At 38.9% G+C, this 288,358-nt stretch overlaps 5 protein-coding genes across 9 annotated transcripts; 4 read left to right on the top strand and 1 right to left on the bottom strand.

The window, feature by feature from the left end:
- Positions 1 to 14,381: 14,381 nt before the first annotated feature.
- Positions 14,382 to 50,754, top strand: JAG1 (jagged canonical Notch ligand 1). The gene is made up of 26 exons (XM_081288686.1): positions 14,382 to 14,953; positions 15,403 to 15,708; positions 24,212 to 24,263; positions 29,890 to 30,144; positions 31,906 to 31,966; positions 35,820 to 35,950; positions 36,524 to 36,643; positions 37,110 to 37,223; positions 38,412 to 38,525; positions 39,145 to 39,258; positions 39,766 to 39,812; positions 40,148 to 40,321; positions 40,738 to 40,888; positions 41,697 to 41,861; positions 42,355 to 42,468; positions 43,024 to 43,137; positions 43,224 to 43,337; positions 43,512 to 43,628; positions 44,113 to 44,140; positions 44,572 to 44,657; positions 45,828 to 45,941; positions 46,536 to 46,645; positions 46,729 to 46,962; positions 47,164 to 47,295; positions 47,507 to 47,657; positions 48,457 to 50,754. The coding sequence occupies exons 1-26, from the start codon at positions 14,873 to 14,875 to the stop codon at positions 48,912 to 48,914; spliced, it is 3,657 nt and encodes a 1,218-aa protein (XP_081144812.1). The 5' UTR covers positions 14,382 to 14,872; the 3' UTR covers positions 48,915 to 50,754.
- Positions 50,755 to 60,430: 9,676 nt separating this feature from the next.
- On the bottom strand, positions 60,431 to 257,158 carry SLX4IP (SLX4 interacting protein). Of its 2 annotated transcripts, XM_081290498.1 has the most exons (8): positions 256,970 to 257,158; positions 238,379 to 238,437; positions 131,866 to 131,955; positions 127,026 to 127,146; positions 87,435 to 87,512; positions 84,792 to 84,880; positions 66,863 to 66,963; positions 60,431 to 65,580 (listed from the first exon to the last, which is right to left on the bottom strand). In XM_081290498.1, the coding sequence occupies exons 2-8, from the start codon at positions 238,403 to 238,405 to the stop codon at positions 64,866 to 64,868; spliced, it is 1,221 nt and encodes a 406-aa protein (XP_081146624.1). In that variant the 5' UTR covers positions 238,406 to 238,437; positions 256,970 to 257,158; the 3' UTR covers positions 60,431 to 64,865. The 2 variants fall into 2 exon arrangements, with proteins under 2 accessions (XP_081146624.1, XP_081146625.1); XM_081290499.1 differs by lacking the exons at positions 66,863 to 66,963; positions 127,026 to 127,146.
- Positions 257,159 to 258,131: 973 nt separating this feature from the next.
- Positions 258,132 to 275,034, top strand: LOC308646460 (uncharacterized protein). Of its 2 annotated transcripts, XM_081289381.1 has the most exons (4): positions 258,146 to 258,268; positions 269,377 to 269,451; positions 269,885 to 270,720; positions 274,844 to 275,034. In XM_081289381.1, the coding sequence occupies exon 3, from the start codon at positions 269,906 to 269,908 to the stop codon at positions 270,095 to 270,097; it is 192 nt and encodes a 63-aa protein (XP_081145507.1). In that variant the 5' UTR covers positions 258,146 to 258,268; positions 269,377 to 269,451; positions 269,885 to 269,905; the 3' UTR covers positions 270,098 to 270,720; positions 274,844 to 275,034. The 2 variants fall into 2 exon arrangements, with proteins under 2 accessions (XP_081145506.1, XP_081145507.1); XM_081289380.1 differs by lacking the exon at positions 269,377 to 269,451 and having other exon boundaries at positions 258,132 to 258,268.
- Positions 258,134 to 275,619, top strand: LOC308646461 (uncharacterized protein). Of its 3 annotated transcripts, none has more exons than XM_081289382.1 (2): positions 258,134 to 258,268; positions 275,401 to 275,619. In XM_081289382.1, exon 2 carries the CDS (start codon positions 275,443 to 275,445, stop codon positions 275,593 to 275,595), a length of 153 nt encoding a protein of 50 aa, XP_081145508.1. In that variant the 5' UTR covers positions 258,134 to 258,268; positions 275,401 to 275,442; the 3' UTR covers positions 275,596 to 275,619. The 3 variants fall into 3 exon arrangements, with proteins under 3 accessions (XP_081145508.1, XP_081145510.1, XP_081145509.1); XM_081289384.1 differs by lacking the exon at positions 258,134 to 258,268 and adding an exon at positions 270,598 to 270,720; XM_081289383.1 differs by lacking the exon at positions 258,134 to 258,268 and adding an exon at positions 274,899 to 275,034.
- Positions 275,620 to 275,798: 179 nt separating this feature from the next.
- On the top strand, positions 275,799 to 286,355 carry MKKS (MKKS centrosomal shuttling protein). The gene is made up of 4 exons (XM_081289379.1): positions 275,799 to 276,792; positions 278,918 to 279,093; positions 282,824 to 282,934; positions 285,015 to 286,355. Exons 1-4 carry the CDS (start codon positions 275,808 to 275,810, stop codon positions 285,453 to 285,455), a joined length of 1,713 nt encoding a protein of 570 aa, XP_081145505.1. The 5' UTR covers positions 275,799 to 275,807; the 3' UTR covers positions 285,456 to 286,355.
- The last annotated feature ends 2,003 nt before the right edge of the window (positions 286,356 to 288,358 follow it).

Below are 288,358 nucleotides of genomic sequence, written 5' to 3'. Positions count from 1 at the left end.
AGAAGAATGAAATTATGTCATTTGCAAGAAAACTGATAGAACTTGAGAACATTATGTTAAGTGCAGTAAGTCAAACTCAGAAAAATCAAGTGTGGTTTGTTTTCTCTCATATATGGAAGTTAGAGAGGAAAAAGGAAAAGAAAGTGTGGGGGATCCCATGAAAACTGAAGGGAGATCAGTAAAGGAAAGGGTCCAGGGGAAGGGAGGAGGGAAGGAAAAGGGGAAGAACTGGGGAATGATATTGACCAAATTATACTGTTATATTGTGTACACATGCAAATATGTAACAACAAATCCCAACATTACCTATAGCACCAATAAAAATATGAATAAAATAAAATAAGAAAAATTACCCTAAGTTCTAAAAAAAAAATAGAAGGATGTGTTCCTTCTCAGTAATCCCCCAAGTACAAAAAAATTTGTTGGCAAACAGACTTTAAATTTACAAAATATTATAACACATCAAACCCTCATACCTTCAAATCTCATGTGCTTAGATGAGACACACTAGGAAATGGTGACTCTGGAAGAACTCTGACATCAAGTACTCCATTTTATACAAACTTCCAAAACAACTAGCATTTTGAATCCTCCTAATAAACTTCTCCCAAGAAGCTGCATCTGAAGCTAGCATTGCAACTAACATCCTCTGGAGAATTTACTAAAGTTGAATCCCTTCTCCTAAGCAAAAGTCCACACTCAAGGATGCAGGGTTGAGGAAGGTGGAATAGGGCACGAATTCAGAGCTATTCAGAGTGTGAAGCAGCAGCTACTGCTGTAGCACCCAGGAAAGCAAATTATGGGGCCCCACCCCAGACATGCTGAGTCAAGCTCTTCCCAAGGGGAGGGACACGAATCTCTGCAACAACTTCTCAAGGTGATTTTTATGAGTGCTTAATTATGAATGACAAACACAAAGCTCAAGGGATCTTAGAGAATTCTCTGAGAGGCTGGCCGGAAGGACTGAGTACATTGCAGGACAGCAGGTAGAAGACAGTGGGTGCCCAGGATCTTGGTGTGAAAGGGAGGCTGGTAATCACTAACTGTGCCTTGGTCTGAAGTCATAAAACCAGCAAGGATATGTTACCTTTGATCTTTGGAGGAACTTTGGACTCTTCCTGCTACCCTTCTCATTTTTCCTGTGGCAATGCAAAGGACAGGTAGGTTCAAGGGCCAGAAAATCAAAGAAGAGCCTCAGATAAAAGCAGGATCTTCACCAGCCTCCTCAAATTTGACTTGAATTTTCCCTCATCTGCCATTTCAACAGTATTACTTATGACCTATCAAGCACCTCTCAAACACACACACACACACACACACACACACACACACACACACACACCAGTATCCTCTTTCTCCTCAATCAGCTGGCTCCTCTTTCCCAGGTGCATTCACTCAAGCCCAGGACACAGCATTCTGTCACTGTTTCTGCTCTAGTCTGGCCAACCACCACCCACTCTGCAGACTCAAGCTTCATCTGAGTCTTTGTTACTACTATCCTAGATGCTTCTGTTTTCTTCTGTTTCAAATCAAAATCAACTCACCAGGGTTTTCATTGAACAATTATTTTATATATAACTTACTGGCCAAATCCCTGATTAAATTATACTTTCTCTTCTCTGAAAATGCCAAACAGATTTTTTTTTCCTAAATAAATGAGGCATCTCAGAATGCCAAGGTACCAATCATGTTTTTTGAAAGGCCTCCTTTTGGCTTTGATTGAGGTTGACCTTAGGTCTCAATCCTATACCAACAGCAATGTTAACCAGCCAGTGATAATGCAAAGGTAATTCAAATATGCAAAGAGCTTTTCACAGCTAAGTATTTTGCATACCTTATTCAATATTTCCAACCACCCTAGCAGGAAGATACTATTATTACTTCCATTGTACAGATGGGAAAACAGAGGCTTAGGTAACCTGCTGGTGATTACAGAGCTAAACAATAGCAAAACCGGAAATTTAACCTAATTCTCTGGGATTTACTCTGTATTGCCTCTGTCATTATAAGAGAAAATAATTGAGAAGTAATTTTAACCTAGAAAGTGCCATCCACAAAAAAAAAAAAAAAAAAACACATTCTTTAAGGACTACTCCCATTTTCTCTGATTTCTTTATTATTCAGTCCTATTCTCCACTTGCAAGTGTCAAAGTGGTATTTTCTTTTTTTATTAATTAATTTATTTATTCTATGATAGCAGAACACATTTTGATTCATTGTACACAAATTCAGCACAACTTTTCATTTCTCTGGTTGTATCTGATGTAGCACCGCACCATATGTGCAGTCATACATGTACCTAGGGTTATAATATTCATCTCATTCCACCATCTTTCCTACCCCCATGCTCTCTCCCCTCTCCTCCCTCCCCTTTGCCCAATCAAAGTTCTTTCCATGCCCCCCCATTATGGGTCAGCATCCACTGACCAAAGAGAACATTTATTTGGCCTTTGGTTTTTTTGAGATTAGCTGACTTCTCTCAGCATATTCTCCAATTCCATCCATTTACCTGCAAATGCCATAATTTTATTATCTTTTAATGATGAGTAATATTCCATTGTGTATATATACCCAAAGTGGCATTTTCTAAGCTTCTCTCTCAACATGGCTCCAGATCCCAGGGTGATTATGTGTCCTAAAGCTTCTCTCACCCAACATTCCTGACTATTGCATCACAAGACATACAAGGGATAGGTCCTTGTCTATTACATGGTTTCTCTAGTCAGAGCTGTGGATTTCTACCTTGACTACACATTGGAAGATTTAAATAGTCTTGGTGCTCAGGTTGCAACCTAGACCAATTAAATCAGGATCTCTGGGGGTGGGACTCTGGCATCAATAATTTTTGAAGTTCCCCAGGTAATTCCAATGTGCTGCTAAAGTTGTGTATTTGACTATAGGTTTAACATCACTGCTACTATTCTGATTTTTTTTTCACATACCCTATGATTACAAAGCCTTCAGGGATAGTATTTGCATTAGTGTTTCTTCAATTAGGCTTCCTGAACCAGTCTGTATGTAGTAGAAGTTTAATAAATATTGCCTGGCAGGGGATTGAGATTTTCATGGGGCTCTTCTAATAATTTTCCCTATAAGGAAGTCACCCTTAATTAACCACATGGGATCATTTATTCTCTAAATACTGCTTAGGTCCTAAAACAAGCCAGAAAGAATGTATTCTTTGAAATATGAGTGACATTTCCTACTCTCTTTTGCTTCTCCTGAAACCGTAAGAACTAGGAAACTCTTATGGGAAGTCCTCTCAGAAAGACTGAGGAGGTTCAAGGGTATATGGCTAGGGATGCAGATAAATATTTTGGAATCAAAAAGTGAATAGATTTGTTGTTCACATTATGGTGTGTCCAAATTTCTTTTTATAGTACCAGGGATTGAACCCAGGGGTACGTTTTATATTTTATTTAGAGACAGTGTCTTCCTAAATTGCTGAAACTGGCTTTAATAAACAACTATAGCTCGTCCTGCCTCAGCTCCCCAGAGATTATAAACTCCTCAGCCACTGAGATTACAGGCGTGCACCACCGCACCATACCAAATTTCTTAAGGAGCTCAGCTAGCTATAAAATGTTGCATTTCACCGGGAAGGATGGTGCATATCTGTAATCCCAGTGGCTGGAGAAGCTGAGACAGAAGGATCACGAGTTCAAAGCCAGCTTCAGTAATTTAGTGAGACCCTAAGCAATTTAGAGAGACCCCCGTCTCTAAATAAAATATAAAAGGATGTGGTTCAATGGTTAGGTGCCCTGGCTTTAATTCCTGGTACAAGACAAAAAACAAACACCACCCCTCCAAAACACACACACACACACACACACACACACACACACACACACACACTTCTTGGTGGCGGGAGCTTGCTAAAGTATGCAGCCATGATTAGCAACAGGGTAAATAGTCTCCACGTTTTCCTTTGCATTTTTACCATAACATTTAAAAGATCTAATAGATCTTCAAGCGAGCGGAATGATACATAGATTGCTGAACCACTCTCCAGTAGGGATTGTGACTGGCAACTTCTGGAGCAGGGAAGAGTCAATTTCTAGAATAGACTGTCAAAGAATGGGGCACCTCTCATCTCCTTTCCAACACAAGAATTAAGCCCAGGTTTACCTCAGCCGACCGCACCTCAGTGAGAGAGAGCGAAGAGGATTTTCAACAGGATTAAATGATATGAATAGCTTTCAGGTTTCCACTGGGGGCAGAGCAGGGGGCGGGGTGCTGCCTCAGCAGCTGCTCCAAGGAGAGAATAAAGGATTTGCTGGGGCTTTGTGACTCGGTGTATCTGCTGAGGATTGATCTGAGAGCCTTTCTTAGCCTCCTTTTGGGGGGAGGGGAGAAGCTTCTTTTCAAAGTCACATTATCTGGCAACAAAGCCTAAACCGGGAGGGTGGTATTTGAGGATTGCACACTTGCTGGGGAGAGAGGTGGACGCAGAGCCTCCTCCAAGGATGAACCTAACAGACCTTAACAGATGGGTCTAAAGGCTGGGAGGGGTCGGGGGAGGTAAGCCCAGCCTCTCTGGCTTTTCCCAAACCTCTGACCTCGGCCTTCTCCCAGGTGGCTCATGCTCTTGGCAGTTCATCCCTGAAGTGAAAGGTGTCCAGACAGTGAGTGCTGGGGTCCTGGGGAGCATGTGTGGCACATGCAGCTCAGAAAGATCACTCATCCATCGCCAGGAGGAATGCAAAAATAGTTACAGTCACTCTGGAAAACAGTTTGGCAATTTCTTGTAAAGTTAAACATACCCTTCCCATATGACCCAGCAATCCCACTCCTGGTATTTGCCTAAGAATAAAAATTATGTTAAAAAAACCTGTATAAACGCGCTTATGGCAGCTTTTCTCATAACCTGTAAGAAATGACACAACCCAAAGATCTCTCAATTGCAGATGGATAAACAAAGGGTGGTATGTTGCTGTATTGGAATGCCAATCAAAAAAAGATTGGGGGGTGGAACTATTGATACACAATACACAGCAATATGAATAAATCACAAATACATTATGCTAAGTAAAATAGGCCAAACTCAACGGCTGCATATTTGGTTCTGTTCATGTGACATTCTAGAGGGAAGCATTGCATACCAAGAGGCAGCAGAAGGGGATGTGGGGATGCTGGGAATGTCCTGTGTCTTGATTGTGATGGTACATTTGTCAAGGCTTAAAATGAATTTCATATGTAAATAAGGAAAATGAATCAGTATCAGGTGTGAAGGGAGCAGGGGTTAAAACTCCTGAACCTTCTCCTTGCTTCACTGTAATTTTAGACTCCCTTTTCTTTTTGGTGGCAATGAGGAGGGCAGAGTAGATTGTTGTCAATTCCAATAACATGCTCCTGCAATTGGTGAACAGGTGACCATATTCCCAGAGGAAGATGAACTTGCTAATTTCCTATTTTCAGAATATTCTAGGTTAGTGATTCTCCATAGGTCCTTGCAATAGCAACACCTGGGAACTTGTTTGAACATCCCACCTCAGACTTACCCAATGGAAACTCTGTGGTTGAGCCTGGCAATCAGTTTAACAAGCCCTCCAGGTGATTCTGATACATGCTACTAGGACATAGTCAATAATACCAAGACCTGCAGTGTTGGCCTTTGCTGAAAACCTGCCATAAGGAGGCAATATTTAGAGAAGTTTACTGGAAAACCAAGACTTTCCGTTAGCTTCTAGGTCTCTGGTTTTTAAAGTCAGTATTAAAACACATTAGTGATAAACAAATTAAAATGAAAAAATGAAAAAAAATTAGTGTGTGAAAACATGTCTCATTTGTTTATGATGCACATTGCCAAAATTTGCAACTGATTCATTCAACAAATTCATATAGCAGCTAGTTATAGTGTGCTTGTTGCCCACTGGTCCAGACTCGACTAATAGAATAAAATGTTTGTAAGTGATTCAGTCATCACTGGTGATTGGTTGGTTAATCTAAAATATTGATTAAAGATGTACTCATGGAAACATGACATGAAAATGTTTTAACATAAAACATAAGTTGATCTTTATTTTCTCATCTTTTGCTCTAAGACAAAAACGTTTCTTTAAGTTGCTAGTATTGCTTCCCATCATATCTATAACCCATTTTATTATTTATATTCGTTAAGTTGGATTACATGGAAATAATTTGAATGTAGAATCCTATCTCTACTTTTTGGACCTTTTTCTGTTCTTTTAACGTTATCTTGGCCACTTTTATTCAACACGAATTTATTTTTAACTGTTCATTTATTTTCATCAAACTACATTCTGCTTAGTTTGCATAAGAAGCAACATCTTTCTTTAGCACTAATATTGCCTCAAGTGATGTAGTTACAATAACAAGTACAACTGGCAAATACAGGCTTGAGAACCCACCCAACCAAATATTGGAAAGTTTAACATCCCACCAGTCTTTGAAATAGAATTGCACAAGAACATGATTACTCAGCTTATTAACAGCAGGGGTTCTCCACACAGTGGAAAGTCGTCAGTATCTATTAAAGAAAGAGTAGGGAACATTGGTCAATCCAGTGATTAGGTAAAGTAGAGGTTGGTTATAAGAGTCTCTATCAGGATTGTGTCAGGGGAGTCTGCAAATAAGAAAATTTGGAGCAGATGTAAGATAATTCTTACAATGCCACTTTAATTCACGTCTTAGCTTGCTTTCTCAAGTGGAGGCCATTAAGTTTGGTTACCATAGGCTACTTGTAGCTCACAAAAGATGACTAGTGACAATTATCACTCATTGCATGGTTACAAGCTGACATTTTGTGGTTTTGCTTTTTTAATTTGACCACCAAGGCTGCATTAGCTATCTATTGCCACAATAGCGTTGCGTAGCAAACCAGTTCCAAACTTGACTTTTAAAAATCCAGTTGTTATTTCTCCCAAGTCTGTGGATTATCTGGAAGATTCTGCTAATTTGAGTCTATTAGGGTAATCTCAGCTGGACTTGCTCATGTGCCTGCAGTCAGTTGGTAGGTCAGATGGAAACTGACTGCCCGTGGATGATCTGAGCTGGAACTACTAAGTGGAAAGATCATTTGATAACTTCTACCAAACTCTAGATTTCTGTACTCAATGTGTGTTAGATCAGGACTTCTAAGACCTTAATGTGCAAACAAGTCACCTGGGGATCTTGTGAAATTACAAATTCTGATTCAGAAGGTCTGGGATCAGGACCTGAGATTCTGAATTTGTATGATGCTTCCAGGTGATGTCAATGCATTCAGACTAGCAAGGGCTAAAGCAATGAGACCAAGGCTATGATGTGTAACTCTAACATCTAGAGCTGACTTCTTTGCTGCAGCTAGTTGGTAAATGTTATGTTACTGATCTTTGAGAAGTCAGTTCAGAAATCAGATGGGCCCATGCAAAGTTGCCACCCCTGTACTATAGGCTCTGGAATCACTTAGTTTAACCTTCCATCCAGAGTATCTCCCACTCTTGCCATTGATAATGGTCCACAGCAAACTCTCTTTGATTACCTTCAATGGCAAGGACTCACTATTTCCTGGGGTGCAGGGGGGAGGGCACTGCATTAAGGAACAGCTTTTTATGAAAACAGAATTTGTCTTTCTGTTGAGTCAAAATCTAATTCCTTGTAGCCTCCATTCACTGAGCCTCATCTGTCATTTGAGGCATTTCAAGCTAGCTCCCTCTTACTCAATCAGACTTCCAACATTACATATAGTTACTGTGCCTCTTTCCCCCTCTTCTCAATTTGGACCCTTCCAAGTCCTTCGTCAATATTACTCTTAAAAGTGGTGCACCCGCACATATAAAAAAAAAATTGAAAGCAACCCAGAGAGATCTCTGTACGCCCATGTTAATAGCAGCATTATTTACAATAGCTCAAAGGTAAACACAAGTGTCCATCACTGAATGAACAGACAAGCAAAATGTGATCTGTATCTACAGTGGAATTCAGCCTTAAAAAGGAAAAGAATTCTGACCCATGATATAGCAGATGAGCCAGGAGGACATTATTCTAAGCGAGATAGGCCAGTCACAAGAGACAAACACTATATGAAATAACTTATATGAGGTATCCAGAGTAGTCAAACCAGAGTCAGAAAGTAGAACAGTGGTTGCCAGGTGCTGGGTAGGGGAGGAGAAAACAGAGTTATTTAATGGGTATAGAGTTTCAGTTTTGCAATATGAAAAGACTCTGGAGATTGTTGCACAACAATGTGAATGTACTGAACACTACAGAACTTAAAAATAGTAAGTATGGTTAATTTTATGTTATGTGTACTTTTACCAGAATTAAAAAAAAAAAAAAAAGTTCAGCCCAGAGCTGAACAGAGCTCCTCCAATGTGCTAAGGCTAGAGTAATAAAATATGCCACAACTATGAGTTTTCTTTGATTACTGATCCCTACATTTCTAGTAATGCAACTCTAGACTGTGGGCCCTACCCTTCTTAGTAGCCAAATTTCACTAAGACATGTTACATATGTGGTCTAGTAAAGCCCAGAGCTCCTCTTCACATGAATTTCTGCCAACCAACCTGAAATAGTGTAGGTAGAATTCTCTAGTTTTCATCTGCCTTAAAAAAAATTATCATTTCAGTGCATAAAACAACATCTTTTGGAAATTCAGTTTTCTCCTTCATGGTCATTATAAGTTTTTTATCTTTAGCTTTATTTCCAAAAGGAAATAGAATCTTTGCTATGGCTCTGAAATTATTTCTGAATGATGCTTTTAAAAATCTGTGTATCAGCAAATCTATGTTTTCACTAATATCTAAAGATCTAGAAATATGTCATGGCATATATTCCTGTGCTTAGGCTAATATTTTTTATTTAACCCTCTGTAAGTGCTTATTATAAAACAATAGTAAAACAACTACTTACCTGCCAAGTGAAAAATTAAACATAAGTATTGTGATCAGCCTCTATTGATGTTCTTAATAACTTCTAATTTAGAGAGGCCATCTGTAAATAAATCATTAGCTTGAGAACAGAAGTGTCAAACACAGACACAGTCTCATTTGTTGAGAACCATTAACCCAATCAAGCAATACTGTGATCTGAAACCCTGTTGCTTTTGTGCCTTTGCCAGTGTAATCGCTTTTCCTTGATTCTCACATTTACATGTTTTGAACTTTTCTCAGATAATAGATTTAATTCAAGTTCCAACAACTACTTTGCTTTGTGGTTGTTGTTGTTGTTAGATTTGAGGGCAGATTTAGGTTTGCATTTGTTTGGAAAAAGCTGAGTGCAACCAAGATGAAAAGATGCTCAGAAAGTACATTGAATTGTGGTAGTTTCCAAATGCTACCTTCTGGTAGAGGCATAATTTCCATTACCTTTTAGATGATGAAAAAGCTGGTAAGAGCTCATTCAGACTTTACAATTATAGAAAGTTGTTATATTTAATTTAGTCAATTGTACAAATTGATTTGGTTTAAAAAAATTACTAACTATTCCAGAATTTTTTTGGATCAAGTCATTCAGATGCCATTCACAAATCAGACAAATCTTCACATCAACAGCATAAAAAGGAGGGTTAGTGAATCGTTTCCAGTTGTTTTGAGAATGTCAATTTGACGGTAACCTCACCTAAGATTTTATTTTTCAAAAAAGACTCTCCTCAAAAAAAAGTACATTTTATAATTGGACACTTTCCCCCAGTTCCAATGAAATTATAAAACATCATAAGGAACATTTGTTCTTAAGGATATTAGTCCCACAGTTCCTAGACTTTACATGTTGGATTTTTGGTCACTTCATGAGATTGGTATGTTAAAGGAGATATGAACACATAGCCTGATAGTGACCCTGATAGTGACCATGAGACAGAACTGGGGCAAGGAGGGCAAAAGTATATCTGAACTCAAGGCAAAACAATACAATGTTAAAAATGAGCTCAAAGAAAATTACTCTTGGTAATGCAAGAAACTCATAATTTTGGTCTCCAAAACCAAATTAATTCAGCTTTCTTGTATACATAAAATGAAGCTTTGAAAAAAAATGGCTGGATCTATTCTATTTATGCTTGAATGAATAAACTTGTGGTCTGGTTATGGTTGCTTTGGGAGCTACAACCTTAGCTTGATTTTTAATGTCTAAGTTGTAGTTCATAGGTGGTGGGTTTGTTTTTTCAGGCAGAATTTCTTGTAATGTGGAAGAATGAGAAGAACCCACAGAGATGGCTATATATTCAGATGATGTGGTTCTCTGGAAATCTTTTTGGGCAAGGGCTTATGAGAGGCTTAATCAAGTTTCTGAGGTGGTAATGTAGTAGGACAAGAGAGGAGCACATAAGCATTCTTTGGCTCTGCTGGGAAGGAACAGAAATATATCATATCCATGGAATTGGACTTGTGAACTTGCATCTCTTCTGCAATTTTTAAACAAGAGAAAAGGGAGATTTTGAAGGACATTTTACATGTTCCTTGTTTATAATTTGGACCTTTCTTGCTTATTGAAATGAAGAAAAGAATTGGGGAGAAAAAGAATAAGGAGAGGAATTGTGTTCTATTTGTTCATTACCTCAATCTACACCATCACCAGTCCTTGTAAGTACACAGTTTTCTCTGTAGAGCAAGTATTAAGTCCAGTGTTTGCATATTGTTCACCATATTCTTGGGACCCTGTACAATTTCTGGCACATCAATAAGTATTGAGCATTTTCAAACATAGAGAAGTTTTAAAGACTTTTTAGTGAACACCAGCATACTATCTAGATTCTACCATTAACACTTTCCTATTTTGCTATAATATATAGTTTTTAATTTATCTTGAACCATCCTTTCTAATCCGTATGCATTTTGAAGTTGTAAATTTCAAGTGCCCCTAAATGCTCTCATACTCATAAATAACTGGAGGTGAGTCATTGCCTACTATCCTTTTGTCTTTTTTGAGCATATAATGAAATACACCAATCTTAAATATACTATTTAATGATTTTGACAAATGCCTGTATCTGTGTAATCCAAGCCCCAATCAAGATGCAGAGCATTACCCCACCCCATTACTAGAAGTGCCTTAAATACATCCCAATCTCTATCCTCCTGTTCTCCATAAAAATCACTCTTCTGATTTTTGTTTTCACCTTAGACTAGTTTTGCCTGCTCTAGAAGTTCATATAATTAAAGATATACAGGTCATGCTCTTTGTGTGTGGCTTATTTCACTCTGCAAGATCTTTTTTTGATCATCTGTGTCACTTTATGCAACAGTAGTTATGGTACTGAGGATTGAATCCAGGGCCTCATGTATGCTAGGCAAGTGTTCAACCACTGAGCTATACCCGCAGCCCTCCTGCTTCAGCCTCCTGAGTCACTGGGACTATAGGCATATGCTACCATACTGGGTTCTTTTTTTAAAAAAAAAAAAAAGTTTATTTTTTTAGTTGTAGTTGGACCCAATAAGTTTAATCCATTCACTTATTTTTATGTGATGCTGAAAATCGAACCCAGGGCCCCGCACATGCTAGGCAAGTGCTCTACCGCTGAGCCACAATCCCAGCCCCCCATACCGGGTTCTTGAATGTCTTTTATTAAGCCTTTTGGGGGTTCAGGATGCTGCTTATTGGTGACAATATAGATGGGGAAAGTCTTGTGGAAAAAGAGATTTGAGGCATTAACTTTTTGAAATTAAAGGAGATATCCAAGATGGTTATGATTTGAGCATGTAAGACGGGGTAGAGAGTAAAAGATTACAAGCTTCTCTCTTCCCTTCTCTTAGGTATGGGTGTGATTCCTAAGTGGCATTTTTTCATAGAAACTTTTTCTGGAATGTTCACTTACAGTTGGAAGGCTATACACAAAGGCAGGCTACAATCTGGCCCGGGGAATCTCCATATCTGAGCTCTTCAAGCAGTAGTTCCCCATTCCTCAGGGAGGTGGCTGAGAATAAGCTGCAAGGAAGTGGAGGACAGACTCCTGCCCATCGCCTGTTGTGGGAAATGTGACTGGCTTTTTGGGGGAGTCCCAATTTGTTCAAAGAGCCCCAACTGAAAAATTTCAAAAGAATCCCCTGTAGCCCACAACTGTCTTCTCTAAAAGTGGGTTCCCAGGCTCAAAAAAGGCAAGAGACATTGCTATTTGATTAGAATGTTGTGTTTCTTTCATTACTGATTAAACGTTTCTGATGGAGGTTTTTTTTTTTTTTTTTTTGGTAGGGGGATTGAACCAAGCTGTGCTTAGCCATTGAGGCACATCTCCAGTGCCCCCACTTTTCTTCCTTTTTTTTTTTTTTTTTTTTTTTTTTTTTTGAGATAGGGTCTTGGTAGGTTGCTAAGGCTAGCCTTGAATTCCTGCCTCAGCCTTCTGAGTTGCTAAATTATAGGCATGCTCCACCATATCCTGCCAATCAGGTAGTTTTAGCCCCTCAGAAATCTACACTCTTTTTTTTCTATTAATCAAATGGCCTGAAACTGACCCAGTTTCCACATAGCCCAGATTGCTAAAATAGAGGACCATGAAGGCTCAGGTAGCTCTCCGTGGTTAAACTAGGTGACTGGGTAGAACTCTTCAACCTGGCTCCATAGTCCTCTTCTTGGGTGTGTAGGGCACAAGACACAGAATTAAAACAGGCAGAATTAACACAAGCTCAAAGGAGTATGCATTTTAAGACCACACAGGCTTTATAAATTGTGATTTTTTTTCAGCACTAGTCTTTTGCTTTAAAACTATTACTGAGCACACCAAATTGGAGGTTTGTGGGGTATAGGTGAGAAGGGGACTGATAGGAAGTGGGGAAAACTGATGTAACTTTGGTGGGAAAAGTTTACAAAGGTTACAGTTGACAACTGGATGACTTGCTTCTAGGATAACTGGGGGAGGGGAACTGGGAACATTAAGAGAAATGCCCTGTTGGCTCCTGCCTAAGCCAGCTGTGCCTCCCCAATTATGGATTGGTTCTCTCACAAATGATCATCAAGACGGAACACACTGCCATTAAGAAAGTACCTTTCTCAAGAACATTTTGTGGCTGTTAAAAAATGTCAAATTCCTAAACCATCTTTGGTAGATTTAAACTAGAGAGATTAGTTACCTTATTTTTTTCTCCCCAGAATGATATTTGACATGAATATATTGTCCAAATTGAGTCTCTCTTCAAATGCAGTAAGATTACCACAATTACCTACCTTTTAAAACTATTTCCCCTTAACCCATTGCAGCTCATCACGTCCCACAGCCCTGGAAGGCTTCAGCCCCAAACTGGTACCTTTCAGAGTCAAGCTTTTCTGCAGGGCATACCCCACATAACGCTATAACTTCGTGCACTCTTGAATGGAAATCTGTTTTCCTAAAGCGCTCCCCTTAAATGCAACAGCAAACCCGCGGGAAAAGGAGTTGGCAGAAGCTTCAGCCAGCCCGCGGGTTTCCTTTGACCTTGATTATGACTAGAAGCGTCGCTGTTAATTGCGAAGCCTGTCTAAAGGTGCAAAATGGCATCAGTTTCCACTGCCGCCCTAGAAAAACCTAGTTCTGCTAGCGACGTTGGTGAAACGGTCTTTTTCAGGCCCACCTCTTGCTACCCAGAGAGCTGCTCGGAGGCCGCCTACAGGTGCAGTCCCAGCACTGCGGCCCCGGACCGCGGGGCGGGAAGGGTTTCCAAGCCCACCAGCGTCTGGGACTGCCCCTTGCGAAGCCTGAGCAGAGGCTCCGAGTGCCCGCAGCCTTCCTCATGCTTCCCCGAGTCTCTGCCCTGGCGCGGTTTGGAAAGGAAGCTGGGAGTCCTCCGAGACTCCACAGACTCGGATCTGGGAGGGGGTGGCTCGCGGCCCGAGGCTTTCCCTGGAACCTGTGGCAAGCCTGGCTCCGGGAAAGTTTTTCAAAGTTCCCAGTAGCGTCTGCCTAGGTCGCCTCCGCCGGGCGAGCAGACGGCGGCAAGTGCGCCAGTCTCACCGCCGCCGCCTCTGCCGCTACCGCCGCCAGCAGAGCGCTCTGGGCGGCTCGCTAGCTCGCGGGAAGCGGGCCGGGCTCCGGGCGGGCAGGCCCTCCTCCTGGGGGTAAAGCCGCAGCTGACGCAGGCGGCTCGGAAGGCGGAAGCTGCCTCTCTCCGACCGCTCAGGCAGCGCCGCGGCGCCTACACCTGGGGCCCCGACGTGCAAGCAGAGATGCCCAGCTTGTGGCGCCCGAGGGGGCGGTCACCGCTGGGGGCACCCAGGCATCCCAGAGCAAAGGCTCTATCCAAATTTTACCCCACGCTCTCCCTTCCCGCCCGGCCCAAAGTTCCCAAGGACGAGGGGGTGCTGTGTGGGGTCCCAGGAGTCCACGCCGCCCAGCGAGTCTCAATCCCCCAACCCCTTCCAAGTTCCTCTCAGCAGTCCCCTCCCCATCAACCGGGAGGGAAGGGGCGTGTCCTGGACGGCCACGCCCCTCATGAATATTAATAAACGCGCATGCGTCTTCCCTGGCGTGCTGGGTAGAGGTGGCCAGCCCCGGCCGCTGCTCCCAGACGGGCTCTCCGGGTCCCTCTCCGAGAGCCGGGCGGGCACGCGTCATTGTGTTACCTGCAGCCGGCCCGCGAGCTAGGCTTGGTTTTTTTTTTTTCCCTCCCTCCCCCCTTTCCATGCAGCTGATCTGAAAGGGAATAAAAGGCTGCGCATAATCATAATAAAAGAAGGGGAGCGCGAGAGAAGGAAAGAAAGCCGGGAGGTGGAAGAGGAGGGGGAGCGCCTCAAAGAAGCGATCAGAATAATAAAAGGAGGCCGGGCTCTTAGCCTTCTGGAACGGGCCGCTCTTGAAAGGGCTTTTGAAAAGTGGTGTTGTTTTCCAGTCGTGCATGCTCCAATCGGCGGAGTATATTAGAGCCGGGACGCGGCTGCCGCAGGGGCAGCGGCGACGGCAGCACCGGCGAGAGCACCAGCGCTAGCAGCAGCGGCGGCGTCCCGAGTGCCCGCGGCGCGCGGCGCAGCGATGCAGTCCCCACGGACGCGCGGCCGCCCCGGGCGCCCCCTGAGCCTCCTGCTTGCCCTGCTGTGTGCCCTGCGAGCCAAGGTAGGAATCTCTGCCAAGCCTCCTTCCCTGCCGTCTCCCTTCCCTCGAGGGGCCCTGGACGCGGGCGCCTGAGCGTGGCGAGCGGCCCCCTGAGTCTTAGGAAGCCTGGCTTTCTAGCCCTACCCTTGCGCTTAAGAGGCTGCACCTGGGTTGAGAGCGCCAGCTTCCCTTGGGGAGCCCCACAGGCTGGAAGGATGACCCCTCCAGGCTGGGCAGGGAGCGTTCGCCCAACTCTCGACCTTACCCAAGGCAGGCGTCGGATTTACCCCCTCCCCCGCACTCATGTTTTAAGCCCCCTGAATCATGTTGAGTTCTTGAACCTAGTTTTGCAAAATTATTTTCACTTGGTGCAGCGGACTAGTCGGGCGGGCGGGGAGGGAATCGCTACCTCTGCCCTCGAAGAAAATAGTTTTCTCCCGTGGTGACCTTACTCCCTCCCTCACCTTCAGGTGTGCGGGGCCTCGGGTCAGTTCGAGTTGGAGATCCTGTCCATGCAAAACGTGAACGGAGAGCTGCAGAATGGGAACTGCTGCGGCGGCTCCCGGAACCCAGGGGACCGCAAGTGTACCCGCGACGAGTGTGACACGTACTTCAAAGTGTGCCTCAAGGAGTATCAATCCCGCGTCACGGCCGGGGGCCCCTGCAGCTTCGGCTCAGGGTCCACGCCTGTCATCGGGGGCAACACCTTCAACCTCAAGGCCAGCCGCGGAAACGACCGCAATCGCATTGTGCTGCCTTTCAGTTTCGCCTGGCCGGTGAGTGACCGACTCGGGGAGGGAAGTCGGGCAGAGGCTCGCAACCGCATCTGGCCGAGCCCTACTTTCCTTTGCCTGAGAGATTTAAAGGGTCTTGGCTTGAAGCTTGACGATAACTAGGGAGGCATTTTGGGGTGGCGGGCCAGGGATCTGAGACTATAGTCATACTTGGGCAGGTCAGGACCGGGCGGTCTCATCCGTGTTGCTGCTTGCTTAGTCCACAAAAGTGGGGACCCAAAGGGAATTGTGGGGGAAATCGCCTGGGATAGCCGGTTTAAACTTGCAAGTTGAAATCGCTGGAATAACTCCCACCACCCTTCCTCCCAGCCTGAGCCAGGAGGTCATTGTAGGTGATCTCTTTGCTTAACCGATGAAACCTGGTGCGCTGTTGAAGGCGACTCCGCGCAGTTGTGGGCTGAGAATGCCGTCCAAATTGGCACACTCCCCTTTCCCGTGAGCCGCCCGGAGGGCGGGTGTGTCCTTCCTGGAGGGTGTGGGGGGAGCCGGTTTCCCGCTGTTCCCCGGGAGACTTTGGTGTGTGCAAGGGCGCTCTCCGGGCTGGGCTCCACATCCCGGGGGCGGCCGCCGCAGGGTGTGTGTGTGGGGGGGTCTTCTGGAGCGCGCCCGGCTGTAGGCCCAGGAACCCCCGCCCCCTGCCGGCCTCTTCCTGCCCCCGCCCCCGCGCGGTGTAGCCCTTATGGCCTCGCTTCCAGCGGTTCCCGGGCTCTGGAACAGCTGTGTTTGCAAACTTCCCGGGGAAGGGCGGGCGCAAACTCTTGTCCGGCGGGCACACGGCCCCCGCAAGCTCTTCGGGGGCCGTGCCAAGGCTTGAAGGGGCGGTCCTCTTGGAGGCAGTGCTTTAGGGTGCAAATGTGTGGACCCTCATTACCCTCCGCCTCTTGCGGAGCAGCTCCAGGCCCGGGCCCAGCTGGCAGACCTGCAACAAGGCCCTTGCAACATCCCAAAATGGGTGGAAGGAAGATGGGTGCGATTGCAGAAGGGGAGGAAAGGGAAATGTTGGGGGTGTGCCCGCTGTCCAGGAGGTGTGACTCACTGCCAGGACTGGGGCTTGGCCCAGCCTGTTCTTGGAGGGTGGGTGGTAAGTCGGGGGGCGGGGGAGCTCTGTGCCCCAGAGGATTTCTTTGCGCCACGTGCTCTGATTGGGTGCGCTCTGCTGCCTCCTATCCGCGAACTCGGGCTGTGTGATTAGCAACTCCTGGAGGGGAGGAAAGCCTGTCTGGCTAGGTCTGCTGGAAGGCCAGGGAGGCTCCTAAGATCCACGTTTACAAGAGCTAGTATTGTGGCATTAGGAAGTGCCCTCTGCTTTGGGTAAGATCAGACAGTTAGCAAAAACATGCCTTTAAAAGGGTCTTATTTAAAAAGAGAACTATCTATGTGAAGTTCTCTTGAAATCTGAGGGTTGTTTCTGTTGTGGGATTTCACTTTTACAAAGAGTGTTTGTCTTGTCTGTTAATCCCCTATTAGGGAGAACTTTAAGCTAAAGACGTTGGCCACCTTTAAATCTGACGGGGCCCAAGCTGACTGTGAATGCTGACTGCCCTTGAACTGTGTTTGGAGTTTAGGGGGACTGGGACAGCAGGTGGTTCCATCCTCTGGAGGATCAGTCCGGAGCCCCTCTGGCTTTTCACAAGACCATAAAAGGAATCTTATTACTGATGTGGAAAAGCAGAAGGCCTGGCTGAGATTCATTTTGGAAAGTAGGGTCAGAATAGCTTAGACAAAAATGGAGTCTTGCTCCTTAACCCCCCCTCCCCCCAAAAAAAAGTGACCTAGAAGGTGTGTCTCTTCCTTTGACACTTGGCAGGAGTCCTCAGAGGAGAAGGAAATGGAAATGGTGCGAGAGGGTAGGGGAGGTGATTGATTTGCTGGTGCTCCTCTTTGCCTTCAGGCTTGAGCCGTCACCAACCATGAAAGACTCTGGGCATTTTTAGAATAGGGGGACTGCCAGCATAACTCTGAAAATGTGGTTCTTTTGAAGTTGGGCCAAATGCATGTATCCTCATAAACAAGTCTCCACCCTGCTACCCCAGAAAGGCCTGCCGTGGAACATAAGCTTTACTTCCCAAGAGAAATTGGAGTTTAGGTGTATTGTTTTATTTTATTTTCTTGAATGTGGCTGGAGAAACACTCAGTCTGTAACTTTCAAGCATGACTTCAGGGTGAATGAAAGCCCTTAGCTGAGCCAGTGTTGAAGTAACACAGCTTCCTTCGATTTGGCAATTAATATTAATAAGTGTCTTCTTAAAAACTAATTTCTGGCTGGGGGTAAAGCTCATTGGCAGAGGGCTTGCTTAGCTCTTGTACCTTGGGTTCAATCCCCAGGACCAAAATAAAATAAATTGATTTCTTTGGGTAGGTAATAACTCAATGTGGTACATAATTCAAGAGGTAACAAGGAGGCTAGATAGTTAAAAACAACCTCCAGACCACCTTAGTCTCACAGCCACCTAAGCTGCCAATTTGTAGGTAGCCACCATTGTCATGAGTCCTAAATTTGCTGACACTGGAAGAGCTATGATTGAGGAGCAGGGGTAGGTCAGTGGAGAAGGTCATGTGATTTGTGTCTTTGCTTTGGAATTATGACCCCAGTCAAACAACTGTTTGTTCTGGAGAGGAAGAAGAGGAAATGATTTGGTAAGATGTGAAATTCAGCCCACATTTCAGCATTTGTGTGAGGAGCTCTGTAGAGGTGGGTCTCTCTGCCATATAGTATCTGATTACACCTCACTTGGTATCCACTTCCCTAGCCCTGGTCTTGTAGTTTTTAACCAGTGGTTTCTGATCACTTTACCATCTCTGCTGCTAGGGGGCTTGCCTTGAAGCAACTAGCCTGATTTATGATCCTCAAATTGGGGGACCGAATGATAAGAACATTATTATGAGAGGTAATTGGGCTTAACAAGAAATGATTTGGGAATAACCATTTATAAATCACTGAAATGGTTAATTTGCACCTCCCAAAATGAGTACTAAGTCCCAGCAGAGCCTGCTTATTAAAAATGCATTATGTAATTACCACTCCTTCTTGGGAATCCTAGAACCCTGGTTAGGTAGGTGGTTTCATTGGTGGCCTTTGAGTGAAATGAATCTAGAGAAAATTTGAGGGAAATAATGGAAGTATCTGCCTTTTTAGCTTCGTATTTTAAATACCACTTATCTCATTCAAAGACTTGCTTTTTAATTTTTTTTTTTAGGAAAAATCAATGAAATATGATTCTTGCATACCAGAAAAATGCTAGCTTTGGCCCCCTTCACACTTAAGGCCTGAATGAATAATTGTCAGGTGTTTGAGTATTAATCTCAATATAATTGACAAGTCCTTGCCTTTATGCCTCTAGATACTTCAAAAGGCAGAGAAACCAGGTTCTCATTTGAGCCTTTCTTTAGCCAATATTTGCAACTCACCTGTGTGGTCAATGTGTCTACGTACAGCACATGTGTATGTGCCCGTGCAAGGGACTTTGGAGGAAACACCCTGTGCCCTAAGAAATCTACCTCAAACTAAAGACACAGAATGACATGTCTGAGTAGCAAAAGTAGGCTTAGGGCAAAGTGGAGTGGTGCTAACTTTGAAAGGGCTTCTCCCCCAAGGAATCCCTATTCCAGGTTCTTGGTCTAATTTTTTCTTCTCTTGCAGGTGTAACCTCTTCCCCCCCCACCCCCTTGTTGTCCTATTTCTTAGCAACTTATTCAAACCTTCAGGACTTAAACGAGTTTGCAACCCACGAGCTCCACACCCATAATTCTATAGGGACTTAAAATGTGTAGAAAATGGTGAGGCTTTTGGCTAGAGACTGAAGGAGTTGAATGGGTGAGGTGGAGAGGTAGCAGCAACTTGGAGGCACCCCCTACCCCTCACTGCTGAAAACTAGTGATCTGAATGCAACCTAAAATCTTTACACCAAATAGTGGTCCTTTGGGGGACTTTTAAGATAGAAGCCATGTGGAAAGTTTAGCATGGAGAAAAAAAGTTAACAAGGGGAGGGGGTCGGGGTAACAAGAAACCTTCATGTTGTTGATCTGCAAACAGAGGCCTTGGCTGGATTCAGAGCAGCCACAGTTCCATTGTTAGAAGGGCCAAAATTGGTCCCAGTGTCAGGCTTTCAGGATTACAGCATTAGAATGCATAATCTTTGGACATGCATACAATTAGCTTCATAATCAATAAAGACAAATATGCCTGAGACTTTTCCCTTGATGAACATTTAGAGACATTCCTCTCACCTTCAAGGTTAGGATCCAGGCTGCTGAGAGCAGTGATCTTTGGCTACAGCTTTTAAATACATTTAAAAGAATAAAACTTAACCTGTTCTTCCAGTTGTTGAGAACAACTAGAAAGTAAAGATTCTAAAATTGTAGAAATGGAGAAAGTCCTGGGTTCCAAATTGTGCCACCTCTGCTGAATTGTGTTGTGTTGGGACTTGTTGGTTTCTGATCACTGCATGGACTGCAGCAGCCTTGTGGCTCTTATTTTTATAGTGTCAGTGACATCTATCATTGGTGCAATGCATGTGCAGGGAAGAAATTCCACAGAGTGGTTCCCAGTGGTTAAAATGGGTACATAAATAGTCAAACATTCAGAGTCCTCCACCAGTTAAGCCCAGTTTTTATGCACTTTTGGTAAATAAGTAGAAAGGACTCTTGTTCGGGCTTGCTCTGTGTGAACCGGACCGTTGTGCTTGGCTGGCTTCTCGGTATTCTATCTATTAACCTCGCCACCCTTTTGTAACTGGTGCGTTTAATTATCAGTGGGATGCCTTTCAAACAGGTAAGGGTAATGATGGGAACTGAGGTAGGGGCCTCTCATTGAGAGTCTCAAATCTGTATATGAGCTCTGGGCCTCTTGGTGAGCCTTTGAGGTGGGCTTTGATGAGAAAATCACCCTTTTGTAACCAGATCGGACGCTATTGACATGTCAAGCCCTGCAGACTTGATTGTTTTCTCTCTCTGAACGGAGCCTTAGCTTGTAGGGATGCAATAAGGGTAGTCATCCTCCTTCATCTCTCACCTTGCCAAAACCCTGTGGTATGGAGATTATGTGTGTGAGTGTATGTAAGTGTGCCCACACATGGACTCTCTTGAATCCTTTTTTGTTTAATATGTTTTGTGACTGGAATATTTTATACTCTGGCCACCCAGACACAGGCAGGACAATAGAGTTGGCCGAATTGACTAAAATGAGGATTACAGAGAAGAATGGGGCCTCTCCAAAAATACTGCTAATACAGGACAAGCGACAGGAAGCAACAGTTGAGTCAGCAGAGCGCAGGGCCCCCGACAGACCCAGGGGCCGACTGGCCATGCACAATGGCCGTGTTGGCAAGCTGGACATTCCCAGGATGTGCGTGCCTCCAGTGGGCCCGCCTGTCGCAGCGGCCTGGGGTTTTGGACGCCGCACGCGTGCCGTTTGGATGGCGGTTTGTTTGTGTCCGTCAGCTTGGCAGGAGGGGAGGCAGCCGCTTCTCAAGGCTTGGTTTGGCTGCCACTGTTGCCAGGAAAAGGAAGCTCCCAGCTGCCAACACAATTACCTTTGTTTCTTACATCCCCCCTTCTTAATGTGGCAATTAAGTGCTTACCGCTCTGCCTAGTGCCAAGGTAACCACCGTGGAGTGGGGCAGGACACAGAACATAACCCTTGAGCAGCAGCCCAAGTGTGGAGGATGGGAGGAGGTGCTGGTGTCCTGGCCTTGGGAGAGGGACCTGGTGGCCTTGGCATGTCTTGGAGGCTTTGATGCCAGGAATCTCTTCTTGTTGAAAATTGCATGGAAATCTCCCCAACGGCACTTTTGAAAGCTGACCAGTCCTCTTCAATGCTGCAGGAGAATGGGAACCAGCCGCTGTGTGGCCAGGACATCCTTGGGCTTGGAGCTGGGTAGGGGCAGCAATGACTTGCATTGCAAATCCAGACTGATGCTCTGTTAACTACCCGTTCTTTCTGTGTTGGCCCCAGACTATCATTCTGGGGGGAATAAAAAGATGCAATCCAGTTGACTCTTCCTAGAAGCCTTGGTTTTATACTTAGAAACCAAGAAAACCCCAGGTATTTGCTTTTTTTCTCATTTGATTTTTATTATGAACTTGAGATTGAATAGTTGGCCTTTCTGAGTCCTTTTCCCCTTTGGGGACTGGGGACTCAGCCTCTGTTGGCAGCAAGATTTGCTGTGGCCAATTGGGTATGACTTGATCATAGTGGATTGCTGATTTGTGGCCTGGTACCTGCTTTGATAGCATGAGGTGCACATGGTCTGGGATCTCAGTGTCCAGATGTATATTTAAGGATGTACAGAGGTCAGGCGTGGGCCTGGGAAAAATTAAAGCTCCCTAGCAACTAATAATCATTGCTAAATTATCTTGATTGTTGATCTATGGTGTGGGGATGGAGTGGGAGGTAAGAGTGCCTTCTAATAGGAACCATGGAGTGAATTCTTTTCTCTGAAGGCTGGGCACCCCAGGAGATTTGTTCTGGAACACAGATCCCTTCTTTGAAATAAGGGGGAGAAAAGGTCCAATCTTGGTGGCTGTCACTGCGGTCCTTACCCTTACCCCACCTCCATCTCTGAGAAGGAAGGCAGTGGGTAAGAAAATCATGATATCAGGCTTCTAGAGCTGAGGGTGCCATTCTAATCCCTCAAGGAATGGAGGGTGTAGGGCAGCAGCTTCTGAGGAGAGTGTGAGCCCGAAACACTACTTGGTCTTCCAAGTCCTGGTGTGAGACCTAAGGATACCTTCTGCCTTAGTATTAAATGGAACTATACTGCCATGCCAGCCCAGTCCCAGGGCACCTTCCCTTGCTGTGGCATTTGGGTATTATGTGTTTAGCGCTTGTGCAAGTCTGTCAAAACTCTTGGTATCAATGCATTTAATCAGAGGATTAATTACAGCAATATTGTTGAAGTGGAGGATGTGGGCCTCAACGTGACCAGCAAATGAAGGGCTTAATTATACAGAATCAGCCACACATCTGGCCTCATTTCGACTTGGCTCTAGCCTCAAATCAGTAGAGAAATATAATTTCTTGCTGCTCATCAGGAAGAGTCCTATAATTTGTAGGAAGTCCTAAGAAACTTAGAGGTTGTAAATAAGGTGTAACTTTCACTAATAAAATATTAACGACGACAACAATGTGTTTGGACCTATGGCCACTAGCAGGGAGAGGGCTGGGTATGTGCCCTGGCTTGCCTGGTTTTGCTTGCTTTTTGTGAGCATTTTCCCACAGTTATCAGTGAACGAAATGGAATCCTACTCGGCTTGGAGTATGAAACATATTTCGGCTGAGTTCCAAGGCAGGGTCTATCACAAGATATTTTTATATTCAGAGACAACCTGCTGTGTCACCCTGAGAGCAGTGATGAATGAAACTCCCCCCCCCTTTTTTTTTTTTGCCTTTCCCTTGTGGGTGTCTTCTCTTGACAGCAGTGTTTCTGGTGTATGATGTTATTCAAGCAATACATGCTACTATTTTTTGTGCATTGGCTTCTGACAGTGGCCGAGCAGGGGATGCAAAATGGGTTCGTTTTCCTTTTCTCTCCACCTGCTTCGAGTCTTCTTCTCCAGTCCTGAGAGAGGTTTATCAAGACTCTTGGTGTTTTGTGAGACTAACCTCATGGTAAATTGCAAATGAAGATTTGAGTAAAATCGGAAAGTTGCTAATAGCTCTGGGTTTTGCGGAGAGGCTGGAATTCTGAGATAAGCCTGGGAGATAAAAAGTGCCTTCACTATAATAGCTGGCACCTTGCCAGTATCCAGGGAATTTGTTTAGTTAGTGGGCTCTGATTATTCCTGGAATGTTAGATCTTATTGACAGATAAGTTCATCAATAAACACAATCCACGGGTGTACTGTGATTTCTCCCTTTGTACTTTCTTTCCGTCTGTCCCCCCAACCCCGCCACCCAAGTTCGGTTGCCTTCTTTGTCTCTAGCAGTCTTTTTGCACCTACCCCCTCCTGCTTCCTAGAGTTACCTGATACTTGTGGGAGCTGGGATGGTCTCACAGACAGGGCTTTCAAAGGGGTTCTGAAAAGGAAAAGGGGGCCTCCCTGGAGACTGTCCCATCAGGGTCTGAAGTGTAACCTTAGCAATACCCCCTCAGTGCAAATACCTGAGTAGGCTAGCTTAGAATAAATTCTTTGTGTGTATGTGTGTGTTTTCTCATGCACTAAGGTTAGGATCTGGAAAGTTTTGGAAAACTATATGCCAAATGCTCTCATATAGGAGGTGGCATTTCCTGATCAGGACTTTGGGCTGCCTGCATGCATGATGACCCCAATGGTTCCCATCCAGGTGAAAGTAGTCATTTGTCAGTCTGGAAAGAGCACTGAGGAAGGGAGGGGAGTTCATCTGGATTTAAACGTCCAAGACTTCAATGTGCTGGCTAATAGAATATTGTTTTGGTGGGGTGTGCAGGGAGGCCCAGAGAAAAACTATGTTGGGAAGCTGATCCCTGTTTCTGTATCACTAACCTGTTGCTTCTCTATCTTGCAGAGGTCCTATACTTTGCTTGTGGAGGCGTGGGACTCCAGTAATGACACTGTTCGTAAGTATCACATCAGTGGATTCTTCTCTAAATATGTGGAAGAGGGGCTAGGTGGACCTGTCTGGCTGTATCTGCTACCTCAGTACTCAGGAGAACTTCCACCACCCTCTGCCATATGTTCTAACCCCCATCTAGGGCCCATGTGTCAGTGGAGTCTGTACCTTAACTTTCCCTAGCACTTTGGCTTAGAATATTAAGTAGTCAGAACAGACTCCCAGTTAGCTCAGTCCCTAAATAAGGGACCTAGATTATCTCTGGAATAAAGATCTTAATGGTTTAACAACGTTAAAACCTTGTAGACTGCTACAGGATCAAAGTAGTGACTTTTTAAAAGTCCATTTAAACTTTTAAGTGAGTGTTTAATCTCTCATCAGAAAGATAAAGCCATAAAGGTGGCGCTGGGCTCTCAAGACCGACCTTGAATTTCACTTGGTGGGCAGGTGAGCTTCGGGCCTGTCTGAGTTTCCCACACTGAGCACCACAAACCTTTCATTGAAGTGGAATTTCAGAGCCCCACAGCTGTGACCTGCCTTGTCCTCTTCTGAAAGATGGCTCTGTTTTCGGAGCAGGTTACTTTTCAGGACTGAGAAGGGGTGGGTTTTGGTGGAGGCCATGGAGTGCGTGTGTTAGAATGGCAGCAGTCTGGTTTATACAGTAGTCACACTCTTAGTTGTAACTTACCATGTTTTCCCTTACAAGCCAAAACTGCAAGTTCCCATTTTGATGATGGAGTCTTGGTGGTTGTCATTGGAAAACTTGATTCACACTGAAATCTCTTGGTCCATGTATGAGGAAGATGCAATCCAATTTCTTGTGTTTACTTTCCGTGCTTCTTGGAATGTCTTGTGCCTTCTTCTCTACTGACCCTTTCTTATGTTTTCACAGCTAATACCCTCCATCTTTCCCCCTTCTCTCACATTGCTTTTTTTAGAGATCTGAGAGGTCAAAGCCCAATGTGGGCACAGGGAGGGCTGGGGTTTTGCTCTGTGGGCAGCTTCCAATGGCTGGCTCATTGGGCCACTTGGGGCCACAGAATTCATGACAGAGGCTCACAGCCATTTAGTGCACTCTTCTTGCCTTCTCTCTTCAGTCCAGCTACGAGGTTGCATCTCTGTCTGGAGGGCAGCTTGTACAAGTCTAGGTTCTGAGCTGTCCTCCCTAAGGGCACTCTTGTTCCACTGTGGCAGGTGTTTATATGTCTGGATGGTGGCAGGGGAGCTTTGCCAGCTTTGGTTATGGCTGATACTAGTTAGGGTCATTGATATCTGTTTATTCTTCCCTCCCAACAGTGTTGAGGATTGTGTGACTGTTATGTCACTGTGACCTGCTCACAGTGCTGACCAACATTAGGAAGGTGGAGGTGGGAAGGGGGAAAAAATGGGCTCTTCAAATGTTGCATGAATGATGTTCTCTTCCCTGTTAGCTGTTAAAACAGTCCATCTGGTAGAATTAACATCCTGGGGTCTATCCTGACCTGTGATAAGAAACTATGTTGGGTCAGGACACTTTGTTGGGGATGGCTGAGAAGACCCCCAAATTCCATCAGAACCTTTCCTGGGCCTCCAATGCTGCACAGCTCAGGGAGCTGTGCCCATGGAGACTGAGAGTCCATCCAGAGCTGCTTAAGGTAGCCCCAGTTTGGGGTTCTGGGATGTCTCATCTCTTGCTGGGAATAAAGAAGACTAGAGTAGGAACAAAGTACTTTGAAACCTCAACTTTTGGGGAGTTTGGCCACTGAAACTCTTGGTGAGCCCTAATAAAGAGAGCTGGTGGGTTTGGTGGAAATGGTTTATCCTCTTTCCTGTTCACCCTCTTTTGCGATGTTTCCAGAGTATCTCAGATTTACTCTAGTTGAAACCAAACTTGAGATCTCCCTTCCCCAAGAGCAATCCCTTTCCCAGGGCCCTTTCTTGGTGATGAGCACTAATATTTGGATATTCAGTGCCATAGCCAGAAATCCAGAATGTACCTTGCATACCTGCTCTCTGTTAGTGTTCTTGTCAATACTACATTTCAGGGTCTGAAAATCTTTAACCCTTAACTCAAAATCTGGCTTCTTCTTGCCATCATCCTGGTCAGAGTCACTGTTGGCTCATGCCTGAACTATCTCTTAGAATTGCTGCCAGCTCTTCTACCCATCTTCTCTGGTCCACCCCCAGTGCTTCACTGTCCAGTCTTTTTGGAACATCATATTTGGTTGTCTTCCTTTCTGTTAAAAAGCCAACCACTCAGTGACTTCCTGTTACTGCTGGGACAGGTTTTCATGGGGCTCCTAAGGCCTCTCCATCCCAGCCTTGTCTCCGCCTTACAGACCATAATGTTACATAACATTGTCATCCATGTCTGTATCCTAGCTTTTGTCCTTGAATTCATTACACTTTTCTCTCTGCATCAGGGCCTTTGCAAGGGTTGTTTGCAAGTTGCCTGAAATGTTTTGCTCCTTTCTCTTCACTCTCTGCCCCTCCCAACAGAACGTATTCCACGAGAGCAGAGCTGAGGATATTGAGGAGCTCAAATGGAGCTGGCTGCCCTTTGGTACCCAAGCAAGTTGTAGCAGAATTTCTTCTCACAGCAGCTTTGCCCATGAACCCCCATGAGCAGAATCTGGGTCTGGTAAAACCCAGGTGCTGTTCATGTGTTAGAAGGGATTTTCCAAGGATGACCCTCCTGCCAGCAGTCCTCCAAAGTCATTTGTTTTGGGACCACAGTACTTAAGGGTCCCAATTATTTTCTTTGCCAGAGCAAATGATTTCAGTTTATTGTGATGCTTCATTAATGGCAAACATAAACAGGCATAGTTCAGACTCAGTTTCCTTTTTAGGATGGCCTTATCTGCTCAGGCTCTCATCTAGGTTTTTAGGTTGGCATTGTTCTGGGGCTGTAATCATGTGACCCTCCTCCCCTCCTCCTTGGCCTTCAAGGCTGTATGGGTGCTCTGTGATAATCTGCATGCAGGATAGTAACATCCTTTCTAGTCACAAGCCTGGACTACCAAAACAGCCATCCCAGGTGCACTTATTATCCAAACTGACAGGAGGAAAGAATCGGGTGGCAGCCCAGAAGCAGCAGGCAGGAAGCTTGCTCTTCATGACCCAGACACACTAGTGTCCTGCCTTGGCAGGTGCGAAGCTATTTTACCGTTCTGTTAGCTCCATTGAGGATTGATTGTGAAGTGATCATCTTCAGGGCATTTGCCAGAAATAGGTAGAGGACATACTGAACTGAGATTCATGTGTCTGTCTTCTGCACCCTGAGGATTGTGCTGGAGGCTTGTCTGAATTGTTTGTTGTTGATACCAGCCCAAGAGAAGCTGTATGCCTTTGAGCCATAACTAGTATGTCGAAATGATTCCTTTATTCAGATCTTGTAACCACGTGGTAATAGCCCACTATACCTCTTAACTGAACCAGCAGAACAAACATGCACTTTGAGGAGGGGCATTTTTGTCATTCTTTAGTCTGTGTTTATTTGCAAAAACTGAAATGAGTGAAGTGTTACCTGCAAGTGGTTCTCTGTGTACTAGGTGTAAGTCTGCAGGTATGTGGGCTTGTTGGCTTGTCTTGCCCACACGACAGTTGGAGAACCCCAGGGTGAATTCTGGGGCTGAGTTGGAAGTGGAGCATGTGGATGAAGCCACCCAGGAGTTCCTTACTCTGGTCACCTACATGGCTTGCATAGCTTTGTGAAGCAGCACAGGCCCAGAGCCTAGAAAAACAGTGATGTGGGTGTGTAAGAATCACAAAGGCATTGCAAGTAGGCTCTAATGCTGTCTCTCCAAGGTGGCCTTGAATTTGACAAGGTGGTGAAGGGCTAGAGCTGGCAGGTTTAAGAAAACAAACATAGCACCAGGCTGTGTGGGTACTGAGCTGGTGCCTCTTTGCCGGTTCACATCCCTCCCCTGAGCTGGCTCTGGAGTCTGGTACTATTTTTGTACCTGTCTCTTCTCTCACACTAGATTGTAAGTGACCTCAGGGCAGGGGCCACTTCTTACTCCTCCTGAGAGCTCCTTGGACTCTAGGCATTGGTTGTTTGATTTTCTTCAGTAAGCATTCTTTCCCTGTGCTCCTATCTCACCAGTCCCCTTTTAATTTTGAGACGGGGTCTTGCTAGATTTCCCAGACTGGCCTCAATCTTGAGACCCTCCTGTCTTCCCAATCACTGGGATTACAGGTATGCACCACCAAACCTGGCTCAGTTACTATTCTTTAAGATGCATGACTTGTAAAAAGAGAGAAATCTACTTATCTCTAAACTGAAGTAATTATTCTCTCATCAGACCTCTGTGCAGAGGAGAATGGTGAAATGCATCAAGTTTGTGGTGTAGTTATTGAAATGCTAGCTTAATTCCAGTTTAAAAGGTGGCATGTTAACAATTTTTTGCGGTGCTGGGGATTGAACCCAGGGTCTTGGATATGCCAGGCAAATACTCTACCTGACGTTTTAAAATTTTTTCTTATTTTGAAACAGGGTCTGGTAAAGTTGGCCTTGAACTTGTGATCCCCATACCTCAGCTCCCAATTAGCTGGAATTACAGAGCTGTACTACCACATCTACCAACATTTTTTTTTTTTTTAAGTTTAGTCAGTTTACTCCTTGGCTTTCAAAGAAGAGTTTTTAAAATGAACAAAACTTTTCTAAAGGAGACACAAAATTCTAAAACCAGAAAAAGATGCTAACCTTTATCTGGAATAGTAAAATTTTTTTCTTAAAGAGCAATATTCCTTAAGGGGCAATGTTCTTTTACATAAAGAGCTTTTAAAATCAGTACAGTCAATGATGCAATAAAAACATTGGCAACGGAGAGAAATGGGTTGCAGGTCACAAGGAACAGATATGAATGGTTCGATAAATACCTTGAAAAGGTGTTCATTACTTAATTAAGTGCAATTAAAACAAGAGATACCTCTTGATCCATCAGGCAAAGATCAGAAAGTTTGATAGTATATGGCATTGGCACTGCTGCTGGGAAACAGTTTTCTGTGCTGGTGGGAGGACTAATTGACAGGGCTTCGTTGGTGGGTAGTTTGGGATGGTCTGTGGACAGAGTGGATTAGTTATGCACATACTGATTCAGCATTTCCATTTGTGGGATGTTTCTTAATGCTGGAACCACATACATGGGCGGTATGTTCGACATGCTTGTGGCTTTAATAACAAAAGGTTTCAGCCTGAATACCCATAAGGTTAGAGACTAGGTAAATAATTGTTTCCAGACAAATAAGATATATACCCATTAAAGAGGGTGAATAAGTGATATTGGTGGCCTCTAGGAGAATGAGATGGACTTCTTATTTTCCGCCCTTTTGTACAACTGTTTGAGTTTCATATCATGTGCATGCATACTTTATTTAAAAACAAAACAAATGGGCTGGTGTGGTGGCACACACCTGTCATCCCTGCGACTAAGGAGGCTGAGGCAGTAGAGTACAAATTCAAGGCTAGCCTCTGCATCTTAGACCTTGTCTCCGAATAAACAAATAAAAAGGACTGGGGATGTAGGTCAATGGTAAAGCACTCCTGGCTCAATTCCCAGTACCCTCCAAAAAGAAAAGGCCAAAAGGTCAGGGTGGGAGGCTCTGATATGAATGTTAGTATGATTCACCTCTTTTTTTTTTTTTTCCTCTAGAACCCGACAGCATTATTGAAAAGGCTTCTCACTCAGGCATGATAAACCCTAGCCGGCAGTGGCAGACACTGAAGCAGAACACAGGGGTCGCCCATTTCGAGTATCAGATCCGTGTGACCTGTGATGACTACTATTATGGCTTTGGCTGCAATAAATTCTGCCGGCCCAGAGATGACTTCTTTGGACATTATGCCTGTGACCAGAATGGCAACAAAACTTGCATGGAAGGCTGGATGGGCCCAGAGTGTAACAAAGGTGCGTGTGTGTACATGTGTGTGCTGGGCGGGTTGACTAGCCCTGACTGCCTGTTGCTTTGGTGTTCAGTTCTCACCCACTGGCAGTCAGATGGCAGGTTGCTATCTCGGGCAGGGTGGGACTTTGCCTGTAATCTAGGACTGAAGCATGAAGATGTTGAGTGTCAAAGATGCTGTTGGTGCCCCGTCAGATCCCCTTTACCAGCTGGTGTCCCCATCCCCCAGCTGCTGTGAGTGTTGGCTGCTAACAGCTCACAGCTGCTCCTTCTCCAGGGAATTTTCCTTGGCCAAGCAGGAGCCACTTCATGCCCCATCCCTCCAGCTCATAGTTAGTGAGTGGCTGCTAGAAGGGGGGGGGGTACAAAGGCCAGCCCCCTTTGCCTTCACATTGTGGTAGGCGATTCACACTCCAGAGCTTCCTCTGGGATCAGGCTGAAGGCAGAATCCAGCTGAGACCAGGTCCTTGCTCATCTCCTTCCCCTGCCTTCCTCAGTCCCTCTCTCTCCTGTGCCTGAATCCGCTTCTCAGCAATCTGATGCCAAGTGGGACAGGCTTGATTGAGTTGCTGTCTGAGCAGAGAGTGCTATAGGAAATGACGGCCCCTGAGCTCAGGGGGCCTTGCAAGAAGCTTTTGCAATGCCTTTGTGGCGGCATTGAGGAAAGAGGGAGTAGACAGCCCAAGCCTTCGTACTCTGGAGGATTGAGCCCACCCAAAGGAGTCTAGCTTTCAGTCTGTTGCCAACTTCATCCCAACCCACTTTACTGGAATTCATTGATTCTAATTCATAGCAAGTTGTTCAGTAATTCGAGTTAACCGTATACATGCCCTTATAAATAATAATGTACTATAATAATGTAATCTGCTTATCTTACATGATAATTAGGTAAATTCTTTCATGACAAACTGAATTAAAAAAAAGTTTTCCACAGTGACTGAGGGGTGGGGCATGATGAGGAATTTGCATGTCCCTTGGGCAAAGCTGCTCTTTCTTCAATAACTGGAGACAAGAATTTTAAGATGGTCCCAGTAACATAGCAGGACCCCATCTCAAAAAGATAGTATTTGAGAACTCAAATGAAAAAAGGAATCAAGCTACACATTTTAAAGAGTTGTTTTTAAAAATCTAACAAACACTCTAATGTTAGTGAGTTTTTAATGTCAGATCAATTTCTTAGCTTCTTTTTAATGAAGTAGAGAATTCTTTGTGAGAATACTTTACAGAAGTACCACCAGATCTGGCTACCGGATTAGCCTGCCAAATGAAGCCAGCCTGATTGGCTCTGTTAGACCTGGGAGACTTTTGAAACCAGGCATGTAGGGGTGGACGATGGGGTTAGTAAAGGAGGTCGGGGCTCATCTGATGACGTCCTAATGGGATGTGGAAGGATTGGATTATTTACACCTCTTTCTTATGGTGAGGGTGGGATGGGCAGGATGGGAATTGACCCTGCAGGGTGTAAAGAGGAGGGTAGTTACTGTTGAGAGAGACTGGGTGAGGGTCCCCTTCCCCCATCATTTGTCTACATTTTGTCCCCAAACAGTATCATGTTTTGAAGATCTGCTAGCAAGGCCTTAAAGTTTAAAGCTGGATTTGTTATTTGGGCTCCTCCCATCTTCCTCTCCTTACAATGGGCTTGACACCAGATCTCTTAAAATCATGGATTTTGTAGGCTTAATGTGCTAGGCCATTCTCATGAGGATGGCAGTACAGAAAATGGGCTGTGTGCTGACGCATCCTTCTGCATTTTTTTTTTTAAACAGCTATTTGCCGACAGGGCTGCAGTCCCAAGCATGGATCTTGCAAGCTCCCCGGTGACTGCAGGTAAATGACTACACTGATCTTTTGTGGTTTCCTTTTCTTTTCAAAAATCTTTCCTTTAATGCAACCAAGGGACTGATTTTTTTATTGTAAATATGCCATTTTCCCCCCTTTGGAGGACAAGAAAGCTTTAAAAAAATTCAGATAGGCACATCCGAAACTTATTAAATTATACCAGCTGTCTGATGGAATGTACACCACCCCTTCTCTCTTGGAAGAGGGGGAAAAAAAAAAACTTGTGGGCATAGCCAGTGACTTCATGTATTAACTGTTCTGTAAACTGATAACACATTTTGTAATCTTCCCTTAAAGTGCAAATGGACTATATGGAAGGATGAGGCTTTGTTTCTTTGCGCCTCTCTCTCTCTCTCCTCCTCCACCCTCCTTTCCTTTCCCTGCCCTCCCCCACTTTTCCCATCAATAGGGAAAGTCCAGCATTCTTTAGAATGGGATTAGTACAATCTCCTGGCCCCTTTGCAGGCAGGAGCTGGGCCGGTGCTGAGAGGTTAATGGCTGTGCTGGAATCTTGTCAGCTGAGCCTGATGAATGTAGACTTTTGCTGCTGGCCTTTGAAGTCTGTTCTTTTGTGGTCCAGGAACAATGCAGAAGCCAAACGGAGAGACCTACCCTGACCGCTTCCCCAGGATGGTCTGGGGACTTCTTGAAATGTATATTATGCCAATTTGGGAAAAGCTTGTTTCAGGAAATACTGTCTGATATTCTGACAGCATCTCTTTCTCCTCCCCAGTTTTAAGGAGCAGCAGATTTAATGTGACACTACATGAATCTTTTGGTCCTGTCACCTTTGCCCCCACGGCTGCTCTGATTTGAGCCCAGGGAAGCTTATGAAACAGTCTAAACTAGTGCACCTCAAACGAATGTGGTACCTGGGGCCCTCATTAAAATGCAAACTTGGGCTGGCATGGGCCCAAGTTTCTGCATTTCAAGCAAGCTCCCCCGTGATGTTCTATTGCTGGTCAGACCATATTTTGGGGAATCAAACCTCAGCAAACCCCATACCTCAGCACTTACAGTGTAAGTCCCCAAACAAATGGGGGGAACTGTTAAAAGTGCAGAATTCCTACTGAATTCTGTTCCCTTGTTTCATCCCAGGAATCTGCATTTGATTGACTTGCCATGTGATTTTGCAGATTTAAATTGAGAGCTTTTGGTTTTAAAGAGAATTACCTGTAGGTTTTCTCTCGGATTCCACAGCTCCATATGTTCTTCCACGTAATGGAAACACTGAACTTGAGGCCGAGGTGGGATTCAAGGCAGCTGGAAGTGAAATAAGAACAGGTTGTCCTGGAATTCTCTTCCTACAGTTCTGCAGGAGTTTATTTTCTGGATGGCCGAGGGGATTCACCTGCTAATCCCCTTGGGTGGCAGCTGACTGTAGTATTTAGCAACTTTACTGTCAAAGGCAGAGCAGGAATCCACCTAGGGCAACTCTCCCTAATTAAGGGTGTTCTGGAGAAAGTAAGACCGGCAAGGCTATTAGGGACTCTGAGCCTGCTGCCTGCTCAGATGAGTATCATCTCTGAGTATCATGGAGGCCGACCACGATTTGTGCTACTGTCATCAGAATAAACACATTGCTGTGCAGGGGAGGGCCCTCCCAGCCAGAACAACAGGCTTTGTTTCTAGAATTTAGCCCTTTCTCTTTCTCGAAGTGTCACCTCCCACTCCCTGCCCAGACATGCACCAGTGCCCTTATTTACTTAAGGTGCTACTTTCCCACGCAGCATTTGCATAGTCTTCCCTGCCTTGAAAGAAAATCAAAACAGAACCTTCCAGCTAAGGAAGTTCAGGTTATGTCCTGCTCCAGAAATAGTTGAATGGCGAGTTACCTGTAAGTTGTCTTTTGGGTTATGTATTACACAGGTTTTCTTTTTTTTTCTTTTCTTTTTTTTTTTTTTTTAGTCTTCTCCCACACGAGAAAACTTCCCTGGTTTTATTCATCCCAAGGAGACCTGGGTTCCCTCTTCCCGGGTACATGGGCTTGTTTTGTTGCAAGCCTGCCAATAATATCAAACTTAATTATGAATCATCCTATGAGGAAAGTCACTTCAATTTCTCATGAGAATCTTAATCATATATTATTAAACTGGGATAACTTGGTCGATGCCTCTTTTAGGGTCAGTCTTTTTATTTGTTTTCTTTTGAAGTCATCCGTGGCCTCTTGTGGTTGCTGTTTTATGCTTGGGGATTGAGCTCTCATTAATTAAGAGGTTAGGTTGGGTCCTCAGCTGTCTCTCCTTTTATTAGGCAAATTGAAGAGGTGTAGCCATCCTTAATTTGGAAGGATAAGCGAAGACAGCAGGAATATTGCTATTTCCCAATCAATTCCCTGGAATTATTTTTCAGGCTGAGTATGGGCCGCACAGAATGGCTCCCTGCCTCCCACTAAGTTGGGTGTCTGCTTTTTAAAAAGTTATTTCTACCAGATGACTTATTTTGTTCTTGTTCTATTCCTTTAAATAGTCACTTGTCATTTAGATGGAGGGTCTATTTTACATGAACCAGAATCCTGGGTCTGATTAATTTTAAACCACACATTCTAGTAGTTCTTTGTGTTTGGGTGTGGATGGGATGTTTTTAGAAGTTAGGAAGTGGTTAGTCAGTATTCTCAGGGTTAATCCATTCTCAGCCGTGGGTGATTAGCTGTTAGCTAGATCCCTATAATTTTCCCATGACAAAGATTCGCTAGCTTGCCTCCAGCTCTCTGGAAACCAAAGCCCTTTCCTTCTGGGGAGCAAATGCGGACGTTTATTTTCATGAGTTCCAACTGAGCAGCTCACGGGGCAGTTGGTTTTCCTGGTTTTTCCCGGATCCTAATCTGGAATGATTTTGTCGGTCCGCGTTCTATTCACTCCTGCTTCTTTCCACCCTCAGGTTAGCTCCTGATGTCCCTTGCCTTTCCTCCATCCTTTTTGTTAGAGCTGGGTTTTTGAGAAGGTGGTTTAAAGTTTCAGAAGGCTTGAATTGAGGGGAGATTGGTTTGAGTTCCTGCCCTCTCTCCCTTCCCAGTGAAGGTTTGTGTTTGTGTTTGGAGATCAAAGACCATTTGGCTTTAAAAGACTATGATGAACAAGATGCTTATAAGGGAAACTCAACTCCCTCAAAATTAGATACAGGGATATTGTACTTTGACCTCTTCTTTCTCTCTTTCATTGTTCCCCCCCCCCCCCAAAGTGAGAAATAACTAAATTAGCATGAACAGCCATGGCCACGGTAATGACTCATAAATTATCTGTAGAATTGGTTCCAAGTGCCATTGCACCCCTCCCCTTCCCTGCAGAAGTGAGTTTAGAGATCCTCCCCAGGTCTTTGCCAAGGGAGGGTGCCCCCTCCCTCTCCCCTGTTTGTTTGATTTTCCTAAAGTGTCATCACTGGGCTCTTTCCTGCGGCCTTTGGCATCTTGTTGCATCTGTGCACTGGGGTTGTGACTTGCTGTGGAGACAAAGAGCCTGGGCGGAGCTGCAGGGGCAGCCTTGGTGGGGACTTCTGCATAGCTATTGTTGTCCTTTCCTTCTATGGTCTGTCCTGATGAGGTCCTGGGATTGATTTATTCCATGTCCTCACGCTCGGCTCATTCGTGGGAGCCTGAGAGGGGCTTTGTGGAGGGCACTCCCCACTCTGGCCCCTCCCCAAACAGCCCCCCTTTTGTTGAGAGTCTCTGCTTGGCTCAACTGTGAAAATGTCTGTTCACAAGGAACCTCTAACAGGCCTTGAAAGTATCCTGTCCTGTCTCCCACAACAAAATTAACAGCCTGGACTTCGTAGTCTTCTGCTTTAGTTGTGCGCACCCCCTTGGTGTTCACAAAGCTAAGTGGCGTGTGCTGTCTGTCCGCAGGTGCCAGTATGGCTGGCAAGGCTTGTACTGTGACAAGTGCATCCCGCACCCAGGCTGCGTCCACGGAACCTGCAATGAACCCTGGCAGTGCCTCTGTGAGACCAATTGGGGTGGTCAGCTCTGTGACAAAGGTACACCCATCAGGGAGGGACCCAGGGGCTGGATGCTAGCCTTGGAAGGAACGTGAGATTTTGGAACAGCAGTAAATTGGTTTTTACTTTGATTTATCTTCTATCCTTAACCACCTCATGTCATGAGGTTTGGGCGAGAATGTAAGCAAGTGCTCTACCCCAAAGCCACATCCCAGACCATTTCATTCTTTTGTGGGGGCTTTTATTCTAAATCTGTTTGAATTTGCCTTTAATGCTGTAGGGTGGTTTATTCATTTATTTTTGGTTCCATTTTTAAAATAGGAGTGGGGCCAGGTGCTGTGGCACACCTGTAATCCCACAATTCAGGAGGCTGAGGCAGGAGGATTTCGGGTTCAAAGCTAACCTCAGCAACAGCAAGGTGCTAAGCAGATTAGTGAGACCCTGTTTCTAAATAAAATACGAAATAAGGCTGGGGATGTGGCTCAATGGTCGAGTGCCCCTGTGTTCAATCCCTAGTACCAAAAAAATGAAGTAGGGCTAGACTCCTAATGAGTTAGTAGTAGTCTTTACCTTTATTGTTGTCTTTTTGTGACTTTGGGGTCTTTTGGGCAGATCTCAATTACTGTGGAACTCATCAGCCGTGTCTCAATGGCGGAACTTGTAGCAACACAGGTCCTGACAAATATCAGTGTTCCTGCCCTGAGGGATATTCAGGAGCTAACTGTGAAATTGGTAAGTGGTCCAAGTTGGGTAGGATCCCTTGGGTTCTTTTTTTTTTTTTTTTTTTAGTTTTTGGTATGCTCAGCTTGCATGCAAACGTATACACACACACACTCTTTAATGATATGTAAAAAGAAGAAAATACCCTCCAAAGTTAAGACTCATTATTCTAGCTCTTCCACAAGTCTCTTGAAATCTTGAGTCCTTAATGTTTTTTGGGCGATGTTGATTAGCCATAGGAGGCATCATGAGATGTAGTGACCCCCCCAACTTCAAGATATATTGGAATGTGGCTCAGTGAGAAGATGATTTCCTTTCTCCCCTAGACACAGCAGGGGGTTACATTGCATGCTTTTATTTTTTGTGACATACTTGAGTTGGTGACCAAAGTGTGGGATTTGGTTATGGGGTGGGGGTGGGGAGGAGGCAGTGTGACAAGAAGTGGGTCCTTTGCTGACTGCTGTCTTGGTCTTTGCAGCTGAGCATGCTTGCCTTTCTGACCCTTGCCACAACAAGGGCAGCTGCAAGGAAACCTCCCTGGGGTTTGAGTGTGAGTGTTCTCCTGGCTGGACTGGGCCTACATGCTCCACAAGTAAGTACAGGTTTTGGCCTGTCTGTTCTGAGGGGTCACTGTGTTATGATACAGGGTTGGTGGGAGATATCTGGACTTGTCCAAAGTTAAGGACTTAGTAACATGTCTGAGTGTGGGAATGGCGGGTGCACTCAGTCTGGAGGCTTGGGTACTTGGAAGTCTTCTAGCACCCCATTTCTACCCACCAGGGTAGCACATGTATCTGTGGTTGGTAGAAAGTCTCATGGAAGGGCTCATTCCTTGGGTGTGCTTCCTGGAGCTTTGTCTCCTCCAGATCCTCTTTTAGCCTTGAAGAGGCTGCCTTTGTACTGGATTTTTATCATAGACCCCTAAGACGAGGACCTGGGTACAGGATTAGCTTGACTGAGACTAGGCTATAGGTTAAAACCACCTGGGATGGGGTCTCTGGATGAAGTGGATTCCCTCCAGAATCAGGCAGGTGTAGCCTTTAATGAGCTGGAATTCTGAAGTGCAGCCAAGCCTGAAAACCACTATCGCCTGTACCCTAAAAACGGCATACAGCATGGTTAAGGATGTGGGTTGTTCTGGGGTCAGATGGCCTGCACTTGCACCAGACCCCCACCCATGACTTTTAGAACTGTGGCAGGCCTCATAACCTCCCTGTGTCCTGATCAAACGGGATCGTAGCAACATCTATCTCTAAGGGCTGTCATGAAGACTCAAAAGCGAATTCTTGAATAGTGTGTGTGGCACAGGCTGTAAACGAATTAAAATCTTTGCAGTCTGGTGCAGACGTGAGGGGTGTGGCACTTGGCTGGGTTATTTTTAGAAAACTCTGTAAGCAAATCTAGAAATAAGGTTTTCCACCATGAAGAAATTATTATTATTATTTTTACCTTTTCTATGTAACCTCTGAGCCATCTTTATTTCTTTAAAAATAAAGATTAGGCAGGTATGGATGTCTCCTGTTTCCACTGAGTTGATGCTCTGCTATTATCCAGCTGTCTCTTTCTCCCCCACTGCTTAGGGGGGGATTAGATGAACTGGGGCAGTGGGGGATTTAAAGCTAAAATCGAGGCTTCAGGCTTATCATCACCGTCCCACTTGCCCTGTGGTAGCTTTACTTATAACAGGTGTCTGGCTTTTAGGCACAGGCCCCTCCTGTGATATTACATTGTCTAATTGCCAAACAGAATGAAATTATTGCTCTTAATTCTCATTGAACAGATATCAATGATTGTTCTCCAAATAACTGTTCCCATGGGGGCACCTGCCTGGACTTGGTTAACGGATTTAAGTGTGTGTGCCCTCCCCAGTGGACTGGCAAGACATGCCAGTTAGGTAAGAAAATTCTTGGTGACTCTAATTCCTGAACCGATGTTGGCTTTGCTAATCAAAGCTGTGAAGAAAGATGAGCATGTGGCCAGCGGTGTGAGTTCACACTCCACCATACTAAGAAGTAATTTATTAGCAAGAGTCCAGCGGGCCTGGGAGAAATAACTTGAATGCAAATGGGCTAGCTCTTTTAGGCCCTGTGGGAAAGTCGTGGGATTCCTTGAACCATGTCAATCGTCTGTCCGAGGAGGGTTCAGCTGGGTTCCAAACGAGGATGATCTCATGAGGAATGAGCTGTCTGCATTCTTTTTGCCACATTTAAATCCCAGCAACTAGGCTGTGCTGGGTTTTGCGCAGAAACCCCTGGTGGCTTTTTGCTATTCTGTTGGGGGCCAGTTGTTAACCAGCAGCCGGAAAGTTATCAATTAGCGGTCCTTATTGGATAAAGGCTAGAGAGAGGGCTCAGATGCTCTGAATAGAGGGAACCTAGTATTTCTTATTTAGGTAGCTTGTTAAAATGTCTCATATTTCAGACCAACTCTGTTGGTATGGTGTTTCTTTTTTTGGGGGGGGCAGGGTGCTGGGGGGGTAGAACTATTTCTCATTGCTCCTTGTCTCCTTTCAGATGCAAATGAATGTGAGGACAAACCTTGTGTAAATGCCAAATCCTGTAAGAATCTGATTGCAAGCTACTACTGTGATTGCCTTCCAGGCTGGATGGGACAGAATTGTGACATAAGTGAGTGATTTTTTTGTTTCAATTTTGATTTTCATGAAACTTGGGTGTTGAGAAGGCTCTTGCCCTTCCATTCTCAGTCTCCAGTTCTAAGTGGGTTTTTTTTTTTCCTTTTTTCATTTTGAGGTGCTGGAGACAGAACCCAGGGCTCCTCATGTACCAGGCAAGCCCTCTACTTCTGAGTAAAAGAGAACTTTATCCCAGAATGTTTTTGGAGAGGGAGTGGTCACTGTAGCAAGGAAAATGTAGGATTTATCAGGCTCATTAGCTGTTAAAACTGGCCATATTCTGATAAGGAGGCTAAAACAATGATGTGAAGTTTCACTCCCTCCTTCTGGTCTGGAAGAATTAGGGAGGGTCCCCACCTGGTGTAATAACCTTATCTCACAGGGAAGCAGAAGGAAATCTGATTTGAGACTTTTATCTGTCCAGAGCTTAAGAGGGCTTTTCAATTAAGCCCAATTTCAATGCAAAGTGCCTCTTTAACCAGATAACTTGTTTGCTTTTTAGATATTAACGATTGCCTTGGCCAGTGTCAGAATGACGCCTCCTGTCGGGTAAGTAAATCTTTGCTTAAATGAAAGCCTTGACAGTTGGCAACCAATTTAAGATTTATGTGATGCTGGGAGAGCTCTGTCCCCAAGAAATTTAAAAATGCAGGTGAAAACGGAGTCCCTGGAAGTTTCACTAGGGCTCATGTTACCTCAGCCTCCTGGGAGTCATTTTAAAGGCATGCTTGCAGAAAGTTCTAACCCAGTTGAGAGGCTTGGCATTTGGCTATTGTAGTGAATCAGCCCCACCACAGCCATCCTGCTAAACCCCTGAAGCTCTTGTTTGTGGACTATATAGAAAAAAAAAGCATGTGTTTCTCCCCCCACTTCTCCTCCTCCAGGATTTGGTTAATGGTTATCGCTGTATCTGTCCACCTGGCTATGCAGGCGATCACTGTGAGAGAGACATCGATGAATGTGCCAGCAACCCCTGTTTGAATGGGGGTCACTGTCAGAATGAAATCAACAAATTCCAATGTCTGTGTCCCACTGGTTTCTCTGGAAACCTCTGTCAGGTGAGTGGAGGCAAAAATTTCAGATGGCAACGTATTTACAGCGGAGGCCCCTCCAATTCTTCGCTCTTGTGTTTGGGGTCTTGTGACATTTATTAACATCCTATTAACTAGTGAATCTCTGTTAGACAAATGCTGATGGAAGGAGCTATTGATGAATGATTTTCTTCTCGGTGTGCATCTGTTCGGCTTTGTGTTTCATTTCGTACCCCGGACTCTTTTCTTTCCTACTGTACCCTGTTTTTCTTAATTGCTTACCTGAATCATGACAGTACCTAGGGCATAAAGATGATTACCTACAAGTGTCTCCTCCTAAAAGTATATGGATGGGATCATATTCCAGTGTCTACTGTCCCAGAGAAGTGATCGTAACATCTCGTTTGACTTTGATCCTTCTTCTCTGCTCCTGGTACTTGCAGCTGGACATAGATTATTGTGAGCCCAACCCCTGCCAGAATGGTGCCCAGTGCTACAATCGTGCCAGTGACTATTTCTGCAAGTGCCCCGAGGACTATGAGGGCAAGAACTGCTCACACCTGAAAGACCACTGCCGTACGACACCCTGTGAAGGTACTTCCTTTCCAGGACCTGACTGTGTCTAGACCTCCTCCTGTGTCTCCCATTGGCCACCTCCCCTTAATGCACTTAGAAGTAGTGTAGGGTAAAGAGGACTTGTAGGTTGGAACTACTTTATCCTGAGCTCTTAGAGAATCCAGAACAAGTGGAAACAATCTATTCAGACTGGTCAGCAGGAAAACCACATGTACAAGTAGCCCCGGGGAGAGAATGTGAAATCCATTTATCACTCTAGTTCTGGGGTGGGCTGATGTGCAACACCAGGACAAATTCCTGAGAGCAGCACTGTCAGTAGAACTGTGCAACAGTGGAAATGTTCTGTGCATCAGGTTACAGCTGTAGTGGCCATTGAGCATTTAGAATGGGACTGGCTTCACTCTGTTTAAATATAAATAGCCACATGTGGCCTGTAGTTGCTGAATTAGGTGGCACAGCCTTAAAGCTTTTATGAATTTGTACTTTAGCATTGCCCAAGTCTAATTGGTCTTTTTTTCCCTCAGCAAGCATTTTACCAAATCGGGTAATGTCAAAGGTGGGATGATAGGGGCTCACAGGCAGGCAGGTTTCCTGACAGCGTAGGACCAAAATGCTTTAAAAATCCCATCTGCCAAGAGTTCAGCTTTGCTTATCATAGTGCTACCAGGCATGTTGTTGGAGTCTTAGTCCCTGGGGTGCCTCGTGACATCCTCATTAGCTCAACGGTGCCCATCTCCAGTGTAGCTGGTATGCTTTACCCACTTTGATTAGAAATGCTGTGTCTGTGCGTCCGTGGCTATGATCTGAACCCCAGCCTGTCTTCTAGTGATTGACAGCTGCACTGTGGCCATGGCTTCTAATGACACACCTGAAGGAGTGCGGTATATCTCCTCTAACGTCTGTGGTCCCCACGGGAAGTGCAAGAGTCAGTCGGGAGGCAAATTCACCTGTGACTGTAACAAAGGCTTCACGGGAACATACTGCCATGAAAGTAAGAACCCCCACCCTCATTGGGGAATGGGGATGGTGCTCCCCACCCAGTGCTGCTGCCCGGCTTAAGACAGTATTTGAGAATAGCTTTAATCAGAAGCTAAAGTTGAAGAGACCAGAAAGTTTATCATTGTACCTGGGATCTGAGACTGAGGTACATTTGATTTATGAGACCACTCAGATGCCTCTGAGCCATGAGTTTATTTTAGAATATTCTGGGGTCTCACTAATTTGAGTGGGCCCTCTTTTCTGAAGACATTTCTTCCCTAAGCCCACTGGGTTGACTCGTCATGTCAGGGCATTAAATAAAATGAGGGAAGCCTCTGCTTCATCAGCCACCCATCTAATTGGGGAAAAAAAAAAAATTATCCTAATGGAATTGAGCATATTGAGGTGCCAGGTGCATTTTCTCAGGAGACAGCAGTGAAAATCACAGGACAGTGCTGGGTTGTGGCATTACTTGTCCTTCAATTCACTTTTTCTTCCTTTCGCAGATATTAATGATTGCGAGAGCAACCCCTGTAAAAATGGTGGCACTTGCATCGATGGTGTCAACTCTTACAAGTGCATCTGTAGTGACGGCTGGGAGGGTGCCTTCTGTGAAGCCAGTGAGTCTGGGCTTATTTGGGGGCTGACCACTCTGGGTTGCAGAGGGTGTGTGGAAGGATCCCTCCTTAACTTGGAAACCTTTGGAAATAAGACCCCAATTTTTCTTTGTTGTAATGGAAACCTCTGGAAGTAAGACCCCAATGATTTCTTCAGAGGGACCTCATCACTTGTCCCATTTGTGTTTATTAATGCTGGTGAGGAACTTCCGGGGAAACTATAGAATTAAGATTGGTAATTAAGATACATATCCCTTCTTGCAAGGAGAGGAATCTTTGTTTTGATTTTAATCTCTGTGCATCTTGATTTCAACTTCCATGGGAATTCCAGAGGACTGCAAACTCTTTCCCGACTTGTGGCATTCCAAGTCGCTCTGTTGGGAGCTTGTTTATTCCTAGAAAAGGGTGATTGTGTTGAAGTCCTGAGGCTGCTCAGCTGTTTCTGGAATGTGGGGGTGGAAAGCAAGGGTTGGCTGTCGCTATAGGAAAGCTTAGTTCCTAAGTGTTGTGAACAGTCCTGGAATCTACTTCAGTTGAGCATCTCCTCTTTGATTCTAGATATTAATGACTGCAGCCAGAACCCCTGCCACAATGGGGGCACGTGCCGAGACCTGGTCAACGACTTTTACTGTGACTGCAAAAATGGATGGAAAGGAAAGACCTGCCACTCACGTAAGTGTTGGGGGCCCAGGTCCTGCCTCTGTTTTCTGTCGGAGGGAGGGGGCCCGCTGGGGCTCACATTGAGATTCTTCCTCCAGGTGACAGCCAGTGTGATGAGGCCACATGCAACAATGGTGGCACATGCTATGATGAAGGGGATGCATTTAAGTGCATGTGTCCTGGTGGCTGGGAAGGAACGACCTGTAACATAGGTAACTTTCTGCCCCCTGTGGGATTTGCAGTGGGCATGGCCACCTGAGTGAGCACATCATGCTCCTGGACATGCTTCTGGATCTTATGATCTTTTTTCTTGGGTCTAGTTTTTGCCACTCCGGACTATTTTTGGATCCTCAGAGAGGGTGGTCTTGTCTGTTTTTGCTTTGTAGCCAGAAACAGTAGCTGCCTGCCCAACCCCTGCCATAATGGGGGCACCTGTGTGGTCAACGGTGAGACCTTCACATGCGTCTGCAAAGAAGGCTGGGAGGGGCCCATTTGTACTCAGAGTGAGTGTCCTCCCCTTTGAACTCTCCCAGGGCTCCTGGAACATATCCTGACACCCTTGGGGACTTGCAATCGAAACCAGAAGCAGCACTCACTGTTTGATGTCTGCTTTTGTATCACCTGGGTCCGTATTAATGACTTGATGGGATACAGCCCTGACCTGGGCATGAGAAAGTTGCCGATGAAGATAAGTGGAGACAGATGGCGTCTCGGTTCCCAGCCCGGGGTCTGACCAGCAGCCCTGCCTCCTTCCATTCTCACACTCCTCCGTCCCCAACAAGGGCCTCTTCCTGTGTACATATGTCCCACGGCAAATGAAACTGAGTGTGGTGCAGGCCTGGTTCCAATTTAGCAGAGGTTTTAAGCATATTTGGCTGGTGTTAACTTTGACTTTATCATTTGGGTATTATGGAAATAAGTGTTTTTACTTAGGGCTAAGACTCCTTTCCCCCTGTTAAAGACCTCCCTGTTGTCTTTTCTTTGCAGATACCAATGACTGCAGCCCACATCCTTGGTAAGTGTGACAACCTTTGAAGTAATCTGCATGAGAATCTCCCGGGATCCTGTTTAGAATGTGGGTTCTGATTCGGGGCGATTTGGGGTGAGGCTCTGCTTTTCTAACAAGCTCCCTGGTGACACCCGTCCTGTCACTCTGCGGACCACACTTTAATTAGCCAGGTTGTATCTTCATTTAGAGCAGTGATTCTCAACCTTGGCTGTACCCAGGAATCACCTGGGGAGCTTTTAAAAGTCCCAATGCCTGAGCTGCAACTGAGACCTAAGAAATTAGACTCTCTTGGGGTGGGACCCAGGCATCAGTATTTTTAAAGCTCCTCAGACAGTGGCAACTATGGTCAGGGTTGAGAGCTGCTGAGTGTAACTGGCACGGCTGCCTGCATTGTGGGGCAGCTGGAGTCACTGAGGCCGTCTGTGTTTTCTTTTTAGTTACAACAGCGGCACCTGCGTTGACGGGGACAACTGGTACCGGTGTGAATGTGCTCCAGGTTTTGCTGGGCCCGATTGCAGAATAAGTAAGGACCGCCCCCATCTGATTTTTCCCAGTGGCTTTATTCCCTTACTCCCTGTTCCACTCCTCAGCCTGAGATTTTTTTTTTTTCTCTTTAAAAACAATTAAGGCTACAGTTCACTTTAAGTAGCCTTGACAAAGCAAGTAATCTCCTGCCTCCAGCTGGGATTAAGGTGCTCCTGCTGGATCCTCCCAGGTACTTGCTGGTAGTCCCTGGGTGGTGCAGCCCTCCTTCCTCATGGGGAGAGTGCCAGCCACAGAATCTGACGATTTCAGCTACACTGGGGCCCTGAGAAAAGTGTGCTTCTCCTCGTGACTAACATGATTAATGAATGGGCAAGTGGAAGCTTACCATGGCTATCCTGTTGTGGGACTAGGACAGAGCTAACACAAATGGGAGGGACTAGATCTGTGACTTCCAAAGGCTGAGCTGCAATGGGTTTGATCAGGCCCCAGAGAAATAATTAAAACTGGGAGGCAGACGATGCAGTTTTTCAGGAAGCTGAAACTTTATTTTTTACACCCTTTTTTTTTTTTAAACAAAACAAAAATGACAGAATAGTTGTATTATTTTTGTTCTTATCCCCAAATTGTTTGAAATTTTATAGGAGCCTGCCGTTCTCCAATCTGGGATGGACCGAACTTTAGCTCTAGATGGGGATAAGTTTATCTGTTTCATACTTCTAAATAAGATTGACAAACTACAGCCTGGAGGCCAAATCTGACCCACCATCTGTTCTTATAAGTTTTATTGCACGCAGAAAACGCTTACTTGTTTATCTGTTTTGTGGCTACACACCACAACTGAATTGAGTAGTTGTGATAGAAACCTTGTGACCTGCAAATCCTAAAATATTCACTCTGACCCTTTTTTGGGGGAAAAGTTTGCTGGCCTTGCTCTAAACTGCACTGTCAGAGAAAGGAACTTAATAAAAATTGCTGCTGCCTAAAATGGTTCTCAGCTGTTGAAAGTCAGGACAGTGGTGATCTTTGGGGGTCAGTGACTGATAGAGGCTTTTGGGAGATTAATGATCTGTTTCTTTACTTGGGGACTGGTTACATGAGTGAAAATTCACCAAGCTTATAATTATGATTTGAATGCTTTTCTATGTTTGAAAAAAACAAACTTTGTTACTCCCCAATGGAGCCTAAATTTAAACTCCATCTTTCCTAGACATCAATGAATGCCAGTCTTCACCTTGTGCCTTTGGGGCAACCTGTGTGGATGAGATCAATGGCTACCAGTGTGTCTGTCCCCCGGGGCACAGTGGTGCCAAGTGCCAGGAAGGTATGTGTGCCAAGTCCTGGCTGCCCATGTGTCTTCTGGGGTGTAGCCATTAATTTGTTCACAAATGGGCACTGTGCTCAAGGATGGAATGCATAGTGGAGGTTGCAGGGAAGGGGAAGTGGGTCTTCCCAAAACAGGGTAGCCACTGGTCTTGGATAATTCTGTGTAACCAACCATCTTAACCCTCAAGGGCTTGCAGTAAGCATTTATTTTTGTTGCCTGTGGCATGGGTGGGCAGAGCAATTGTACCACTATGCTCAGGCTTAGCTTGACCAGCCAGCAGCCATCTTTGGGGTTTGTTCTTTTCATGGCAAATGGCAGGCCCACAAGAGGCCAAGCTCAGTGGGAAAAGCCAAGTTCAAGGGTCATATCTCTTGGGTCACATCTGCTGACATTGTATTAGCCAAAATAAGTCACATGGCCAAGTGAAGTTAGTGGGGCTGGAAAAAACATGTGCCCAGTGTGGTAGAAGGAACTATTACCACGTGGTCAAGGGTATATGACCATTTCATAACAGGGAGGAGGTGAAGCATTAAGAACTGCGATCCAGTCTACAGAAAAAGAAACTCCTACTCATACGTGTCCACCTCTCAGTTTCAGGGAGACCTTGCATCACCATAGGGAGGGTGATCCCCGATGGGGCCAAGTGGGATGACGACTGTAACACCTGCCAGTGCCTGAATGGACGGATTGCATGCTCAAAGGTAGGGTGTGAGGGCTGCTGTGGTTCTGTGCTCTGAAATCGTAGGTGGACGTTCCTGCTCAGCTCCTCTTTTACTCTCTCCAGGTCTGGTGTGGTCCTCGACCTTGCCTGCTCCACAAAGGTCACAGCGAGTGCCCCAATGGGCAGAGCTGCATCCCCATCCTGGATGACCAGTGCTTCGTCCGCCCCTGCACCGGAGTGGGCGAGTGTCGGTCTTCTAGTCTCCAGCCAGTGAAGACCAAGTGCACCTCTGACTCCTATTACCAGGATAACTGTGCAAACATCACGTTCACCTTTAACAAAGAGATGATGTCACCGGTATGTAACAACTTTAACTGGGGACAGTATGTTTGCTTGTTTAAAAGAAGGAATGTCACAAGCTAGGATCTAGTTCTCTGTAGCCTGAATTCCTGTCTTAGGCTCTAAGTGAGGCTTGAATTTAGCCAAAGTTTGAAAAGAACATCAGCTTTTTCTTTTTCCTTACATGCCTGTGATTTTTTTCTTTTTAAATCATTTTAGGGTCTTACCACGGAGCACATTTGCAGTGAACTGAGGAATTTGAATATTTTGAAGAATGTTTCTGCTGAATATTCAATCTACATAGCTTGTGAGCCTTCCCTTTTGGCAAACAATGAAATACACGTGGCCATTGTGAGTATAAGACCTATTTATGCCTAATTATTTGATTGCAAGGGAGGTAAATGTCAGTATCAAGACTGTGTAAGCATATTGAAAGAAAGCATTAAGTATTATTACGTATTTATTATTACGTATAAATTATACATGTTGTAGTATAATTTCAAATAAAGGCTACTGCCGAGTGTCCCCACTAAGTCAAGTCTGACAGTTGCTCTTTTTCCAGTCTGCTGAAGACATACGGGATGACGGAAACCCTATCAAGGAAATCACTGACAAAATAATAGATCTTGTTAGTAAACGTGATGGGAACAGTTCACTTATTGCTGCTGTTGCAGAAGTGAGAGTTCAGAGGCGCCCTCTGAAGAACAGAACAGGTAGGTATCAAACGGGAACAGTCTCTTTTTGAAATCGCTGTCAAACTGATCTCATTACACCATCCAGTAGAGCCACGGGGTGGGGAATCACCTGTCAGTGCCCCTGCCTCCCAGGAGCTCCTTAATTGGTGAGAAACCTGAGGTCGGCCTATTTGACCAAGGTTGTAGGTGAATCTTTTCCCCAACAAGCTGTGTACTCTCGCCAGCAGGCTCCCTGTAGAACTGGTATTGTCTAGATATATTGCAGAGCCCTAGGACAGAGCATCACTGTACCCTGAGCTTGAAGCTGTCAAACTGTGATTTAGCATTTTGGTGTCATGGCACAGCCTGTCATGAGCACTGTGAGACATAAGTTTGATAGTTTGATATCCCTGCATCCAGACCCCCTTTTTTGAGGGTCTTTAGCATCATGGTTCTAGCTAAGCGAGAAATGGGGCATATGGCCGTGAGTTATTTGAGCTGACCATGCTTGGTTTGGGTTTGCTAATTCTGAAAACTAATTTCAATCATGAGCTGCTTCAGTAGCCAGACTAACCTGGACTTAACCAGGTACTGTTCTCCAGTGTGGAGCCAGAGACCGTAGGAGCTACTGCCCCACCTGGTCTCTCTGGGAACAGGTGCCAAGGTCCCGAAGGACCACTTGCTTATTAAGCTGTGAAATGACAATATGCAGTTGCAAAATGGGATTTGTTCCCACAGTGCCCCTCTCGGGGACTAAGGACAGGAGAACCACTCTTTTGTTCCCATGTTGAAGGCTTTTTTTTTTCTGAGTTAATTGGTTCTTGTGTCTGCCTTACAGATTTCCTGGTTCCTTTGCTGAGCTCTGTCTTAACGGTGGCTTGGGTCTGTTGCTTGGTGACGGCCTTCTACTGGTGCCTGCGGAAGCGGCGGAAGCCAAGCAGCCACACTCACTCTGCTTCCGAGGACAACACCACCAACAATGTGCGGGAGCAGCTGAACCAGATCAAAAACCCCATCGAGAAGCATGGAGCCAATACGGTGCCCATCAAGGATTACGAGAACAAAAACTCCAAAATGTCTAAAATAAGGACACACAACTCTGAAGTTGAAGAAGATGACATGGATAAACACCAGCAGAAAGCCCGGTTTGCCAAGCAGCCGGCGTACACGCTGGTAGATAGAGAGGAGAAGGCCCCCAATGGCACACCAACAAAACACCCAAACTGGACAAACAAACAAGATAACAGAGACTTGGAAAGTGCCCAAAGCTTAAACCGGATGGAGTACATCGTATAGCAGACAGCAGGTGCTGCCGCCGCTAGGTAGAGTCTGAGGGCACTCGGGGCTTGTAGTTCTTTAAACTGTTGTGTCATTTGAGTCTGAGGCTGTTGACTTAGAATCCCTGTGTTAATTTAAGTTTCGACAAGCTGGCTTACACTGGCAATGGTAGTTTCTGTGGTTGGCTGGGAAATCGAGCGCTGCATCTCACAGCTATGCAAAAACTAGTCAAAAGTGCCCCGGTGTACGTTCCCCTGCAGCCAGACATTGCGGATCAGGCTCCCAGGACACTGCCCGGCCCCTAGTCCTTGAGCTTCCACTTCTGCCAGATGTCCTAATGGTGATGCAGTCTTAGGATCATAGTTTTATTTATATTTATTGACTCTTGAGTTGTTTTTGTATATTGGTTTTATGATGACGTACAAATAGTTCTGTATTTGAAAGTGCCTTTGCAGCTCAGAACCACAGCAACTATCACAAATGAGTTTATTATTTATTTTTTTTATTGTATTTTTGTTGTTGGGGGAGGGGGGGCCTTTGTCAGCAGTTGCTGGTAAAATGAAGAATTTAAAGAGGAAAAATGTGTCAAAAGTAGAATTTTTGTATAGTTATGTAAATAATTCTTTTTTGTATTAATCACTGTGTATATTTGATTTATTAACTTAATAATCAAGAGCCTTAAAACATCATTCCTTTTTATTTATATGTATGTGTTTAGAACTGAAGGTTTTTGATAGCATTGTAAGCGTATGGCTTTTTTTTTTTTTTTTTGAATTTATTTTCTCATTACGTGTTGCCTATAAGCCAAAATTAAGGTGTTTGAAAATAGTTTATCTTAAAACAATAGAATGGGCTTCTGTGCCTGGGATACTGATGGAATTTTTTTTGTACGACGTCAGATGTTAAAACACCTTCTGTTATAGCATCACTTTAAGACACGTTTTAAGGACTGACCGAGGCAGTTGAGAATTAGTCTAGAACAGGTTCTTTTCTTTTTTTTTTTTTTTTTTTTCCTCTGCTTTAGACTTGAAAAGAGACAGGCAGGTGATCTGCTACAGAGCAGTTTAAGGGAACAAGTTGAGCTATGACTTAATGTAGCCAAAATGTGAGTGGTTGAATATCATTAAAAATATCAAATTAATTGTGTGAAGTTGGAAGCACACCAATCTTATTTTGTAAATTCTGATTTCTTTTCACCATTCATATGTACTATTGAACCACTTGTAGATTTGATTTCTTTCTTTTTTTAAATCTACTGCATTTAGGGAGTATTCTAATAAGCTAGTTGAATACTTGAACCATAAAATGTCCAGTAAGATCACTGTTTAGATTTGCCATAGAGTACACTGCCTGCCTTAAGTAAGGAAATCAAAGTGCTATTACAAAGTTCAAGATCAAAAAGGCTTATAAAACAGAGTAATCTTGTTGGTTCACCACTGAGACCGTGAAGATACTTTGTATTGTCCTATTAGTGTTATATGAACATAAAAATGCATCTTTGATGTGTTGTTCCTGGCAATAAATTTTGAGAAGTAATATTTATTAAATTTTTTGTATGAAAACCTGGAATAGTGTGGCCTCTTCTGAGCTTCCGTAGTTCTGCCCGCTTTGCTGTCTGCCTTTGCCACCCCCCGGTCTGTGCTGGTAATGGGTATAATAGGCTGTCACTGACAGGGGCAGGGGTGAAGAACTGAAAGGCTTTTCAACCACAAAACTTATCTGAAGTTCTCAGAAAACCTTGGGGGCTGCTGTGAAGCTGGAACTGTGGGAGCCTGATTCCCTTGTTATTCAACAGCAAGTGTGAATACTGCTTGAATAAACACCACTGGATTAATGGCCTGCAGTGTGGAGGTGAATTGTTTGGGAGCACTCGCGGGAAACGCCCACCACACTAAAAGGGTTTTAAACAGTTTGGAATTGGTGTTGGGGGCTGAAGAGGGAGACTGAATGCTTTCTCTTTTCTCCCTCCAGTTACTTGGATTAATACTTACATCTTGTCATAAACCACACCTTTATGTGTGGCTTTCGTGCCCACTAACCCACTGGAGTGGTTTCCTTCCTGTGCAGTAGGAGCTTCTTGGTATTAGGGTCCATTTACTCATCCTCTGGGAATTGAGTGTTTGGCTGGTCTCACTGTGTAGCCTTGGGGTGTCAGGTGTTCGGCCTTCTGTGAGGTTCCAGGGTCTGGCTGTCACCAAAGGAGCATAGTTCTCTGGCTGCTGGGGTCCAGAGGCTACCATGGCATATTGATAGGGGCCCTGCCGGTCCCCATATTATATGGTGGCGGAAGCTTTGCCTCTGGCACCTCTGCAACAAGGGATGCGTTGTGACAGGCACATGGACAGTTTCCAGTAGCTGCGTGGAGTCACTGGGAGTTGTTTGTTGCTTCTGGTTGGTAGCTAAAGCTTGTCCTTCTCAGATCTGTTCCCCAGCGCTTTGACTCTCAGGCCCATCCAGCCAGCCCTGGTTTTCATAGTATGCTCCCTCCCACTGGCAAGCAGCTTTGGAGGAAAGGCGATTTTCTCATTTTTTTCCAACCAGGCTAGGAACTTTTTTCTCAGACGGGCAACTTGTTTAATAATGGATGACAGGCTTTAAGTGTCCCAGGCTCCTTGTGTATGAGCAGAGGCCAGTTTGTGACATCCCCAGGAGTGGCCAATAGTGTGTCTCGGCTCATTGAGGAAGCAGCCCAAAGGACTTGGATAGTGATGAGTCTGGATTCCCATGACATCGCCCTGCCTTAGTGTAGCAACACTTTGTCATCAATATCTGCTGGTAGACAGCTGGTTTCTGCAAGGTGGGGTTATGGGAAGGGAGAAGAATGGACCCTTTAAGCCGGGAGACAGACTAGTTAGCTGTCCTTGATTCAGATACCATCCTGAAGCAATACCTTGTTCTGGTGGTTTCTAAACTTAGATTCAGCAGGACCCCAGAATTCCTTGGGTAGCTGCCAGATGGTTTCGTGCCAAGAAAAAAAAAGTTTAACGAGCCTCTGCAATTCTTCATTCCAGGAGGGAAGTGATCTTGGGATTCACGGGTGTTGTCTTAACGAGCAGTCCGGACACTCTCCGTAGCAGGAGGGCGTAGATCAGGCTCCTGTGGGCATGGCTCAAAGCCAGGATTTTAACTTTGAAGACAGAAGGAAGCAGGCAACAGAGCCCTGGTTATTCTGGAGTTGGGAGTGCAAAAGAAGGGACTTGGTGATTGTACCATTCCTAGGAGTATTCTCGGTTCTTTAAAGGGTCCTAGAAGAAAAAGAATCTTCAGTCCAGAAACCAGGCTATAGAATATCCTGAAACTCCATGAAAGAATTAACTTGAAGCTATTTGTTTTAGGATGGGAAACTGTCCTGAGACCCTAGACTTACACAGAGTAGAACTAGAATTGAAAAGTCTTAACTCATTAAAAACCAAGTGAGACTGAGTGGTGATCAGAAGCATGATCTGCAAGCAGGTCTCTTAGATGCATATTCCAAGGCTGGGTCAAGACCCTGTTGGACCAAAGTTGGCTCTGGGAATCTGCATTTTCAGCATGTTCTCTCCCTTGCCCTGTCCTCCTCAGCTAATGTGCAGTAAAATTTGAGAACAACCCTGCTGTAGTACTGAAGTACAAGCTCTTCATTAATTACAATGTTTTTCCTCCTTGTTAAACTGAATTAAATAGCCTGGAAGCCCGTTTGTTGCTAAATTGCCACCTGACATCATTTTTAAGTAAAATAATTACATTGCCCCTTGAGCGAGTTGTGGTTTAAGTGCTTCATCTTTATTAACTGATCTGAGGGGTCAGTGAGTCAAAGTTAACTTATTTAGTAATATTTCTTAGGTAGCAAAGAGCCAAAGGAACCAGAGTGTGGTTTCCCCACCTTTCTAAATGGCTTACACCTGTCTTTCCCAGAGTGAGCAAGTTTGTAGCTAAAAACAAGTTGCTTTTAAAGAAAAAAGTCCTACAGGCCTGCAGGGGTTTGAACTTGGGCTGAGCAATGCTCTACCACTTCCGCTTGGACTGTGGGTCTCTTTCTTGCCTCTACTGGGAATGAGAAACAGGAGTTCAGAGGTTCCTGATCTGGGAAGACACAAGCACATGGGTTATGGGAAGCCGCCTCCTGCTAATGTGTATTTATACTTTGTAAGCTCTGATTCATCCAAGCATTGGAACAGAAATCTGCTTCCTGAGGTTCTGTTTTTAAATAGATAGTTTGCAAAAACAACAATTATTTTTCTTAACATTTTTTTTTCCACCCCACAAGCAGCTAAACATCCCGGCTTAGGCTATGTCAGTCTCCAACAATGCCAACAAACAGCTTGGTTATCTGAGGTAGAAGGGTGCCCCAAGGCAGTTCTTTAGGGTTCTGGCCCCAGAAGTCTTAAAAACAAGGTTTAGAAACCATTAGGGCAATTTTATTGCATCACCCCAAATCCATGAGATATTTCAGGGTATATTAAAAATAACGAATTTCCCTTTGTAAACAATTGCATTCCAATGGTTGTTAAAATTAAGAGCAAGTCGGGGCCAAGGGGTGCTTGTGGGGCTGCAGCAGGAAAGCTGCCTGGGAGCTGAGGGGCCTAACCCTGAATGGTGTCTTCTGAGATCGTGTCAAAAGGGCGCGGCTCCCTTGCTTTGGATATACACTTTACCTGTATTACTTGCTCTTGCATGCAGGGCTCAACCTTCCTGGCAAAGAATGTGTTTCTTTCAAGTCCAAGGCAGCTTTTACAAGTCTCAAATTATGTATCATTATGCATGGGTCCAGTATTAACCTGTGATATGCAAGTCAGGAAAATTAACTTGAAGAGTAAAGGCTCTTAACTCCAATAAGAACTCTGAGTGGAAGTCTGCCCACAGCCTTCAACCCACCCTCTGCCCTCCCCCAGCAGGGCACCCAGGGTTGAATTATCCACAGAACAAATGTAGATGCCAGCAACATGAAAGTAACAGCTTTGTTTTAAGGAGAGCTCTCCTGGTGGGGCTCCTCGGTGATCCAGAGGGAAACACCTTTGCAGCTGGCTTCCTAATGACCACTTGGGGCATGGCCCCGGCTATTTTGCACCCAAAGAGTAAAGTACTTTGTTTCATCCTTGCTGAGATGTGTGCAATTGAAAAGCCTTTTCCTTGAACTCACTGAAAAGTAATGCAATCAGGAATGTTACCTATCAAAGTATTCCAACCTCCACTACTTTCCCAGACAGAGAAACTGAGGTCTAAAGGGGCTCATAGATTTGCTCATTCAGTTAGCAACAGCTAGGGCTAGACCCTGGGGATCCTGCTTCCTGGGCTGCTGTGTTTTCCGCCTTGTCTGGGAATTTGCCAGGTTTGTGCCTGGATCCTGCCTTGGGCATGATTTTAAAAAGTGAAGCACTGAGAGATCAGCACTAAACAAAAACAGATGCAAAGGCTCAAGGGAGGCTTCAGAGACCTGCCACAAAGACAGTGTCATTGATCTGAGCTAGTTTTACTTAGAAAGTAGAATCTGGTGTGTGTTTATTTTATTTTATTTTTTTTTGTGGTATTGGGGATTGGACCCAGAGGCATTCTATCACTGAGCCTCATCCCCAGCCCCTTTTATTTTGAGGTAGGGTCTTGCTAAATTTCCCAGAGTGGCCCTGAATTTATGATCCTTCTGCCTCAGCTTCCAGAGTAGTTGGGATTACAGGTGTGTGCCATCACGCCTGGCTGAAAGTGGCATCTTTTAAAATCGTGGAGCAATAGGGGATTTCTGAATCAAAGGCAGATTAAGCCCATTCCTTTGTGGGTTGCTCCTTTGTTCTTGGGAAGTTTCAGATTTCCTTTTTAGATTCTGCTTCATTGAATTTAGAAAATGAATTGCAGGAAAAGGGGTTCGGAAAGGAAATCGACAGCCCCCCCCCAGGTCCTCCTCCTCCTCCCTGTATTCACATGTACTCACGATTAATGGGTGTTTTCAGGACAGCAGTGCTGCTCTCAGGATCTAAGAGCCAGGTACAAGGGTCCTGTCCAGTGTCAGGTAAGGGCAATTAACCATTAGATCTCATCCCACATCCCCTGACCATACCTGTGTCTCCTGGCAGTTTCTTTCCAGATTATCTTGGAAAAAAAATCACCTGAGCATTTAAAAATACTAAAATCTAAATTGCTTAAAAATGACGAAGTTTCCCACATCCAGTGTGCACCTGGGCCAGCAGAGACTCATGTGAGTTCCTGGAACTGCCTGTGGGCAGCTTTGCTTCTTCCACCTAACACCCCCCCAAAAGCTACTCCCTTGTCCCCAGCTTCAACGGATTAGAAACTATTCCACAATTTAACGTATTTATTATGTCTGGGAAGGTAGGCCAAAACTGTGCAGAAGTTTCCCTCTGCACTGAGGCGCCTATGCCTAATGACTTAGAAAGACTCCATCCATGGAGACAGAAACAACGAACCTTCCCAATTCAGCACATGAACAATCAGATACCTTCAAGAGGCTCCTTTGTCTTTGAAGAGATGTTTTTTGAGAAGTACTTTTCAGGGAATTCAAGAAACAGAAAGGAAGAGCACACATGTGAAACAACATACAGGTTTGCACAAAACAGGAAAAGTACCTGTGTAGTCTTGGCCGTCATGCAGTTACAAAAGAAGTTGTGTGCATTTCCTCCAGTGTTCTGCCTCCATGTGGGCCTAACCTGTTGCTTGACAGTTTCTTTCACCTTTTTGGTGTGCACAGCCAAACTGTATGCCCAGTGGGCAGGGTCATGCCAGACCTCCTGGATTCCTATTACAGCTCTTCCTTCCCAATTCCTACTTTGGAATTTTCTCCCAAAATTGCAGCTTGACAACAGTTTCTGGGCTTTGGGGTTGGACAGACCTGGATTCTGGGGCCTCTGCTACTTACTGGTAAATTTTCCAAAATTCTTTGTGCCTCAGTTTCCTTATCTGTAGTGGTGAAAAACAAACATGTGCCACTGTTAGTATTCATGAAAAGGGATGTAAGAAGATGAAAGAAAATTGCTTAGTTTTCTCTAAGCAGCCTGTGATACAAGAGTCCATTAAAAGATTAAGGAAGTCTCTAAATTCCAATGACAGTCTACTTTCTTGCCATTATATTGTGCCTCTGCTAGGCACAATAGTGCACACTTGAAATCCCAGTGGCTTGGGAAGCTGAAGCAGGTGGATTTCAAGTTCAAGACTAGCCTCAATAACTAAGTAAGGCCCTGTAAAGACTCCTGGCCCCTGGTTATTCAAATACTAATCCAAGTACCTCAGTAAAGGGGTCTTATAAATCCCAAGTCCCAAATCCCAAATCAATAGGTCTTCAAATACAGCTTAGTCAGTTGGAGGTGTCTAAGCGCAGGAGGTTTTCAAAAACAGAGTTTTGTTTGGTCTCAGAAATCAGAAGATTCAAGGTGTGAAAGAGATTCAAGGCAATGCAGTTTTCTCCATGAATGAAATGGAGTCCATGTGGCAAGGACCTGAGCATGGCTTCTAGGAATCCCTGGTCTAGAGCCAGCAAGACAATTTAGTCCTACAAGTGTACAAAACTGAGTTCTGCTAATAATACAAGGAAGCTTGGGCAGATCTTTCTCTATTGGAGACTGCAGAGGAGACGGAAGCCTGGTTGACATCCTGATTTTAGCCTATGAGTTCTGGAGCAGAGAACCCAGCTAAAAATGTCATAAACCATGAGTTAATAAACGTGTGTTTTAAGCCATTAGGTTTATGGTACTTTGTTGCTCAGTGATAGAACACCAATACAGGCCTCCTACAAAGGGAATTGTACCAGCCCATGTCACGCGTAGATGCTATATTTGCTTGTGACTATACAAATTGTCGGCTTTTTTTCTTGATCAATTCAGTGCTTGCTACCAGTGTAGCAGAAAAAAAAAAGCTCATTCAAGATAAGAATGAACTAAAGGACTGGGGGCGGAAGGGGGGGGGGCTTGGTGCCCAATTAAATTCCACAACAGTGTGTGGTCTGCAAGTGTAGATAGCGGGACTATAGCCTGCAAATAATGAGAATGAGAACACTGTTCTTTCTATCTCCCCACCCCCCAGCCACTGTAATGTAAAATTAATGCCAAATGAGGTAAGCTCAGGTGTCTGGCTTTGCAGGAATTCAGGACATAGTCTTGAACCAGTCTTCTATTCTTATGAAACAACATGATGATGTTTGACTTTGGTATTTTCTTTTTTGTCTTTTTGTGGTAGAACTCAGCACCTCATGCAAGTGCTAGGCAAGCAATGAATTACAACTCCAGCCCTTGACTCCCGTTTTCTTGATGAGGTTTTCAGTGGGTTAGGCATTTAAAAAAATACTTTGTAAAGTATTTCCCATGGGAGCCTTTCCCTACAAGGAATTTCCCTCCTTGGCTGTCTTCACTGTGCAATGACCATTGCTTCTGAACCAAGAAGGGGCTGAGTGTCAAGCCCAACTCTCTTTCCTATTTACCTACTTTCTCCTAGGATTGCTGTCAAGTGGTGGGCGGCTGGCCTAAGCCATCATATACAGAAGCTGGCAGAAAGTTAAGGTTTCTCTCAAGTTCAGCTAGCTTTATTAAAATATTATTTGGGCCTGAAATCAGACCTGACAAACATGCAAAACAAGAGCCAAAGTCCTTTCTACAACCAATGTCCAGAAGAATATGAGATTTGATATACCAGCCCCCAGAAAACTCAGAGATGGATGGAGAGTCTGCTTGTCTTTGAGCCTTTACAGAGATTTTAGGTGAGATCTAAATCATTCCTCCAGCTAGAGATTCATAGCTTCAAAGCAAGAACCCCAATTTCAGGACTGATCCCCTGCATCTTTGCAGACAGCCCTGGTTTCCAGAAGTGTTTTCAGATTGACACTTCTCTCTGGCCAGCCACCTGAGAGCATTTACCAAAATGCCCCGGGATCTGCCCGTGTGGTCTCCACTGTTTCTAAATGGTCACCCCGCTGAGAAACGCGGCACTGGGAAAAGGCTGGCTAGGGCAGCATTTTAAGGAGAATATACAAATAAAGCCATGCTGCTGTTTCACAAGCCTTTGGCATCCTTACAGGAAGGCTTTTCCAGGCTCCTCCTCCTGGGATACATCCCAAACGCCCAGCCCAGGCTCCCACATCCTGGCTGGAGGTCGCTCTGATTTACCATCCCACCTTCTCTCTCCGACAACAGGGATGGATGAGCCAGTATGACCCCTCCCAGGCACCCACAGTGGGTTTGGGAAAGAGCCTTCTGTGTTCTTCTCACCAGCCAAGCATGTGAAGAAGGAACTGAAAAGGCTTAAGAGCCACTGGGCCTAGAAAAGTTCCCTGTCAATCCTCCACCTGCCTCCTCTGGAGCAGGGTCTGCCAGTCTACCCTCAGTTCCAGGGGCAGGTAGGGAGAGAGGAGAGGAATGTGTGTGAGGCAAGGAGTGGAAATAGAAGCTGTGGGGTGTGTGTGTGTGTGTGTGTGAGCGCAGAGGCAGGACTTCTAATAGAAGATCAGGCAAAAGGGCGTGGGAGACTGGGAACTCATTTAAGAAAGCTCTTCTGCCTTAAAGCAAGTCAAACTCCCTGCTGCAGAGTTGCTTTTTCTTCCTCCCCTTTGAGTCTTGTGTGCTGAACTGACCTCTCCCCCGGCAGAGGTCAGCACTCTGCTCGCCCTGCACACCCTCAGCCTTCTGGGGTTTTGATTGCTTAGAGCCTGAAAAGAAGTCTTCGGCTCTCATTTCAGAGAGAAGCTGTAGTAAATCTCGTGAAGAGGCTGGTCTTTTTTCTTTTTTAAAAGTATATATATATATATATATATATATATATATATATATATATGAATGATAAAAATCTTTTGGGAGCTGTGCAGCCCACAAAAAGCAAGTCGAAGGACTGTACATCATCGTAGAGTCCCCTCTCACAGCCTATTTCACCCCCTAAAATAAATCAGGCTGAGTAATGAATGAGGTTTTAAGAAATGTAACTGAACTTAAAATACAAGGTCAGTATCTCATCCTAGGTAATCCTTTGGAGGATGAGAAATTCTCCTGATTTTCCCACAGGGTTATTTCAGATGTGCTTTCTGAGCCAAACTATTTTAAAAGCGTTCATTCTTCCACTGGCCTGCCAAACACTAACTTGAGATTCACACGCACTTCTAGAGTGCCTGTTAATGATATTAATGATCATGGATCAAAGGCAAACCCCAGAGGTTTATGTAAAAATTTCAGACAATTATTTAGGTGTTTTAAAAACTCACCTTCTGAATGAGGGTAACAATTTCTCAATGTTGGCAAGACAAAATGGTATGTTCAGATGCTTAGAGCAAATACAGAGGGGCCTTGGAAGAAAATGAAATGCAACTCTTTGTATGACTAAAGGGTCTATGAACTGACACTTTGTCCCCCAAGCCTTTCCTGCTCTTCTTTTAAAATATAGTAAGTAGGTATAGTTACATTGCAGAAAACCCCTCTATCAATGCACACTCAGCTCTGAGCAAACCTGTCTAACAGCCAGTATTTACATGCACACATCGCACACTTTCTAAAGGACAGCTCATAACTGTGGAATCACATGAGAATCATTCTTTGAGGGCTTTTAAAAATCCCAATGCCGGGGCCTAAACTCAGGGATTTGGATTGAACCAGAAGCTACTTAGGTGATTTTGATGTGAAGCTAGGATAGAGAATCATTTTTAAATGGAGAAATTAATACATCAGAGTGGTATGTTTACCTCAGTTCTCTAATAGCCGTGGGTGGCACTTAAAATATTAGATAACTTTGACAGATGAACAATATGAGGCCTGAAAGGCTAAGAGACTTGTCCCCAAACATATAAAACCAATTAATGGCAAAGTGGCAGCTAAGGTAGGAAACAGGGTTTGTGGCTTGTAAGCACCATGCTATTATCCAGTCGCCAGATCCTGAGCCAAGCTCCATACCCCAAGCAGGGCATCATTCCTGTGGATTAGGCCACATGGTGAGCCATGGTTATTACCAAAATGCTAAGGAGAAAAGGACTATGCTTCATCATTTGTAGCCATTCTTAGCATTCCAGGCCCATCTATATAAGTGTATTCTTCCAACTGATATTGAAATCCTTCTGGAAGTCATGCACAGCACCAGAGAAGCCTGGGATACTAAAATAAAAAGCAATGTAGAAAAGAGTTGGCCCAGGGTTTTATCAGTCCTGAATAAGGACTAGATCCACTTAAGAAAATGGAAATGAATCCACTTGGGGAATGTCAGCGTTTTCTGGAAAGGAGTTAAGGTCATGAACTTTACCCCCCAACCCCCAAGAGATCTTTCTTAGCTCCCAGTGGAAAGCAGAAGTAGGAACAAATAAACACTGTAAGGATCACCCCCAAGTCTTATGGGTCAATTAATTCCATCGTATCACACTAGGTTTTCCATACCTAAATCTTCAGGACCAATGGTTCAAATGGCTCCTTTGAGCTATTTAAACAAAGCATTCAAAACCTAAGAACTGTTTCTAGAAGGAAAATGTTTCTTACCAATAGGACATACTTCAACATGTTCAGAAAAGGGTATTTTGGATGTGTACTCCTTGGGGATTCACTTATTTTTTAAAAATGAAAAGAAAAAATTACAATTTTCAAGACAATTTTTTATCTTTATTTATAAAACAGGTACATTTTCACTACATACATAGTTTCATCACCTAGAAAACTATTCAAACTATTTAAACAGTTTAAAATAAAACAAATGAGAAAACCGATAGGGAAAAAAGAGCTCACCTGGTGATTATGGCAGTGTTTGGCTTTCTAACTCAACTGAATAGTTATTCTAGGGATCTATCAAATTCACACCTGCAGGCACCCCATCAGATGCTTCAAAGGACAAATGCATGGTTTTACTGATTTTTGCTTAAGTTATCAAAATTTTTGATAAGGAGCTATAATAGCATTTACAAGCTAATATGAAATACGGTAACATTAGGCTGCAAGATTAAACTTATTCCAGACTGGTACTGAGTAACTCTAGATAATTAAAGATAATTTCAGTCATTCAAGTTCCCTCTGTTATGCTGCATATTGACACATATTTGTTCCCTGTCTTGTTAAATAAATATAGAGACCAAATGAGAGGGAGTTCTGCAGATTTCAGATAATTTAATTATACCCTGAAATTACAATACCAATGATATATATGGTTAGACTTCTGCACTGAATAATTACCTGAATTAACTTCATTTTACAATGCTTAATTTATTTTGTACTAAGGAAGGCTTTAAACTATTTAAGAGAAACCAGCTTAATTTTGATTTTTTTACTTGCTTCAACATGTTTCAATTCATTAGTGTTTCAATATGAAGGAATGAACTCTCTTGTCTTGACAAACCAAGCATGGAAATTTCCTCATAAGAAAAAAGAAGAAATTAAGATGATTTCCATATTCAAGTCATAGCACGCTGAAAGAGAGAATTTTTGGCTCTTAGGAAAGCGGCTGGTTACTTCAAGGGAGGGCCACTCACTACAGTTTTGTGGAAATATTACAGTTGGGCCTGCCAAAGAGCTTAAGGAAACGAGGAGTGGGGACACTGAATCCAGGCCATTCTCCTGGGCAGAGATTTCCTTCCCCTATGTGCCTGCCCTTGCCAAGCTCTTTCTGAAATCAAAGGCCATCGATATGCACAACAGTCCATGCCCAAATCTAAACATGATAGCAAAAAGAAAACAATTATGCTGTGATCCCATTGTTGTCCCGAGAATATATTTTGGGATATTTCATTCAGAGATAAGCCATATTCTCCATAAATCAAAATAAAGAGGGGTTTTTTGAGTGTGTGTGTGCACGTGTGTGTGTGTGTGTGTGATGCCAGGGATCAAATCTTGCGCTTTGCACACCAAAAGTGCTTCCTCTACCATTGAGCTATATTCCCAGCCTCAAAGCCTTTTTTTTTTTTTTAAATGCAATACTTTCCACACTCCTTGAATATTTTAAAAAAAGGGAACTAAAAAATTGCTGCACACACTCCATTCTCCACAAATGTTTGCTCCTTTGTATTTGACACATTATATGCATATTTGTCTAGATATTATATGCATATTTCTCTTTGCCTTGGCAAAGAGAAAAAAGGCAAAGAGAAAAAAATGTGTAAGAAAAATCACCTGGATTGTTTCCAGACCTTCCTTGCTTGTGAATGTTAAAGGGGAAAAACCATACACCTATTAAAATGTTATTTAAGGCAGGTGTGGTGGCCCATGCCCTTAATCCCAGTGACTCCAGAGGCTGAGGTAGGAGGATCACAAGTAAGAGGCCAGCCTCAGTAACTTAGCACGATTCAAAATATAAAAAGGGCTGGGGCTGTGAACCCATTGTGTGTGAAGTCTCAGAAAGACCACATCTATCTATAACACAAAGTTGCTATTTTCCTTATTAGATCACATGAATTGTGTTTTCTCCAAATATAATAAACACTCAAGCCAAGACTTTTCTAGAAAGAAAATCATTTAAGTTTGGCCTTAACCATCAAGCCCAGGTTAACTAATGAAATACCTTCTTAGGCAGTTTCCATTCTGAGAGTCGAACCCTACTGTATAAACAGAGTCAGCTTCACTGAGGTTATTAGCATTCTGTTGGGCTCCCTTTTCACCTATGATTGGAATCTGTTATGACAAGGGAAACAGGTGGGAAGGAATAAGAAAGGACACAGTGGGAAGGGCTATGTTGGGTCTTAGGGGTGCAGGAAGGGGACAGGTTTCCAGGTCAATGTAACACCAAAGCAACAGCATCTACATCCAGCAGCCAGGCTTTCTGACCATAACTGAACTTCATGACCCACAATGGTGCTCTCAGATATGGTTTCCTTTGGGTGGGCTTCATTCAATATAATCCAAGTGGGGAAAGCAGATACTGGGAGAGAGAGTTTGCAATTGGAGAGCATTAATAGCACTCACATGCTATTTTCTTTTATTTTATTGGGCTTTCTTTGCTAATTTTAACACTTTGGGGAATACTCTTGATTTTCCCTATTATATAAGGGAGATGCTACTTCAAAGGAACACCTGTTGGTAAGCAGAAAAAGATACATTGGTGGTCTTTGAATAAGATTTCTTTAATACTTTTGGATGAAATTGAGTGAATGCTTCATTCTTTAACATTGTGAACCAAAGCCCTGTAACAAGAGGCTTCACCTAGATCTCAGACTCTCATCTTGTCTAATCTTGACTTTGACTAATCTGGAAGTAACTAAGTTTATAAGTCTTATCAGGTATAATCACATGAAGCCAATCACAAAGATTTTTCTTTCCTGTTTTTTTTTTTTTTTTTTTTTGTACTGGGGCTTGAATCTAGGGGCACTTTACCACAATAACATTCTCAGTCCTTCTTATTTTTTAATTTTGAGACATTAAGTTGCTTAAGGCCTCCTTAAGTTGCTGAGGCTGGCCTTGAACTTGAGATCCTCCTGCCTCAGCCTCTGAGTCACTAGGATTATAGGTGTGTGCCACTGCTATCAGCAGGATTTTTCTTCATAAGGTGCTTTTTGGTAATGTATTTCAAATACCTTTCAGAGATCTGTTTCTCAGAAACAACTGTGATTTTATTCTTGAAGTGTTTAAGGTGAATAGTCCTGAGATGTCCTGTTTTTCCACTGACTTTAACCTTCTGTAGAAACTGTTTAAAATTTCCAGAATCAAAAGTTCCATCTTCTACTGAACAAGTAAGGTCCAGATTAAACTTCCAGGTCGACCTCTTAGGGTTCTTATATTTCTGAGGTTGACCTCCTCTTAGGATTCTTATTTTTTTTTATAAGTATTTTTTTTTTAGTTGTAGTCAACACAATACCTTTATTTTATTTATTTATTTTTTTAATGTGGTGCTGAGGATCGAACCCAGGGCCTCATACATGCTAGGTGAGCCACAATCCCAGCCACAAGCTTCTTATCTTTTTAAGAGTAAGTTGTGAGACCAGAGAAGAAACTTAAATTGCCTGTGAAGACTTCCAAATGGGAAACTAAGCACTGGCCACTGACTTCCTATTGGGTTCTGGTCTGTCCTGAACCTAACCAAAATCTTAGAGGTGGAAGAAAGGGCAGGGACAGGGATAGGCCTGAGCTACAAGTAAGAGCAAGCCTCTCCCATTTCTTCCTCTAATGCTGGGATAAATTATCCGTAAACTTCCGGCAATTATAAGCGTAAGTAACAGCTCCCTCGATGCTGTGGCTGTCATACTGTAGAATCTGGGAACAGAGTGACTCATACACTGAACCCAGGTGTTTTATAAGTTTGAGGGAATATGAGGGTGTACATGTCCACACGTGGCTCCAGCTGATGAGCTGGAGGCCACGGGAGCCAGGCTGGAGGAAATACACATGAAGGAGACTTTAATTAGTCCAGTGGTTCTCAGGCTTCGGCATATTTCAGAGTCACCAAGAGCTTCTCATTCTATAGGTCTGGGGTGGGGCTTGACACCCACATTTCTAATTCATGTTTTCAATGATGCTGGTCCCAGTGGTTTAGAACCACTGGCTTTTTCTTTCACTGCCCCCTTCTGAAGCTGAGGAGCAGGGGGATCCACTGTACCCCTAGAACTTAACTGTAGCACGAGGCACTGTCTTCATGTGTCCCATCATGAGGTCTGCATGGTAATGTCAAGGAGGAACATGTGACTGGTTTCTTCATGCAGTCCTTGCAAAAATAGTCTCCTCTCCACCAAGGTGGATGGCTCTTTATCAGTACAATTTCTGAAGACAGTTATAAAGTATGATGAAAAGATAGCATTATTAGAATAAACAGATAGCCTCCTGAAGGTGACTGCTGGAAAGCAAACCCCAATGTGGATATTTACTGTTTTATTTAAAATAATCATTTTGCCAGGCATGGTGGTACATGCCCATAATCCCAGCTATTTGGAAGGCTGAGGATGCAGCTCACTGGTAGAGGATTTGCTTCGCATGTACGAAAACCCTAGATTTAATCCCCAATATTGTGATAAAGATAGAAACAAACAAACAAAATCTTTCTAACAAATTCCTTTTAAGTCTCAGGATCTATACATGTTGGCGCTCTTGTCACATATTTGGCTACTATTATCCTCAACTATGACTTTGCAATCCTTTGCAATTTCTTTCTTTTCTTGGTTGGGCTGCCTTGAATTGCAGATGATCTTTCAGTGTTTGTGGCTGAGCCGTTTTGCTGTGCCTGCCTTGGGTTATTTTTTATAAGATGTCTGGAGGGGAGATTTTCCAAAACATGCAACTCTTCCTTAGACATGGTTTTTGCCAAATCTTGTTTCAAAAGTAACCCCGGATCTGACAACTCTAAAATTGGCAAAACATTGACAGCTGTGCTTTTCTCCAGTATTATTTCTCCTGGGACTAATCGATCACTTCCAAGAGAAACTCTCTTGTGGTGGTCGAAGTCTTCCGCAGAGCCGCAGTTCCTGCGTTTCTGTTGTGTTTTGGCTACTTGTGGACTTTGCTTTGGACCTGGTGATGCTGACTCACAGCTATAGACAGGGCTCCCGCTTAGAAGCCCTGTCTTTGACCGCTCCCCAGGATGAGGTTTTTGCTGGCTGCTAGTGTCTTCTGGCTGGGTCTGATTAACATTTTCCAGCTTTTGAACAGGAAGCCTCTGGTGGCACTCAGCTGCCTTTATGTAATCCTTTGCTTGTCCTGTGGATTCTGATGAGGCCTGACCATCATCCCTCCTCCTTGCTACCTCTGCAATCCCTGAGTCACTAGATGTTCCCACAATGTCTCTGCTGGTCTGTGATTTGCTCTCGACGTTACTTTTTGTTTTTGTTCTTTTCGCACTAAAACAACAACAACAACAAAGATTTTACACTGTGTAAACCTATAATGGCACAGTTTTCTTCAAATTCCCCCTCCCTCACATTCCCTCACCTGCAACAAGTGGTATGTGCTACCTGCCTTCTCCCTGTCTCCCCAGGAAATCTAGAAAAATCCCTAAGAGTGTGGTAAGCAATGATCTCTACATTTTTCATTATACTAGGTTATGTTATGCTTTTTGATCTGTATCATCAATGGAGTTCTCTTTAAGGCAAATAGGTATTCATTTCAATGATATTAAGAGTAAATATTGCCTATGTATGATGCATTGATTTTTTTTTTCTAGGAGTTGATGCTCAAATATACCCAAAGCTTATGCTATGCAAGTGTACCTATGAACAAATATGCATACACACAATTTAATTTGTGAGTAAAAAAAAGTTTACTCAGTTTGTGAGTAAAAGTTTCTGAAATTATTCTCAGGCCATTTCAAGGTATTATTCAAATATCACTACCATTTAGCTGGTGTCACGATTGTTCATTAACCATACAAGAATCAGACTCAGTTAATAGCACTTGAAAAAAAATTTCAGACAGCCAGCATGAGAGGGGAATGCAAATCTAACTCCTTTCTCTACAGAATACTCAGTAGACAAGGTAAACTTCATTCTGACTGTAAAAATTTGAGGGGCAGGGCAGAAACTGCGTGAGGAAAATTTAGAGACTAAAGACCTTATCTTTAGCAAGAAGTATGGCAAGAAATCTGTGAGTGGCAAGAAATTTCCTTAACAATGAAAGTCAAAACACTGGAGCTCAGATATGTATTCTGACTTAGCTTTAGGGTGGAATCATGCATGTGTGTGTTTGTGTGTATATACAAACATATATACATATATATGTATTTCATATATATAATAACATATAATAACAAGGATTACTATCAGTATATTAAAGTTAGAACAAGCATCTTAGAAAAGAAATGTATTTTTTAAGGACTGTCTGTAGTCACCCTGAAAGTTATATGAAACACACCACCAGCAGGTGCTTTTCATCTTCAAAGAGCTTGCAATTAATTACTCCTTGCAACACACTTATGAAGCAAGGACTCTACCCCCACTGTCCAGAGAGCAAAGAAAATAGTATCAAGAGGGTGGGAAGGGCAAGTGTGAGACCCAGGGCAAGATCAGTGCCAGCCAAGCTCTGGTCTCCACACTCCATGCCTTCTTGTTTAATTCCATATTTCACATTATCCATCCATCCATACAGGCAGTCACAAATAAGAAAAATGAAACATGCTGGACCTACATTTGTTTCAGAGCATTTCTCTTGAGCTTTGCACTGGGAGGAAGTGGACTCTCCGCACACTCAGCAAAATAATCAGACACTCCGTGGAGAGCTCTTTCTGTCTATTCCAAAAGATAACAAAGGTTCAACCAGAAATCTATTAGCTGAACATGAGAGAAAACAGTTACACTCTGAATGCCCAGATGAACAGATTTATTTTTGTAAAGACTAAATGAAACTGCTTAGTGTTACAGGCTATTTTAACTTTTTTTCTTTTTTTTATCTAGGACTTTCTGGTAAATTACAACTTCTTTTGGATTCCCAGTCTACACATTTCATGTATTAATATGTACCACAAACACAGAAAACTGTCATGTAAAGGATGTTGATTACAAGCCATCGGTAACTCTTGGCCAATATCTAATCTCTCTCTGGTCCAAATTGTGACAAAAGCCCAGAATCAATGAGCCAGGCTGCAGCAAGTTTTTGAGAAGACTTGGTGGTAAGGTGTGTAGTACCCTGTTAATTCTGAGAATTCCCCACATTTTCTCTATTTGCAGAAATATAAATATTGTGTATAAGTGTAATGCTCTAATAAAAAAATAGAAATATTACCTACTTCCTTTGTAACCCTCAAGACTATTTCAAGAGTTGAGCTTTTTAATATTGGTAGCTTCAAAACTAGAGTTTGTCATTCTTAGCTACTAAAAAACCCAGGAATTTCCCCCTTATTCTAACTACTATTGTAGTCTTTATTTTTTTTTTATAATGAAGAGATTATCAGCCTACTATTTCACATACCAATGGAAACATCATAAGGACACAATTGTAAAAGTTTCTCAACTTTTGCCAACACTAACCTTTGTATACAGGTAGATAAGCCAGACAAGGTGTTAATGTCTCTTTTTCTGGGACACTAAGTATTTTTCTCCATGAAAATTCCAGAAAAATGTTCCTTCCACAAAGAATTGTTTTAGTTGATTATCAAAAAGTCTTTGCTTTATTTAGGCTTACATGGGAATTAGCAGTGACAGCCCAGGGATCCTGGGAGAAGGCAGCCATTAGTATTAAGCCTGGGTATTCTCCACGTGGATGTGATGGGCTTTACCCAGTCACTGTCCATACCACTGAGTTACCAGAAACATTTACTTGCCAAAAGTGCTGATGACTTTAGGCCCAGGCAGATGTCACTCAGTCATATCTAGTTTTAATAGTTAGTGAACAGAGTATTACAGGCTTTATTGGATTATACTGCATTTTGATGCATTTCCTTTTTGGTTTTCTGTTCCCTAAATTAAATAGTTGATAAAGAGTGTGTGGGGGGGAATTAAAAGTTAAATCAGAATTGGTGGGGGGAGGGAGCTAGAGAGACACTTTGACAAGAGATTGGGAGCAATAGAGATTTATGTGTGAAACACTTCTAAACATGCCCTATAAGTACAGTAGATTTCCCCCTTATAACCACACCCTGTAAGTGCTGTATTTTCAGAGCTGAACAATTAACATAAGGAGCATGAGTCAGGCTTTGAACAACTCTGTGGGAACCAGAAAGCCTTTTGCTATTAGGAATGATGTAAATTCCCCAAGGCTGGAAGAAGTCCACAATGGAAGGCAGACAAGGTCATAAATAACAACAATGGATTCTGCGCAGACCACATGAAGTAGGTGCCTAGATAGGGACGCGCTCTTCAAGTCTCCCAGTTGATTCAATCACTGTCTTTACTTATTTGTTTCAAAAATTCAGTTGAAAGAGCACCATGTATTTCCTCTGGAACTTCAAAAACTTCTTTAAGAAACAGCAGTGGGCTCTCATCCCAAATTCCTCTGACAATAATGGGGGAAAATGTTCTTGGAAGAAAATGAACAACAGAAAAGGTGACAGACCAGTTTAAAAAGTGCAAAACCTGTGACTTAGTTTAGAAAAGAAAAAAAGAGGAGGAAGAGAAAGGCAAGGCAGGTCTCTTGCTTATAAATTAAAACCACATTTGCCAATTTGTTGAAGGAGGCATATTTACATTTGTGTGAAGACTGGGTGGGCAGGAAAAAAAAAGATTAGCCTCCTTATTCAGCCCTTGAACTGTCAGACCTCATTAGAAATCTCTAATCCTTACATTTCTAGGGTCAATTCACTCCTCTTTGTCACTAAATCACAGCCTCTGCTCCCGCCCCTCCCCCCCACAATATTCCTAAGGAAGCAGCTATCACCTGGGAATAGAATTTCCCAAAGGGATTCATCCTGATTATTAATGCTTCTCACATCTGGCATCAAAATGAAGTCAAGGCTTATCCAGAGGCAAACTCTAAGGTGCAAATCTATAGTGCTTGCTGAGAAGGTTGCAAGAGCCTCCAGGGCTTCCATGGATGACAGCACTACTTACAGATTCTGTGTGAATAATGATCCTATCATCTTCTGAAAGAAATACAGGCAAACCCAACATTTTTAAAGATAGCTACCAAAGTCCAGAGTGAACACCCCATGGAAGTTCAGGTATTTAAAAAACATATTAACCAAGGGGATCTCTTGGGGCCTTCATAAATGATTCTTTACAACCTGGAAGCTACTCCTCTTAGTCTAGGCCAACAAATCAAGTTCCACAAATATCATTCCTTGGTATATGCCATTCCTAGTCACCCGCACAACCTCTATCCTACCCTCATTTTAATTTCTGTAATACTTTGAAGATTTCAAATTTAAAACTTTTTATCTGCAAAGAGTGTCAAAACAGAAGTAGTCAAAACAGAAGATACCCTTCCTCAGCAACTTGAGCATACCAGGCAGGCCTCAGAGCAAGGGGCCAGGCCTTTTCTTCATGCCTGAGGATGCTCTTAGAGACCACTGAACGCTCCTCAAGGTTAAAGTCAGTCGAAGCACATGTATTGAAGCACAGGTGCCGCAGCACAGATCCAAGGGGAAGGCTGAGTTAGGTGTGAGATTATGATGATGAGTGATAGTGTTACCGCTGTTGGCTGGTGACGAGTCCTTGCTTCCCCAGTGTTGAAGAATAACACCAGAGAAGCACGCCGAGGCAAAGACAGAGTAGAAATTAGAAGTTTATTAAAGGACAGCAGAAAAGACTTCTCCCTGAGGAAGAAGGGGAACCAAGAGGTGGAATCCGTTGAAGGGCGAATGTGTTCCCCTTTTTACAGTTTTGGTGATGGAATGTAAGGGGGAAGGGTTGGGACACAGGTGGGCCAAACAAGTAATCTGGGCAGGAAGGACTTCATTATCACTTCTGTGGGATGGGCTATCCCCAAATCTGTTGGGGGCTGTTTCTTGGGTTCCATTAACATTTCTTTGGGGTGGACTTTGGCCTAGGGCTTTTCTGGGACTTCATTAACATTCCATGAGTTGTCCTGGGTTTCTGGAATCATTATCAGCATGGCCTCCATTTTAGATTTCACTCGATATGATATTAGACCCGATTTACCTAACTACACTGACTACCTAATTTTAAATCTGGCTTCAATAGCACCCCGGTGCTGTAGGGTCTGACCAGGGAAACATTTTAAATTCCTGGACAAAAAGGATTACAAAGCAAGTCCCCAACAGAATGAGCTGGGAAACTTAAGACACACTTCTGGCCTTTTATTCAGAGAATGAGCTGGTCTGAAATGTAGCTGGAAATGATGGTCAACATTCAAGGCACAAAAGCACGTTAAAACTGGGGATAAACCTAGGAGTTCTCATTCCATAGTGACTGACTAAATACCAGTTATGAATAGAACCTGTTACATTAATGGGGGATGGAGCAAAAATCTAGCCTAAAATAACAGTAAAACCAAAATAAAACAAAAACTACCTGCACTTGAGTTTACAACCTCCTTATGCTTCATGGAGTCTCTAAAACCAGTCAGGGTTCCTAAAGACTAGTGGGAAGATGAGATACCTCTGAGACACTGCAGGAGTTTTTTAAAAATATAGATTTCCAAGATCCATCCCTAGAAGTTCTAATTCACAAGATCTGGGGTAGGGCTAGGAGATCTATATTTAGGTTCCCAGGTGATTCAAACACTGCTTCTATACATAAAGCAACACTCAGTGAGGGAGAGCAACCAAGAAACAAATATAATCTGGTACAATGTGATAGCACTTGGTAAAGTGTGGCTGGGGATACCTGGCATCAAAATTATCAGATTCCACTCCAATTCTACTGAACTTGTTACCTCCAAAATGAGGGTCAGGGCATATACATTTTAAGCAAGCTCCCCAGTGATGCTTATACCCAGCAATTAATGAACTTCTGCTCTAAGGGTACATGAAATTAAAAACTGAGCAGAATCCAGCAGAATGATCCAATATAGCAAAACTCTGAACTCTGAACTACTCACAACTTGGGCCTCTGGGGAAAAAGATTTGGACCCACAGAAAAAGACCTAGTTTCATGGAGTCTCCACCAACAGGGAGATAAGAAACAAATACAGAATGTGTCAGGTGGTGACAATGCTATGAGGAGAGATACACATCTAAAGGTCCATGAGGTGTTATTTTGAATACAGTGTTCAGAGAAGGCTGTGTAGGCTGCAACGTGAGTTATGGACAGCAATCTGGGCGAAGGACAAGCTCCATGAGCATATGGGGAAGAGCATACCCTGAGGACAGAATATGCCTGGAAGTGTGGAGGGACAGCCAAGTAAACCAGGGCAAGGGGTCAGAGGGACAGGAAAGTAAACCAGGGCAAGGGTGTGTGCGAGTACTAGTGGTAGAGGGGCAAATCTTAAATGGCTTTTTAAGGGTGGGATATATCATTAAAGTGAGAAAGATGATATTATGCCTATGGAAAGTTGTGAAAAGAAAAATGACATTTTAAAAGGTTCACCTTGGGTGTTGTAGAGGGACAAGGATGGAGGCAGGGGGGTCATGATAAGACACAGCAATAGTTCACTGAGAGATGATGGGTCTTGGAGGAAGCACAAGGTGAAGAAAAGCGCTCAGACTGGAAATATAATTTGAAGAGAGGCGCAAAAGAATGTGCAGGTGAACTGGACATGGCAGTTATGGGAAGAGAAAAGTAAAGGATGAGTCCAAGTTCTGTGGTTTTAATAACTAAATGCACAGAGGAAGCTGACATTTGTCATTGGAAGAAAATACTGAGGAGGGGCAGGCTTGGGAAAATAAAACCAAGAAACCTGTTTTAGATGTTGCTATGGGTTGAATGTGTTCCCTCTAAAATTCAGGTGTTGCCACTGTGATAGTATTAAGAGGTAGAGCCCTTACGATGTGCTTAAGCCATGAGGACTCTGCCCTCAAAAGAGGACTTAACAGGACAAATTTGCCCCACTTGCCCTTCTGCCTTCCACTATGTGAGGACATAGCATTCTTCTCTTCTGGAGGAGGTAGCAACAAGGTGCCATCTTGAAAGGAGAGACTAGACCCTCACTAGACAACAGACCTGATGGCACTTTGATCTTGGACTTCCCAGCTTCCAGAGTAGTAAGAAATACATTTCTGTTCTTTTTAAAATTATCCAGTATGAGGCATCTTGTTACAGCAGCACAAACACAAGAACTTTTAGAATCCTTCTGGATATCTAAGTGGAGATGGTGAGCAGACAGTTAAGGTATAGGTTTCTAGAAGAGGACAGTCTGAGTTGCAGACACCAACCTGGGATAGGTGTTTAATGCCATGATGGGTTAGGATGAATTTTATCAAGGAATAAGTTTGCATGAGAAAAAGAAGTTGATAAGTTAAGGAAGATTCAGCCAAGGGTCTAAGAGGGAACTATGGGTGAAGAAAGAAAAATTGAGATAATAAGAGGTCCCCAGAGGCAAGGGAAGAATGAAAGTACAGGGACACAGCCACATCAATGTTTATAGCAACACAATTCACAATAGCTAAATTGTGGAACCAACCTAGATGCCCTTCAGTAGATAAATGGATAGGGAAACTTTGGTATATATACACAATGGAACATTTCTCAGCATTAAAAGAGAATAAAATCATGGCATTTGCAGGTAAATGGATGAGGTTGGAGAACATAATGCTAGGTGAAGCAAACCAATCCCCCCAAACCAAAGGCTGAATGTTTTCTTTAATATGAGGATGGTGACTCATAATGGCAATGGGGTGGGGGAAGCATGGGAGGAATGGAGGAACTTTAGATAGGGCAAAGGGGAGGGACGGGAAGGGAGGGGACAAGGGGATAGGCATGATAGTGGAATGAGTTAGACATCATTACCCGAAGTACATATATGAAGACCAAATCATGTGAAAATACTTTGTGAACAATCAGTGACTTGAAAAATTGTGCTTTATATGTGCAATATGAAATGAATTGCATTTTGCCATCATGTATAACAAATTAGAATAAATAATTTAATAAAAAATTATTTACTAAAAAAAAAAATTAAATGTCAATGAAAGTGACAACTGTATAGAATACACTGAGTGGCTGTGAGTCAAAACTGACCACTAGATGGAAGAAGTCCAAGACATAAGCTAGCTGGTTTTGGTGAAGTGCTGGGACCCAAGCCTACCTGACACAAGGTTGTGAAGGAAGTGGTGACATAAAGGAGACCAGAACTCTGCAGTAGAAACATGTGAACTATGCAAGGAACTGGAAGTTTTCTATAGCCCCATTAAAAAAGCAAAAATAAATGGGTGAAATTTAATTTCAATAATAATATAACATTAAATGTAATAAATAAAATGTAACATTAATCAATATAGAAAATACTGAGACATTTTATATAGCACGTCTATGATATTTTATATACTATATATATAGTATATAAAATGCTGGTGTGCATTATATAAGTATAGTACATCATTTCTAACTTGCCATATTTTCAAATTCTCAACAGCCAAATGCAGCCCATGATTATAGTACTGGCCAGTGCAGGTCTAGATAACACTTCAAAAAAGTTCTACAGTAAGTAGGAGCAGAGAAACACTGGCACTCACCAATAGGGAATCCTCAATACAGCTAGTGAGGCTAGTATTGTTACTGTTACCACAGTCCATGGCCGATGCTGTTGGCCAGCCTGATTCCACATGGGCATACAGCATGAGATGGCAATGCCAAGGCCTGACAAACATCGCCTCTGCTGAGAAACTCTTGTAGCTGGTTCTCCAGCATGTGCCTCAGTGCCCAGGACATCAATATTACCTGAGGGTGGAATTGATGGGGCAGATTCTTGGAGCCATGGTAGCAAGCAACTGATGACTCCAAGAGTCCTGTGGGTACACCAGTAAATCCTAGTTCTCCAGTACCACACAGCCCACCCCATGTTATATGCTCCTAGTACCTTCACAGCCAAGGGTGAAAACCTGTGTTAGGAGCTGTCCCAACAAACTTACTTTCAGGATTGCAAAATATCAAATGAAGGTGATATGAGGGGAAAAAAAGCTCTTCGGTGCTATTAAGATTTTTTTTGGAAGGTGGTAATTATAGTAATGTGGTATTCTTTGCCTTTATCTTTTGAGAGTTGGATCTGTTTTCTCATGGTTAAATACATACAGTTCTTCTGATTCTGTTTTATACACTATCCAATGAAAATAATTAATAACCCAAGAAGACTTTAAAAGTAGGTAATCTTGGGGCTGGGGATGTGGTTCAAGCGGTAGCGCGCTCGCCTGGCATGCGCGGGATGCTGGGTTCGATCCTCAGTACCACATTAAAAAAAAAAAGATGTTGTGCCCACTGAAAACTAAAAAATAAATATTAAAAAATTCTCTCTCTTAAAAAAAGTAGGTAATCCACAGACTATTAGGATATATATAGCTGGGTGCAGTGGTGCATGCCTAATAATCCTGGAGATGCAGGAGGTTGAGGGAGATCCTATCTCAAAATACTAAAAGGATTGTAGATGTAGCTCAGTGGTTAAGGACTCCTAAATTCAATCCCCAGGACAAAAAAAAAGTGTGTATATATATTATAGACATAGTCTTAGGGCACACTCAAAGTGTTACTGTTTCTCAATTCCTCATGATCACAATCTGCTGAGAACCATATACCCAGAGCTGATCAAATCAGGATGATGCAGAGTACAAGGTTAGGGCAAGTGGAATCCAAGATTTCACACTCACTATTGGCTTCTGCTAGCACCAGTTTCTCAATCCCCTGATGGTTGGTTTCTCATCGACATTTCATTTTTGTTTGGGACATTTTAATGCAGTGAGGTATATGAAGTACATTTTGGAAACTGGAAAGCATTGAAGAAATTTTCTTGACATTACTGAGAAGACAAAATCTGATGACTTCACAAACCATATGGAGTTTATAAAAAAGGAAAGGATGCCTTGCATTCCTGGAGAGCTTACATGATTCTCAGTGTCCTCTTCCTGACATTTCATATGGTCCTCACATCATCACTATTTTACAGATGAAAAGAACAAGACCCACACAGAGCAAGAAGTGTCTAAGGCCACACATTTAGTTTGGGGCAGAACAGGATCTGGAAGGCCTACCCCTGTGCACAACTCTCTCCACCCTGCCTGGTGGCCACATGAGTCAGGTGCTGTCATGGTCATGGATGACGCTGTAGAAAGAGGACAGTCAGAAGTCCTTGGTTCCACTCCCTGATCAGTCACTATCTAGCTGTGAGATTTGGAAAATTGGCTTATCTGCCCTGGGCATCAGTTTCCTCATTTGTAAAAAAAAAAAAAAAAAAAAAAAAAAAAGGATGAAATGAATATCTCTAGAATGGATACACATTTATTTCCTGGGAACAATACTTGGATTTTATTCCAAGGAATCACAACTCAAAGTCCCATCCAATGTCCATGCATTTCAGGAGACCCTGTCTCCACATCTGACTTCAGAAATAGGCCTGTGACTCAGTTCAGATCAATCAGAGTACTGAATTCATTAACTCAAAGAGGTGCATGACCCATACCATTCTAAGCAAAGGTCTGCTTTCTTCTGCCCTGAAAGTAAAGACCTAAGCTGCTAGGACCAACCAGCACATACAGGCTGAGAGTGAAGCCAGCATAGTGGAAGGCAGAGCAAAAAAGGGTGACTGTTTAATGATATTCTCTGTTCTGATCAAGCTCTACCTAAAGTCTAGACTTTTCAGGAACATAAGCCAAAAACCTTCTTTTTTTGCTAAGCCATTTTGAGTTGGCTTTCCTGTCCCTTGAAAATGAAAAGGTTCAAGACTGATACAATCTCTTCTCAGGTTTGCTGTACTGAATAAGTTATTGTATGTGACAGCCTCTGCACTCTGCAAACAAAGCCCTTTGCAAACAATAAAAGCAGAGTAAATATATAATATCAGCTTATTTAGGGGTTACACGATAATATTAAAGCATAAAACTGGAATTACTTTCAATGCTTTATGACTTGATTTTCAAAGGGCAAAAAAAAGTTACTCTCATATTTTAGTGCAACGCCTAAGTGTTTTCAGGAGCATGCGTGTTCTGAAATGTGATGATATAAAAGACTTGAGTTATGGAGAAGCAGACCAAAGCATGAATACAAGAATGACCAGTATCTTAAGACCACAATGCAGCATGGCTGTGTAGAAGCCCATGTCTTCAAAATGAGGAAGAACTCTCTTTTTCAAAATTCATATCTTATTCTTTCTTAAATTATTTGATAATAATGTAAGGAAGTGAAAGGGGCAGAATAGAGGGAGTAGAATAATAATGAATTAAAAAAAGAGAGACATTCAAATACACCTGTATTGACTTGATGGAACTAAAGCATAAAGGGAGTGAAATGAAAACCGAAAGCTACACCTCATGAATCCCCCTGGACTGAAATCATTTCTTTGAAGACCATGTTGGTGGTGGTGGTGACCAGCAAATGACTTGGTATAAGGACCAGCACCTAGTAAACTGGTCTCCATAAGATGCTGTCCATGACCTTCTCCACTTCATGGAGGAGGACACTGATGATCTATGAGGCCAAGTCATCTGGCCATTTCCAAGAGTGAGAGGCCAAGCTTTGCTCCATGACTCCAACCTCAAGTCCTTCCTCTAAGTACTTCACTCTCTTGTCTTTCCACGAAAGGATGTAACTCTAAGGGAAAGTAAAGCCAGGATTGCTGCTGCTGCTGCTGCTGCTGCTGCTGCTGCTGCTGCTGCTTGGGTTAGTTGTGAAAACCCTGGTTTGTTTGTTTTTTTTTTTTCTTTAAAATAAATTTTTAAAAAAGTTATTTTCTTTTGAATTGATGACAATGAAACAGTTGTAATAGAGAAAGGAAAATACCAATAAGTAGCTGAAAAGAATGTTACCCTAAAAATGAAATCAGTGTGCAAAAAAAAAAAAAAAATTAAGGAAGCGAATTTGCAGGAAGTACACGTTTCACAGGGATTTCCAGTTCACATTCACCTACCCTTGAGAACCTAAAAATAAATTCTGACCAATCTTAGCTCCCACTGTTGAGTCTCTATGCCATACAACTGTGACAGAACCTAAGGCATTCTGAAGAATTTGTGGGTCTGGACCAGTACTTAACACTGGGGGGTTCACAGACCACTGAGAGTTAGATGAAAGCCAGAAAAACAAACAACAACAACAACATTTTTAAAAAAAAATTCAAGAAATTTATGAATCATAGGTTAATCCCTAATTTAAAAGTAGAGGGAACTGTCTACATGAAGAGTTGGCCTACCTTTTTGGGGACAGCCTGTTAAAAATGCTTCCCCTCGACAGAGACCTAAGGCTAAAAAAATGCCAGCACAGGCAGCAAGGTAGCCAGCCCCTCATTCAGGGTGTTGCTCTCTCCTAATATCTCACCTGGCTGAGCGTGTGGGTGTGGACAGGACAGGAGAGGCAGGTATGGTGTAGTCCTGGCACCAAGGGAGTAGGGTCAATCAGAAAGGGGCTCCCAGTAGCCCTGGACACTAGTGGGAAAGAGGCATAAGGCCAGAGAGAAGACATCACAGATGCCTGTCTCATTTCAGAACTCTGCTCACAGTTGGCTCTCTGCCCAGGAATATGGAAGGAATAGCTCTTGCTATTTTCCTTGAACACAGACATTCAGGTCCCCTCCTTCCAAGACTCACAGTTCATGATAGTAACAGCTTTTGTGGACTAGTCTGGGAACCTCATCCCCATCATGACATCGTTTCCTTGGGAAAATGAGTACTGAATTCTAAATCATCTGTTTGCTAATGAACTTTCCAAACATAATCCACTTGCATGTTGAACTCTCGCTGTGGGTGTTCTGAGGAGCATGCGCTTTTCAGAATTCTGTCCTGAGAAGTCTGCTGTCTCCCAATTCCTATTACCTTAGAGAAATGATTGGGTCTTTCGTCCACAGCCATATCTCATCATGATTCTACTGGCAGCTACTGGAAATGAAAGGTGTTTAAGTTGGGTGGTCTCTATACTTCTTCCTCCTCTAGATGCTGGTTAACAGAGCTCCCATTACACTGGCTAGTTATATGGGGCTTATCATAACCTTTTGGTATTTCAGTTTTTCCTGAAATGAGGGTGCTGACCTTCTTGGGAAAATAATATGTGCACACATGAATATTAGGTATTTTTCTCATTTCAAGCAGAGAGGGGAAGATGTACAGCAGTCTGCTAGTCTGGTGTTCATGGCATTAAATTAACTCTTCTCTGAGGAAAAAGGAAAATGATGACAATGATAATTAATACTCATAAATGCTTTAGAGTTTATAAGTCATTTTAATATTTATGGTTTCACTTGATCGTTAGGAAAACTTGGAAAGAATTACTTGGCAGATACCATTTTTATCTCTGCTTATCAGTCAGGGGACTGATGCTCAGAAGTCAAATGATGTGTCTAAGATCCTCCAGTGCATGAGGGAAAAGTCGGTGGTCAAAGGCAGGTTTTCACATTTTAACTCTGATATATTTTCCTTTCGTTCTATTCCCCATGATGTTTTTCCTAATTAAATCTGTGATGCAAATGGTTATTAAGGGGACATTACATGTCTCTGTACATAGGAGGAGGCTTATGTGAAAAAAATCACAAAGGATTACAGGGCCCAGATATTTTCTATAATATATCCTATCTATTTTTCCCTCCTAGTCTAATTCAGCAAAGGGCAGGTTCCCTGCAGGGGATGAAACATGAAATTATCTCATTCACGAATACTATTGGTTAAACACTTGGAAGAATTTTATTTTAGGAAAGGAGAACAAAACCCTAGGTTACTGTAACAAATAGTCAAAGTACACTTAATCTTTATCCAAGAAATTTTACCCAAGAAATATATTTTCTTATCTTCAGTGTCCTGGTCTAGAAAAACTAACTCATAAAAAATATCTTCATCCCTACCACCAGCATTTCCATTGGGCTCCACCTGCTAGTCCATATAAGGGCAGATGAGAATGGTAGCTGTTAGAGTCCCCATCCCCATTCAAGGAAAACAGCCCATTCACAGGACCAGCTGAGGGTACTGCTCTAATCTGTTCCTTAACTATCTGTTGGTCTCATTATGACCTTGAAACCTGGTCACAACTGCCAGGAAAACAAGAGGGCTGTCAACCTAGACAGGTGTCAGGCATGAGAATTCTTTAACATTAAACAATAGTCTGATGTGAAAGAAGTGTTCAATTTAGTGCTCATGTACTGTGTCTTGTCAGGACATTTCAGTAATCCTCCCACGTGGATGATGCTATGGTGAGGACTCAGCCTCTTTTGCTGGGGCCACCTGCAGAAACCTGACAGCTATTTTCAGGTAAGCTACCTGAAATGACAGCTAAGCTACACTCAAATGAAGTGAAACAGGCAACCCAACTACCTTATGATCTTAGTGAAGTCCCCCTGCTAAGGGGCAAAAAGAGAGCCTGGTCTCTAAAGATGCCTCATGGTCTGGAGTTCCCTGACAATGAAGTCCATTAGAAGAAGCAGAGAGCTTGGCTGTCCTTGAAACCTAAGGACCACAATTAGCATGATGCTGGTCAACACAAACAATAAAAAGGACCTCACATCACAAACTAAAATAATTTCCATAAGAATACCCAAAGAAAATGTAAGTAACTATTTGTCTAATATTGGAAAAAACAAAACACCAATTTTATCCAAAGCAGAAATCATTATGGAAAGCAGAGCTGAGGACACAGATTCCTATCATTAGGCAATGACATATGACTGAAAAGAAAAAGACAGACTCGCTAAAAGTTACTTTCCTTACTATATAAAGTCTTACATATACTATATATAAGGAGTCTTTGATATATCATTATCAACAGAAAAACAGGTACAAAAACATAATTCACAAATGAATAGGGTCCTAGTTAAAATAAATACACAGTGACTTCAGTGTGGAAGTATGGAGAGATACAGATTTGATTGGTAACAGAGGGTTATCTTTGGGCTGAAAATTTTGAGTAATTTTTATTTTATTTGTGTATATCTGGATTTAAAAATTAGTTGTACAATTTTGGTAATCAGTTATTAAGGAAGAACTAATTTCGGAACACTGAAAAATGTGAATATGGAAGTAGCCTTTGTTCACTCAAGAAACTTTTCCTAGTGCTGCAGAAACCTCTTCTTAATGGCTTCCATGTAATTTACCACTGGTATTGTTTAGGAAACACAATAAGAAATGAGAATAATGGATTTTTTAAATCTACAATATATTATGAAAACCTGGAAAAATTATCCACTATTTTTTTAATGTTAAAAACAGTTCTTGTCTTGAATGAGCTCATTTATATTTATGCAAATATTCCCTTATGAAAGTTAAAAAAGTCTGTCATCGGGAGAGTATAGAAGCCAGTGAACAAACTGTTAAGCAGTTTCTTTTGTTCTAAAAATGTAAGGCCAAAGTGTTTCCTTGTAACTACTATTTATCTTTCCCAAAATAAAATACAGCTCTGCCCTAAATGGTTTTTATCACAATTTAAAAATTCTAACAGTAAGATCTTTTTTGTGTGTAAAATCATTTTATAGTTTTTATTCAGCTACATTTTCATCTGCTTCCTCTGATAGAAATTGTGTGAGAAAGGATGAGATAATCTGATACCCTCGCCCCACTCCATTTCATTGAGAGGAGGGTGAAGGCCCACAGAGCTTGGATTACACACAGCTGAGGAATACAACAGCCAAGCTAAAAATAACCCAACCTATGGTAGTTTATTGCTTGAGACTAATTTTCACTTCAATCCTATATTCATAAACTAGGAGATGTTTAATGCTAAACAGCAGTCTGACTGAAGAGAAGTGTCCAATTTGGTGCTTAAATGTCCCTTTTGCCCAGATACCTTAGTAATCTTCTTATTCAGATGGTGCTATAGTATGGGCCTAGCCCTGTGTGATTGGGCCCCTCTGCAGAACCTCTGAGGCTATTTTCGAGTCTCAGCTACGACTCACATGAAGTATAAGGCCAAGAACCCAACTGTCTCAATGCATATATCCATTTTAAGGCAGCACTAGCCTATGTATCATTTTTTTAATTTCCTAGATGATCACAGTCTTTGAACCTAAGACAGGTTAGGTTCAAAAGTAAGGAAGCCAGTCTATATTTTTGGCTTTTCCTTCTGAATGGTTGAAGGATCTAACTAAATACCTTTAGGAAAAGTGGAGGCTCTATTTGAGTTATATTTTTAGGTTACCAGGGAACTCTTCAGTACCCCTGATTTGCTAGACTGTAAGCTCCTTGTTCGAAAAAGCATTTTCTTAGTTTCCCCAGTGCCTAGGAGAGTTCCTGGCATCGAATTAACCCTCTGCAAATTATGTTAAATGTGATGGTCAGAGTAGATGAGAAGTGGCCTCCAGAGACTAGGAGAGCCTGCAACCAACACACAATGAAGCAGTAGCTTTGCACTGTGCCTGAAATGTTCCATATATGTATAAAATTCTATGGTTATTCATACAATCTTAATAAAGGAATAATAGAAATTAACAATTTTAATTTCCTAAAAGTTCCAGGGCTATGCATCTGAGAAAGACAATGGTCTCTACATAGAGACTTGATTTGCAAAGAATAAAATATTGCTGGAACAGAACACAGCTGAATGAAATAAAAATTTACCTTATGTTCTTCATAATTCTAAAGTAAAAAAACATGGGGCATAGGAGAACAACTAAAGGTAAAAACTCCCCAGCGCCATATCTTGCAATAGTCAAAAAACTGAGGCTCCAGGGTTTAGAGATTTCTTATGAGAAACTCTAGAAAGAAAAATACAATGACTCATTTCATAATAATGCCCTTTCTTCCCAAAGTACACAGCACAATTCCCACATCCCTAGCACATGGGCACTCTGTACAGAGTGATTGCAACACGGAGGACTGCCCTGCACTAATGTTCCGAAGTGGACAGAGAAATGCCGACTGCAGGGGGAACAGACCTCCCTGGTGTAGTGGGGAGTGGGGACAGTGCGGCTGCATTCGTTCTGCCCCAAAAGGAGCAAAGGAAGGGGATTTCCCCTTTGTACTGCTTGATCTGGGACAGTGGTTCTTTTGTGCACCACCTTTAAGAACTGAGAGCTGAGTGCAGCTGGTTTCTTGTCTGAAGGCTGAAAGAATTCCTTGGCAGAGCAGTTTTGAATAGATGCTTCCAGATTTTCTAACAAATTGTCACTGAGACATTGATGATCCAAATGGGGTTGGGTGGGATGGGAGGGAATGAAGGAAAAGAATCAGCGTCCTCCAGGACTACAGCATGAGGAAGGCACCTAGCCCTTAGCTCAGGTACTAGTTCACTCCCAGTCACTTCTGTGGGCGTAGAAAAGTGAGTTAAGTAAACAATTATAGGAAAATAACTGAAGTTTATAGCCAATATAGCTACTCCTGGAGCCAAGTTCCCAGGCCTTGCCCAGCAGACATTCCTTGAGAATCACTACCAAGAGAGAATGAGAGGATCCTGCCCTTAGGCCAACATCAATTTAAACTGATAAAAGAATTCAAAGCTTGAAGGAAGTTCAAAGAATACTCAGGGGAGCCTGACATCACTGGCTTTGGGCATTTGAAGTGTATCAAGAGGAAGAAGAATGTCTTCTCTCTGGCAGAAGGCAACTCTGGCAGGGAAGGATTGTTTATTGATCCTTAAATATCTGAGACAGTAGGCTTGGCAGAGGTCAAATATCAATGAGGATTAAGCTATAAGACACTTCTGGTGGAAGGGCAGTGTGGTTGGCTTGATGAGCAATTTGCAGGAGAGGGCCCCTTACTTGACCTGGATATTTTACAGCCACTAGTGATCACCAACCTGAGGAAGTGGTGGAGGCCTGCAAGGGGGGAGGTGCTCAGGTGAGGAGGCCAGGGAGGAGGGAAAGTGCACAGAGCTTCACTGACTCTTTTGTGTTGGTGGGAAAATACATCTGTGAAGTGCAATAAGAGGTGGCCACAGAGAAAAAATGAACACAGAGATTGACCACAACCAAAAAGAACCCCCCAAAAACAATGAAAAGAGCCTCATGATGTTTATGACATTTTTCTTATAACATGGTTAGCTGTGATAGTATTATTGCTAGAAATTCGAACATTTTACAGATAAAGAAACTGTAAAAGGGTCAGACTAGTCAACTTTTCAGAATGAAAATTCTCAACATTTAGGAAGTGCTCCAGCTTATAGGATTTATATAACAGCAGCTATAGAAAACTTACATCTGTATAAATACCAGGGCCCCTAAGGGGGATAACGTTTCATTTATATTGAGATGTTTTAATTCCCGCTTAATAATTTAAGATACTAGGTATTAATATTGCATATCAGATACAAGATCTAATTTCTTCTGTATTCCATCTGAAAGCAATAACACTTTCTGGCACAGATAATTGTTGTTTTCTTAAACCACAGATCAGTTTCTTTCTTGCTCTGAAAATCAGTTAAACAATATTATAGTAAAGCTGTATGCCAACAGCATTACTATTTAAGAATTTATTAATTTACTAAGAAAAGTCAACATTCTGGAAATATTTCAAAGGATAAACTTTTACTACTTCTTGTCAAAGTTGCTTCATTTATTTCATTTAATATGTACACTGTAAAGTTTTTTGATGGGTCAAGAAGAGGAAATATAAGGGTCACACCGGCTTTTCTGTAAGAGTCTTCTGCTCAAAACGAAGGAATCTAAATATAAATATAAGTTCTCTGCTCTTTACTTTTCCTGGGTCTCTATTCTCTTTTATAGCCTCTGAAACAGTCTCCTTATATATTTGTTTAAGATGAGATAAGAAACTGGTTATAGACTATGTAGGCCAAATTTCAAATTTCATATGAATTAAAAAATAATAAACATCAGGGATAATTTAATATTCCCATAAATTATCTTAGAAGCATAATAATCATGTCATACTTCAAGGCTGGGTTAATGTCTGTTAGATTTTTTTTTTTTTTCTGTTAAAGTTTCAAGTTGTACATCTAATACTATTAAAAAAGTTTGTACAGAGGTAAGTAGATTGAACCATGACTGCAGCAAGATACAAATACTACAAGGAGTCTCTGTCAAGTGTACATGGTAAGCTTAAAAGGCAAAGCTCTAAACTACAACACTAAGCATGTTTTATGTTTTTCTATAAGAAAACTGATGAAACAGAAACAGGCCTGGATGGAGCTAAAGGCTTCGAATGAGAAAAGACAGAGGGAAAGAGGGAAAGAGGGAGAGGGAAAATGAACCCTATTAGCTACGAAATAATACACTGGGGAGAAATACTGGTTCTCATGAAAATGTTAGTGATTCACAATGGAATAAAATTCAAAAGCCACTGACCCCAGTGAAAACTTCTAGTGGAAACATGTGGATTTTGCTTTATTTGAATACTATCACAAAGCACCATCATAGTGTTTGCAATGTGTTGCTTTTTAATTTAAAATTGATGTTGAAAAGATACTGCTGATAAAATTAAATATTCAAGGGTCTTCAGGAACTAAGAGATTACAACAACAACAAATCAACACATGCATCAGTATTAACATGCAAAATAGGCACAAGAATTTTGGTCCCCAAAAGTATGTATTACTGAGTATCCAATGGTTGAATAACAACAGAAAACACTTCGGTTGTTTTTCTACTTTTTTCTACTTTTTACAGTAACTCAGCATTGAAGCAGATTTATTTATTTACGGCATTTTTTTATACATACCAATTCTTCATTCTGATTTGCCAAAATATCATGATTAAATTCAAGCTGACTAACACAGACCACAAATCTGTCAGGGAATACACGGAGTTCTGTATAAAATGAAGAAAATAAAGTTACTGAAGGCTTCAGAAAACTATGAACACAGATACATGTGTTCCCATATTTTTTCATTCATCTTATGTTATGGCAATATGCAAGTATATATAAGACGAGTGTCTCTTTTCCCCACCATCCTTCCAGTGTTTGCCATCAATAGGGCAGGATGAGCGCTAAGCCTTAGGGAGTTGAGGAGGCTGCAAATTGGTCCACCTGAGCCCCTAGACCATTATACCACATGGAGCCCCCAGGCAGGGCCTTTGTAGCTTTCTCTCTGTATCAGTTTGCTATTTTCTTGTTAGAAAGCATATCTGAAAAATAGTATCAGTGTTTTCTAATGAGTGTGTAGACTTTAGAGAAAAAGGAAGAATATTAGCTAAAAATCAAATAATGTGACACATTAATGTTTTTCGTAGTTTGTTTATCATCTGCTTGGTCAGTTGGTCTTAGAGAAGGTCTCCTACATTAGAGGGCAAACTCCTAAGATGAATGTGACCATAATAACAGCAGCTTCTGTTAAGAATTCAGATTACTAAGGGAATGGTTAAAGGTGCATGGTGAAGACAAGACAACTACACTATAGTAATTGTAATCTATTACTTCAGCTTTTAAAGCAAAGCCACTAGCTTTTGGATGGGGTAGGGCAAATGAATTGCAGGACAGGACTCCGAAACAGTCAATGAAGGGGACACAAAACAGTAACACCATTGGGATCTTCTCTTGTACATCTGCCTACCAGCCCCCACTGAGCTCTGAGGTGATGTCAGAATATCTCAATGGATATTCTGAATGAGTGGAGAGGACCTCTTCCTTTGTTAATACTTGGTGTATTGCTCGAATATTTTTATAATATATGTGATTTATATTTGTGACAGAAATAGTAATTTTTCTAAAAGAGAAAACATGTGACCAATTTTTTAAAATATGTAAATCATGTAACCAATTTTTTAAAATCATGTAAATGGAGTCTCTTACATAAATTGCACAAGAGGGCACTGTCTGAGGTAATAACGTGTCAATTTGGTATACTCAGAAGCCAAACACAGAGATGTCAACAGATGCAGATGCACAATTTAAACACAATGAACACCTTATACTGTTCAGCTAGGTTGAATTATACAAAAAGGCCAAAAGAATTGACATTCTAGCAACAGATCTCTCTTTACCCCCTGGACCACTGTTATTTCCTTTTATTCTAATTCATCCTACTTAACATAGATAATAAAACAGTTCTACTATTTGCCTCAAGAGTTTGTCATGGCTCCCTAGTGCCCAGCATACACAGATAGGCAAACATTCAATGCCCTCCATGACTGGTGCCTAACCTGTTGGTCTGGTCTTTCTTCCAAATAGAAAGCCATCTTTCTCAAGTTGGGGCCCAGGTGTGTTTATCTGACCCCACATGAATGTTACATCTGGCTTGGTGACTATGGATGGCCTTTGAAAAACCTGATAACAAAATTATCAATTCAGTTAATATTTGTTCATTAGTTCTTAAAATATTATTAAGATAAACAATAAGTAGTCTCCCATTTTATGGAAGGGGAAACCAAGCCATAGAATTCACTCTATGTCTCCCAAATCAAAAAATTGAAAGAGTTCAATAGTGGATCACAATTGTAATTCAAAATTACCAGTTCATCAAATGATTTCGGTATTTAGTACTTCTATTTATTCCTCTGAAAATAAAAAATGATAGATTTGGAATACTTGGTACCAGGTATTGTATCAACAGAAAGCTACTTCTGTATTCCTTTACTCTGTTTTGGTTATAATTGAGAGTTGTTTTATTTTACTAGTTACATAGATTTAGGCAATGACAGTCCCTATTAAGAAGGATAGCTAGGATGTATTTTACCAGGCACAAGGTTAGCTAAATTAGTTTTATAAGAGAGGTGAACAAGGTGGAAGATCCATTAAGAGAGTAAGGTATGCAAGCAGCACACTTCAAGTTAAGAAAGTGGAGGTATCATGAAGATTCCAGGGGCAAACTTCCATAGAGCTGATTTTTAAAGTCCTTGTTTTGTATCTTATAGATATACTGACATAGTGATGGGAACTTGAGTTCAATTTTCTTTCCAATGCTCAGAGAATTCTTGGAGAATGGTCACTATCTTCTAACTTTGTTGTTCGCTGGATAAGACTGACATCATTTTCTCAGTGAACATCTTGGTTTGAGGGAGTGAGGGGTGGAATGTAGCCTAATTTCACACTTAGAGAATGGTCTTGATGGTTCTAGGCTGGGAAAAGGCTTTCTTATGTACACACTTGATCTGCATCCCAGCGCCTTGCTGTGTGCTGACAATAAAGAAGCAACTCTGGACACTCAATGAAAGTACTGAAATGTATCAGGAAAGTAAAATGTAGTGTGGTCCAGCTCAGTATTCTCATTCAGTAAATGCAGTATCAATTGGGAGAAAAAAATCACAAATGTTTGACAATATACAATGACATGAAGGCAATGAAGGAAGTAGGAATTTCTATTTCTTAATTTTTATCTCTTCTCTATGGCAAGTTGGTTGTGTAAACAAGAAATGAGCTCCTTACCAGTATTCTGTGAGCTCTCGATGCAGCGGAGGTGTATCCCTCTCTTGAGGAAATAGGCTGTGATATGAAAGCCATAACCTGTAAAATGAAAGGGACATTATTGGATTATAAGCTGGTTTGGCACTGAATCCCAGGGGCCCAGTCCAGTGCCTGCCACGCAGTATGAATTCAAACATTATTTAAAAAATGAAATAGCAAAAGAATCAGCAGAGGGCCCCAGTTGAGGCAAAGATCGGACATTACTATCTGGGTTCTTCCAGAAGGCCCAGCCATAACACCTGGCATGGTACCTTATCTGAAGTAGCTCAATTACTTCACTTGTAAAATGTGATAAACAAGAAGGTCTAACATATCTGAAAAATTAGGGCTTTCTGATAGGATGATTAATTCAGTGTAGATTGATGCTTAGATCTTGGCATCTTTTGATATTTATTACTTATTAGCTCACAAAAAGAACAGTTTAATATTATTTGAAAATGAGTATTTTCTATAAGTAAATTACCCTCCAATTCAAATACAGCTAAGTATTCATACAGAATGAGATTAAAGAAACATGGCACATATCCAAAAAAAAAAAAATCCCCCCCCCCCAATGCACTGAAAGCTGTAAGTAAAGAGGACAGAATTAAGTGTTAGAAAGTATATGGTGAGAAAAACAGCTGTGACTCAGCACTAATCCATCCAGCTGAAACAACTGGTCAGCCCTTCTCATCCTACGGAGGTAAATGCCTACCGAGCCTTCATAGGTAGTGGCCACAGGTCTGAAACGGGGCTTGGGAGAGACAGTAAGGACCCACCCGTTGCATTGGTCGCCCGGCAAAGGGAAACAAACTGTCTCCATTTGCAAGAGACACCACCATGGCAGAGAACTGACGTCATCAGACTGCGGCGGAGGAGATAACTTCATTGAAACCTGCGGCTACAGGTGTGTAATTCCCTAGCCTTCCCCCTCACCACATCGGGGAAACCTTAAGGGCCCCTCCAAGCTCTCCCGTAAGGGCCCCTCCCAGCTCTCCTGTGAGCGCGATAGCCAGCCCGAGGGAATCAGAGGTGGCACGGGACCCACGACGTGGAACTACCGCTCCCACCAGTGCTGACAGCTGAGGTCTCTTGCACCAGCTACCGGGGGTGTGGCTACCAGAGGGCAAGTAAAATTCGCTGAGGATTCTCAGCCCCAAGCTCTACAAACTTAGGGTCTGAGGGAATGGCAAACTGGAAGAGTGTGCCCAGTCGTTCATGAAAGCAGGGCTCCCGGGAGCAGCAGACCTGGCGTGTACCAGTATTGTGGTGAGCGGCACCCGTGAGAGGGGCCTGGCTAGAGGAAAAGTGGGAAGTGACTAGACACGAGGAGTCCCTAGGCACTCAGGATTGGAGACTCGCCCAGTCTGGGAGGAGCTGCTACACAGTGATTGGTTCCCACGTATTGACAGGAGAAACTTGACCTGGTGGGCACAGCGCCATCTACTGGAAGAGAAGTTAATCAAACTCTAAGACTGCATTTATTAGGTTTTTTTTTCTTTTTTTCTTTTCTCTTTTTTTTTGATTTGGGTTTTTCTTTCATTTTCATTTTTCTTTGTTGTTGTTTTTTTAATTTTTTTTACAAATTTTTTAAAAAATTTTTTTCTTCTAATTTTAATTTTAATTTTTTTAATTATTTTTTTTAAAAATTATTTCTTCTTTTTTTATTTCCTATTTTTTTCTTCTTTTGTCTTTTCATTTCTTTTCAATTATCTTATCCCCCCTTCCTTGAATTCCACCTGCTTAGTCTCATTCTCTTTAGTGACTTCTTCCCTTCCCTTCTAATACCTTTCCTCCCAAGCATCTAATAAATTTATAGGAGTAAACAGTAACTCAGCAGTCAAACAGAACAAGAAGTAACATGAGGAGCTTCAAAAAGCAAGGAAGAAAAGGAGTACAAACAATGCAGGACAGCCTAAATATTCAGGAGGACCTAGAGTCATCAGAAAAATGGTCATATAAAGAACTCAAGGAACACCTTAGACAGATGGAACGGACCCTTAAAGAGGATACAAGACAGCAAATTCAAGCAGCGAAGGAACACATTGAGAATGAATTACATAAACAGATAAAAGAAGTTGTTAAGCATTTCATCAGGAGATAGAGATTATAAAAAATAATCAAACACTAATTCTAGAAATCAAGGAAACGATAAACCAAATTAAACACTCAATTGAGAGTATCACTAACAGAGTGGAGCAAGTAGAAGCCAGAACGTCAGATAATGAAGACAAAATATATCATCTTTTTTTTTTTTAATTTTTTTTTTACAAAATATATCATCTTGAAAAGAGTCTAGCCAACTCAGAAAGGCTGGTAAAAAATCACGAGAAAAACATCCAAGAGTTATGGGATAACATAAAAAAACCAAACTTACGAGTCATCGGGATAGAAGAAGGTACAGAGATTCAAACCAAGGGAATGAGTAAACTGCTGATTGAAATAATTACAGAAAACTTTCCAGAAATAAACAAGGAAACAGATATACAAATTGAAGATGCATACAGGACACCGAGCACACAAAATCACAATAGACCAACACCAAGACACATTGTTATGAAGATATCCAATATACAGATCAAAGAGAAAATATTAAAAGCTACAAGAGAAAGGAGACAGATTACATTCGGGGTAAACCAATAAGGTTAACAACGGATTTTTCATCACAGATACTGAAAGCAAGAAGGTCATGGAACAATGTATTTCAAACACTGAAAGACAATGGATGCCAACCAAGAATTCTGTATCCAGCAAAATTAAGCTTTAGGTATGACAACGAAATAAAAATCTTTCATGATAAACAAAAGTTAAAAGAATTTGCAGCCAGAAAACCAGCATTGCAAAGCATTTTGAGCAAAACACTACACGAGGAAGAAATGAAAAACAATAACCAAAACCATCAGTAGGAAGTGCCTCGGTAAAGACAGAGGGCGAGGGGAAAGATAATCATGGAGAAACAAACTAAATTTTTTAAAAAAAGGATAAATAATCAAACATGGATGGAAGTACAAACCATATATCAATAGTAACTCTTAATGTTAATGGCTTAAACTCTCCAATAAAGCGACATAGGCTGGTACCATGGATTAAAAAAAGAAATCCAACAATATGCTGCCTACAGGAGACACATCTGATTGGAAAAGACATACACAGGCTGAAGGTGAAAGGATGGGAAAAAATATACCATGCACACGGTCCTCGTAAGCAAGCAGGGGTGGCCATCCTCATATCGAATAAAATCGACTTCAAGACTAAGTTAATCAATAGGGATAAAGAAGGACATTATATACTGTTAAAAGGAACCATTCACCAACAACACATCACAATTATCAATATTTATGCACCAAATAATGGTGCTGCGACATTCAGAAAACAAATTCTCCTCATGTTCAAGAATCAAATAGACCACAACACAATAATTATGGGTGACTTCAACACACCTCTCTCACCATTGGACAGATCCTCCAAACAAAAGTTGAATAAAGAAACTATAGAACTCAATATCACAATCAATAACCTAGACTTAACTGACATATATAGAATATATCAACCATCATCAAATGGATATACTTTTTTCTCAGCAGCACATGGATCCTTCTCAAAAATAGACCATATATTATGCCATAGGGCAACCCTCAGTAAATATAAAGGGGTGGAGATAATACCTTGCATTTTATCTGATCATAATGCAATGAAACTGGAAACCAATGATAAAAGAATGAAGGAAAAATCCTACATCACATGGAAAATGAACAATATGTTACTGAATGATCAATGGGTTACAGAAGACATAAAGGAGGAAATCAAAAAATTCTTAGAGATAAACGAAAATACAGACACAACATATCGGAATCTATGGGACACAATGAAAGCAGTTTTAAGAGGAAAATTCATCGCCTGGTGGTCATTCCTCAAAAAAAGAAAAAAACAACAAATAAATGAGCTCACACTTCATCTCAAAGCCCTAGAAAAGGAAGAGCAAAACAACAGCAAATGTAGCAGAAGGCAAGAAATAATTAAAATGAGAGCGGAAATCAATGAAATTGAAACAAAAGAAACTATTGAAAAAATTAACAAAACTAAATGTTGGTTCTTCGAAAAAATAAATAAGATCGACAGACCTTTAGCCATGCTAACGAAGAGAAGAAGAGAGAGAACTCAAATTACTAACATACGGGATGAAAAAGGCAATATCACAACAGATGCTACAGAAATACAGAAGACAATTAGAAATTATTTTGAAAACCTATATTCCAATAAAATAGAAGAGAGTGAAGACATCGATAAATTTGCCCAGACTGAGTCAGGAGGATACACACAATTTGAACAGACCAATATCAATGGATGAAACTGAAGAAGCCATCAAAAGACTACCAACCAAGAAAAGCCCAGGAACGGATGGGTATACAGCGGAGTTTTACAAAACCTTTAAAGAAGAATTAATACCAATACTTTTCAAGTTATTTCAGGAAATAGAAAAAGAGGGAGCTCTTCCAAATTCATTCTATGAGGCCAACATCACCCTGATTCCGAAACCAGACAAAGACACCTCAAAGAAAGAAAACTACAGACCAATATCTCTAATGAACCTAGATGCAAAAATCCTCAATAAAATTCTGGCGAATCGAATACAAAAACACATCAAAAAAATTGTGCACCATGATCAAGTAGGATTCATCCCTGGGATGCAATTATGGTTCAATATACGGAAATCAATAAATGTTATTCACCACATCAATAGACTTAAAGATAAGAACCATATGATCATCTCGATAGATGCAGAGAAAGCATTCGACAAAGTACAGCATCCCTTTATGTTCAACACTTTAGAAAAACTAGGGATAACAGGAACTTACCTCGAGATTGTAAAAGCTATCTATGCTAAGCCTCAGGCTAGCATCATTCTGAATGGACAAAAGTTAAAGGCATTCCCTCTAAAATCTGGAACAAGACAAGGATGCCCTCTATCACCACTTCTATTCAATATAGTTCTCGAAACACTGGCCAGAGCAATTAGACAGACGAAAGAAATTAAAGGCATAAAAATAGGAAAAGAAGAACTTAAATTATCACTATTTGCAGATGACATGATTCTACACCTAGAAGACCCAAAAGGGTCTACAAAGAAGCTGCTAGAGTTAATAAATGAATTCAGCAAAGTGGCAGGATATAAAATCAACACGCATAAATCAAAGGCATTTCTGTATATCAGCGACAAAACTTCTGAAATGGAAATGAGGAAAAACACTCCATTCACAATATCCTCAAAAAAAATAAAATACTTGGGAATCAACCTAACAAAAGAGGTCAAAGATTTATACAATGAAAACTACAGAACCCTAAAGAGAGAAGTAGAAGAAGATCTTAGAAGATGGAAAAATATACCCTGTTCATGGATAGGCAGAACTAACATCATCAAAATGGCGATATTACCAAAAGTTCTCTATAGGTTTAATGCAATGCCATTCAAAATCCCAACGGCATTTCTTGTAGAAATAGATAAAGCAATCATGAAATTCATATGGAAAAATAAAAGACCCAGAATAGCAAAAGCAATTCTAAACAGGAAGTGTGAATCAGGCGGTATAGTGATACCAGACTTCAAACTATATTACAGAGCAATAGTGACAAAAACAGCATGGTACTGGTACCAAAACAGGCGGGTGGACCAATGGTATAGAATAGAGGACACAGAGACTAATCCACAAAGTGACAACTATCTTATATTTGATAAAGGGGCTAAAAGCATGCAATGGAGGAAGGATAGCATCTTCAACAAATGGTGTTGGGAAAACTGGAAATCCATTTGCAACAAAATGAAACTGAATCCCTTTCTCTCGCCATGCACAAAAGTTAACTCAAAAGGGATCAAGGAGCTTGATATCAAATCAGAGACTCTGCGTCTGATAGAAGAAAAAGTTGGCTCCGATCTACATATTGTGGGGTCGGGCTCCAAATTCCTTAATAGGACACCCATAGCACAAGAGTTAATAACAAGAATCAACAAATGGGACTTACTTAAACTAAAAAGTTTTTTCTCAGCAAGAGAAACAATAAGAGAGGTAAATAGGGAGCCTACATCCTGGGAACAAATTTTTACTCCTCACACTTCAGTTAGAGCCCTAATATCCAGAGTATACAAAGAACTCAAAAAATTAGACAATAAGATAACAAATAACCCAATCAACAAATGGGCCAAGGACCTGAACAGACACTTCTCAGAGGAGGATATACAATCAATCAACAAGTACATGAAAAAATGCTCACCATCTCTAGCAGTCAGAGAAATGCAAATCAAAACCACCCTAAGATACCATCTCACTCCAGTAAGATTGGCAGCCACTATGAAGTCAAACAACAACAAGTGCTGGCGAGGATGTGGAGAAAAGGGTACTCTTGTACATTGCTGGTGGTACTGCAAATTGGTGTGGCCAATTTGGAAAGCAGTTTGGAGATTCCTGGGAAAGATGGGAATGGAACCACCATTTGACCCTGCTATTGCCCTTCTCGGACTATTCCCTGAAGACCTTAAAAGAGCATGCTACAGGGATACTGCCACATCGATGTTCATAGCAGCACAATTCACAATAGCTAGACTGTGGAACCAACCCAGATGTCCTTCAATAGATGAATGGATAAAAAAAAATGTGGCATCTATACACAATGGAGTACTATGCAGCAATAAAAAATGACAAAATCATAGAATTTGCAGGGAAATGGATGGCACTAGAGCAGATTATGCTTAGTGAAGCTAGCCAATCCCTAAAAAACAAATACCAAATGTCTTCTTTGATATAATGAGAGCAACTATGAACAGAGCAGGGAGGAAGAGCAGGAAGAAAAGACTAACATTAAACAGAGACATGAGATGGGAGGGAAAGGGAGAGAAAAGGGAAATTGCATGGAAATGAAGGGAGACCCTCATTGCTATACAAAATTACATATAAGAGGTTGTTAGGGGAATGGGAAAATAAACAAGGAGAGAAATGAATTACAGTAGATGGGGTAGAGAGAGAAGATGGGAGGGGAGGGGAGGGGGGATAGTAAAGGTAGCAGAATACAACAATTACTAATAGGGCATTATGTAAAATTGTGGATGTGTAACTGACGTGATTCTGCAATCTGCATTTGGGGTAAAATTGGGGGTTCATAACCCACTTCAATCTAATGTATGACATATGATATGTCAAGAGCTTTGTAATGTTGTGAACAACCAATAAAAAAAAAAAAGAAAGTATATGGTGTTAAGTTTTTTGAGTTCTCTATATACTGCTAACAGCCACAGCCAAGTAATATGATGCATGGCATTTTTGGTTGAAAGGTGACTCCAGCTAGCCATTGAGATGATAAAATTATGTTAAGGTTTGCATTCATATGGATATTGGACTCCTGCTGTTCACCTTGGCCTGCTTTGGGACTCCTGGAGAGTTCCCATTGGTTGGGGAAGTACAGTAGGAGGGAATTCCGGGGGAGGAACTTCCTCTGGGGTGCTGGGAGAATGCTGCGTGGGTCCATCGGGATTGTTCCCGGGGGCATACGGGGCATTGGTGGCATTTTCAAATAATAAAGTTTGTTCCTGCTTGAGTGGCTCGTGATTTTGTGTCTAGCCAGACTGCGGCAATATACCCTAGAGATTAGTACTCTATCTGTCGTGTGTGTGGCAAAAATTTGCTCCCCAAATGTAGGCTTTCTCTTCACCTCATTGTTTCTTTGCTGAAAAGAAGCTTTTTAGTTTGAATCCATTCCATTTATTGATTCTTGATTTTTATTTCTTACACTTTAGGAGTCTTATTAAGGAAGTTGGGGCCTAATCTGACGTGATAAAAATTTGGGCCTACTTTTTCCTCTGTTAGGTACAGGGTCTCTGGTCTAATTCCTAGGTCCTTGATCCACTTTGAGTTGAGTTCAATAAATGTAGTGGCTAAGGAGCTGAACAGGCACTTCTTAGAAGAAGATATACAATCAATCAACAAATATATGAAAAAATGTTCAACATCTCTAGTAATTAAAGAAATGCAAATCAAAACTACTCTAAGATTTCATCTCATGCCAGTCAGAATAGTAGCTATCAAGAATACAAACAACAATAAGTGTTGGCGAAGATGTGGGAAAAAGGCACACACATACATTGTTGGTGGGACTGCACTGTTGGTGCAGCCAATCTGGAAAGCAGTATGGAAAATCCTTGGAAAACTGGGAATGGAACCACCATTTGACCCAGCCATCCCACTCCTCAGTCTATACCCAAAGGACTTAAAAATAGCCTACTGCAGGGACACAGCCATATCAATGTTTTTAGCAGCACAATTCACAACAAGTAAATTGTGGAATCAACCTAGATGCCCTTCAATAGATAAATGGATAAAGAAACTGGTATAGGGATTGGGGTTGTGGCTCAGTGGTAGAGTGCTTGCCTAGCATGTGCAAGGCCCTGGGTTCAATCTTCAGCACCACATAAAAATAAATGAATAAATAAAATGAAGGTATTATGTTGAACTACAACCCAAAAAAAGTAAACTAAAAAAAAAAAAAACTGTGATATATATACATGGTGGAATATTACTCAGCATTAAAAGATAATAAAATTAAGGCATTTGCAGGTAAATGAATATAGTTGGAAAATATAATGCTAAGTGAAGTAAGCCAATACCAAAAAACCAAAGGCAGAATGTTCTCTCTGATAAGTGGATGCTGAACCATAATGGGGGATGGGGTGGGTAGAATGGAGGAATTTTGATTGGGCTAAGGGGAGGGGAGGTGGCATGGAGGGGTTAGGAAAGATGGTGGAATGAGACAAACACCATTACCCTAGGTACATGTATGACTTCATATGTGGTGCAACTCTATATATCATGTACAAGTGGAGAAATGAAAAGTTGTGCTCCATTTGTGTGCAATGAATTGAAGAGCTTTCTGCTGTCATGTATACCTGATTAGAACTAATAAAAAATAATTTAAAAGGAAAAAAAAAGAAAGTATATGGGGGCAACTAGAGTTCTCATATGCTGTTGGCAGGAGTACAAACTGGTAAAGTTACTTTGAAAAACGCCTGAATATCTAAAGCTGGGCTTAAGCATGAAAATAGTAGTCACAATAGCATTCTTCATGATATTCTCAAACCAGGACCAACCAATGCAAAGATCCATTAACAGAATTTTTAAGATATTGCCATATAGTGAAATATTACCCTGCCTCTAAAAATGAATGAGCTACAACTACAGGCAATAAGAGCAATAAATAGCACACACATGATACTAAAAAGTAAAGCCTTTTAAGAGAAGTAAATCTCATTTGTGAAAATGGCAACAGTGCCTTCAATCTTACAGGTTGGTAATGGACTGTCACATAATTCAAAGAACATACCAGCCTTATTTCTTCCCCCTTCCCTTTTTCCCTCTCCTCCAGGCTCCTTTCAAGAATAAACTATTCTGTTGATGAATTCTTGAAAAGGTCAAGAGACAATGTTTGCAGTTAGCACATTCAAGTAGCTGGTGGAAGAATCAGAAGTGAAAGGTTAAGAGAAGGTGAAGGACCCCAGGTACAGAGACAACCTCAGGAAATGGCTAAGCTTCCAAGACAATATTTTACCATGGAAGAACTGAGAATTGCAAGAAGTAGTCTCAGGACCATTAGACTAGGTCTAAGGAAACCAATTTCCCTGATCCCCCTAAAGTCCATAACAATAATTATTTTAAAATATCTTTTACAGAGAACATAAATCAAAAAAGAAGTTTCCACTTTTTTTTTTTTTAGAGAGAATGAGAGAGGAGAGAGTGAGAGAGAGAGAGAATTTTTAATATTTATTTTTTAGTTCTCGGCGGACACAACATCTTTGTTGGCAAGAAGTTTCCACTTTTGCATTCAATTTCCTTCTGACACCCTGATAGAAAGATCCAGGACCTCAGTGAGTGCAGACTTGATGCTATGTCTAAACAAGCTATGGCTCTGACAGCACAATTGCTTTAGTCATGCAGATTGTGAAACGGCAGTGACATCTATGAAAGGATAATGTCCAGATTTACTGAGATGAAATATACTTTTCCCCAACACACTTGAAAATGGATTGCATTTCAGTCATGTGGCTTTCCTCTGCTTAAAATGTTAAATAAAACATGCACACCGTTGGCATTACTCTGAGTGCTCTGAAACAAATATTTCATTCCTTAGGCCACTGAGAGAATGGAAGTCACTTCTACCTCTGTTTATTTGTCCTACTGCAGGGGGAGCAGGGTTATAAGAGACCAATCGTTAGCAATTTTGAACTCACAAACACAGCAAATTTAGAAGGGATTTTTCAAGTAATTATTTATGAGCCTTCCGAAGGACTAAACAATAACAACAAAAACGTGCCATATCTAACTCATTCTGCCTTTGCTGATTTACAGCTCTAGGTGATTAGGGTTCAGATGGCATGTTTAAAATCTCAGTCTTCTTCCTGTACAAAATCTCTAGCAATAAAATATTATCATGAGAAAGGGGCTAAATGTAAAGCTGCCCATGAAAGCTGCAGCTGAGTTTAGATAGCTGGAGATACCACGATACCACTTGAGTGGTAACAAAATGCTATCGGGACAACTAAAAAATAAAGTCCCAATATGACACTTTTTCCTACAGTAAAATAAGGTATATTCCAATTGATTTATTACTGAAACTACTAGGAAAATTGGGTTTATTGACACCTGGCTACCTGCACTGACAACCCTCTGCAAGATGAGAATCATTCCTGAATTGGTACCTTGTTATATTAGTGGCTTCAATGGAAAACCTGGCCTAATGGCATCTACAAGCAAAATGGCAAGTTTAACATGTAAAAAAGATTTGCACCTGCTTAGTCCAAATTCCACTGGTCATATGAAACTTGATTGTTTAAAGAGAAACCTGAAGAGAGATTAAACACAAAAGGTACTTGTGTCAGTTCTTATGGCAAACTAAATTTGATCTATAAACAGAGAAAATGACTGCTGCTGAAAGATACTGAACTGAAATGCTTTAGGGAGATGTATTTCATTTATCCATAGATAACAGGCAGTGATACAGACTACTCTCTTATCTTTGCTCTTAATGAAAAAGACTTTAGAGAGTTCAACAGGCCACTGGGATTTTGTACTTAACTAGGGCTAAAGCAAAGCTCCACTATTCTCTGAAGCTAAACAGCAATTTGGCAAAGAATCCAAGAGGCCCTTTGCTTTTCCTACTCAGGCACCAGTTCCCAGCTTGCAGCACTTGTGTTCTAAATACAAAAAGTCTGAGTCAGTAGGAGATTCAGGGAAAATGTGCAAATGGAAATCATAAAGTGAAAACCTTTTATTGGAAAAAACTATCTAGCTGTAGTATTCCAAAATTATGAAGTACTCACAAATCATATTGAAGTACACCTACATCATCAAAATACTACAGGTTGAGCATCCCTAATGAAATTCCAAAATGTCCTGAAATCTGAAACTTTTTGAATACTGACAATGACCCTTAAAAAGTTTCATATTTCTGGAGCATTTCATATTTCTGATTTTTCAATTAGGTATGCTCAAATGGTAAAGTCTACACAAATATTCTAAAATCCAAAAAAACTAAAATCTGAAATACTTCTGGTCCCAAACATTTCAGACAAGGGATACTCAACTGAGGATGACATTATTGCTCAAATAACTAATTCATACACAAATTTCTCCACATGTCCCCAAATGTATATCACTCATTTCCCCTCAAGCTAGGACTCAACCAAAGATCATGCATTTTTAACATATATATTCTCTTATATCTCCTTTAATCTGAAATTATTTCCCTCTCCTTTTTTCCCCAAAATTTTTAAATCAACTGGGCTGTCATTAACTTAATAAAATAACCCCTATTCTGGATTTGAAATTAAAACAAAACAAAACAAAACTCAACTGCCTAAATACAAATTTTCAGCCTACATTCTCTTTTAGAATGCCAGCCATTTAAAAACTGACTTCTCCTTTAACTGCTCTAGGAAATTTAAGGTTCAAACTAAAGCTAATATTACAGTTCAAAATCTGGAACACAGATGACTTGAAGATTTAGTTCTAGTGATAATTTCAAGGAAATCAAAAATTAAATTTGTAGATGCTTAAGATTATGGCAAAGGTAAACTTACTCAGGGAGGCTGGATAGCAGTCTCATATTTGTTTTAAGAAAGGACACTTCATTGCAATCAGACTATCATGTGCTAATGCAGAAGTTGTTTTGTATCGTAAGCTACTTCAGTCATGTGACTGTTTCCAGTTGAAGCCATGAGTCAGTTTTCATTATCCATCTGAAGACTTGGTTGTGGATTAATAGAGGATAGAAAGAAAGAGGCTGATAACTGCCAAACATGTTGACAATATCTTGAGTTCTAGACTAGACCAGGAACATATTACATAAAAGATGGAGAATATCCATCCATTCAGAACATTATCAGAAGCCCTAGAGTGGAGAGGGCAGAGAAATCATGAGTTTGATATTGTCACTTAAAACACAGAGAGAGCAGATATGAGATGAGGACTTAGGAAAAAACTGCCACTGGGTGTTCTGAAACACATTATGGGCCTACATATGACCTTCACCATTGCTGGTGATGGGTGGAGCTGGGAAAAGGCATTGTTCTGTGGGAACCAAAAGCCAAGAGTCCTGTCATAAGTTTAAGAACATACACAGAGAATCCTAATCTCAGACCACAATTGGGAAACAATTTGGGATTTAGTCCTAGGCTAAAAATTTCGCTTATTACCCAAGACATTTAGAGACTCCAAAAAGGTTCCCTTGAGATAACATTTCATGTCCTTAAATAAGGACAGTACTAGACTCTGAGTCACAATAAAACTATGTTTCTTTGATGCCAAAACAAATGGGGCAAACTGGTGAGTTTCATAAAAATAATTTTTGAAACTGAATAAAGCAATTATTTGAGGCCAAATTTATTTAGAAAAAACACAGATTTTCCACCTGTCATCCTGTGGACAATAATAATACTATAGGACACATGTGCTATTAATTTTATTATCTTCAGGAATCAACCATGATTGGTAAACAGTCAATGATAAAACTTTAGGGGGGAGACAAAAATTAGAATAAAACAGACTGAGAAATTATCACTTTGGATCTCTTCTCCATACTGCTTTCCCACCTTTTGTTTATTAAAAATATACCCTTAGCATTAACTATAAAAACCATGTTTAGATAATATGCAAGCACAGATGAAATCATAATCAACACTATGGTTCCCACAATCATAATTCTGCCAGGTTGTGCATAATGATGAGACTGATATAATATTGTGTACTTATAAAACTCAATGTTCTCTAGAAAACTTTTTATACTCATCTTTAAAGAATTATGCAAAAAAGAAACAGATTTTTAATAAACCTTCTATATGATGTAGCTGGTTGTTTGAACTGCTAACTGTTCAGCAACAGCTTTTAAATTTCCTGTGCCTAAGGAGGAATGCCAGATGAAGCACATCCTCTGTGGCCTGTTTTGCAGAGGATCTATTCCAACTCTAAGATTTTAGGACCATGTGCAACAAGAAGAGTTCATGAACCACCGGGCTCTTCTAACAGAATTGTGGAATCATACAGCAAGAATCAACCTTGAGTAATCAAAAAGTCCACTGTCTGTTTGTCAGCCAGGATCACATTTTTTAAAGACAATACCAAAATACCAAGTGAGATGATGTCACAACTACGCATGTGCAACTTAATTCTTCCTACATTGATCAAACCAACATGCAAGCTTAGTGCCTAAGGTAATTGGAAAAGGGGTAGATTTTGGAGGGAAAAGGAAGAGTGGTCACAGCTTATTTAACAGGGTCTGCAGCAACTCAACTCTACCCATCAGCTGCCACTGGAAATTAGGGAACAGAAAAACCTGCTAATTCAACTTTTTATGTGAAATTTCAAATTTCAAATTTCCATTGAATTTAGAATTTTAAAACATTAAGTGCAATCCAAATAAAATGTAACCTCTAATCTGAATTCCTCACATTTAGTTGAAGTTCATTTTTTTTTTCATGTCTTCAACAGAGCTAAAGGAAAGCTGGCCACTTCCAAATGCTTAAAGATATGGTGTTCAGTTTCAATCTAGTCATTTATACTAAGTTTAAATAAACTATGGTTCTTAACCTCATACCCTGGGGAATGTTTTTCTACATTTAATTCATATTTCTGACTCTTTTAAAAAAAGCCCTGACATTAAAGATATTTAGTTAATAATTTGACTCAATGTGGAAGGAAATGGAATGATTATACAATTTTAGAAATCATTAATTGCATAAATGTTTGTGAACTATATTAAAAAATCAGAAAACTTCCTTAACTTAAAAAAGAGACCTGGAAAGATGGGAGTGACGTGAATGTTCTTGATTAGGTGGGCTAACAGTCATAAAGATGTGAATTGTCTTATTATTTATTTATTTATCAATTAAACATGTACTAAACTAGACAATACCAGTTAAAAGTCACAGTGAAATTATTATTATTATTGTTAGTAGTAGTAGTAGTAGTAATAGTAGTATTAGTAGTAGTGTATCGAGGAGGCAGTTTGGTAGTGAGGATTGAACCCAGGGCTTTGTATATATTAGACAAGTACTCTACCATGAGTTACATCCCCTGCCCTAATGCTAATATGCACTTTATTTGCTTGATCTATTAATTAATGAGAATAATGGGACAAACTCTCCCTCTTTCATATTAACCAATTTTCTTTAGTTCCTTCCATTTTGTATATTTTTTAGAAACTGCATTATGTACATATAGATTGAGAATTATTATATGTCCAATGAATACTAATGCCCACTTAATATTTGATGGTACTCTTTATCTTAAGTAATGCTCTTTGCCTTAGTATTTCATTTGATACTAATAGACTTGTTCTAGCTTGCTTTTCAATAGAATTTATCAGGTATACTATTTTCCTTCCTTTTTTTTTTTCTTGACTTTTTCTGAGGTCTTATGTTTTAGGAATATGTCTTATAAACAGCATATGAATAAATATTTTTAAAAATCCAGACTTACAAAGTTTCATTGTGATTATCAATAAATTTAGATTATTTCCCAGCATTTCTTTTGTGTTATTTCATCTTCTATTTTTTTTAAAATCTCAAATCTACATTAAAATTGGAATTTTCTGTTTCTCTTGGGAAAAAAAGTATTCTGTAGCACTTGGCCTATATTCTCACAAAGCACTAAGTGACTGAAATTGGCAGAAGCTACTGCAAGTTATTAAGGCAAATTAAGAGAAGGCCATCAGCCCAGGTGGTTTCTACAAACAGATACTTAGAGGCATTCTTTATAACTGGTTAATTTTGAATTTAGCTTTATCCAATTATAGATAGTCAACTAGCCAATCTGTTATATAACCAGGGACTCCCCATCAAACCATACCCAAATAAGGATAATGCCTACCTGCAGCCAATCCAGTAATTTTTAAATTATGCTTTCATATTTACCCTATAGCTTGGTGCTCATTATGCTCTCTGAACTTCTTCTGGTTTAGAGTGCTATTCGATTCATGAATTGATTGTTCTTTGTCCAAATAAATTCTATTAAATTTATTTTATCTCAGGTTTTCTTTTAATAAACCTAAGTGGGAGAAGATGAGGCTCATCAGTAGCAGAACTAATGAGAAAAAGACTTCAGGGAGACAATTCAGAGATAGAGTAAGATAACTTCAGTTGTCAACATATACATGCAGAGAATGATGAATCATGATGAAGATTTTTCTGGTTTTGTGAACACATTTTACATAAATAGTAGCTTACTAGGGAACAGAGAGTTTAGGAAGAGGTGATAAGATAATGAACTAAGCCTTAGAGAGAAGAACCAATGAGATCTCTGGGTGAAGCTATGCAGAAAGGAAGCAGAAATACGACACGAAGTTCAGGGGAAAAGATACCAAGGCACCTCTGCCCCAAAGGCAGAAAGGTCCCCAGCAGAGCACATCAATAGAGAAATGAAGAGGAACAGAACAGAACCAATGCTCGTGGGTCAGCAGACAAAGAGGAGCCTATGAGGAACAGACAAGAAGAATAACTAAGGGAGTAGTCTTAGAAGAGATATTTTTTAAAGATCAAATACTAAGAGAGCATTAATAATAGCAGAAAGAGAACAATTACTGAGTTGGCAATCAAGAGGTAATTGGCAGTATTTCTGACGTAGTAGCATCAGAAACAGAGCAATAAAAAAAAAAAAAAACACAAAAAGGCAAACATCTGCTCCAGGACCTTTGCAAAGATACGAAGCAGCGGACAACACAGGAGCTTCAAGGGAAAGGATTAAATTAAAGAAGATCATAGTGGGTTTCTTTCATGTCACCCTTCTGTTTTCATTTCCTAGTCCCAGGCTTGTTCGCTTCCTGATTTTTTTCCTCTGATGTTTAGGTGCTAGTCTTTTTTCTGTTCTACATTTAACTTACTATTCAGCATATGCCTGTGAGAAACATGCCTCTTAGTTTTGTCACAGTCATTTGGAATTTCCATCCCATATAAAGTGTTGGGTCTTTTCCCCAATTTTGATGTATTCACTCAAGTTACCTTAAGTATTCCTAAAATTGATCATCTTTTCTACTTTTTTCTAGTTAATAATTAAACCACTATCAAGTTCAAAAAAGCATCTACTGGAGATAAGGCTCAGTGGCAGAGCACTTGCCTAGCATGAACAAAGTCCTGGGTTCAATCCCTGGCACAGAAAAAAAAAAACCCACCAATAATAATAAAATAAAAAATCTACTCTTTTGAATTCCCAATAATGGGTCCATAGCTCATATCCAAATCTTTTGGGGAATCTGAATTTCCACAGCAGATGCTTGTATCCCCAGGCCCTAAGATCTGGGGTGGGTACCAGAGAACTATATTCTTTTTAAAGAGCTCCAGGGAATTCTGATGCATAGTCAGGTTTGGAAATCACTTAGTTATTAAACATTTTACTGTTGATTTACTAGGATATTACAAAGAAACTACTAATAAGAGTTTTCTTAGAATAACAGTGGTGCTTTACAGAGTTCTCCAACTACAATAACAAAATGTCTAAGTTCTGTCAGTGAATGTAAGTGATAAACTACCCTAGTTCCTTTAAAAACAAACAAATAGACCTTTAGCAGGAGTACTATAGCAACAGTGAAGAGGCACAGGGACATGGGTAATTTCTAAGGCCCTCAAGGCTCAAACTACCGAGGCAATTTATGAGAAGCCAATATATATTAGCTCAATTATTATCACACCTCTGGAGAATTTCAAAGAACCTCTCCTGCCTTTGTTTTGTTTTCTTTCCTTTTTAAATGAACTGATGATCTACCTTTCCACATAAATTAAAAATCACCACAATACTGATACTTTTGTCTTCTACATGTCCTTAAGAGTTCAGGTAAAATGTCATGTTGATATGTAAAATGTAAATTTATAGGTATACAATGATTTATGATTGTAATTAAGATAGACTCAGATTAAAAAGAACTAAGTACATATGCTAACACTCAGTTTTTATTACAAAACACTACCTTGATATTCTTATCTTAATTGCCTGAATTAGGCAAAGTTTCAGAAGAATACACAAAGGGTTCTTTATAATTTTGTTTTATTTTAACAGTATTTACCAGCAATAAAAATCCAAATGAACAAATCTAAACCACTAATAAAAAATCATAAAACAGAAACTCCCTTTTCATTGCATACACATAGTTAGCATGGAATTAGGAGACACACAACCAGAAATCACAAGTTGCCAGATAAGACACAATAATAAGAAATGCATTCCACCTGTCACCCTGTATTCTTGCAGAAGGGAATAAATCCCACCAACAAAGGACCTGGACCTCACGGAGCCTGTGGCTCTACCAATGTACAGAAAACACAGGGCTGTAAGAACACATAGTTAACATCACCATACAGACAAAGCCAGCCAAATTTAAATGTGGGAGATTTCAGAGGACACTTGACCTGGTTTCTTCAATAAATAAATAGGAAAAAAATATTGGGAGGGGAATTAGTATATTAAAAGAGAAGTTCATTTATGGTAAAGACAGTCAACCAAATGCAATGGTGTCTAGATCAACCCTGTCTGGACCCTGATTTTTACAACTTGAGACATTCAGGAAAATCTGAAGATGAACTAGATACGTGGTGAAATTAGAAATTTTTTGGTCTTTAATGGCACTTTGATCATTTAAAAAATTCTCATCATTTATAACTCTTTATTCTGTTTATACATAAACAGATTACAAGTTTTATTTTAAAACAATCTGAAGGGGGCAGAGAGGAAAAGTAGGTGAGGCTTATAAATAAAATAACACTGGCCATATGGCCATATGTTAAACATGTAATGTGAGTGATAGATAAGTGGGAGCTCATTATATTATTTTTGTATGCATTTGAAATTTCTGATAATAAGTTTAAAAATGTAAGTGAAAATTCCTTAAGATTTATTTTTTAAAAGTAAACACTCTCATTTGATGAAAATATTCAAGAACCTTAAATATAATACATTTTTTCTAAATATTTGTGCTAATACAGTCTTTCTTCCAAAGTCTCAGAATATAAATCATGATCAAAGATGTCTTTTATAGGTAATTTACAAACTCTGAAAATAACATTTTATAAGGAATGCAAAAGCATCCTTTATTATGTTGTGAATTTTAACTATAATCTTTAGAAGCGCTTTTATATGTAGATAACAGTAATTCTAAGGAACACTAAACAAAAATGATCTAATAGGTGGTTATAAAGCTCTCATCTTCCTTAAGCCTCTTTGAAGCACACTATTTATTACAGAATAAGAGCAGTAACTTCATCTGAAGATTCTTTAAGTCATTTAACTTTAAATGAGTGTTACTGAGACTTCTGAGCATTCCCAGTCACATCTTACAAATATGAATAATTCACTGTGACATTTCTGCATAGGAAGACCTTGATTACAATGCTTTTCTATTCAGTGATTTGGTTAAAATGGAATAGAGTTAGCGAATTTGTGAAATGATTTAATTTAATGTAAAACCCTAGGGAAAAAATTTTGGTAAGACTAATAGTATTTTATTAATTGATTAAAAATCAGGAGTTTACAACAACTTAAAATTATGTTTGCAATGACTAGGTTAAAACAGAATCTTAACTAAACTTTACTCCTAACAGTAAATGCCAATTTTGACTCTACTAGGAAGAAAAATGTGTATTACAAGAATGAGAAGACAATCTCAAATTGGATTGTAATTAAGATAGAATTTTTATTTTACAAAGCTATAGTGATCAAACAATGTAGTAATGACATAAGGGCATGCTGAAAGAGAACTGAGAGTCCAGAAATAAACACTCATATGTTAATCATTTTTCAACCAAGAGGCCAAGAAAATTAAATGTGTATAGAACAGTCTTTTCAACAAACAGCACTTAGAAAAACTACATGACCACACACAAAAGAATGAAGTTAAAATGGGTGTGGTGGCGCACACCAGTAGTCCTAGCAGCTGAGAGGCTGAGAGAGGAGGATCATGAGTCCAAAGCCAGCCTCAGCAAAAGCTAGGCATGAAGCAACTCAGTGAGACCTGGTCTGTTAAAAAAATACAAAATAGGGCTGGGGATGTGGCTCAGTGGGCAAGTGCCCCTCAGTTGTTCAATACCCCATACAAAAAAAAAAAAATGAAGTTAGATCCCAATCTCACACCATATACAAAATTAACTCAAAATAGATGGAAGATCTAGATGTAAGAGTTAATCCTATAAAACTCCTTGGGAAAAAAAAGACAGGTATAATTTTTTTTATGATCTTGGATTAGGCAATTTTTTAGCACTACAAAGGAAAAAAGTGGACACATTGGATACCATCAAAATAAAGCTTTTGTTTTTGAAAGGAAACTATGGAGAGAGAGAGAGAGAGAGAGAGAGAGAGAGAGAGAGAGAGAGAGAGAGAGAGAGAGAGAGAGAAGACAATACACAGAAAAGGAGAAAAACTGTGCAAATCATGTATTTGATAAAGAACCTTATCTAGGATATGAAATGAACTCCCATAACTCAAAAGTAAAAAGACAACCCAATTAAAAAGATGGTAAAGGATCTGAGTAGACATTTCTATAAAGAAGATACAAAATGACCAATAAATACTTGATTAGATAGTAAACATCATAAGACATCAGGAAAATGGAAACTAAAACCAAAATAAGAATATACTTCTTACCTACTGGAATGACTATAAGCAAAATGACAAAAAACCAAAACCAAAACCAAAACAAAACAAAACAAAAAATCCAAGAACTGGTGAAGACAAGAAGGAGGAAAACTGGAACACTTGTACACTGTTAGTGGGAATATAAGATGGTGTAGCTACTTTGCAAATAGTCTGGAAATCCCTCAGTATGTTAAACATAAAGGTATAAAATAACTCAGAAATTCCATTCCTGTGTATAGACCCACAGAAAATGAAAACATATATCCTTCTAAAAGCCTACACAGAAATGTCCATAAGAGCATTATGCATAGAAGCCCAGGGCTGGGGGCACTGCTAAATGGTAGAGCTCTTGCCTAGCATGCATGAAGCACTGGGCTCAACACCAGCATAGAACAGACAAAAAACTGTAATAGCCCAAAGTGGTAACTCAAAAAGATAAACAAAATGTGGTATCCCCATACAATGGAACATTATTTGTCAACAAAAAGAAAGGAAGAACTACGGCTACAAACTACAATATGAATGAACCTTGAAAACATCATGCTTAATAAAAGAAGTTATTTACAAAGAACAAAAATAGGCAAATCTATAGAGGCAGAGAGTAAGCTAAGTAATGGCCTCTGGCTAGAGGTGAGAGAGTATGTACAGAAAATGAGAAATAACTACTAATGGGACAGTGCTTTTTTTCAGAATGATGAAAATGTACTAAAATTGATTCTGGTGATGGCTGCAAAACTCTTTGAATCTACATAAACCAATAAACTGTATTCTTTCAATGGGCAAATTGTGTGTATATATATATATATATATATATATATATATATATATATATATACACACACACACATACATATACATATATATGAAATAGATCTCAATAAAACTTAAGAAAAAGAAAGAATGATAAGAAAGTTCCCTTCTGTTAAATGAATGGGAACTGTCAATGTTCTTTATTCTTAAACCTTGGAAATGGTTAAGAAGAATGATAATTTTGCTTTACCTGAAAATCCCTGAGCCTTTGGAAATGGGATGTATGTTAATTGATCATACTGCTAAACTACAAGTGGCTATTGGAAACAATGTTCCCTATCATCTAACTAGACATGGCAAAATATGTCCATAAGCATTTGATGCAATGGATGCTGCAAGGATTCCTTGCAAAACCATGACCCAACTGAATTTCAGCAATGTCTTGCATTCATCAGAATGCCATGTGGTATTATTACCACAGGCACCTAGGATTTAGTCTAATTCTGACTTTCCTAAAAGGTTACAGAAAAAAAAAAGGATTTAAAAGCTAAAAATGGGGTGGGGGAATAACTAAAACCTCCTCATAAAGTTGACTACATATAAACTCTACTTTGTTATTAAAAATTATTTTACCAAAGTAAGGGTAAACTTATACTATGCAAAAATCTTACAGTCTTCCAAAAGTTCACATTACCTTGAAGGGAAACCCAGAGGCTGTTTTATTTTCAAAGCATCTTATAAAGAAAGACTTGTCAAATGTTTCAAAATGTTTTCTACCTAAGAGAAGCTTTTACAAGTCATTCTTGTAAATAATGAGAATTTCTTTTCCCTCGAGGGAATACTTTCTACTTCAGTGTTTCTAAGAATATGCAGGGTTAAAACCACGTAAAATAGATTTTCTCACAGTTGGGGGAGAGCAAAATACCACAAATAGGAAACCAGACAGCTAGCGGGTCAAAACACTACACTTCCAGGTCAGACTTCTGGTTGCAATTAAGTAAAATTCCTATAAATATTTGTAAGGAAATCATGTTTTTTTTTGGTGTCCTCTTTCAGCCCTTGTAACTTTAGTTTTCTTTAGCAGCAACTTATACTTGTGAGTACATATATATGTATATATTCACTAAAAACACACAGAAACAAACATATACATTTACTCAGACATACACATCTATCTAATTGTAGAACTGCCATTTGACCTTAGCCTAAATCTTAAAACCAGAATCTTTTTCAGGCACTTTTTTTGAATGCTTGAGATTACACATAGTTAGTTTTGTTTTTATTTAACCGTAGATACAGATAATTTTCTCAAGATATTTCACAAAACAGATTAGGCCAAGTTTCCCATTAGGTTCATAAAATCAAATAGTTAAAGTTGAATCTGGTTAGAGTTTACCTCTAAGTAGTAATGACAGTATTGGGGTAGAGCAGCAAATACAAACAAGCAAATATAAACAATTAAGGTACTCGAAGTTATAAAATGTCTCCACTCAATACTCCAGGAATAGCCCATTGGTGCTTAGTGCTTCATGACTACCCACCTCACTCACAAATTTTTGGCAAATTAATTTAGAGACAGGATGAATCTCAATATCAGAGGGAATAGATAACCCTGCCCAATGTACAGGAATTATTATACTGAAAATAAAATTGTTGTGAGTATAGACAATTAAAGAACCTAACTAAAAATATTTAGTAGAGAAAGATACAATTTTAGAGACTCTATGACATTTAGTCTAAATGATCAGAATAATTAGGTATCATATTAGGGAGTCTAAAAATGACAGTTTGGGGATTTTTAATCATCATTTGGGTTATGGGCTCCAAAATTCTCATGATATTTAGCTAGCAAATCTCAACTTCAAAGTGTTATGTCACAGTGTAGTATTTTACATTAGAGCCTCTTCACTCATTTTTTTCATACACTTCAAAATCAGAACGTTCTTAACTAACATTTGTTAGGTTACAATCTATCTCTTTTTAAAGCTTCTTTATGCATATAATATTAGTGATGTCAAACTCCATTACTAGGAATCTAAAAATCTTGAAATTATGATGGAAAGTCCTGACCAAATGTGGTGGTGGTAGTGGTGTATGTGTGTGGTGGGGGGCACTGGGGGTAGGGGAGATGGGGGGATTAAAGGATAAAGCATTTACAAGCTGGTGAATTCTACAGGTGCTACTTAGGTATGGGGAGGCTATTGCTCTAGTGTAGTGGCCGCGAAACTCCTGGGAAACAGAGCAAGGTCAACAGTTTTCACTACACCTTGCCATCCTGCACATAATAGAAATTGCATGCTATTCCTGTGAGAAAAGATCACTGCTTTATGGCAAGCTACAGAGAGAGCTCTTCTTATTAGTTTACAACCAGTACTTGTCAAACACAGGAGAGATTGGTGCCTTCCAAGACTTCAACCAGATGTGCCCTGGGAAAGCACTGCCTAGAAGGGGGCTCATTATATCTTTGTGCCCCTACCCCTCTCCCAGCACACACATACACACACAAATTTCTATGTGGCAGTTAACCTATTTGGACAATATAAACCCAGTGCCTCAGTATATTAGGTTAGCAAACTGCTGGGATAAACTGCAATATTATACTGGACTGAGGACTATTCTCTGCTGGATAAAAATGGTCTTCCATATGATTATCAGTGTCAGAAATACTGTGAAAACCCAGATCACCAAAAGAAAGATTTTTAAACTCATCTCTATGTCAATTTACGAACAGGCGGCTTTCTCTTCCATTATTTCTCCTCCCAAAAGGGATGTCTTTGGAAAAATCTAGTAATAAACATCAATATTCATAGAACTTGGGGGGAAAAAGTCTAACAAATCAGTATTTGATGGAAAAAAATTCTTCTAAAATCTAAGCATCCTGTGGTATTTGGTAGAGTTGTTATCAACTTTCTAACGTCAAAAACATGCAGAAGTGGCTAAGGGTAGTCTGGTGGTAGAACACTTGCCTAAGCATGCATGAATCCCTGGATTCAGTCCCTAGTGCTGCAAAAGAAGATGCAGAAGTTTGGGAACAAAAATTCCAGCTGTAAATGTGAACAAATCTGAGAAGCAAAAGTAATACTGGACTTATATCACATAAAAACTTGGCACTGTAATTCGAAACTAAGCAAAGACACACAGTCTGTTCTATGAGGGAAAAAAAGTGTCGTCTTTCTGATACTTGGAGTGATAGGTTCAGGGAGAATGGGCTGGTGGGAGAGAAAGAAACAGGACACTTAGGCCAACAGGATCATTCTAATAAGGCCTATACTAACATCGAAAACATTTTCAAGGTGGTTAAAGTTGAAGTTTGAAAACCACTTCATGTGACAAAAAGAATCCTACCCTTTTTTGAGGTCTTGTCCATGTGGCTCTTTTGTTTTAGCTTCTTATAAAATTAGGTAGACAAAGAATGAGGCACTGTGGCTGGCAATTTCCATAACACATAACTATGACAAGTGGAAAATTACCCTTAAAGTGTAGAGATTGTATTTTCTTCCCCTATATTGTAACAAACGGCTACAGCAATCTTTCCATTTTTGAGAAAGTCCAGCATCTTGTGTTGTCATTGCAGCTTTAGCACACTTCTGGTAAAAAGTATAAAACTTCAAGTTTTACAAATTGCCCATTCTGGAAAAATGATCTTTGCTGAAATGTGGTACATTCACCAAAGGGCTTATAGGCGCTTGGTTTCATTATTGCCCTTTTATGCTTTTCATGTGTGGATGAAAGCTATAAAATGTTTTGACTGAGTACATTATGGGGAGAAATGTAAATAATAACCAAACCAACTTAAATATATGTGTAAAAAGAAAACACATGTTTCTACCATGCTCTACAACCAACTTAGGGAAACCTATTTCTATTTGTAAAGTGCTGTGAATGCAAAAATCAATGTTTTTAAATATTAAGAATATTGAACAGAATAGCAGATAACTAAAAATGTGCTGTGCTGTTTATAAAACCACACAAGTGACTAATTATTCCTTTTAAAGTCTTGTATATCTGCCTGTGAAAGTCAGAAAACAACTAGCTCCTTATTCCACCCGTGACTGCAGTAGAGTCCTACTCCCATTGGGTGTGCACTCCCAGAGTGTGCACAAAAGTAACCACCAACAGTACACTATCTGGGATTTAGAAAGTGATGACAAAAATAGTATTATTTGTGAAGGACCTGTACTTATTCAGACTTCACAGCTGCTAAATGTACAGCAATGTTTTATTGTTAATGTGTAAGAGAAATGCTGACTGAAGGGGAGTATATGGGTAGTGTTCTAGGGGAAGTTTGTACAATCTTTCTGAAAATGCCTAAAGGCTTATATTGAGGAATGGCTGGGCTCAAAGGCAAAAAAGTGTTTCACTTCCAAAATTTATTTTAACTAGGAAAAGGCCTTGTTTTCAATGGGCTGGGAAAATAAATACAAAACACCACATATACAAATTTGCACTTGTGGGGACTCCAGGGAGAAGGGCTCACAATCAAGCCAGTGTCTCAACAGCAAAGAGAAAGCTTTCATTGGCAGGTACAGAGCATGGCACAGGGCGCTGGGAAAAGGAGGGGAAGACTTCTCAGACAGAGGGAAGAATAGGAAGAACTTGCTTGTTTTGGCAATCTGTCTTTTCTCTTTCTCCTCTTGTGTGAACACCCACAGGTTCCCTAACATAGTGCTGACGTGACCCACCACAGAATGCTGCAAAAGGGGGTGGGTGGGTGGATGAACAGAGAGGAAGACTTGGTACTTCAGCCTTGAGTAATTGCATAAGATACCTGGGATGCCAGAAAAGGATAAGCAGATAGCTTGAATCTCCACTGGAAGCGTGTGGCTAAGATTTTAGAGGAGCATTCAGCTTAGAAGAAAAGCCAAAATGAAAGCCTCTGGTGTTTTGTATTTATTTTCTGAAGACAGAAACCACAGTACCCAGGAAAATTCAATTTGTTTTATGGCATTTTCCAAAGGACTGGTTTTCTTAGATGTTAACTACAAGAGAAGGTTATGCAGAATAGAATAATAGGCAGTAAAAAAGATTTTACTCTTAGTACTCCACAAACACAAAAATGGAGTGAGCCCTATTTAGACAATGCATGGAGGCAAGTGCTTTGAGCTAGAAGATGAGCTCTGTTTAGGAGTCTAAATATTTCTTTTTCATCTCATGATCAGAGTAGGGGATAAAAAAAATCTTAAAGATACTCTTATGGTAGTTTAGCAGAACACTGTGGTTAATTTAAAGAAATCTGTGTTCTCCTGACTAGAGAAAAATTTTATTAAAAGAAAATACACATAACATTCTTCTTAGCAGGGACCCAAGAAGTGAGAATAAGTCAAATGTGAGACAGCAGTGTTTTCACTCTGCCTTTGACACTTACTAGCTATGTGACCTCTGAAGAACTTACTTCAAGTCTGGTTCTCATCTTTAGGACAAGAGTTAAGAAGGTGGCTATAGGGGCAGGGGTAAGGCTCAGTGGTACAACACTTGACTAGCATGTACAAGGACTTGGGTTTGATTTCCAGCACTGGGGGTGAGGTGGGGTAAGCAGTTAAAAAGGGCTGTCATGAGCACCTGGCATAGGTGTGTGAAAGACCCAACCTAATGCTGGCAGCTGGCAGTTGACACTTAGTAACATGAACAGGCAGAGGTAGTAATTCTAAAGAATAGCTAGGATGAGGTGGACTGGAGGAAAAGTATTTCTCTGTCCTTAGCTGTGTGTGAAGATGTGGCAGGTTAATCTTACACTGGGGTAGGATGTAGTTTTGACTTTCTGAAAACCAAATGAGGAAACCACTTAATATGTTACTCATAGATCACTTTCACCTGTGCTTTTTGTTCAAGGAGGAAAGAGATGTTGCAAAGGAAGCCGGCTGTAAAGCCTGGGCCAAGAAACGTGTGATCAGCGAGCAGTAACGATTCCTTTATTTTTTCCAACACTTGCAGTCCTGATGAACATTAGGCTCCCCAGCAGATGCTGAACAGGACAAGACCCCTGCCTTTGATGAGACCTAAGTCTATCTGGGAGGCAGGGGACCAATTAGACTGATGAGAGACATTACTTTAAAGTGCAAACAGGTACACAGGGAGAGAAGGTAGAGCTCCTTGAAAAAGTAGACACAGAGAATCAGGTAAGGCCTCTGAGAGAAAGTGACACCTGAGCACAGGCCTGAAGGATAGTGAGGATCTTGCCCAGAGGAGCAACAGCAGCATGTACAAAAGTCAGAGGCAAAAGAGCACATCGAGTTCTGGGGATTGCCAACACAGTTAAAAGGACGAACTGACAGATGACCATTTAGGAGCCCTTCCAGTGTGCTGGCCAAGATGGCACAATGACTCCCTTCTTCCTGAGGGAGAGGGACACCTGAACTCAGTGCCCCATAAGTCCGGTTGGAGAACTGCCAAAGACTCTCAGCCTGGCCAGCAGTCTCCTCAACAATCAGACTGCTCAATGCCTGAATCTAGGACTAAAATGTTTGCCACCACCACCCCCAGATCACTTTCATGCTTACACAGTGAAAAAGATAATAAGTGGGAGATGTGGGGCTCCTCTTCTGGAATGCTTCTATAAGGTACAGTGAGTTATTCTCAGTCAAACACAGCTTGCTACAGAGCGCCAAGAGAATAGACAATCTGTATGTGTGACAATATGTATTGAGAATGTCATCCTGTCCAAGTGATTCCCCAGAATACTTTGCAAAATGGTTTAGGGCCCAACATGGGGAGGACACTGCTACCAAGGTTTTTCCTGATTGAGCAGCCTCTAGAAGGAAAGGGATACCCCTAGAGAGGCAGAGTCAGCTACTGGGAGGATTGATGACCAGAACAGACATGATCTATAGACCACTAGAACCCAAAGTGGGTAGGTCATCTTATAATTTGCAGTTGATTAAAACTCATGACTGGACAAGTCACTGGAAGCTGTGACCCATTGATAAGCTTGGTAGGAACTATGTTAGAGAGACAAACAGATATCTCTGGCTTATTAGCTAATTATGTTCGAAACTCAATAAGACAAAGAACACATACAAGATTCAAACTGTATGCTGTAGGCTGAACTGTGTCCCCTCCAAAATTCGTATGCTGTAGTCCTAACTTCAGACATGCTGATCTCAGACTTCCAGTCTCCAGACTGTGAGAAAATTAATTTCTGTTGATTAAACCACCCAGCTTGTGGTCTTTTGTTATGGAAGCCTAATTTCTTTTTAGTGCATGGGTTGGAATCCGGGGCCCCATGTATGTTAGACAAGTGCTCTATCACTGAGCTACACCAGCAGGCCTAACAAACTAATACACTATAAAATCAGGAAAAAAAAATCTAGATTTGGTGGACAGAGGACAGAGGCCTGAGTTATGCCACCTAAGAGAAAAGACACAGCATCTGAGCTAGTCCATTCATTCAACTCAGTTCACAGACCTATTATCTCCTTAAATGGAGAGCCAGGCACTCCCTTGAGTAAGTCCTAGCCAATAATATCACAAGTACAACCTATACATCTTCCATTTGGGATTTGTAGCTTTCTTCTACATACCTGTACAGTAAAAAAAAAAGGTAAATACTCAGAAATTTTGAGGATGATTAGAAATCGACTCTGAGGTAATGTTAATTCTTGGGATTGTTGATTGTTACTGTGATCCATTAAAGGGTGATAAATAGAAATTTGGCTTAAATTAATCTCACAATGGGTCTTTCAAGCCTGTGAAAATCTCCTAGAGTTGTCCCCTCTGTTGTGATGGACTAACTCTGAAACTGGTAGACTGTTATGTCTCATGGAGTGAGTGTTATTACGGCAAAGAAGGTCTAAATTCACTGGAGTCCCCACTTCCCATCAAAACTGTAAACCAGAAGTAATATTAATCCCTAGGGACTCAAAGAGATAGATCACCATGAGAAATCTGAAATATCCTTAGGTATTTTTTATTTTATCTCTTTTGTTTTAGGTGGAAGAAATAGATGGGTCTTGTAGAATGATGGTAGATTAATGTAAGTTTAATTAGGCAGGGATTTCTTTAGAGATGGTTTCTCAACTATAACACTAGAGCATCTAGTACTATAGAACGGGCAAAATCTGCTTCTTTCCATCCTGGTGAGCATCAAACATTGTAGCAGGTTCTATCTACTGGCAGAGACAGCCATATAGTTTCACTGTTTTGCCTAGCTGATCTGTTAACATTCTGCTTTCATGATGCTATTCAGTCCACAGGGACAGCCTCCATATTTTGTAGGACACTTTTCTAGACTACTACACTGAAGGCATTTATTATAGGACTTACATGGTAGGATGTGGCACATATTCTAGGTATCAGGCTAAGACACAGTGTATCAGATGGTGACAGACAACCTTTCAGAATACAGTTTCTGAATGTTCAGTGGTCTATGGCATGTGAAAGAGCTCTCTAAAAGAAAAGCCAAGTTTTTCTTATATGCTGTACCTTCACTACTAAGAAATAAAGCACAAGCCTCAGTAGTATACCTGAAAATTTTTTTGTAATCTACAAAAAATAACCTGAAACAGTGAAAGCTGGAGTGACCAGTACGTAATAATTTGCGCCTGATTTATTGATGGCTCTGCCCAAGGAGCGGTACCAATCTGCAGTGAGGTGAGTGAAAACAATGATATAACCTCACTTGGGGTGGAAAAGGAAAATCTGGTTAGTAAGCAGAATGTTAAGTAGCATATTTTAGGTCATTTAGCCTATAAGAACAAATGGCCTGAGATACAAATATACACCAATTCATTGGCAGTGGTTAATAGTTTGAAAAAATGGTCAGAAATTCAGAAGGACTGGAGAAATGGACATTCAGGGAAAAGTTGGTAGAGTATAAGAATACTGGTATCATAAGTGAATATTTATCAAAAGGTGCCATTGAGATAAAATTCCTGTAATGAAGACAGCCTATGTCCATGGATGCTGACCAGCTTCTTTCCCTATAGCCCGAGTACCTGCTCACAGGGCTCATGAGCATTGTGACCATGGTGGCAAGGAGAAACATTCTGCTTGGGCTCAACAATATGGACCCAATCACACCAAGGCTGAGCTCTGTCAAGTAGCCAATTTTCCAGCAGCAGCAATTAATCTGAGCCTCCTACTAACTCCCTTACCACAGGTAGATGGGGCAGTGCTGGTAGATGGATTATGTTAGACCCCTCTCATCGCAGGGCAAGCAATAACTTATCAATATCTACTTATTTTAGATTTGAATGTACCTCTATGCTTGCCATTTTCCTGTCAGTCACTCTATGAAGACCCATTCACTCTCACCATCACGGTGCTTCTGATAAAGAAACTGGCTTTAACAGGGAACAAAATAAGGAAGTTGGTCATAAAAGTCGATGGTCTTATCAATGTTCAAATGTAGCTAGCCTTACAAAATGATGGAAAGGTTTACTGTAAATTCAGTCAGGATCTTATGGAACTGAGATAAGCTCATAACCTAAAGATGCAACACATGCTTTTATCTACAGAACAGCATGTATTGCTTTGGCTGGACACATGGTTCCTGTAACCAAGGTATGGAAGTAGGAAGTGACACCCTCAGCAAAAACCTGAGTTCCATCCTGAGGACTCTTTTAGCTCTCAAAAGAAGGTTATAGGGGTTGGAATTGTGGCTCAGTGGTAGAGCACTTGCCTAATATGTGTGAGGCACTAGGTTTGATTCTCAGCACCACATATAAATAAATGAATAAAATAAAGGCTCATCAATATCTAAAAACATATTTTTTTAAAAAACTAAAAAAAAAAAGGGGGGGTTATAGAACACAGCAGACAAGAAGGAATCGGTTGCCAACTTCAAAGTGTTATGTAATCATAGACAAACAAATCCAAAGGGAAATTGAAATGGTAGTCAGGATGACACACTGGGACACAGACATGGAGAAAATACAGGGAATGGTAAATGGGTGCTACCTCATGGAGCATACGTACTGCTGGAAGTTAATTAAACAATAGCAACCCCACCAACACAAGACCTCAAGTCCCTCAGGAATGAAGGGAAGGAATCCTGATCAGCTGAGTTATTAGCTAAAATAGAGAACATGAAATAAATACTACTGGAGGGAAGACATAAACTACATGTTTCATGGTTATAAAAGTCAGGAACAGGAATCTGCTCGTAGGGTCTTCCGTGTTGCATCATGTACATATTCACATATATTAATTTTGTTTTTTGTTTTCTGTTTCCCTTCTCTTCTGTTTAAGGTATGCTCGTAAATAAACTTCACATTTATTTGACAAATTAACAAATATGGTTCATGAAAGAATTAGAGGAAGTAAAAGATAACTTAGAAATCCTGGACTTGGAGCTGGAACTGGAGAATTGGGTCATTTCTTTTGGGGGAGATGCTGAGCATATGTCCTTGATAGCTGGGAAGGTTGTGCTATTAAGAAATAGTTTGTTGTTATAAATAATAATTTGGAAGTTCATGGAAAAAGAAAGCCAAGAGAAAATTTTTAGCAAATAACTGTAACTTCTGTCCACCTACCCAAACATTTTGATCATCCTCCAATGCTTTGGCAACTTTCTGTGTTTTATAAGTCTCACCTTCCCAAAGGTAAAAGCCAAACTTTCGCTTCCCAATTCATTTGCAACTAGGGAAAGCCACAGATCTGGTTTGCTTGCAGAGACTTAGACAGCTGCACAGGGAGTGGCCACATGCTGGGCAGTCAATCTCTGCAGGTGGGACAGAGATTTCTGATGCTCAGTCCTGAGCTTCATGGATGGCAGCTGAAATGGTATACTTACCAAAGCTGACCCCATCTTGTGACTGAGGTTGTCCTGTTTGTGCACTTTCAGAATGGAACTTGCCAGCCATTCCTCATGGATCCTGAGAGCTACCTAATACTTTTAATCAACTTGTTCTCTGATAAAGAGCCAGACCCATCTGGCTAGTCTCATGCAGAGAAGAAACTGGATAAAAGATATTTGGCAACTAAGGTCCCTGACCACAAAGGGTTTCAAGTTGGGGACTATCATATTTTTGTTTTCAAAAGGCCATTTTGGCAGAAGAGGTGTGGATAAATTGGAAGGAAAATCAGAAGGGAGGCTGTGGCAGTAATTCAAGAGCTGATTAAGAAGAACCTTGACCAAGAAGTGACAGTAGGAAAAAGTGAAAACTAGGAAGAAATAGGCAAACAATTGATACAAACCCAAACTGTAAATATACAATTCAGTCAGGAAACAAATAAAAACATAAAGATAAATAAAAATCAAAAAGCATGACATCTCCTTTTTGATTTTTTGGACTGTCAGTTGGCAAAAATTAAACCGCTGGTAACACCCAATGTTGGACAAGACTAGGGAAAATATTGATGAGATGGAACTGATGGAAACTGACATCAGTTGAGTCTTTTTAAAAAATTTCCTTGTATCACTAATTTTTACTGAATCTATTGAAATAACGTTTTAGTTGATTTTTTTCTTTTTTGGTACTGGGGATTTTACCCAAGGGTGCTTAACCTCTGAGCCACATCCCCAGCCCTTTTTATATTTTATTTGGAGACAAGTTCTCGCTAAGTTGCTTGGGGCCTTGATAAGCTGATGAGACTGGCTTTGAACTTGCAATCCTCCTACCTCAGCACCCCAAACTGCTAGGATTACAGGTGTTGGCCAACACACCCAGCTAAGTTGACTCTTAAAAAGGATAAAGGTACTGAAATTGAAGAAGACTGGAGAAGCAGTGTTTGATTTGGGTCTTAAGAGTGAAATAGGAGTTTGTCAGACAAAGGAGAAGCTTAAAAAAAGTAAAGGTACAAAGGTATATCAAATACTGGGTTGTAGGGCAGGCAAATTACGCCAACTCTCAATTTTGTTAGGAGCAGGAAAGATACAACCATTTACAGGACTTATTACCTATGTGAATACACATTACCTACTGCAAGCCAGGAACTGCACTCCATGCTGGAGAGAAAACAAGAGAATAAAAGGGGAAGCACCTGTCTTTCAGTGGCTTACATGTTTGTGCACCTGACATTCCTCAAATGTTATGAAGGGACATCCAGTGTGGTGGTGATCTATTGACAGATATACTTTTTGAAAAATGCTATATGTTCTTTTTAGATAGACATGAAATTTTAGTGTATTTTGATATATGCATACATGGAGTATAACTTATAGGAATTAGGATCCCATTCTTGAGGTTGTACATGATGTGGAGTTTCACTGATGATATATTCATAAAGGAACATAGGAACGTTATGTCCGATTCATTCTACTGTCTTTCCTATTCCCCATACCATCTCCTTCCTTTCATTCACCTTTGTCTAATCCAATAAACTTCTATTCTTCCCCCTTCTCCACTTATTCTGTGTTAGCCACATATCACAGAGAACATTTGATCTTTGGTTTTTGGGGACTGGCTTATTTCACTTAGCATGACAGTCTCCAGTTCCATCCATTTACTGGCAAATGCCATAACTTCATTCTTCTTTATGGCTGAGTAATATTCCATTGTGAATGTATATCATAATTTCTATATCCATTTATCTGTTGAAGGGTGCCTCGGTTGGTTCCATAGTTTAGCTGTTGTGAATTGAGCTGCTACAAACATTGATTGTGGCTGCATCATTGCTGATTTTAAATCCTTTGGGATATATTGAGCAGTGGGATAACTGGGTCAAATGATGTTCTATTCCAAGTTTTCTGAGGAATCTCCATATTGCTTTACACAGTGGTTGTACCAACTTGGAGTTCCACCAGCAATGTATGACTGAACCTTTTTTCCTACATCCTTACCAACATTTATTTTACTTGTATTCTTGATAATTGCCATTCTGATTGAAGTGAGCTGGAATCTCAATGTAGTTTAATTTGCATTTCTCTAATTGCTAGAGTTGTTGAACATTTTTTCATATATTTGTTGACCATGCATAATCATTCTTCTGTGAAGTGTCTGTTCACTTCCTCTGCTCATTTGTTGATTGGGTTGTTGTTGTTATTATTATTGGTGTTTTCTGAGTTCTTTGTATATACTTGAGATTAATGCTCTTTTTTGAGCAATGAACTTTGCCCAGAAAGCTGAAGATAAAATAGGTAAAAAGAAGACTAAGCTCCAATAAGAACAAGGCCCCATCTTAAGAAGAACAGAAGAATAGAGCTTTGGAAGAAAGGAATTAAGTTTGCCACAGCTAGAACAAGCAAGAAGATAAAAGTGGTACAAGATGAGAATGGAGAGGCAGTTTCCAAGGGCAATCAATCACACTACTTATCTCACTATAAGAAAACCTAGTATTAGTCCCATTAGTGGTCAGTGGAGGGCTCCTGAGGTAGAAAGAGAATCAAGTCAAAGGAAAATGACAGAGAAAAAATATTTACAATTTATATACTATATATAGCATCAATATCCTTAGCTTTCACAAACTGTAAATACAAAGAATTAGAAGTGTTCAAATATGAATATTCTTGGGATGTTCATTGGACTATTCTTTATAATAGTACAAATATTGATGCAATCTAAAAAATTCATCAATAAATTAATAGTACAGGCATTTAATGGAATGCTATGTAGTCACTTAAAATGGCTATGTGGGCTAGGTGCCATAGCATACCTGGACAATTTAGCAAGACCCTGTCTCAAAATAAAAAGTTCCAGGAGTTCAGTTCAGTGATAGAGTGCCAGAAGGCTAAATCCCCCAGGAAAACACACACACATACACACAGTTGTGGAATAGTCACTTTAGAAGAATTAACAAAATTGGAAGACTCATGCTCTGGGATTTTGAAACTTACTACAAAGTTACAGTATCCAGACAGTGTAGAACTGACTGGGATAAAGACAAACATAGAAGTGGAATAGAGCAGAAATCCCAGGAATAAATCATCACATATATAGTCAGATGATTTTCTTTTTTTTTTTTTAATATTTTTTATTTTTTAGTTTTCGGCGGACACAACATCTTTGTTTTGTATGTGGTGCTGAGGATCGAACCCGGGCCGCACGCATGCCAGGCGAGTGCGCTACCGCTTGAGCCACATCCCCAGCCCATAGTCAGATGATTTTCAACAAGAGTACCAAGACCATTCCAGGGGAAAGGACAATCTTTTCAGCAATGTGCTAGGAAGACTGGATATCCACATACAAAACAATGAAGCTAGGCTCTTACCCGAAATGATATACAAAAATTAACTCAAAATGATCAAATACCTAAGTTAAGTTCTATAGAATTTCTTATATTTTTAGAAGAAAAAATAAAGGGAAAGCTTTATGACACTGGAGTCAGCAACAGTTTCTTAGATATATCATCAACAAATGAAGAAATAAATGAACTGGCTGTATCAAAATTAAAAACATGTAGGTACAACTACATTATCAAGAGACTCAAAAAACAAACCACAGAATGTAAAAAATATGTGCCAATCATATATCTAATAACAAAATTAATACACATAAAAATAATTCCTATAAGAAACAACAACACAAAAACAAAACAACCCTACTGAAGTAGACATTTCTCCAAGGAAGATACACTAATGACCAATGAGTACACGATTGTCAACATATAAGATGATAACATTACTAATTATTAAGGAAATGTCAATCAAAACCACAATCAGGTATTGTTTCAAACAGATTAGAATGGTTATTATCAAACCAACTGAATATAAGTTCAGGCAGGGATGTAGAGAAAGTGGAAGCTCCATGCATTGCTGGTGGGAATGTAAAATGATATGGTTATTATGAAAAAAATATGGCAATACCTTAAAAAAAGATAAACAGGATTAGCATATGATCCAGCAATACCACTTGTAGGTATATATCCAAAAGAACTGAATTCAGGGACTTGAAAATATCATCTGTACAACAATTTTTGTAGCAGCATCCACAACAGCCAAAAAGTGTAAATAATCCAAATGAACAAAATGTGGTATACACTGAATATATTAATGAAATACTATTCAGCTTTAAAAGAAATGAAATCCTGATAAATGCTACAGTATGAACTTTGAAAACATGCTAAGTAGAATAAGCTAGACAAAAAAAAAAAAAAAGATCAAATATTGTGATTCCACCTATGTGAGGTACCTAGACTAGTCAAATTCATGGATCCAGAAAGCAGAATGGTTGTTACTAGAGGCAGGGGGAGGGGAAAATGGAAAATTGCTATTTAATGAGTATCAAAATTTCAGTGTGGGATGATGAAAAAGTTCTGGAGATGGGTAATGGTGATGACAGATGATTGCACAACAATGTTCAGAGTATTTACTGCTACCAAAGTGTACACCAAAAAATTCCACCAGAAAACTTCTAGAATTAGTAAATGAATTTAGCAAAGTATCAGGATACAAAATCAACACCTATAAATCAAAGGCATTTCTATGACAAATCCTCTGAAAAGGAAACAAGGAAAACTACCTCATTTACTACAGCATCAAAAAAATATTTGGGAATCAATCTAACAAAAGATGTGAAAGACCCCCACAATGAAAACTACAGAATGCTAAAGAAAGAATTAAAGAAGACCTTAGAAGATGGAAAGATCTTCCTAGTTCCTGGGTAGGCAGAAATAATATTGTCAAAATGACCATACTACCAAAAGCACTGTACAGATTTAATGCAATTCCAATCAAAATCCCAATGACATTTCTCATAGAAATAGAAAAAGCAGTCATGAAATTCATCTGGAAAAATAAGAGACCCAGAATAGCTAAAGCAATCCTTAGCAAGAAGAGTGAAGCAGGTGGCATCACTATACCACCTTAAACTATACTACAGAGCAATAGTAACAAAAACAGCACTGTATTAGCACCAAAATAGACTTGTAGATCAATGGTACAGAATAGAGGACACAGAGACTAACCCATATAATTACAGTTATCTTATATTTAAAAAAGGTGCCAAAAACGTATATTGGAGAAAAGATAGCCTCTTCAACAAAAGGTGCTGAGAAAACTGGAAATCCATATGCAACAAAATAAAACTAAACCCCTATCTCTCACCATGAACAAAACTTAAAGTGGAACTAAACCAGAGACACTGCATCTATTAGAAGAAAAGTAGGCCTAAATCCCTATCATGTTGGAGTAGGACCCAACTTCCTTAATAAGACTCCTATAGTGTAAGAATTAAAACCAAGAATCAATAAATTCAAGCTAAAAAGCTTCTTCTCAGCAAAAGAAACAATCAGTGAGGTGAACAGAGAGCCTACATCTTGAGAGCAAATTTTGACCACTCATATATCAGATAGAGCACAAATCTTTAGAATATATAAAGAACTCAAAAATCTTAACACCAAATAACCCAATCAATAAATGGGCCAAGGAACTGAACAGACACTTCTCAGAAGAAGATATACAACCAAACAACAAATATATGAAAAAAATGTTCAACATCTCTAGCAATTAGAGAAATGCAAATCAAAACTACTCTAAGATTTCATCTCACTTTAGTCAGAATGGCAGCTATTAAGAATACAAACAACAATAAGTGTTGGTGAGGATGTGGGGAAAAAGGCACACTCATACCTTGCTGGTGGAACTACAAACTGGTGCAGCTAATCTAGAAAGCAGTATGGAGAATTCTTGGAAAATTGGGAATGGAACCACCATTTGACCCAGCTATTCCACTCCTCAGTCTATTCCCAAAGAACTTAAAAGAAGCATATTACAGGGACACATCCACATCAATGTTCATAGCAGCACAATTCACAATAGCTAAACTGTGGAACCAACCTAAATGCCCTTCAGTAAATGAATGGATAAAGAAAATGTGGATGGAGCTGGAGAATATATGCTAAGTGAAGTAAGTCAATCCCCCCAAAACAAATGCCGAATGATTCCTCTGATTTAAGGATGCTGATTCATAATATGCAATGGGTGGGGGGGTGGGGAATGGGAGGATTAAATAAATTCTATTAGACAGGGCAAAGGGGAAAAGGGGAAGGAGGAGAAGGGAAAGCGAATAGGAAAGATGGTGGAATGCGATGGTCATCATTATCCTAAGTACATGTATGAAGACACAAGGATGTGACCCTACTTTGTGCACAACCACAGATATGAAAAATTGTACTCTATATGTGTAATAGGAATTGTAATGCATTCTGTTGTCATATAACAAATTAAAATTTTAAAAAATGGTTAAAATAGTAAATTTTATGTTATGTATATTCTATCAAAAAATTAAAAGTTTTAAAATAGTGATATATATAAATGACTTTTATATTAGATGGGAAAGATAGGTTTCAAAATTGTGTACATGGTAAGATTACTTTTTTGTTTAAAAATAAACAAACATCTTCCCTACATGAGCTGAAGAAAGGCTCTCATTTTCTCTTGGGGGCAAGAACTGTGATCCCTATCTGTGAGAGAGGCTGAAACAGTATTTAACTTTGACTCAGCACTCAAAGAATACAAGGGAAGGGCTGGTTGAGAATCGGTAATGACTAAGCCAACTATATATAGTATTTCTAATACCAGAGATGGAGGTCTTGAAATATTGCTCTATTCCTCTCCCTTTTGACGATTTAGAAAGTGAGACCAACCAGGTCTGCTGGGGTACAAAGCATGCAAACTCTTATGCTTTTCTCAAGACTTATACTACTACTAAGTGACAAACCAGAGAGCATTATTCAATTCAACTCTGTTTGGAATGAAAATCCCATTTAAGGGTTTCAGTTTGGGTAACGTTAATCTGCCCACCTACTTGTCCTCTACACTGGGGCAAAACACCTTGGATCAAGAAAGCCTTCAGAGAGAGTACTTAACATGTTTGTCCTAAAGAGGTATTATATTAGCGTAGTTGGCTCACAGCAGTCCAGGCACTATCCTCTGAGAACTAAGCTAGACTGACCATATTTGCATGAGAAAGAATGGTATGAAATATGACTTAAAGTAAAAAAAAAATATTAGAAATCCAACATTGATAGAGTAGGAAGAACACTGGGATGGAAGTCAGAAGAGAGAGTGTGGGTTCAGGTTCTATCACTGATCACCCTCGAATTCATTCATGTCATGGCATCTGTGTATCAGGCGGGCCAAGCACTCGAGGAAGGGGGATGGGCAGTGACGATGCTAAGTAAATGATAGTCTCTGTCCTCAAGACAAGGATATTTTACTTGGACAAGATGTTTATAGTTTTATAGTCTCTGAGCGTTTTCCACCTGTAACTCAAAAGATATTACTGTTAATAGGACATATGACCGAGAACTCAACTTTGGTGCCGTTCATGTTTTGGGGCTGATAATTCCTTCTTTAGTCCAGGGCTGCCTGTGCATTGTAGAATGTATAGTGTCATTCCTGGCCTCTACCCTTTACATGCTAATAGCACCCCACCTCTTCCAGTTATGACAGCTGAAACTACAGACATTACCAAATGTCCTCTGGGGACTGCCCATTTGAGAACCTTTGAAATAGGGTGACATATATAAAAACATTTTTTAAAAAGCATTAAGCTCTGGATAAATTTAAGTCAGTATTAATGTAAATCCATTTGCAAGATTACTTGTCAAAAAAAAACTTTAAAAATTTTGTTTCCTTAGGAATGTTTTATTTGCTATTTTTATATATTTTGCCTACCATTAAAAGTCCTTGAGGGCTTTTTGGTTAATTTTCTTTACCCAAACAAAAGTATCTTCATTACAACATACTTTTCAAATGTATCATTATACTAACATGACAGTCAGAGTCAAATATAATTGCCGTCTCTACAAAGCAAAAATTTTATTTTCTTTATCCCAAATCAAAGTGCTCTGTGCCTACCTTTTAAGGACAAGGGACTGGATCTTGTGAATTCTGTATTTGATGGCCTGTGCTGTTTATGAACTTCCAAGTACTCCTTAACTCTTGAAAGAATGGTTTCTTTTAACAGCAAACAGACTTCCTAAGATAAATACAAAATTGGATATAATTTTCTAATTTAATGCAATGCGAAAAAGCTAACAATATACACATTAAAATGCTGAACATTTCCTTCTGCTTGCTTTTTAATTTAGCTATGAATATTGAAAGAAATGTTATAGGAGTGGTGGATATTATTGCAGACTTAAACATGCTACCAAAGTTTGTTTAAAACCATAATGCTGGTTTATAATCTCAAAAATTATTTATTTCTCTCTGCTTCAGTTTCACAAATCAAAAAGGAAGACAAAAAGGATTATTACTTCAGTTTAAAAATCAGGGTGATGTGGTGATAAAATTGGTGAGATGAAGTATGCTTTCAAATAAATATCAGTCAGTTATTATGATGAATAGAAGAAACAATGGAGCCAATGCTGCTGGCAGGAAGGGCCCCAGGAACATGCCCACTGTGGCCAGGCAGGAGAGTGTAGACAGGGAAGGAGTCAGGAGTAAGAACATATTCACATATTGTTGGTGCAAAAGTCATAGGGTCCCAGACCACAGCCCAGGCAATGGGAGGCAGCCACCATGGTTCTACCACACTACAGTTATATCTACAAACATAGCATTCCCAGATCTTCTAACATGTTTGGGAAGAGCCAGAAACAGTGACTTTTATATAGAAAAGTTTCCTGTTTACAAACTCATTTCAATTTTTTTAAATGTAAACACCTTATTCATTAGGTTCTGGCTTCAAGTTTAGAAATCTACTGAAGAGAGTTAGTTGAGCAGTGGATTAAACAGAACTGGAAATAGTAATTTGATTTTCTTCCACATTCATGCTACTAATATCGCATATACCCATTTGCTTTTGTTAAACTGTACAATATTTATCTATTGATGAAAATAATTTAACTTCTCTTATTTCTATAAAGTAGATTAATATTTAGTAAGTAACAATAACAGAGGAATTTAATTAAATTTCAGCACGCCATAAACACAACCCAATTTCTAGCTATTGGTTTGTATATTGGAAGACATTCAGTGTAGTCCTGCACTACTAGGATAATGTACTGTAGTGCAGGGAAAGAGAGGAAAACTATACATAAAAATGATGCCTTAGTAGTGATAAATCCTGGTTCAATTCCCAAAGACGCTACAGCAGGCTCAGAGTTGCAGAGGTTACCTCAAACCTGTTTCAGTGGTTTCTTACAATGCCATCTCTGAGAATCTTCATAAATTAAAACATTAACAAATTTTAAGCTGCTCTGAAAAGCAACCATAGCAAAACTTTTCCTTTATTGCAAATGCCTATACCCTTTAGACAGTATATAAAACCCTTGATTTAACTAACAAATAGAAGTTTCTAGATAAAATACAAACACTGGTCTCCTCTCTCCTGCTTGTTATTTAGCAGCCCAAAGATGCAGTGCTTTGTGGAATAGAGAGATATCCATTTACAGTTGAGTGTTTTGGCATTGTTCACACAACAGAAAAGCAGCCTTGCCTTGTACTGTTGTTTTAACAATTAAAGAATTTTACTTCACATGCAGGGTTCAACTATGACTGAGCTAGAAAATATGTGAAAGACATACATGGAAACAAGGATTGTTAAAATTTGGCCATAAATACCCTATAAGGCTAGAACTAAAAATAGTATGAAAAAATAGAGCATAGGCCTATACACATAAAGTTTCTCCTTATAGTTCCAAAGCTGTCCTTTGTGAATCAGGTTTCACAAATGGAAGGACAACCGTGTGCAATGTGGTCACAATACCTAGTTAACTGACCATGCTGCACTTACAGAAGCATTCTCTGCTGAATCAGAACAATGCATGAAAAGAAAAACTGCCAACAATATGACATTTTAGGGGCAGAAGAAAAGACCAAGTTAAAATCAATAAGGAACCAGGAGAAACATAAGGCTTCTCTAGGGGCTTTACATTTGCTTCCTCGAGTTTACAAATGGAACCGTTTTAGTTTGACTGTTTGGGTACAAAGACTACTTGTGCTGGACTCAAAATAAATATATGTTTAATACATATAATTAAACTTCTTTTCTTAGACTTTCACTGTAGAAAGTAGCTGTTAAATGCACTCAAACTGTCTGCCCATGAAATCCCAACTGTGAGATAGTCTAATGATAAAAATGATGAAAGAACTAATAGGGCAAAGTCATGATTCTTCAACTAGCTCTTCTCCTTTCTTAAACACACAAATTATCCAGAAGCAATTTTAATGTTGGTGAACATGTGTTATAAAGGTACAACTTAAAAATAGCAGCAGTCAGACATGTACTTTGATTTGAGAGAAAAGCTCAGCTTGCTGGCATGATCTCCCTTGCAGCTGCCACTGCAGCATTGCTCTGCAGGTCCTGTTGTGCACTGCGCAACTTTGCAAAGTCATGCTTGGCTGCTCTGAACTAGGTACTAGTTGGAGCAATGCACCGGCATGTGGCACCATGAAGAAACCTCACACTTGGCCTGGGAGGTGACTCACATACCCCTGGCTTTGAAACATTCCATATCAACTATCTCGTGGGCAAAAAATGATTAAGTATCAACATGAAAGGTCTAAGGCCAAAGAGGTAAAGCTGAGAGAATGCAGGAAAATCTGGGCCTGGAATAGTGGAATCTAGAACACTACTGATAAGTTAAGCCAGAAGCTTTCCAGTTAAAGTCCCTTTAGGTGAAGTATTAGTCACTTTAGGGAAATGAATTTTTTAACAATTAAAGAATTTTACTTCACATGTTAAATCACGCAGACTGCTAGTAAGCTAAAGTTTGGAATTATGTGAAGGTGGGTGGCAGTAAATGTTGGCCTGCTTGATATTAAGTTTTGAAGAGGACAGTCCATGGTTAATTATCTGAATGATAAATTTCATCCTACTGAACCTTGTACCTTTCTTCTCTCATCTTTAGATCACCATATATCCTTTGGAAATGACAGCAAAGTCCTGATGGTATTATCCTTTGACTGAAAATGTATTATCCTATAATTTTGGAGGAGGGAAAGCTTTAGTGATTTCTAAAAGTTGGCTAAAACAGTTATGAAAGGAAAACTTTTTTAATTTTAAGCAACTATTACCACTTTTTCATATAATAGTGCCTTTTAATAAAACTTACTTTTATTTCTAGCTCTAAAAATTGACACATGAATATCATGGAAAAAACAAAGTGCAATGGTACTTTGAAAATTACATTAAAGTGACTACCTCTGCTCTTTGGTAAGCAAAGGTCTGGAGAAGTAAGCAAAGTATGTGATAACTAAATGCACCTTCTAACCCTCCACCACAGGAACATGGAAGGGGAGGACCCTACAGTAAGTTAGAACAGAGAGGTAACTTAGGCAGTGTCTGGTCAAACCTCTTCATTTGCAGATGAGGAGGCTGAAGCATAAAGAGGTCAAACATCATATAGTGTATTACTGATAACAAACAGGATTAGGATACTGTCCTCTGCTCAGCTGGAAATTTGAGTATAACTTCCAACTCACCCAAATTTAATTACTAATAACTTACTAGTGACTGGAAGCTTCACAATGACATAAAACAGTCAACACAAATTTTATACAGTGTATGTATTATATGTGGTGAAAAATTCTGGAAAACCCCAGGAAATGTAGGGACAGGCAATTTATTAGAAAAACAAATTGTTCATGTGGAGACCACCACCTCACACAGTATTCTCAGCAGATATAATACCTGTACTCACTGGAATGGCAGTTGTGAGATGCAATAGCACAGAACGCACCACAGTTAACTTTGTATAGTTGTGAATTAAAACTGCACTTTTACAACTGCTTTCATCTCTCTCAACTGCAAATGGTGCCAGGTATGGTCTGTATTTGTGTGTTTGACCTCTGCTAAAACTTAACTTTTTATAATAGATTTGTATATATTTTATGGTGGTAAATAATAAAATAGACTATTGTCTTACATTTATTTCATGTGTTCATGACACAACTTTTTCTTAATTTTTTTTCAATATTCCAAGGCTACAGAGTTTGTCTGATAGTTTTTTCAAACTGTCATAAATCTCCAAAAATAAATTCCACATGAAGTAGACCTGTGCAGTTTGAACATGTGTTGTTTCAGGGTCAATTACATGTCCATACTTGACTATTTGCTTTATTGACTGACCAACAGGAGAGAAGGGACAAATATCTCCTCCCTTGTGAAAAACTCAAGACAATGAAAGGCTGGTAGAAGATAAAAGATGGGGTTTAAGATGAGTGTGAAAGACCAGCCTTGAGTTAACCACCATGCCTGTTGCAGGTTCCCAATCATCTGGAATAGTTTCCCCTTCTCCTTTTCCTCTTCTTCCTCTTTTTATCAACTCCATTTCCTCATCCTCTTCCTCCCCTTTCTCCTCTTATTTTTTTTTTAAATATAGAGAACTCTTCTCCCCAAAACAAAGAGGTGTACAATTTTTGGTTTAAATAATAGAATTAAGAATGGGGATACAGCTCATATAGAATGTAAGCACAAGACCCTGGGTTTGATCTCCAATACTGCAAAATTCAAATTAAAATAATAAGAATAGCACACGAAGTGTATGGACTTCTGAAGGTAGGGAAAAGCTAACTATGTATGTTTCTGTTAATGAGGATCCAAGCATTATTTTTTTTTAAGTGTTAAGCACTGCTCAACTTTTTTTTTCCCTCACAAATGAAAATGAAAGTTGAAGAGAGCTGATATCTCTTCTAGTAGCTGGAGTTACTTGGGGATAATTGCATTTAAATAATAAAAATGTTGCTATACCTCTTTCTTCTGTTCAGAAAACCAGCTGGTATCTTTGTTTGAACCTTGTGGCGATATATGAAGATCCACCAGTACAGCAAAATTCCCACACTGAAAGACATTAATGGCAAAGTCAATGTCTGTGCAGCTCATGCCCAACTATGAAAGAGAATCTCACAAATTCCTATGTGGTTGCTCATTATGAAATGGTAACCAAGTAAACTAATGGACAGAAATCTTAATATGGGACAGGGCTATAGGTCATAACCTATTATTTTTTCTTCAGTTTAAAATTTATAGTGGAAATGCTACAAAGAACTACAAGGTTGATCAGGACAGATATGACAAAATACCTATCTTTGGACCACACCCTGAAAGGGGATGCCCAGTTTTAGTTGGCAGACTATCAAACATTGAAGAAGTTAAATAGGTTAGTACTAGGTAGGCTTCAGGAAAGAATGATTCTGTGCAAGGCCGGGGAATTCTTCCTTCTACTAGGAAAGAAGAGACATAAAGGATTGGCTGGGACAGACATCTTAGGATAGAAACAGAAAGTGGAAGAATGAAAAGGAAGGAAAGAAAGTAGGTAGTTGATGTCAATTATCAAAATTAAAGACTGTTTCATTAAAACATGCTATAAACTATGTAAGCCTGGCCTCTAATTCCACTGACTAGTACTATATAGCACTTTTGGGGAAAAAAAATTCTCTATCTGCACTGTTCATCAGCACAGCCAGTAGCCATATGTGGCTAGTGGGCACTCACAATGTGGCTGTTAGAATTGAAAAGCTGAATTTCAACTTAATTAAAATCACCGCATGTGGCTACTGCTTTGTCCTGGATGGCACACCTATAGGTCCCATGAAAAGTTGGAGCCTTTTAAGTCCTTGCCCCTTGTGAGTAATTTCTGAAAGTCACAAGGTAATTGTGAACAAATTAATCTGAAAAGGAATAGACAATCAAGGCCGTAGGCTGGGCATGTCTAAGATACCCAGAGGTTTGGTTTACAAACCACAGGGCAAAGTCATTTTTGCACTTTTCTGGCTAAACGGCTTCCTCCCCTTAATTCTGTACTATAATTCCATGGAATTAGGATCTAAAAAGCACTAAATATTGAAAGAAAAACTGTTAAATTGTACACTGTCAAATTAAAAGCCTGTGCTTGTAAAAAAAAAAATTAGTAAAAATGAGTATGTAAGCCTCAGACTAGAAAAAAATGTATTGATATATACATATATCTGACATAAAAACTGGTATACAAAACATGTAAAGAAGTCCTGCATATTAATATTAAAAAAATGAGTATCTCAAGCCTGAAAAGATACTTCATAAATAAGATAAATGAATGGTAATAAGTACCTGAAAAAAGAATTGAACAGCATTAATTACCCAGCAAAGGCAAATTAAAACCACCAAGAGAGACACCTATAGCACTCATCAGAATGACTAAAGTTAAAAATACTGGCACAAAACCAAATGTTGGGAAGGACATAGAGCAACCCAAACTCTTACACATTGCTAGTGGAAACATAAATTGTTCAGCCAGTTGGCAAATCGTTTGCAGTTTCCTGTAGCTAAACTTATATTTATTAACTGACTAAATCAACAATTCCACCCCAGGTATTTATCCAAGGGACAAGAAGCTTATGTGCATACAAAGATACAAAGGCAAATGGTCATGGAGGTTTTAACAAATGATAACTAGAACTCAAGACAGCCTAAAAGCCTATCAACAAAATAAACACTTTGTTATTGACACAATGGAATGCTGCTCACCAAACTATTGATACCTTCAACATGGATTCATCTTTAAGATACTACATTAAGCAAAAGAATACATATTGTGTGATTACATTTATATAAAATTCTACACAGCAAAACCAATGTAAGATCAAAGCCATGGGAACAGTGACTGTTCAGAGAGGAACTAGCTTAGAAATGGCACAAAGGAACTTTGGTGATGAGAATATTCTTTGTCTTGATAGCCCATCTTAGGTGTACACTTAAAATCAGTTCCTTTCACTGTATGTAATTTATATTTTTAACAAATTTTTAAACACGGTGTAAAGTGCATCTGTATTTGTTGGCAGTTATTTAAAATATAGGTATTGTGTTGCTGAAAATGGGGTATTTGGTCTCTTAAGATACTGAACTGTACTGTGGCCCACTGAACTGCACAGTTTAGTGTCTTGCAACCTCTGTTTTATTTTAACGAAAGAGAACTGAATAGAATATTAGAATGCAATAAAAAATATCGATTTGTCATATGGTAAGGTTGAGGATTATTTTGTGAAACCTAAGTATTTGTGTATGGAGTTATGATGGAAAGCCTATTTCTTAATTTGGTCAAAAATGTTTGAAAATCATACTCAAGTGCACAGTTAAAATTTCTCCTCGACCATTGATTACAGACAAATTTAACCTTTAAGGAGTATGCTGCCACCAGGTGGAGGTCACAAGCCACAACTACATGATCTTAGCCAGGGGACATTAACTTTTTATGTGCCATGGACCTCTTTAGACAACTGTGAAGTAGATGAAACTTGCTCAGAATGTTTTTTAAATGCAGGAAACATAATACATAGGGTTAAAAAGAAAACCAATTACACTTACAGTTACCAAAATTTATAACACAAATTTGTGATACAGTAATATATATACATGTTGTAGGACCTGGGTCTCCTCAGACGGTATTGAATTTAGTGGCTACTCTAAACTTGAAAGTAGTAAAGAGCATAAGTGTTACATTGAGATTTCTACAACAAGTATAATATGAAAAGAGCTGTAATTTCTAATGATGATAAATGTTGTTAATACCATTGTGTTTTCCATTCACATTCATAATAAGAGGAAACCTATATTTACTAGAACTTGGTCAAAATAAAGATAACTTTTTAACCCATTTGCATTCACTGAAACTCTGAATTCTATCATGGGCCCACTGAGGTTCTAGCGATTATGGAATAAAAGATAAAAGTCCCTCCAGAGCAATAAGATGTGCCTCACACACATTTTATTAGGGTTTCACATAGCTGATCTTGTCTGTACCTGTACCTGTACCTGATTCTTGTTTAAATCGAGGTCTCCGCTCCTTCTTCATGCACAAAAACAATTCTTAAAGTTGGAAGAAAAAAAAGTGAGGCTTGGAAAACAGAGTTGTACTGATAGCATCATAGTTACCTTCTAAAAAGAATTAAACAGTACAGTCTGATTTGGTATTTTTCTCACTGCTTCATGACTTTGATCACAAATAACTTGGTGTAATTTGATTATAAATGGACTAATGCAAATGTTGGTCTCTCTTTTTTTGGGGGGAAGGGGAATACCAGGGTTTGAACTCAGGAGCACTGGATCACTGAGCCACATCACCAGCCTCCCCCACTTTTTGTATTTTATTTACAGATAGGGTCTCACCGAGTTGCTTAGTGCTTTGCTAAATTGCTGAGCGCTGGCTTTGAACTCATGATCCTCCTGCTTAAGCCTCCCAAGCCACTGGGATTACAGGTGTGCGCCACTGTGCTTGGCTCTCTTTTTAAATAAATCATTCAATCTTACTCTAGTGATCAATATTTCCTGGGTTTTTGGAAGACTCCACCACCACCACTAGGCAAGCATCCCCTCTCCACAGTGGGCTCTCACTCTGCAGCTAGCAGTCCTGAGTTCTACAGCAGGAGTTCACTCAAACTCCCACAGTAATAAGGTATTGCCCTTTTGGGGAGGATGGGGGGGGGTACAGGAGATTGAATTCAGGGGTAATTGGCCACTGAGCCATATCTCCAGCCCCATTTTGTATTTTATTTAGAGACAGGGTCTCACAGAGCTGCTTAGCATTTCATTGTTGCTGAGGCTGGCTTTGAACTTGCAATCCTCCTGTCTCAGCCTACTGAGCCACTGGGATTACAGGCATACACCACCGAGCCCAGCTTGTCCTCTCTAAAGTTCTCTACTCCCAAAGCTTTGCTTCTTATCTCCCATGAGTCAACAGAAGTAGAGGGGGGAAAACTGTTACCACAGACCAGCTTCTCCTCCTCCTTAACTAGGAAGAGAGCATTTCTACTCTCAGAAGATAAACTCTCCAGCTCTTTTCTGAGAGAAGCAACACAGTTAACCAGGCCAGAGTGGGTCATTTACACAGGCCAAGTTAACTCTCTGACAGCCCAAAGGCTACTAGTAACAGCTCTGTGTTCCATGCACTTGGCTGTACTATGCAACCACAGGCCAGGATCTGGCCTAGCTTCTGCTCCCACTTCACCTGGAGGTTTCAGCCATAGCCTTGGAGACACTCTTAATTCCCCTCTCCCTAGACCTCCAGAATTGGCCACCACATCTTGTTTGTCGATTTTATCTTTAAAGCATTCTCAAACCTATTTCCCCTCTCTCTCTCTCCACTGTTCACATCATCTCCTACTTTGAAAATTAGAGCCACATCTAGTGGTGTCCTAGATGAACCTTCCAGGTCAGTATCAGGGCAATCTGTCATACACAAGTCTGATCCTCAGTGAAAGCCACTATTACTGCAGCTCAGAGCACAGGTCAAGCTCCCACCTCCCCACTAACTCCCACTACTCTTCAACAGACATCTGAATTTTTCACCCTCTGCTTAGAATATGCCTTAATGTCCCCATGCTTGGTAGACTCCTTCTATATATTCTAAAAGTCTAGATATTCTCAAAGTAGAAGTATGGCTAGCTCCATGAAGCTTTTCTGAATAATTTTTCTCTATCTCCTTTGAACTGACACCTTCTTCAGGTGCTTATGAATATCTGCTTAAATGACTAGTCCATGAAGTGGCCTCCCTTGCAAGACTGTAAGCTACAGTGGGGATGCCATCCACATGTCTGTATTCCTAGTGAATAACACAGTAGCAGCTCACAGAACATACTTCTATTTAAAAGAAAGAACAAATGAACAAATGGCAGAATAAGTTAGCTCTGAGTTTCAGGCTAATCATCCACCTCCCTATCTGCAAAGTGAGGACTCTAAAGCCCTTTCTGGGAACAAGCCCATCCTAATCAGCACAGGGCACTGAAGCATTGTAGCAACTTCCTCTCTCCTTATTCTGGAGTGGCAACAACTATGTCATCACCAATGACAACCAGTCATTTATCAAATTTTGAAAAATTAGAATACAAGGATCCTGGGATTATCTCATTGTAAATTTACTTCCAACCAAGCATGCTGGTTATTTTTCCTATCTCCTTCCTAGGAATGTCAGTGCTGCAATTTAACTTGCCCTATTTCCAAGTCTTCTAAATTTACATCATGCATAACACAAAGGTGAAAATGTTAATGTACCTCATGTGCAACAGTGGTTTTAGAGCATGTTGGAGGCTGAGAGATATGGAAGGGATCCCCACATTCTCTATTAACTCATTCATTAAACACATGCTGAGTTTATAGGGGCACCAGGCCCTGAAAGAGGAGGAGCAGCAACAGGCCACTGTAGCTAAAGACCATGGCACACACCCAAAAACCAGAGGTAGCTGAGAGAGACGACCCTGCCTGAGAGAGGCCAGGGAAGAAGAGATGATATCTCAGTGAAGTCCTAAGGGGCAGGGAAAGCTGTAGAGACAGAAAAACTGCACCACTCAGGGAAAGAGGTCTAACTGGCTTGGTATGTGCTGGGAATGGTAAAGAGTCCCATACTGCAGAAATATAGGACAATGTCAGCAAATGAGGCTAACAGGGCAGGAAGCCTAGGTGACAGGTGTGCATGAGAGCTCTCTCAGACAGTGGAAAATCACCAGAGCCAGGCAGATAAGTTCAAAGCCACTACAAGAACCCAAACAAGAGAAAATAGAAGGTGATCCTGAGAGGAAGAGGAAGGGACAGAGTAAAAGAACAGAAACAAGAGGATGTGGTTGGGTATGAAGGGAAGGAAGAACAAGGGTGAGACTCTCAAGATACATGAGCAGTTTTGACTACACCTGTGGGGCCAGCTGCAGGTGGTCTGTACATATGGGTCTCCTGCTGATATGCAACACAAATTAACATGGGAATTTTACCCAAAGGACTCAAAGTCAGCATACTAAGGAACATGGCCACATCTGTGTCTATAGCAGCTCAATAGCTAAGCTATGGAACTAAGGTGCCCTTCAACAGATGAATGGATAAAGAAAATGTGGTATTTATACACAATGGAATATTACCTGACCTTAAAGAAGAATGAAATTACAGCATTTGCCAGTAAATAGATGGAACTGGAGACTGTCATGTTAAGTGAAATAAGCCAATGCCAAAAAAACCAAAGGTCAAATGTTATCTCTAATATGTGGACGCTAACACATTATAAGGGCAGGTGGGTGGGGAGGAGTTCATTGGGTTAGACAAAGAGGAATAAAGGGGGGCAATGGGAGTACGAAAGACATTAGAATGAATTGGACATAACTTTCCTATGTTCATATATGAATACATGACTGGTGAAACTCCACATCATGTTCAAATACAAGAATGGGATCCTAATTAGAGTAAGTTATACTCCACATATGTATAATATGTCAAAGTACATTCTAACTGTCATTTATATATAAAAAGAACAAATAAATTTTTAAAAAGGCATTTTATACCCATGTGACATTAAGGTTTGAAGGTAGCTTCAAGAAACAAGGCAAAGATTAAAAATGGGAAATGTAAGTGAGAAAAACAAGAATAAATATGTACAATGAAGTCAATGTCATATCTGTACAAAGACTAAGTCTTTGCAGCAGTTGACACTGAGTTTCCTAGTAGCCAAAGGTAAAAAACTGAAAGATCAATCAGAGTCTGTAAGATGAGAAGGAATTGGTGTGAGGCAGCTTAATTCTTGATACTAAATCCAAAAAGATGTTTCTCCTGAAGCTTTTCATAAAATACGTGGCTATATCCTTTCTGGAGTATTAATTTTATTAAAAGGTTGAATATTGGATATTATCACATTAAAGCAAACTATGTACATCTTAGAGCATGAAATTTTTTTAAACATGTGACTTTTAAGGAAAAAAATCCCTCAGTTTTCTAGTACCACTTACAGAAGAGCTATGTTCCAGGCCTTATGCTAAGGCAGAGACAGGTGGGCTGGGGAGCTCTCAATTTAGTGTTCAATTTAATTCTTAGTACTGGCCTGTTAGGGAGAAAAACTAGTAACCTCATTCTATAGATAGGAAAGTAGAATTGAAAAGGGTAACAACTAGTTAAGATTACACAGACAAATGACTGAATGACCAGGAGTGAAATCCAGACCTGAGGCACTCCAAAGTTCATTGCCATATAGCACTTGGAAGAAATTTTCCCGCTGAGGAAGGCCTCCCAGGACACACTTACAGACCCCATGTAAATGTACATTTAAGGCTGTCTAGCTTGGAACCCACTTCCTTTTAATTTGGAACTGGACCCCTACACCCTCTGGGGTGAGCAATGGCAGACATGTCTGCTCTATGGAACCCCATTCCTTCACATATAGTGACTGAAACAAGCATTCTGAATGGGGTCACTGGGCTCCCTTCCATGGCAGATTGATTTCACACTTCAATGGAGGCACCAAACCAAGAGCTCTGATACTAAACTGCCACTGTGGGGTACCGTACTGTAAAAAAAGTACGATGGAACAGTCAAAGTCCCACTGCAGAGAGACTAGGGTGGGAGTGGTTATCAGGGGAAGGAAAGATGGGAAGGGGAAAGGAAAAGTGCAGCAGAGGATGACAGCAATTAACCATGCTGAAGTTAGGGTAGAGTTGTTGGGGTCAGAAGAGAGGTCTCCTGACATTAAAACAAAAGTTAATGAAAAGTCAATGCAAATATGTTGTCAATTTAAACCCTTGGTCTGTTCCTTATGTAAAATACTGGTCCAAGAAACCTGAAATTGACATTCATGAAAAGAAATCAGCATACCTTTTGGTCGGCACGTACAATAATCTAACAGATGTTCAGGTCAGGAGATGGAAGAAAAGTCATTCTGATGGAATATATTATATCCTGAGTCTACATGTAAGAACTTACTAATGGTGAACAAGTTGACAATAACAATAATTAAGATTCATTGAGCATTAATTGTGTGCCAGATTATGTGCCAAGCTCTTTCTGAACATTATTGCATTTAATTTTCCTGACAACCCAGAGAGGCAGAAACTATTACCACTCAGTGTTCTGGAAACATGGAGAAACTTGAGTACTCTCTTTTAGAAGATCCCTGGTGATCATGGCTGGGTTTTGTTTGGTGTGGTGCCTTGCCAACCTGGCAGTACTTGTCAGGTCAGGTACAAGAAACACACCATAATCTTAGTAACAGAATTAGACACAGCCTGAATTTCAGATCACAGCACACAAGGAGGCTTGAAGAAAGCCGTCTGATGACAAATGGAGAAAGGCTTGGCAGAGGAAATCCAAATACTGAATTTACTGTGATGGTGCCGCAGTTTAGGAGGAGTTATACCTCTCTCCTCAGGGTGTCAATTTCCCTATGTGTAAAACCAGTGGACCCAAGCAGACCGCCTTCAAGAATCCTTCCACTTTAAGATGCTGGGCTCGGGTTGTTTTGGTTTGCTGCCATGTACTTGGATTTTACTGCCCACAAAGGTCTGTGCTCCTGTAAAGGACTCAACTAAGTCATATTGAGTCTGGCACCTGTCCTGTCAAAGGAAGGTGTACATCTTACAGCATGAAATCAGTCCACCATGGGTCATGCAAGCACAGCAGTAAAAATCCACATTTCCTGCTATGTTGATCTCTATGGGTATGATTTTGTCTTGATAACCAGTGATGGAAAAAAGTCAGCCACATGGCTAAAAATCATGGTATGAACCTTAGGAAATGGACACACTTAGTGGGGTTGACTAAGGCAAAAATCTTGTAAAACAACAATCTTCTTTTCCCTAAAACATTGCACGACTCCCTCAGGTAGGATTAAGCTCTTTGGTGCTGCAACAGCACTTTGTTCATGCTCCTGTTATGGAACTTATCACAGACTATAAACAGGTAAAACTACATTTGTTCTACTCCTGCCAGGCAACCTGCAGGGAGGAGCTGCCTTTTGTTATCTTCAGGTTGTCCATACCTAGTACTAGGTCTGACGCACAGAGGGTCATGAAGAGTATTTGTTAAATCAATGAAAATATCAGTGATTAAAATTACTTAAGTAGCTGCCTTGTTCTTTCTCTAGGAGGGATTACCTCCCTCGCTCTTGCACCCTTTCCACAGAATAAGAAACTACAGAATCAAGTTCATGGTTTATAACTAAGGTTTCCTTAGTTATGCACAGGAATGGTCAGTGATGCCCACTGCCCTAAGCCAAGTGGTTATTTTTCCACCTTCCGATCAGTCAGGTGGAGCAAGATGTCAGGAAAAAACCATGGTTGATGATGTAAACCCAGACTCATTAGAAGGAACTTCCTTCAGTTGCAAACGGATGACTAGTTCTTTGAACTCAAGTATTTCTGGATGAAAGGGATGTAGAGGAAGGTGTGACCTCTCTGAGGTCAAAGGAAATGGAAGGAGAGGGAGCTTCTCTCTCGTACTTGGTGTCTGTGGTGGGACTTCTGACTTTAGGTCAGAGATCGGCAACTTTCCAGGAACTTATTTTTCACAACAGATTTATTACTATGGTTGGGGAAAGATTCTACAAAGATAAACAGCAAGTCGTAAAGAAAGAAAGCTGAGGCAAAGGCAGAACAAATGGGTTTGATGACAGTTTATAAAAAGAGGAAAACAGAGTTAAGAGCCCAATGTCCTTGGGAAAATTGTCTCTGATCTCCTGTGAAGAGGGTCTGGTTTTTGCCTAGGGTACTAACAGAGTGGCTCACAGTTTCCTCAGATGAAGTCTGGCAAGGGAAGCAACATGCTCCTGGGAATAAAGCAAAGGTCAACCTAAGTGGTGCCAATGAAGGGATGCTTAAATTTAACATCTGCCACTGGACCCTCTGGGTAGAATTCAAGGTTGAATCATAGACTCTAAAATCCATAACTATATGAACAATTTTGTTAGGAATAGACTCTGAGTAGCTTCCTCTGAAAGATAAGAACTGACCTCATTTTAAAAATACCCTCCCTAATGACTTCCAGTAAATTATTCTTTCAAATGTAATCTGCTGACGCCTTTCTTGAGTGGAATGGCCAATTGCATATATGGAAGATGTGTGGCAAGGAGGGGCACAATGGCGTTGGGGTAGGACAGATCCAACTTCAAACTCTAGTTCTGTGCTTGGGTGGCTCCAAGACTCTAGGTAAGTGACTCCAATGAACACTGGTGAAGATGACAAGGTGAAGATATGATTGCTTCTCTTATATATTTCTGCAATAGAGATATGAAATGTTAAAGAGTAACCAGCTAGAAATTATTATGGACTTGTTTGTAAGGAACCTTGACTTGAGAGGCTCTGAAGTGGCTCAAAAGCAAATGCCATCCATATTTAGCAACTTAGAGGCTGGTCAGGAGCATCTTTAGGATTATGGTTTATGTAACCTGAAAATGGAATTTGGTAAATAGCAGGAAGCCCAGTCCCACAAATTTTATTGATAATTCTATCTGGTGTATGTACACATAAGCTTTAGAATGTAGTTTGAATTTAAACTCTCTAAAAATTCACATTAGAAGATATATTTTTATAACTGTTACAAATCCTGACAGAAAAGAGGAGCAGTTCAGCTTATAACCTCTGTGGAGGTCAATGAGGAGATAAAATCATACCTTGCTGACCATCTTAAAAACTCACCTCTAGCTCATGCCAAGGTTTCAGTACCAACCCTCAAACAATCAAACAACTTTCTTCTGAATTAGGATGATCGAGATGGTGATGGAAATCCAACAGGAAAAAAAGATTTACTTTCTGGATCAAAGGAAAGATTTAGGAAGAAATGGAAAGGCAAGGCCAGAAATGGTAAGAAAGGGGGCTGCAAACCCAAAAGGGAGATTTTATGACTGCATTTAAGTTGTTTAGTGAGTTCAGATCACTTGGCTCATGGGACTCCATGTCTGGGCACAGGGTGGATGGGCACCACAGCATGGCTCCACACTATGATGGGGAGGAGGACCCAGCTAGGGGCAACTGGCATTGTCCTTTTCAGAAAAGAAAAAAAGAGGCATTTTGCAACAATATATTTAATTGTTAGCAGATTATTAAAGGTAATCAGGAAGAAACCACCTCATTTTCTTCTTTGAAGGGTTCTTAAACTGCCATGACTGATAAAAAATGGTTGACAAGTCACATATAAACCTCACCCAGGAAATGGACCAAATTTCCCATGCTATCCTTTGGTCCATGCTCAACTCTGCTAACACAGCTTCTGTCAATGTTATCAATGACACGCATGTTATCAAACTCAGTGAACCAGCCCTTGATGAGGATAACCTCTGTGGAGGTCAATGAGGAGATATTTTACCTCTCAGCACCATCTGACAAAGTGGTTAGTCTACTTCCCTCTTCTCTTGATGTATGGGACATCAGAAGTCAGCATTCCTGGTTCTCTTCCCTCCTCACAAGCCACTCTTTCCCAGTCTCCTTTGTTGGTTTGTCCCTATCACACCAACCTATAAATGTTGAAGAACCCAAAGCCCACTCCTTGAACCTCCTAGCATCTATCCACATTTTCTTAAGTCTCGAGGTTTCAGACACTGGGTAGTTCACACGCTGATGGTGTCATGTTTTTCACTATATGCCTGGCCTCCCTCAACTCCAGATACGTATATTCCATTGCTGGCTTTGCATCTCTACTTGAATGTCAAATAGGCATTTCTAACTAAACAAGTTCAAACCAAACTATTGCTGTTTTACTTTCAAACCTGCTCACATCAGGTTTAGCTGAGCTGGCTTAGCAAATGGCAACTCTACTCTTCCATTTGTTCAGTCAAAAACCTTGGAGTCGGTGCCCTTCAGTGGATGAATGGATTAAAAAGTGGCATATATACACAATGGAATTTTACTCAGCAATAAAAGAGAATAAAATCATGGCAATGCAGGTAAATGGATGGAGTTGGAGAAGAAAATGCTAAGTGAAGTTAGCCAATCCCAAAAAATCAAATGCCGAATGTTTTCTCTGATATAAGGAGGCTGACTCATAGTGGGGTAGGGAGGAGGAGCATGGGAGGAATAGATGAATTCTAGATAGGGAAGAGGGGTGGGAGGGAAAAGGAGGGGGCAGGGGATTAACAAGGATGGTGGAATGTGATAGACATCATTATCCAAAGTAGGAAGACACGAATTGGGTGTCAACATACTTTATATACAAACAGAGATATGAAAATTTGTGGCATTTATGTGTAATAAGAATTGTAATGGGGCTGGGGATGTGGCTCAAGCGGTAGTGCGCTCGCCTGGCATGCGTGCGGCCCGGGTTCGATCCTCAGCACCACATACAAACAAAGATGTTGTGTCCGCCAAATACTAAAAAATAAATATTAAAATTCTCTCTCTCTCTCTCTCCCTCTCACTGTCTCTTAAAAAAAAGAATTGTAATGCAAAAAGAAAAAACAAATTACATGTATAAAGACATGAATTGGCGTGAACATACTTTATATACAAAGATATGAAAAATTGTGCTCTACGTGTGTAATAATAATAATGCATTCCGCTGTTGTGTATTTAAAAAAATAAAATCAATTTTAAAAAAGTGAAAAACAAACAAACAAAAAAACCTTGGAGTCGGGCTGGGGCTGTAGCTCAGTGGCAGAACACTTGCCTAGCATGTGTGAGCACTTGCTTAGCACCATATAAATATAAACAAACAAAATAAAGGCATGCTGTTCATCTACAACTACAAAAAACAAAAACAAAAAAAAACTTGGAGTCATTTTTTATACCTTTCCTTTCATATCGCACATTTAAAAGGGACAGGCACTTAGTCGAAACTCAATAAATATTAACAAAATGAATCTATTAATGAACAAATGGGTCCTAGTGAATAAAAACCAAAAAATAGAAGAGTGGATAGAGCAGCAACTAAGTGGATTAATAGCTGGTTGAACAACCATGAGCACAGGAGTCACTAATGGCCCAATAACATCACGCAGGAAGATGCTAATGAGCCTTTTCCTTAGTCCTAGTCTTGTTCTGCATCTTTATCAACATGGATGAAGATATAGTGAACATGTCCACAAAACAGGTGGATGATGCTATACAGAATGGGACAGTGAATATATGGGGTACTGAAAACTAGATTTGGATCTCTGTGACTTGGAGAGATTGGACTAATGTAACTAGATGGGCTTTAATAAGGACATGCCCTTGTTATATGTAAGAAGCAACATTTGGGTCCCCCAAACTAAGCCCAAGCACAGAGGTGTCATAGTTAAGAGTAGCACTGTGAGTAGGCACCATCACGCTGTGGCCACCAACCATGCTAATTTCATATTAGGCTGCCTTAACATCAGGAGCCAGTGTAAGTGACAGGATGGCTGTGCTTTATGCATTTAGTACTCAGTTACTCTCAATGTTCCAATTAAAACAAACTGTCATGAATTCAAGAGTGACTAGGGTTGCAGTAATACTTAAAATCATGTCATAAGGATCAGCTGAAGAAAGAAATTGAAAAGGAAGAAAATAGACAGCCAGGATAAAATAATATTAACAAGACTTCAATGGGGGGAAAACAATCCCGTTTAGTGCTTTACAGCCTTAAGGGATAGACAATCAGGTGAAGGAGAGTGACCATAAGGAGACAGGCATTGATACCATATAAAGAAAACTTTTAGACCAGCAGGACTTTCCAGATAGGAAGTGATCTGCGACAGGAGGTGATGTGCTTGCTCACCACCCAATCCAGAGGAGCAAACTACTGACAAAAAGTCCATGAAAATGTACAATTGAAAAAAATCACAGTGTTACCACAGAACACTGGTCTCTCATTCAAAGGAGTAATAAAACCACATAGACTTGTTTATAGGAGATCCATTAGCTACTTCAACCAATGCATCTTTTGTTAGGATTTTGGGGCTTTCTTAAGTCTACCCCTAAAAATGTGGACTTACTGACCTCAAGTGCCAGAGGACTTATCTTCTAAGGGACATTTTAACATCCAAAGCATGGGCTTTAGAATCATACAGCTTGTATACGTATACCAGCTATCCCTTTTACTGGCCTTATGCCTGAGCCAAGTTTCTAAGCCTCTCTGAATCTCAATCCCCTGATCTGTAAAATGGGTACAATAATGCTTGCCCTTGCAGAAAGACTATTACGACTAAATTCAAAGAGAAAACAGGGTGCAGTATTAAAAGATAGTAGTTAGCTATAATTTGAGAGGAATTGACAAATAAATCGCATCATTCTCAGTTTCAGTATCTCCACCAATGAGGGTGATAAACTGACTAGCACTGTCCAAAAAATTTCTGTGGAGATGTTCTATATCTGCAGTGTTCGAGACCTTAGCCTCAAGCCACATGTGGCTATCAAGCATCTGAAATGAGGCTAGTGTGATTTCTGAATCTAATTCTAATTAATTTAAATCAATTAATTAGCAGTAACTTATTAATTTCAAGAACTACAGGTAGTTAGTGGCTACCATACGGAACGTGTTGCTATTTCCCTAAAGTGACTCCTGGATCAGAAATCTTGATTCTATTATTTTAGTGAGAGACTAAAACCACAAAGAGTAAGCAACATGGAGAACCCCATAATAGGAAGTACCCAGTGATGCAAGGGGATTCCCATCCCACAGGGAATTCCAGAATACTCCTCAGCTCTGCAAGTGAGGGAATGATAGGGACTAACCTGGGAAATTTCTTTGAACTTTAGCAAGGAAGGTATTGATCCAACATCACTGTTTTCTTTAAAGGTGTTTTCCTTGTACACAGAAGATGAGGCAATAAAAACTGTTACTGACAGACAGAAGATTAAGAAATTTAAGTTCCTCTTCATCTTTCTCCTGGACCCTCATTTATCAATCAGAAAACAAAATTCAAGTAGAATTTTTATAATCACGATTACAGCCACTGTACATGTCTTCCTTGGTAGTGCTGCAAATGACCCTTAAGGTTTGGCACTGAGTTTCCCTGCCTACTTTGTGCTGCTTCCCAGGGCTCAGGAGATAATCCTGTAACTACTTTCATGGTTGAAAGTTTCTATCAGAGAAGCAAGAATTCAAAGGGAATTTTTGACCCATTTATGCCTAAGGCAGGAAACTGAAATGCCAAACAGGACAGAAGTGTGTTAGACAAACACCGGCCAGGTCTGCTGGAGTTTTTAGTCCTCTGACCCATTTTTAGAGAACTACAAAGGAAAAAAAAGGGAGGTAGTTAATTGGTCACAGGATTTGACAGCCACCTCTACTTTCCTTTTCTAATTGACTGCTAGAAACAACACCCTCTACAAGGAATGCTCAAAGGGGAAACATGCTGGGACAGGAGACCCCTGATGAAATGGCTTCAGAAGCTGAAGATCATTAATTAAGAATATTGAGAGTGAGGTTGAAAGCTTAGCTGAAATGAGTGGGAGGGCCAACTCAGTATCAGCTGCCACCTACACATCAGCAATTAAGCCTTATGAAGGCTCTCAGTGGAAACTTAGATCTCCTAGGCATCCTCCTGAAGTCTCCTGAGGCCACTCAACCCTGAAGACCACAGCACTGACCCTGGAGTGATATTTATAAAATCCACTGTGATAGACCCTAGATTCTCAGGACACTGTGTCTTCTGAGCACTGCTACCCATCACCTTAAACAATTTCCTCCAATGAAAGCCAGCATCAGGTTCACCAGGAGGGGTTGTTCAAAACACTGCTAAGGCTCATCAGGGGTGGGGCCCCAAGTGGGGCTGAGAATTTGCATTTCTAACAGGTTCCCAAGTGATGGTGATGTCGCTGGTCTGGGGACCATACTTTGAGCATCAATGGCCTAGAATAGTGGCTTGTTACCCTAGCAGCACATTAGAATCACTTGGGGAGCTTTTTTAAAAATATGTCCCGATTCTTCATTGATTAAATCAAGGTCTCTTGGGATGGGGTTTGACCGAGCATCCGTATATTTTAAAGGCTCCCTATCTGATTCCAATGTGCTGGCTGGGCTGAGAATCACTGTTGAGGAGATGACCTTTATTCAAATGTGATGAACATGTATGATGAGCAATTTCATAATCACTTCCTAAAAGTTGCTACCTTTTTCAAGCTAATAAAATGAAAAAGTAGAAAATGATCCTGTTTTTTCTCGCAAATTTAGAGATAGGGAGGCAGATCTTGACTCTACCTACCCTTGGTGGTGATACTTCACTAGTCATTTTTCTTTTTCCTCCTTTTTTCCCCCAAACCCAAATATGATGAGCCTCTTTGGATCAGCAAATGCACCCTTCACTCCTATGCTACTCAGACAGGATTCTCTGCAGATTTGCTAATTAGAGCAACTAAAGATCTAGGAACACTGATAAATCTACTAATTCCTTTAAAACAGAGTAGGTTTTTGTATTTTTAAATAAGAATCCTACAAGTTGAGCACCAGGTAATGATTTCTAAAACATTCAAAATTTTCTAAGATTTCTTCCTGTAGTCTATTTTCTATCCTTCACAAATCCTGTTTCTTTCTTTCTAAATTAGATTCTAGTTCTCCTCATTTCGCTTCATCTATCATTCAGCGGCTTCTATCTTTTCTCATTGCCTCTGCCTTTTGTGACAAGTAGAAAATTTCCAGTGAATTACTATAAAATAAAGTTCTATGGTGCCTGTTCCTAATTTCACAAATGGGGAACTAAATATTTTTCTTTGGTGGGAAAAAAAGAAGCTAAATTATTTTTGGTATGTGCATCCTGATTAACTCTGCCTTGGGCATTGGCCTTTAACAGGAAGCTTGTTCCCCACCCTTAATTCCTCAAATTAAAGAATCTTCAGTCTAAAGGACTGTGAGCCTTTAATCAGCACCCACTGGTGAATTAAGACAATGGGGAGTTTACCTCCAAATAATAAGGCTAAGGAAGGACTGTATCACTTCGAATCTAAAACTGTGATTTTAGATTCTAAATGAGAAAAGTGATTTGGCCCCACCTTCCCCATGTGCAATCTCTGGAAATACTTAGGGCTGTCAAACCTGCATGTAGTGAGCAGACTCCAGGAATGCGTCAAAACATCCTATACTGCACACAGTCCAGCCCCCAATGCAAAGAATCACCTGGTCCATCCTGCCATTAGTGCTGACATAAAGAAAACATATCTAGAAGTTTCTATGTGGAGCTAGATGACTTCTCAGCATTGTAGAACTCACAGGGATCTAAGGTGGAGGAAAAAGAGAGGGGCAAATGGTCCAGAGTCAATGAAGTAGTATAAAAACTCCTCAAAGAGCTTGGGCTACTGCTTATCCTCCCAATCACCTAGAACAAAGACAGGAAGCACTTAGCCTTGGCCTTGCCAGTTGTCAATCAGGCTTTCTTCACAGAGGTAGAGTTTAGTTTGGTAGCAAAAACAATCTCATTTTGCAGTTCAGCACCTGGTCACTGTAAAGCTTTCTTACATCACTGTTTACTTTTAACAAGGCTTAAACCAAAGAAAAAAGGATGGGAGAGAGAGAGGGAGGGGAAAAATTTTAATATAGGAATTATGATAGGTTGCATTTGAGAAATAGACTATATCATTATTTTTGTAAAAATCTAAATAATAACACTGTCCCTCTCTTGAGGAACTTAGTTATCTAACCATTTTTATTTGGGGTAATTTGCATAGAGGTCTTTGCATATGAGTAAATAGTGTGATAACTTAAGGGTTCTTCTCGTGTATCATTAATATTGTAATGAAACGATGGTATTAGGTATTTTTCCAGATAATAATAATTCTTATAAAATTACATTAATCAACTGTAAATATCAAAGTGACCTAGCCTAAAAAGATCAACATTATTATGTCTTTCGATCCTTAATAATCAAAATGAGCATTGTGACCAGGATTTATCTGTAATCATCTTTTGGTTTTAAATGCCAAATAGCCACTTAATGGGAGAACTAAAAATCTGAATTTTAAAAGGGTTATATAAAGAACGTGCTTAAATGCCTCACAAAATAGTGTTTCCCTTCTAAGTATCCACTAGAAGTTCCTTTAAATAGCAAAGCCCCTTGAGTTTGCTTGTATGCTTACCTCCTTTTCTTGGGGAAAGAAAGAAGAGATGCCAACCAAACACAGAGCAGAAAAGAAAAAGCACCACGTAGGACAACAGGGACTTTCCGTGAAGCAGTTATCACATAAGTCACTGTGATAACTCCATATTCTCAGTACCCCTTCCCAAAGGAGCTGGTTATTTCAACATATTCTAAAATTCTACCATGCAACAAAAAGTTGCATAAATATGCCACCAATAAAAGTTAAATGCCTCTATTGAATATGAATTGTTTATCCCAGGTCTATAATGTTCTGTGCCTTAATACTTCAGAGATATTAGATCCTAAAATTTGATTAAAACCATGTTCCTTTCATTTGCTGCCATTATCAATGATGCAAATTCACACATGTGTTAACTAATGAAGCAGCCAGACAGGGTTTCATAGGCAGAGAAAAGGCTGAGAGAAATATTTTTGCCAAAGAGAAAGTGGCCAACTGTGGAAAATGATATGGATATCCAAGGTACTCCCCCACAAGCCAAAACTGTAAATAAGGTTAGACTCTCGAGTGGTTCCATGGTCTGAGTATACATTACATTTTAAACCAAACATTCATTTCTTTATAGGGATTTATGCCAGCTGGCATAGCACAGTTGACCAAAGTGAAAAATGAGATTGATTTTTTTTTCCTTGTAAAACTCAGTGCACTTATAACATTCGCCCCTTACCAGAAGAGGGCAACAGTGGCCAGGCTGGCATTACTCACAAAGCACAAAGTTACCTGTGGTCAAGGTCAAGTAGCACCTGCCACTGGAGACAGGCCTTGGGAAGCAGCCTGTGAAACTGCTGGCTTCTAAGTGTCACATGTGCAAAAACACAGGTTCTTTGCTTTTCCTTTCTCTTGGATGAATGAACAGACATCTGAAAGACCAAACCATTCCAAAATATTTCCAAATGATATACAGAATCATTGCCCATTGCAACCCTCCTACATTCTAAAGTTACCCTGGCCATACTAACAATATAAAACTTCTCATATTCCAAAAATGAAGAAGTGCTCTGAAGATCTCTGAATGGAGAACTAAGTTAATAATAGATAGGAAGTGTGCAAACTACAGATACCATTCAGGCCATTCTAAAACCAGACACGAGTTCATGTACAATGCCTGGTTTTTTAACCCCTCTGGTGGAGTCACCAGCCCCATGTCTGATTCTTTTTCTCCTTCAGTAGTGTTTTCAGCTTAGATTCTTTAGGCTCTAAGCAAAGCAATCTCCAACCTCCTCTCCTGCTTGCTAAGCCATTGGCTCTGCTACGTAGGATTGCTCAACATTTGCTTTTAAAACACATTCATCTCTGGGCTGGGGTTGTGGCTCCATGGTACAGTGCTTGCCTAGTACACGTGAGGCACTGGGTTCAATTCTCAGCACCACATATAAATAAATGAATAAAACAAAGGTCCATCAACATCTAAAAAAAAAATTAAAAATAAATAAATAAATAAATAAAACACATTTACTTCTAATGAAGGAAAGAATTTTTTTTCAGTTAACATTTCTGGCATAAGTGCATAGTGAATGCTGGGCAGAGAGGTCAAGAGTGGAGCAGAAAGTGCATGCAGCATGATGAGATTACATCATTCGCTCCTGGGTTAAGAATTCATAGGATGAAAGATGAAACCTCTGTAAATTCACACCTTTACTTCTCAACCTGCCCCAAACTACACCTTCTCCCCAAGTCTGTTCCAAGTTAGCCAACGGCTCCAAGACCTGTCTGATTCTGAGACCTAATACCTCCCTTCCTCAGAAACCACATGTAAGCCAGCACCACATCCTGGATTCTTCCCACCCCATCTCCACCTCCAGTCCAAGCCACACCTGGACCTGTCTGGCCCACTGCAACGGTTTTCTGCAGTCTGGTGCATCAACTCACCTTCAATCTATAACCAACCTGTTGCTAGAGCAATCAGGCAATGCCCTGTCTCCAACCCATTCCCTATCCCACCTGAACACCTTTTGAGGGGCCTTCCACTGCTCAGAAAAAAGACAGCAACCCTAACAAGGCCTACAAGAGGCCCATCAATACCCCAGTCTGCAGTTTGCCCAGTCAGTGGCATTTTATGCCCTACTATTCAGACATAATTATTAATAGTCTAAAAATCATCTTAATTTTCATGATAATCTTCAAGGCCTTTTTTTTTTTTTTTTTTTTGGTGGTGCTGGGGATTGAACCCAGGGCCTTGTGCATGCAAGGCAAGCACTCTACCAACTGAGCAATATCCCCAGTCCAACCTACATGGTCTTGTTACCTACAAGATTCTGGGATATCTGGTCCTGCCACATGTCAATTCACCATCCTCTCTGCTCTGTGCCAGCCCTCTGGCCTTTGTTTATTCACTCATTTGTTATTTATTGAATGTACCTGGGATGCCAACTCTGTTCCAGGAGCTGAACACAGAACAGAATAAGACAAAAGGGACCCTGGCTCTGAGGGAGGACACTCCTCAACCTGCCTCCACCCCATCTCCCTGTGGGTTCCACCAGGGTTTGCTTCAGTCTTGGCTGGTAGCTCCTTCATGGACACCTTCTAAGATTCTAGACCAGAGAAGCCTTCCCTTTATCTGGCTGGCAGTACCATGTCACTACTTTTGAAACAATAGTTCAAGATCGTAATTTTCCCTGCTTCTAGATGGCTGGTCTGATGGCCAGTTTCTTTCAAAAGATGATGAGGTCTGCCTTGATTTTCGTTAGTTATTGATGCTTGGTCACTTAGCAAAGCCTGGTCCATAGAAAGTGTTCAAATGGTACAGAGTAGACAAACCCACATAAACACAGTTATCTTATACTTGACAAAGGCACCAAAAACATTCACTGGAGAAAAGATAGCCTATTCAATAAATGGTACTGGGAAAATTGGAAGTCCACATGTAACAAAATGAAATTAAACCCCTCTCTCTCACCCTGCATGAAACACAACTCAAAGTGGATCAAAGACTTAGGCACTAGAACAGAGACCCAGTGCCTAATAGAAGAAAGAGTAGGCCCAAATCTTTACCATGTCAGCCTAGGATCTGAGTTCCTTAACAAGACTCTTAAAGCACAAGAAGTAAAATCAAGAATCAATAAATGGGATGGATTCTAACTAAACAGCTTCTTCTCAGCAAAAGAATCAATCAATACTGTGAAGGGAGAGCCTACAGAATAGGAGAAAATCTTTGCCATATGCACCTCAGATGAAGAATTAATCTCCAGGATATACAAAGAAATCAAAAAACTTAACACCAAAAACCCAAATAATCCAATCAATAAATGGATTAAGGAACTGAATAGAAGAAATACAATTGATCAACAAATATATGAAAAAATGTTCAACATCTCTAGCAATTAGAGAAATGCAAATCAAAACTACTCTAAGATTTCATCTCACTCCAGTCAGAATGGCAATTATCAAGAATCCAAGCAACAATAAATGTTGGCGAGGATGTAGGGGAAAAGGAACACTCATACATTGCTGTTTGGACTGAAAATTGATGCAACCATTATGGAAAGTGGTATGGAGATTCCTTAGAAAACTTGGAATGGAACCACCATTTGACCCAGCTATCCCACTCCTCGGAAACCATAAAGGACTTAAAATCAGCACACTTCAGTGACATAGCCACATCAATGTTTACAGCAGCTCAACTCACAAGAACTGAACTATGGAATGAATCTAGGTGCCCTTCAACAGATAGATGGATAAAGAAAATGTGGTATATATACACACAATAGAATATTACTCAGCCTTAAAGAAGAATGAAATTATGGCACATGCTGGTAAATGGATGGAGCTGGAGAATATCATGCCAAGTGAAATTGGCCAATCCTCAAAAAACCAAATGTTGAATGTTTTCTCTGATATGTGGATGCTAACTCACAATAAGGGCAGGAGGGCTAGGGAAGAATACAGTTACTTTCGATTAGGTAGAGAGGAGTGAAGGGAGGGGAGGGGGTATGAGAGTAGGAAGGGTGGCAGAACGAATCAGACATTATTACCCTATGTACATATATAACTACATGACCGGTAGGATTCTACATCATGCACAACCAGAAGAATGAGAAAATTATACTCCATTTCTGTATGATGTATCATAGTGCCTTCTACTGTCATGTATAACTAATTAAAACAAATTACAAAAAAAAAAGTTATTAAAAAAAAGGAAAGAAAGGAAGCAGGGACTGTACACCCACTCCTCAACTTGGAGCTGACTGTCCTCCCAGTGTAGCTCTGATGGTGCCCAAGGCCTGACAAATCTTCCCCTGTCCTTGGCTTCTCTCCCTGCTTATCTTCCCTCCCAAGGTATAAGCTGATCTAAGGAGTCTGGCAGGCAGTAGAAGCCACCCCATCCCATCATCCTCACCCCCTCTCAACTCTGCACTCTATGCAAAGACTTCCATCCCCAGCAAGGGGCTGCAGGAAGATCCACCGAGGAAACCATAACCAGAGAAAAATGGGAGGGCAATGTGAACATTGACAAAATAGAATTAACCAAGAGATGTTTAACACGAAAGGGTCAAGTATTCAGAAGAAACATATCACAAAGCTTCATGCACAGAACAACTTTCTTCTCAACACAGCGATTTATTTCAAACTGCTCTCCACTTCAAAGTGCACTGCTACTTTATTTGCAAATTCAAGGCTCATTTGAGCAGCTTTCCCAAAGAGGTTTAAAATACAGAAGTTTTCCCCTCTTAGCAAAGATATTGCTTGTGGCTTACAAAAATCCACTCCTCCCTCAGTTTCTATCCACTATGGATTAAAACCTTACAGAGTCCAAATTTCAGCTTGAGTATATGCACCCACCTTGGGGGGCACTAAAAGGCCATGAACATCTACTGAAGTTGTTGGTGATTTTTACAATATGCCAGCAAGGGGGGGGGGTGGGTGAGGTAAACCACACTGACAACACCCTATACCATACCCCACCAAGAAAGCGAGCAGAACAGAGGGCACCACAATCACAACCTCTACATCCATAGAGGGGTCCCTCCCTCCCTTGAGTCACCTTCCCAAACAGAATACCCTCCCATGCACCCATCTAGTAAAGGTGCCAATACCAAATTTTTAAAAAACTGACAAAAAATTATATATGGTTGAGGGATATGTGTGATGTTATTTGTATAGACTAAGGAATGATAAAATCAAGCTCATTAATGTATCTATCCCATCATATACTTCACTTTTCTTTGTGGTGCATCCATCTTTCAATTGATTCTTCTTTGCTTGTTTGTTTTGTTTTTGAGTGCTGGGGATTGAACCCAGGGCCATTTACATGCTGAGTAGGAGTTCTACCATTAAGCTACATTCCCAACCTTGATTAGTATTTTTTTATTATTAAATAAACGAAACATAAATAAAAGTTCTTATATTTTTCCCACACTACAGAGATTATTTAACACCACCTCCCACTCAACTTGGCAAGTACATAGGACCATGGAGACCACTGCAGTCCATAGAAACTTTTAGATGGCCTAGATGATGTTCAGAATAAAAAAAAGTAAGTTCTGCCAGAATGTCAGATGTAATGTCAGAGACTCAAAGTGGAGCAATAAGAACCAAATGAAAAGCAGTAGGACACTTACAATGACAGAGGTAAAAGCTATAAAGAAATTGAAACTATTCTGACAATCCAAAGTAACAACTAGCATACAAAGGCAGATAGAAAAAACTGCAAAACCTGCTCCTCTGAAATACCACTTCTGTCTGTCTCAAAGGCTCTGTACTGGCTGTCCCTCTGCTGGAACCACTTCCTCCAGATCCCAGGGGAAGGAACTCGTTCTTCCACTGGAGTTCAATTCTAATGCTCCTTCACTTGGAGAGCTCTCTGACTATCCTGTATAAACAGGAACCACCTCCAGTCACTAGTCATCTAATTACCATCTTTTGTTTTCTTCATCACACTTCTCAGTATAGGTCCAGTATCCCTAATCTTGGGAACAGAAGAGTTTTAGATTTCAAACTTTTTCATATTCTGGAATATGTGCACAGACTTTACAAGTCTGGTGTTGCTAATAAGAAAATCCAAAATTCAAAACTCTGAAAGTGTCATCTTAGTACTAAAAATGTTTTGGATTTTGGAGCATTTGGGATTTGGGATTTTCAGATTAGGAAAGCTTGAACTGTATCTGAAATTATTTCATTTCTTCCCTGTGCATTGTCTTACCCTGACTAAAATGTCACTTTCATGAGACCAAGGACCTTGAAAGTCTTATTCAAAATTCTGTCCCACACTGAGAACCATACCTGGCACAAAGGAAACAAGGGATAAACTTGAATAGGTATAATTTTTTAAGAACAACAAGAGACACTGAAGAGGAGTAGAAGACTGACCCCACTTCTTTCATTCTACGTCAGATTAAGGAGGTAAAAAATAAGACTGCAGAGTACATAAAACAGATAAAGTTGATCTGTAAGATATATCTGAAACCCTATCGGATGAAAGCAGAGAATATACCAGTTTTTCAGACACTCATGAAGCACTCTCTGTATCTGTCAGTTTAAACTTCCAATTTTCCAAATGAATCCAAATTTCTCTGTCATGGCAGGGCAGGTAGGAGGTGAGAGCCTGATCCCATAATAAGATCTACCGGCCAGAGGCAGGGGTCTGATCCCACCACAAGCTGGGCAGCCACCTGCTATCTGTCTACTGGCTCCTCCATGCTTTGTCACATTGCTCAGCAGACCATGTACGTGAAGTCTCCATAGGAAAATATCATATATCCCAGTCAGCACAGAAATAATACAAATATGTGTGTAAAGCTGAGGACTCCACAAAAAATTCTCTTTAAACCACTGATGCACTCATACTGAGAAAGATTCCATGTGACTAATATGATAAACTGTTAATCAGGGATCTGCTAGGTATACTTTTATGTAGCATTCAGCTGCAGCATTGGTTCTGAAAATACTGGTAATTATTCTTTATTTTCCACCTAAGAATCAATTTAGGGAACTTAAGCCCCCTTTTTTAAAGAATTTGTTTTCAATACCAAAATTAGTTATCTTCTGTTTATAATCAAACCAGTTTTTGAAGCAAGATGGAAAAAAGCTTACAGCCTCTATACCAAACCCTCATGATCATGCCATAAATAATTTATAGTAAGATGGTTGCTTCTCAGTGACAGGCTCAAATTCCCATTTTAATCAAAACTCATTTTGAAATCTGTTTCTCAATTTACATGCGGCCAGGGAGCTTCTCACCATGTGAGTCCTCAGACTCCTTCATGGAAATGGGCATGCTTCCCCAACTCCTAAAACATCAGGACATTATTAACCACTGGTAATCATTTTTTTCTACCCTCAGATGCTCTTAGCTTCATCAAAGCTAATGACATGGCAGTAGCTTCAGAGGGAAATCAAAAGCTAAAAGCCACAAAATACCAATAGCACTATGTTCAATGACATTTCCAAGTGTTTAAACAGATCTCACAAAGAAAAAACTCAAAGATGTACTGAATTATGTAACGTGTAAACACACAAACTCGTACCAGAAACATAAAGACTAACCAGTAAATGAATACCAACCAGTGTACATTGTGCTTCAAATCTCCAAAGCCGTATCTCTAGGGTTTTTCTGCCTTACTCTGGGGTGCTGGCAATATACATAAGCCTTTTTACACTATTTTTGTTTCCAAAAATAGTATTTTACTCATTCCCCTTCAAAGGTTTGTAACTTTTTTTTTGTCCTTACCTCCTTACAAAGTAGATTTCCTACGAGTAAATATTAGGTAGAAAGGGTGTCAGCTTGTTCACAATATTGATTCCCAAAACTTTTGATGAGAACCAAGTTCTGTATCTGAGTGCTTGTGAGGCAGTTGAAATGCCACAGAGAGAACCAGAATCTTCACACTGCCACTCTATTGGTTGGCTCCCATAAATGGAACTTCTGTAGACTGCACATCATCTTGGACTTTTTCAAACAATGAAACAATGGCCAACTTGCGGAGAGGGATTCAAAAGGTTTCCCGAACTCATAAAATTCTTCTGGCATCAAGGATATTACTAATTTTGGCTTACACTGGGTTATATCCAGGTAGACTAGAACTGAAAAGAACATTTTATATGATAGCAATTATGGAAAAGAGTCCTTGAATTTTCAATAATTTTGATGTTCCTCCTTTCTCAGAGACATGGAATTCTAACTAACGTAGGACTAAAAAAAATGTGAGTGAAGGGTATGTGTATATGATTTTTTATATTTATTTAATCATTCATTCAAGAATGGGATTGAGAACCTCACACATAGTAGGCAAGGGTGCTACCATTAAGTTATATTCCCAGCCCACCCCTGCCCTGTCCCGTTTCTAAATTTTATTTTGATCCGAGGTCTCACTAAGTGGTCCAGGCTGAGCTTGAATTTGGGATCCTCTAACCTCAGCCTCCCAAGTAGCTGGGATTGTAGGCATGTGGCCCTGTGTCCAGCTTCAGGATCATTTCTTAAATGAGCTATTTATTTCATCTTCTTTTACCACAAGACCGAAGAATAAAACATAAGATTAAGTTATACAAATTAAAACTCCCTTAGCATGATGGAAAAATTATTTCTACCCACTCTTCCTAAAACTGGACTTTCAATAAAGTTAAATCAGAAAGCAAAATCTGAGTCTATTTTTTTAATATTTAGGTACCACTCAAATTTATTATTACAAAAAACCCCCAAAGAATATGGAAAGAAAATAGATTGAGATCCATCCAAACAACCCCCTGATGTATTAACACATTTCTTTCCTTGCATAGATCAAATGAAATAATAAATATTGCCAAGTCTTTAAGTCATGTAAATAAAGGAAAGCTCTAGGAGTTCTCTAATAGCCTCCGCTTTGAACAGGGCTGTATTCAGTTACATAATTTGAGGGTGGCTGAGATGTGTGCACCTACACTTAGAAGGAAAAATCACAAATTACAGAAATATCTAACATGACTAGTCAAACATGCTAAGTCCAGGGCAATGCAACTGGTAGGGTGAACACTGACCAGTTTCTCCTGTGGGGTATGGCCCTCCATGAGCAAGGATTTTCTTTTCTGGGTCTTCAAATTGGGCCAACAAGTCTGGCTCCTCCCTTGGTATATAAGGTGATAGGTCCAGGGATGACTCCTGGTAAAATGATAACATATTCCCAGGGGGTACAAGGGATAAAGAAGAGAAAAAGAGAAAAAGGAAAACAAATTTCCAAAAACATAGCAAGATCAATAAAGCTTAACCTCCAACCTCCACAAGCCCTTTTAACTCCTAAAGTAAAATTATTTTCTACTCTATACATGTTAGCTGTTGCTTTTATTATTACTCACAAGTATCGGATAAATTAGAGAATTGTAGAAGATACAAATCCCTCTTGAATGATTCAATCTTAATATGAAAACTAATGACATTTCAAAAATAGTGTTTTTGAAACTAATGTCATGCTCCCACGAAAAACCAGTTTAAGCACAAAGCTTCTTTCTTAATTGCTATGATCCTCTTTTGTTTTAAAATAAATTGAAATCAAAAAAGTTGTGAGGTAATATTACTCAGCATTAAAGGAGAATAAAATCATGGCATTTGCAGTAAATGGATGGAGTTGGAGGATATCATGCTAAGCAAAGTAAGCCAATCCCCCAAAACCACAGGCTGAATGTTCTCTCTGATAAGTGGATGCTGACCCATAATGGGGGGTAGGGGGTCAATAGGAAAAATGGAGGAACTTTGATTGTGCAAAGGGGAGGGAGCATTGGGGCAGGAAAGATGGTGGAATGAGATGGACATCATTACCCTAGGTACATGTATAACTGCACATATGGTGTGACACTACATCATGTACAACCAGAGAAATGAAAAATTGTGCTGCATTTGTGTACAATGAATCAAAATGCATTCTGCTGTCATATATGCCTAATTAAAATATAAATAAAAAGTTATGAGGATAGTACAAAGTTGGAAAACTTAATATGATATTCTGAATTATCTTCTAAGAACTTAAAAATATTTTTAAATTAACTTTGAAAGTTAAAAATAAATTCTGTTCTTACCTGATAAATGATGGCACAACAACTTGACCAATTACTTGGGACAGGTAGAACCCCGACACGCCTGTCAATGTCTGTGTGTTGTGTGTGTGTACACTCCCACACAACATGGAGATAAGAGATAAGGCAGGCTTGGGGTTATGTGCAATTAGATACACCAGCTGTCCCTCTACCCTTTTCTTTCCCAAATGAAAAAGCAGGATGGAATGGAAATGAAAAGGAGTAATTATATTAATGGATAATCTTAAATGTGTGTCAATCTTTCTTTCCCTGTCTTTCTTCCTTCCTTTCTGTAAAGAAATCACTGACAAACTTTGTTACTTTGTTTGTTGTAACAACTTACCTAAAACACTAAATTATAAAGAAGCCCTAAATTATAAACACTAAATTATAAAGAATTAGAACCTCTAAGAGAGATGATAAGTTTTGGATTTCCAAGCTATTCTTCTTTATTACTTGACTCTGAGGGAGACTTGTAAGAATTCCCTAGAGAAATAATTTTGAGTGCCACCAAGTTACTAAAACAAACCAAAAAGCAACTATGAAGGTGAAGAGCACCTTCCATTTGCCTGGTACCATATCAAAACACTTTTCTTAGAGATAGGATAAATTTTTAAGAAGAGGTAAAGGAGCTCATATTGAATAAATTGAGAAGATTGTATAGTTTAAAGTTTGGCTGGCTCCTGTTTATATCAAAAGGCCACTTTTTATAGCAAAAGTCAGCTCAAAACACCTTTGACTAGTCTGCCTGTATCTTCCACGTGTAGCTAATATTCTTGCAAGGGTTCCTCTTTGTGATTTTAGCTTCTTATTTCCATGGCTATTCAAGAACGTGTTCAAATAACAGCTTAGGCTGTCTGGATAAGCTGGCCTTTCTGGTAACACTGAAGAGTCTTTGAGGGGCAGGATTTAGTGTTTATTGGCTTCTATAAAGAAGTTCAGCACAGCATCTGGTTTAGGGTATGTTTATCTGTTAAGTGAAGAATAAATCAACAAAATATCAACTGGTATGTAATTACCATGCCCAGATAAAAGAAAACCAGTCTTAATTATCAGTAGAGACCACGCATCTTAATGGCTTCATACTTTGGAAGCTGTTGTGGGGTTATGTGTTGGTCCCCACCCACATCCATACCCTAATTTCTGGAATCAGTGAATGTTAACCTTATTTGGAAAGAAGGTCTTCACACATGTAATTAAGTTAAAGGTCTTGAAGAGAGCACCCTGGATTATCCAGATGGGCCTTAAATCCCATCACAATTCCCTTATGACATGGAGAAGACAATACATAAAAGAAACGTGATGTAAAAACAAAGCAAGAATGTGTTCACAAGACAAGGAAGCTGGAAACCACCAGAAACTGGAAGAGGCAAAGACCAGACTCTGCTCTAGAACTTCTAGAAGTGCAGTCCTGCTAACACCTTGACTTCAGACTTCTGGCCTCTGGAACCAAAGGAACAGACTTGTATTGTTTTAAACCTCTTAGTTTATGATAATTTTTTATAGCATCCCTAGGAAATGAATTTAGAGACTAACCAAAACCATCTCATCAGATAAAACATAATTTGATGGAAATAACATCTGGGGGCCATCCTGAACATGCAATTCAGACAGCTAGCATTTGTTAGTTGGCTTACCATTTCTAAAATTACCTGCCCTGATGAAATTGTCTTCTTTGTAGAAATGCTTTTAACTGGTAATGAATTATATACCATCTCATTCCAAAGAGAATCATGACAGCTTACAAACACAATCCCAACAATCCCTATACACCTGTTTAAAAACTGACTATTCATTGCCTTTGCTAAACAAAGTAGAAATTATGTACTTTCCGTTATCATTTTATCACCTGAACAGACATGTAGTTTGATGACTAGACTTTAACTAGGTCAAAAACGGATGGAAAGCCCTCCAGTCTGAGGGAAAGGATGAACAAGTACAAAAGGATGGAGGTACATGGTGATGCTGAACTGTGAAGGATGGTGTGATGGGAAAGGTGAAGTTTGAAACAGGCTAGCACATAGGTAAACTGGCAGGCCAGCAAGCCATAGGAAGAGGATTTTAGTAAGCAGTTCCTACCTCTACCAACCACATTCCCCTCTCAGGAATTTACTAGAAGTATAGTCTACCAAATGAAGAATAAATCCAGAAAGTAGAGGCTTAAAAGGGGGGAAAAGATCTAAATAGAGAGATGAGGATAAATTGAGGATGCCTGATGAAGACAGTCCAGAAAGCAGTAGGATTACATCTCTAGAAAGAGATAAGGAAATGTGCTGATATGTTACCTGATGGATTTGATCATGGGAAATACTCTTTAGAAGGATTTTATAGTTCATTTTGATAATTTTGGAGGAAAATGGGAAGGAGGGAAATGAGGCAACTCTAAATTCCAGGAAAGACAAATTATTTTAACAATAAGAAAATGTATTCATAGTATACAATTTGGATCACCAGTGAAAATATTTATATATTTATAATAACGTAAACATTAGATATAGATTTAACCAAACACTGTGATTCAACTGTGGAAGATAGAAAGGGGAGAAGTTTCTATGTGGGTAGGTGGGAAGTGAGAGGTGTAACAGTGCTAAATTCCCATTTACAAAAAAGTCAATAGATAATGTCAAAATTTGGCAAATCAAGAAATTATACCAGGGCCAGTGTATAGCTCAGTGGTAGAGCATGTTAGTCTAGCATGTGTGAGACCTTTAGTTCAAGCCACAGTACTAAAAAAAAAAAAAAAAAAAAAAAGAAGAAAAAAGAAAGATATTAGCTCATAAACAGAAGTAACTTTGGGGTAGAGGATTTCAGGTTAGGGAGAAGGGGCAGCAGGCAGGGGTCTCCTACTTTTTATTAAAATTCTTATTATATTTCCATTTAACATTTTAAACTGTACACATACACACATAGTAACATATGGCATATAAATGTATATATACACATAAATTAATAAAATTATTAATTATGAAAAAATCACTTTTGAAAAAAGTAAAAAGACAAGCTAAACAGAATACAAAGATTTTGTTTTGTTTTCTTTTTATTTCTAACAATGTGCTATGGAGTTTTCTCTTTATCATAAAGGATAGACACATAAACACACAGTATCACCTGGTTCCAAAAGGTGCAAGAAAAAATATTAAAGGCATAGACACAAGTTAAATGGCTGCTACAGAGTCCTGGCAACAGAAGATGACAGCCTAAACCAAGACAACAACAACGGAGATGAAGAAAAATGTCCAAGAAATAGGCAGGTGTTACAGGGCAGCATAACAGACTTCTGGGAGTACTGAGCTTCAGATGTGGGTAAGAATGAACCATTATCCCCATTTCCAAGAGCTGTAAACTGAGGCTCTGAAAAGATAAGATCAAACAGTGAGCAGCTGGCAGAGCCCCAGACCTCCTTCTGGATCTTCTGCATATATATCACTTGGCTAATACTTTTGTAGCTCTGCTACCAAACTGCACTCCCACAGGTCAAATAAAAACTTGAAAGCAACTCACAAAAATATTAATTATTTGAAACATCAAAGACATTTGTATGTATATAACAAACTGAATTTCCAATTAAACCTCGTCCCTATGACTATTTTCCCATCACCATGGAGTGGGCCCCTGGGGATCCTATGTTTCTGATTTCATCCCAGACCTGGCCACAGCTGATGGAACAATCATTTCATATTTCTCAGTAGCATGGAACTAGTGTAGGGCTGGTGGTCAAGAATGTCTCTCTGCATGACTACACCTGTCAAATATAAACCTGGGCACTGAGGTGCTGTAACAGAGCTTGAGAAGAGCCAAGCTGATTCTCAAAGAGAACAGACAGAAGAAACGTAGTAGAGGGTCCTCCCTATAGCTATGCAATAAATTCCAAATGGACATAGTCAGTCTACTTTACCAACCCTCTGAGACTGGCAACTCTCTTCCCTCCCACAACCCTGGGCATAATTCAGGCCTGCCACTACTGCTGGGCCTTTCTGCTTTCTCCACACCTCCCCAGAGCCTGCAAGGGCTGTGAGAGGCCTGCTGGCACCAAGGGTCTCTCTGTTAGATCAGTCTGTCCAAGACTCCCAGGTTCATGGCAAGCAAGGCAAAAGAAACAAACAAACAAACAAAAAACAACCCAATCCCCAAAACAAAAAACAATGAACACCAATGCTTCCTCTTACCACTAAAAACACAAACAAAACCTTCATTTACTATCCACATTCTTTAAAACACGGATTTAACAGGTTCAAATACAAATTCAGATGAAATAATGTGACATTTTGTTTATATGAAAGGCAACACTAACAAAAGGTTTCTTAATCTCAGGTTTTAAAGATTAACATGCTCTATTAGGCAACTCAAATGCATCACTTCCTGCAATAAACTGTTCATTTATTTGTTCATTCAATAAGCCCTGGGTGCCTATTGCTAGGTACAGTTCTGGGTACTGGAGGGATGAGTGAATATAGCAATCCTTGTCTTCCATGGTGCTTACAGTCTCATTTTAGAAACAATTAAGGTTAAATACAATATTTTAAAGTGGAAGAAATAATTACTTTATTTATCCTATAATTAATCTCTCTCCACATAAACATAAATATCTAAGTAAAAAGAAATAAATGCAAAAGCATCTGTCAACACACTGGAGTCAGTTAACAGTGTGGGAAATTTTTACTTAGTCTAGTGATTATTATGAAAACCAGTTAAGTGTGATTTAAATTAATTCAGTTTTCTGGTGAATTCATTAGAAACAAAGTTAATATAAATTTCTACTAGGAAAAACAAGCCATCAGTCACTTCTCTCTCTCAGTGATTATTGCAGAATCCTATGGTGGACTGTCCCTTCCAAGTGACACTGATCCTGAGATCCATCTTGCCAGGGAGGCAGCCACTGCTACCTTCTCCACATATTTGTACATAAACATTAATTGACCCTATAACAAATGGTCTGAACTCTGCTTACACTTGGGGCTTAGTCATGCACAGGCAGGTCTAGCAAAAGCAGAGAAAAACAGTAGGCTAGGCAAAGCTGCAAGGTGTTCTGGGCTCAAGGAGCTTAGGGTAGTAGGGAAGGGAGCTGTGTACCCAGTCAGGTGGCTATGGCATGCTGTCCTACCAAACTTTGTATGCGTACGAACAGGCTGAACACGGGGTAGAAAAGATGTTCCCTTGATGGTTCTGCAGCTGGGTTGTTGTGATGGGGGCAGTTCAGAGCTTCAGTGGCTAAGAAGAACAGGGAGAGTGCTGTGTGGGGAAAAGGACCAGTAGCAGCCTCCTGGGCTGATATGTGGGCACCCTGGAATAACCCTCCTCCCTGGAGAACACCCAAATGTGGGCCAAGGAAGGGCATTTTAATGGGGTGAACCAGCAAAATACAAGTTTTGTCTTCATGCACTCTCACTGTCCCACAAAGTCTATAGCACTTCATACTTCCCTTAGCTCCCTATTAAGCTACCTGGAGGTGAAGGTGGGAGGTGGAGGAAATGGGTCCCCACCAACACCTTCACTTTCTAGGTCTGTATGCTCTATTTCCACATATCCAAATATTATTTTAAGAAAAAGCTGCATAACTTTAAGAGGGGAGAAGAGAATAGGTTTAAAAAACATTGATTTATGCCAATGAGATTGTTAGGAAGGCTTTAATAAGTTTTTACAGAAAGATCTAAGATCCCAAGAAAAAGGCAACATTAAGGGAAAACTAATAATCCATCACACTAAATGCAACACAACCTACATTTTCTATTAACAGCTATCAAAACAGACATTCCCAATTTTATTTTACAATATTAGTCTCCAAAGCTTGCACAGCACATTTAATCAAACCCCTATTCACTGTCTGTATTGCTGAGCACGCCTCTCCCAGCCCACAGCTGCCACTCAGTCTTGGTGATCACTGTCACTTGCCATGGTTGTTTCTTCGTGTACCAGGGCTATGGTTAATGGAAGCTCTAATTAGTTCCATTTACTATGGGAGGAGTTGATCAGCCAAAAAAGAAAGCTGTCCCTTCTTGAAATCAGGGATGACACAGCAGAGCAGATTTTGGTTCTACTTCAGTCCTTATTTGTTTTTTAAAAAAAAATCGTAATCTCAATCTCCTCTGGAAAATCTGCAGGGGCTGGTCCTAACCATGGCTGAAACCACTTCCAGATATTTTTGCTCTAAGGAAGTGGTCAGACTAAAGATAGTGCCCTGACACAGTACTTTCAGCATATTTTTATTTCAACATGTTACACAAATTGTCTTTTTTTAAAAAAGTCTTTCGTGTTCTAATAGATTTCTTGGTTAACTAAGCCAGTATTACAACAATAATGTGGAGAAAGACCAAAAAAATTTTTAAACATCACTGATATATAAACATATATCACACATATATACACATATACTTTTATGCTCTTTTCTACTTATTGGACTTAAACAGCATTAGAGCTATAAACACCATTATGATGTCTTTTTAAAAGCAGAAGATAGAATTAAGTTAGTAAATCCAGTTCTCAGGAGGTATTCTTTAAGTAAATTCATCTTTTTAACTAAAAAAAAAGCCCATAAAATTACACATATTAATGGGATATCAATATATGTATACACTATATAATGCTTAAATCAGGTTAAACAAATCATTTTTTTTTTTTTTTTTTGGTACTGGAGATTTAACATAGGGGTACTTTGCCACTTAGCCACATCCGCAGCCCTTCTTATTTGGAGACAGGGTCTGAGTTGCTTAGGACTTTGCTAAATTGCTGAGGCTGGCCTCAAACTTGTGATACTCCTATCTCAGCCTTCTAAGCCACTGGAATTACAAGTGTGTATCACCATGCTAGGCTAAATTTCTTTAACTTTCAAAATTCTTTGTTATAGGTTTTGAAATGTACAATGAATGGTTATTATTATGCAAGTCACCTTCCTATACAAAAAGCACATGAGAACTCTCCAGTCCTAAATGTAACTTCATACCATTGGTCAACCTCTCCCCATCCTTTGCTCCTCTCTGCTCTTCCCTGACTCTATTAACCACCATTCTATTCTACTCTCAACTTCTAAGGATCAACTTTTTGAGATTCTACATGTATACATGTGAGAGGCAGCATGTGGTACCTGTCTTTCTCTGCCTGGCTTATTTCACTTAACTTTATGATCTCCAGTTCCATCCATGTCACAAATGACTGAATGGTAGGTATTCCATTGTGTACCACATTTTTTTCTTAATCAATTAGTAGAGACATTGTTTTTATTTCTTAGCTATTGTGAATATTGCTGAAACAAACATGGGAGTGCTGATGTCTCTTTCAACACACTTTATTTTCTTTGGATGTATACCTAGCAGTGGGATTGCTGAATCATATTTAGTACTATTTTTAGCCCAGAATATCTATTATGTTATCAAAAGATATAAGATAACAATATTTGATTTGTAATTGTGAGAAGAGAATTATTCTAAATAAGACTGTTTTATAGATGATTCAAACTTACTCCTTCAAGAACTATATTTTAATAAAGTCTGTCAAGCAAAATTTCTAGCCCAAAGGAATGGCTTAATAAGATGGTAGTCCCTCCTTATCCACAGAGGATATGTTCCAAGACTCCCAGTGGATGCCTGAAACTGCAGATAATACCAAATCCTTTATATGCTGTTTCCAATTTTGTACATGATTCCCTATGATACACTTTAACTTATAAATCAAGTAGAGTAAAAAAATTATAAAATTATTATAAATTATAAAACAATTATAGCATTTTACTGTAAAAAAACTTATATGAAATATGTTCTCTCTCAAAATGTCTTAGTTCAACACTACACTACAGCAATATTTTCAGACCATGATTGATTGCAGGTAACTAAAACCATAGGTAAGGGAAGACAACTGTATCTCTTAAAGGAAGGTGGATGGGAGGGAGACTATCAAAGGCAGGTAGAAGGGAGGAAGGAGAAAGAGAGACTAGTAGCTGAGAAATGCTATAATAAATTGATACCTCCATGTGAACTTGACTCACACTGGACTTCCTGTAATAACAGTAAGTAATGTTATTTTTACAGGTCTTTACTAAATATATAACTATTAGTTAATATAACACTGAATTCAAAAATAATTTCCCCATCTGCTTCTTTAGCTAATTGGCACTTATTACGGCTCATAGTGTGCCTGATGCTAGTATTCCCTCTGTTACTAAAGTTGAAATTTTTCATATTACATGTAGTACTCCAGAAAGCCAAACAGCCAACCCCCTTAAATCTGCATGGAGGGGCTGGGGATGTGGCTCAAGCAGTAATGCGCTCTCCTGGCATGCGTGGGGCGCTGGGTTCAATCCTCAGTACCACATAAAAATAAAATAAAGATGTTGTGTCCACCAAAAAAAAAAATGAAAAATAAATATTAAAAAAATTCTCTCTCTCTCTCTTTCTCTCTCTTTAAAAAAAAATGCATGGAGGGCTGGGGTTGTAGCTCAGCGATACAGCACTTGCCTAGCACCTACGAGGCCCTGGGTTCAATCCTCAGCACCACATAAATAAATAAATAAATAAATAAAACAAAGGTATCGTGTCCTACTACAACTAAAAATAAATAAATATATATATTTTTTAAAAACTGCATGGATTATATTTATTTTATATGAAGATTTGTTTTCTCATCTCTTATCGAGGCTTTTGCATCCATATTCCAAGAGATTTGTCTTATATAGTATAGTATTATCTAGTATAAACAGTATGTATGTGTGTGTATATGTATAAATACCTATGTGACACATAGTATATAGTAAGGTTTTATACATAAGTAGTATATGTTATATATTAATAGTTTCTGCCATATGCAATTAAATATGATTAGTATTATAAAATATGGTATAATATATCATACTGTTATGATACATTATAGACTAATCAGTCTGTTGCATAGCATATTACAGGTCTCTGCCAGCCCTCACAATTGTTCAACCAAATCAATCACATCCTCCCATGGGACCAATGAGCATCTCACCTTCTTATACTACAAAGCCTTCCTCACACTCCATTTGTTCTCTCCTGCCAAGTGCGATTCCCATGTGGGTCTGCATAGCTGATGTACCCTCTCCCATTGGACTATGAGTATATGTAACTAATAAATTGCTGTCATAAAAATGAAACAACCTCTGAATAGGGTACGTGCAGTGAGGAAAGCCCTGAGCATTAGTGTCCGTATTTGAGGATGTAGTAGCACTTCTGGTTTTTCTTTGGTAAGTCCTTGGTTCCTAGAGTTCTCCTCTTAATGAATAAGATTCCATTTGTGAGTAGAGGAACTGTTCTTAAACTCAGCATTTTAATTAATTTTCAGTAACCCTAAGTGGGAAAAGAAAATACTCATTAGCTCGAAGATCTTGAGTAAGGAACTGCATTATTCTGAGCACTAGATTTCTCAACTATCTCTAAAAGATCTCTGACAGAAAAATCCATGAGACTGTAGGAAGCAGGGGAGCCAGAGCAGAGGCAAGATGAAGGGAGCTGCCCAAGGAAAGAGCAGCAGGAAGACTCTAGAAGGCAGCAGGAGCAAGGCAACCAACACAGGAGGGGAATAAAAGGAATCCAGGAGAGGGACTGACAGACAGACAGAAAGAGAAAGGGAAAATGGAAGAGAAAGACCATCTGCCACGGAGCCGGAATTAAAGAGAAATGAAATGAAATAAAATAAGAATATACTGCTTAACTCAGTTTGTTATGCTACATCATGACAAGGAAACACAGTAGATATCTATAGAAGAAGTGGCAATATAAAACATATTAAATTATAAATAATAGTAAAGAAATCGCCAAATAAGAGTGCTATTTAGAAATAATGGAGGCAAACAAAACAAAAGAAAAACAGAAGAAACAGCTGAAAGAGTCAGAGTGATCACTGCTCGGGGTGGGGGAGAGAATGGAGAAGGGTACAAGAGGGAACTATTGTTTTTTCTTTCTAAGTCTACAGTGTGATTTTGAGAATTAATTGGGGAAAGAAAGAATCAAAAAAGGAAAAAAAAAGAAAACACATGTTCATACAGATGGTGTAAGGACAACTGGATAACCACATGAAAAGAATGGAGCTAGACCCATTCCTCAAACCATGTACAAAAGTTAAATAAAAATGAATAACAGAATCAAATGTTAAGAGCTAAAATTATGAAACTGTTAGAAGAAAACATTGGAGTAAAATGCCTCCACCTTGGTTAGGCAATGATTTCTTCACTATGATACCAAAAGTAAAAATGACAAAGGAAAAAAACACCAAGAAAGTGAAGTGACAGAAAGATAAGTACCACCTGAGCTTGCTCACATGTGAATCTCAAAGAGTTGATATCCTAGAAGTTGACAGAATGGTGGCTGCCAGAGAGAGGGGAGAGTAGTGGGAGGGAGAGATGAGGAAGGCCGACGGGTGGGGACTACTTTATAGTTGGGCAGGGGCAAGAAGCTCCAGTGTGCTGTTGCACAGCAGGACAACAATAAAGAACTGTACACTTCAAAAAGCTACAAGATAGGATTTTGAAAGGTTTACCATAAAAAAAAAAGATAAATGCTTGAGGAGATAGACATGTTGAACCTGATTTAAATATTATAGAATATTTAATATTTGATGTATATATTCTATAATATTAAAACATCACATAGTACCCCATTAATATGTACAATGTTTTTGTCAGTTAAAAAGAAATTCAATTTTTAAGCCTTTTTTAATAATGACATTTTATTTTTATACCTTTATTTATTAATTTTTATGTGGTGCTGAGGGTAGAACCCAGTGCCTCACACATTCCAGGCAAACCCTCTATCACTGAGCTACAACTGCAGCCCCAAGAAATTTAATTTTTTAAAAAGTAAAGAGATAACCCACAATATGGGAAAAATATTTGCAAATCATACCTGATAAGAATAGATAAGAACACTTACAACTCATCAATTAAAAGACAAGTACCCCAATTTAAAATTGGGCACAAGATTTCTATTGATATTTCTCTAAAGAATAACAAATGGCCAATATATACATGAAGATGCTCAATATCATCCATCATCCAGATTAATGCACATTAAAACCACAAAATACCACTTAACACCACAGGGTCATAAACAAGAAGTTAATAAGTTTTGACAAGGATGTGGAAAAATTAGAACACTTGTACATTTACTACTGGTGAGAATGTACAATGGTTCAGCCACTCCGAGAACAGTTTGGCAGTTGAGTTTCTCAAGACATTAAACACAGTCATCATAAAACTTAGTAATTCCAACCCCAAGTATAAACCCTTTTTAAGTATATGCAAAAATCTTTTACAAAATGTTCATAGCAGCATTAGTAATAATAGTGCAAAACTGGGAACAACCCAATGTCTGTCAACCGATAAACAGATAAACAAAAGGTGGTTTATCCATATAACGGACTATTGATAATAAAAAGGAAATAAGTATGGATACCCGCTGCAACATGAACCCTGAAAACATTGTGCTAAGTAAAAGAATCCAGTCAAAAAAGAGTACATATTGTACAGCAACATTTTAACAAAATATTCAGTATAGGCAAAGTTATTTTTAAGACAAAGTAAATTAATGGCTACCTAGGGCTAGGAATGGGGGCAGATGGAGGAGGAAGGAAGAGCAACTGCTACTGGGTGTGGGTTTTTTTTTGGGGGGGGTGACAAAAAGAATCTAAAATTAGATTTGTGCTGATGGTTGCCCAACTCTGTGAATACAGTGAAAGCCACTGACTTATATACTTTATATAGAGGAATCTTTTGGTATGTGTACTATATCTCAACAAAACTGTTTTTAAAAGTCTAAAAGTGGTTTTTGAACATACGTCAATATTTGTCAAAACTCACCCAACTTTAAATGGGTATATTTTATTTTATATAAATTATATTCAATAGAATATGTACATATTTTAAATGTCTCTAATGATCTAACTTTATTAGAATGAATCACACAAATGTTACTTTCAGCAAGTAGTGTTAGAAGAAAACATTGGAGTACTGTCTTTCCATGACCAGGGTCCATCATCTTCAGTAGATGGGTAACCTTGGTCTTCACAGAGAAACCCCTGTGCTAGTTGGAGAAAGGCCATCTGTCAGTGATGAGACTCCATTTCCAGCAAAAAAGCAACAATGTCAGTTTAATCAGCATTTTCTTGAAGCAATTAATTCAAGCTTGCCTGCGTAAGCAGAACACCTATTTTTCTAAACAGAACTCTATAAAGTTTTAAAGAACTATTAATTCTCAGTTTGCTTTTTGGGAGAAATACAATTGTACCTTAAAAACATAAAATGTTCCTTCTGGAAGAACTTGGATACCAAGTTCCTTCTCTCTTTTTTTGTGGGGGGGGGCAAGGGAGAGTATCAGGGATTGAACTCAGAGGCACTCAACCACTGAGCTACATCCCCAGCCCTATTTTGTATTTTATTTAGAGACAGGGTCTCACTGAGTTGCTTAGCATCTTGCTTTTGCTAAGGCTGGCTTTGAACTCACAATCTTCCTGCCTCAGCTTCCTGAGCTGCTGGGATTATAGGCATACGCCACTGCACCTAACTCAAGTTCCATCATTTACAGAGGTTGAAACTGGATAAAGACCTGGAGAAGTGAAAAGACTTGCTCGGGATCACACTGATGGCAAGTCAACAAAACTGGTGACTACCACCCTGTCAATGGTAGCAGACTGGTCACTTATCAGCAACTCCAGAGGCAGGGTCAAATCACCAGAAAGAATCGAGAGCTTCTTAAATACTACCTAAAATGTTCTCCCTACTTATTCCCCATATCCATTCTATGCAACACAGACTATCATTAAACACTCCAATTTACTGATGAGAAATGTAGGCATTGAGAGCTTCAAGCATCGCGCAATCAAGGAACTTATAAGTATAGAGCCAGGAGTCTAACTTGGGCATCTGTCTGCTTCCAGAATCTGAACCTCTAAAAAATAAAATATGCCCACCTCCCTAAGCCAACGTTCAACACTTTCATTTATCTTAATAAACGCTGGCATTTCACATTTCTAGAACATGGAAAGCTGCTTACTGATATGTCATTTCTGTGTTAACACCCTGATTATCTCCACCTTGCCTGAAGTTGGCCAGTCTGTATCCTTTGTCTTGAATTTAGTCCCTTCTCTCCTAATCTCTCTCTCTGAATTTCCCTTTGTCAAGACAGATTGAGCAACTGGCAGCACCCTGACCTCTGCGATGCTGTAGCCCATTGGCACCTGAGGGCTTGCCCACAGAGGCACAGTCTCTTCTGTGAGATACATATGGAGCTAAAGAACCAGTGACAAATGATGGCATGGAGTGAAGATGAAAGGCTGATTTAAAATAATCTCATAACTTCTATCAGTTCTTTCTCAAATGCAAAGGCTTAACAATTTCAAACAACCAGAAAGGACACATGGAGCTCTTTCAGGCTAAACGCAGTAGTCCATCAGGCTTTCAGTTGCAGGCTGACCTAAAAGATAATCTTGACCTCAAAATAAATACATTAAATACTGTTCAGATTGAAGAAAAAGAAAAGGAGACCTCTCTGAGAAGCAATACCATATTTGGACTTAGGAATCCACTGGGATGTAAAACACAGACAAAATTATGGGCCACTTTAGAACAAAGCCATAACTACTCAGACATTTTTCATTCTGTTAAAGAGAAAGATGAATAAAAGCTAATGGAGACAACCTAAGCCACTCTGAGATTTTCTTTGCTAATACTAGCAAATTCCTTCTTAGAAAATAAGGCAGCAAACTTCCTTCTACTTACGGCTCCTATCATAGCTACCTTGATGGGGTGAGCTATGGGTTGTTCCTTGATGGAAAAGGTCTATAAAGCCATGAATCTGATTTGTTATAAAACAAGCAAGTGGGAGGGGTGTTCTCAGATGAGTACACAGCAAAATCAAGTGCAAAAGGCCTCACTCCTCTCAAAATATCATCTTTACAGTTTATCAATATCCTGATATAGATATCAACTGATATTTGCAAATTTCTGAAATGTTCAACTAAACCAAGTTTTTAAATTTAAAAGCTTCTTGTGTAGGTGTATTAAAGCCAGTGAGCTGATGAGCTGTGCTTATGTCATGAATTTTATTCCAAAGACATCACTTCCTTCCAAATACTTGAGAAATATCAGTTTCCTAAGTCCTTAATGTATTCACCTCATAACTTCAGTGTTTTGACTGGACTGCTTTGGGAGCAAGGAGCCAGCTCTATTTGAAATAAGCCAAAACAAAGTAAAAACCAGTAATTATACCATTAGACTTTGTCCTTCTTCTGATTATTTCTTTCTGAGCATTACAAAGCAATGCATCACTTCAAATGCACACCTGTTTCACCAGGGAGTAACTTCTTAAAAAATGCTTCAACTATTCCCATGAAAATAGAAAGGAGATCAGTGGAATAGAGGATTGGAATTAAAGTGGGAGGGAGGAAAGACAGGGAAAGAGAGAAACTGTGGGATAAAACTACAAAATTATACTATGTACATATATGAATACACCATAGTGAATTTCCACATTTGTGTATATCTATAACTTACCACTTTAAAAACATTACATAAATAGAAGAAAGACCAGTACAGTAGAAAAAAGGGGACAGGGAAGGGGGAGAAAAAAAAAAAGGAAGCACTGGGGACAAAAATGGAACAAATTAAATTCCATGCATGCATGATAGGTCAAAATTAACCCCACTATTCTGTACAACTATAATTCACTAATAAAAAAACAATTTAAAAAGCTAACTTAGAAATAAATATGAATTCAATTTAATATGAAACATATCCACCTTCGATTTGTTGCTCTCAAAATTTAATGTCCTATTTTCTAAAATACTTCAGAAAGGACCAAAATCAGACAGTTCACATTTCCAATCAAAGAGCAAGTCCTGAAGCCAGAGAGACCTGTGATCCCACAATGGTTTTCCTGCCAACCCTACTCATAATCACTTAGCCTGACACACAGCAGATACACCAGAATGGTGTAACACTTCTCTTCAACCCAAAAGCATTAAGCTGTAAAGAAATACACAAAGCATTAGGTCAGTGCTCACCCTACTTTTTATTGTCTCTTTCTACATAAAAAACTAAGAATATGCTACTTGTTTTCAGGCTTATAAACTTCCAGCTCCTCAAAGCTGCTTCGAAGAATTTCTCTCAATTTGACGCATGTTAACTTGACAGTGAAGAAATACATTTTTTTTGGTAACCACATTAAGGCTCCCGTGTGGCCCATTAGAAGTGTTTGGGATTATTAGTACAGTTATTAAATGTTTAATGTATTATACAGAGGGTGATCTTTCCGTGCTATGAGAACTTTAACTTCAGTATGCTCCAACCCGTATGCTCAAACATGAAAGCTAACTGTTTGCAGATTTTTGCACTTGGTGCCCTAACATCAGTTAAAATGTGGAGTACAAGAGTAAAGAATTTAGCCAAGAGCTTAACAGAACAGAGAATGAAGTTAGGGTAAGAGTCAGGCAAACAGGAAACATCCTCTCATTTGTCCAGATGCCAAAATGAACTTAGACAGTTGTCCTGGGGCAACATTCAGAATCTGGGAAAACACACCAAACAGAATCCCCCTCGAAGGATACATGTTAAAAAGCTGGGGCCTGGAGGCTTACCCACTGGTTCCCACTCCCGGGAAGAGTTTGTAACCAAACCTACAAGCACCATTCTTCGCACTTTTCTCTGAGTGAGGAGTTTGCAAAAGCTCCAAATGACTGTCCTCACTGTGGTTAGGGTCACTGCTTTGGAAACTATACAAAAAAATACCACCCAGAAATAATAAGAGCAATGGAAATTATTTTTAAAGATTTCCTTTTGGCACAGGTTTATCTAAAGAAGGCAATTCCCACTGAAAATTATATACAACTTGGTGTTCTCTTTAAATCACCAAGCTAGAAGTATGGGGGACTAAACAGTAAAAGTCTATAGTGTGGGCTGTCCCTCCACTGCTGTCCCAAGAAGCTGCAATATCTTGGGAAAACACACATCTCAATGGCCAGACAAATGTTGTGCTGAACAGACTTCTTTACTTTGTTGCTGAAGCCAATAGCCAATGACAAGAAAACCCGGGACTGCTTCTCACCGTTCTGCCCAGACAAAGCCCTGAGATCACCAGAGGCACCTCTCATGCAAAAGGTAGCCCCAAACCTTCTTGAGCTCTATGTCTTTTAAACCCACCTTGACTGGAAGGCCTGAGAATTCTATAACCCCTTTACTTGCACTGAGAGGTCCCACCCAACACCCCAAACCTCTGTGATATTTATTCCTAGCATGGGTAAGACAGGAAGCAGTATAGGCAACCCCTTCTACTTATACCCAATCTTCTGCTTGCATCTGACTGATTTATTCTACTTATTTATTTCACACTTGCTCAATCTCAGAACTTGGGTTCTGAGATCAGATGGTTCAGGTCTGAAAACAAACCCAACTAACTAGCTGTGAGCCTGGGCAAAGTTCCTAATTCTTCTGTGCTTCAGTTTCCTCATGAGTAAAATGGGAATAATAACCATACTTAGCTCATGAGATTAGCAAATATTTCCTGAGATAGACCATATAAAGCCCTTGGTATAGTGCCCAGCACACAGGCACAACTCCAAAAAGGTGAGCTATGGACATTCCTTTGGGAGGTCTCCCCTTTCCCTCCCAGAATTTCTCCTACTGCCAGGTTCTCCTCCTAGCCTGGAACAGGATAGGAATCTATGCAAAGGTCACCTGACGTAGAAAAATCCTTACTGTTATAACACATAATAACTGATTGCAATAAGGACAGAAAGCAGCTTCAATTTCACCCTTTGTCTAATTTAAGAACTTTAAAAATACCATGAAACTACAGTGGCAAATATTTTAATCTATTGAGGAAGATACTTTCAAAACAGAAAGGGGGTGCTATTAATAATCACACCAGGGCTGGGGATGTGGCTCAAGCGGTAGCGCGCTCGCCTGGCATGCGTGCGGCCCGGGTTCGATCCTCAGCACCATATACCAACAAAGACGTTGTGTCCGCCGAGAACTAAAAAATAAATATTAAAAATTCTCTCTCTCTCTCTCTCTCTCTCTCTCTCTCTCTCTCTCTCTCTCTCTCTCTCTCTCTCCTCTCTCACTCTCTCTTTAAAAAAAAAAAATAATCACACCAGAACAACTAGGACTGTCTCACTTACAGTCTACCTGTAAGCACTTTTTCTTCATTAAAAATAGCCCCACTAAATGCAAACTATGATCCAGGGTCAAACCCCAGCTTTTGACTTTTTTTTGTCAATAAAATTTTACTAGAATACAACTAGGATCATTTGTTTACACATTGTCTGTGTCTACTTTCACAAATAATGTCAGAGCTGAATTATTGCAGTACAGTCTACATGGCTCACAGTCTAAAATGTTATTATTTAAAAACATTTGCCAGCATCTAATTTAGAGGCACTGTCTTCCAATCCCATATTCCCACATTTATGTATTATCCTTTGATTAGAAAAAAAGAAAATAAAATCAGTAAATTATTTCTTCTGTAATAAGCATGGGTTTTTACTATGTGGCAATTTCATATTTAAAATAAAACTAATCTGTATTTATCAAAATACAGCTTCCTCATGAGCAACAAGTTTTGAGAAAATTCAATGAAGTATGAAGCAATTCAAAAAAGTAGGAAGAACTGGGTATGACCTCTAGGACATTATTGTGTATGAAATGGTCTAAGGAACTTTTCATTATGGAAGAAGAAAAGACTGGGGTTGTGAAAGGCAGGACTGTGATCTTTGCATGAAGAAAAGGCTGTCACATGAGGGTGTGAGTCGCATAAATTTGCCCAGTTCACAGTGCTCACTCTCCAGTCTGGCTTCCAGTGGACCCTCACCTGTTCCAAGACTCTGTTGTGAAAATGTGGAAGCAGCAGCCTTTCCTCATAAGGAGATGGTGTGTATCAAATGCAACAGCAACTGTCCAGCTGTTCTTCCTGCTTTTATTAGTCATTGGTATTGCATTGTTGAAGAAGAGCAGGTAGGCATGTTCTGTCAACACATTTTTTTAAATGGAGGTAGGTTTTAGAAAAGCAGATTTCAGCTCAATATAAAGAAGAGTCTTACCATCTTACTCCTGCCTGGTCTTCATGTGAACAAATATTCTCACAAAGTAGACTACAAAGCCCTTGGTGATCTCCCCAGAGGCAGTATGACCTTATGGCAGGGGGGCTGCAGAAGATGAGAATATGACTAAATGTTCCAACATTTTTTTCTCTGAGACTATGATTAAGAAAGTTTTTATATGTGCCTGAAAGATGAATACACATCATTCGCTCCATCTTACTGATAGTGAAATAAGATACATCAGAGATTAAACAGATGTTGGCAGATTATGAGAACAACGTATTACGAACATATTATATTTAAAAGGATCACCAGAAACTCAGAAAAGAATAAGGAAACAAGCTGGTTCCCTTTCACCACTAAGGTAAATGGAGGGGCAAGAACATGGCACAATGCCATGGTGCTCTGGGGAGTGAATCCAGGAAGTGGCCTATTCTCAAATGACAAACCCACTGCTTTTGGATGGCAGGATCCTTTAGAGGTACACTGTGCCCTTTTCATGCTGGGTCCATCCATCTTGGCCCATTAATTATTTGCTAGGTGCCTGAGGCTAAGGCCAGGCTCCCTCTGCTGCAGCTTGCCTTATCTTTAGTGGGGCTGGAACAGGTTGCAACAGGAGGGTTCCATGCTGGGTGCTGATTGTGTCAGGCAGGAAGATAGCTGCCTGCATAGTGGGCCTATGTCCCTGGTTCCTCCTATCCAAGATGAAAGATACAGTGTGTCCACACTCCTTAGTGCCCAAAGAGCCTGAGGGTCATTAATTCAGAATCTAAATATAAATAGTTTTCTTTTTCTTTCTTCTTCTTCTCCTTTTTTTTTTCTTCTTTAATGGAGGAAGAGATACAGAAGGAGAAAGCATGGGTTTTCCAGAAAAATCATATCTGAAATACTGAGGCTGAAGGTAAAAATAGATAAATGTAAGTATACTACTAGAACACACAGTCCATTTTTACCTCACAAATCATTAGACAAAGTGGCTTTTCATAGGCATAATGAATCTTGGATATTATGCATCTCCAACCCCCTTTCACGGGTTGGAAAGGTGCACTGAACACATAACAACTGCTAGTCTTCTGCATGGTACTTCAGTTTATAAAGCACAACCACTTACACAGCCTAGGACAGTGGGCAGTTCTCTTCTAATATTTTGCTGATGAGCAAATTGAGATTCAAAAAAATTAAATAAAACCCAGTAACTTAGCCAATGCCCCACAGCTAAAGAGTAGAAAGGAGACCACAGTCTACCAATTCAATGCCCTTTAATCCAATTAGACAGCTTTTGGGTGCCAGAAAACCAAAGACCGCGTACGAGAAGACAGAGGGAAGAAAATATGTTAGGCCCTTTCTCAGGCAAAACTTTTTTCTCATGCCAATCCTGTAAGGTGTATATTTCCTCAGAACAGGAAAATGAACCATTAGGAGTCAAGTCCAAGTCATATCAGGACTGGCCCATAGCACTAGTCCCCCTCTCCAAGGCTACCAGGAAACCAGTATGATGGCCTTGAGTTGGGGAAACCTGGCGGCAGTCCTGCACCAGCCTAAGGAACAGGGTACCAGAGCCTGGCAGGAGCAGCAGCAGCAGCAGATAAAACAGTGAAAACTGAACAGAAAAGAGAGGAATCCTGAGGAAGAAGCAAAGGGGTTGAAAATGAGGGTAGGAGGAGACTGAAGGATGAGAGAGATGTTCAGGAGGACCTGGAGCTTAAGATGCATGTTTATCCACAGCAGCAGGTGAAGGAAAAGCCCCCAAATCTCACCTGAAAGTAGCATGTGAATATACCCCTCAGTGGTTTGCAGTTCAATCTTTGATTTTATGGAAAGAGAAAGTCAAACCCTGAAGCAGCACCTGCCTTTTCCTCCAACCCACCCCATGCCCCATCCCACCACTATCCCAATTTCTCATAGCCACCTGGGAGAGTTGTCCTGGCTCTTCTAGACACTTTCCCCTCGTGTTTCTCAACAGTTTGTAGCTGGCAGAAGCTGGAAGAAGGCAAAAACCAGGGTTTGAATCTCTCTTTAAGGTATTTCCATATCTACCTTTGTATCCACCTACCTGCAGTCTCCCAGAGCCCTGATGTGCATCCTGGCAACAAAAAGCTGCTGTGCAAAAATACATGGCCAGGTGCCCTCTCTGTGTCTCCCTAGAATGTGAGCTGCCTGCAGGTGCTATAGGAGGTAGAAGAATGCTCCAGGCTTTGACCTATGCAGACTTGGGTACAAATCCCAACTATACCATGTGTTAGCTGAGTCTCAGGTACATGCATTGAAAAATGGGGCAATATTCTTTTTTTTTTTTTAAAGAGAGAGTGAGAGAGGGGAGAGAGAGAGGAGAGAGAGAATTTTTAATATTTATTTTTTAGTTCTCGGCGGACACAACATCTCTGTTGGTATGTGGTGCTGAGGATCGAACCGGGGCCGCACGCATGCCAGGCGAGCGCGCTACCGCTTGAGCCACATCCCCAGCCCAAGGGGCAATATTCTTAACCAAATATTTGTAATAAAGATTCAATGAGACTGCAGCTGCTAGAACCTCATACTTCGTCTAGCATCCAATAGCAGGCAAACATATATTAGCTCTATTTTCTCCTCTTCACTCAGAATTGGGGAAGTGGACTGGACTGGCCTGGCCTGATGTAGGACATACAAGATAACAGTCCTCCCTTTCCTCTACTTCTTCACCCTGTCCTTCCTGTTGTCATTCTCAGAGTTTTGAGCTGAATGCCTGATAAATGCGATATTAAAGGCAAAGATTACATCTCAAGACATCATAGGCTTGCATAGGCATACCTACAACCACCACCATTCTCTTCTTTTGAAAAATAAATTTCATCATTTAATTTTACCATATTTCTTTTAAATTCTGCTTATTTGACTTACTATAATGTTGGAGTCAAAAAAAGCCAGCATCTTTGTCAATGTCCTTGTTATTAATAAATCTGTAAATATAATTTTGTACTCTTTAATTGTATTAAATTCTATTCAAATTATATTCTATTTAATTGTACTCTATTACATAGTTGTGTTAAAATTGGCCATCCCAATGCTGGACCATCTGTTTCCAATTTTTCATTATTATAAACAATGCTGCATGAACATCTTTCTGGAAAAAAACACTGTCCACACTCTTGCTAGGTTCATATTATTTTTTTAGCCAGTAGAAAATCTAGTCTGCATCTGGGAGATATCCCACCAAGTGTGGGAAATGAGGCACAGAAGACAGACCACCTACTTTACATCGTTGTCAAGGGTGTCTCATTATTAACCACTGTGCTCAGATACAACACAGCCCCAAATTGGAGCTGTTTGGGCCCCAGTGGCCAGAGCATTCCATGGTGGGAACACTGCTCGGTTGGCAACTGGCAACTCAGTGATCTAGGTAAAGTCACTGTGCATCTGGGGCTTTAGTTTCTTCAGCTGTAAAGCTATGGGCCAGAATGGAATTATCTTCATGTTCCCCATCACCTTTATGATAGAACCACTGGTTTTAGAAAAGAATAAATGTCACAGACCCAGCAGTGACTTTCTTCACAATTTTATCACATTTCCGTAATGCTGACTCGCCACTGACACCAACCACCAAGACCTTGAGCAGCAGGTGAGACATACTTGGAAGAGTCCCAGGGGAGGGGAAGTCAAGCCCTTACTAGGAATGGAAAGTGGAAAGGAGCCCATCACAGAGCCAGCAAGCAATGTTTCTAGAGCCTCACCTACCTGCACTGCTTTATAGAAGACCAATAGTTCAAATATGTCTGAAGACCTATACCAAGATGTCAGCATGGGACATCTAACAGACACCCTAGGTAGGTTTGAGGCCCACTCAGTGGAGAGTCACTCACTGGGGATCTTCTCTGGCCTTAACCAGAATTTACTTGAGTTGACTGCTTTCCCAGGCCATAGCAGATGGGAACTCTAAGTAGTGAGAAGTGGGACTAAAGGAGAGATGAGGAGGCAGGCTTACTGATGACAGGAGAAGGGAGAGGTGCTGGCTCAGAGAGGGAAGACTGAGTCAATGAAAGAAGGCAGAAGAGATTTCAAAACAAAGTGGTCTGAAGCAAGTGGTCTGCAGTCCCTGGGAGTCTTAATGAATATAACTACTATTGCTCAAAGCAATAATCCTGATCAATCCACACCAAAGGTTAACAGACGCATTTAAAAGAACAGAGTAATCTAAATCTGAGAGAGATTCTAGGATAATTTCCATCAAAAGTGTTTCAGAGCCAGGCACGGTGGCTCATCCCTGTTATCCCAGTGGCTCAGGAGGCCAAGAAATAAGGATCGCAAGTTCAAAGCCAGCCTCAGAAAAAGCAAGGTGTTAAGTAACTCAGCAAGACCTTGTCTCTAAATGAAATACAAAATATGGCTGGAGATGTAGCTCAGTGGATGAGTGCCCCTGAGTTCAATTCTCGTTACCCCCTGCCCCCCCCAAAAGTGTTTCAGATTAAAAAAAGGGAAGGGTTAACTTTAGTTGCCCCCATGTTGTGCACCTCATCTATGGAAGAAATCACAGGGACAATGACAAAGTGACCTAGGATAAATCAAGTTAAAGAGAGGGTTTTGGGGGACCAGGCTATTTTAGGCTCCGTCTATATTGGTCCTGTGCTCAGCACTGTGCTAAGCCCAAAGCAGGTACTTGCTGAGCAGGGCTGAGCTCCATAGGCAGGGAGGAATGAATGCAGAGGTTGGCTGACTCCTGTGACTGCCACATGGCCTCTCAGAAAATGTTGGCTCTCTACTCTTCCTTGCCCTATGCCGGATGCAAACCAGAAACAGATTCTGTACAATCATTAGGAAGACTTGTGAAATAGTTAACTCTCATATGGGGAAAGCAACTAAGAATGGTGAATTTAAAAAAAAAAACTTTTATGACTACACATATACATACATACATAATATTTAAAGGAGAACGTATGCCTCTGTTCTTTGTATGCTTTTTAAGTATATTCAAAGAAATCATGTTTTAAAAGACTAGAAGCAAATATACCAAAATGTTAACTTCTATAAATTCTGAGAGATTGGTATAAAAGTATTGTTGTATTACTCATGGGATTGTTCTTACTATGTTTTCCAAATATCTGGGGGAAGAAAAAAGATAACTGGATTATATCCTTTATCCTTGCCGTTCCTCTACTTGCAACTCTCAGCTGATTCTTCATACAATGGGCTCCTCACAGCCTTTGGGTTTCAGTTTGAGTCTCACAACCTCACCAAAAGGCCTTCCCTGTTATCCTCTGTCTAAAATAGTAACTCCCATCCCTAGTCATGCCACTTGATGGCCTTTCATACTTATTAAAGAATCACAAGTGCCAAGTTCCTCTATTCTCCTCCTGTTTTCTCCATTCCACCATTATGGTTTGGGTTTGGAATGTCCCTGGTGTGTTGAAAGCAATGCCACAATGTCCAGAGGAAGAACTTGTTATGGAATAATTAGATCCTAATAGTTTTAACCTCACTAATAAATTAATCCATTTAGTGTATTAAAAATATGAATGGACTACTGGTTGGTAACTGTTGGCAGGTGGGTCAAGGCTGGATAAAGCAGGTCACTAGGGTCGTGCCCTTGGGGATTCTATCTTGTCCCTGGCCCCTTCCTCTCTTCTGCTTCCAAGACGTCATGAACTGAGCAGCTTTCCTCTGCCATGCCATTCCCTCTATGTTCTATCTCCACTTAGGCCTAGAGCAATGAAGCCATTGATCATAGCCTGAAACCTCTGAAACCATAGCCAAAATAAATTTTTCTTTCTTTAAGTTGTCTGTGTGTCAGGTATTCTGATCACAGTGAAAAAAGCTGACTAACACAGCAATCACACTTGCCTCCTTGCTGGTCAAACACACTATTCTCCCACAGGCCTCGAACACTCTTCCTGAGATGCCATTGAGCTAACTCCCTTACCTCAAGTCTTCTCTGTGAGACTGTTCTGGGCCACCTGATTTAAAAATCACAACTTCACTTGAAATTTGCTAATTAAGTAGATCTCACATGTTCTCACCTCTCCCTCATATACACAAAGTGGTAACTATGTGAGATAATGGGTGTGTTAACTAACCTAAGAATGATGGTCCTTTCACAATGTGTATCAAATCATGCCATGAACTTTTGATATATATGACTTTTGTCCATTATATTTCAATAAAACTAGGACAATAAAACAAAATCACAGCCTATCCATTCCTTCCACCTCAATCTTCCTGGTATTTTTCACCTTGTTTTACTTTTTCTCATTAGATAGTACTTACCAACTACCAACACACTCCATAAGTTATGGACTATCTCCTGCACTAGAACGAGACCCTTAAGAAAAGACAGTATGTTTACTTTGTTCACTGATGTGTCCTAAGGATCTCAACAGTGCCCATAGTTAACACGTAACATTGAACAAACCCATTTCATAGTAATTACAAATATCTTCTTGTTCATTTACTTATTTACTGTTTGCTTCCCATAAGATAGTCAGAGATAAGAACAAATAACACTAGATAACAACTTGTCTCATTTAATCTACATGCCCAGCAGAATCCAACAAATTTGAGGTGTGCAACAAATACACAAAACTAAAGAAGACCCTGACTGGCTGGGTCCCATGTGAGTTTCTTCCACAAAGGAACTTCATGGTAAAGAAGCTACCCATTTTCCTCCAATTCCCTGAAGTAATCTCAGCCTTCTAAAAAGGAATCATTATTTTAACTAGCATAATCATGATGCAAAAATAATTATTTCACTAATTTTGTACCCCAAGTTTGGAAGTCAACTTCAGATTGTAATTGCAGCCTAAATCCCAGTAGTAAACAAACCAGCTTTGCATTTTATATGTTACCATGAGGCTCTCCAGGTTTGCTCTTCAGAGCCAAAGAAATGTTGACACAGTTGCACACCAAGTTTCAACATGCTGATCATGTTAAAATAGTGCACAAGAAATATTTTTCCACTTTATAAAAAGCCAGACTGTTTACATGTTTAAGTGGCCAGAGACTTTGCTATCTGTGTGTGGTCCTGAAGTTTCAATATCATAACCATGAATACAAAGTGAAGCAGCATGCAACAAACTAGTTTATGTAGTTCCACAGCCAAAATGGGAATCAAGATGTTACCATGCAAAAACTCTTAAATAGGCAGGTTAAAGGGGATGGGAATTTCTAAAATATAATTTCATTATATTCTTGGAGAAAAAGAATAATTTAACAGAACTGAGTTAAAGGCATATACATATAATATTTTTAAAAAGTATATTACTAAATAGAAAGAGCAAAGAGGGGACAGAAATGGCTGGCAAGGTCTTTGGCCTACGGATTTCTTGCAAGGTCACACCAAAAAATGCTGAACACAACATTAACTTCAGGCTCAGAGACAAGTAGTAGAAAGGATCTGTGAGTTACTAAACACAGACCTTCTACAAACATGAGAGATGAGAGGCGGCTTGGCCCAGAGGCTTAATACAGGCCTTGGGCAACCTTCCAGGAGCACCCACCAGAGGAGTGGCCCCAAGTTCACAGCCCAACAAAAGGAGAACACATGCCCCATCTTCTGAGTCTGTCCCATTTTACAAGTAGCACTGCCTTTGGTTGACAATAATTTAATCTTCCTTCTAGCTAGAAATAGAATTTACACAGGGGGCTCCACCCTGTCCAGACAAGATACAATTGAAAAAGAGACCTCACAGAAAGAAAAATTATCTATATCCAACTAACTGAAGACATGCGCACATTCCCAGAGTCTAGAGTTTAAATGCTCAAGGCAGTTGCTGGATTTGGGGCTGTTTGCATTTATCATTCCTCTAAGTCCCTAAATGTTTCAGGTTAGTGAGCACTGCCGGTTCTCACATTTTTAATAGCTCTCCACTTGAAGAAAGTTCTCAGTACACTGTGTCTAAACAAAAAAATAAATCACGTAATGTAAGCAGGTTCATGTTGCAACATGAAATGCCATTTCCCATTTGATTGCCAAATGCACAAATTGTTATTCTCAGTTGACTGAATAAGTGAAAGAATGGTACTTCATTAAATTTTTTTTCCTGGCATTATTATTTTTTTCCTCCTACAGTTTCTTTTACAGAGTCTTCCACAGCTATAGGTCAGAATAGTTTTCCTGTTGCTATGGGAATGGTGTAAATAAGTCAACTTTAAAATTCACTTTGGGGATATAGAGCTGCCACATTTCCAGCTACCTAAGCCCTGCTGGGTGTGTACTGTGCACTCGTCCCTACTGGCAGTGGATCATGGCCACTTAACATGGCCTCTCTCCATTGTGGCCACCATCTTTCTAGCCAAGAAAATCCCACAAGCCTCAGAGAACTCCACTTTAATTTTTGGGACGTCTACACATCCACCTAGGAATGGTCTCCTGAACTGTAAGGAGAATAATGTAAGTTCAATGTTATGTTTCTACAAGCGCAGAAATACAAGATTCCATCCAACTTCACCTAGTGAAATAATGCCACAGAACACTGATTAATATGAGAAGTCCTGGGGCACCTTTGGAAGGGCAGTATAAAGGGCCAGGGAGGGCCCCTGGGAAAGGGCTCTTTATGTACAAGAGATGCTCATCACTTGTCCTGTCCTTCAGCCTTGCAGATCTTTGCATCACTGGGGGCCTGAAAGCTCCCACAAAGGATTAGAACTTCTCCTGCAGGAGAGTGGTTCTTTTTGTACTTTCAGGAAAATTTCCATTCACACTTTCTCTGTCCATTCTTCCAGTGTTCCTGGCCCTCAGAGGAAGAAAGAATGTACATATGATTCACTTTATTGAAGCATACACTAGGGTTTGAAGACCAAAAACCTGAGTCCTAGGGCAAGCCAGTCAATAATGACAATAGGACTTAGGAAAGTTTGAAGCAGTCAGGAAAGGTCAGAACTGTTCTCCACCCTTAACGTTATCTAGGATTTCTTCATAGTTACTGATGTTTCCTCATAAAGAGAGTACTGTGGGTTGAACTGTATCCCCACAAAAGATATGAGGATAAGTCCTAACTCCCAGTCCCTGTGAATTTGATGTTATTTGGAAACAGGATCTCTGCAAGTAATCATTTTAAGATGAGATCATTAGGGAAGACCCTTAATCCAATATGACAGATGTTCTTATAAGAGAAGATGACAGTGACACAGAGAAAGGAGATGACTGTGGGATGACACAGGCCAAGATCAGAGTGATGTATCTACAAGGCAAGGAAGGCCAAGGATTGCCAGTAAATACTACAAGCTCTAAGAGGTAAGTCAGTACCCTTCCCCAGAGCCATCAGAGAGAAAACATTGATTTCAGACCTCTAGCCTCCAGAACAGTGAGACATAAAATTTCTGTTGTTTAAGTCTCCTAGTTTGTGTCACCTTGTAACAGCAATCCTAGGAAACTAATCAAAGAGACATTGCCATTATCCAAACAAAATAACATTTGTAAATGGATCCTTTTCAGATGAAAGTGAAGCTGCTTGCACAAAGCACAGGTGGCACACACAAACAATCCTTCTGCAGCAAGGTGGTAGGAGGCTGGCCTAAACAGCAGTTCCACAGGAAACAGCACATGTGGCTACCTCTCAAGGGAACAATGTCTGGTTCTATGCTTTCCAGGTTGTTCCAATGACATATCCAGTTCCATCTCCAGCCCCATCTCGAGACCACCTATACTAAAACCTGAAGCTATTAGGGAGACTTAGTAGGTACTTTAATGCTGTGGCACCCAGGAACACAGCAGGCCTACAGATCTAGGAAGAATGCATTGCATATGCCCTTGCATCCCACCTTAGCTCAAGCACACTGAAAAGTCCCATCTACATGCAGAGAAAATCCTGTTGATATAAGTGTGTGGGAGGACAGAGAGAAGGCAAGCCATAACAAGGTGGACCACAGTTACATCCGTGTTGGAAAGTTGCCTTCTAAGGCCTTCAGGCCCTGTACCTAGAAGAGCCAAGCTCATAATGACCAATATCAAGGTCAAACAGCACCCAAAACAGTACAAATCACCAAGTCTAAAGAGCCAGATGCCTATTTTGCCCACAGTAAGTACTGACACATTCACCAAAGATTTGTTGAGCACCTGTGTGCAACATTAAAAATATAGCATTATATAAGCCAGGTAAAAATCCCTGTCTTCATCAAGTTTGCTTGTAATGAAAACCAAGAAAAAATATATATATCATATTAGATGAAGATACAAGAAATATATATCATATTATATATTTTCACCCAACTTCATATATATATATATATATATCACATATATATGATATATATAAAATATATATCATATTAGATGAAGATACAAGAATGATAGAAAAGAATAAAGCAGAGAACAGGATAAGAAATAATGATGGAGAAGGAAGATGGCAGAATAGTATGAGGCAGCATTTCTCTTTGCTTGGCTATCCAAAACTCAAACAGTGGGAATACCACATCTCCCAGAGGCTTAGAGTCAAAAATCCTGAGGCTGCAGGGCAGTCTTCCTTAGTGGAACCACCGTACTCATTAATCAGATACTACCCCCCCCCCCAAAAAAAAAAAACAAAACCCCATTCTCCACTGGAGTTTATCAATCGTCAGTGATCCAGAGGCCATGTTGGGACTGCAGCGTGGTGGAGCCTAGGGAAACTAGAAACTCAAACCCAGATCCATGAGTTTGCAGCTAGGTCTGCACGGGCTTGTCTAAGCCCAGCAATCCTGTGGAAAGTCAGAAACTAGAGACATTTTGCTCAGGGAAACACAAGTTAGAGAGGCAAGAGGGAGCCGGGCTCTCCCCAGCTCTAGGACTCCTGCAATGCATGGTAATGGATGGGGCTGGCTACAGAAGGTTGGAAGGTTGGAAAGGGGTGTGAGGGCATCTTGCTCTCCAGAGGCACAACGAGCTGATCCCACACCTACGGGTTCCCAGGACCCACTTGGGCTGGCACTCACAGGGTCCAGGCACCAGCCTGGTCCCCGACTCGCTCCCCAGTCTGGCATCTACCGACCCCCTGATTCCCCCCAGGATCTGCATCAGTCCAGCACCCAACAGGGCCCTCCAGCTTCCCAGTTCCCAGTCTTCCAACCTGTCCCTAGCCCCCAACCTGGCCCATCGCTGGCAGCGATGTGGCTGAACTACAGATCTCAGCACCTGGTCTTGATAGGAGGGATACAGAACAGCTCTCTGTGACTAACCAGTGCACAGGTTCCAGCGCCCAGCCTTCAGGACAGCCTGGGCGAAAAGACCGTGAATTCTAAAGGGCAGGGGCAGAAGAAATTGAGTTTAAATACTAAATCACAGACCAGGAATTGTGGGGTACACAGGTGACATAAGGGGCTAAAAGCAGGCTCCTACGCCATATGAGTGGAACCCAAATGAGATTCCTGGTGTAAAGTCTTCCAATGGGGACCAGCAATTGTCTTTATATATTTTGTCCTCATCATTCTGAGGGTGAAGCTACCATCAAACTCCAGACAACCCCACCTATTGGCTGAGAAACCTTTGAACTGCAACGGAAACAACTGTTCAATTTTCTGTCTAGATCCCCTCTCTCTCTCATATCTCTACCATTTTTGAAACAAAGTATTTCTTCTCATGCATAATTTATTGAGTACCGGAATGTCTGAATAGTATATTATTGTTTTTGTTGTGCATTCTTTTATTTTTACAGTTTTCTTTTATATATATATACACACACACACACACACACACACACACAAATTTAATATATATATATATATATATATATATATATATATATATATATATATAATTTTCCTTCTGACATATCTATTTCCCTTAATTCTTTCTCTCTTTTCACTTGCTAACAGCCGATCAACTCTATTAAGTCCTCCTTTACACTTCCTATAATTTCTTACTTCTATCTTCTCTCCTCTATCCTCATAAACATCACATCCTACACCACTTCTGTTCTCTCTTTGTCCACCATTTGAAATTGTAAACCTTTTTGCAAATTTACTGTTTATGTTGTAGACAATAATTGAACACACCATTTCTGTTTATTGTGGCAAAACTATGGATGCCTTAATAGGAGCTATTTAAGACTGTATATTGTTTGTATTGGGTGCTGTTAATATTGGTCTCTGCCTTAAAGGGGAGGAAGAGGAAACCTTTAGACTTAAAGGACACTATAAGTCTACATGGAAGAAACTGTACTCCCTCAGATACAGAGTGCTAGATGAGAAGACACACAAACAACACGATAAAACAAGGGAATAAAGCACCCCAAACAAACTAAGATGCTCCAATAATAGAATCCATTCTCAGTTTTCCAACCTGTCACTAGCCAGGTTTAGAAGAAATTTAGAATGTACATAGTTAAACTGATCCCCAATATAAAGGATGATGTAAGGAGTAAAATCAGAGATAAATTTCAGGAGATTAAAGATCACCTCAATAAAGAGAAAGAGATTCTGAAAAGAAATCAAGCAGAGGCTGGGCACAGTGGCAAATATCTGTAATCCCAGTGGTTCTGGAGGCTGAGACAGGAGGATTGCAAATTTAAAGCCAGCCTCAGCAAAAGTGAGGTGCTTAGCAATTCAATAGACCCTGTCTCTAAATAAGATACAAAACAGGGCCAAGGATGTGGCTCAGTGGTTGAGTGCCCCTGAGTTGCATCCCTGATACCTTCCCCCCAAAAAAAGAAATCAAGCAGAAATCCTTGATATGAAGGAATCAATAAACCAAATTAAAAATTCAATGAAAAGTATCATTCACAGACTAGATGACTTGGAAGACAGAACTTCAGGCAATGAAGATAAAATATATAATCCTGAAAATAAAGTTGACCACACAGAGCAGATGATAAAAAAACCATGAATAGAACTTCCAAGAACTATGGGATAACATGAAAAAGTCCAAATTTAAGATTTATTGGAATAGAGGAAGGCACAGAAAAACAAACCAAAGGAATGCACAATCTTTTCAATGACATATCAGAAAATTCCCCAGACCTAAAGAATGAAATGGAAAATTAAATACAACAGGCTTACAGGACCCCAAATGTACAAAATTACAACAGACCCACACCAAGGCACATTATAATGAAAATGCCTAACATACAGAATAAGGATATAATTTTAAAGGCAATGAGAGAAAAATATCAGATTATGTATGGGGGAAACCAACTGGAATCTCAGCAAATTTCTCAACCCATACCCTCAAAGCCAGGAGGTTCTAGGATAACATATACCAAGCTCTGAAATTTAAAAAAACGTCAACCAAGAATTTTATATCCAGCAAAATAAAGCTTCAGATTTAAAGAATTCACAACTAGAAAGCCTACACTACCGAACATTCTCAACAAAATATTACATGAGAATGAAATGGGAAAAAAAAATAAAAGTGAAAGCCAGCAAATGGAGAGTCTCTCTTCATAGGCATCCACAGACTGAAAGTGAAAGGATGGGAAAAAATATACCACTCATATGGATTGTGTAAACAAGCAGGAGTTTCCATTCTCAGACAAAGTGGACTTCAAGCCAAAGTTAATCAGAAGGAACAAAGAAGGACATTTCATACTATTTAAAGGAATTATACATCAGCAAAACGTAACAATCGTAAATATTTATGCCCCAAACGATAAAGCATTTACATACATCTAACAAACCCTTCTCAATTTCAAGAATCAAATAGATCACAGCACAATAATATTAACAATAATTAATATTAATTATTAATATTAATGTTATTATTAATAATAATACACCTCTCTCACTACTGGATAGATCTTCCAAACAAAAAACTAAACAAAGAAACTATCAAACTAAACAATATAATCAATAATTTAGACTTGACAGACATATATAGAATATTTCATCCATCAATAAGTGAATACACATTCTTCTCAGCAGCACGTGGATCCTTCTCTAAAACAGACCAAATCTTATGCCACAAAGCAAAACTTACAAATACAAAAAAGTTGAGATAATACCCTGCATTCTATCAGATCATAATGAAATGAAATCAGAAATCAAAGAAAAATAAAAAATAGAAGATACTCTCACACCTGGAGACTACATAATATGCCATTGAATGATGAATGAACAGCAGAAGAAATCAGGAATGAGATTAAAAAAAAAAAGGTAAATGAGAACACCAATACAACATACCAAAATTCCTGGGATACCATGAAGGCAGTGTGAAGAGGAAAGTTCATTGCACTGAGCTCATTCATTAAAAGAATAGAAAGTCAATGAATAAATTACATCTAAAGCCCTAGAAAAAGAAGAACAAATTAACACCAAAAGCAGCAGAAGACAGGAAATGATGAAATAGAAACAAAAATAATTAAAAAAAATGAGAAAACAAAAGGTTGCTTCTTTGAAAAAATAAATAAAATTGATAAACCCTTAGCCACATTAATGAAGAGAAAGAGAGAGAAAATCCAAATTACTAAAATTCATGATGAAAAAGCAACTATCATGATGGACACCACTGAAATATAGAAGATAATCAGAACCTATTTTGAAAATCTATACTATAATAAAATAGAAAATCTAAAGATATAGACAAATTTCTAGAGACATATGACCTACCCAAACTGAATCAGGAGGATATACACAATTTAAACGTATCAGTTTCAAGCAATGAAATTTAAGATGCCATCAAAAGCCTACCAACCTTGCCTAATACGTGTGAGGCACTAGGTTTGATCCTCAGCACCAAATAAAAATAAATAAATAAAATAAAAGTATTGTGTCCAACTACAACTAAAGGAAAAAAAAAAACAAACAAACAAAAAACAACAGCCTACCAACCAAGAAAAGCCCAGAATCAAACAGGTTCTCAGCAGATTTCTACCAGACCTATAAAGAAGAATTAACTCCAATACTCCTCAAATTATTCCACGAACTAGAAAAGGAGGGAACCATTTCAAACTCATTCTATTGTGAGCCTAGTATCACTCTGATACCAAAACCAGACAAAGATATATAAAGGAAAGAAAACTTCAGACCAATATCCTTGATGAACATCGATACAACAATTCTCAATAAAACTCTGGCAAATTGCATACATAAATACATTAGAAAGATAGTGTACTACAATCAAATGAGATTCATCCCAATGATGCAAGGTTGGTTCAAAATACAGAAATCAATAAACGTAATTCATAACATTAATAGACTTAAAGACAAGCATATGATCATATGATCATCTCAACAGATGCAGAAAAAGCATTTGACAAAATATAGCATCCCTTCACGTTCAAAATACTAGAAAAACTAGGAAGAGTAAGAACATTCTTCAACATTGTAAAAGATATATATGCTAAACCCAAGGCCAACATGATTTAAATGGAGAAAAATTGAAAGCATTCCCTCTAAAAACTGGAACAAGACAAGGATGCCCTCTTTTACCACTTCTATCCAACATCGTCCTTGAAACTCAAGCCAGGGCAATAAGACAGAAGAAAGAAATTAAAGGCATACGAATGGGAAAAGAAGAACTCAAATTATCACTATTTGTCAATGACATGATTCTATACTTACAGAATCAAAAAAAAAAATTCCACCAGAAAACTTCTAGCACTAATAAACGAACTCAGCAAAGCAGTAGGATACAAAATCAGCATCCATAAATCATATGTGTTCCTATACATCAGTGATGAATCCACCGAAAAAGAAATTAGGAAAGCTACCCTATTCATAATAGCCTTAAAAAAATACTTGGGAATCAATCTAACAAAAGGGGTGAAAGACCTCTACAATGAAAACTCAGAACACTAAAGAAAGAAATTAAAGAAGACCCTACAAGATGAAAAGATCACCCATGCTCTTGGATAGGCAGAATTAATATAGTCAAAATGGCCATACTACTAAAAGCATTATACAGTTTTAATGCAATTCCTACTAAAATCCCAATGACATTCTTCATAGATCTAGAAAAAGTAATCATGAAATTCATTTGGAAAAACAAGAGACCCAGAATAGTCAAAGCAATCCTTTGCAAGAAAAGTAAAGCAGGAGGCACCACAATATCAGACCTTAACCTATACTTCAGAGCCACACTAATAAAAACAGCATGCTAAACCCATGCTAAACAGCTTGTTTTGGTATTGGCATCAAAACAAGACACACAGACCAATGGAACAGAATAAAAGACACAGAGACAAACTCACATAAATACAGTTGTCTTATACTAGACAAAGGCACCAAAAACATACATTCGAGAAAAGATATTCTTCAACAAATGGTGTTAGGAAAACTGGAAATCCATATGCAGCAAAATAAAATTAAATCCGTCTCTCTCACCCTGCACAAAAAATCAACTCAAAGTAGATCAAGGACCTAGAAATTAGACCTGAGACCCTGCTCCTAATAGAAGAAAAAGTAGGCCTAAATCTTCATCATGTCAGCTTAGTACCTGATTTCCTTAACAAGACTCCTAAAGCACAAGAAGAAAATTAAAAATCAATAAATGGAATGGATTCTAACTAAAAAGCTTCTTCTCAGTAAAGGAAACAGGAATGTGAAGAGAGAGCCTACAGAATGGGAGAAAATCTTTACCACATGCACCTCAGATAGAGAACTGATCTCCAGGATATACAAACAACTCAAAAACCTTAACACCAAAAACAAAACAAAACAAAACAAAAAAACACTCAATAAATGGGTTAAGGAACTGAACAGACACTCCACCGAAGAAATACAAACAATCAGCAAATATATGAAAAATGTTCAATATCTCTAGCAATTACAGAAATGCAAATCAACACTACCCTGAGATTCCATTTCACTGCAGTTAGAATGGCAATCAAGAATCCAAGCAACAATAAATGTTGGCGAGGATGTGGGGAAAAGATACACTCATATATTGCTGGTGGGACCGCAAACTGATGCAACCATTGTGGAAAGCAGTATGGAGATTCCTCAGAAAACCTGGAATGGAACCACCATTTGACCCAGCTATCCCACTCCTCAGTTAGGACTTAAAATCAGGACCCAAAGGACTTAAAATCAGCAAACTACGGTGACATAGCCACATCAATGTTTATAGCAGCTCAACTCACAATTGTGGAATATGGAACCACCTTAGGTGCTTTTGAACAGACGAATGGATAAAGAAAATGCAATATATATATATATATATATATATTATATATATATACACATACATACATACACACACACACACACACAATGGAATATTACTCAGCCTTAAAGAAGAATTTTATGAAATTATGGCATACGTTAGTAAATGGATGGAGTTGGGAGAATATCATACTAAGTGAAACAGGCCAATCCCCCAAAACCAAAGGCAGAGTGTATTCTCTGATATGCACATGCTAATTCACAATAAGGGGGCGGGAGACTAGGGAAAAATAGAGGTACTTTGGATTAGAGGGAAGGAAGTAAAAGGATGGTAGGGGGTAGGAATGACGGTAGAATGAATTGGATATTATTACTCTATGTGCGTATATGATTACACGACTGGTGTAATTCTACATCATGTACAACCAGAAGAATGAGAAGTTATACATAATTTATATATGATGTGTCAAAATACATTCTACTGTCATATATAACTAGTTAGAACAAATTCTAAAAAAAGAAATAGTGTAGATGGGGGCAATCAACAGATTAAAAGGGGTGGTCCTGAAAGGTCTCAAAGAGAAGATTACCAGGGGAGAGGAAGTGCGTACTACAAACATCTAGGGAAACAAAATCTGGGCAGCAGGAGGAGCAAAAGCAAAGGCTGTGAAGTGGGGGCTAGAACCTTTAAAGAACAATGGCAAGAAGCTGGGAGGTTGCAGGCAATGGTTGCTGAGCATGTGAGCTTAAGTTCAGACAATAGATTAGAGGGTCTTGAGAGCATGGCCTCTGGATCAACAGCCCAGCATCTGAGCAGAGTGACATGATCTGACTAGTGTTTAGAAGACTCACTCTGCTGCTGTGGGCAACAGGCTGACAGGGCTCAAATGCACAGAGACCATTCAGGAGACTCCTATAGTGCATCTCCCCAAGTGTAGAAAGGTATGTGCTGTCCCAACTCCACTGAAGCATCTGTGATGCCCCCGCCGCCGCCCTGCCAAATTTCTACACAACCGGTCCACAGAGCAATGATTAAAATGAAGAACCATCTCTCCTCACTTCAGGTGGTAACTGTCACACCTTTAATAAACAGTGAGGATTACGCATCTTTGCCAATGTGGTGCAGTTAGTAACACCCTTCTGAGTACCTATTCTACAGAAAAATGACTAAAGTGCCATAAAAACTCTGCCTATTCTTTGCTTATTGAAACTTCATGCAAATAAAAAATCATTAGGTTTTGTTAAGGAGAAACAGTCTACTCTATTCCTCAAAGTCCGATAAGCACCATACCTATTATAGTTGTATAGACATTCAGAAATTGCTTAGAAAAGCAGAAGTACATTTTATAAAAGGTCTTATAATGAAATATAATTAAATTTTTAAAATAAGTTGTTTATGTTTTAAATGAAAATGAGAAGTGAATACATGAGGGCACACATTTTTCTTGATGGTAATAATTCTTTTTCTTTTTCTTTTTTTTTTTTTTTTTTTTTTTTTTTTTTTTTTTTTTTTACCACCAGAACTTTTAAATCCTATTTGGGTAAGTAGAAGCGAGTAAAACCTGCCATGTGGCATAATTGCCACCTCTCTGTGGTCCTACAAGAAGTCTTTGGCAGCCCTGCCTGCCAGGCTCAAGAACCAAGCAGGGTGGCAACAGTAAAGAGGAGGTAAAACAACGAGGCTTCTATGAAGACCAACATGTTTATAATGAGCAATTCTGCTTCTGGAGGAAGGATACTGCTGTGGTGGACGAATGTGCCATCTCGAGGCCCCAGAGGGGCCCCAGAGGGGTTTATCAGTGCCTTGGCAACTGTAAATGGTTAAGTAACTCTTCAATAAAGGTATAATCACTTGATGGATGGGAACAGCTCCTTTTTTTAAAAAAAAAAAAGCTTTAGTTATTTTACTACTCACTAGCAACTTTTTTGAAGGAACAGTTTGCAGAAGGAAGACAAATAAAATAATTTTAACAAATAAAAATAAATTTAAATAGAAGCATATTTTTGCTTTGGAGCATAATGGAAATCTTTGTGCACTGATTAAGAGTACAAGTTGTGGAGTTAAGCCATCCCGGAAATACATGTTGACTATCTCAGTGTATTAAGACTCTTCAGAGAAAGAGAACCAGTAAGCTGTGTGTATAGGGGGGTGAACATACACACAAATGCCGAGAGGGAGGGATTCATTTTAAGGAACTGACTCATGAACCTATAGAGGCCAGCATGTCTTCTGGCTGGAGACTTAGGAAGAGTTGATGTGGCAAGCTTTACTACGAAAGGCAGTCCAGAGGCAAAATTCCTCCTTCCCCGGGGACTTCAGTCTTTTCTCTTCAACTGATTGGATGAAGCCCACCAACATTTTAGAAGATAATCTACTTTATGCAAAGACTATGACTTTAAATGTTGATTTCATCTAAAAACTGCCTGCATGGTGACATCTAGACTGGGACTAGGTCCAGATGACCATAAACCATGCTGACACATAAAATTAACCATCACACTCAGCTTTCTGTTTTAAAGAAGGAAAAAGTTCACAGCTACTATGGCTGTGGCACTCCCTGAAATATTCCAGTAAAATACTCATTAGTGTTGGTATGAATGAAAGGGCAACTAAATATATGAAAGGGCACATTTATGAATGCTGGCCACCATTATCATTATTGTCATCACCAATACCACTAGTGTTTCTACTATAGAGTAACATTTTACATTTTTTAAGCCCATCAATGCAAGTATGTATGGCTAAACTTGTACTTCATATGGGAACTTTCATGACTTATTTTTAGGTATAACTCTGTAACAAGTCTATCAGTAAATTTCATTAAACATCAGGTCAGTGGAAAAAAGAAGTCCATGTGATCAAATGAATACATGAAAAGACTGATTCTGCAGCACTCTGTTTACCCCATGTAGATATCACCTTGATCTTTGCTTATGTTACATATTCTGCATTTAATGCCTAAGTTTAGAAGTATCTTCATCAGGAATATTATTCATGAACCCAAATTGGCTCCAAAACAAAATCTTGAAATGAGTACCTCAGGCATGGGTAGGAGACAAGGATGTAATGGTAGGTGCTTTGAAATGTCCATCTTTTTCCACATATGAAAAAAAATCTGAAATATTACATCATAAATGAAAAGTCTTCTCTTTTGATCCTAAGCTCAGACCACAATGTCTAATTTAAAAATGCAGGGTTTTTATATAGTCTCTGGTCTTCCAGACCCCCCCCCCAAAAAAAAATGATTCTTAAATAAACTATCCACAAATTGTATGATAATAATGTTTTAACCACAGCTTCTCTTTGACATGAATGATTTCCTTGAATTCACTTTACTAAGCTTATTTGTTCCTTTGATAAATTGTCATAGTTAACTATACACATTTACTCTATTGGATCCGTTAAACCCAGGTTATAGTTTTTGATGGAAATTCAGTAATTAACTGTCTTTTACTATTTGATTTTACTATTTTGATTTTTATTCAAAGAAATAGTTTAGAATGATGCTAGCCTGAGGCTTAGCATAGATAGCTTTTACAATGTTGAGGTAAGTTCCTGTTATCCCTAGTTTTTCTAGAGTTTTGAACATAAAGGGATGCTGTACTTTGTCAAATGCTTTTTCTGCATCTATTGAGATGATCATATGGTTCTTATCTTTAAGTCTATTGATGTGGTGAATAACATTTATTGATTTCCGTATATTGAACCAGCCTTGCATCCCAGGGATGAATCCTACTTGATCATGGTGCACAATTTTTTTGATGTGTTTTTGTATTCGATTCGCCAGAATTTTATTGAGGATTTTTGCATCTAGGTTCATTAGAGATATTGGTCTGTAGTTTTCTTTCTTTGAAGTGTCTTTGTCTGGTTTAGGAATCAGGGTGACGTTGGCCTCCTAGAATGAATTTGGAAGTATTCCCTCTTTTTCCATTTCCTGAAATAGCTTGAAAAGTATTGGTATTAGTTCTTCTTTAAAGGTTTTGTAAAACTCTGCTGTTTACCCATCTGGTTCTGGGCTTTTCTTGGTTGGTAGTCTTTTGATGGCTTCTTCTATTTCCTCAGTTGATACTGGTCTGTTTAAGTTGTGTATATCCTCCTGACTCAATCTGGGCAGATCATATGACTTAAGAAATTTATCGAAGCCTTCACTATCTTCTATTTCATTGGGGTATAAGGTTTCAAAATAATTTCTAATTATCTTCTGTATTTCTGTGGTGTCTGTTGTGATATTGCCTTTTTCACCCAGTATGCTAGTAATTTGAGTTCTCTCTCTTCTTCTCTTCATTAGCATAGCTAAAATCTGGAACAAGACAGGGATGCCCTCTCTCACCACTGCTATTCAACATAGTTCTCAAAACACTGGCCAGAGCAATTAGACAGACAAAAGAAATTAAAGGTATAAAGATAGGAAAAGAAGAACTTAAATTAGCACTATTTGCGGAAGACATGATCCTATACCTAGAAGACCCAAAAGGTTCTACCAAGAAACTTCTAGAGCTAGTAAGTGAATTTAGCAATAAATCAAAGGCATTCCTGTATTTCAGTGACAAATCCTCTGAAATGGAAATGAGGACAACCACCCCATTCACAATATCCTCAAAAAAAAAAAAAAAAAACTTGGGAATCAACCTAAAAAAAAAGAGGTGAAAGACCTATACAATGAAAACTACAGAACGCTAAAGAGAGAAATAGAAGAAGACTTTAGAAGATGGAAAGATATACCTTGTTCATGGATAGGCAGAATTAATATCATTAAAATGGCTATATTACCAAAAGTACTCTATAGGTTTAATAAAATACCAATCAAAATCCCAATGGTATTCCTTGCAGAAATAGAAAAAGCAATCATGAAATTCATCTGGAAAAATAAAAGACCCAGAATAGCTAAAGCAATTCTAAGCAGAAAGAGTGAAACAGGTAGTATAGCAATACCAGATTTTAAACTATATTACAGAGCAATAGTAACAAAAACATCATGGTACTGGTACCAAAACAGGCGGGTGGACCAATGGTATAGAATAGAGGACACAGAGACCAATCCACAAAATTACAACTACCTTACATTAAACAAAGGTGCTAAAAGCATGCAATGGAGAAAGGATAGCATCTTCAACAAATGGTGCTGGGAGAACTGGAAATCCATATGCAACAAAATGAAATTGAATCCCTTTCTCTCACCATGCACAAAAGTTAACTCAAAATGGATCAAGGAGCTAGGAATCAAACCAGAGACTCTGCGTCTAATAGAAGAAAACGTTGGCCCTAATCTCCATATTGTGGGGTCGGACTCCAAATTCCTTAATAGGACACCTATAGCACAAGAGTTAAAATCAAGAATCAACAAATGGGACGTATTCAAACTAAAAAGTTTTTTCTCAGCAAGAGAAATAATAAGTGAGGTAAATAGGGAGCCTACATCCTGAGAACAAATTTTTACCCCTCACACTTCAGATAGGGCTCTAATTTCTAGAGTATACAAAGAACTTAAAAAATTAAACAACAAGAAAACAAATAACCCAATCAACAAATGGGCCAAGGATCTGAACAGACACTTCTCAGAGGAGGATATACAATCAATCAACAAATACAAGAAAAAATGCTCACCATCTCTAGCAATCAGAGAAATGCAAATTAATACCATTTTAAGATACCATCTCACTCCAATAAGAATGGCAGCCATGATGAAGTCAAACAATAACAAGTGCTGACGAGGATGTGGGGAAAAGGTACACTTGTACATTGCTGGTGGGACTACAAATTGGTGCAGCCAATTTGGAAATCAGTATGGAGATTCCTTGGAAAGTTGGGAATGGAACCACTATTTGACCCAGCTATTCCCCTTCTAGGACTATACCCAAAAGACCTAAAAAGAGTATACTACAGGGACACAGCTATATCAATGTTCATAGCAGCACAATTCACAATAGCTAGACTGTGGAACCAACCTAGATGCCCTTCAATAGATGAATGGATAAAAAAAATGTGGCATTTATACACAATGGAATATTACTCAGCACTAAAAAATAACAAAATCATGGCATTTTCAGGGAAATGGATGGCATTAGAGCAGATTATGCTAAGTGAAGTTAGCCAATCCCTAAAAAACAAATGCCGAATGTCTTCTTTGATATAAGGGGGTGACTCAAAACAGAGTAGAGAGGAAGAGCATGAGAAGAAGATTACCACTAAACAGGGATGAGAGGTGGGAGGGAATGGGAGGGAGAAGGGGAATTGCACAGAAGATGGAAGGAGACCCTCATTGTTATACAAAATTATATATAAGATGGTGTGAGGGGGAAGGAAAAAAAAGAGAGAGAAATGTGTCACAGTAGATTGGTTAGAGAGAGGTGATGGGTGGGGAGGGGAAGGAGGTGATAGGAAGGGCAGCAGAATACAACAGACACTAGTATGGCAGTATATATAAACGTGGCTGTATAACCAATGTGATCCTGCAATCTGTACACGTGGAAAAATAAGAATTCATACCCCATTTGAATCAAATATATAATATGTCAAGATCTAAATAAATAAATAAATAATTTTTTTTTAATAAAAGAAACAGTTGCACTCCCATGTTTACTGCAGCAGTATCACAACAGCTAAGACACAGAATCAACCAAGGTGTCCACTGATGGATGAGTGGACAAAGAAAATGTAAATATATACACAATGGAAAGATTTACAGCCATTAACAAAGAATGAAATCTTGTCATTTGTGGCAATGTGGATGGAACTGAAGAACACCATGTTAAGTGAAATAAGCCAGACACAGAAAAAATACTACATGTTTTCACTCAGTTGTGGAAGCTTAAAAAAAAAGTCGATGTTAGAGAAAAGTAAAATAGTATTCATAGATTAAAAGGGGAAGGAAGGAAGGAACACAGAGTACCAATATACAGATAGGAGGTTAGTTCTATTGTTCAATAGCACAGTAACTAGTTTGTAACAATTTATGATACATTTCAAAATAACTACAGAGCCTGAAAGTTACCAGCAGATAGAAATGATAAGTGTTCCAGAAGACAGAGATGCTAGTTATACTGATTTTACCATAATGAAAAATATACATGCACCAAATTATCATATTATACTCCCTAAATATATATAAATGTTATATAAAATTTTAAAAAATTTACAAACACTGAAAAAGAAGATAAGCTTTTAAAATATCTTTTATGGGGCTAGGTTGTGGTTTAGCAGTAGAGTGCTTGCCTAGCACGTATGAGGCACTGGGTTCAATCCTCAGAACCACATAAAAATAAAATAAAAGTTATTGTGTCCACCTACAACTAGAACAAATATTTTTAAAAATATATATTTTATCTCAGACTGAATGGATTCTATGCTATCCTTTGTATGTAAACAAATAATGAATTCCTTCTCATGAATATATCTTTCAGTGTTTTCAGGGACATGAGAAAATTTCTCTTACCTGTAGACATTACTATTACTATACTTGAATATTTCTTGTGCTAGTAATACAAGCGAAAAGCAGGAGTTCATTAGCCTTCATAGAAATTATATACAAGAGTGACACTATGACTCCAACAGCAACTTGTTGGTGGGTCCTGAGATGAGCTCACTAATTTACAACCAATACATTTTAAGTGATATAAAGAATAACCTAGAATTTAATAAAGCAAGGTGTATTATGGTACAAAACTAAACACTTCTGCTTCCATCATGTATGAATGTCTGCAATTTTATATGTCGTGAGCACATGCTGTGCGTGTGCATCAGTACTTGAAATCACATCAAAGGTACTTCTTGTACTCAAAGTTCAAAGCAGGTAAGTATCTCTCATTTAAGAAAGTGAATCTTTTTTTTTTTTTTTACTGAGTATATAGGAATTTTATGTACACAGGATTTTTATCACATAGGATGCTTTAAATAACATTCGATCTTAGCCTATGTCATAATTTGTAACAGAGCAGGGAGGAAGAGCATGAGAAGAAGATTACCATTAAATAGGGACAAGAGGTGCATGGGAATGGAAGAGAGAAGGGGAATCCTCCAAAGATGGAAGGAGACCCTTATTGTTATGTAAAATTACATATGGTGTGAGAGGGAAGAAAAAAGAGAGAGAGAGAGAGAGAGAAAAGTGTCACAGTAGAGTGGGTAGAGAGAGGTGATGGGAGGGGAGGGGAGGGGAGGGGGGAATAGGAAGGGCGGCAGAATACAATAGACACTAGTATGGCTGTATGTATAAATGTGGCTGTAAAACTAATGTGATACTGCAATCTGTACATGTGGAAAAATAAGAATTCATACCCCATTTGAATCAAATGTATGATATGTCAAGATCATTGTAATGTTTTGAGCAACTAATAAAAAATTTTTTTAAAAAAAGAAGTATTAGAACTCAGGTGGGTTAGGAAGGTCTGGGGCTGAGGATTGCTTTTAGTATTATTTCATTTTAAATGTATGTGTATGTGTCACATCACTCACTTTTTAGAATGTTAATAGAGACATCTCTAAATATCTTTGATGATTTTTATTTTTAGAACCTTTTTCCCTATTTTTTAGTTTTTAAAACTCAATGATTTTTATTTTTATGACAAGAAAATAGTTTTAAAGTTTACAATAACCAGACTGGAAAAAGTTACCTTCAAAACAATATAACAGTGCTTATTTTTGTATAAATATGCTAGAAATGGAGAAAAAAAAAAAAGAAAGTGTATCTTAAAGGTCCAAGCCACAGATGATATAAAGAATCAAAGGAGAAAATCTGTATTAGACCCACATTTTTCCATTAAAGAAATTAACTAGTTAAGATCAGTAAATATAAAATAAAAACATATTCACACATATAGTTAAGATAATAATTACTACTGAGACTAAAGCAGGAGGATCACCAGCTTGAAGCCAGCCTCAGCAACTTGGCAAAACTGTGTCTCAAAATAAAATTTAGAAAGGGCTGAGGGTGTAGCTCAGTGATAGAGCAGTTGCCTAACATGTGCAAGAAAGGTCAAATACTGAAGAAGAAAAAAACGAGAGACAGAAAGAGAGATAATAATGATTATTATAGAGATACAAATTATAGAGTGAAGATGGCTTACTATCTAAAATACATATTTCATTTTTAGCCATAATCATCTTCAGTGAGAACATACTATCCAATGGCAGTCTTCTTTCTCTTTAGAAAAAAAAGAGGCCAAAAATATTGTCATTGCCATAATCTAGACAGAGTAGAATATAATGACAAATTTGTCTAAAACAAGAAATTTTAAAAATTGGATGACTTTCAAAATGAATTTTAATATGGAAATTGTAAAAATCGGAATTTTGAGAATAAAGAACAACAGACTTGATTACAACAGGGTATAAAGGACAAATACATTTTTTAAATTCTGTCATCAAAAAAAAAACCCTGCCACAATTGCCAATAAACATGACACAATGAATTCTAATTTTGAAGCACCCCTGTGACAATGCTCAATTTTTAGAAAGTGTCTACAAACTATCACAATGACAGATAAATCAGGTTTAAAACTTTTGAGCCAGAGAATAAGTAAAGGGAAGGGAAAACATCAGGGATCTGGTATGAATCAATAACCTTTTCACTTTGCATTAAGAAAACACTTGGCAAGTTGTTTAATGTTTAAATAAAATGAGCTAAGTCTGGGTCATACATAAAAAGGAGAGAAATACTGAATAACTTATGAGTTTGTTGGAAAATTTTGAAACAAAATGTGCATCAGAGACAATAGATGGTCTGACCCCAAACGTCATTCTTGGTTTCTCCCTAGCCGCTTCCAGTTACAGAAGGCCACCTGGCACAGTTCTGGCCAACAGGATGGAAGTCTCTTAGGTAGCACTCCCAGTAAAGTCTTTGTTTTTCCCACAAAAGGGGATTTCCCAATGGGCATACTTTTCTTTTCCCATTTGCCCTTTCCCAATTTCTTTCAGCTTAGGACATGCATGTGATATCTGGAAGTGTAACAGTCACACTTAGCCATGAAGCAGGAGGGGAAAAAAAAAGTCCATCATGAGTTAAGGGGTGACAATACAAAAGACAGAAGCAGTCTGTCTCCCTGATGACAGGTCTAATGCCAGATTTTGTTATAAAAGGGGGAGGGACAACAAATATACCTCTCAAATTAGATTTTCTGCTACTTTAATCATAACTACAAAATAAAAGAGAATTAAGAGTAGTGTGTAAAATAATAGACTTACTACTGATGTATCCTAAACCAGAAGAGGACTTCAAGGTAGAAGAAAACAAAAAGTTTAGGTAAAATCACAAGTCGGGAATGGGGACAAATAAGATAAAGAAAATGTCAAGTAAAAAATATACTGAAGAAGAAATAAGTCCAATTACATCCATATTTGCAACACATGCCACCTATGAATAGGTATAGATTATTATAATTGGCAAAAAGAAAAACAGAAGAACACACCTATTTGTCACTAAAGATAATGCACAGAAAGAACTGGAAAAGCAAGTGTTAAGCAAAAAAAAAAAAACTCATCGAGAAATATTAACTCCAGACAAAATAGAATCTTAGAAAAAAAGTACTCACTAAAGATGAATACCTAATAAAACAATATAAAAATTTGTGAGGATAGAATAATCATGAACATTTATTCTTAGAAACACTTCAAAATATATACACAGCAAAAAACAAAATATAAAAAGAGAGTGACAAATCTATAATAAAAAATTCTACCAAGGGCTAGGGATGTGGCTCAAGCAGTAACGTGCTTGCCTGGCATGCGCGGGGCACTGGGTTCGATCCTCAGCACCACATTAAATAAAATAAAAATGTTGTGTCCACCGAAAACTGAAAAATAAATATTAAAAAATTCTCTCTCTCTTTTAAAAAAAATACTACCAAAAGCTGGGGACTCAGGCAAAATACCTGCTCAATGAAATTAATAGATTAATAAATTAATTGATCTGATATTTATGTAGAATCCTCCATTTAATAAATATAAAATGTCAGCCAGGCACAGTGGCCCACTCATGTAATCCCAGTGGCTACAGAGGCTCAGACAGGAGGATAATGAGGTCAAAGCCAGCCTCAGCAACGGTAAGGCACTAAGCAACTAAGTGAGACCCTGTCTCTAAATAAAATACAAAACAGGGCTGGGGATGTGGCTCAGTGGTCGAGTGCTCCTGAGTTCAATTCCTGGTACCAAAAATAAAAATACCATATAAAATAAATAAGTACAAAATGTCAAATCTTTTCAATTGTATACTGAATATTTTCAAAAGCTGAACATGTGCCAGGTCAGATAGGAAGTGTCAGTAAATTATGTACCATAATGTAGGCAGCTAAATTAAAAATTGACAATATAAATGCAGGGGGAGGGTGTTTGTTTTTCTTATAAGGGTCTACTAAGGGTCCTGAGCTACCTCCTCAGCTCCAAAAGTGTTCTGAAAAACTATTTCTTTGATAAAATAAGATGTAATTCTAAATCATATTAAAGAGCAAGTAACAATGAAGATCACATAATATTGAGACTTTGACAATGATTAAAGCACTATATATTCAGATCTACAACATCTAGCCAGGTGCAATGGAATCCCAGCAACTTGGGAGGCTGAGGCAAGAGGATCACAAGTTTGAGGCTAGCATCACAAGATGCTGTTTCAAGATGGAAAATAAAAAGGGCTGGGAATGTAGCTCAGTGGTAGAGCCCCCTAGATTCAATTTTCAGTATTAACAACAACAACAACAAAAGAGCTATAACATTCAATTAAATTTATACGTCAATATAAAATTACAGTCCATATTCTTTTTCACTGACAAATAATAATTTTATATCTTTATTGGGTAAAATATAATGCTTTGACACATGTAAAAAAGTAGAGTGATTATAGAGGATAGGAAAGGTATCAGAATACAACAGTTACTAATAGGGCATTATGTAAAATTGTGGATGTGTAACCGACATGATTCTGCAATCTGTATTTGGGGTAAAAATGGGAGTTCATAATCCACTTGAATCTAATGTATGAAATATGATATGTCAAGAGCTTTGTAATGTTGTGAACAACCAATAAAAAAAAGTAGAGTGATTAAATCAAGCTGATTAGCATAGCCATCACCTTATTATCATTCTTTGTGGTGAGACATTTTAAATTTACTTTTACCAATTTTCAAATATACATTATTATTAAGTATAATCATCATATATGTAATAGATCTCAACAAGTTATTTTTCCCAATTGAAGCTTTGACTGACATCTCCCCATTCTTTCCTCCCCCTATTATTGAGTGCATTTTCTAAAAGACAAGAGACCAGAGTAAATTAAATTTATAATACAACAAATTATAGAAACTGGACTAGGATAAAGGGGCAAGGGAAGAAGAGAAAGTGAGAGGGAGGAAAAAACAGAAAAAGTATAACCTTAAATAAAGGATTTTTTAACAAGAGAAAATTAATTCTATGTCAAGATATTTGAAAACATGGATAAATGGCTGGTTTTCTATATTAATTACTAACAGACTCAAAATAAATATTAAAATGTGTACAGACCAATATTGTTAAACAAACTGAACCAATAATCAAATGCCTGTGTTCCCATCCTCCACCCCAAAAGCTCAGGCACAGGCAATTTCACAAGAGTTTTACCGACTCTTCAGGAAACAGATGATCACAAACTATCAAAGAATCTTTAAAAAGCAGTTGGTTTAGCTAGGTGCAGTGGCATATACCCATAATCCCAGCAGCTTGGGAGGTTAAGGCAGGTGGATCGCAAGTTCAAAGACAGACTCAGCAACTTAGCGAGGCCCTAAGCAACTCAGCAAGACCCTGTCTCTAATATAAAAATATAAAAAAGGGCTAGGGATGTGGCTTAGTGGTTAAGCACCCCTGGATTCAATCCCTGGTACCAAAAAAAGGAAGTGGCTTACCTAATTTTGTAACAAAGATTAGTAACAAAGTCCAGAAAAAAAAAGAATGATAAAACTCATTTATAAAACAGTTTCAATAATCCTAAATTTTGACATTGGCAAATACAAGCTAACTTTATCCCAAAATAATAACATTGACAAAAATCAGAATATCTACTAATACAAAAAACCATATTAAAGAAAAATGTAATCATCACAATAAATGTTTTTTTAAAAAACCTTCAATAAAATTTAACATTCATGAGACCACATGGTGACAAATCAGACCAGTAGGAAACTGGTTTAAATAGAAAAGTGGTTATCTATCAAAGCCTAAAGCAAATACTGTTCTTAAAAGTGAGACTAAAATTCTTTACATTAAAGTCAGGCACAAGACAAGCAAAATCATTTCATCTTCTTCTATTCCTAATTGTACTGCAGATCCTATGCAAGAGCCAGAAAATGAATATATAAGAACTGAATGAAGGGCTGGGTTGTGGCTCAGTGGTAGAGCACTTGCCTAGCATGTATGAGGCACAGAAAAAGTTTGATTCTCAGCACCACATGAAAATATAAATATATTGTGTCCATCCACAGCTATAAATAGATAAATAAATAAATAAATAAATAAACAGAATGAAAGTGATTAACTAACCTTATTTGTACATGCTGACTATCTACATAAAAAATTCCAAAGAATCTGAGAAACTACTAAAATAAGAGAGTTCAATAGGGTGCTTTCAACACCAATCTAAAAACTGAATAATTCTCCAAATCCTACTATAAAACAAAACAGATTTAATTTACAGTAGCAACAAAAACAAAATGCCTAGAAATAAGACTAATAAAAGATTTTGTTAAGGTCTATATGGGCCTTGTTCAAAGATAAGACTAAGAATCATAAAATTGCAATGTTCCCCAATTAATCTATTAACTCGATGTTACTTGAATCAAAATCTCAAATTTTTAAGGAAGATCAAAGGCCCCAGAGTAACCAAGACAATTTTGAAATGAAGAAAAAGGCAGAAGTACTTGTTCTGCTAGATTAAAGTATTATGATAATGCTACAGTAATCAAAATCATTGACAGTGGCATAGGAAGAGACAAAATATAAATAATACACAGGTTGAAAAGACATCTGTATCTATCTGAGTCTTAATATATGGCAGAAGATTATTAGACATCAGTGAGAGAAACACTAAGTTGCTCTGGGACAACTGACTGTCCATTTGAAATTAAGAAAAGTAGATATCTATACACGAATCTAGATATACTCACCATCCATCAGGAATTCTTTCCAGGATTCCCTGAGGACACAGAAAGCTGCACATGACCAAGTACCTTAAATAAAATGGCAAAGTATTTGCATATAACCTACACACACTCTTTCCTATACTGTAAATCATCTCCAGATTATTTATAACTCCTCATATAATATAAATGGTAATTCTACTGTATTGTTTAGGGTACAAGAACATGAAAAAAAAATCTGTGCATGTTTGGTACAAATGCAACCCCTTCCCCCGCCTCAAGTATTTTCAATCACTGAATACATGGATGTGGAACTTGGACAGGATGACTGACTGTCCCAGGTGAATCAAAAATTTAATATGGGGTAAGGCTGTGGCTCAGTGATAGAGTGCTCACCTCACATGTGTGAAGCCCTGGGTTCGATCCTCAGCACCACATAAAAATAAATAAAATAAAGGTATCATTTCCATCTACAATTCATATATATAGATAGATAGATAGATAAATAACATCATTAACATTAAATATATATATATATAGAAAACAAAATTCTCAATTTTTCAAAAAGATAAAGAATACATTTTAGTTGGAAAGGTATTTTCAAGGACATCTAAGAAGCACAAATCATAAGATTAATAAATCTGACTACATTATAATTTAAAAGTTCTTCTCAACAAAGACATCATAGAAAACATAAAAGGCCAAGTCACAGGTGAGTTTTTCACCACATATAAGTAATACAAGATCAGTATATAGGAGAATGTTTATATCAAATCCTGCTGCAGGCTGTTTCTCCCTTTGCAGAGGTTGTCTCCTCTACTGGAGATGGTCTGCATTCTCCCTGAATGTGTATTCCTTGCTTTCTCCCCAAAACTTCTTACTCTTAAGAAAGTCACATTCTCCCTCAAATGTTAATTTCTTACTCTCCACCTCCACCCCACAAAGACATCTCTCTCTTGGGATAGTCTGCATTCCTTTTTGAATGTGTATCTGATTTCCTAAATAAATCTGTTAAAAAAAAAAAAAAAGATGATCCCACAGAAGAATGAGTAAAGAACCTACTGACAGAAGAAATAACCAACAGTGAGATCTCATTTCATACCATAAGACTGGTAAAAGGTAAAAATTCTAGCAGCATCAAGAATTCCCAAGGTCACAAAGAAAAGGAAATTCCCATTCACAGTTGGTGAGCATGGAAAGTGGCACAACTACTATGGAGGCATGAACTACTATGGTGAAGTTGAGGAGGAGCAGTCCTCTGAAGCTTAACAATTCCATTCCTGGACATAACCCCTGGAGCAACCAGCTCTTCTATTCAAAGCTCTTTGCTTGTGCAAATGCATATACATACATACATCACTACAAACTGCTAGGGATAGTATAAAATTGTGAAAAATTTCAATGTTCACCAGAGATAGGTAAATAAATGGCATATAGTTCAAAGGGGGAAACTATGCAACAGATCCGTCACTAGAGCTAAATATATTCATGTAACTATATCCCGAAAACACAGCAATAAGTGGTAAAAGAAAACAGCATAATAATACTATGAAAGCATGAACCATTTAAGTTAAGTTTGAAAATGTGTAAGACAATACCAAACATTGTTTATGGACATATCTGCTTCTAGAAAAATTATGGAACATATATTAGAAATAACAAATACCAAATTCAGGAAACTGTTATTTCTGGGGTGGGTGAAAAGTTATAGGTTGAGGAAATGTATACAGAATTTAATATGTATCCAATTTGTTTTGTAATGATACTGATAATATTGGGTGATGAGTTTCTGAAATTTTGTTAAAAATTTTACCTCACAGTTTATATATACATGATGTACATTCTTTGATATTTATCAAATTATTATATGACATAAATTTAAAATAAAAAGAAACTACTGCTAAAATTAAGAAAGAAATTTTCAGATATAAAACACACATCATGTTTCAGGAAAAAGCAATTTAGCATAATCGCTTAAAAGGCGGTTAGGTTCTAGAACTCAAGGCTTTTTGGTAAAAATCCAGGGTCAGGGAGGAAATCCTGAGATGATCCATTGTCACAAATGACAATGGAGCCAAGTGTGGGAGATCAATCTTGCACGTGACTGAGTCACACTCCCTGGATGGGTGCTGAGGCGCCCAGTCACAGAAATATGGCAGAGCTTTCCCCACCCTTCTTGGGTTCAAGGGTCGGTGTCTCGTGCATGGGTGTGTCTTGCTACAGCCCCATGGGTGAAGCTATGCTCACCTGTTCCTTTGTAATATAACCCCTTGCCCTGTTCTGGGTAGAATCTTCCATGGAAGTGCCTTGTGTGTGTCCCCTTCTCTTACTGTGCCCTTGGGTGTGGCCTACCCAGGTGTCAGTCAACCTGCTGACAGTGGACATCATGAAGCTAACACTCAGCCCCCTGAAACCTGACCCCTTGCCTCATTTGAATAGTTTCTCCTCAATAAAAGGGGTCAGCCTGTGCTCTCACTCTCTCTCTCTCTCTACGGACCCTTAAAGTCAGGGGAGCCATCACAGTGACCCCAAACAAACAGATATTTGTGTCTCTTGTATGGTTATTTCTTGCAGCCCAGTTAGCCCAGTTTATCTGGAGTGACCCCTGAGCCTTTTAGTCGCAAGAACAGAAACCCGGCATCCAAGTCCAAAAGCTCTGAGGTACAGAAATTTAGATCTGAGCAAGTGACACCCATGGAGGTTGCTATCTCAGAACACAAGACAATGGTCAAAAAGGACAAAACACATCTCCTGGGGGAGAGGGTATCCTGGATCCCATTTGGAGCATACTTCTGGATCCAGCCCACTAAAGTAATGAGAATTGGGGTAGAAGTGAAGGACCCAGAATCAAACACATTTACAGAAAGATACATGATCACACAATATCGTAACTATGACTATAGAAACTAACCATCTGGGCTGTACAAAATAATGAGAAAATAAAGGGGAGTTGAGGGAGAAACAAGAGAAAACATAAAGGCATATCAACCTCATTTTCTTTAAGATGAGTTGATGGATCATACTGTGATTGACAAAATGTTATGATGTTAGATGTTTAAATTGGGGAACGAGTACAAGGGTGTTCCTTATGTTATTACCTATTTTGTTAAACAATTCAAACATTATTTTTTTAACTTTTTAAATTCTGATTTGTTATACATGATGGCAGAATGTAATTCATTTCATAGTACACATATAGAGCACAATTTTTCAAGTATTTTCACACCATTGTTATATGTATACTTAGGGTAATGATGTCTAACTCATTCCACCATCATTCCTACTCCCTTGCCTCCTCCTTTCCCCTCTGCCCTATCTAAAGTTCCTCCATTCCTTCCATGTTCCCGCCTAATCGCCATTATGTGTCTGCTTCCTCATATCAAAGAAAACATTTGACTTTTGTTTTTTTGGGATTGGCTTGCTTCACTTAGCATTATATTCTCCAATTTCATCCATTTACCTGCAAATGCCATGATTTTATTCTCTTTTAATGCTGAGTAATGTTCCATTGTGTATATATGCCCAAGTTTTCCTATCCATTCCTCTACTGAAGGGCATCTAGGTTGGTTCCATAATTTAGCTATTGTGAATTGTGCTTCTACAAACATTGATATGGCTGTGCCCCTGTAGTATGCTATTTTTAAGTCCTTTGCATATAAACCGAGGAGTGGGATAGCTGGGTCAAATGGTGGTTCCATTCCCAGTTTTCCAAGGGATCTCCATACTGCTTTCCAGATTGGCTGCACCAATTTGCAGTCCCACCAGCAATGTAGGATGTGGGGAAAATGGCACATTCAAACATTATTTTTAAGCATCAATTAAATCTATAAATGACTAAAGCAAGATGAGAGTCAACTATTAAATTATGTAACAAATTGCTTTTTTAGAAAGTAGAGCCAACTGACTGCAAGGTGAGAGAACCAGTGTTTGCGATGTGCTCTCCACTGTACTATCCTGAATGGGGAAGTAAGGGGTGAATTATAAGGAGCTTGCTCAGAATTTTGCATAACCCTGGATACACCCCTGTGAGTGTGTAAGGCCTGTGAAAGTCATCTGTGTTGTGGCAGAAAACACATTGAGAGCCACTGAATCAGAGCATTCAAATCCAAGAATGAATGCAAACTGGCTCTTGACCACCAGGAGCCATGTTCACAGGAAGAAGGAAAATGGACAAAGACACTAAAATAAACAGCAAACAATGATGAAAAAAATAAAGAAATTCTAAGTTTGGCCAATAATCTCAAACTACAGACCCACAAATCTTTTCAACTTTGAATAGTAACAGCAACACAGATGGGTTGAGTTTTCAGCTTCTCACTCCCTAGGGTCCTTTGGAAAAGGCACAAAGAAAAATTTAAAAAAAAAAAAAAAAACAATAGAGCACCAGAAAAAAAAAGGTACTGGGATTAGAGTCAGGACAATTCAAAAACTGAGTGACCAACCCCCAATAATGTGCTATTAGAGGATTCTTAATTTAAAGGATGAGGGTGTTTTTTGTTTATTTTCATGTTTTATCCATTCTTTTTTTAAAAAATGTTTTATTGGTGGACAATAATTACACATAATAATGGGATTTATTGTAATTTTATATATGATTCACACTTGACACTAAGAAAAACTGTTACAGGAATACACATGGCCAGATCAAGTGAACCATCTCCTTTGTCACCACTCCTCTGCAATAAGCCAGTGTGGAGACCTAGAACCAGCTTGAGGAGAGCTAGACAAGGATCCAAAATGGAATCCTTTAACTACTGTGTTTTATTTGGGAACAAAATGAAATTATAAATAGTTATAAACAATTTTATACACTTACACAAAGAAAGTTCTAGGCTTAAAGAAAAAAAGAGACTTCCACTACTTTAAATGTTGAAATCATCTCCTTTCAAAACATGTTTTTAGGTTTACATGAGACTGTATGAAGGCCTTTCATCATGATGGTGTTTTTCAAAGTACGCTGTTCATATCCATACAGGTGATTCATCAGAGCCTCTTTAGAATTAGATATTAACACTAAGGACATTTTTAGGCCCTTCCCTGTGTTTTAACTCATGAAAGACGCACAGGTGCGTGTATGGGTTGGGTAGAACTAAGCAAAGAAGAAAATTTAAACCAGAGACTGGATTTAAACACTGCACATGTTAAAAACATCTTCAGAAGATAACATAGTAATTTTTTAAGCTTCATTAAACGTGAATAAAATCATTACCTTTAACTTGGCTGAATACAGTGAAACTGTACTCATGTTAATCATTTCTCTCTTGAGTACAAAGAAAACAGAAGGAACCATTAAGGCCAGTCCAGGCACACCCCACCATGGCTAATGCTCTTTTAAGTTCTTTGCCTGGACCTAACCTGGCCCCTTGTCTTTTTGTGGTAGCAGACTGAGGAGAAGGGACATTTCAGCAGAGCAATAAGTATGAAAGGGTTCTGGGAAAATCAGAGAGTGCCTCAGGACAGTAAAAGGTATCAAACATTTCACATAGCTTGATTTTAAAGATTTCTTTCCTTTGAATCAAATATACATACATACATACACACACAAACACACACACACACACACACACACACACACACCCCTATGTATTTTTTTTTTTTTTAAGAAAGGACAATTTGTTACTTATTTTTTCTTAAAAAGCTTAAGGCATATTTAAAAAAAAAAGTACCCATTACAATTTAGGGATCAAGAGGAAAGAAAGAGGAAAAAAAATTAAAGAGGAGGTTCTGGGTGGCATTATTTCAACTGAAACTCCGTGGTTTCAGCTGCAGCTTTCATAGGAAAGACACTAGAGAAGAGGTTGGTAGTAGTTTCCTTCCTGCATTCCTCTGGGACAGCACCAACTATAGTATCTTGATTTTGCTACACCAGTGGACCAAGTGTACCCTGAAGACAAGCCAAAGGATAAAACCGACTCCACACCCAGCTCCTTGACTGATATGAACTCTGGTGTGACTATACTTCACCATGAGCAGGATGCTGCTGTGCTACTATTTATGGAGGTGAGGTATCTAGCAAATACCTGAATGACCTGTATCTGTGTGGCAGGTTCCTTTGAGAAAACTAGAATAAGCCTGTGCAAGAAATCATTCTGCACATCTAGGGCAGAACAGTCCATTAAATGACATCCAAAATATGCTAATCCCAAGCTAGTAGATAATAGTGATTTGGTTTTACATTGTACTCATATACAGACTAGACATGCTGTCATTTGTTTAGTGTGTCAATTTGGAAGGGACAGCCTTGCCCAATATATTAGCTTAAGGGAAGTATAGCCAATGACTCCCCAATGAAAAGAACAGAATTGGGAACTGAAAAAAGCATATTCTTCGTGTATTTTAGCTATATTAAGAAATATAACAATTACTTGCTGAATATTGAATGCACTTTTTGAAGTATTAATCACCAAATGTCAGAGTGGGAAGGTCCTGACATCATCTATTCTGATACTTCATTTTACAAATAAGGAAGCAGAAGTCCAAGCGGTTGAGATGCCTGCTTTTGTGGCTTTGGGGGAATCAGGACTATATTAGCTTCCTGAGACTATCATAACAAAGTACCAAAAACTGGATGGCTGAAATCAATAGAAATTTACTGTCTCAATTTTGAAGGCTAGAAGTCTGTAATTAAGTTTTTGGCATGGTTGGTTCCCTGTGAGCTGTGAGGGGAATCTATTTCCATGCCCTCTCTCGGGGCTTCTGGTGGCCTTGATGTTCCACAGTTCGGGGATGTCATTCTCATTGTATACTCACGTCAGCTTCTCTCTGTGTGTATCTGTTTCTGTGCCCAAATTTCCCCTTTTTATAAGAACACTAGTCATGCTTGATTAGGGACCACTCTAATGACCTCATTTATCTCTTTTCAGACCCTTTTTCCAAATATGCACATATGCTAAAGTTAGAACACCAACATACCTTTTTAGGAGTACACAATAATACCTATAACAAGAGCTAGGAACAGAACTCAATGGCCTTTCACATTCATAACATTTTTCTACTCCTTGGACATTGTGGGGTCCACAAATGATAGACCCCAATTAAAAAGCCAGACATGACTTTCACCTGTAAGTTCATTTTCTTGTAAAAGATAATAAAACATTTAACCACCAGGAAAACTACTATCCCATTTGGTCATGAATGTTCACCAATGTTTAACTTCCTCTTTCATACAAATGCCCAGAATATTATTGCAATAGGTTTGTCCTCATCTCTAAAATGTCCAGTATTCAAAGGAGGATATATGACCATGGAGGAACCAAACATTAAATTTAATATTACTTATTGCTCAAGATAGCCCTTTTCATGCACCTTAGCCTGCAGAGAAAAGCAAATTCAGGTGTAGAGTTTTCTTGAGATCTGGAGGGCCTAATATTTCCAATGGGCTTCAGTTTCTTTCTGCCACCTGGCTGATGCACCAAGAATGGTCAGAGGTACTGAGGCTCCCCAGCTCAGCTGCGGTATCTGTGTTTCAGGTTAGTGGTCTTTTGCATCAGTCTCTGTTTGAACTATCCAATCATCACTTGCTCTGCTGCCTAAGTATTCTTGAATATGAAAATCACTGTCACATTGTCTCACTATTTTCCATTATAAATTAATGACATCTGTAATACTGAGTCATAAAATGTCTATCCAAAGAACTGTATTAAAAATTACATGGAAGTGATTTCTCTAAGTGGCCTCTTGACAAACACATTACCCACCCTTTCCATTAAGGAGGCCTTAAGAATTCTAATCTACAGCTGGTCTTGGAAAATTAGGAATTACATTTTACTGCACAAGATCTAACAAGTTATTATAGTTCAAAAAAAAAAGATGAAGAACAAATAAAAGCTGAGCAGGATTAGATTGGATGCCAATTTTGTTGTTTTTAACCCTCAAAGAGCTATTGTCTTAAGAAATTGTTTTCAACAGAGGACAGACATTTGGAGGAGAAGGACATGTAAGCTACTCTAACTCAATTCTCTGATTACCTACTGGGACATTAAGGCTCAAAGAACTGGAATAAGAATCAGTTGATCAAAGGAACTAACAATCAATGCTCACTTGTACCCTTATTTGAGTACTGGAAAGAAACAAGTTTGAATGCAGAGGTCTGGGCAGAGCTTTGTTCTAATAGGAAAATGTTCTTTCAGATTAGAATCCTTTGAAAAGGGCAATTTTTGTATGTTCTAAAAAAAATGTGAGGGTTGAAAGTATCATGTAACTAAATAGATTTCAAGTAGTGTTTAAGGGACTATTAATTACCTTAGACTTTGCATACAGGGATATTGAGCAGCTCCAGCTATAGGCAAGATGTAAACAACACTGACCTATTTCATATGAACTGACTATGGTTTCTATCTATATTCCTTCCTTGCCAAATTCATCCAAACTTATGACTTAAATGCTTATGTTCATATACATCAGCCCACTAAGCTTCTTTCTCCTATTAGGGATTAAAATTTGTACTGGGATGTTTTGAGAATTAAAGAAAATATATAGGCAAGTGCCTGAATCAGGTTACATCGCTTTCAGTTTTTGTTCTCAGCAGAAGGCAATGCCTTCTCTTCCTTCCCAATTCCAGTAACATTTCATCGCTACCTTTCTAACAGTCTAGCACTGCTATGCATAGTATATACCATCAGTGAACTCCTGACTGAATGTTCCAAATAAAATGTTGTTGTTCTTATTTGTAAGACTGTGTTAAAATCCCTACCTACTAAGAAAAAAAAATGTGAAGAGTTGATAATTCTTTTGCAAAGGTGTCAGGAAATTAGAAAATGGAGCAAATAAATATAATAACCTCTTATTATATAAGATTCTTACACAAAGAGATGCAAAATCCATACCATCCATCTAGTCAATTAGCAACTAGGTCACAAATTTCAATTTAATCATTTTTTGACTCAAAAACTCACTGATTTACTAATGCCTAAAAACAGAGCCTGATGGGGATTTAGTAAAGTCCATGGACAATCTGCAGCCACTCTTTCCATCTAATCCCTTTACTCATTTTCCCCTTGGCTTCAGTCAGCTGTGCTTCATGGTCCCCATACAACCCACTTCCATTTCTACTATGCGGTCTGTGGGTGCATGCACCATCCTTGGGTGGATTCTCCTGTTTTTCATCAGAGATTTGGGTATATCCATCTGGGTACCACCAACTCTACAGGCCTTTTGGAACAGTCTAAGCCATTATTGTCCTCTTATTTAGGCATTACCTGGACAATTTAAATACTTGGGATTATATAGAACCCTATTGTTGGCTATCTTTTTCATATTGGCATGGCTTTTAAGTATCTGAGTCTGTTTTCTGTTTAAGAAAATAAATGAGACTTGGAATTTATTTATTTTTAATAAAGAAGTTTATTTAAGCTTATGGTTCTACAGGCTGGGAAGTCCAAGAGCATGGTGCTGGTGTCTACTCAGCTTCTGGTGAGGGCCTCATATTGCGTGTGCAAAAAGACCAAAACACACAAGGGGGTATCCTCACTTTATAACACCTGCCCCCACAAGTAACTAACTTAGTCCCACCAGAGCAAGAACTCTGTCCTACCAGATGCCATGAAACCATTCAAACAACTCCCACTAGGCCCCAACTCCCAACACTGCTGCATTCAAGACCAAGCTTCAACGTGAGTTTGGTGGGGACAAACCATACTGAAACCACAGCAGTATCCCAACTAAAGTGTTCTTTTCTTGAGGACGAGAACATCATCCTACTTATTCTATCATTCTAGTCTTTTGTATATTACGGAGCATTAGTAATATACAAAAGACTAGAGACATTAAAAGGAATTCATAAGACATAGGCCTTCCCTCAAAGACCTCACAATTTATCTCCCACAGTGCCTCACAAAGTGGGGAGCAGACCAAGGTCTTCACCCACCTGATTTCTGAAGGCCTGACATATGAAGCTTGCCATATGTCTTTTTTTCTACCACTAACTGGTCACCAGAGTGGAGAGCGCCCAATAAGTACTTCCTAAATAAGTGAATGTAACTCCTTGCCAAAAATTGTAAAAGTCATTTCTAAATTCCTTTGGTGACAATATATCTGCTTTTATAAACTAAAAAATATTAAGATTTGACTCTACTAGACTACATTCTACCATGAGTGTGAATAAATAAAGGGCTAGCTTACTGTCAATGTGGAAAAACTATTTCTCTCACTCACCCTAGGTTCATGGTTGAGGCCCCTATAACAAGAGACAGATTAACTAGAGAAAAGCATAGAAATTTATTTAATACAAATTTAACCTGATATAGGAGCATTCATATGGAAATGAAGTCTTGAACAAACAAGTAAACCTGTGATTTTTTTATGCTAGACTTGATGTAGAAGTGGATAGTCTTGGAAAAGTATTGCTGGATAAAGAAGAATGATCTAATGGTAATAAACTGGAGGAAAGAGCAAGGCATGTTTGTTCAGGTTGTTCTCTGTGACCCTTTGTCTTCTGAGATAAGGATGTTCTTTTCCTCTGGGTATAGGGAGAGCACTTCTCCAGTAAAGGCTTATGACCTGCTTCAGGAAAGGATCAGAAACTCCTTCCTAGGTTTTATGACCTGCTTCAGGGGAGAAGGGTAGGGGAAGGTGAGAGTGACCTTCCTACTTCCGCTGTTTTCACAATTGGCAACATGCCACATTTTGGGGTAGCATGTTCTAAACCCTATTATCATCACAGAATCTTTTTGGAAAAGCATTACTTTAAAATATTTCCCATTTTGCTTCTGGTTTCTTTTAGTCAGGAAGTAATTAAATCCAACTTGCATTTTTGCAACACTCAGGTAGGACTTTTTCATTTATGAATCACTCAGTACTACAGAATATTCCTGATAATCGTTTCGTTTGCTAGTAACACTAAAGAGGAAAAAGCTAACCCATTTCACACTAATTATAAAATTATTTCCTTGATGTTACTTCTCCATCACAATAAATTAATGAACAAATAAATATGAATAGTGTATGGTTGGGACTAGAGAATAACTGTCATCTTGAAAATTCTTAGTAAGACCTCTAATTCTGGAAAAAAGCACATTGAAGAAACACACTTTTTAATAAACAGCTTTGGTCTGGAAGTGTAACTCAGTTGTTCACCACATGCTTAGAGAGGGTCTAGGTTTGATCTCAATCAATACAAACATAAATAAATAAATAACAGCTTTATTGTGGTAAACTTGCATATCATAAGTTCATCTGTCTTACATTTCCAGCTTGATGAGTTTTAGCAAATTTACAGTTTTAGAGCATTTCAATCACCTCCCAAAAAGTTCCCTCAGCCACTTGTCCCCTTTTGTAAATGTGCTTTCCTTCCATTGAGTGGGAAATGGCTAATTGGGGAAGCAAAGGTTAATAACAAGGAGGGCATCCAGATCTAGCCCAGCCCTACATGTCCTCAGTAAGAAGCAATCTAATACAGGAGCTCTGCCATAATCTCAGAAGAGAGTAGGACTCCATCAGATTGACATTTTTTTATCCCAATACTGGAAAGAAGGAATCAAGCTCCCACAAGTAGGAGAAGCAGTCTGATCCATCTGACTATTGTGAAATACCCCAATGAGACTACTCTTCAAAATGAAGTCAGAAACCTAAGGTACACTGTCATCTTTAGAACCTAATGTACCCAACATTAATAGTTTCAGTATCCATTCTTGTAATGGGAAAATCCACATTAATTCCCCGATAAGATCTCTATTGTACTTGTAACAATATTTCTTAAGACTTACACTGAAGACTGAAGGAAAGAGATAAGACTCTTCTGGTTTTGTATGAAATTACTAATAGTACTGAAATCTGGAAAAATCTACCATTCACTTTTTGAAACCAGCAGTGATTTTGAATATCACTTAATCTAAAATTTGTCCACAATGTTGAAGATGGGTAATGAATGGCTACATCAATGTTCATCATATTCTTAATAGTTTTAAGTTTTTCTAGAGATTTTCTTTTAAAATCTATACACACACACACCCTCTTCATGATCCCTGAAGCAAGAGGCTAATTTATATAAATTTTACAGAAGGCGCTCTTCTCAGGATAATTTTTTTTTTTTTTAAAGCCCAGGGGACTTTTACCATTGTGCTAAATCCCCAGTCCTTTTTATTTTTTACTTTGAGACAGGGTCTTACTAAATTACCCATGCTGGCCTCAAACTTGCAATCTTCCTATCTCGGCCTCCTAAATTGCTGGGATTACATGTGTATGCTATCGCACTCAGTTCTCTGGATAATTTGAACTTTTCCTAAAAATAAACATCTTAGTCACCAACAACAGGGCATCACCTTAGGAATGCACAGTCATGGCAGATGGAGAATCAGTCATTGTGGGAAGTGAAACAGAGATGCAACGGAACTGATACAGCCATGTCTGACTCCACTGGGCAACCTTTTAAAAAGTAAGCATTTCATCAGCTGCTGGAAGACTCTGCATAGTGGCTAGCAGCACTACTTGGTGGCAATTAAAAATACTAAAACTAAGATGCATTTTCTGTGGTTTCACTCACTGGAGGAAGTACACATGGAATGCTGAGTCAAAAGCAAATGTGCAGACTCATAGCTAACTACGGGACTGTGGGATGCATTTTGATGCTTCAGAATTTAAGACTGAAGACCCCATTCATGCTTTTAAAGATTGGGTCCTTTCTTGACTCACAATGTGATCTATAGAGTAGATGTTCAGAAATTCTAGTAGAATAAAATCCTCTTTGATACTTTTCTTGATTTTTTTCAGTATCTTGGTTTAGTTACTATAGCATACACACACTGAGGGATATGAATAATCTTAAAGTGCTTCAACATTCACTCTAATAATAAAGCAAGTTACAAACTGTTAATTAAGAAGTAATTATGATTTTTCTCATCCCCAGTAACTAAGAGAACCTCCTCAAGGGTCAGATTATTTCAGCTACCTCTTGGATGCCCCTGAGGCCTCTCCATAAACTTTGAGCACTCATTATCATGTTCAGTAATAAGGCCTATCTATGGGACTGCCAAGAAGAAATGTATAGTAAAGTCTCTAAACCATGAAGTACTATTATTGTATTAACTCTTGGAGGAATTTGTGCCCTATTTACTGACAATTGCCATGCCCCAGTGAACAGGCAGCCGGGTATGTACATATTCAATGGAGCAAAGGCAGACCCTGCCCAATCTCATCTCCAGCAGTTTGCTAGTGGATAAGAAAGCACAGCAGTACTGTAGGCTATGTTAATAGCCTACAATGAGAGATGAAGAACCCACTGTGTTCTAAAATGTGCACAGAGGAGCAGAGGCCAGCAGAAGGGGAATAACAAGGAAGACACAGAGACCACGATCCCACTTTCCAAGAGAGGACCATGGGCAGTACTGTGAGCAGCCTGAAGCCATCTCCAGGCCATCATGAAGCTTAACAGCACTCCTACATCAGTGCACTGAGTCACTCGTGCTCCCACATCATGAAATATCCTTTCTCAGTTCCAGTTGAGTTTGTGTGGGTTCGTTACTTCCTTCTAAAGAGCTCAAGTAGGAGTTACACCAGCCCAATCTAGTTCTTAGGCCTCTAAGTAAAATACTAAGTGTAAGTTCTCTTGGGCAACTTTTGAGATCCTCATCTTCTATCTGCAGGGATTCTCATCTCACCCCAAAAGGAGCTGGACTACATAAGGGCTTTGTAGTATGCTTCATGACCCCCCTTCATTCTATGCAGGACCTCAATACACCAAACCAAAGGCAAGTAAACTGCTCAGATTGGAGCAGGGGCAGGGATCTGGCTGTTGATGAAAACTCAGGGCAGAGGGTCTCTAGGGCCCCTGGCTCTGTGTGGGCATAAAATTCTCCACATGAAAAACAGCTTCACATGCATTGCTCCACATAGTTTTTCAAAAATGGAGACAAGACAGTAAGGAACACTTTCTTTTTCTTTTTTTATTTATTTCTTACAAACATGACACTATTTCTTAAGCCTGGGGAGCAGGGGGCTCAAGGAAGACCAGTTGTCTGTTACTGGCCTTGGCCTGAACCCACAGCTCCCTGGAGAAAGGCAAAGGCTTCCAGTTCTGGATGCAGGCACCAGCCAAGGTAAGTAACAGTGTCATCCTACAGTGCACCTCTACCACCTCTGAATCGGCAGGCCCCGAAGATGGAATAAACAAAAAACTTCTCACTTTGAGAGTTCAGCTTAAAGAGGAAGTGAACAGGCAGCCGACAGATATGGAGAGGCTCTGTGTTGGCCCAGGCACTGTGGCCTGAGGCCCCCACAGCTCAGCTGGGCTTCCTTTGGGGTTAACCATGGTCTTTATTTGACCACAAGTGAAAAAAAGAAAAAGAAAGAAAACAGCCATATGGAGACCTAAAGTGGGGCATAGAGAGGGAATAACTCTTCAAAGCAAACTTCAGAGTTTTAGACATTGCCTGGGGACTCATTAAATGGCATTAATAACTACCACAAATGTTCAGACTTTACATATACCTGAATGATTATATGATCTACCAATACTTTAGTCTGAAGACTATCTTCTTTTGTCTTAGACCTTGTGAGTAGCATCTTCAGACTTTGCCTAATAACTCTTGACAACTTGTGATTCAGTTAGTCTAGCAGACGTGCCAGAAGATTTTAAAATGAACTAATCATAATTCTGGTAGTTTTTTTAAAAAAAAATACAAAATAAGCTGCTTTGTGAAACACATTGACAGAAAAATATTAATCTCAATGATTAATATTTATTATTAACAATGATGATGAGTATTATTGATAATGCCTAATATTATTAAAATGGTTACCTGAGACTGTGCTAAACACTGTAAGCATCATTTTGTTTAACCCTCACAATAATAGTTGATGAAAATACTGTAATTAGTACAAGAGGTGCTGATGCTATTGGTCCAGGAATACACATTCAGAATCAGTCCTTTAGTGTCTACATTCTTTCTTTTATTCTACTCCCATTAGTCACTGAGCTTTTTTTTTTTTAATTGGTTCTTTTTAGTTATATATGACAGCAGAATCCATTTTAATAGAATTATACAAACATGGAATATATCTTATTCTAAGTACAGTCCCATTCTTATGGATGTACATGGTAGTGGGATTGAGCCTTCTGATGCAGGTGATCGTGACCATGCATCATAGGAGAAGTGTGTGGCCCTAGTATCATCTATTAGACCTGATCCACAGGCTGAGCACTACCACCATCCAAGATAATTAGGTTCAATGCTGGTGACCCTGTGAAGCTTTACTTTCTTCTAGACAAAAGTTAACCGAAAGCTACACAACTCAGCTATTCACAGCCCAAAATTAATTTCCAAACTATGCAGTTATTTATTTTTAAGTCTACTTTCTTAGCAGCAACAACATTTTAAGGATAATTTATAGCACCAAAACAGATAAACAAAATTATTTTGGTTGGACTCCTGGTCTTGAAAAAATATCCTAGTAACCGTGATACATAACTAAATAACCTGAACATCTTTACACTAAGCAAAAGCAAAAAGACTTTTATGTCTTCAGCTACTAGTAGCTTTAAAAAGACCTTAAAGGGAGCATGTTGATACTTTCTGATATTCTGTGCTAAGATGAACAATTATCCTAGAAATGAGTTAACATTAACCCTAATTAATTAGCCCTATTTAACAGATAGGTACAAAAACTAAGACTTAATTCATTTCCCAGTGCAAAGTCAATATTAAGACCCCAATTTCAACCTAGGCCTTTCTTCCTCCAAAGTTCGAATTCTTCCACTACAGCATATGCAAAAGAATTTCTCAAATAATAATTTTCAGTATCATGAAAATGTCAAACTAGATACTAGGCTGTAGAGATCCCTAATTCAACACCTCATTTAACTGATAACTATGGTAACAATCTCCAAAGATGGGCACCAACAATTCTTCCCCTCCTTAGGTTTTACACACTGCTCCTTCCATCAAGAGAACCTATTTCCTCTTCTAGGCACTGTGATGTGCTGATCAGTTGAACATGGTAGAAGGAATAGTTTGCCAGCTACAGAGGTGACCTTAGGAAGCCCAACATCTTCCTCTTGCATGTTCTCTGGGAAAGCCACTGCCATGCTGTAAGGGAGCTCAAGCTAGACTATTGAATGATGAGATACTTTGGGAAGAGAAAAGAGGTGTCATGGAGAAGAGCTGAACATGTGAGTGAGGTCTTCTCAGGTGTTGCAGCCCAGGTGGCAATTGAATGCATCTAAGTAAGTGACCATAGGCAATGCCAACTAAAGCAGAAAAACTGGCTGGCTGGATCTGCTGACCCACTGTATTGTGAGAAGTTTGAGACTGCTTTGTTACACAGACATCGATAACTGAAACAAAAGAAGCTATCTGACTTGTCTCTAGTCAGGAATCAATAGCAAACGCTAAAATCCAGTGCTCTTGACTTCTAATCCTAGCCACCTGCCATTGTAGCCCAGAGTGTAAACTGACAAAAAACTAGAGCACCCAACACTGACTGAACTATGGCTTTGCCACGACATCCCATCCTGAAACAGAGAACAAATGTCTGTCCTCATTTAATCATGACTCAACTATGCAGGATGCATTGGTATGGTACTGCACTAACCTACCACTTTGGGATAAAGACAGACAATCAGCCTGGTCTGTCTCTCTAGTTCCTAACCCAGATCCTTGCATGGCAAGGATAAACAAAAACTTACTAAGTCCTTACATATGAAAAGAATTAGACTAGTCCTCACTCCAAAGAATTATGAGACCAGGAAAAAATAATAAGTCAAAGCCAAGACCCTCTAATCCTATACAGAATGTCACTGTAAAATAATTACTAAGGACTTCTAACATGAATAAAATATTATTTTTCTAACAACTTTCACAGAATTTTATCTTTTACTATTAACTTGATAACCAGAAGAAATTTGAGAAATTCTTTTGCATATGATGAAAGAGATAATGCTGTCATTCTTCTCAGAACTGAAGAAACAGATGCTCAGAGAGGTCACAACAATTCACCCAGTCATCTGACTTGCACAAGTGAAACCAAAATTTGAATTTAGGAACCCTAAGCAAAGCATGATGCTAGTCTCATGTTCTAGAATCCTTTCTCAAAGCCCTGATGATCTAAATTTCAAGAAGTACTATAAAAATGTAGAGTAATATGAATAGATTATCTCTATAATCTCTATGTCATACAAATGACATCACAGACATACTATTAACATCCCATCTTATGACAATGTTTGTAACCCATACATAGTAAATCCATAGCAAATATCCCAAGTAATGAGAACTGGGATGCTAGAGCTGGTACATTCCTTACTAGAATCTTTAGGTTGCTACACCTCTGTGGAACAAACAGCACAGCATAACCTTCTTTGTTCACACATGTCACACTTACAAACTACATCAAATGTGTGTGAGCATGTGTACGTGTGAGTGTATAAGGTAACTATTTATTAATGAAGTCTCCTAATAGTCTTAAAATCAGAAAGTTACTGTCACATGCTATATCACATGTGACAAAATGACGCACACAGAGGCTTAATTTCCTATATTACTTAATCATGGGTAGCCTAAGAAGTTACTACCAAAGAAGTATCTAAAAGGACAGTAAATTAACACTGTGAATTTTTTCATTATTCAGCTAATGACTAGACTACAGCACATCTAGGCTATTTCAGTGGGAAGTCATTTACATGGAACTCTGAGGGACTACAAATTCAAGGGCACTCAATCCCCACCCCACTCCTGACTTCCTTAATCACATGTCCCCCAAACTGACATTAAAGATAACAATGAGGAAAACTGAGTGGGAAGAAGGGTAACCGTTACAATGCTATGTCACCAAGGACTTCTTCGCAATCCCAATGGAACCCTTCTGGCTTTACTGCCAGGACCAGGGCTAGGCTTCCAAAGCTTTTCTAGGACAAAGCGGATTCTTACTCTCAGCCGCCCATCATTTCCAGATTTCTTATTCTGGAAGTGAAGCTCACAAGAGGCCATCTGTGTCACTCAGAAAAGTTTTCCTAGAGACCACTTTCGATAGCTTTGGTTACACTGACTGTTTTCCAGAGCAACGTCTAGTTGGGAAGCATATACTAGTGAGAACTGTAAGGCAGAAACAATCTACTTACACACGTGCATACCAGGTTAGGGATCCAGGCATGAACACAGCTATTAGACACACACATAGAATTTCATGACAATTTGGGAATGAGCCAGCGATTTAAAAAGTACTTTATTTGCTTGCTGACTTGAATCACAGAATCTGTGGTTACCTTCTAAAACACAGACCAATGATGCCCTCTACAGTCCTCAAAGAGAATCCAAACTATTTATTGAGTCAGCTAATGAGAGAATCTATTTTTCTACTAAGTATTATTTTTACATTAGAGTAGTTCATAAAAGGCTATGCTTTGTATAGTGAGTGGAAGAAGTGGCGTCAAGGTCTAACACTAAGGAGTTAATTAAAATAAAATATAATCTTGAAGGAAATATAGAAGCAAATTCTGCATATTAACAGAGGCTGTTTACATCAGAAGTTTTTTTTTAATTTCAAAATGGGACTACAGGCTCTCAAGAAAAAACAAATTTAGATGAAATTTTTAATAAAATAAATATACCAGAAATTGAAGATTACAACCTTCCCTGGCTAAAACTGAAAAGAGACTAGTAAGAAATAACTTTAAGCTCAAGTAACTTCCCTGTTCTTCATGAGGAAAGAAACTTATCATCTTTGGAACAAGGAAAGAAAGATAACAAGAGAAGCAGGGCACAGATCCTTCTTCTCAGGAAATGTGGTTGGAAACATTGTGCAAAAATCACATGTAGGTGATATATATAAACTACTAGAGAATGTGCATAAAACGTGACAACATAAGCTGCACATGGCCAAAGGAAAATGAAAGAGTGTAATCAACCTGGTGAACTTTTGAACCAAGAAAGAAAAGGTGAGAGAAAATCACAGGCCAGATGACTGCAGAAATGATAATGAGTCAATTTCATAGGGACAGGTCAGTCATCTTCCCAAGTTCCAAAATGGAAAACTGGATCAAAGGTAAAGAGGAAGGAGAGAGTAATTATCAGAGTGCCGTATGTCTAACTGGAGAGTTTAGATTAGACCTGATTAAACAAAGGGAATTACTCCAATCACTTAGCAAGGAAGTAACTTGATGAAAATGGTGATAGGAAAACACTACCCTGGCACTTGTCTTGATGAACTGGGATGTCAGGACAAGAGACACAGGGTGATTGTCCAGAGATCAGCACAGAAAAACAAACAGAAATGATGATAAAGGTTTGAACTGGCAAGAAAGGAAAGAAAAGGAGCAAATCCAAGATACTTTGCTGAGGATGCATACACTAAATAGATAACTATGACTGTAAGGACATCTTTGGCAGTACCAGGCACTTTCAAAGCAAAAGCCAGTTCAAGTCTTGGTTTGAGGTTTTGAGATCAATTTTGGCAGAAACTTCTTGGAAGCAGGTAGAAAGCTAAGATTGAAAAGTAGATGAGAAGCCAGGGCTATTTAAACATTTTTAGTCGTCAAAATAAATAAATAAATGAGTTTATACTTACAGGGAAAACACTAGGGCAAGGAAGTTCAAAAAGTAGGATGTCTGGCCAGAAAGGTAGAGAGAACACTTGAAAAAATAAATTTCAAGTCCAAAAGAGTTTTATTTTAAAGTTATCAGCCCTCAGAGCAAATGCCCTACTGAGAAAGAAGGTACCTAAAAGCTGTAAGTCTGAAGTAGAACTTATTGGTGACTACTGATGAGCTTTTAGGAATTTCAATTCTATCATGCAATCAGTGCACACTTAGTTGAATATGTTTTCCAATGTGGGCGATGCAATAGAAGAGATAATATACAGCAGAGAAAATAGCAGCCTACATTCATCTAACCATCTGCCATACTCTATGCAAACTTACTGATTTTATATGCCTTTAAAACATAAAACTCTTATAAGAAATTAAGGAGGAACTGGACAATCACAAGTTTAAATACCAGGAGAAGAAATACAGAGGTCCTTCTTTTAATTTGTAAAGTTTCACAAAGACAAATGCCCTTGTAAAAATCATTGTCAGGAGGGCTGGGAATGTAGTTCAGAGTGCTTGCCTAGTATGCAGGAGGCCTTGGGTTCATTCCCAGAGTCAACCCCCCCACACCACACAGCCCTACTCACCCCTGCCAAATTTCATGTTCCTCATTCAAATTTACTTCTAATAAAGAATAAAATTATTTAGTTTTTTATTTATTCTATTAAGGGAATTCAGGTTTTTTTTTAATTTAATAGAAAATCAATACCTACAATTCAACCTTTACGAAAATACTTGCATGAATCTTTTTTTCAATGGTATACACAAAATAAATGCATCAATTTTCTAATGAGCTCTGGGGACGCTGTCAGTGCCACATTCCCCTTTAGGTAGACTAAAAACCTAGGACACAGGAATTAAGTGATTCATTGAGGCAAACTGGAAGACAAAAGCCTAGTGGCTGCCCCCACCTTTTCTATTCAAGAGTTTCTTTCTCTGGAAATTTAAAGCACTGTTCTTCACGTTTACTTTTACTATAACAGGGAAATTACTGTCAATTCTTGGACATATTTCTCTTTTTGTGGTGTTCTAAGGAATGCAAAAAATAAGGTTAACAGCAATTCTGAGTAGAACATTAAACTATAATTGCTGCAAAGAAGTGGAAAGAAAAACAGATAATAAAGATGCAAAGTGTTAAAAAAAAAAGTAAAATTTTTCCTTTCCTCCTAAACATTAATAAAACGTTAGACTTCTTTAGATTTAAAAAATGGCTCAGGCTTCCTACCCCCACCTCCAGCTTCCAAATAAAAAGTGGACAACTGTCAACAGCGAAAGTAAAAGCTTTCACCCTTCTGAAATGGGTGGGAAGCAGAGGAGAGGGGTCATTATATATTCCCTGTGAAAGACAAAGCCAGATCCACATTCCAGGGAAATCTGGCTGGTCCAAGTTTTTCCTTAAATACAGATTGGCCTGCCTGTCACTAAGCCAGGCTCTGTAATCTTCCCAGGCTGCCATTGCTAGGGAAGCCAGGAATCCCTTCTAATTAATCAAGCCCTCCCAACAAAAATTTTCCCACCCACCCACGATAAAATGAGTTGAGGGGGAGGGGAAGTAGCAAAGCAATCTTTGTGGCCAAAAGAATTCTAGACTTTGGTGTAATACCAAACTAATCCAAGAAAACAGATGCAGGAAGCAGAGAAAGTGATCTACAGAGACAATAAGATAGGAAATTTTCACAGTACTGCTGAGTTAGAACCCAAACTAAAAATCTGAATCTTAAGATGTAATGAACATTGGGAGTGAGCCCTGACAACATTCTATACTTTTTAAATGCCTCTAAAGCCAGGGACAGACCTATAAAATTTCCTGAGATAAATGTATATTATTTGACTTATTAACAGTAATTTCTTAGTCAGATTTTTCAGATTTTCTTTCTACCAAAGTTTTATGTTTTGGTCGGTAAATATTCATGATTAATACCGTATGTGTCCATGTCTATTTCTCTTTTCCAGTTGCAAAGGAAATATCCTTGTCTCGGCCTTGCTAATTTACCTGACCCTTATGGGCAAGTTTAACCCAACGTAACATCATTGAATGCTTACTCTGAAAGGTGCAAGGAGTTATATATAGCTCAGTGGCACAATGTTGCCTAACATGTATAATGCCCTGGGTTCGATTTCAAGCATGGCAAAAAAAAGATAAAAAAAAAAAAAGTTTGTGCTATCTAACTACAGCTGCTCCTAGCCACTTTGCCTACTAAGCATTTGAAATGCAATTAAAAGGAACTGAGCCTCTCAGAGATGTGTGTGTGTGTGTGTGTGTATACACACACATACACATACATGTATTATATATGAAGGATATGGAAAATAAATCCAAGGACATTTCCCCTATGCTTTTATCATTTAAAATCCAAGACCTCAGCCAGAGCAAGGAACACAAAGGAACTCCACCCGACTGGCACTTGAGCCCCCAACCTAATGGGTCACCTAATGCCAATATAATAAGCCCCAGGAAATTCTCTGTTTACATTCCTGTCCCACCCTAATGGGTCACCAGGACCCCAACACTATGGACCCTTGGAATTGCCTTCCTGTTCCATCCTAAACAAAGCCTATATAATCTAGGCCCTTGCTGCAGCCCCATTTTCTGCACCCAAAATGAGCCATGCCAGAGTTCCACCAATTGACTCCACAGATCCGATCCGATGTTTGCTTCCCTCCGCCCACCTTCATAAAGTATATGTCATTTGTCCTAACAATAAATACATACCTATAGGTATGATTATATACATAAATCAATGTGTGTGTGTGTGTGTGTGTGTGTGTGTGTATTTCAGACTTTATAGGTAACCACATCTTTTTTGCAATCATTCAACTCTGCCTCTGTGCATGAAAGTATTCAGAGACAATACATCAGCAAACAAGAGTGGCTGTGGGCCAATAATACTTTATTTACAAATACAAGCAGCTGTCATGGGAACTGTAATTTGCAAACCTCATCTGGTCTAGACCTTTCCCTTACCCTAGAACTTTATAATTTTGGAAATTTAACAATTGTCAGTAAAGAAAGGGGAATACTGGAAGGAAAGAGGGGAGGGGAAGAGGAAGTACTGGGGACTGAAAAGAAGCAAATTATATTCCATACATGTATGATTATGCCAAAATGAACCCCATTTTAATGTATAACTGTAATATATTAATAAAAACATCTAAAAATTGAGATGAGTACAAATTTTGAGAAGAGGAGTGCTATGGAAGTCTATAGAAACACATGCCTAATACTACCACTTCTTTCAACTGAGACAAATCTCTAAAGTATAAGACATTACCCCTGCCAGATGTCAAGAAACCCTGAAAGCTGCAAATCCCAAGGACTCTTATCTCAAGCACTGCTGCCTTTTTCTGGAAATTTAGGAGGCAGTTACAGGAAGGAGTTCAAGGCTATACATACAGCAGTTGAAAAGACAGAGACCAGGAGAAAGAAGACTTACATGCAAGAAGGTCAGGAGAATCTTTCTTCATTTGATAAAGCTTAAATTGTTCTCATGGAAAATTAATACTAGTCCAGGGATGTATTAGAATAAGGAACCCAGATGCCAGTGGCAAAATATTTGGAATTCATCAGTTACTCTGTTACTTTGGAAACCATGCTTTGGGTTTTATTTTATTAAATATTCAAGTATTTTTCAACCCAGATTAGTTGAAAATAGATACATCCATATAAAAATTCTGCATATATTAATTCCTTTAAAATTGTATCCACTTAAAATTTATTTTAAAGTATAGACACAGATTGTAATGACATATCAAAAACAGGCCCCAACAGACCCCACTACTACTTGTACTAGAGGCAACTACACTGAAAACTAAGCTATTTGATATGGTATTTTCCACATTTCTACATACCGTGTTTACACTACAATTTCTTGTCATTGCAGTTTTATATGTAATCTATGAAAAATGAGGACTTCAACACTTACAACCATCATCCCACAAATCTCTTGCCCCAACCTTCCAAACCCTGGAGTTCACAATATTATGAAACATTAACTGTTGTTAAAAGCCAAGCCATGTAGTGTACTATGCTTACTTTCCTATCTTGCACAATCTTTTGTTTACTTAGAGTGTTAAAATAGTTGCATCATTTTTTTTCTTTTTCCTTTTTATTTTTTTTTTTTGGGGGGGGGGGGAGTTCCTATATTCAAATGACTAAATCTTCCTAGGCTCTCCAACAGGCCTGAAAAAAAGAAAAACGTCTCTTCCTTAACTACAAGAGGTATTTTATTCAATTCACTTTTTGTGGAAGACATTCTTTCATAGAACCTAATCAGAATGGTACTTTCTAGGCTTGACACAGCAGTGATCATCATGGGATTTGCTTCAGTCCTCACCTGTTGAATTCTCTATTTCATGGGTCCCACCTGATTCTTTCTGTTTACTCTGCCATATTTGAAGACTACATCCTTTCTAAAATAAAGCATATGATGGAAATTTTCAAAACCTTTGCATTCCTGAAAATGTCTCTATTCCATCATAACATAATAAAAACTGGGCTGCAAAGTGAATTGTGTTGGAAATCATTTTTCTTGGTATTCTATTAGTATTCAAGGTTGGTACTACTATTTCCTATCTATTGCAGTTGAGCAGGCTGTTCTAATTCTCAATTCTCTGTGATTTTTTTTTAATTTTCATTTCTAAATTCTCAGTGTCCTTAAATTTTAGATGATGTGTCTTAGCACACTCTTTTTTGTTGACTTTGTTGGGTACTTGCTCATAATCCTCTCAAACAGGAACTTTGTGTCCTTCATTTCTGGTCAATTTTATTTTATTTTTTTCCCCATAATGTTCCTCTCTACTATTTTCTTTCTAGAACTTCCATTTTTCATATTAAGTAAGACTGAATCTCTAATTTTCTTTTTTCTCTGTTTTTTAAAATCTGTTATCTTTCATTCTACTTTTTTGAGCAGTATTCCTTGATGGTCTCATCATATTTTATTGAATTTTTATTTCTATCATGTTTGTAACTGGTAAGAGCTCTTTCTTATTCTCATTTATTTCTTTTGTTCATACCAATGACCTTGTTTCACAGTTATAATAGCTTCTTTTCTGCTCTGGGAACACAAATAAGTGTAAAATCTTCCTTTCTGAGCTTCTAAATTTGTTCATTCATTTTATTCTCTGTCCCTCATATTTCAAGTTTTTCTTAAACCTGTGCTGAAACTCTTGTCCATTCACAATTAAAACAGTGGAATGATAGTAGGAAGTTTTGTGCACCTGGGTAGGACTTACTGACTGATAGGATTTGGGAACCTAGTAGCAACTCAGGTTTGGTTGATGGATCTCAAATATAGGCTATATTAATATTAGACAAGCAAACTTTAGACTAAAAAGTATTACTAGAGATAAAAAGGCATAAAATATATCATAATTATTAAATATTTAATTCAGTAGCTAAGGTAATTATAAATTTGTGCATTTCTATTAATACAGTCTTAAAATATACAAAGCAAAACCAATAAAACTAAAAGTAGAAAATACATAAATTTAAAATCATAACTGAAGATTTTAATACATCTCTCTCATCTGATTGAACAGGTAGACAAAAATACTAGTAAATATATAGAAGATTTATGCAATACAATTAGCAACTCTATCCATCTATGTATCTAACAATCACTGTAACTGACAACCATCACATTTTTCAAATTCTTACAGAACATTTACCAAAACAGACAGAGGAACTTTATTAAACACCAATAAAAAAATGATTATTAGAAAATTCTCAAATAGTTAGAAAATAAAAGAAAATACACTTTACCAATAGAGCAAAAATAAAATCACAATGAAAATTAAAATTATTTTGATTTAAATAACAAAATTCCTACCTAAACTGCACCCCTATCAAAACATGAAGGATACAATTAAAATAGGAAATGCTTAAAAGAAATTTATAGCCTTAAGTACATATATTGGGGAAGGGGAGGCTTGGTTTCAATGACTTAAGGTTCTACATTAAAAAGGTAGAAAAAGAAAAGTAAATTGACCCAAGCAAGGAAATAATAAAGACAGAAACTGATGAAATACAAAACAAGTATTCTACATATTTGTTTTCAAAGCCAGAAATATTCAAATATTCACAGCCAGAAATTGGCTCTCTGAAAAATTAATAAGCCCCTAAGAGTAGTTAACAATAAGTACCCTTGGAAGGTACAAACCTGACTATCAGGATGTTTAGAACAAGGACATAAGAGCCAGGAAGGGGAAGTGACTGGTATTCTAGTGTCTCAGAGGCACAAAAGAGAAAGAGACTGGGGAAGAAGCCCACTTCAGTTAAGCCTGAAGATGTGAAGAACTTCAAGTTGTAGTTCTTTAGGACATAATACAACAATTGGTATGTAAATAAGTCCTCCATTTATACATATCCTCATTTAATACTCTCTGGTACATATGGATAAATAGGGTCCATCATTGAAATTATACATTTCTTGGGAGAGGAGTTATTCAATAGAGCTTCTTACTTCATCCCTTGAGAAATGGTTACCCTCTTGAAAATACAACTTCAAGAGTTTCTTTTCACCAATAAACAAAAGCAATATGGAAATTTAGCATTCATCCAGGACCTTAGGTGGAGAAGGAACAGCAAGAAAGTGAGGGAATGTCGGCAAAATACAAAAAAACCCACCAGCTTATTATACCCTACCCTATTGTGGATTTTAAATTAATACCACCTATAAGGTGGAAGAATGCCAAGTCATGAAATTAGTATAATGCCTGGTCTAAAACCACTGAAATGCCAATGGCTCCAGCAGAAGTAAACTTGAAACTATTCAACGGCTCTGCAGAACTCATAGGGCTTTCCACCTCTCTCTGTGTGTGTGTGTGTGTGTGTGTGTGTGTGTGTAGGGTATCTCTGAAAATGAATGCACAATCATAAATTACAAACACATGAACAATCCAGCAATTTCAATGAACAATTTATCCTACATCTAGTAAATAATAGTAGAAATAACAGAACTAATCTAAAAGAGACTATAAAATAAATTTAATATTACCATAAAGATAAAAGGAGAAAATGAAAACATACTGAAAGAAACCAGATAAGTATGTATAAAAAGAGCTGGTAGAATATGAATTATTAAAAATAATCAAATATAAATTTTGCAGATAAAATATAGTCACTAAAAATAAACAAGTTAACGATCATATTAAATACAGTTAAAAAAGAGTTTAATGAGCTACAGGAAGTCTGAATGCAACATAAAGGGAAGAAAAAAAGGAAAGGGCAATAACCATACAACACTCACACAAGCCTATTGGGACAGCATGAACTGGGGTGAAGGCATGTGGTGGCAGCACCAGCGGCAGGTATGCAGGTACCCTGATGCCTTTGACATTCTCGGGCAGCACGAAGTCATCTGGCAAGACTGCATGTGAGTGAGAAAGGGATCCTAATTCTTGGGTCATGATGCTTTTAAGTGACATGATTAGGAAAGAAGGACACCCCTGCCTGTGTGATCAGTGGCAGGGATATAATCACAATGTGATGTGTAGAATCTTCAATCTAATAGGTCAGAAATTTGTGCCTATTGTTACCCTGTGAGCTTATATTGGCTGAGGTAGCTCCCCTGCCTCCCGTGATCTGGAAGATGACTCCCAGACTTGCAGATGTGGCTATAAGATAGGGTTAATATAGTGGTAGACTCTTCCATGTCAATATATGTCTTAGAAACCAAGACTCATTTCTGACATAACAAGGGCCTGGGCAGGATGGGGACAAGCTTTGCAAGAAGCCCAGTCCATTTCTGAGCACATGGCTTACAGAGACTCAAACTTGAACAAGTTGATTTCACTCTTACACAGCACTTAAGGAAGAGTCACGTGGCATTAGCCCACAAAGTTAGAATAAAAATTCTGAAAAAAGAACATATTCGTGAGAAACAATCCATGAAGAAAAAATGGTAGAGAATTTTTCAAAATTACAGACTTAAGTCCTCAAATTGAAAATGCGTATTACATTCCAAAACAGATAAATAAAAACAAGTCTATGCCTAGAAATTTCAAAATGAAAATGTGGTACATCAAAGACAGAAATATAAATTTAAGAGCAACCAGAAAGAAAAGACAAATAACCAAAAAAGAAATGACATTATGCCAACATGAGACTTCTGTGGTGACTAGTCTCCATAGATACGGCCCAGTGATTCTCCCCTTCCCTATGAGCAGAGAACACGATGCTTCTCTCTTCAGGAGTTCCAGCTGCCCCTGACTCTGGACTAGCCTCTATTCTGACCAGCACAATGCAACAGAGGTGACAGCTGAGACTTCTAAGTCTAGGCCTTCGAGGGTGAATTACACTTTTATGTTCTTGCAACTTGTTTGTTACTGCAAGATTCATAACACCATGCTAGGAGAAACCAAAACCACACAAAGTAGCCATGTGGATGAGAAGAATCAACAGACCCAGGTAAGATTCTAACCACAACCAGCACCAACTGCCAGGCATGTGAACATGACATCTTTGAAGTTCCACTAAATCAATTCTCTAGATAACTGCAATCCCAACCAACATCAAAAGGAGAAACCACCCAACTGAGGCCAGGCAACTTGCACAATTATGACATATAGCATAATGGCTGATGTTTTAAATCACTAAGTTTCATGTAATTTTTAAACATGAGTAGAAAATGAAAACATTTCTCAGTAGCAATAGCAGGTATCAGAAGATGATGAAAAAATATCTTTTAAATGCTGAGGAAAAATTAAAGCTCAACATAGAATTCCCAAATCAACTTGATATCCTTTTAGAGTAAGATCAGAATACATTTTTAGACAAACAGTGGAAGTTCCTCATTAATTCATCCTTGTAGAAAGAAATACTACTGAAGGACATGTGATTTATAAATATGTTAGCAAATCTGAATAAACACTGACTTGGTTAAAAATAAGATAAACTAACAATATTAAAAAGTTTCTTATTTGTAAACTAACAACTATAATTTACATTTTGAGATTTTATTTTATTTTATTTTATTTTTTTTTATTTATTGGATGTTCACAACATTACAAAGCTCTTGACAAATCATATTTCATACATTAGAATCAAGTGAGTTATGAACTCCCATTTTTACCCCAAATACAGATTGCAGAATCACATCGGTTACACATCACATTTTTACATACTGCCATATTAGTGACTGTTGTATTCTGCTACCTTTCCTATCCTCTACTATCCCCCCTCCCCTCCCCTCCCATCTTCTCTCTCTACCCCATCTACTGTAATTCATTTCCCTCCATGTTTGTTATCCCATTCCCCTCATAACCTCTTATATATAATTTTGTATAACAATGAGGGTCTCTTTAAACTGGTACTTAAGATAACATTAGCATGCAGAAAATGATCTAAAGAACAGCCAACATGTATGGAAGCATCCTTAAGAGCATACACTGACAATTTATCAAATTTTCACCTCTTCTTCCCCACACATAATCCTCCCATCCTGCCACACCTGAGAAGGTCTCACTCCCAGTCATCAGGAGATTAGAAAAGGGATATTTTTAAAAGAGGAAAATGAAAGAGGACATCAAAACAAGAGAACTCTCCTGACAGAGAGACAAAAGAACTCTCCTGGACCCAGAAACAGCATCTGTTGCCTGACTATCTTATTCTGACATTTTAAGTGCTTTGTCACAATCAGAAATCATGTTATGGACATGAAATATGAAGGATGAAGTTATGACAAAAAAGCATCTTACACAAAAAACTTGAAGCAAAGAACTCCTTGTAACTATATGAACTATTAATTTTCTCCTCCTATCTCATTGTTAAAATACAAATTTTAATGTACTTAAAATTTTCAGAGTCCCAAATGTAAAGAAAAGAAATAACACTCAATTTTCAATTAACAAACTCATATTAGAAAGTGATCAATTATTTTAAAGAAGGCTTATATCAAGCAATACTTACTTTAACAGCAAATTTCTTAGATGCCATGGCTTACAGATTCTCCACAGCAATTATAGGACCTTTAAGAGAAAAGAAACTCATAATTACATAAGCTTTCTTTTTATTTGAACATCTTATAAGAAAAACTGACTGAATAAATAAAACATCAAACGTGTTTGTAAAATGAATATTCTCTTATAAATGTCCTTAACCAAAATACTATGTTGAATTAGTAACTTAAAAACTGCTCACAAAGAAAAGCACAAACCTAGATAGCCTCCATGGAGTAATTTACCAAGTGGTTAAAGAAATAATTTTGAACCTTTAAAAGGTTTAATTCTATTTAAAAATAGAATTCTATTAAAAAATTATTTTAAAAAATAGAATCATGAGGAAAACTCCTCAAATCAAATTGGTACAAGAGACTAGTCTTGTACCAATACCACACCAGATAAAGATGTAAGAAAACTACATTAATATCCCTTATGAAGACACAAAAATCCTCAACAAATATTAATAAGCCAACATATAAAAACATATAAAAAAGATTAGACCCTAAGAACAAATTCGATTTCGAATGAAAGGATGTTTTGATACGTGTAACTAAACACATGATATATTTATGGAATAAAGGGGGTAAATGCACATGATCATCTCAAACACAAAATAATTATAAAAAACAAAACCCAAAACACTATTTAAAAAAAATTTTTTTAAGTACTGGGGATTGAACCCAAGGGTACTCTAGTACTGAGTACATTTCCAGCTCTTTTTATTTTTTGTTTTGAGATGGGGGTCTTGCTAAATTGCCCAAGCTGACCTTGAACTTGCAATCTTCTTGTCTCAGTCTCCAGAGTTGTGGGATTTCAGGCATGTACCACTGCAATGGACTCCAAAACACTCTTTTCATTTAAACACAAACACTCACACACAATAAGAATACAAGGGTATTCTGCATCCTGATTAAAGACATCTATGAAAAACCCACAGCTAAAATCATACTTACTGATAAATGACTAAATGTTTTCTCCCCTTAAGATGAGGAAAGACAAAAATATCTGTGCTCTTGCCATTTTTATCCAACACTGTACTAGGGTTCTGGCCAAGGAAATCAGGCAAGAAAGAGAAATAAAGGGCACCCAAGTTAGGAAGAAAGAGATAAACCTATTTTATTTCCAAATAACATGTTATTATATAGAGAAAACATCAATGAACTATTAAAAAACTATTAGAATTAATAAATTCAGGAAGGTATAAGATGATATCTCATAGTGGTTTCCATTTGCATTTCTTTGGTGGGTAATGATGATAAGCATCTTTTCATGTATTTATCTGCCAGTTTTATATTTTCTTATTCTTTTTGGTTTGAAGTATGAAAGCTTTTAATTTCAATGAAATCCAATTTACTATTTTTTTATTTGTCATATGTGCTTTGGTATCATATCTAAGAAACTATTGTCTAATGCAAGGTCACACAATTTATACGTATGTTTTCTTGTTTAGTTTTAGGTTTTAGTTTTAGGTTTCTATTTTATTTTGAGTTAATTTTTGTATGTAGTGTGATATAAGGGACCAGGTTTATTATTTTGCACGTGATATCCACTTTTCCTAGCGCCATTTATTGAATTTCCACTTCAAATTGTATTCACACTCTTGCTGAAAATCAGTTGTTTAAAATCAGTTGTCAATAAATGAGATGCCATTTTTGGAGTCTTGATTTTATTCCATTGATCTGAATGTCCATTCTTATGCTAGTGCCACATGGTTTTGATTGCTTTAGCTTTATGTTAAGTTTTTAAAAGGAGAAAGTGTGAGTCTTTTTCAGTATTGTTTTGGCTACTCCAGATCCCTTGCATTTTCATATACAATGTAAGATAAGTTTATCAATTTCTATAAAGTCAGCTGGAATTGTGATACAATTGTTCTGAATCTGTAAATCAGTTTGATAAGTATTGCTGCCTTAATAGTATTAAGTTGTTCTAATCCATGAATATGGGATGTTGTCTCATTTCCTTGTCTTTAATTTCTCTCAGTAATTTTTTGAAGTTTTTCTTTTTTCCTTTTTCAGTACTAGAGATTGAGCTTAGGGACACTTACCGCTAAGTAACCCCAGCCCTTTTTATTTATTTACTTACTTATTTTTGAGACAGGCTTTTGCTAAATGGCCCATGCTGGCCTTGAACTTGTGATTCTCCTGCGTCAGCTTCTTGAATAGCTGGAATTTACAGGTATATGCCACTATGCCCAGCTCCAGTAATGTTTTATGACTTTTGGTATGTAAATATTGTACCTATTTTGCTGTTTTTATTCCTAAGCGATATTTTTCATGCTGTTGTAAATGGAATTGTTTTCTTAATTTTATTTTAGGATTGTTCCTTGATGGTATATAGAATTACCGGTGAATTTAAAAATATTGATTTTATATCTTTAAAAAGTTAGAGTCAACACATGATCCAAGATTTCCATTCCCACGTATGTACCCAACAAAAGTAAAAATATTATGTCCAATTTACATAGGAATGTTCATAATAGCATAATTACAATAAACAAATTGAAAACAAACCAAATGTCAATCAATAATGAATGAATAAACAAAATGTGTTATATCTCCACAATCAAATTTTATTTGGCAATAAAAAGATAAGTACATCCTTTATTGTGTTCTGTCAGAGGCTCTCTGGACTGGGAAACAATAGACATAGTAGAAGGTAGGGCTACCTTACTAAAAGAAAAGTATTCGGAAATATTTACAGAGGGAGACCTTTCCCAGCCCACATGCCACTCTATTCTGCCTAGATACTCCAGATGGGAAACTGAAACCTCCTCACTCAGGAACTGGACTGAACTAAAGGCAGGATCTAAAAATACTGACATCAGGGGTTCCCCAATGAAACAGCCTAGACAGATGGCTCTAAAGTGAAGTCCACAACCACAAGCCCCACACCCATATACAGAAATTCTAGTCATCATTTTCATGTCCCATTCTCTAATACAAATAAACAACCAGGAATCACCTATCATGTAAGGCAAAATATAGTCATTTTCTGCCAAACAAGCAGAAAATATTACTTGCTAAAATGGAGACTGTGAAGGAAGAAACATTTTCTTTATGCTATTGTTAGGAAGATTTTAAAAAATGACATAAATGAAGCCAAAAATTACTTTTAAAAAAGAAAACTTGTGGAAAAATGACAAATTAAAAGTATGAAAGCTGAAATCAAAAAAAAATTTACTTGAAGAGTTGGAAGTTCAAGTTGAGTAAATCTCTCAGAAACTTCAACAAAATTGAAAAAGATGAAAAATAAGAGAATAAATTAAAGGACCAGTATAGGAGGAGTGGTACATAAAATTCAGGATGAAAACAGACCCACATTTGGGCATATATCAGTGAAATTTTAGACACTAGGGAAAAATCTTACAAATTTGAGGGGTGGGTGGGGACAGAAAGCAGAGAATACAATGTATCAGGTGTCAGAATTGGCTCCAAATTGCCCAAAGCAACTTTGGAAGCTAAAAGCCTATGGAGAAATATCTTCAAGAGTCTAAGAAAATTGTTTCCAAGCTCCAACTGCATTTAAACATAAGAGAAGGAAAAAAAAAACATTTTTAGACATGCAAGGTCTTTAAAAATGTTATGTCCCCTGCATCCCTTCTCAGGAAGCTACCAAAGATGTGCTGCACCAAAATGAGGAAATTAACCAAAAAAGAGGAAGATGTAGGAAATAGGAAGGCCAAGACAGGAGAAGACTTGAGGAAAACCTAGGATCCTAAAAGGAGATCCCTGCATGAGAGCTGTGGGGACAGGCAGAACCACTGGAACAGGACGTTGCAAGGTTCCAGGAGTGGCATATCCTGAAATGTCTGCATAGATGCTGATGAATTTGGGGCAATTAGCAGAGAACATGAATTGGAGTTCCTTAGGAAAGTTCCATGGAAAGCTATGTAAATGAGAAATAACTAGGCAATTACTGATCCCAGGATAAACGAGATCCCTGCCAAAAATAGTTAACACACAATTATGACTAGCATTTATAGTCATAATAGCAAATACTGAATCTTGCCCTAAAATATTACATTTATGACATTAGAAGAAAGGGGAATGTGTGTGTATGAGTGGATGTAGGTAGTGGAGGCACAGGAATTAACGGAAACAAAAGCTCCTTCTAATGTTCATTAAGATCAATAATATTAACAACAGCAGTTATGATAGCAGAAATATGGCCAAATAATTTAGAGTTAAATGAAAACCCAATTCTTAAGTTAAACTTGGCCCCAACCTGAAGAACAAGATAAAGTGAGCTAACACAGAGGAAGGAAGGAGTGAGATGGATGACCTCATTCACAAGCCTTGTGCCTGGGACTATTTGCCTGTTGAAATGTTGTGTATACAGCTGAGGATGTAACTCAGTAGCAGAGTGCTTGCATAGTATGTGTGTCCCTGGGTTCAATCTGCAGTATAGAAAAAAAAAAACATTGTTCATAGATGCTTTTCCAGCAACACTGTCCTACAGAAATATAATGCAAGCCACAAATGTAATTTTAAGTTTCTTAATAGATGTACCTAATAAACAGGTGAAATTGACGTCAATAATATTTTAATCCAATATAACATATTAGCATTTTGACATGTGATTAATATAAAAAATTTACATTCTTATCATTTTAACCAAGTGTTTCAAATAGGGTATTTTATATTTCTAGCATGTCTGTTTGAACCAGCCATATTTCAAGTGCCCAGTAGCCACTCGTGGTTTGTGATTATCATGTAATGAACAGTTTGAGAGTGTGGGTTTTTTTTTTTAATTGAGAAAAGCACTTATTTCTGTATCCTGAATGATTTATGAAACATATTATTTATCAGTAACATTTAACTCAGAATTATTGAGAGGACTAATAAAATGACATATAGGGCAGGGGATACAGCTTATATATGAAGCCACAGATACCAAAAAAAAAAAAAAAGAGAGACATATAAAAACACTCAATATGTTGATTTATAAACAGTAGACTTCCTATGAGCATTAACAATTACTATTATTTAGTCAATAGTGATTTTTAAAAAAAATCTGATGAATTTAGTGATTTTTTTTAAAAACCTAATAACCCAATTTTTTAATGGACAAAAATACCTTTATATGAACCCTAAATCATTTTAGTTATTACTTTTAATTCTTTGAATAGCAAAATGCATATGATTTAGAAAATTTTTAATTATGTTCCTCTTCATCTTAACGAGCTCATTTTAGACACAGGTATAAATGGGAGGGGAAAAAGCTTCTGGAAAATAAAAAAAATTGAAAACAGTTATAAAAGTTATCTTGAAAACTTTAGATAAATCTTTAAAACTACATTATTTGAGTCTGATAAACATAAAATTAGTCCCTTTAAATTTATTAAATCAAGCTTAAATGACTTTGCTAAAAATCTAGGGAATCCCTTCATGGGGACAGGGACACCTGAAACATGATGGATCAGCTAGACAGAAGGGGGACAGAGCTTGGAGGGCTTTGTCAGCAAGTATCCAACCAAAGGTGAAGCTTATGTGATCTAATTTATTTATCTTTAATCATAGGCAGGTTTTTCCAAACATTCTTCCTTCTCTGAAGGACAGGCAGACCACACAGAAGGCCGAGGCAAGGATTTTAAACCATATCTGCCACATTAGTGAGGGTTACATTTTTAACTCATAATAAGGTGTGTGTGTGTGTGTGTGTGTGTGTGTGTGTGTCTTATCAGCACAGCTACATTCACTTTTTTTTTTTTTTTGAACCCAGGGATGCTTTATCACTGAGCTACATCCTCAGTCCTTTATAATATTTTATTTTGAGACAAGATCTTGTAAATTTGCTAAGGCTGGTCTGCAATTTGTGATCCCCCGTCTCAGCCTACTGTACTCAGTAGTAGCTGGGATTACAGGCATGTACCATGGAGCCCAACTACATTTCTTTTTGAATTCTGCATTCTTCAAAAAGTATCATCAAAGCCAAATCTCAAAAATATGATCTGTAGGAATCTAGAAGTAAAAAGCAAATATTTCATATAAAATAATATAATCTAAAGTAAAACAGGCTACCTGGAAAAAGAGGACAATATATTTTGAATATTTTTTTCCTTTTTTAAAACATGAGGTACTCTGACTCAAGGCATATTTTTTTTCTTCTTGTTTCCACATGTTTGGAAACTCAAAATCACAATTTTAGAGCTAAAAGAGATCTTTCTGGATCATTTACTTCTAGCTCTACTACCAGGCCAGAGTCTGACAGCTGACAGCCTAGCCAAGGACTAGGGAGGGTCTTGTTCAGCTCACAAAGGGCAAACACCATGCATCACACACAAAATAGTCAAGGTCAATGGCTATCTGGGCTATCAAGATGGGTGTGAACTTCTCCCAAAAACTACCTCATCCCTGCCAAGAGATTATTTCTCAGGGCAGAGCATAACTTCAAATAAAGCTAGTGGAATAATAGTTTTCCTCTGCTAACCAAAGGAGAGCAAGAAACAAAACTCTACAGTTAAAATGTATTTTGAGTTAATTTATTACTATGCAGTGTAACATGGCACAGAAATTCATATGTAAAATATAAATAACTGAATTCTATCAAGAAAAAGAACATAACACATCTGGACAGTTGCACAGACCTTGAGCTTGCATATTTGTTAAAGTCATTTCAGATAAGGGAAGCATATTTCCTTTAGTTAACTACAGCATTAGGTACAGGTGCTAAAAATGGATTAAACGGTAAACTGAAATCTGAAATGAACTGATCCAATTTGCTAAACCCCAAATGCAATGAAATCACACTTGCTGTTGGTAGGAGGACATTCTCAGATGTGAGCAGCCCTCAGGAGTGCATAACACTAGAGGGTGCTCAAGAGATGTCTGATCAATGAAAAAATATTCCAGATAAATGGGACTGAGTCACTCATGCCACAACCGTTTCATTTTTGCTGTTTTTAGGAATAATTTCCAAAAATTTACTTAATCTTTAGCAATGTTCATAAAATACCATAATACTTATTTGATATTATTTTCCATTATTACAGTAGGCAGTACCCCTCTGGGCAGATGGTTCCTACCCAGAGCTACTCAGAGATGGACCTGCTAGCTCTACATGATTCCCATGAGCTATCAATGCCTGTTCCCTTGCACCCTGCCTTCTCTCCATTCTTAACCAAATGTGCCTACAAAACTAACAGACCAGGGCTAATATGATATTTTCCAAGCCTCTCTTACATGGGTTTGCATGGCCTTCAATGCAAAGGCTTTGAGCCATGAGTTTTAAGATAATAAAATGACCAATTCCTTCACTTCAGAAGTCAAGTTTCCATAAGGGTAAAACTGCTGAGAGACTAGAGTATGATGAAAAGTGTTCCATGGATTTGAGCCTCCCATTTAATTCTTCCTGCCTCAACAAAACCATGAGATTGAACAGGTTGACCTCTAAGGTCTCTTCAATTTCTAAAATTCTGCCATCCAAAATTCAATAGTAGTTCAAGGACAAAATACTTCCAGCATACAAATTCTTCCAGAGAAGAGACCAGGAGGGAAACTACCTCCCCACCCCCAAACTCATTTTATGGAGCCCTTATAGCAAAAGACAAGGGCAGTGAAGGAAAGGAAAACCACAGTCAATTCTACACACCAAGACAGAGGTAAGAATTCTAAGCAAAGAGTAGAAATCTGTCCATACCAACCTACTTAAAAAAGAATTAGAACCAAATGAGGTAGCTGAGGAATATAAGGCGGTTCAATACCAGAAAATTCACATTTAAAAACTGAAGTTGAAGAAAAGCACATGATCATTTTTACCCACTGAGTCCTCAGTTTTTAATTCCATGAATATTTCAATAAAACTGACACAAGTGCATTAAAATAGCTTGGAAATCATTATCTAATGTTTACATATATTAACTAAGACTAATTAATGTTTCCTATACAATCACTATTTTTATTATATGTTATATCCTCTACTTAAGTTTTTATAGGAGGTCCACATCTAGGATGATAGGTTAATAGAGGAAGAAAAAGAAACATTAAAAATATACAAATAAAAGAAACTTCTGAATTTCAAAAAAAAAAGCTACAAAAATGTAGCAAACATGCTTTCTGATTAACTATAAAGGCAATTTCTGTGAAACAGGCAGAAATGTAGAATTTGAACTAGCATCCCACAAATGAAAACACAACTAGAAATAAATGGAACCAGATATGTACAAGACCTCCTCTTGTGATCTACTCACTTCAGTTCCAATCACAGCATTGAACACAGAACCTGAAGAAGAGCAAAGAGAATTCTGCAAGAGGAGAAACAGAAACAAAAAGGAGGAGATTTGTCTTCACAGACACAGCAAAACTTCCAAGTGCTACCAAAAATAAACAATATACTGACCACAGACCAAAGGGATAGACTACATGGAACAGGAACATAAATATTCATGCATTTCTGAAAATGGCATACCATAAAAGAAGCACTGCAAATCAGTGAGAAATGAAGAGATTATTCATTCAATAAATTGTAGTTCATTGAACAACTATAACATCAGTAACTATCAGAGAAATCTAATTCTACCCATTTGGAAGAATAAAATAAAATAAAATTGGACCTCTATGTCAATGTCACACATAAGAATTAATTGTAGAGGAGTTAAAAACCCAAATGTGCAAAACTAAAATTTTTATGAACTTAGAATAAGGAAGGGTTTTTTAACTAGACTCAAAAAGTATAAACTATAAAGAAAAAGAATGGTAGATTTGGCCATATTAAAGTTAAAAGGTTCTACACACTAGGGGAATATTTCATATGTCCAAAAAAGGATTTTTATCTAGATTATGACTCAATAATTAAAAACCAATAATCCAGTTAGAAAATGGGCAAAAGATATAAACAGATGGTCAACAAAGAGAATATAGAGAAAGCAAACAAGCCTATGAAAAAATATTCAACATCAGTAACTATCAGAGAAATGTAAAATAAAAGCACAATGAGATTCTCACACACCTCCAGAACAACAAAGAAAAAAATGGTGATAACAACAAATGCTGGTAAGGAGTAGAGAAAAAGATCTCCCATATTGCTGATAGGACTGTGAAAGAAGTAGAGTCACTCTGGAAAAGACACTGGCAGCTTCTTATACATCTACACATGCACTTACCATACAACTCAAACACTGCACTCCTGAGAATTTATCCCAGAGAAATGAAAAAAATGAATATGTTTAAAGTTGTTCGAAAACATTCACAGCAACTTTATTCATACTAGTCAAACTGGAAACAACACAGATATCCTTCACTGAGTAAATGATTTAAAAACTGTGGTACATTTATACCATGATATATTAGCAAAGAAGGAATAAAGTACTGATACACACAAGAATTTGGATGAATTTCAAGGAAGCTATAAATGAAGAAACCAATTTCAAAAGGATACATACTACATAATTCCATTTAAATAGATTTCTGAATTAACCTAATAATGGAGATGGAGAACAAATTGGTGGTTGCCAGGGTTAGGTGGGGGGGTGGCTATAAAAAGATAGCAGGTGGGAGTCTGAAGCCAGGAAACAGTTCTGTATCCATTGCAGAGTTGGATACATGAATACACACATCTATAAAACACATAAAATTGCACAGAACTAAATAAATGCATGTAAAACTGATTAAATCTAATAAACTCTATGAATTAAACCAATGTCAATGCCCTGGTTTTTATGTTTGTGTATACTTATGCAAGAGGATACCACTGGAAGAAACTCAATGGAGGGTACACAAGACCCACCTAAACATTTTTTGTAATTTCCTATAAATCAATAATTATTTCAAAATAATCAATAATTATTTCAAAAAGTTTTTAAAAATGAAAGCTTCTGTTCATCAAAATATGCCATGAAAAAACAGAAGTCATAAACTGAGAGAAAAATGTTTGCAAGATATATAACCAGCAAAAGATAACACCCCAGGGGCTGGGGATGTGGCTCAAGCGGTGGCTCACCTGGCATGCGCGGAGCTCTGGGTTCGAACCTCAGCACCACATAAAAATAAAATAAAGATGTTGTGTCCACCGAAAACTAAAAAATAAATATTAAAAAATTCTCTCTCTCTCTCTCTCTCTCTCAAAAAAAAAAAAGATAATACCCCAAATAAAACAATCCAGTAGAAAACTGGGCAAAGGAAGTGCCTGGAGTAAAATGCTCCATTCAGCTGAGTCTCGACAGGTCTGACAAGACAATGCAGTCAGGGGAATCTCCTGACCCCTTTTATTATTTATGCCCTGACAACCACTGTGCCATATTCACCAGCCAATGGTGGATTTCTTACTTCCTCTGGGGAGGAGAGAATGTTCCTCACTGTTCTTTCACAAAGCCTAAGAAGTGTGTAGTCTCAACACAGAACCACTTACCAGGGAATCTGAGGATAATTCATACTCTTCACTTATTACAGGCACACAGCCTACCTGTCATGCAGGACAGAATAGATGACAGGCAAGGATGGTCCCTTCTGTCTCCCATGAAAAGAGAAAATGAATACATGTGATAAATTCTGTGGATTAAGCCAATGTTAATTTTCTGGTTTTTATGTTTGTATTATGGTTATGCAAGATGTTACCACTGGAGGAAACTCAGAGAAGAGTACACAGGACCTTCCTGTATATTTTTTTAATTTCCTATGACTCTACAATTATTTCAAAATGAAAGTTCTTGAAAGCTTAAAGCTTTTGTTCATCAAAATACACCATAAAAAAATGGAAAAGAGGAGCTATAAACAGGGGGAAGACATCTGCAAGACACATACCTAGCAAAAGTATCCAAATAAAACAATCCAATAAAGAAATGCGCACAGGTACTGCTCCAAAATTCGTTATGTTGGAACTTAATATCAATGTGATAGTAAGTGACTAGGCCTTTCAGAAATGATAAATCATGAGGGCTCCACCTTCAAGTGTGGGACAACCTTACAAAAGAGGCTCAGATGAGCCATCTTGCCCCTTCTATGTGAGGACTCAGCAAGAAGGTGCTATCTTCTATGTGAGGACTCAGCAAGAAGGTGCTTTCTTTGAAGCAGAGAGCAAGCCCTCACCAGACACATCCGCTGGTACTCTGATCTTGGACTTTCTAGTCTCTAGAACTATGAGTAATACATTTTAATGTCTGAAAATTGCCCAGTCTAAGTACTTAGTTATAGCAGCCCAAATGGACAGAAACATACCATGATGTCAGGAGGCCCAGACCATAAAGAATGGGTTATCTTGCCAGGCAAGGTGGCTCATGCTTGTAATCCCAGCAGCTTGGGAGGCTGAGACAGGAGGACCAGGAGTTCAAAGCCAGCCTCAGCAACTGTGAGGCGCTAAGCAACTCAGTGAGACCCTGTCCCCAAATAAAATACAAAATAGGGCTGGGGATGTGGCTCAGTAGTTGAGTGCCCCTGAATTCAATCCCTGGTACACCCACCCCCCAAAAAGTGGGTTATCCTGCAGATACCCCACAATCACAGACTCCTAAAATACCTCCTGTCTCCATCATTATACTTCTGGATCCCCAAAACCATCACCAGCAGTATCCAAGTCAGAGCCTTCTATTCAAAACTCTTGAGGGGAATTTACCACAGCATCACAGGTGCCTCTGCCCACACTCTATCTCAAGGAACAGGCAATTTCACATAACTTACTCTTGACATGTTGAACATGCTTCTCCAGACATGCCTGCCTTCACCCATGAATGCTGCACTGCAGAATGTCCTCTTTCCCCTAAGTCAAGTCATCTTCTAAAACCAATTCAGATGCCACCTGTTCCTCGGAGCTCTCTATGAATCTACAGATTGAATCACTCCTTCTCTGGGCTACACCTGCATCAAGTCTGCCCTCACACTTTCTGGATTCCATGTAACTCTGGTCCTTAGCCTCTCTTCTTTGTTTCACCACAAGTTTTTTTTGTGAGGGCAGGGTCCATCGCTACCTCTTTAATACTTGGGGTGTGGCACATCAAAAGTTTAATGAATCAAGCCTACTCATGCAACTGTATCTGTGGCTTACAGACCATTTATTTTTAGACATATCTATTTATCTAATGCATACATACTGTCTCCAAATCCCAAATTCTACATTAGGCCTTCTTAAAACGAGGTCAAAGCATTCTGGACCTCTTTCTATAAGTAAATAATTTGTATTTTGCAGTACTAGGGACAGATTCCAGGGTCTTGCATATGCTCGGCAAGTTCTCTGCCACTGAACTACATCCCTAGCCCAATAAATAACAGTTAATTTATGTATCATACAGCCAAAGTTGAAGGAGTTGTAAGTCAAATATAAATTCATACACTGGGTGTTTCATATTAACAATAATGTACAACAGATAGAGGTTATGGCTGGAATTTAGGCCATAAATATAAGATTTTCAGCACATTAATTTTTTTTGTCTTTAAAATACTAACATTCTAACAGTCACTTGAATAAGAATTATTAGCATGTGTGTTGTTTTAAATCTGCAAACATCCTGAGGCTCTGCTACACCTTATTTTGCTGATAATTAAAAAGCAAATGTGCGTCACTCTCACACACAAAGCAACTGTGTCCTAAAAAATTACCTTCCTACAGCCGGGCTCAGTGGCTCATGCCTGTAATCCCAGCAGCTCCAGTAGCTGAGGCAGAAGGATCATGAGTTCAAAGCCAGCCACAGCAAAAGTGAGGTACTAACCAACTCACTGAGACCCTGTCTCTGAATAAAAAAATACAAAATAGGGCTGGGGATGTGGCTCAGTGACCAAGTATCCCTGAGTTCAACCCCCAGTTCCCCCGCCCCCCCCAAAAATTACCTTCCTAGGTCCTCAAAGTTGCTTTCTGGAGAAAACAGCAAGCTCAGTATTAGGCTTTAAACATAAATGTTAAAAAGCCGTTGTTATAAGAGCCATCAGGCTACGTTCAGTGGCACTTTTATTATGTTGCCAGATTTCATGAAATTCAGAACAACCTCCAAAAAAATCAATTTTTCAAATATAGGAAAGCATATGATTTACATAAGCATGATGAGAAGTTAAAGTGTATTACAACACAAATTAAGATTGTCCTCTACTCTGCACTCCTGAGCCCACTCTCTCTGGACTCCAGGCATTCTTTCTCCAAGAGGCCACATTGATAATGCATGACCCCACCAAAAATATGTGTGCATGTGTGTCCGGAGTGGGGAAAGAAAGATCCTAAGATCCTATGAAAATTAATTTGGGGAAGAATGGAAGTAGATTAAATAATATCACATGATTGTCTTGTCATTTCAGTGCACAGCACAGATAAACTCTAATAAAGAAAGTCAGTGACCTCCTAGATTACTCTGTGGGAAAAACTTAGGCATTCAGAAATTCACATTTGTCTTTCTCTTAGCACTGCCAAACCGTGTCACAAGCAAAAGCAACCAACTCAGTTATATATCAGAAATTAACTTTAGACTTAGACTTCTAATCTCTACATTTCAAATTTTATCTAGAAAATTATTATGCTTCTATATCTTGAAAAACTTTCATTAGCTACAAAAGCTAAAATAGAAAAAGACAAAGGCCCTAAAACTTCTGAAGTTACAACCATAATTCAAGAATAAGAAATAATTTCACTGCTGCCTCCCAACCTTATCACCAAATTTGTATTACCAAAAACAAATACACCAGTATTAAGGAAGGAATCACATTTTTTAACAACAGACCAAAAAACAACCAAAAAAAAAAAAAAGGACAAGTGACCAAGTTTTACTGGACACTTAAAAGTTTGAAAAGCTAATTTCAGTGTAAAAATGAACTACCTTTTCCTATTATTCATGTAATGGTGAATGCCAAAGTATTTTTGTAAAAAAGACAAACCAAAACAACCTCCCAACAATCAAAAGAAGATAATGCAAGCAATAAAAAATTAGAATTTTTTCTTTTGTTATTAAATATAAGTCAAATATTGAGATCCTCTACAAAGATTAATTCCACAGAACAGCCCTGCCTTTGAGTCTCCCTATTTCCTCACAGCAGTTAGGTGACCTATGATCTGGGCCTCCCCTTCCTGCTGTGCCACAGTCCAGCAGGCCCTGCATGCACGGGACTGTTCACTAATAGGCAGCATCTAATTATCAGATAATATCTTATCAGAAGCAGACATAGGCACTCACGTGTGGTGCTGTCATGTCCTCAGTTTCTAGTGAAACACAGCCCTTAAAGTTATGCCTTTTCATGTGACCCCATTCTATTCAATTCCTCTCAGTCTCTGGTTTTCTTATCTATGAAATAGGATAATAATTTCTGCCTCATGGGTCCTGTGAGGATTATACAAGATCAGATATGTAAGTACTTGGCTCAGTGCCTGATGCATAGTGGGCGCTCAGCAGCCTAACAGAATCATGAACGCAGAGGGCACAAGCATAATTAATCCACTTTGTAACCCAATACCCATTGTGACAATGAGTGTTTTCCAGTTGTCTTCACCAAAGGAAAAAAACTTCTAGTAATCATCAATGCAATCATCTTAAAAATCAGATCATTGAGTACTAAGGGTAGAAGGATGGAGGAGCATGACTCCAAAGGGTAGCAAGAGGGAATTTGGTAGGGGGAGGAATAGAATTGTTCTTTTATCTGATTTCAATGATGGTTAAACAACTTAATGAAATAGTCAAAATTCATAAAACTGTTACACCAAGAGAGTGTATTGTATTATATGTCAATAAACTTTTTTTTTTCCCAGTACAGGATACTGAATCTAAGACTTCTCATGAACGCTAGGCAAGCACTCTATCACTGAACTATGCCCCCAGCCCTTATTTATTTATTTGTATTTTGAGACAGTCTCACTAAATTACCAAGGCTGGCATCCTGTCTCAGCCTCCCAAGTAGTAAGCATTATTGGCATGTGCCACCACACCCAACTCAGAAATATTTTTTTAATTGTAAAAATATCCAATCTTTTCTAACTAGAGAATAACTCAAAACAGTGACATAACTGAACTTTTATGTCTGTGACATTACAACTATTTTATATTACCCTAAAATTAACATAAGTCAAATCCAATTTTAAACAGGCTCTGATTTATTCAAGCACAAAATGTCAACACTATAAAAAAACACAAGTCCCTACTTTTCTATAATGGAAGCAAAAACACTTTAGAAATGTACTTATATCAACTCAAAATATAAGTGGTTCTCTCTATCTATAGACAAAGGGGAGTTTTTGACATTCCTGGCATGGCTTTATAAATCTCCACTTTGCTACCTAATTAGTAGGTTTCTAATGAGCATGGATTATCATTCTCAATCTCCAAAACAGACATCAAAGATTTAATACAGCTTAAAATGATTACATATGTACACAGCAAGAGATAACAATCTACCTAAAAATCAATACACGGATTGTGCTTCCTCTCCAATCCCCCCACCCCAATCAGTTCTGGGGATAGAACCTGGCAGGAAGTGCTCATCCCCTGAACTAAAATAGGACCACATAATGCATTTTTAAAAAGCCATAACATGGATCACTCATAAAAGATGAATTTAAAAAACTACACAATGGCAAAGGTGAAGTCCCAAACACAAACATGTTTTACCACAGTCATCTTTTGGTTTCACCATATCTCAAAGGCTTGATCACCACATAATTAGACTTTTTTTTTTCCTAATTCAAATAAGCCAGAGAAGAACAAAGCAATGTGAAAGTGGGCATAGTGAAAAAAAACAATGTAAAGGGATCTCAACAAGTAAACAAATTACTGGATATCCCCCAATGAGATACTACTAAATGATTAAAAAGGAATGAGCCAGGCATGGTGGTGCACACATGCAATCCTTGCAGCTTAGGAAGCTGAGGCAGGAGGATCCAGAGTAAAGCCAGCCTCAGTAACTTAGTGAGGTCCTAAGCAACTTTAGGAGACCCTGTCTCCTAAAGGGCTGGGGATGTGGTTCAGTGGTTAAGCGCCTTGGGTTCAAGTCTTAGTACCAAAAAAAAAAAAAAAAAAAAAGAATGAGCTATTGATACAACAAAGACGGTTCTTAAAATAATTATGAGTGAAGGATGCTAGACCTCCTCTCCCAAAAAACATAAACTGAAGGATTCCTTTTAGACAAAAACCTAGAAAATGGAAACTTATCTACAGTAACAGATCAGAGGTTGCCCAGAGGAAAGCAGCCAGATAGGTTACAAAAGATCCAGAGGAAATTTTGCAGGGTGATGGTTACATTCATTAACTTGATCGTGGTGATGGTTTCCTTAGTGTTCACTTGTAAAAACATCAAATTGCACACCTTAAATATATACACTATTACAATTATATCTCAATAAAGCTTTTTAAGTTTCTTTAATTAAAAAAAGAAAAGTTTTTTCCCTGTCTGCTATGTTTAGGTCACTCTCTTTTTCAAACCGGTATATATCCTGAAAAGTAATAAAACTGCAATACTTTCCAAAGTAAATTTGCATACATAATCCAAACTTTAACCCCAAAGATTTAATTATAATTTAAAAATAATGAGTTAATACTTACATAATTGTAGCTATGTGCTAGGCACAGTTTTAAATATTTTTCTTGTATAATCTAACCCTCACATCAACCCTAAGTTAACAAGGGAACTGAGGCACTGAAGGTTAATCTACATAAAGCCAAATAGCTGGTAAGTAAAGGAGGTAGAATTTGAACTCAGGGAGCCTATCTAGAGTTCAATTCCTTGCCCACCCTGCTCTACTGCAACTCACAATATACAAAATGAATGAAAATAGGAAGCACTGAATATCATACTGTAATACTTCTCACATTAAGAATATGCGTATTCATTAAAATGTGAAATATTCACAAGACTTCATTATTCTTCATTATTCACAACCTTCATTATTCTTGTCCTAATTAATAGATGGAAGAAAAAAAAAGCTAGACAACCTGTTTAGAACTCAGAACAAATACATGACAGGTTGATCAGTTATTGGGAAGGTGGTTCACACATTCTCAATTCAATACTCTTCACTGCCTCCAAAACCGTAAACATTTTTATTAAAACCATGAGAGAAGAAAAAAAAAATCTAACAGAAAACAGGAGAAACGTGAATGTCATTTGCTATTCTCTCAAATACCTTACTGGCTCCTTAATTCCATCCAGTGAGTCTTAGCCTCTGATAAAAGCTCCCCAGGTAATTGACACATGTAGCCAAAGTTGAGAACTCCTGATTTGGATTTCTCATTAAAGGAGAACAAAGAAAAAAGGAAGGTGTCACAAACAGCTTTGGTAAAGCATGACCCAAAGTTTTCCAAGTCAATAATGAATTGCTGTCCACATGCACATTTTTGAGTTCAACTTTTAACAGGGAAAAATATGTACACAGGATATGAGAAAGCAGAAAGCATAGTAATAAACTTTTTTTTTAAAGAGAGAAAGAGAATTTTTTAATATTTATTTTTCAGTTTTCGGGGGACACAACATCTTTGTATGTGGTCCTGAGGATCGAACCCGGGCCAAATGCATGCCAGGCGAGCACGCTACCGCCTGAGGCACATCCCCAGCCAGTAATAACCTTTTTATTAATGCAAACAAGTGGTAAACTGGATGAAAGAACTTGAAGAAAAAGCTCTATTTTGGATAGAAATGGGTAACATAAAAGCATACTAGACTAACAAATTCTCTTTTCAACTTTTTGGAATGCTAAATCGGAATCATGACATCAAGTCAATGAACTAAAATCAGAGGAAAACATGCCTAACATCCATTGCATTTAAAACAAGTAATAACACATTGTTAATATGGTTAAGAAACACGGGTTGAAAATACACTGTCTATACCTTTAGCCCCATGTCCTGAATCAGCATTCTTTTAAACAGCACTTCTTCTAGAAAATTCGGATTCAGACTATCTGGGGTGGGGCCTGAAGCTTCATTCTAACAAGCACCCAGGTTCTGCTGATGCTGCCAATAGGGGGACCACACTTTGAGCAATAAGGCACAATAACTTGAATACTAGTTTTAACACCAGTCAATTGACTTACAAATATGGTTATACCTAGGACCCAAGAATAAGTGTCAACAGGATTTATTACAAGTTCAGGCCAAAAGGGGGGGGGGGGAGGAGGCTGAGAAATGTGAAAGCAAATAAGTGTGTTTGTATAGTCTGCAGTGCTAAGACTCCTTGAATACTGTGTTCCTGGTTCCAACCTAGTAGATGTCAGGGTGATTAAGGCCTATGAGATAGATTTTTTTTTTCGGGTTTTTAAAATTTATTTATTTACTGCCGAATCTTTATGGCTTAAAACAAGTACTCGATGAATGCACCGAATTAATGACATTAAGTCAACCCCCCAAATAATCCGTGAAAAGCACTATTTGTACATATGGATGCAGACCACATAATTTGATACCAATGACGAGCTTGTGCACTGAGCTCCATTTTGTCCTAAAAGAAGAATTTTCCTGAACATTTTCGCTTTAAAGCTCGGGCTTTCTGTACTGTGATGTTTCATAACTTAGCAGCTCTTTGAAAACAATAAAAAACAAAGTACGAGCTCAGGGAAAAAGCTCCGGAAAAGACTCAAAACTCAAAGCAAAAAAACACGGGGAGAGAAGATGGGCAAACAGTTCAGTTCAAATGAAGGAACACCTCGGGTGACAGAAGCTCCACGTTCTTACCTATGATGGTGGCGGGTTTGGGTTCGGGCTTTGTTTGCTTTGTTACTATCCAGGGCCACAGGCGGAGTAGTACCTGGTTGGGGAAACTTACACTAAAAAAGAAGCAAGTTACGCAAACCAAACTTCAGAAGCTGGGGGGAATTCAATTTTTAAGCCTGCTTCCCTTTTCCCAGGCTCTCCCCGCGCGTTTGGGAACTGAGCCACCGCCCAAACACAAAATGATCGAGGAAGCTTCATTGTTCTCCTGAAGCCAGAGCCAGGATTTAAGATGGCGGCAAAACACGGTAAAGGGCCGGGATAACGCAAGAATCAGCCCAAAAGAAAAATGGCCTCCGCTCGTGAGCTCATGACTTTCAATAAAGACCAAATCAAAAATGGCAACTGAGGCAAACTGCTCAGACGCTGGGGACGTCACGAATATGAATAGCAGGTGACGAATCACAATTACCCACACTAAAGTGTAGTTGAAGTCATCAAAAGAAAGTAAAATAGTATTTCTGTGGTTTCATTAATGCCGGGAAACTACTAGCGTGGGGTGAAAAGTATTTTCGATAAGGAAGATTTCGATAAGGATGCAGAGTAAATGGTAGCTTTCACAATACCGGAGAAACTTTAATTAAGATATACTTCTCCATAATTTTTTGAATGATCCAGAAGAGTCAAAGTTTCGCCCTCGAACCAACAATGGAGACAGGACATGAAAATTAATTAGTGAAGAGCATCCATTTCCCATGTCCTGGGGCTTGCGTAAGAACTGAAGGCGGAAGCGTCCAAGACGGCAACCAGGTATCACTGCGCATGTCCGCTCTCCAGCCAATCCGGGGAAGTTTTGGCGATCGCTTTTTTTTTCCCCCCCAAATTTTCAAAACAGAGGTCCAGGGAGGAGGGGTCTAGTATTGAGCGACAGAATCAGGCGCTGTGTGATTGGTCAAGTCAGGTAGCACAGAGTGCCAAGAATGACTAACTCGTATCCAGTTCATCCAGTAAATATTCGTCAAGTGCGCTTCAAAAGACAACTCTGTACCCTTTTGATGTGTTGTTCCAATTTGACGTGTTTAAGTTTTCAGTTTCAACAATTTGCCGAACTGCGCCCCAGTTCTTTCCGGTAACTGCCTCCGCTATCATTGGAGCGGAGAAGAGAACGGACCAGTCCTGCGCCAGCCGCAGAACTGCGCATGCGCCAAGGCTCCGCACGGGGCGAAGGTTGCCAGGATCCGGGGCTGCAGCGGAGTGAAGTGCGGTCTCGCGTGCCTGGTGCCGACGGTGGCGGCCTAGGAAAGTGCAGCAGCTGGTGGGCAGGTGAGAAAGGTGGAACTCCAGGCGGAACATCTCTCTCTCTCTCCAGCTTGAGAGGAGGCTTGTAGGTCTCCCCGCCGCCCCGCGCACACACAAAGGTCGTGGCGTCCTCCCTTCCCTTAGGGGCGGAGCCAAGGAGGAGGCTGCCCCTCCAAGAGGCTGAGGACCTTCATTTAAAATAGCTTAGATTGTAAATACTTGCTGGTGAGATATGGATGGCTAAAAGGTGTTCAATATGTAGGCAAAATTGGAATAGAGCTTCCTGCACACTCACCTGCACTGTGCAGTAGATGGGTAAGGTGTTCTAGGGAAAGCCCCAATTGCACATGCGTCCCATCTTCCAACAGGACCTGTGTAATTCCTACACTGGGAAGGGCCAGCCAAATGGGGAGGATGCATATTTTCTCTTAGGCTGTTAAGGATGGAGGCTACTTCCTGGTGTGGAACTGGATGGTAGAACTGTTGACACCATGGTCATACCAAGTGTAGGAAAGCAGAAACAGGACTTAGGGCTGTTGACAATATTAAGGAGATTGAAATACATTGAAAATGGAAGAGATCCCTTGAGATCATGTTCATCTTTCTCACAGATGGGACCAACCCCAAATTCTGTTGCTATTTCAGAAACTTAGTGTGGCAGTTTCATTCATTAACATGATCAATTTTTCCATTAAGGAATGTATATGTGAGTGTTTGTGACAATGATTTAGAAGATACAGCAGTGACCAGCAGGCAGATCCTGGAGCTTGATGGGGGGGGGGGGGGAGAAAGGGTAAACATGTACACCCATAAATGAACAAGATATTTCTAGAATCTAGGTTATTTTTCCTGAGAAGCAGACTTTGAGATTTGTGGGCAGAGTATTTGAGAGGACTTTTTTGGATCATCACCAATGAAGAAAGGAAGCAGAATTAGGCAGATAGAAATAAGTCTAGTAGCAAGACAGGTGCAGTGGTGCAAGCCTGTATTGCCTGCTACTTCAGAGGCTGAGGCAGGAGGATTTTCAAGTTTAGTGCCATCCCTGGCAACTTAGCCAGACCCTGTCTCAAAAAAAAAAAAAAAAAAAAAAGAAGAAGAAGATTGAGGTTGTAGCTCTGTGGTAAAACAACCCCCAGGGTCCAATTCCCAATACCAAAAAGCAAAGCAAAAACAAAAGAAAAAGAGGGATTTTTTTTTTTCTTTTGAGATGAATTCAAAGAATATAGAGAAAATAAGTATGGTTTTGAAAATGAATCAACTCAAGCAGAGATTTTATACAGTAGTATTTTGAGTTCTTTTTTCCTTCTCAAGCCTGTATTCTTCTAAAAGTCAAGAATCATGCCTTATTGATCTTGGTGTTTTCCCTTGAGCCTATCGTGGTATTCCTAGCATGTAATAGACAAGAAGAGTAAGTGAACATGTGAATAAAATTCATGTCACACATCCTTCAAAGTTGGTAAGCCCTAAATGATGTGGGCATAGAGACATGATTGTATTTGGATCAATCTTTACAATATTTCCTAATTTTATAAATTATAACCAAATATTAGAATATTAATGGCATTGATTGAACAGGAGTCTCTAGACTCCTGTTTATATATGATGTATATTAGAGCTAATATACTTCACTAGTAATAGCTTTCATGTATTGGGCACTTCCCACATACTGGGCACTTTACTAAGCTATGAATATTATATATATGGATATATATAATATATATATTATATATATCTCTAATTTTCATAATGTAGCTCCATATTGCAGATTACAAAATTGAGATAGGAAAGAGTTTGACAAAGTTGATAACTTATTTGTGATGGAGGTTAGAATTGATTCTTATCATTACTCAAAGCCTTTGCTCTTAAATAACTAGTGTTTCTGAAAATGAAGGTCAAGTCTCTTTCGCACTAGGACTCACATTTAATCATTTGACAACCATAATTTTATTAGCTATTATTGCAGAAACAAACACGAAATGATTCCCATCTTTGTACTTTGCTCTTTTAGTGTTCCTATTTCTTTCACAGTTAGTTTACCTAGCTCTCACAAACTAGATTGTTAAATGTCCTAATTCATCTTAGATTCTTGATTACAGAATCACACCGTTTTTCACAATAGAAATACCCCTAAAAACCGCAGAACCTCTTTCTTGAGAGTCTAGGTATTTTTACTCCTTTCTGATTTCCCAGAGAAGTGGGGCATTCATTCATGTCCTCTTCTGATCTTGTTACATTCCATATTAATGCTAGATTTTTTTTTTATTTCCAAATAATCAAAATAATAATAATAATAGCTAGCCAGCACTGAGCCCAGACTAAGTGCCAGGTATTGTGCCAACTGCACAACCACCTTGTGATATGGAAGTCACTATTATGCTCCTTTTTTGAATGATAGTACTGAGGCATAGTGAGATTAAGTGATTCATCCAAGGCCAGGTGGCCAAAGGTAAAGTGGGAAGGTAGAGATTCAGTCCAAGTGGTATGATTCTACAGCTCCTTAATCACCACATGGCAATGCATTCCTACTAAAAGGATTTATTGTACATTACATTCTGAAAAGTGGCAGGCAGAAACTAAATCCTGATGGACTTTTTATGCTGTATTAGGAAATTTAGATTTTACCCTCCAGTCAAAAATGTCCCTAAAGTCTTCTGAGCAAGGCAGAAGCACAATTGCATTTGGTTTGATTTTTGTTTTGTTTTGCAAAATGTGTTAAAGTAAAAAATGCATTAGTGGGAGTTGACTGGAACAGTGGTTTAAACTTTAGCTTCAGAATTATCTAGAAAATGTATTAAAGCACAGATTACTTGGCACCGCCTTAGTGTTTATGATTCAGTGGGCCAGAGGCAACCTGAGAATTTGCATTTCTAGTAAGTTCCCTGGTGATGGCTCATGCTACTGTTGAAGAGACCATGTTGGGAATTAGTGGACTAAGCAAGAAGGTCATTTGAGAAGCCAGTGAGGGTCTGACTGTGGCCATGGGGAAAGATCATGTCAGATGGCAGGATGTGGAAACCAACTTGCAGAGTGAGGAAAAGGGCAGGATCCACTATATCGAGGTTTCTGGATCAAATGGCTTAATATATAATGCCTTTTTTAAAAAATATATAGGAAATTTAAGTAGAACAGCACTTTGGGAAGGAAAGGATTTAAACAATGATTTTAAACCATTTTGGGAAACAAGTGAAAAGTGAACAGTATCAGTTGGATAGGACTTATGGACAGGTCTAAGCCAGAGACAGATCTAAGCCAGAGGTGAAGGTGCAGGGGCCCTAAGTGGATGCTTTATAATACAAATACAGAGTGTGAAGAAACCACCTAGAATCAACCAAAGACTGATCTTTGATGAGGATGAATAGGTAGGTGGAAATCAAGGAGTCATTAAAGAAAACTGAGAGGGGACAGAGTCCAAAGTCCTTAACAAGTTTTAAAAACATAAAATGCTTCAGAGAGATCAAGTAAAGAGATGGGTTGGTGGTGATTGTTATGGTTTGGATCTTAAATGTCCCCCAAAGCCAACAGCTTGGTTGTCAGTCATCCTGTATTGCTATTGGGAGGCAGTGGAATCTTTAGGACTTGGGGCCAAGTGGAAGGAAGTTAGGCCGGTGGAGATGTGCCCCTGAGGGGATATTAGGTCTCCATCCCATTTCTCCCTCTCTCTTTTCCCACCAACTGTGAGGTGAGCAATTGGAAGCTCCCCACCATGGTGTACTGTGCTGCTGCAGACCCAAAGCAATGGGGCCAGGCTACCGTGGACTGAAATCATGAGCCAAAATAAGCCTGTCTGCTTTTCAGTTGTTTTTCTCAACTGTTTTATCACAGTGATGGAGAGTGACTAAGGCAGTGATCTTTATGGTCAGAGTAATTTCCATGGAGAATGGAACAAAAGCAGATTAGTTGGGTTTGAAGATGGAATGAGAAGATACCCTAGAAAAAGGTGCATTATTTGAAAAGAATGCAATTATATGGTAAAGGGCAGTTGCTTTAGGGAGTTTCCATTTGGTTCTCTTCAATGAAGAAAATTGGCTGTGGTTATGCAAAGGAAGAAGAATGGGAGGTTGGAGATAGAAGAGAGGAGATTATGGCATTAGAACCCTGAAGACATGGTAGAAAGTGGGACTGGAACATAAGTGACTGGAGTACTAGTTCCTCCTTTTAGACAATGGAAAAGGAGGTTGAGGTCTGAGACAGATAGGTTTTTGCACATGGGGCAGAATGTTAAGGGTGTTAATTCCCCATAGCCACAATGTCCTCTGGTCAATAGGTTATCCACAGAAAGAGAAACAAAGAAAAAAATGAAAATCTCAGCAATGGTAAGAAATAGAAATTAGTCCTTTGGGAATTCAGAGAAGACCAGGGACCTATGAATCACTGCTGAAACACTAAGGTCCAAATCAACTGGACTTTAAACTGGAGCAGTCTGGCTACTTGCATGATATACATCCCCTTCTCTCCCACCAACCCCAGGATCAAGTGACAGCCATAATGTAAAATCAGCAAAAGGGGATGGACGAATTCTGAGACAACTCTGATAAGTCACACAGCCTGCCAGTAGGCTGACTCTCATGTCTTGTTAGTCACTAGTCAGTGATTCACTTCATATTTTGAACTTCCTACAATTAGTGAACCTCCCATGTAAGATTTATGATACTTTTAGTATATCATTTTTAATTATAAATACATTGAATTTACAAAGCAAGAGGGAATAGTAAAAACCATAAAGTATTTACATGTATTCATTTTAACCTTCACTGTACAGATGATTTTTGATATATCTGTACAGATACATTTTTGATATATCTGTACTCAGCAGCCTGGCTGCTGGATGTAGGTCAGTCTGACCTTGAATGGTGGGGTAATGTCAGTGGTAGGATTTTGTAGGATTCATTCTTCCTGAATTAAAGAATATCTCTAGTCTTTGTTTTTTAACAAAACTGGAAAAGTCTAGCAAAACTGATGTTATTTTCTATTTTCGGTGACAGAAAAAGAAAATACTGTTTTTTCCCATGCTGGTCAATTGATTATGTATGAAAATAACATTAATTTTTAAAAAAAAATTTTAATGGATGTGTAAAAACATAAAAAATTGTACATAAGAATGAGATACCATAATAATAATAAGAATCATGTAATGTTTCAATACATGTATAAATTCAGTTAAACAGATCCATCTTCCCAAACATTTGTCATTTCTTTATGGTAAAAATTCTCAAAATCTTTTCTTCTAGCTTTTTTTGCTGTCCTTTCTAATGTGTACACAAAAGTGCCAAAATCTGAACTTCTGTATTAAAAATTGAGGATAAAAATGATTGGAATTTAGAATGAGAAATTCACAAATACCTGAGGCCAACATTATAATCATAAAAGAAAAGGCTTTGTGTAGTCCCAGTAAATTTCATGAAATTTAATCACAGAAGATGGGTTGATTAATTGTCTGACTTTCTAATGACTTCATGATTAAATTATATTTTATTCAAGCTAATAGAACTGTTTTTCAAGTATTTTAAGCAGAGTAGCAATGAAGATTTTTTTTTTTAATTTACCTTACACTGTGTCCAAACACCAGCAGATGGCGCCCAGCAAGCCCCATAGGCAAAATGAGAATCTTTGATAAAATATTCCCTGTAGCTAGATTTTTGTAGATCTAATTTTGTAATGAGAAATAATAAAACTTGATGGATTTGACACTGTGCTACATAGAAAGAGTAATCTGACAACCTAGAGCCAGCTGTTTGAGATTTTCAAGGAAACATAACTGCTTATTGCCCTTTACCTTACTATCCAGTTTTGTCACCTGGAAAACTTGATTTAGCTTGGAATGTAACAGATTCCAGAAAACTCATCAGAGACCCTAATGATAGAAACTGAAGAAGCAGTAATCTCTTTAATGCAAACTAGGGAAAGGAAAAGTTGTCATCTTAGATGAATTAAAGGAAGAATATGATCTGGGGTTTAGCTTAATGATAGAACACTTACCTAGCATTTGTTAGCCCCACCCCGGCTCAATACCCATCACCACACACCAAAAACAAAAAGAGAAAGGAAAGAAAAAAGAGAATATGGTCGAAAGTATAAGTCTCAATATTTTCTTTTCTTGACCTTTACGTTTGTAAGTACTCAAAAAGATTGCAGCATTTGTAATGAGTTGGAGGTATAGCAGGCTTCCTCCCCTTAGGTTCATTAACATCTTCCTGTCCATTCTGTGTTGAGAACTAAACTAAAGAAAATGAGCTAAACAGCCCAGCTAATCTTAACTCTGGAGGATCTGGACACTGTTGTCCTCTAATTTTGAACAGGTGACGTGAGACCACTGTTAAGAACACTGACATACTTGGCATGAGAATCAGATTATGCCAGGTTGACATGCTAGGCTAGTTGACCTCAGTGACCACCACATACTCTGATGTTCTTGTCCTCATCATGCCCTGGAAATTCTGAGACTGTACTGTCAGGCTGAGATGCAATTTTTTGTTGTTGTTTTATTTGTTCATTTGTTTTTGGTTCTGAGGATTGAAACCAGGGGTGCTCAACCACTGAACCACATCCCCCATCCTTTTTAATATTTTATTTAGAGACAGGTTCTCACTAAGTTGCTTAGGGCCTCACTAAGTAGTTGAAGCAGGCTTTGAAACTTGTGATCCTCCTGCTTCAGCTTCCTGCTTGAATTACAGGTGTGCACCACCCCCACTGTGCCTGACAGGATGCTAATGTTTGACTTTTGAGAACTATTTAATAGAATATCAGTTGAGCCTTTTAAGATCCCAGAACCAAAATTGAGTGCCACAACTAATTGACAGTAATCCTAGAGTCAATCATTTAGTGAGTCTCATTTATAAAATGGTCTTCTGGTTTCACAAAGTTGCTATGAAAACAAAACAAAATGAATATGAAACTTTTTGAATAATGCATGATGTGTATTTTTGAGAGAAAGGTATTAAAGAGCATAATCTGAATGAAGATTGTCTCTAAATTTTTGTCTAAACCTAACAAAAGGCATTTCAATGACTAAAATAATGTCTGACCTTTGTTGCTTGACTTAAGATTTATCCATCTCACTTCATTCTCTTGAAATGACTTATTTTAGGGAGTAGCCTTTTTATTGCTCTTTAAACAGATCATTCACTATAAGCAGATTCTTAAATTGTTTCAAACTCAGGAATCTCTGAGCTAGCTTATATCCGTAAGCTAGTTCCACACCACTTGGAATGACTGGCCAAGTGTTTTGAGGGAAGGACTCTCAAGGTAAAATGTATGTATTTTAAGTTTGTTTCCCAAATTGGATCTCCCAGTCTCTTTGTGCTCAGCACTATGAACCTTGGTAAAAGTCAAGATTTTTTAAAACCTTTTGTCAAGTCCATTTTAAAAACAAGTTAGGGCTGAGATGTAGCTCAGTGGCAAAGTGTCTGCCTTACATTCGCAAAGCCCTGGGTTCAACCCCCAGTTCCAGAAAAGACACACCCACAAAAAAAAAAAAAACACTAATAATAATAATAATAATAAGATTTAAAAAAAAAAAAAACCCTTTTGGGCTGGCGGTGTAGCTCAGTGGTAGAGTGCCTACCTTGTACATGTGAGGCACTGGGTTCAATCCTCAGTACCACATAAAAATAAATAAATGATATTGTGTCCATCTATAACTAATTTTTTTTAAAAAGCTAAAAAATCTGTTAACTCTTTGAATTATCCTGAAAAAATTATCCTGAAAAGCAGCATGTAGTGAAGATCAATATTTACAAGAATATTTGTCAACAGGAATTGGTCAAATTAGGCTGTCTCCATAGAAGCGAATGCTGTACAGCAATAAAAAATGATAATGAAGTTGAGAAGAAAAGATTACAAAACAATATATATGTTATATAATTCCTTTTTTTTTAAGTTGCTGGTGGACATTTATTTTATTCATTTATTTATATGAGGTGCTGAGGATTGAACCCAGTGCCTCACACATGCTAGGCAAATGCTCTACCAGTGAACTACATGATTCCCTTTTTTAAACCAAAAAGATTTTAGATTTATTTTTCTTATTTCCTTATTCCTTTTCCTTACTTACTAATTTTAAAAAGTAAGCCTATAATATTAGAAAAGGGCAGTAATGCCAATTTTCATTTTGAAAAAACCCAAAGAAAATTTGAGAAGAAATAGTGTTAAAATTGCATCCCCAAAATGTGTTTGATTTTAAAAGCTCCACAAGAGGTTATGGACAAAATGAATCACACATTTCCTCACTCCCATATCCAATATGAAATTTTAGAACTATATTGCCTTTTTCTTAAAACTAGCTGTGAGCCTTACTCAGGCAATAGAAGACACATAATATGCTGGGAAGCTGTTCAGGGAAGTAAAGTAGTAAGTTACATGTCAGTGCCATTTTAAAAGAGTGCATGTTCCACCTTGCTGGGCAGGGATGAACTAGTATGTATTCATATTCTTTATGCGGATTAAATGCAAAGACTATAAAAGGACTTTGTAAAATAAAAAGCTCTATTCTGATCCTAATCATTTTTTAAACCTCTTAAAGGACAACAGGATAATCTGTCAGAAAATAGTTTCCTGCTCTCTCACCTCCATTAACCAAATCAATATGTGAGATCAAGGAAATGAGAACACTCAGGTGTTCAGTAAACATTAAAGCAGTTAATTTAAATCAGTATTAGTAACCCGGAATTGCTGCATGGGCCTCAGTGATGTTTGACAAATAGTTTTCAACCACAATAGGTAATAATTCCTAGGTTTAACTAAATCTAAATCTCATAAAGGATACATAGCTCCTCAAGTTGTCCAGATGGAAAGAAAAATAAGTCTATTAAACACAGTGTACATAAAAATATATTACCTCTTTTGTCTTTAACTCACAAATATCCAGAATATGGGGGCTAACTTGATCCTAGTCTGATACCCCGCTCTCACTCTTATCAAGGATGGGTCACAATACATCACATCACACTATGATCTCTATATAGAGAACAGCAAACATTTACAAATATTGCTGTTATAAATAGGAGTTTAATTCATTCTGAAATTTAGAGTTTATTAGTCCCTATTTTATAATTATATCCTTTGACCAAACATTTTTTTTGTAAGCTGCTTTTCTAAAAGCTTATGATTTTCAGAGAAAAAAACTAACAGATGTTAGAATAATGTTAGTGATCATGGAGAAGTAAATGGTGAATAGCAGAGATGTCATCAGTTAAAAGTAATGTGGCTTTATAACCTCATTTTGAAATGGCAGAGGTACTAAAGACATCTTGAGTACTGAGAAGACTGGATTTGAATGAAATGTCTCTGTTAGCTTTCCATCACTGTGACAAAATACCTGAGATTAATCAATTTATAAGGAGGAAAGGATTATTTTAGCTCTCAGTTTTGGACGTTCAGACTGGTTGGTTGATTGCTCGTGTGTCTGTGGCAAGGCGGTACATCATTGTGGAAGAATATAGTGGAGGAAGCTGCTCATCTCGTGGTGACCAGGAAGCAGAGCAGGAAAGAGGCAGGGGTCCCAGGGGCCCCTTCAAGGGCCCTAGCTAGTGAAAAACTAACTTCCTTCCACTGGGCCCCACCTCTTAAACGTTCTAGCACCCTCCATTAGCATGATAGGCCTGCAGCCAAACCTTTAGCAATTGGGCATTTGGGAAACACCTATCCAAACAATGGCATTCTCTTCTAGACCTTTAGTTCAATGTACGTTGTGGACCAGAATGTCACATGTCAGTCAACACAAGCCATTTGACTTTAGTGCAGCTCTTGTCCTTCCTTTAGCAAGTAAACCTTATTAGAATTCCTCCCTCATTACTCCAAGTTACCTAATTCCCTCTCCCAGTTATTGTATTATTATCAAATCTCAAACACTCTATAAAGATGTTTGCACAGTGGGCTTCACAATCAAATTCATCATATGACAGGTATTTATGATTGATTTCCTCCAAAAATGAAACATAATTTTAGCAATAAAAGATATAGTCTCAATCTGGGGACAGTGGCACACATCTGCAGTCCTGGCTACTAGGGAGACTAAGACAGGAGGACCACAAGTTTGAGCAGGTTGCAAGACCCTGCCTCAAAATACTTTAAAAAGGTCCATGGATGTAGCTTAGTGGTAGAGCAACCTTGAGTTTAATCCTTGGTAATCCCCCCACTTCATACACACACACACACACACACACAAAAGGTATAGTCCCTAAAGGTTGCAAAGTTTTCAGGATACCAGAGCACTTTAGAAACAGAAAGCCCATATAAAATACTTTCAATTTCAAAGTAGGTCATGTTTTCTTCATCTAGTGCATTAAGTTTAGCAGCAGAATCCTTACAATATGTGAATTTAGACCTTGGGGAGAAATGTTTTCTGTTGCTGGGAATAATATGTTTGTTTATAAGCATAATGCTTGCAGCCTTCTGTTTATTTTTAATACACAGAACACAGTTCAGGCTTTTTAGCTCAGTACTACTGTATTTTAATACTGATTTAAGTATTATTAAATAAATAGAAATTCTGTTTAGACATTTTTCTAGTGACATTTATACAAAATGTATAGTAATTTAGGAGATTTCATTATACCAAATAACTCATAGGTGCAATTGAAGCAAATTTTTGGCATGACCTACAGGATGGAACAGGCTGTATCCTTCTGGGCTTAAAAAGAAATTTGAAGAATGAGACCATTTGTATCATCACAATCTATAAGGTAGTCACTAATGAGTGCCCCTTAAATATAAAAGTGTAAGGAAGCTTTAAAGGTTATCTGGACTTGAGTTCACAAAAATGAACAGATTTCAGAACAGAGCTTTCCTGGACCATGCTTTCCAAATCAAAGATAAGAAAAAAATCTATTTTAAATACCAACTGGCTTTATATAACAAGACTATTTTCTAGCCCCAATATCTTCTGCAAACTGGTTTGATAATAACTAGTAGTTCATGGCAAACATTCTAAAATGCAGTGGTTGAATACCTAAGTGTGGACATAACATTAATTCATTCTGATTCAGAGCTCCCAAAGCAGGGTTTTTTGCTGCAATTGGAATCTGTACTTAGTCATTCTAATCTCACTGAAACATCCCTTAAATCATTTTGCAATGGGGAACCTAAACTGTTACTGCATTTTTGTTTGTTCGTTTGTTTTTTAATTTATTTTTTAGGTGTGAATGGACACAACACAATGCCTTTATTTTTATGTGGTGCTGAGGATCAAACCCGGGACCCAGCTGTGCTAGGCGAGTGCTGTACCACTGAGCCACAATCCCAGCCCCTGTTACTGCATGTTTAAAGATTAAGAAGTTGATTATTCTGTTCAAAATTGTGACTGAACATAATTATGAAAAACAAAAATAAGAGTCAAGAGAGAGCTGAGTGTTATAACACTTGCCCTACAGCGCAATGTTGGGTTTGATCCCCAATGGATCAAAAATTAATTAAATTAAAAGGTGTATGTATCTTTCTCTGCTGATAATGTCATTGACTAAAAGTTAAGAATTGCTTTGTATGTCTCCCCATCCTGAGTTCCTGATATCCCTTTGTGTCTACAATATATCTCTTTTACATATTATAACTAAAATTGTTTAAGTCATCTCTTATTGGTGTGCTGTGTAGTGCTTGTAGGGGTTTGTAGATTCAATTTGAGGAGTCTGTTTTGTAATCTTTTCCTAGGTACACTGATGCCAAAGGACTATGACCTTTCAGAACTTCTTGAGAGACTACAAAGTTCTGATTGTTATGGTACCTTTAATCGGGCTCATACATTTGGGGTGGCACAAAATCAAAAGCAGCCCTGTCTTCCAAGTACCTAATAAGAACAACATTCCTGAGCCCGATAGTCTAGCACTCACAAGTCCACCGAAGAGCCAAATCCAAGGGAAATAGTAGGTAAGTTTCCTTTAATCTGTTCAACCAAACTGTATGTTCCAATGTGGGAAACTTGATTTTATAGAGCACTGGCAAGAAAAAAAACAAATTCACAAGTGAGCTGTTGCTTTTATCATGACCCACATTCTTCTTTTTTCCAAGACAGATAAAATGAGTTGTTTCATTCCTTAGCATCTATTATTTTAGCTTTAAAATAATTTGTTCCTTTTGAGAGTCACTAAAACTAAAAGAATGAAGTTAATTAATTCAGAGCTATAGTCCCTCATTTATAATTCCAAAATCCAAGTAGTTCTAAAAACCAAAATGACTGTCCTAACTTGTTTGACCATAAAACTTGATCTTAATTGACATCAGGTAATTTATAGTGTTTATCTCATTTAAAATGAAATTTTTAATTTCACTGCAGAAATGTTATGTTTGATTATGAGTATTGTACTACATCATAGTCATTGACTATGGATATGTACTAACTTTTTGATTATAGATGTTTATACAACATTATATTCGTAAAATCCAAGAAATTCTGAACTGTGAAACTCATCTGGCCTTAAGTGTTCCAGATAATGTGACCCTATAATTGTAAAATATTTTCCATTTTAATACACTTTTTGGATTTTGAGGTAAGGATCATTCTTTAAATTTTGGCATAAGGTAGGTCATTTTAAGGTTTTGCTCCTTAATACAAGCAGAACCTTGATCCAATTTTCTTAATTTATAAGAGGTGTGAAATTTTGACTTGTGATAAGACTATGATATAATTACTGGTTGCAACATTATATTAAATCAAGATTTAATTTTTAAATATTCATAAGGAAAAATGGGAAAGTGTGGTTTAAAATATTAGATACTTATTTAATATAAAAAAGTGAACTTAAAAGAATAACCCCTCAGATATTCCTTGTAAAATTTTCTTTTTGTAGGAGGAATTTTAAAGGATATGAGCAGAGAGTTACAGCATTTATTAGATGCTTCATTTTTATGTATAAGGTCATGAGAACATGATAGTGTATGTATATTGTAGTTGATGTTTTTCCCTGTAACTCACATCATAAGAGCATAAGGGCCAGGTATAGCCAAACATTGCGAGGGAGATTTCCTTGTGCAAAAAGAAATATGAGGAATATGAGTTAAGGTATTTTTGGAGGAGAAATAAAGTTGAAAAAAGAAGTTATCTCCTTTAAAAGATTAGGCGAATACAGTAAAAGCTTTAAATGTCAATGCAGCAATGGTTAAGATAGTCTTAGAAGTGAATACCACTGGTCAGGCAAATGGAAGCAGATATTTAAACAGGCTTTGGGTAAGCAAAAGTTAAAACCAGATTTTAGAGTGGATTAAACACTTGATTCCAAATAGTTTTTGAAGTACATCAAAAGAATATACTATATTTTTTCCCTTTTTATTTTTACTTTTATTATAGAAAATTATAAACAGACCTAAAAATAAAAGATACACTACTGAACCCTCAAGTGGCCATCACCCATCTCTGACACTTTCCTGCATTTTGCCAATCTTTTATTCATCCTTTCAGTTTTTTTAATTGCTAAAATATTTTATAGCAACTCCCAAGCACCACTGTGTAGCTCTTCAGGATACATCCTTTAACAGTAATAGCAAACACATGGATAAACATACAACCACATTTGCATTATCACACTGAGAAAATTGTCAGTAATTCCTTACTTTAACTTGATACCCAGAGCCATGTTTATATTTATGTATTTGTCTTTAAAAATATATTGGAATTCATATCCAAACAAAATCCACATATACTGCATTTGATAAATAATATCTCTTTCAAAACTATTAAATATCCCCTGCTGGTCTACTTTTTTAAAAACATTCTGAATTTGGTCAGTTGCACGTTTTTTTGTTTGTTTGTTTTGTCATTTAACGAATTCCTCTCTCCCCTGATTTTCTGTAATCTGGAAGTTAAATCAAAAAGTTTACTTGAAATTGGCCTAATTTTTTAAAAATAAGAAGACTCCATGGATAGGATATATCTCCTAGGTATTAATGTTGTTTCACATATAACGTCTGGTCCAATTTTGACGTTGCTAACATTAATAAGTAAGTTATCAGTCTAATCTCTCCATTATAAAGTTCTTCATTAGTCCCTTACTTAATAAATTATTAACATCTCTTGGTGATCACTGCACTAATCTTGGAATTGATATACTTTTCTGTAAAAGGACCAAATAGTTTGCCTTGCAAACCATATAATCTGTTCCAACTATTCAACTTTCTGTTGTAGCATATAAAATAATTTATATACAATGTGTGATAAGCCTTATTTACATTCTAATAAAAACTTTATTTACAAAAACAGGCAGCAGGCTGCCTGTGAATCTTGGACTTAATTAACCAGCCAGTGTGATGACATAATTCATTATTTCATTGGGAGTATCAAATTCTTTATCATTCCTTCTGTAATTTATTAGGTAAAACAACTTCCTCTCAACTATTTGGTTACCTCAAAATACATTTATACAGAAAAGACAAAAATAAATGCTCTTTTTCCCTTTATTGGGTTTTAAAATAATGACTTAGTTCTCTAGTAGCTTAGGGATTTTGTTTTTGATGTCAGTGTGAATTTGTGAGTTTACATATATTTCACTTATCTCAATCCATTACAGCCACCATTTTGTTTAGTGCTCAAATTGTCCCATCTTGGATTCTGTCCAAGTTGACTCCTACAACTTATTTTTCCCTGTGACCTTTTGATATAACCCACGGAGTCTTTGATAACATCCTTAGTTTTTGACAGAAAACTTGTAGTAGCTCAATTTGTGCATTTCTTGCTTCAGACCTAAAATCAACCATTTTTCTAAAGAACCCTAAATCCTTTTAGGAGAAACTTTTTACCTGTTTTTATTTCTTTAAATCATATTGGGTATATTATATATGGTATATTATCTCTTAATTTGGGAAGCAGTCATGTAAGTTTTACTGTTATTTTAGCTAAGTATCCATTGTTGAAAAACAATTAAAAAAATCATCTGCCAGCCCTGTGCATTTAGGAACAATCAGAATTTAGAATTATGGGTCACATAAGAGATTCTTGGCCAGGCGTGATGGTACATACCTGTAATGCCAGCTGTTCACGTGGTTGAGACGGGAGGATCTCAAGTTCGAGGCCAGCCTCAGCAATTTAGTAAGACCCTGTCTCAAAATAAAAAAGGCTGGGGATGTAGCTCAGTGATAGAATGACCATGGTTTCAGTCCCCAGTATCACCCAAAAAAAAGTTTTAATAGGGCTGAACTGACACCTCCAAACATATTCTCCAAATCAGCCCCAATATTTTGTTTCATTTCTTTTTCTTATACATTAATTTGTTGAGGTCTAAATGAGTGACCATGAATAAGTAAGTTTTTACCTCATCAAAATGATTTGGGTGTCACCAACACTTTCAGTGATTTCTTCCCTTTTCAGTTTGTACAGATACTAGTCGCCATAAGACGTGATTACTGGTCGTGTTACCTTAGGACTGTTAAAGTTGCCAATGTGGCATTCTACTTTGAAAAATAATGTGGTGTTATACATTGAAAAGCTTTTCTAACTAGAAAAATTATTTTATTAATCAAAGTTTGTATTATTGTTTATATATGTATAAATTTTAAAACGTGCAAATTACCATATATACCTAAGGTTTCATTAAGTGTGTTTCTCAGATTTTACTGAATCTGAAATTATACTTCGATATCTTGACTGTTCCTGGGATAAAATACAAAATTTTTGTTTTTGTTTTTTTCCTTCCTGATGTTATTTTTTTTTTTAAAGTTCCTTTAGGTTAGGAATAAGGCTGGCGATAGTTGCCTTCTTTATTTGAGCCCTGTTGCCATGGTTACAGCCCTTTAACTAAATTGAGAGCAGTAACCAAAATAGCAGTTTGCATAACATTCCCTCTTCTCCTCACCTCTTTGCATGTCCTCAGATCACCATTTTGGTCTATATCACCATACTGTGCCATAATCTACCTTAAGAAATACTTTGGGATGAGTAGTTAGTTTTATTAATGGTGAATACTCTTCACAAAGCTGCATATTTTGTGTATTTCAGAAAGTAACTAATTATAGTCTAAACCTTCAAAACACCAGTCCTCGAAAGGTTAAGGCTTGTGATCTGAGGTTTTTGTTTTCACACATTGTGATTAAGGTGTCAGGATTTTATCTCTCAAGTACACTATTTATCACCTTCTTAGGGCATCTATTACTGTATTTCTTCTTGTCCACTTGGTATATGATAACACTTTATGGTAGGTAGACTTTTTGAGATAAAAGTTGTAAATCAGATCCTACTTTTTCTCTTTGTTATTTTGCCTGTTCCTTAGTTTTTGTATTTATTGTCATTAGCCAGCATTTTGGTAATAATTAGTTGGTTAGAACATCAAAAACTGAAAATCAGTGATTGATAGAGTGTATCTATAAAAAAAAAATCAGCTCTGGGGGCTGGGGTTGTGGCTCAATAGAGTACTCGCATAGCACGTGTGAGGCTCTGGGTTCGATCCTCAGCACCACATAAAAATAAATAAAATAATGGTATTGTGTCCAACTACAACTAAAGATACAGATATTTTTTAAAAATCAGCTCTGATTTTAGCCAATATTTAAGATATGATATGTACATTGATATAGTGTGTGGTACAGATTGGTTCAGCTAAATGTACATTATGTATTAGTACAACACTTATCTTGTTTTCATAATTATTTACAAGCACAATTTGATATAAATTCATTTTTTTTCAGACCCCAAAGCAGAGAAAAGTTATAAAAACATAATGTTAAATCTTCCTGTAAAAGATTAAAAAATATTTGACACTAAGACTCAGAAACCAGATTCCTGATTTTATAATAGTACATGTCTCTCTAGAAGTGTGCCCTATTCAAATTATTGTACTCTAGCCTTCCTAGCTGTATTGTTCCCAAGTCAATGAAATGTAAGTACTTTTTTCTTAATTTATTTTTTAGTTGGACACAGTATCTTTATTTATTATTTTTATGTGGTGCTTCGGATCAAACCCAGGGCCTCGCACATGCTAGGCAAGCGCTCTACCACTGAGCCACAACCCCAGCCCAAAGTACTTTTTCTTATGGGAGAGATTCATTGAACAATAAAGAAATATTAAGTCTTAGTTGGTTTACTCTCTCATATTCTGGAGGCTTGGGACAGTTTGAGTTCATATATATATATATATATATATATATATATATATATGGAGCAGAGCATTAAAATAAATTATTAAATTGCAGTCTATAAAATGTAGAATTATTTCTCTAAAATGTTGTATTTTTATTTCTTACAGAAAGAAGCAGCTTTGAATCAGAGCTTGATATCAAAAGAAGAAATGAAAAGCACCAGTTGGATTAGAAAGAACTGGCTTCTTGTAGCTGGGGTGTCTTTCATAGGTGTCCACCTTGGAACATACTTTATACAAAGGGCTGCAAAACAGTCCGTAAAATCTCAGTCTGTAGGCAAACAAAAGAGTATTGAAGAATGAATTGAAATAAATGTTTGCAGTTAATGATATGTCACTAAATCATATTCTGATAATCTTCAGAAACAAGACTATTTAATAGCCATATTGCTGCATATTCAGACCTTCATTTCTAAAGAATATATTTTTAATGTTAATACACATGACAATGCAGTAAACAGAAAAATATGGTTAATAAAATAAAAGCTGTCATCACAAGTTACAACTGAAGTAATATGTCTCGTTTAGAAGCTAAGAAACCCTCATTGTGTAAAAGTGAACCACTTACAAGTGATACAGTCAGAGCCACACTCTCTGTCCTAAAAGGAGTCTTAACATCATGCTACGGCCCTTCAGGTAGGCTGAAGCAGCTGCACAATGGCCTAGGAGGTTATGTGTGCACAACATCACAGTCCTCAGCCCTGCTCAGTAACCTGTCAGTCACCCATCCCACATTAAAGATCCTGACAACTTCTGTGCAGAATCATGTGTCCTGCTTCAGTGACTGTGGCTTATTTACAGCCATTCTTTGCTGCAACCTGATTGAAAATGCCCAAAAAACAGATTTGACACCCACCACTGTCATTAAATTAAATAAACATCTTTTGAGTCTCTGCACCAATTATCTCAAGTCAGAGGCCTGTGGTTGTCGAATCCCAGTTGACTTTAGTAGTACTCAGATCCTCCTTTGTTTGGTTCGCAGTATTTTAAGGAGTAAGCCTGCCTGCATGCTCATCAGAAAGGAAGTAGATCACATCAGTGCTTTGATCCTGAGAGCCTTCTTGCTTACAATTCCAGAAAACACAGAAGACCATATCATTTTAGGAAAGAGTATAATTGTACCATTAAAAGGTCAGAAAGTTACAGATTCTACTGTATTACCTGGAATACTTATTGAAATGTCTGAAGTTCAATTAATGAGGATGTTACCTATCAAAAAATCAAGTGCCCTTAAGGTGGCACTCTTTTGTACATCTTTATCTGGAGACTTTTCTGACACTGGAGAGGGAACCCTGGTGGTCAGTTACAGGATGTCTCTTGAAAATGCAGCCCTGGACCAGTTGCTTAACCTAGGAAGGCAACTTATTAGTGACCACGTAGATCTTGTCCTGTGCCAAAAGGTTATACACCCATCTTTGAAACAGTTCCTCAGTATACATCACATTATTGCCATAGACAGAGTTGGAGTGGCTTTGATGGAACCCCTGAGCAAAGTGACAGGTAAAAAGCACTCTTGACTTTTGCCCCTTAGAGTTAATAAATCATTTGTTTGAACAGAGAGTTTATTGGTTTGTGACACTGTTAACATCTTGAGAAATTGTAGAAGCTGCCAACCTCACAGCATGTCGTGGGTATCATTTCTGACAGCAAAGGTTGTTTCTGGAAAAGATCCCCTGTTGTTCACTTAATAAATATGGAGCTGCTGTGGCCATTTTCTGTGTATTTTCAACCCAAAACTATACTGCAGAGTCTTTTATAATCTAACCCCCCAATATTCTACAGATAATTGAGAAATTTGACATCATCATAAGGTCTTTCATACTTTACCCAAAATTTTTATACTACTTAAAACTTGCAAAGCTTTTAAATCATGTTACACTCAGAGGGTAATTTTATAACTGGGATACCACCTTTTCTTCACTTTTATTATAATGCCAATGGATTTCTGTACTTCTGCCCAAATAGTTGTTCCAAACTGGGTGCAGGAAGGGTGCATGTGTGTATACACACATGTATGTTTTATCTTTAAGTATCAATATTTCCAGCTGAGCTCTTGAGAACCAAGGTCATTTACTCTGAACACTATAGCAGGCCTAGTCCATAGCAGGTGCTCCAGAATGTTTGCTGAACTGGTGGTAATATATGTTACCACCAATTAGGTAAAGAATTATAGTGGGCAGAAGAGTCATTGAATCTCACAAATTGATCAAATTAAAAGCACTAGTATACAAGGTTCATATTCACCTGTTAGAGCCAAAGAAAAATAAGCTGAAGAGCTCCTGATTCATGCCACTTGTTTCAGTATTGCATTGACATCCTATCAGACAATCATTTAGTTCTGCATTGATTGCAATTCTTTTTGGAGGTGGAGGTCTTACTGTGTTCCCCATTGCTCATCTCAAACATCTGGGCTCAAGTGATCCAACTCAGCCTCCCATATAGCTGGGACTACAGGTGTGCACCACTGTGCCCAGTCTGCAATTTTTAAGTTACTAAAGCATTGTTAAAGTTCACTGTAGTCTTGTTACAGATAGTCAAAAAGCAGTATGTATGCCAAGCATTAAATATCTCTGTGTTATTTACATTTGTAAAACTGTCAAATGATCATCAAAGTGAAAAATTATTGAGAATAAATGGAAATAATTCTTTGGAACTCATTGCTGATGTTGTAGGTCAGACTCGTATCCTTAAGTATCTACCAACTGTCCATGATCTGGCAGTTTACAGCTTATGAATATGGGCTATTCTGGCTTATTCAGTGTTTAAAGTATGGGACATTTTCCTATATTTCCACAATATTATAAATGGAGACTCAGTTTCCACACTAGTTCACTGTTGTTTTTTAACTCACATGTACCTAGAACATGGCTTTAAACATTTAATACCATCAGTTTAAGAAAGTTGACCTAAGGGGGTAAATTGCTCAGGGTGCAGTATAATATTCAAATGTTAAACTGGAATTTTTATTTTTTATAGAAGCTTGGTCTAGTTTTCTTATGTAAATTTAATTACATCTGGAGATTTTGCAAACATTCAGTACATACTTCTCCCTTAATAACCTTATTTCTATTTGCAATTTGTAAAATTTTACTGATTGCCTATGCAGTTGGAAGGATAAAATACTTAAGAACAACAAATTGAAATAAGTTACATTTAATTCATTTCTCTCCCTTGTTTTTTTTCCCCCTTTCCCCTCACTTCCTCTTATATATAATTTTGTATAACAATGAGGGTCTCCTTCCATTTCCATGCAATTTCCCTTCTCTCTCCCTTTGATCTCTGAATGGGGTTTTAAGGTTCTTGGGCTTTTAAAAATGTATGCAAAATTTTGTGTGCCTGTCTCTGGCAAGAGCACAAAATAAATTCTAACAAATGTTCAAAGAAGTGAGTAAACCAAAAGAACCTTTGCTTTATTTGCATGTCATTTGAATAGATTACTAATTTCAGAGGTTTAAGAAGATGCATTTTATTACTTTATCTCAAATTTAATATTTTAAATGATAAGCTTTTGTGGAATTTTTATATTGGCTAGGAATAAGAGTTAATTTATTTACATTTATTAATTTTAAATGGTTATTTGCTCCACCTTTGCTTAGACATTTTGTTTTCTTTAAAAAAAATACAGGAACACAACCTATTGGTTCCATAGGCTCCATATCTCCTAGTAGTTATGGAATTGTGAAAGAATTGTGCACTGCAAAATTTGGCTCCAAGCATTTTTTTCATCTTATTCCTAATGAAGCAACTATCTGCAGCTTGCTTCTCTGCAACAGAAATGACACTGCCTGGGATGAGCTGAAGGTAAGTAATAACTTTGAATTTCATATCCAAGGGCTGAGGCAGGGATGAAATAGTCAGTCAACAGGTTCTCAAATAGTTTTTTTCACATTAGTGAGCCATGCTTTTTAATTTTCCCCTCTTCCGTAACTTCAGCAGGGTATACAAAGCAAGAACAAAAATGACAGAAGTGGGGGGCTGATTGTGAAGCTCAGTTGTTAAATATGTGCTATGTATTAAAAAAAAGTTACAAGTAAGCTAATTTAATTGCAGTATTATGGTAGACTTAACCCAGGTTGCCATTCCTTATTTCTGCTATTTACAAGAAATCTAAGAAGTCATTGATAGGAAATTTTCTTTTTCTTCCTTTCTTTCTCTTTCTTTCTTTCTTTTTTTTTAAAAAATATGATGGTGAGAATTGAATCGAGGGAGCACTCTACCATTGGGCGCATCCCCAGCCCTGAATTTATTTTCCTTAAGAAATTAATTTGAATTGTGTACTCTTTGATGTGAACATATATGAATAATTCACTTCAAAAGTGAGTTTCTAAGTCAATACCTATCATCCACCTCTTAGTAGAGTTTATGTTCTCTGCCAACAATACACATGCAACTTTTTTTTTTTATTGGTTGTTCACAACATTACAAAGCTCTTGACATATCATATTTCATACATTAGAATCAAGTGGGTTATGAACTCCCATTTTTACCCCAAATACAGATTGCAGAATCACATCGGTTACACATCACATTTTTACATACTGCCATATTAGTGACTGTTGTATTCTGCTACCTTTCCTATCCTCTACTATCCCCCCTCCCCTCCCCTCCCATCTTCTCTCTCTACCCCATCTACTGTAATTCATTTCCCTCCATGTTTGTTATCCCATTCCCCTCATAACCTCTTATATGTAATTTTGTATAACAATGAGGGTCTCCCTCCATTTCCATGTGATTTCCCTTTTTTTCTCCCTTTCCCTCCCACCTCATGTCTCTGTTTAATGTTAATCTTTTCTTCTGCTCTTCCTCCCTGTTCTGTTCTTAGTTGCTCTCATTATATCAAAGAAGACATTTGGTATTTGTGTTTTAGGGATTGGCTAGCTTCACTAAGCATAATCTGCTCTAGTGCCATCCATTTCCCTGCAAATTCCGTGATTTTGTCATTTTTTAGTGCTGCGTAATACTCCATGGTGTATAAATGCCACACTTTTTTTATCCATTCATCTATTGAAGGGCATCTGGGTTGATTCCACAGTCTAGCAATTGTGAATTGTGCTGCTATGAACATCGATGTGGCAGTATCCCTGTAGTGTGCTCTTTTAAGGTCTTCAGGAAATAGTCCGAGAAGGGCAATAGCTGGGTCAAATGGTGGTTCCATTCCCAGCTTTCCCAGGAATCTCCATACTGCTTTCCAAACTGGCCGCACCTGTTTGCAGTCCCACCAGCAGTGTACAAGAGTACCCTTTTCCCCACATCCTCGCCAGCACTCGTTGTTGTTTGACTTCATCATGGCTGCCAATCTTACTGGGGTGAGGTGGTATCTTAGGGTGGTTTTGATTTGCATTTCCTTGACTGCTAGAGATGGTGAGCATTTTTTCATGTACTTGTTGATTGATTGTATGTCCTCCTCTGTGAAGTGTTTGTTCATGTCCTTGGCCCATTTGTTGATTGGGTTATTTGTTTTCTTCTTGTCTAATTTTTTGAGTTCTTTGTATACTCTGGATATTAGGGCTCTATCTGAAGTGTGAGGAGTAAAAATTTGTTCCCAGGATGTAGGCTCCCTATTTACCTCTTTTATTGTTTCTCTTGCTGAGAAAAAACTTTTCAGTTTAAGAAAGTCCCATTTGTTGATTCTTGTTATTAACTCTTGTGCTATGGGTGTCCTATTAAGGAATTTGGAGCCCGACCCCACAATCTGTAGATCGGAGCCAACTTTTTCTTCTATCAGACGGAGAGTCTCTGATTTGATATCTAGCTCCTTGATCCACTTTGAGTTGACTTTTGTGCATGGCGAGAGGAGGGGATTCAGTTTCATTTTGTTGCATATGGATTTCCAGTTTTCCCAGCACCATTTGTTGAAGATGCTATCCTTTCTCCATTGCATGTTTTTAGCTCCTTTATCAAATATAAGATAGTTGTAGCTTTGTGGATTAGTCTCTGTGTCCTCTATTCTGTACCATTGGTCCACCCGCCTGTTCTGGTACCAGTACCATGCTGTTTTTATTACTATTGCTCTGTAATATAGTTTGAAATCTGGTATCGCTATACCACCTGATTGACACTTCCTGCTTAGAATTGTTTTTGCTATTCTGGGTCTTTTATTTTTCCATATGAATTTCACGATTGCTTTATCTATTTCTACAAGAAATGCCATTGGGATTTTGATTGGCATTGCATTAAACCTATAGAGAACTTTTGGTAATATCGCCATTTTGATGATGTTAGTTCTGCCTATCCATGAACAAGGTATATTTTTCCATCTTCTAAGATCCTCTTCTGTTTCTCTCTTTAGGGTTCTGTAGTTTTCATTGTATAGGTCTTTCACCTCTTTTGTTAGATTGATTCCCAAGTATTTTATTTTTTTTGAGGATATTGTGAATGGAGTGTTTTTCCTCATTTCCGTTTCAGAAGTTTTGTCACTGATATACAGAAATGCCTTTGATTTATGTGTGTTGATTTTATATCCTGCCACTTTGCTGAATTCATTTATTAGTTCTAGTAGTTTTTTTGTAGACCCTTTTGGGTCTTCTAGGTATAGAATCATGTCATCCGCAAATAGTGATAATTTAAGTTCTTCTTTTCCTATTTTTATGCCTTTAATTTCTTTCGTCTAATTGCTCTGGCCAGTGTTTCGAGAACTATATTGAATAGAAGTGGTGATAGGGGGCATCCCTGTCTTGTTCCAGATTTTAGAGGGAATGCCTTCAATTTTTCTCCATTCAGAATGATGCTAGCCTGAGGCTTAGCATAGGTAGCTTTTACAATGTCAAGGTAAGTTCCTGTTATCCCTAGTTTTTCTAATGTTTTGAACATAAAGGGATGCTGTACTTTGTCAAATGCTTTTTCTGCGTCTATCGAGATGATCATATGGTTCTTATCTTTAAGTCTATTGATGTGGTGAATAACATTTATTGATTTCCGTATATTGAACCATCCTTGCATCCCAGGGATGAATCCTACTTGATCATGGTGCACATGTTTTTTGATGTGCCACAGACCAATATCTCTGATGAACCTAGATGCAAAAATCCTCAATAAAATTCTGGCGAACCGAATACAAAGGCACATCAAAAAAATTGTGCACCACATGCAACTTTTAAGGGAAGTGATAAACTCTGATATCAATCACAAGTTTATAAAGATTCAGGTACTGTCAAGGATATATCCTTGGTGAATCAAAGCCTGTATGTTTTAAGTACCCACCAGTCTTGCTGACCCAGATGTTTTGAATCCCTATATTTATGAATCCTAATTTAAAGAGCTCAATATATATGAAAAAAATATTGACCTAACAGTATATTGATCTAATAAAAATATTGATGAAAACAGACTTCTGGCTAAAGTAACTTTCTTCAATCTCAAATCTTTATTATTCCAAAATGTATTCATCACATTACAACTTTGACCAAGCAGATTTCATTGTCAATTGAAATCGGACTCTTGTTAGTCCATGATGTATGTTATATTAAGAGCATGGTTGTATTTCTTCATGGATCTGGTGTGAGTGTCTGATTCAGATTTGATTCTTTTTTAGCTCACATGTCAAGCAGCACTGCACGTCTTGCAGTTAACAATCAAGGAACCATGGGCTTTGTTGGGAGGTGGCTGTACGGAAACTCATTTGGCTGCATTTATTAGATACAAGGTAAGATTAATAGCCCTTTTTAAATTACTGAATTCTCAGCAACTTGTCTTCTGTGAGATGATAAGCCAAATCATAATACCCTAAAACCATTCGTGCTTAATTATTCAGTAGCCTAACTTAGATATTATGTTTGAGAACCCTTGAGGAAAATAATTATAAATATGAAGATCTTTATTGCAATGATTATTGCAAATCTAATTCTTTAACAAATTACCCCATTCTTTGAGTATTGTTTACATGGACTACATGTTGAAATAGCATTCTGTTTTGGAGACTTCTAATATTAAAGATCTTAACTACCAAAATTCAACACTAATTAATGTTAACAGCTAAATGGCTGAGATTCCACAAAAATACTTCTGGGGCATCAAGGAAAAAACTTAATTTCATTTATTAAAGCATTTCAGATATTATATTTTATTACAGTTTTTATTTTGGTTTCTATATGGTGTGTATTAATTCTACTATGTGAATTTTTTATTGGTCTAGGAAACTCCATTTCCTGACAGTTGACAGATAAGTTTAGTGTAACATAGTTCTGAATAATTATTTTATATGTCCTATCCTACTTTATTTAAAGATGAATACAAAAAGGTATACCTATGTTTTAATCAGCTTTTTCGTTGCTGTGACCAAAACATCCAACAAGAACAATGTAGAGGAGGAAATGTTTATTTTGACATCCATGGTTTCAGAGGTCTAAATCCTTAGACGGCTGGCATCATAGCTCTGGGCCCAAGATTAAGGCAAACACTGTGTTGGAAGGGCTTGTGTGAGTTAGCTGGCCAGGGTTGGATCCCTTAACCTGATTGGTCATAGCAAAATTGTACATTCCCTATCCTGGAGGAAGGCAGCCCAGGACATGGCAGTCCGGAAGCAGAGAGAGCTTCACTCACCAGACACAAAATATAAACACCAAAGACAAGCCCCCAGTGAACAACATCCTTCAGCCACACCCTACCTGCCTACAGTTACCACCCCATTAATTCATATCAGTGAATTAATGCACTAACTAGAACTCAATCATTTCACCTGTAAACCTTCTCGCCCTTCTTTCATTGTTTCACACATGAACTTTTGAGGGACACCTAAACCAAAACAATGTGGTCTCCAGATATTGACAGTTGATTGACTGCATCAACCAGAATCACTGAGATGTTCTGCAGAGCTTCCAGTGAGTGACTAGAGTTGGAAAGAGAGTAGACTTTTCTTAAAGACATGCCCTTCCCTACTTCCCCTAGTAACTTAAAATCTATTTGAAGATAAAGCCAATTCATGAAAAGTTATCAAAATGTACATTATAAAAAACAAAATCCATGCCAATTAGTGATTCTGAGTGGACAATAATTTAATCTGCAAATGGAACTGAGTAAACTGGACAAAGTGTTTTGGAGGAAGTAAGTATCTTGTTAAAGTTCTGGGGATATGGGGGAAATATGTTCCAAAAAAAGAAGTGGTCACTGTTTTTTAGTAGTAAGGATATATGGACTTTTTAAATCATTATTCAGTTAGTTCACTATTATTTTTCTGTCTTAAGAAATTTCTACAATAATATTTTCAGAATAGTGAAACCAAAAAAGCTGATTAAATCTTATTACCTTTTAAGAAAAATTGATGTGAAAATTGTCCGTTCCCAAAATGATGTCTTAGTATTATGTGCATTCTCATTTTAAGCAAATCTCAAACATTCTGATGATATGATAAATACTTCATTTGGGACATTAGTCTTCAGGAACTTTCCTGAGTGCATAAAAACAAATGTAAAACATGTATATGCCTTGACTTTTATATATTACTTCAAGGCAATCATTCAGAATAAGCTGCTGGTGGGGTTATTCTTATACATTTATTGTAGTAACAGGACAGGGAGTGTACAATTTTGCTATGACCAATCAGGTTAAGGGATCCAAGCCTGGCCAGCTGACTCACACAAGCCCATTAGAATTGTCTTCAAATCTTATAGTAAATGAAGGTACATAGTAACTTTATGAATAAGACTTTGATCAAAGTATCTTATTTTTCTGAAATATTTTTATATTAATCACCCTGTATGTGTTCTCAATGGTTTATTACTCTTTAGGCTCGTAATGAACCAGAAAGCATTCTCACAGATGATGGGTGTACTCAAGCAGAACTTCAACTAGTTGCTGAAGCATTTTGCAGTGCTCTCCTGTCTCTTGCTGGCTCTTTAGAACATGATGGAGGTGAAATTGTCACTGATATAAAGTATGGACACTTTTGGTCAGTTCAGGGAGATTGTCCCTCTGTTGTCAACTGGCCAGATTTACTTTCACGATGTGGTTGTGGATTATACAGTAGCCAGGAAGAACTCAGCTGGTCTTTCTTACGAAGCTCATGCCATCCTTTTGCACCAAAATCCTGCCTTCCACATGAAACTGTGGGCCCAGCTAGCAATCTGACTCTGGACTGTTTGACTGCTAAGCTTAGTGGCCTACAGGTGGCTGTAGAGACAGCCAATTTGATTTTAGATCTTTCATATGTCATCGAAGATAAAAACTGATAAAAGAGAATCACATATTTATAATATGAGACAAATAAACTTGTCAGATGTCAATTAAGAAAAATCCCAAAAAAACAAATGCCAAATGTCTTCTCTGATATAAGGAGAGTGACTCAAATGGGGTAGGGAGGAAGAGCATGAGAAGAAAATTACCTCCAGATAGGGAAGAGAGGTGGGAGGGAAAGGGAGGGGAAAGGGAATTGCATGGAAGATGGAAGGAGACCCTCATGGTTATAAAAATACATGTATGACGATGTGAGGAAAAAAAAAGAATTGTGTCATATTCGATTGGGTAGAGAGAAATGATGGGAGGGGAGGGGAGGGGAAGGGGGGAAAGGAAGGACAGCAGAATAAAATAGACATTATTATTGCTGTGTGTATATATGTGACTGCATGACCAATGTGATTCTGCAACCTGTACACTCAGAAAAATGAGAAATTATATCCCATTGATTCAAATGTATGATATCAAGGTCATTGTACTGTCATGTTTAACTAATTAAAACAAATAAAACATTTTTAACAGTATTAAAAAAAAAACAAAAAAAATTTCCAAACAAAAAATAAAAATAAAAATAGTAAGTGGATTGTTCTCTAAAGGCCTGTTCTGTATATGTAGACAAATGACTCATAAAATTATAGACATACTTACTTAACGTATGATTCTTGATTAGAAATGTCACAGAATAATAACAATCTTAAACATTATTAGAGATGTTGTAGTAATCTTAGGGATTCCACAGGGACTACTATACATTGTTCCAAATTTTTATTATTATTGTTTTGACATCATTCTAAGAACATACAGAAACTTTAAAAAAATTCCTAATCCTTGCTATAGTTTGTGTATACTTATTATAAATATTTTACAATGAATAGCAATTGCATATGTTTAAAATATAAAATTAAATTATAAAATATCATAAAGCGTCCAGTCCATGTAACTCATTCAAAAGAAGTGTTAGGCCAGGTGCAGTGGCACATGCCTGTAAATCCCAGTGACTTAGGAGGCTGAGGCAGAAGGATCAAGAGTTCAAAGCCAGCCTCAACAAAAAGTGAGGCACTAAGCAATTCAGTAAGATCCTGTCTCTAAATAAAATACAAAATAGGGCCAGGAATGTGGCTCAGTGGTTGAGTGCCCCTGAGTTCAATCTCTGGTACCCGCCCCCCCCCCAAAAAAAAGTGTTAAAACTGCACATTTAGTGAAATTTCACTTTTCTCAATTCCGTTTATCTCAGACTCTGTTACTCAGTGGTTAAGTAATTGAATTAGAAGCTAGTTTGCCTTAAGTTGCTGGTTTGTATTCACAGCTCCACATTTTTGTTATTTTAAGGAAATGTGTGATTAGGGGGAAAAGTCAGTTTATATAATAGCTAAGACTAAAACAACTTTGTAATGTCTTCATGTTTAAAGTGGGAGGAAGAACTGATTTGTTTTTAGAGCAGAGTTTCCCAGCCTTCCTGCTATTGACATTCTAAACCAGATAATTATTATTTCCCCCAGTACTGAAGATTGAACATGGGCCTCACAGGCCTCACATATACTAGGCAGGCACTCTACCACTGAGCTATATCCCTGATCCCTAAATCAGATACTTCTTTAACCTGCAGGCTTGTACTATGTATTACAGAATGTTTAACAGCACCCCAGCCTCCATTCACTAAATGCCAATATCACACCCAAGTTTAAAACCAAAATGTGTCCAGATACTGCCTAATTTCTCCTGGGAAAGCAAAAAAAAAAAAACAAAAAAAAACTGTCCTTAGTTGAAAACCACTGTACTAGACTGATACAAAAAGAAAGAAGCAGAGGAGGAGAAGAAAGAGTATCCTACCAACACTTCAGAAAGCAGCATAGAGAAAGGAAATGGGAGTTATTTCTCTAGTTCAGTCAATGATGCAAAAAGTAACTAGAACAGCTCCTGTATTCAAAGTAGAGACTGATATTTCACCAAGGAACATAATTTGAATTTTAAGCAAATTCAAGGTACATTGATAAAGATGAAATAGAGAATCCAACTAGAGGAATAAATATATATCCATAACAGATATATTAAACTTAAAAAAACATTTTGAAAATTTGGGGAAAATTAAAAGTCAGTGATAAGATCTCTAGCCATAATAAAAGGAAATAGAATTTTTAAGCAACTTCCTCCAATATTATAATCAGAAATAATTTTTATCCTAATCCAAAGAAAAATTTGTGATACAGACTTACAGCAATGCTATATATATTTAAAAAGCAGCTACAACTTAAACTTCATAAAATAGTTTTCTAAAGTTATACTCCTTTTATTATTAAAATTAAATAGAAGGACAGCAGTGAGTGAGGCAGCCTTTAAAATAGTCCCCAGGGATTCCCTCCTGGTTTTCAGGCCTTTACATAATTCCTTCCCCTGAGTATGGGCTGGACTTAGTGACTCTTTGGTGTCTACCACATGCCCACTTTGTGAACAATAGTATCTATGGCAATTATCCTATGCTTATCCATCATTCTGTGCTGGGAATGGAGAGCAATAACTTCCTCTTTAACTTCATGAGTCTATGGATGGAAAGGAACTGTGATCTTAGGGTTATATTTTTAAAACTACATCCGAGTAGCCTCAGATACACTGACCTCCTTTCAGTAATGAGATTCTGGACTTTGAGTTGATGTGGTAATGCAGCAAGACTCTGAGGTATCTGGGAAAGAGGTGAGTATATTTTGCATGGGGTAGGCAGCTTCTCACCCAGATCTCACCCAGAAATCTCACCTCCTGGTGGTCTGCCCTTTGAGTCTAGATGGGGCTTAGTGACCAACTTCTCATGAGCAGAGTACAGTAGAGGTGATGAGATGTCACTTCTGATATCAGGTTGTAGAAATAGCAGCTTCTCTCTGGATTCCTCACTCCACTGTGAAGGATG

The sequence above is a fragment of the Spermophilus citellus genome, assembly GCF_964194105.1.
Source record: "Spermophilus citellus genome assembly, chromosome: 4".
NCBI classification, from domain to species: Eukaryota; Metazoa; Chordata; class Mammalia; order Rodentia; family Sciuridae; genus Spermophilus; species Spermophilus citellus.
This window is presented reverse-complemented; position numbering and strand designations above follow the sequence as displayed.

Coding starts and splice junctions, on each gene's coding strand:
- JAG1 (XM_081288686.1), top strand. CDS start 14,873: ATGCAGTCCCCACGGACGCGCGGCCGCCCCGGGCGCCCCCTGAGCCTC. Junction 31,967..35,819: donor AAGCTCCCCGGTGACTGCAG/GTAAATGACTAC, acceptor GTCTGTCCGCAG/GTGCCAGTATGGCTGGCAAG. Junction 40,322..40,737: donor TCTCTGGAAACCTCTGTCAG/GTGAGTGGAGGC, acceptor TGGTACTTGCAG/CTGGACATAGATTATTGTGA.
- LOC308646460 (XM_081289380.1), top strand. CDS start 269,906: ATGACCTTTCAGAACTTCTTGAGAGACTACAAAGTTCTGATTGTTATG.
- LOC308646461 (XM_081289382.1), top strand. CDS start 275,443: ATGAAAAGCACCAGTTGGATTAGAAAGAACTGGCTTCTTGTAGCTGGG.
- SLX4IP (XM_081290498.1), bottom strand. CDS start 238,405: ATGGCATCTAAGAAATTTGCTGTTAAA. Junction 87,513..127,025: donor CAGTCCCTTGTCCTTAAAAG/GTAGGCACAGAG, acceptor TTCATTTTACAG/GTTATGGCTTTCATATCACA. Junction 66,964..84,791: donor CAAATCAGAATGAAGAATTG/GTATGTATAAAA, acceptor CTTTTGGAATAG/ACAGAAAGAGCTCTCCACGG.
- MKKS (XM_081289379.1), top strand. CDS start 275,808: ATGTCTCGTTTAGAAGCTAAGAAACCCTCATTGTGTAAAAGTGAACCA. Junction 279,094..282,823: donor CTGCCTGGGATGAGCTGAAG/GTAAGTAATAAC, acceptor ATTCTTTTTTAG/CTCACATGTCAAGCAGCACT. Junction 282,935..285,014: donor CTGCATTTATTAGATACAAG/GTAAGATTAATA, acceptor ATTACTCTTTAG/GCTCGTAATGAACCAGAAAG.